The sequence below is a fragment of the Hevea brasiliensis genome, chromosome 11, assembly GCF_030052815.1.
Source record: "Hevea brasiliensis isolate MT/VB/25A 57/8 chromosome 11, ASM3005281v1, whole genome shotgun sequence".
NCBI lineage: Eukaryota > Viridiplantae > Streptophyta > Magnoliopsida > Malpighiales > Euphorbiaceae > Hevea > Hevea brasiliensis.
In genome coordinates this window covers 48,880,658-49,169,015 of record NC_079503.1, presented here as the reverse complement: position 1 = coordinate 49,169,015, position 288,358 = coordinate 48,880,658, and the positions used below count along the sequence as shown (strand labels likewise).

The 288,358-nt window shown below is 36.2% G+C and overlaps 1 non-coding gene across 1 annotated transcript; it reads left to right on the top strand.

Annotated features, from left to right (window-relative positions):
* Positions 1-155,779: 155,779 nt before the first annotated feature.
* On the top strand, positions 155,780-155,886 carry LOC131170899 (small nucleolar RNA R71). Its single transcript, XR_009141663.1, has one exon. It is a non-coding gene; the product is annotated as a small nucleolar RNA R71 (small nucleolar RNA).
* The last annotated feature ends 132,472 nt before the right edge of the window (positions 155,887-288,358 follow it).

The window sequence follows — 288,358 nt, the reverse complement described above, 5'->3', positions numbered from 1 at the left end:
TGATGCTAGTACTCACATAGGAATGGGTAGAACCCGGATCAAATAACATAAACACATCTTGATTAAAAGTTAAGAAAGTACCAGCCACAATATCAGATGTCTCAGCCTCTTCTCTCTGTCTCATTGCATATACTCTGATTGGAGCACTGCCTTGCTCTGATTGATTCACTGTGCCTTAGCTGCCTGCTGGACTACCTCTACCCTGCCTCTACCTCTGCTAGGTGGTTGTGAACCTCTAGTGGCAGGATTCTGAACTAACCCTTCTGCAGTAGTAGGAGGTGGCCCAACTCTACGAGTACTGGTGCAGTCTTTGGCAAAGTGTCCTGTGCCTCCACAATTATAATAGGCTCCTGTGGCCTTGTAGCACACCCCACCATGATTTCTACCACAAGTTTCACATTGACGAGGAGGGTAGGAACTTCTGGTAGTCTACTGACTAGATGGAGGAGGTCTCTGTCCTGAAAATCTTCCCCTACCAAACTTTTTACCACCCCTGCTGTGTCCCCCAAAGTTCTTTCTCTTTCCAGTAGGACCACTGGAACTCTGATCTACTGACTTCCCCTCTTTCTCTTTTTCTATCTTCTCTGATTTCTTTTTCTTTGAGGCTACTTTTGACTCAATTCTTTCTAATTCTAGTGCTTGGGAAATGAGCTCAGAGAAGTTATTTTGTTTGAATCCGACCACCTACAATCTGATATTAGGCTTCAAGCTAGTTTCAAACCTTTTACATCTTTCCCTGCTGGTAGAAAGGAGACTCCTCGCATAGTGGCTCATGCAGGAAAACTCCCTTTCATATTCTGCCACTAACCTACTTCCTTATTTTAGACTTAAGAACTGCTGTAGCTTCTGGTCCACATAGGCATCTGGGACATATTTTTGTCTGAACTCCAGCAGAAAGTCATCCCAGGTTAGTACTAGAGGTTCCACAAAACTATGAGAAATGGTTTTCCACCAGTCATATGCATCTCCCTATAGTAGTGACACTGAATACTCAAATCTGAGCTCCTCTGTACAATGTAGTTTCTTAAACACCCTATCCATTCTCTCCAACCATTGTTCTGCCTCTAGTGGATTTACTGTCCCCTTGAACTCAGTAGCCCCATATTTCATCAGCTTGTCATACTACTTAGCTGAAGGCTGTGGTTATACCATTGGTGTCTGTAGTGGGGCTTGAGTAGGCATATTACTAGCCATCTATTGGAACATTGCAGTCATCTACTAAGCAAATTGAGCAGGAAACTGCGGCACTGAGGGGACTAGTGCGGCTGATCCACTCACATTGTGAAGAACTAGGGCTTCTCCTTGTACCTCAGCCTCTATTGATTGATCGACTGAACGGTCCTCTTCTTCCATAGTCAATTAGAGGATATTACACCTCCTGGACAAATAACACAAGGAGATTTCCTCCTGTTAATGCATATTTATAATGTAATGTACTGTATATATCAAACAATGACATTGAGAAGTTGTACTTTGAAGAAAGAATATTCAAATTACAGGTCAAAACAGAATTTAAAAAGTAGCTCTGATACCACAAAAACATGTCACACCCTACCCCTCTGTAAGGTATAACATGATCCCATAGTATACCTAATGAATTACCAAACTTCGCTTACTAATAACTCATTAAATACGCTACAAGTGATTTTGAACCTTTTCTTATTTCCTTTTACAGTGGTGAGCACTTTTGACAGGTGTAAAATTTTTTTTTTATCTGAAGTGAACCAATTAACAAATCTGAAGTAGCAATAATTTCTATAAAAATTTTGACAAAGTGCCATCTGTATTTTGAATAAAACAGTTCTTCAAAAACTTGTAAAAAGGCACTTCCAATATATTTCTTCAATCCCAAACTCCAATAATAGTTCAACACAATAAATTTCTCAACATTTGTCAACTCAATTCAACAATAATTTTCCAATGTTTCCAAAAGCTAAGATAAGAGAAATAAGCCACAATATTTTTACAGGCCAAAATAATTTACAATTTTAGTTTACAACTGCTCAATACCAAGTACAATATATACATACAGAGCACATACATTATAACAAAAACTGCAAAAATATGGTATACTCAATATACCTGGCAAAATCTCAAAATGTAGCCCAAGCAGCCTACTATGCTGCTCTATCCGTCTATTTACCTGCGATAGCAATGGAAAAGCTATCGCTGAGCCAATGTCTCAATGGTGCACAACATTAAGAAAATACAATTTAAAACCATAAACCATAAATCATATGAACTATAGATACTTAAAATCGTAGTTGAATTGAAAAGACAGTGAATGTCATAAAGAATTAAACTCCATTTCACAATATCACAATAAATATCAATAAATCACACACACAGCTTAATCATGATTCCATAGTCCAATTCGTCCCAAAAGTCGATGGCTAGTGAGGAATAACATAGCTAGCTAGCAAATAAATGAGTACTCATCCTATTCGTCCTCAACTGACACACACCTTAACACTTCAGTCAGAGAGGGAATTCATAGTCAATTTATCCCACTAGACAAGCTAGCTAGGAATTCAATCAATATACATGATAGCTGTGGTTTCAAACCATTTGCAATATTTTTCAAGCAATAAGTATCCATCAACTTTCCATTCAAATAATTTTCCACGATTTAAAATAATAACAGATAAATTGTCATAATTTATTTCAATTGAAAATTCAAAAGAAATAGCTGTTATGCACAAACCTCTGAAGTGTAACCTCTTAGCCCTGACTCAGTGTTTCCTTCCCCTTCCATGAGTCTTTGCTAACTGAAACACATAATTTGAAGTGTTTCAAAACTCTTTTAAATTATTTCTAATAATAAAGTTCAATAATTAATTTTATTTAATACTATTGCTTTCTTAGTCAACCTATAATGTTGTCCCTTAATGCACTCTAGAGGAATAAATTTCAATGTTACCAATATGTCACATTTTATAGTCCTTTAGTATTGGTATATGTTACCAAATTATTTTCAAGTGTATTACATTTTATTGTACTTTATCGGATTTCGGTATGCGGTTTTGACCTAGCCGGATGACCTAGTTCTCTCGGTTTTCAATTTCTGGTCCGACTTACAAACTTATAGGTCTATGTCTTAGTGAACTTTTGCCATAAATTTTAGGTCATTTAGAGTTTAGTAGACCAATTTATGGTCATTTTACTATTACTGGTCAGATTGCACTAAAATGGCAAACTTAGGTCATTTTTAGGTCATTTCCGGTTCTGGCAGTTTTTATACCCGAATTTTGAAAGCATTTTGACTTGCTTATGGTCATTTCTGGGTTTTGGTGTCTTCATACGAATTGTAGCTCTATGTCTAATCTATTCATGGTAAAAATGTCAGCTCATTTGGACTTATTTTGTGTGAGTTATGACCAAAACACTAACAGCTGTCCAAATGGTCAATTTTCAGGTTTGCAAAGTCATAATACGGATTTGGTCAATTCTCACATCACTTTCTAGATAGAATGTAGGTAGGCTTTCTCCATGAAAGTTGGCACATTTTGTGCCTAGTTTCACCTCCAAATAGCCTCATACCAATTGGAGTCACACACTTAGGGTTATAGGCTCATTTGAACACTACCCTCTATATACCTTTTAAACACCAAACCAAACACACATTCAGGAACTACATCTTCACTTCCCTAAACCATTTTGCATTTGGCACTAACCATAACCATTCATTTCTTTATATTATAGGTCAACATGGACAAAATACAACAACTTCACAATACACCAAATGCAATCATAATTCACAAAGTCCAAACCCAATAATATATACACATAAACACTCCTAATTATTACACATTACTTCCATCATCAAATTACACATTTATTCTCCACTCAATTATACACATAAGCTGCCACTTTTAGTACCATAATTCAACAAACTTTTCATGAATTTAAACACTTCAATCTTCATCATGAGGCTGTCAAAACAATACACATACACATTAAACTTCCATTTTTACTTTTCAACTTACAATCACACTATACATGGTAATCAACTTCAATACATATAAGCACTTAATTTAACATCATTACCCATCAAATTCATATAAGAACAAACCACTTACCTTACACTTCCATGGCTGCCCAAAATGGTACACTTCAATAACTCATTAAAACCTCAAAGTTTCTTCATAAATCTACTCACCACAACACCCACACAAACTTTAACAAAGAAAGGAATAAGAAATGGACATTTACCTCTTGTGAGCTTGCCCAAACTTCACCAAAAACTCTAAAAATTACTATCAACTTCTTCCTTGTAAGGTGGGGATAAACTTTAACGAAGACAAGTATGGAAAATAATGGCTTGATCATGGAGATTTAGGCTTGAAAGGTGGGTGGCCATGGGAGAGGTTTTGAGAGCTTTCATTTGGCCAAATAAAATTTTCAAGTGGAGAAGATGAATTACAGAATGTTAGTGGATATTTTTGTGCACTTATGAGATTATATAATGTATAATGGTCCACTAACATAGTTTAATGATAAATTAATGTTAAACTTTTCATTATTCAAAACCTTACCCCAAAAGTTTCCTTATTTGTTTTTCATTTCAATTTCATTTTTTTATGGGATTTTCCAACTTTAATGTCACTTATTTTTAATGGACATTTAGGTCAAAAGGCAACTCGATGTGTCAATTGACCAAAATGCCCTTATTTGTGTTGTATTCCCGATTTTTCAGTAACACCGATTTTTGTCGATTTCTCGATTTCTCGTTTTTCTTTGTACTAATTAATTAATTTTTCTTTGAAATTTCTAATGTCATTTGTACTTCCATAGAGGTTTATTTAAGTCATAAAAATATTTTTCAGGGTTCCCCGTGGTCCAGGGCTAGTCAACGGTCCACACCGCAACTTCCCGGTGCAGTCACCCATCACTACGATTTCAGCTCGTTTAACTTGGTTACATTTCTTTGCTATTATTTTTTCTTTTTTTTTATTCTATTTTCCTTTCTTGTATTTCATTATTTTATGTCTTTTCACTAACATTTAAATGTAGTTCTAGGTATCCTAGCTGTCCGGACAGACACTGGTCACCAGAACAGTAGAACGCACTACTGAACATATGGGTGTTACATCGAGTCTAGTCCAAAAGGCGACTCATATAAGGTTTGTACATAACATGAATATACTTTAAAATTCATTTACAAAGTGCATGAAATGTGTATTATGCTTTTTCTTTGAAGTGTTGAAAGTTTATTTGTGTATGCTTAAAATGGCAATAAATGTTTAGCAAATTGTTAAGATAAGTTTTGAAACCACAGTGCCGTGATCATATATTTGAACACCTCACTAGCATGACTAGTGAGGGAAATCAGTTTCGAATTTTAATTCCTTCTCTGGCTGAAGTTTTGAGGTGTGTGCTAGTAGAAGAAGAAAAAGAATGGGTTCCCATATATTTGAGCTAGCTAGCCTTGTGATGTGACTTCTCCTTAGCCTCTAGCTATTGAGATGATATTTATTTTGAATGGCATGATATAACTGTGTGTTTTTATGAAATGTGTTTTGAGACCTTTGAAATGAAATTATTAATTTTTGAATAAGTATGATTTAAATTTTACATAAAGGTTATTTTAGTATGTTATGCACCACTGAGTCCTAGTACTCAGCGATGGCTATTAATGCTGTCCCAGATATAGAGACTAGAGGAGCAGCAGAGTAAGCTGCTGAGGATTGTGGGGTGACCTACCCTGAAGTTCTATCGGGTATATTTTATACCTTGATTGTAAAGACTATTTTGATGTATGTAAATGTATGTAACTGTATGGACATGTAAAATTGGTTATAAGCAGTTGTATAAAGCTTGTAATAAATTTTGGTTTGGATTTTTCCTAATGCAAATATTTAGAATGATGTATATAAATTGTTTTATCTTTAATGAAATATGAATGGAAGTATTTTGTTTTAAATTGAATGAAATTAATTAATGGTATTTTGATGATTGATGAATTTTGGAAATTGAGAAATGATGTTGAAATTGGTTGGGATGGTTGTGGAATTGATGAAGTTGTTGAGATAAATCATTGGAAGTGCTTTTTACAGGAATTTAAAGAACTATTTTCTCAAAATACAAAAAGTACTCTGCCGAAATTTTTATAAAATTTGCGAAAAAATAAAATGGAACAAAAATTTTTACTAGTTTTAGAACTTTAAATAAGTAATTTTAATATCTATTAGAAAATGCTCACCGCTTATAAAAGTAAGAAAATTGTTTTAAAATTCCTTGTAGGGTACTTAATGAGTTATCGATAGGTGAAGTTTGGTAGTTCATTAGGTATTCTACGGGATCATGTTATGCCTTACAGAGGGATAAGGTGTAACATGTTTTAGTGGTATCAGAGAAAATTTTTAAAGTATGTTTTAACTTGTGAATTTGAGTCTTTTTTTTTTTTTTTGCTAAGTACAACTACTCAATGTCCTTATTTGTTACATACAGTGCATTTATGAACTAACGGAGGGAATCTCCTTGTGTTATTTGTTCAGAAAATACCCTAACTTCAGATTGATATGGAAGAAGGGGATCGCTCAGTTGAGCAATCTGTTAAAGTTGAGGCATAAGGGGAAGCTCCAGCTCTACAGAATGTCAGTGGGTCAGTGGCACCAGCCCCACAAATGTTGCAGTTTCCTGCATAATTCGCACAGCAGATGGCGGCAATATTTTAACAAATGGCTGGGGGTATGCTTACTCAAGCTCCACCCTAGACTACTGTGGTGCAACCTCAAGCTCTAGCTAAACAGTATGACAAGCTATTGAAGTATGGGTCTATGGAATTTAAGGGTACAGTAGACCCACTAGAGGCTGAGCAATGGCTGGAAAGAATGGACAGAGTGTTCAAGAAACTGCACTGCCTAGATGAGCCAAAATTTGAATACTCTGTGTCACTACTGCAAGGGGATGCATATGATTGGTGGAAGACCATCCCCCACAGCTTGGCTAAACCACCAGTACTGACTTGGGATGACTTCATCAGAGAATTCAGACAGAAATACATCCCAGATGCAAATGTGGATTAGAAGTTACAGTGGCAGAGTATGAGAGGTAGTTCTCCCGCTTAAGCCACTAAGCTGGGAGTCTCCTTTCTACCAGCAGGGAAAGGTGCAAGAGATTTGAGACGGGTTTGAAGCCCAGCTTTCGGATGCAAGTAGTGGGATTCAGACTTAGTAATTTTTCAGAGCTCATTTCTTAAGCACTTGAGTTGGAAAGAATTGAATCAAAAGCGACCCCAGCAAAAGAAAAATCAGAGAAAGCTGAGAAATCTGAGAAAGATAAGGGGGAAAAGTTAGTAGAGCAAAGTCCTAGTGGTACTTTTGGGAAGAGGAAGAAATTTGGGGGACCTAGCAGAGGTTGAGGTGGAAGGTTTGGAAGCGGCAGATTTTATGGACAGAAACCCCCTAGGTCTGGTCAGCAGTTGAGCAGGGGTTCCCAAACTCCCCGCTCCTGTGAAACTTGTAGCAAGATTCATGGGGTAAAATGCTATTGGGCAACAGGAGCCTGCTTTAACTGTGGAGGCAAGGGCCATCTTGCTAAAGATTATACTAGTGCTCCTAGATTCGGTCCAGCTCCTATAACTGCCGAAGGGTCTGTTCAGAGTCCTGCTATCAGAGGTTCACAACCGGTTGGCAGAGGAAGAGGCAGAGGTAGAGGCACCTTACAGCGATCAGTCTTGTTGGTCGATCAAGGGAGTGCTCCAGCCAAATTCTACACAATGAGATAGAGGGAAGAAGCTGAAACTGCTGTCATTATGGCCGATACATTCTCTATCTTTGATCAAGAAGTATTTGTATTGTATGATCCGGGTTCAACCCACTCGTATGTTAGTGCTAGCATAGTCATTTCACTTGCTATTCCATGTGTCCAAATGGATTTTGAAGTGCTAGTAACTAGTCCATTAGGACAAAAAGTTTGGGTCAACAGAATCTATAGAGACTATCTTTTGGCGATCCAAGGACATGTTTTTCTGTCGAATTTGATTGAAATGCCCTTTAGAGATTATGATATTATCTTGGGCATGGATTGGTTAGCCAGGCATCATGCCATGATTGATTGTAGACTGAAGACAGTCACTTTTGGTCTCCCTCTGTATGGTGATGTGGTAATACATGGGGAGAGGCATTTACTGCCATCAAACATCATTTCGGCTGCACTAGCCAAAAGGATGATCAGAAAGGGGTGTGAAGCATACTTGGCACATGTGATAGACACCCAAGTGGGGAGCCTAGCACTGAGGGACATCCCTATAGTATGTGACTTTTTGGATATGTTTCCTTATGAATTGCCAAGATTACCTCCAGAAAGAGAAGTGCAGTTTGAGATTGATGTTATGCCTGGTGTGGACCTAATCTCTATAAGACCATATAGAATGGCACCTGCAGAATTGAAAGAGTTGAAAGTGCAATTGCAAGAGTTGCTTGATAAGGGCTTTATCCGCCCTAGTGTGTCACCTTGGGGAGCGCTAGTGTTGTTTGTTAAGAAGAAAGATGGCACTCTCCACTTATGTATTGTTTATCGACAGTTGAATAAGGTGACAATAAAGAATAGATATCCATTGCCCCGCATTGATGACTGGTTTGATCAGTTAAGGGGTGCAGCTGTGTTCTCCAAAATTGACCTAAGATTAGGTTATTATCAGTTGAAAGTACAAGAGCAGAGTATTCCTAAAACTACCTTCAGAACTCGCTATGGCCATTATGAGTTCTTGGTCATGCCATCCGGGTTAACTAAAGCTTTGGTTGCTTTTATGGATCTGATAAACACTATCTTTAGATCATATCTCGACCAGTTTGTTATAGTATTCATAGATGATATATTAGTCTATTCGAGGAGTGCAGAAGAGCATGATAGACATCTACGGATTATACTGCAGACTTTGAGGGAGAAATAGCTATACGTTAAATTGTAGAAGTGTGAATTTTGGCCAAAAGAAATATCCTTCTTGGGGCATGTAGTATCATTAGAGGGCATCAAGGTAGATCCAAGTAAGATAGAAGTTTTCCTTAATTAGAGAACACCCAAAAATATCACTGAGATTCGCAGTTTTCTGGGTTTAGCTGGATACTACTGCAAATTTGTGAAAGGATTCTCCATGTTGGCATCTCCATTGACTAAGTTACTTCGAAAAGATGTGAAATTTCAGTGGACGAACAAATTCTAGCAAAGTTTTGATGAATTGAAGAGGTGTTTGACTGAGGCTCCAGTCCTGACTTTACCTACTCCGGGTAAAGAATACACAATTTATAGTGATGCTTCTCATAATGGGTTAGGCTGTGTACTGATGCAAGATCAAAATGTTATTGCCTATGCATCACACCAGCTGAAACCTCATGAGAGGAATTATCTAACACATGATTTGGAGCTTGCAACTATTATATTTGCTCTTAATATATAGAGACACTATTTGTAAGGAGAGAAATGCTACATTTACATATATCATAAGAGTTTGAAATATCTGGGCACCCAGAAAGAGTTGAATTTTAGACAGAGGAGATGGCTAGAGTTGATAAAAGACTATGATTGTCTGATAGACTATCAGCCAAGGAAAGCTAATGTTGTGGCTGACGCCTTGAGTCGCAAGACTATGGCAAGTCTACGGGTTACTCCTTTGTCTATGGTACATGAGTTGAGATCATTACATGCCAGCTTAGAGATTAATGATGAGGGGCAGACAACAGTTGCATGGCATGTACAGCCAGTATTGATTGATCAGATTAGAATGGCTGCTCAGAATGATGAAAGGTATGAGAAGCTGTTGGAAGAAGTCAGATAGGGCAAGAAACCAGAATTCTCAATAAGAGATTACAGTCTACTGCTACATCAGGGCAGAATGTGTGTTCCTAATGATGTTGATTTGAGGAAGATCATTTTGAAGGAAGCACATGAGTCTCCTTTTGCCATGCACCCTGGTGGCACAAAAATGTATAGAGGGCTAAAGGAGCATTACTGGTGGATGGTTATGAAAAGAGATGTGGCAGAATTTGTTTCCAAATGCCTAACTTGTCAACAAGTGAAGGCAAAACATCAAGTACCAGCTGGGTTATTACATCCACTACCAGTACCAGAATGGAAATGGGAGAGAATAATTATGGATTTTGTTATGGGAATTTCGAGGAAACAGAAGAGTCATGATGTAGTTTAGGTCATTGTTGACAGACTAACCAAGTCTGCTCATTTTCTGCCAATTCGGATGGACTACAGTTTAGAAAGATTGGCCAAGTTGTACATTAATGAGATAGTAAGACTGCATTGAGTGCCAGTATCCATCGTATCAGACAGAGATCCTAGGTTCACTTATAGATTCTGGGGTAGTCTTCAGAGAGCCCTAGAAACTATATTATACTTTAGTACAGCATTCCACCCACAGATAGATGGCCAGTCTAAAAGGGTAATTCAGATCTTGGAGGACATGCTACAGGCTTGTGTGATTGAATTTGAGGGCAGTTGGGACACACACTTGCCTTTGATTGAGTTTGCTTATAACAACAGCTACCAATCAAGCATTGGGATGCCTCCATATGAAGCTTTGTATGGCAGAAAATGCAGAACTCCCCTGTTTTGGGATGAAGTAGGTGAAAGGAAGATGATTGGGCCCGAAATTGTTCAGCAAACTGAGGAGAAGATCAGGGTGATCAGAGATTGACTTAAGACTACATCAGACCATCAGAAGTCCTATATTAATCTGAAGAGAAGGGATATTGAGTATGCAGTGGGTGAGAAAGTATTCTTCAAGGTTTCCCCTTGGAAGAGAATTATGAGATTTGGCAAAAAGGGGAAACTGAGTCCTCGTTTCATTGGGCCATCTGAGGTTCTAGAAAGAGTGGGTCCTTTAGCATATTGTTTGGCACTACCTCCAAAGTTAGAAAAGATACATAATGTCTTCCATGTGTCTATGTTGAGGAGGTATCGATCAAACCCATCTCATGTACTACCAGTCGAAGAAATTGAAGTGAATCCAGACCTAACATATGAGGAAGAACCCACAGAGATTCTGGCTTATGAGGTGAAACAGCTACGGAATAAGCAGATACTGCTGGTAAAAGTGTTGTGGAACCATCATTCGGGCCAAGAAGCTACTTGGGAACGAGAAGAGAACACGAGGAGACAGCACCCATAGTTGTTTAAAGATTAATACTAGGTAAAATTTCAAGACGAAATTTATTTTAAGGGGGGCAGAATTGTAACACCCCTATTTGCATAGCCTGGTATATTTCACCATTACAGTGACCGGTATCGGTCTAGACAATTAAGGGAATTAGAACCATACTTAAGACAATTAGATAAGCCCAAAACACAAATAATTAGTAATTTTCAATTAGTTAAGTATAAATAAGAAAAACAGAACATAAGAGGTTAAATGAGCCGAGAGTCACAGCGATGGGTAACCTTCTCGGGAAGGGCTACGAAGTCGATTTAAACTCAAATTTCGATCTGTAAAATGTGACGCTGCGGTCCTTAGGACTATTGTGAACACAGTGGAAAAGAGAAAATCATGAAAAAGAATTGTTAAGCCGGTCAAATAATTAGGTTAGGGATCCGGAAAAAATATTAAATTATTTACAAACCGGGTCGAACCGCCAAGGGGTAATTTGGTCAATTGACCCCTAGAGCTTACTTCTGACCTAACTGTCAAATAAAATCAGAGAAAAGAAAATTTCAGAATTGGGAATTAAATTAAAGAACTAATGGAAAAATAAATTAAAAAAAAAAAGGAAAAAGAAAAAGTGAAAGGTGATGACATCATGCATGACATCATGTATGATGTAATAAACATTAATTAAAAAAATAAATTTGGATAATTTGTGGTCTTCCATAAAGGATAAATTAATAAAAGAAAAAGAAAAGAAAAAAAAAGGAGAGTCTTCTTCATTGCCATCCCTCTCTCTCTCACTCTCTCCCTTACCCATAAACCTCCATTAGAGCTCTTTTGTGAGCTTGAAAATAACAAAATCCCGCCATAAAAAAATAGTCTACCATAGATAAAACTTGTTTGGGCAACTAGAAAGGAAGGTGCAAGGGAAAGAAAGAAAAGAAAACTTGAAGGAAAGGAAGAAGAAAATTCTGCATTCAAGGTAGTAATTCAAACTTCAACCTTTTAGTTTAATTATTGTGTTTGTAGCTTAACTAACTTAAAAATATACTTAAAACGAAATGAAAATAATTGTTGGAGGACTAGAAGTAAATTCGGTCAGCTAGGGTTTGCCAAGGTAATGTATGAATTTTCTTGAATTAATAGTGTAGATAAACTTGTATGAGTGTGGAAGTGATGTTGGTATGCTTTGAATTAGTTAAATGTAACAAAAAAGTGAATTAGGTTTTGGCACCTAGGGTTTGTAAGACAAAATTTTGAAGAAGTAGTCAAATGGTGTGTTTGACCTTGTTTGAGATTGAAAATGGTCATTTTGACCAATTGATGTATGTTGGAAGTGTTAGAATTAGGTTTAGATTCGGATTGGATGTGGGCAGTATGCAGGCAGCATAACCAAGGTCCCTTTTTGGGACCAAAACTAAAAATTTACAAGCCCAATTGGTGTGAGGCCAATTGGGAATAAAACTAGACACAAAATAACACATTTTTCATTTAGGAATCATGCCCAAAAAGTGACTAAAACCTAGTGAACAAATTGACCAAATCCAGATTAGGCAATCTGACCTATACAAAAATGACCAAATGAACAATTCATTTGGCCATAACTTGGGCTAGGCAGGTCTAAATGACCTAAAATTTTACCAGTAGAAAGCTGAGATATAGATTTAAAACTCTCATGAAGAACACAAACCCAAATTATTCCCTTGACAAAATCATTTAGCCACCCAAAGTTGGTGACTTAAAACTACCCGAACCAGTTTTGGTGCCCAGAAAATATGGGTTAAGTCCAATCCGGCAGCCATGATTCAAATGGCTATAACTTGAGCTACAAAACTCTAATTGGAGTGATTCAAAAAGGAGAATAAAGTTAAGACAATAAGGAACAATTTCTATATAGAAAACTTAGCCAAATTCTAACAGCAACATAACCAATAGAATAGTTCAACATATGACACCAAAACTGAAATTTTGAAATTTTGCCTAAAAGACTTAAGTTTTGAGAAAACAACCAAAACCAATAAATTAGGTAGCCAAAATGTGGTATGTGAGTGAAATTAGAATTTCCATACCTATTAAGACTTAGAAAGTCAACAACTTGACTTGAATACTATAGTGAATAATAACCCCGAAACACAAATTTTAAAGAACGTCAATTTTAGCATATTAAAGTTAGGTAAAAATAAATTTGAATTTATTTTTGAATTTATGATAAGTTATGATACTGAAACTCTATGAAACTGTGTGTTTTAGTGGAAAAGAATACCGAAAAAGAACCCAAGGGATCGAGTCAAGGCCAAGAGGCAACTCGTATAAGGTTTGTGCGCAACATTAATATGCTTTAAAATTCATTTACAAAGTCCATGAAATGCGTATTATGCTTTTGATTTGAATTGTTGAAAGTTTATTTGTGTATGTTTGAAATGGCAATAAATGTTTAGTAAATTGTTAAGATAAGTTTTAAAACCACAGTGTCATGACCATATATTTGAATACCTCACTAGTGTAACACCCTTATGTTCGGTAGTGCGTTCTACTGTTCAGGTGATAGTGTTTGTCCGGACAGCTAGGATGCTTGGAACTACATTTAATTGTTAGTGAGGAGACATAAAATAATGAAATACAAGAAAAAAAAGTACAAGAAAAATAAAGAAAAAATAATAGCAATGAAATGAAACTAAGTTAAATGAGCCAGCATCGCAGAAATGGGTGACCGCATGGGGAAGTTACGGTGATGACCGTTGACTAGCCTTGGACCACGGGGAACCCAGAAAAATATTTTCAGGACATAATTAAAGGTCTTCTGAGGTATAATTGACATTGAAAATATCAAAGAAAATTTAGTAAGTCAATATAAACAAAAATGAAAATTTAAGGAATCGGCGGTCCAAGGAGTAAATCGGTAGCCCCGAAAAAGTCTGAATTTGACCCGAAGAGGGGCATTTTGTTCATTAGACACCGAGAGTGGACTTTTAACCTAAATGTCCATTAAAAATAAGTAGTATTAAATTGTAAAAATTTAATGAAAAATAAAATTATGTATAAAATGTAATTTAAGGAAAAAGAGGGCATTAGTGCAATTATGGAGAATTTGAATTATTTAATTAATTCAATAAGGTTAGTGGAGCAATAAGTGGCCTATATAAGCCAATAAGGACCATAAAATCTGCATTAAAACTTCATCTTCTTCCCATTTTAAAACCTTGCCGAATTCAAGCTCTCCCATTGTCCTCCATGGCCATCCCACATGCAAGCTTCCTCTCCTCCATGATCAAGTCATGATTCCTATAAGTTTCTTCATTAAAAGTGATGTACACATCTTGGGCAGAATATTGGGAGCAAAAATAAGGAAGTCTGGTGAGGTTTTAGTTAAGCTCAAAAAAGGTTAGTGCTTAATCTCCCCATTTTCTTTCATTAGATCTTGTTTTGAGCTTTGGGTAAGTTAATTTATGAAGAAATTGAATAAATTAATGTATATTTGGTGAACCCTTCATTTTGGCAGCTAAGAAATTCATGGGATTTTGATGTGTTTAAATGATGTAGATGAGTTTAAAGATGATGTTTGATATGGGTATATGTATGGGAAGTAATAGGAATTGAATTGATTGAAATTGAGAAATTTAAATTATGGTTTGAAACAATTATTGGAGATTTATGTTGTTGCTTCATTTTAAGCAGCCATGGAAGCTCACTATTTGTAACTTGTTTTTACTTGTTAATGGTAGTTTAAGATGTTGGTATAAGTGTTTATGTGTATAGAAATAATTTGGATAATGTATACTAAGTCTATGTGTGATAGTACACTTGATTTTGGAAGCAATTTGAAGGAGATGTGTAATTCGGCAACTTTTAAAGTGTAGTTGAAATGTGTTGTTTCATGGTTTGGTTTATTGAATTATGTTGTTTATGGTGGTAGCATGTATATGTGTTTAATAGATTGGAATTGGATATGTAAATAGGGTATGTTCATGTGGTTAAATTGTGTAAATGAACTTTGGAAAATTCTAAGTTATAATGTGTATATTGAGAATGGTTACAAGCTATCCAAAATGACCAAAATGTGTTGTTAAGTATGTTAATGGTATGGTACCAAATCAGAATTGGCATGAAAGAGTTAGTTTAGTAAGTATAGAATGTGTAAGTATAGTTTGGTAGGTATGACCTGAAATTTTTACCATAAATAGTTTAGACATAGATCTACAATTCTTATGAAGACACTAAAGCCCAGAAATGGCCAAAACCAAGCCAAATAGCTTACACAAGTTCGGGTACCAAAACTAGCCGAACCAAAAGTGACCTAAAAATGACTTAAGCTTACCATTTTAGTGCATTCTGTCCAGCATTGGTAAATTGACCATATCTTGGTCTGCACAACTCAGAATGACTTGAAATTTTGCCCCGTGTGCATTAAAACATATACCTACAAGTTTGTAGTTTGGATCGAAACCCGAAAACTGAGGGAACTAGGTCATCCGGCTACGTCAAAATAGTATACCGAAATCCAATAAATTGCAATAAAGTGCAATACACTTGAAAATGAATTTGGTAACATATACTAACACTAAAGGGCTATAAAATATGACATATTGGTAACATTGGAATTAACTCACTTAGAGTGCATCAAGGGTCAACATTATAAGTTGACTAATAAAATGAATTAAAGGGAATAGTACCAAGAAAATTTAGATATTGGATTTTATGGTTGGAAACAAATTCATTGAGTACTGAAACACTTTAAATTGTGTGTTTCAGTTGATAAGGATATTGAGAAGCATAAAGAACATTGAGTCAAGGCCTAGGAGTGACTCAAATCAAGTTTGTGCACAACTAGTTTTTAACTGATTTTATTCTGAATATTTTATATGATCAAATGATATATTTTTCTTATGTATTATGTTTAACAAGCATTGGATTTAATTCAATGATTATTGAAATTGTTATAGTATGTATGAATTTAGCTTTGTGAAATGGTATTTCCATAAGTATTAAGCATTGTTGTGAATTGAATAAATTATGTTTTGGAAAACTGTGATAGAACATGTTTTGAATTGTGATGGGCAATTTGCATGGAAAAATGCAAATTTATGATTTGAATTGTGATGAGCATAAAAATTATTCGATATTGGAATTGACTTTGAATCGAATTGTATTGTGATTTATGCTCACTAAAAGGATTGTGATATTATTTTATATCTCACTATAGATGCTTGACGAGGTTATTACCTGTCTCTCTCACTTGTTGAAAAAACAATAGAGTTAGTTGTGTTTTGATTACCATGGTACGGGCACAGGCTTAGATTCTCCTCTTATTAGAGGTTAGATCTAAGCTTTTCTTTTTGTTATGGCCCTTTCGGAAGATTCATTGTTCTGATGTGTACTGTGCACGATGATTCGACCTCCCCGACCATAGGGAGTTAAAATCACCCCGAAGATGGCCCTTTCGGATTAATCTTGCATAGTTAGTGAGATAAAGAATGGTTTTTGAGATAAAGAATGATTTTTGAATAATAAATAATTCTTATTTCAATTATGATTTATATATAATTGATTTTGTTAGAATTACCTTAAATGGTTAGTTATGATTTGATAAATTGAAATCCGTGATCAAAGTCATTTTATACAAATGATTTATATTATTTACAATGAATATTTTGAGTTTTGGAATTTGATGAGTATTCAGATTTCCAAATTATTTGCTTTAAATTTTGTCAATGTATATTGTACTATGTTTTGAATTATAGTTGTGTACCACTGAGTTCATCACTCAACGATAGCTTTGTATGCTGTCGCAGGTGAAAAGAGCATAGAGCAATTGAGTAAGCTTCTTTGAAGAGACATTCAGATCAGCTCAGGTATACCCATGTACACAGGTTTTGATGTATGCATGTAATAATATGTATGTAAATTATTTGAGCAGTTGTATAAAAACTCTTGTAAAATATTTTGCTATGTAATTAAATGTAAATTATTGTAAATGTAAATTTCAAATTTCATTTACCTGAATAGTTTTGTAATATTAATTTTTGAGTCTTGTAACCAATGAAATGCTTCTTTATGATGAGGTTGGTTTGAAAATTAAATGATTGATTATTGAGATTGAATTGTGAGATGAAATGAAGTTTCTTGGAGTTGTACTTGAGAAAACATATTGGGAGTGTTTTCTTTTTCAGGTTTGAAGAACTGTTTTCTCAAAATACAGCCGGGCACTCTGCCGAAATTTTGAAAATTTTTTATAACACCAGATTTTAATCGATGATTTAAATTTCATGAAAATTGATTTAAAATCCCTTATAGTATATTTAATGGGTTACCGATTAGCGAAGTACGGTAATTCATTAGGTGTACTATGGGATCATGTTACATCTTATGGGGGAGCAGGGTGTGACATGTTTTGTGGTATCAGAGCAATGGTTTTAAAGTAAATTTCGAACTGTGAATTTGAAATCTTTTTATCGGTAACTACAACTGCTCAAATGTTTGATACATACAGTACATTTACATCATAAGTATGAACTAATAGAGAGAAATCTCCTTGTGTTGGTTGTACAGGAATAGAAAATCCTGTGAAAATATATGGAAGAGAAGAATGAGACAATAGAACAGTCTATGATGGCAGAAATACAAGTTGAGGCCCCAGCTCCACAAAGTGTCGAAGGCCCGACTGTACCAGTTTTACCGGTACAAATTACTGCACAAATGGCCAAGCAAATGGCCACTTTCTTTCAACAAATGGCTGATACATTGTCAGCTCAAGCTCAAGCACAAACCCAACCCCTACAAGGGCAGTGTGAAATAGAGAAGGGGGAAAAACCTATAGGTCAGAGCTCGAACAGTAATTTGCGGAAGAGAAAAGAATTTGAGGAACCCCAAGCTCAGGGATATGATAGAGGCTGATCACCAGGGCAGAGAATACCAAGATCTAGTCGTCGAATAACCAGAAGTTCCTATTTTGCCCGTTTCTGCCATGTTTGTGGTAAGCTACATGGAGGTATTTGTAGTAAGGCCTTTGGAGTCTGCTACAATTGTAGTAAACTTGGATACTTTGTTAAAGATTATACTAGAGCACCTCGATCTACTGTCCACACAAACAGTCAGTAAAGGTTGAGATAGAAATAAAGTTGGTACTCCTCACAACTATAACACAGTGAATCAGCCCGAACATAGTAGTGCATCAGCTAGAGCATCCACTATGCTCCAAGGGGAAAGAACAGAAACTTTTGATGTCGCTGCTAGTAAGTTCTTAGTTTTTGAAAGAAACAATTAATTATTTTTGTTTGATCCCAGCACTACTTAGTTGTATGTTAGTGTTAGAACTAAATGTTCTATTGTTATTCCTTCACATGGGAATAAATTTTGATGCATTAGTGATTAGTCCTTTAAGATAAGGATTGTGATAATAAGTGAAATTAGTTTTGGAAGAGTTTATCGGTGAAAGGTATTTTCTAATACATCATAAATTATAAAGCTAGATGGCAAGCCTACTTAATGTAAGGCAAGAGGACGTAAAAGTAAGTTGCGATAATAGACTTACTCTAGATGAGGGCAAAGATGTTACAGTTAGTATTTGTCAGTGGATATTGTAATCAGAATAAGTTTCAGATATTAGTGAATTCAAAAAGGATAAAAGATAGGAAAGTTTGATCTATTGGAATATATCGTAGTAACTATGCAATGTTCTTAATGTTTATACTGTAAGCTGCAGATTATAGTGCTGACTTGAGATTATTGTGTAGAGCTACGTACTACCCGATAATACACCAAGATAAGAATAGTTGCCAACGGCATCTGTATTAGTATAGTTATGCCAGGACATAATTTTATTGTTGGAAATGAGTTTGGAAATCCTACTTAGGGAGTTAAAGCTCAACAATTAGATTATCGAAAGGTTATAGTTCAGTACAAAAGGAAGTAAGTTATAGAATATTAATAGATAAAAAGAGTTGTGGAAGTAAAAATTTGAACAGTTGGTTTAGATATAACAAAGAAATGTTACGAATGTGAGTAAGATTATTGACTAGAATGGTCAAAGGACCCATGATTAGATAAGTAATTCTAATATGACCATAATGGTCATTCAAGAAGGGAACATGAATCGAAATATTAGACAAAACGATAGTAAGAAAAGATTAGTGCTGTATAAACAAAGTAAATATTATATTAGATTGTTAAAAATTTTACACAAAATCAGAGGAAAGAAGATTATACGATCATATAGAAAGGAGGAAATAAACGTGTGAATATTGTAAGACGACTATTGGGTAAAATTTCACGGACGAAATTTATATTAAGGGGGGAAGAATTGTAACACCCTTATGTTCGGTAGTGCGTTCTACTGTTCCGATGATAGTGTTTGTCCGGACAGCTAGGATGCTTGGAACTATATTTAATTGTTAGTGAGGATACATAAAATAATGAAATAAAAGAAAAGAAAGTACAATAAAAATAAAGGAAAAATAATAGCAATGAAATGAAACTAAGTTAAACGAGCCAGCACCGCGGCGATGGGTGACCGCACAGGGAAGTTACGGTGATGACCGTTGACTAGCCCTGGACCGCGGGGAACCCGGGAAAATATTTTTGAGGCATAATTAAAGGTCTAATGAGGTTTAATTGACATTGGAAATGTCAAGAAAATTTAGTAAGTCAATATAAACAAAAATGAAAATTTAAGGAATCGACGGTACAAGGAGTAAATCGGTAGCACCGAAAAAGTCTGAATTTTACCTGAAGAGGGGCATTTTGGTCATTTGAAACCTAAAGTGGACTTTTAACCTAAATGTCCATTAAAAATAAGTAGTATTAAATCGTAAAAATTTAATGAAAAATGAAATTAAGTATAAAATGTAATTTAAGGAAAAAGAGGGCATTAGTGCAATTATGGAGAATTTGAATTATTTAATTAATTCAATAAGGTTAGTGGAGCAATAAGTGGACTATATAAGCCATATAAGGACCATAAAATCTGTATTAAAACTTTATTTTCTTCCCATTTTAAAACGTTGCCGAATTCAAGCTCTCCCATTGTCCTCCATGGCCATCCCACATGCAAGCTTCCTCTCCTCCATGATCAAGTCATGATTCCTATAAGTGTCTTCATTAAAAGTGATGTATACATCTTGGGCAGAATATTGGGAGCAAAAATAAGGAAGTTTGGTGAGGTTTTAGTTAAGCTCAAAAAAGTTAGTGCTTAATCTCCCCATTTTCTTTCATTAGATCTTGTTTTGAGCTTTGGGTGAGTTGCTTTATGAAGAAATTAAATAAATTAATGTCTATTTGGTGAGCCCTTCATTTCAGCAGCCAACAAATTCATGGAATTTTGATGTGTTTAAATGACGTAGATGAGTTTAAAGATAATGTTTGATATGGGTATATGTATGGGAAGTAATAGGAATTGAATTGATTGAAATTGAGAAATTTAAATTATGGTTTGAAACAATTATTGGAGATTTATGTTGTTGCTTCATTTTGGGCAGCCATGGAAACTCACTATTTGTAACTTGTTTTTACTTGTTAATGGTAGTTTAAGATGTTGGTATAAGTGTTTATGTGTATAGAAATAATTTGGATAATGTATACTAAGTGCATGTGTGATAGCGCACTTGGTTTTGGAAGCTTGGAAGCAATTTGAAGGAGATGAGTAATTCGACAACTTTTAAAGTGTAGTTGAAATGTGTTATTTCATGGTTTGGTTTATTGAATTATGTTGTTTATGGTGGCAGCATGTATATGTGTATAATAGATTGGAATTGGATATGTAAATGGGGTATGTTCATATGGTTAAATTATGTAAATGGACTTTGGAAAATTCTGAGTTATAATGTGTATATTGAGAATGGTTACAAGCTATCCAAAATGACCAAAATGTGTTGTTAAGTATGTTAATGGTATGGTGCCAAATCAGAATTGGCATGAAAGAGTTAGTTTGGTAAGTATAGAATATGTAATTGGTAAGTGATGAAGAATGTGTAGTAGGGCAGTGTATGTTTTAGCTTAGAACCTTAAGTGTCTGACTCTAATTGGTATGAGACCAATTGGAGGTGAAACTAGGCACAAAATTTGCCAACTTTCATGAAGGAAGCTTACCTAAATTCTGCCTAGAAGGTGACTTGAAAAATGACCAAATCCGGATTAGTGACTTGAAAGCCTAAAAATTGACCATTTGGGCAGCAGTTAGTGTTTTGACCATCACTTATTCAAAACAGGTCCAAATAACCTGAAATTTTTACCATGAATAGTTTAGACATAGATCTACAATTCTTATGAACACACCAAAGCCCAGAAATGGCCAGAACCAAGCAAAATAGCTTGCATAAGTTCAGGTACCAAAACTGGCCGAACCAAAAGTTACCTAAAAATGACCTAAGCTTACTATTTTAGTGCATTCTGTCCAGCATTGGTACATTGACCATATCTTGGTATACACAACTCAGAATGACCTGAAATTTTGCCCCGTGTGCAATAAAACATAGACCTACAAGTTTGTAGTTTGAACCGAAAACCGAGGGAGCTAGGTTATCCGGCTAGGTCAAAATAGTGTACCGAAATCTAATAAATTGTAATAAAATACAATACACTTGAAAAAGAATTTGGTAACATATAACAATACTAAAGCGCTATAAAATGTGACATATTGATAACATTAGAATTGACTCACTTAGAGTGCATCAAGGGTCAACATTATAAGTTGACTAATGAAATGAATTGAAGGGAATAGTACAAGAAAATTTAGATATTGGATTTTATGGTTGAAAACAAATTCATTGAGCACTGAAACACTTTAAATTGTGTGTTTCAGTTGATACGAATATTGAGAAACATAAAGAACATTGAGTTAAGGCCTAGGAGGGACTCAAATCAGGTTTGTGCACAACTAGTTTTAAACTGATTTTATTCTGAATATTTTATATGATTAAATGACATATTTTTCTTATGTATTATGTTTAACATGCATTGGATTTAATTCAATGATTATTGAAATTGTTATAGTATGTATGAATTTAGCTTTGTGAAATGGTATTTCCACAAGTATTAAGCATTGTTGTGAATTGAATAAATTATGTTTTGGAAAATTGTGATAGAACATGTTTTGAATTGTGATGGGCAATTTGCATGGAAAAATGCAAATTTATGATTTGAATTGTGATGAGCATAAAAAATTTTGGATATTAGAATTGACTTTGAATCGAATTGTATTGTGATTTATGCTCACTAAAAGGATTGTAATATTGTTTTATATCTTACTATAGATACTTGACGAGGTTATTACCCGTCTCTCTCATTTGTTGAGAAGACAATGGAGTTAGTTGTGTTTTGATTACCATGTTATGTGCACACGCTTAGATTCTCCTCTTATTAGAGGTTAGATCTAAGCTTTTTTTTTATTTTTTATGTTATGGCCCTTTCTGAAGATTCATTATTGTGATGTGTACTATGCATGATGATTCGACCTCCTCGACCATAGGGAGTTAGAATCCGATTCGACCTCTCCGACCATAGGGAGTTAGAATCACCTCGAAGATGGCCCTTTCAGATTAGTCTTGCATAGTTAGTGAGATAAAGAATGGTTTTTGAGATAAAGAATGGTTTTTGAATAGTAAAGAATTCTGATTTCAATTATGATTTATGTATAATTGATTTTGTTGGAATTACCTTAAATGGTTAGTTATGATTTGATAAATTGAATTTCGTGATCAAAGTCATTTTATACAAATGATTTATATTGTTGACAATGAATATTTTGAGTTTTGAAATTTGATGAGTATTCAGATTTCCAAATTATTTGCTGTAAATTTTATCAACGTATATTGTACTATATTTTAAATTATAGTTGTGCACCACTGAGTTCACCATTCAGCGATAGCTTTGTATGCTGTCGCAGGTGAAAAGAGCGTAGAGCAATTGAGTAAGCTTATTTGAAGAGACATTCAGATCAACTCCAGATATACCCATGTACACAGGTTTTGATGTATGCATGTAATAATATGTATGTAAATTATTTGAGCAGTTGTATAAAAACTCTTGTAAAATATTTTGCATTGTAATTAAATGTAAATTATTGTAAATGTAAATTTGAGATTTCATTTACTTGAATAGTTTTGTAATATTAATTTTTGAGTCTTATAAGCAATGAAATATTTCTTTTATGATGAGGTTGGTTTGAAAATGAAATGATTGATTATTGAGATTGAATTGTGAGATGAAATGAAGTTTCTTGGAGTTGTACTTGAGAAAACATATTGGGAGTCTTTTCTTTTTCAGGTTTGAAGAACTGTTTTCACAAAATACAGCTAGCACTCTGCCGAAATTTTGAAATATTTTTATAACACTAGATTTTAATCGATGATTTAAATTTCATGAAAATTGATTTAAAATCCCTTGTAGTATATTTAATGGGTTACCGGTAGGCAAAGTACCGTAATTCATTAGGTGTACTACAGGATCATGTTACATCTTACAGGGGAGTAGGGTGTGACGACTAGCATGACTAGTGGGGAAAATCAGTTTTGAATTTTGATTCCTTCTCTGGCTGAAGTGTTGAGGTGTGTGCTAGTAGAAGAAGAAAAAGAATGGGTTCCCATATATTTGAGCTAGCGAGCCTTGTGACATGACTTCTCCTTAGCTTCTGGCTATTGAGATGATATTTGTTTCGAATGGCATGATATAACTGTGTGTTTTTATGAAATGTGTTTTGAGACCTTTGAAATGAAATTATTTGGATTAAAATCATGTAAATCATGTTTTGTATTCATTTCTCATATTCAGTTTAATTTTTGAATAAGTATGATTTAAAATTTACAGAAATGTTATTTTAGTATGTTGTGCACCACTGAGTCCTAGTACTCAGCGATGGTTGTTATTGCTGTTGCAGATATATAGACTAGAGAAGCAGCAGAGTGAGCTACTGAGGATTGTAGAGTGACCTACCCTGAAGTTCTATCGGATATATTTTATACCCTAATTGTAAAGACTATTTTGATGTATGTAAATGTATGTAACTGTATGGACATGTAAAATTGGTTATGAGCAGTTGTATAAAACTTGTAATAAATTTTGGTTCAGATTTTTCCTAATGTAAATATTTAGAATGATGTATATAAATTGTTTTATCTTTAATGAAATATGAAAGGAAGTATTTGTTTTCAATTGAATGAAATTTATTAATGGTATTTTGATGATTATTGAATTTTGGAAATTGAGAAATGATGTTGAAATTGGTTGGAATGGTTGTGCAATTGATGAAGTTGTTGAGATAAATCATTGGAAGTGCTTTTTACAGGTATTTGAAGAACTGTTTTCTCGAAATACAGACAGCACTCTACCGAAATTTTTATAAAATTTGCAAAAAAATAAAATGGAACAAAAATTTTTACTAGTTTTAGAACTTTGAATAAATGATTTTAATATCTATTAGAAAATGCTCACCGCTTATAAAAGTAAGAAATTTTTTTTAAAATCCCTTGTAGGGTACATAATGAATTATCGATAGGTGAAGTTCGGTAGTTCATTAGGTATTCTATGGGATCATGTTATGCCTTACAGAGGGATAAGGTATGATAATTCTGTTCCTTTTATGATAGCTAATATATTCCTTTCTGAATTCTATCAGAAAGAAATCCCAAGTCACTTTAGCTGGAGACATTACTTTAGTTATAACATCCCACCATCAATAAGCAGCTGCTTTTAGCAGTGAGATTGCACACTCTAAACTCTGTTCTGGTGTGCATTGTAGTTGCTGCAAGACTCTTTTAGTCCTTTCTAACCAATACTCTGCAGCTGAAGAATCATCTTCCTTTCTGTCATGGAAATCTACAGCCCCATACTTTCTGATTCTTACCAAAGGTGACGTCTACTGAGGCTGTGATGGTGGAATTACCCCAGTAATTTGTCTAAAGTACTTGGTCATCTGCTCAAACAAGGCCTGTTGGGGTTGTGCAGGCACCTCTTGCACTAATGGAGCAGGATCTCCGCTGTCTCTAAAATTACTCTTAGTTGAATTATGGCTTTCTACTTCTCTCTCTATTGTCCTCTGCGACTCCGAGTCCATGTCTTAACCATGAATAACCAAAAATAAACATATCTGCATTAGAGTCATCTTAACACTTACAAATGCAATGCATGGTATGCAATCTATCTAGGTCCAGAAATGCTTAAACCGTGCTCTGATACTACTAAATGTAACATCCCTTACCCGTCTACAATGTAGTCGAGCAAGGCATGCCACACGGCATGTCGGAGCACCTAGTCTGTGATTATCTTATTTTCTGAATATTTAATTTGGTTTAGGAAACCATTGTGTGAAATTTACATCATGATTGTTTATTATTTTATGTTTTGATAAAACTGAGTGATTTAAAATTTTAATACAAATCCGGCAAAGTACCATCAGTATTTCGGACAAACAGTCCTTCTACATCTGTTAAAAACAGTTCAATATAATATTCTAAAATCCTATATTTGTACAAAATCTCAAGGTCTCAGTAAAGTCAATAAACTTTCACAGTATTTAAATAATTCCATAATACAGTCCATAATAATTTAAATACATCAAAAAAATCTCCATATGAGTTTAATATGTACAAATTATTACAAATATTAAAGTTTCGTAATATTACAAATTACAGAGCTAAATTTCAAAATACAAAAGATGTGTAAAACACAAGAATCCCTAAGTCCTACCATATATGCAATGCAATGCAGATGACTCTGGACTCCTGTGTAGATCTGATCACTCACCCGATCGTAGGTTGGCTGTGCTCCTCAGCAATATCTCCAATAACTATGCGTAGCAAAAGTAATGCGCTAAACAATTCTGCTTAGTGGTGCTAATCATAAAGAGAAATACACTAAAATAGAATAATTTAATCATTTATGAATTTATGGTGCCAATATTCTTTTCAGTCTAATATTTCAGTAATCTTCATTAAGATTATTCTTTTATTGCTGTTTATACTTTTATTTGCTAATACTTCATTTTTACTTAATTTGGTTGTACTATATGTCACTATATTTAATTTAGCTTTCTGAATTTAATAATGCTTAAATTAACTGCCCGTGTAGACTATACATTGACCAAACTAGATAAACGGTTAATATAGCAATGGGTAGCTAGTACCTCGGGCCATCACACCATCGGTCACAAAGTATCTCCCGGTGTGCAAACAGTGTGGCTAAGAAGCCATATAATCAATCAGGCAATAAGCTGAGTATAATAACACAATCGGTATAGCCATAGGCTATTAAAATTACAGTGTGGCATAATAAGCCATAAAATACAGTATGGCGTGAAACCATTTACAATACAGCTGTCAACACCCTATTGGCATGCCAACCTATCCAAACTAGTCAACTAGGCAATACTAGGGCATTTAAAAGCTCAAATATTTAATTCTTTATTTTTAGGGTTTATAGGTTATTATACCTTTCATTGGTTAACAAAAATGTTGACCTTTTTACGTATCATGGATAGGTTGATTCTAGTATCAACATGTCACAATTGGCATTTTAATATGTTATTAATATAGTACATTTTACAATTCTCACAAGATGGCATTTATTGCCAATTTTATTTCCAAGACTTATTGCATGATAATGTTAATTTTTCAGTTTTGGTATGCTAGATTGATCTAGCTAGATGTCCTATTTCCCTTGGTTTTTAGATTCTGGTTAAAGAAGCAATTTTATAGGTTTATGTCTTATTGAAATTTTGCCATAGATTTTATGTCATTTTGAGTTGTGTAGACCAAGATATGGTCAATTTACTAAAGTTGGATAGATTGCATTTTTAATGCAAAGTTAGGCCAATTTTTGGTTAATTTCAATTCTAACAGATTTAGTACCCTAATTTAGGCAAGCTAATTGACCTGGTTTTGGTCATTTTTGGGCCTTGGTGTCCTCATAAGAGTTATAGCTCTATATCTAAGCTTTCAATTGGTATACATTTCAGGTCATTTGGACCTATTTTGAGTGAGTTATGGCCAACTGAATGGCTACTATTCATATGGCCAAATTCTGGGTTTGCAAAGTTGTAATTCCGGATTAGGTAAATTTTCTGGTCACTTTCCGGACAGAATTTTGGTAAGTTCTCAACATGAAAGTTGGCATATTTGTGTCTAGTTTTACCTCCAATTGGCCTCATACCAATTGGGGTCACAGATTAAGGTTATAGACTCAAATGCATACTGCCCTTAACACATTCATCAAACACAAATCAAATACACATTCAACTTGTTCTAATTTAACTTTCCATACCTAATTCTGAATTTGTACCATACCATATTCATTCATCACATCTTACTATGATCAATTTGGGTAGAATACACATATCCTCAATACACCAAATACAACTCTAAATCACAGAGTCCAAATTCAATAATATATACACATAAACACACCTAATTATTACATATAATTTCCAATAATAATTTACATACACATTCCTCAATCCTTGGTACCATAATTCATCAAACAATTCCCTGAAATTAAGCATTCTTCGTTGAACCAAAAGGCTATCGAATTGTCCAATTTGCAAAAGTCCTCACAATTCCTTTCAAACCCCCCAATTCAAGTGTTCAAACACTATACACATAGAATTAAAAAACTAATACATCAAGTTACTTTAATCAAGCTTAATTCCCATTAAATACAATCAATTATATTTAAGAATATTTCACTTACCTTCCCTTTCCATGGCTGCTGAATTTACACCCTTCAAATAATTCATCAAATCCTTAAATTTTCTTCACCAAATTACTCATCTCAAGCTTAATATAAACTTTACTTAAGAAAAGAAGTGAATTGGACACTTAACTCTTTTTGGAGCTTGCTCAAACCTTAACAAAACTCCTTCTTTTTGCTCCCAATATACTGCCCAAGTTGTGTAGACCAACTTTGATGAAGGAACATAGGAAATTTATAGCTTAAATCATGGAGAGAGAAAGCACAAAGGTGGACTTCCATGGAGGTTTCTCTGAGAGAAATTTCAATCGACCAAAGTGAAACTTAAGGAAGAAGAAGATGTAATGGACACACACTTGTCCACTTAATGAGTTTATATAATCCCATAGTGCTCCACTAATCATCATTAGCATTATAATAATCAACTTTAGTTAATTTTAATTACACCCCTTAATTTCTCGCTAATTATTCTATATATATGACTTCTAATTTTTATGGCATTTTCAAAATTTAACACTACTAATTTTTCATGGATATTTAGGTCAATAGTCAACTCTAGGTGTCAATTGACCAAAATGCCCCTCTTTGGATTGTATTTCAGATTTTTCGATACTTCCGATTAATTCCTTGTACCGCCGATTTTTTTAATCTTCGTTTTCATTTATACTGACTAACCAAATTTTCATTGACATTTTGACTGTTAATTACACCTCAGTAAACCTTTAATTAGGTCCCGAAAATATTTCCTCGGGTTTGCCATGGTCCAAGGCTAGTCAACAGTCTCTGCCGTAACTTCTTGGTGCAGTCACCTATCACTACGGTGCCGGCTCATTTAACCTAGTTTCATTTCCTCTCATTTGTTTTTCCTTAATTTTTCTTGTATTTTCTTTTCATTTATTTCATTAATTTATGTCTGTTCACTATATCGAAGTGTAGTTCCAGACATTTCTGACTGTCTGCATTCTGGCTATCCACATTCTGACTGTCTGTACTCTGGCTGTCTACTCGAACAACCTCAATCATCGGAACAGTATAACGTACAGACTACGTAAGTGAGGATGTTACAGAAGGAACCTCAAATCACAATTCTACAAAAGCAAGGAACTAAAAGCAAGGGAGGAGTAGAAACGTCAGGTCAAAACCACGCAAGAGAAGATTACACAAAATTGGGAAGTAACTCTGCTGCTAATTTTTGCATTCATTTCATTCATATAGATAGAGATATTTTAGCATGTATATATATATATATATATAAAAGGTAGAGCCAGAAATTTGCACGAGCCGTGTGTATAGGTTTACACATCCCATGTTACAACCTGGAATCCCAAAAACACACTTGCATGAGCTCTAGAAACTTACACGAGTTGACCCCATGTAATGTTACACGCCCCGTGCATTACATAGAGAGAGAAAAATTCTAAGTTTAAGGGAGACAGAAAATTACACGGTTCCCCAAATAAATTTACATGGGTCGTGTAACTTGTCTAACAAAGCAACTTTTAGACAGAAAGTTACACGGGTCTTAGGAATGAGTATATATATATATATATATATATATATATATATATATATATATATATATATATATATATAAAAGGGAGAGCCAGAAGTTTACACGAGCCGTTTGTATAGTTTTACACATCTCGTGTTATAACCTGGAATCCCAAAAACACACTTGCATGAGCTCCAGAAACTTACATGGGTTGACCCCGTGTAATGTTACACGCCCCGTACATTACATAGGGAGAAAAAAATTCTAAGTTTAAGGGAGACAGAAAATTACACGGGTCCCTAAATAAATTTACATGGGTCATGTAACTTGTCTAACAAAGCAACTTTTAGACAGAAAGTTACACGGGTCTTAGGAACGAGACCCGTGTAGTCATACACGACCCATAAAAATGCGAGAAATGAAGGGACACAATGCCTCTTTAAATTCTCCTCCCACCTTTAAAATCTCATCCATTCAATAATTCTTCCTCTCCATAACTCTTCCTCTTCAAAAACCTCTCAAATCCTCACTCCATTCACAAACCCTAGCTTTTATCCCTCCCTAAACACCAATGGCTCCTGCTAAATGCCCAGCAAGAAGAATCAGCTCTTCCTCAAGACAATGAAGAGATTCATCACCCTCACTACCCCTACTATCACCACAATGCCCAAGAATAAGGTAACCACAGCAAGCCTAACCTCAAGTACCTCAACCACAGCCAGCACAACCGAAATTCTCCATTGTTTAGCCATTCTGCTATTCCACCCTTAGAGATTTATGCGCATGGCTTCAAAATAGGAGAATTATCTCCATAAAGTACATGGACTTTAGGTTACTGGAATAACTCGAGAAACAAGAGGAGATAGATGGGCTACTTGAAAGCATTGGATGGACTTAATTCATCCAACTCCAATTTCTAGCCTATAGAGACACCACACTGGAGTTCTTCGAGAGCTTTAAGGCCACCTTATGGCCTACAGACAGAGCAAACAGGGGCAGAATCGAGTATAGACTGCTTGGTGCCAATTGGGTAATGAAGATCGATGAATTTAATGTAATATTTGGCTTTGACAGCATCGGGGACAAAGAGATTCTACAAAACAGGATGATCTACAATAGTGTTGACTTTTGGCGCTCCATTGTCCCGAACACTGATGTCTACAACTCCAGCAAGTCCAAATCTTCAGGTATCCCTAGCCTCGCTCTGAGATATATGCACAAGCTAGCCGCTCACACCATTACTGGCCGTGGTGATAGCTTAGGCATTGTAAACACCAATGAGCTTTTCTTCTTATGGTGCATAGTCACTGGCCAACATTGCAACACCATTTTCTTCCTATGCAACCATCTACACTACATATCCCACCAGCCTATGAGGCACATAGTGCTTGGCAGTCTCATCACGGCCATAACACTCCACTTTGAATTCGTCCCTGGACATCACAGGTTGCGTTCCATCGCTAGCATCACCAGGATTAATCAAACTATCTGCATATCCATGGGGATATGTAAGAAGTTTAGAAACACATGCTTCCTCGTCGATGTAGAAGGGAACATCATCCTTAGGCAAAAAGAAGCAAAGGAAGAGCTGGGTAAACCCTCACAGGCCCAAGAGGAAGCACAAGTGCCACTCCACAATGAGTCCCCCACTAGAGTACCTCCATACACACCACCATCCATAGACCCCATTCTCGTATACCTTCAGCACATGGAGACCACCTTAAAAAGAAAGATTCAGGCACTCGAAGACAGCCTCCAAGAAGCACACACCAAGCTCCATATGATAATTGAGAGGTTTGATGCAAAGGGACCATCATCACCATCAGAGATTTTCTAGAATTAGGACTTTAGGATAGGTTCTTTCATGTAAAACTTATATTCCTTAGTCCTAAACTGTGTTTATAGGTCTCTAATCCTTGCTATTTTATCCCAACTTAAAACTCTTAATACATGATATGCCTTTTCATAAATTTTTGTGTTATCTCTTAATTTTGCATATTGTGTTACCATTGAGGACAATGCCAGATTTAAGTTTGGGGGTACAAATACATTTCATGCATTGCATTCACCTTACGTTTTATTACATCGCTTAACTATATCCATATTATACTTGTTTATCAAAAAAAAAAATTTGTAAATTTTAAGAATTTCAAATGGTTTTTAACTTGAATTATAATAAAAAAATATTAATAAGCTAATAATTGGACTCCATGGAATTGAAGAATGAATGTATCTGGATACACAAAAAGGCTTTAATATGTTATCTGCAAAAAACTTAATCACCTTGGTGGAGCTAGACTAGTTAAACCCCTTCATAGCTATTAATCTGTCACATTGAACTTGCAAAATTAGGAGAAGATTTTTGAAATACAAACAAACCTAAAAATGCCTCACTAGCTCTAGAATATGTCTCATAGACCTATCAAGGTGAAATCATTGTATATTCTTAATGAAGAGGTGATTAAGGCATTCTCTGATATAACCTCATTAAGCCTTAGCCACCCCTAGTTACAATATATCCCTTATACCCAACTTGAGCCTATATTTTTACTTATTTTATTTTCCTTGTTTACCCATAATTATTTACCTAGCTCCTAGCCTAATCACTAACCATTACCCTTTTTAAGGAAAGCCTAAGGCATAAAAAGATAGGTATTTCAAGTATAAAAAGAGAAAGATGGGGAGAAGAGGATGTAAAGCTCAAGAAAAAGTGCAAGTATACAACTGAAATCAAATAAAATTTTCCTTTCTAACCCAACAAAAGCAATGAGTTTGGGAAAAAGGACAAAAAGAGGCACTATAAAAAATAAAAATAAAAACCTTCTTCCCCACACAAAATCAGCAGAATAAACTTAGTATACTTAGAATTTATGCATGAAAGCTATCCTCATATTTGCATTCCTTAAACCCCTTTATTAGTAAGCAAATCATTATCCCTTAATCCCATTACAACCTTTCTAAAGACCTTTTGATCTTTTGAAAGTGTGTGCTACATTAATGGAGATAGGGAATTGAGATGTGACTATGGAGTTGGAATTAAATCAAACTCGCCAATAATCTTCAATGGAGGCAAATTTGGGAAGAGTAAGTGTTTCTTAAGTCTATCTTGATAAAACAGGTTATTTGTGACTTACTAATAGCCTTGCATAGAGGAATAATTAGTTGAAACACCATGAAGGGGGTAAAGCTTAAAACAGATAGCTATTGAAACCCTTATGCCATGAAAGAGGGTAGTTGGTATGAAGGAATGAAGGAGTTCAATTGTATGCATATTAAACTTATGGTTATGTTTCTAAGTTTTCCCCAAAAATGTGTTCTAAAAAGGTTTTGATTTACTTGAGGACAAGCAAAAGTTTGAGTTTGGGGGTATTTGATACACCTATATTATATAGATGTTTTTAAGCACATTTGTACAGCATTTCATAGCATATAAATAGGTAATTCCATGCATAATCATCAAATTCATTAACTTTTGTAAATTTCATTACTTTGCACTAAATTCTATATTTTCTGCATATTTTCAAATGTTTTGAGGGAGTTCCAAAGCATAGGAGTTGTAAGACCCCTCACCTATCTACAGCGTAGTCGAGCAACGTGTGCTACATTCAGTGTCAGAGCACCCTATCCTATCTTGTCGTCTACAATATTAATCTAATGTCTATTTAATTATATTATCTTACGTATAGAATTTTTTTTTCTTTTTTTTTATTCCATTTCATTTTTATGGAGACTCAGGCAGAGTCTCTTCTATTTTATTTAGTGCATGGTGAGTTCCACTGTTACCTTTTAAAAACATTTTATATCTATTTTATTTTCTCATACATCATCTCGTTAATCATATAATTTTCAAGAAATAAATTTGATTTCATTCATATAAACTTTATACATTCATATAAAATTTATATATAATAATTTACAATTTATTTACATTCACAAAATGATGTGTATAGTTTACTTACATACAATAACCAAAATGCAAAAACCTAAATATACATGAGCCCTACCAAAATGACTGATGAGGTGACTGACACTCTAGTAGATCTGATCAACTCTCTATTCGTGACTCTACAGCTACTGCTGCTGCTGGTGGTGTTCTCCTGTACCTGCGAGAGGAAATAATCTATCACGCAAAGCATTTCTGCTTAGTGGTGCAATAATTTGAAATAAAAATAATTAAATAATTGAAATGTTTATTCCACGTATAACTTTATAAAGAAATATAGATTTCATGAGTTTATAGTCTTTTGCATGTTTACAGAACTTTGGAGGCAATTAAGTTAATCAGGATTTTTTCTGTTCGTTTATTCCATGTTCAGTCTTATTACTCATATCTATGATCTCTTCATGTAATTATTTAAATTTAAAGTGTATTACTGATATTTATGCCCAAGTAACCTATAACAAACTATAAAGACTAGATACACGAGAGTATACTAGTTAAACATCTGTGTGTCTAACATGTATACATCTGTTATGTCAGGCACAAGACCAGCGGGCAAGCATGAAGCCAGAAATAAAATCAGGCATAATGGCTAACGGGTAGGCATAAAGCCTATAGAACAATCATATCAGACATATATTGTCTATCAATGATTATTACTATGAGTAGTACTGCAATCTGTAGTCCCTAATTGGTATACTAATTGAACCATGCTATATAAATAAGTCTAAGTATACTTTGGGCAAAATGGTATTTTTAAGTACTTGTAGTTTCCTTATTTCATATTATGTACTAATTGTATGTTATAGCATTTTCATATCACTTGTAATGGAAAACATAAGTCCCACAAGCATATTCATATTATTTTTATGTTTAGTAAATTATTTTAGCTCATTCCATATCATGTTCCAAGTCATTTTATGAACCTTTATCAAGGTTCAGATTTGGTGTCTTAAATTCATCTAGCAAATTGATCAAGATGTGGTCACTGTTTGACCACACTTCCTTCATGTAAGTTATTCTAATATATCTTGTCTTTGTTTTCCTTTTTGAATCATGTCATTTGGAGTTTTACAACTCATGTTATGATCGAATAACCACAACTGATTCATGATCTCTTTCTGGGTCTAGATTCAGGCAGATTCTGGAGTCCATTTTTGTCTAATTAATTGGACATATTACAGCCACTTTTAGGCCCAATTTTCTTCATGACAGTTGTTACCCTATGTCTTATGATCACTCATAATTTTGAATCACAATTTTTCAAGTTTTGTAGAATTAGTTATAGCCAATTAACTAGCCTAGACTTAGGTACCCTATGTCTATAGGATTCTAGGTTTAGGTCAGTGGTTTGACACCTATTTTAGGGTTCTTACACTCTAAATTTGAGGCAAGTTTCTAAATCAAAGTTGGAATCCTATCTCTTAGGTTTCCAAAACAGTTTGGCTCATCCTAATTGGAGTTTCCTAGTGGGAATGTGACTAAAAATTGTTCTAGGGTCAAGTGGTCACTTAGGCAATTTCCAGAATTTGTATGTTAATTTTACTTAGCCAATTGACCTAGTTCCCTTGATTTTTAGATTTTAGTCAAACTAGCAATATTGTATATCTATGTCTTGTGGAAATTTTCCCACTATTTTCATTACATTTGGAGTTTTTTAGACCAAGTTATGGCCTATTTTCCAAAACTGGTCGGGTAAGCCTATGTTCAGAATTTCTAGGCAGTTCGGTTATGAATAGTTTTGTTAACCTAACTTGTGCTAACAATTTGACTTGGTTAGAGGCATTTCTGGGCTCTGTGTTCTCCATTAAAGTTGTAGTCCTATGTCTAAGCTTTCCAATGGTGTAAAATTTAGATCATTTAGACCTTTCTAGAGTAAGTTAGGGCCATTTGAACATTTACTGTTTATATGGTCAGTTTTCCCAGGTCCAGCATGTGGTCACCCTGATTCAAGCCAACGTTAGGCCAAGAGAGGGTCAGTTTTTTAGGCATAGTCTCTTCATGGAAAAAGTGGCAAATTATCCTACGTTTCATCTCCAATTGGCCTCACACCAATTGGAGCAACATAACTCTACTTATGGCTGTTTAATCTTACTGGACTTATAGGTCTAGAATTCCTACCCATGAAACAAAACTTCCAATCTTCAATTCCACTAAACTTCCAAACTTCAATTCACATTCATGGCACTTTAATTAGTCAACAAATGGTCTTAACATCATTAATTTCAAGTCACAACACAAAATTCCCAAAGTTAGGTAAAAAAACTAACTTAACATTTCTCAATTCATGTAAAAACATATCAAATTCATATCCAATCAATTTTTCTATCACATATGCTCATTAATAACTCTAATAGACAATTTAATTCAATAAAAAATCATCAAATCCCTACTCTTTTCATGGCTGCTGAAAAATTGATCTATCAAATACTTATCATTGTCTTTCAATTTCATAAGATTTTAACTTAGTTCACTATGTTAACAAGGATTAAAGAAGGAAAGAAGCTTGTATATGGCACTAACCTTGAATTGACCAACCTTTGACTTGTTAAAACTTCAATTTCTCTTTGATTCTTGGCAACCAATCACTTTCTCAAGGTGTAGGGACAATTTTTAGTAAAGGGAACTATGGGTTTTATGGTGGAATGGCATGGGAAATCAAGCCTTGGAAGCTTGAAAGAACATGGAAGAAAAATTCTCCCAAAAAGAAGAAGATGAATGTTTCTTTAGTCAATTTTGTCTTATGCCTAAATATTTATCATCTTATGTTTATGTGTTAAATTCTTATTTGTGGAAATTTTTTTAATGAGGTCATCACTTAGGTCATAATTTATTAAATTTTCTTTTCTTTCTTTCTCCTTTCCAATTATATTTCTTAAATTGTATTTTCATCATAATTCCATCATATTTTACTACATAAGTTTGCACTTATTTTAATTGACACTTAGGTTAAAATTCAACACTGAGGGTGAATTGACCAAAATGCCCTTCGTTAGAGTTATCGAGTTATAATTGTCCTTACCGATTGGCTAAATTTTCTGGTATTTTTCTTGGAATTTTTATTGCCATTTAGACTTCATAATTCCTTCAATTAAATTCCAATATTTATCTTACAGGGTTTCCCTACAGGTCTAGGGTTAGTAACTGTCTTCACAGTCGTTTCCCGGTAAAGTCACCCATCGCCGTGACTCCCGCTTATTTAACTCATTTGCAATTCATTTCTTTTATTTTTCCTTGATTTTTCTTGGTCTTTATTTAATCATCTCATGACTCTTCACTCTAATTTAAGTGTAGTTCCAGACATCCTGGCTGTCCGAACAGACGTTAGTCATCGGAACAGTAGAATGTATGGACTACCTAAAGTGAGGGCATTACAGGAGTAAAGAATGAAACTTGGAAAAACTCAAGAAGAAGAGCATTGTTGCTATTACACTTTACATAGGTCATGTAAATATACCACAAACCCCTGTAACTTGCTGCCAGGAGAAAACCAAAGAAGCCAAAGAGAGACATAGTACACGGGCCGTATAACACGATTCGTGTAACTTGCGAAGGCCCGTGTAAGATTCTGCCTGGCAAAGCTCGAAGAATTTCCAAAAGAACAACAGAACACGGGCCGTGTAATTAGACCCGTGTAACTAGCCAAGACCCATGTAAACTTCTACACAAGTACGAGATGCAGCCTTTAAGTTCTAGCAAGTTACACGGCCCTATGCCACGTAGTGACACATGGGCCGTGTATCAGCCGACAGCCAATTTCTTGATTTGATTCTAACTCTAGTTTTTACACTCATAATAGACTTCTGATGCTTTAGGACTCTAAAAACCTAACCTTAGGACATTGAATATAAATAGAAGCAACAGAAAACAGAGAAAGGATCTGATCAGGGGTCTTCATACACACATCTTCATCATTCTCTTTAAGCCGTCTTGAAGAACAGTGCATTAACATCAAAGAGGAGCCCTCAGCCAAAGTTCCATAAGTTCAAAGCTGCAGAGAATTCTCTTTGGTTCTTTTATTCTATTTCTTGAGGCTACTTTTATGTTCTTTTATTTTACTTTTCTATGTTTGCTAAACTCACAATGAGTGAGTAGTTTCTTTATTTAGGAATTAGGAGAGTAAAGCTTGTAATCATTATTATGGACAAATATTGAGTTTTATTTATTGGATTTGAGTTTTATTCTTTGATTTAATGTTCTATGTTCTTAATGCATGCTATGTATCAGTACCCACTTAGACATGATATAAGATACTAATTGAAGAACTAAAAGGTGAAGGTTAGTGTTAGAAAATTAGAGTATTGAACTTAAGAAATCTGACTTAGAGATAGGCTAAAATCCTTCGTGGAATTCCATAATTAATCATAGATCTTAAAGAGTTTTTATTAGGACTAATCACCAATGAAAGTAGGGTTTAGCTCTAATTGAAATACACCTTAGGTGCCTTGAAAGAGGACCTAGGATACCTTAGGATTAATTTCCATCAAAGCAACGATTCTCAATCCAATGAATAGATAATATTGAATCTATAATAAGATTAAAGTGTGAAATCTTAATTCTGGAATTGTTTTAATAGATTGTTTCAATTTAAATTCATTGTTCTTTAGTTTTTAGCACTCAAGATAAATTAGATTCACTCTCCCATTATATTCAGTAGCCTAGACAGTCATAATTGCCATGTAACTTGGTACTTGCAAATTAAATTTCTCGTGAGACGATACTCTGCTCACTAGTTTATTACTTATTAGCGATCCGTAAGCTTGCGGGGTTATAAAACCAACAAACATTGTTGAAAATAAATGATTTGTTGATGATTGAGAATATTAATGTGGTTTTCATGTTTCATGGAATTCAACATAATAAATACTTTGTTATGACTCAAACATCTTATGTCTTATATGGTTTTATAAATTAATGGTTGTCCACTACTGAGTATTTGTACTCAGTGATAGTTTTTATGCTGCCGCAAGTAGAGGAAAAAAAAAAAAAAAGACAGCAGAGTGAGCATAATAGGAGCTATATTCTTTTTGACAAATGGGGTGTACTTCTAAGTTACCCTATTTAAATTTGTTTTTGATGTAAATATGAATTATATGTATATGTAAGAATCTTTTGAGCAGTTGTACAAAAACAATGTAATATTATTTTATTGTAATCAAATGAATGTAACTTTATAAGAATTTATTTCTTTTGATTGTGAATGAGGAAAACAGTTGTTGAAATGTTGATTTGATGAGTTTATGATATTCCTTTATTGCTATAGGTTTTATATAATAAGTTTTAAATTTTTGGGAACACAGATTTTTAGCCGTCACCATGCCGAAATTTCGTCAAAATTATTTAAGTTTTAAAAATGCTTATTTCTTTCTTAATTAATTTTCATGGTATTTTTCTTAAACCATTAAACCTTTCATCGACAATTTTAATTTGAAATGGAATTTGGAATCGGTAAAATCCCTTATAGTATGTTTAATGGATTATCCGTAGAGGGTATTTCGGTAATTCATTAGGCATATTACGGGATCATATCATATCTTATGTGAGGGTAAGGTGTGACATAGAATCTATCCTTGCATAACTTTTAGTAGTTAAAACAGTTAAGATTGCTGTGTAATTTAGTACTTACACCTTTAACTCCTCATGGAAATGATACTCTACTCATCACTTTATTACTTGTAAGCGATCCATGCACTTGCAGTGATTGTAAAACCAGGCAAACACATATATGGTCCATTAGGGATATCCAAATAAACTCAACATGAATTATTGTCCAAATCTATTAATTTTTTACCATTATCCTTCAAATACTATGAATATGACTCCTTTAAGCCTGGTTTTTCATTGACTAAGTCCTCATCAAAATCGCACCTTCATATGCCTTAAAATGCTTAATGTACTTTGCTTCTTTTTGTGCTCAATTCACCTCTTTATGCTTCATAAGCTCTTTCATGCTCTTGTAAATACCTAATAACATAAAAACAAATATTAACAAGCTAATTAAACAAGAAACAAACTTAAAAGACTAAGTATGCAATGATAAAGATGTAACATTTTAAGCAACTATCACAAGAACTTAGAAGACAATGGAAGTAGTTACAGTAGCCCTGCAATAAGAAAGATAAAGTGAGATGTGGTTCGATTAATAAAGAGATGAGTTGAGGTCAAAGGTAAAATGCTTGTCTTGAATTGATTGAAAGTGAACTAGCATCTGACAGAGAGTCTGTATGGTGATTAGATGGTTTAGATAGTTATGGTCTAGTTGTGGATATCTAGAAATAGGCTATGGTTAGCAAAGAAAGAAAGCAAGAAAAAAGTAAGTCAAGTTGCCAAAGAGACTTACTAGAGACGTAACAATAGGTGGCACTAGTAATAATGAGTTGGTGGCTTATGCTGCCTGTAAGTAAGAAGAGTTTGTGTAAAATAAAAAAAGATCTATGTCATACTTGAATAAAAGGAGAAGCTCTAAAGGTGTCAACCAAAGCACATGGAGCAAAAGTTGAAAAAGATGTCACTACAAGCAAAGAATAAGTCAGAATAGAACACATTGTAGTACAATGTAAGTAATAAAGGTTAATAGAGGTACTTAAAATGATAGCTACAGTAGTGGGAGACGTCAAGCTCCCATAGCAATGCTAAAGGAACTGAACAGTTCATGGAAAGTCAGTTCAAAGACAGTAGTAAAGTAGAGTGGATGGTGTATACAAGAGGATAGAGATACTCACAAGGGTCAGTGGATGAGGGCCTATCCATGATGGCAACATCAAAGTCTCGCAGAAGTCCTAGTGAAGTGCTAACTCAACTTTAGTTGCTAGAGCAAACACAAGTATTCATAAGGCTTAAAAGGTATCATCTTTGCCTTAAAGTTTTCATTATTCAAGAAATATAGTTTTGCTATAGTGATTTTTGATACACTTGTATTGTATAGGTATTTTAAGGTACTTCTTATTGCATTTAATTGGCATTTTGTTAGTTAATTGCATGATTCTAGTTAGTTTCATTATATTTTAGGATTTTGAGTTAGTTTGGCTTAATTTCTTGATTTCTGCATTTATTAGGTAATTTAATGCAATCCTCAGGCCTAGAGCACATTTGGACAAGTTGTGTAACGCCCTCACTTTAGATAGTCCGTATGTTCTATTATTTCAGTGACCAATGTCTGACCGGACAGCTAGAATGTCTGGAACTATATTTAGACTAGAGTGAAGAGTCATAAATAATTGAAATAATGGTAAGAAAAATTTAGGAAAAATTTTAGAAATAAATTACAATAAAGTTAAATGAGCCGGTGCCCTAGCGATAGGTGATCTAACAGGAAGTTGTTGTCTTCATAGCTAGTAACCCTAAACCCGAGGAAAATCCTGTGAAATAATTTTTGAGATGTCAGAGAAGAGTTACGGTGCCTAGGTAGTATTAGAATGTCAATAAAAGGTTAAGAGAATTTTTGAGATCGATACAGACAGTTTTAGCTCCTTACGCTAAACAGAGGGCATTTTGGTCATTTCAACTGCAGAGATGATTTTGGACCGACTTGTCCAATTAAGTGAGTGAAGATTTTGTTCAAAAATATGAACAAATATTTGTGAAAAAATTAATTAAAAATGAGTGAAGAAAAGAAGATTGAAAATGGGAAAATGAAGTGAAAATTTGATTTATGACATCACCCATATGATGTCATAATTATGAAATTAAAATTTTCAATCAATTAGATTTCAACAACACTTTAAGAAGACTTAATAAGAGACAAGAATTAAAAGAAAAAAAAAATAGTCTTCTTTTTCAACCAAAGTAGCCGGCCAACATAGGAAGAGAGAGAGAAGAGAGAAAACACCATTGATGCTTGTTTAGAAGCTTGAGTTCACCCACCAAACAACCTCAAAACCCTAGATTGTCTTCACTAAAATTTATCCTTACACCTAGATCAAGACTTGGACAGCAAAAAGAAAGAGAAAAAGCGGAGTTTTCAAGCCTTGGGAATTGGCTAATTCAAGGTTAGTGCCATTTCATCTATGAATCTTTGAGTTTACCTTTTGTAGATTAGGAATTGAGCTTGAATTTGGATTGAATGAAACAAATTTTGAATGTTTGAAATCCTTCAATTTTTGGCAGCTTTAAGGTATCATAGGTTTCAAAGATTCAAGTGAATTATAGTTGTGAATTGATGCAATTGAACATGAATTTGATGATTAGAACATTTGATTGCATGTTGTTTGAGTAAATTAGAATTTTAGAGTTAGGTTTTGGGGCAAAATTAGGGTTTTGCTTATGTGTTGGTGAATGGAAGTCCTAATGGTCAATTAGTGACCATTTGGTTGTCTTTGAATTAAAGTGAATTGTGACTTTGGATTTAAGGTTGGGTATGCTGCCTCATAGGACCTACAGGACTGGATGTGAGCCAAGCAAGTTTGGGTAGCTTTAAATAGAGTTGTGTAGGTTCAATTGGTTCAAGGAAAATTAGGCATGAAACTACACACATAATGCCACAACTTTGATGAAGAAACCTTGCTTAGAAAACAAATTTAGAATACTCTAAAAATTGACTAAATCCGAGTAACCAATTCTAGGCCTGGTGAAAGTGACCAAATGAACAATTATTTCTTCATTTGGCTATAACTCAGTGTAGAAATATCCAATTGACCTGAATTTTATATCAATAGAAAGATTAGACAATTTAGAACAACTTTTATGAAGAACACAAGCCCAAGTTCTGACCATAACCCATCCGAAAAGCTAGTCAAAATCAGGACCCCTAACCTGCCTGAAACAGTTTTGCTCAGAAATTCTGGGTAGAGACTAATCCGGCCAGTTATGGTAATGTATGAATAGTAATGTATGAATAGTAACCCCAAAGACATAAGAAATAATAATAGAAATTAATGCCTTGCATAATTAATGGCATATGAGAAACAAGAAGAATCTTTTGAGTATAATGGTTTATGAAAACTATTGTTGTGAATTGTGATGAATATGAATGATATAATGAATGTATAAACTATGTTGAATGCATAATTTATGTAGAATTGTATTTTAGAAATTTATACTTCTGCTAATAATAAAAATTAAAATGTTATAAATTATAATTGGAACATATAATGAAATAATGATACTTATGAACCCTTAATGGTACTAATGTGCCCATGCCAATAGGGTATTGTTCGAGCAGTACTGCATAAAGGCTTTATGCCTCTATTTATGGCTTTTATGCCCGATTACTTGTTATCATGGCTTTTAGCCATACTGATCTGTTATCATGGCTTTTAGCCATACTGACTGCATACATGGTTAACGTTTCATATTTCATGTCCCATGGTATGACGGCCTGAGATATCACGGTGTTTAGTGCCCATGACCCATTTTCCAGTTTAGTTAACCTGTCATAGGTTACTTGGGCAGTAAAATTTATTGAAATAAGTTAAGAATATTAGTAATTAAAGATATTAGAAATTAAATAAATAAGTAAGAAGACTTAAAATAAATTAGATCAGTTATTTAGTAGAAAGAATTGAAATGAACTAGACTGATGTTAAAATTTATCTATTATGAAATGACTCTGAGAACGTTAATTATTATAAAATAATCTAAGATAACCTAGCAAGTATTGAATGAAATGATAAAAAGATTAGCAATAGAAATATAACTTAAATAAACATTACAAATGCATCTTTTCATAATAATATAAAGTTAAAAATAATATTCTTAGAATTTTTGTGGATTGCATATCATTACTGTGAATTTAGGAATTAAGTGCTTCTGAAGAGGAATAAATTAGAACAAGAGACAATTGATACTAGAAATATTATATTAAATTATATTAAATTCTAGAGTATCCAAATTATGATCCATTCTTTCTTTATTTGTATATATTATTTTCTTGTTATATTATTGCACCACTAAGCAGAAATGCTTAGCGCGATGGATTTGTTTCCCTCGTGTAGGTACTGAAGACAAAGCCCAGTGGACATTAGACTGGGATTTTGGAGTTCGGATCTATAGAGTGTTCAAGGTTGTCACCTCCTCAGCAATGCATGTAGATAGGGCCCATATAGGTCATATTATGTATTTTGTACATTATAATTAGTTATTGATTGTAATGTAAATTATGAATTGTATGTTGAAATATAGATTATGAAATTGTAATTAATTTGTAAATCATGTAAATTATGAATTTATGTAATCAGTTTGTAAATCATATAAATTAATGAAACTTGAGAATTTCTATATATAAATTGTGCATGAATGAAAATGCATGGAAATGAATATGAAATTAAAATACATGGATGATATTTGAAATATGAGATGATTATGATAATAATGGATGAGATTTTTATTGTAAAATAATATTGAAAATTTCAAGTAAGTGAATAGTAAAATACGCCATCTAGAAATAAAATAGGAGAAACTTCGCTGGTTTCTCCATAGGAAAATAATTGATATTAAAATATAACGAGAACAAATTATTAAAGGAATAAAGTGAGATAAGATAGGGTACTCTGGCACCGAGTGTGACATGCCTTGCTTGGCTACACTATAGGTAGGTGAGGGGTGTCACAAGTTGAGAAGTCAAAAAAGCACAAGTCAAGTTCTGGGAAGATTACACATGCTATGCATTGAGTGGACGTGTAACCAGCTGCCAAGAAAGTGCCAGAGAAAAGACATTTACACAAGCCGTGTAAGTGATCCCATGTAATGGTCCCTGGCCCATGTAACCTTCTGTCCGATATATAATAAAGAGTTTCAAAGCTCCAGATAGTTATACAACCTGCCCTGTGTAAACATACACGGGCCATGTAATTTGCCCCAACTTAGATACCAATTCAACTCTATTTTGCACAAGTTGGAAAGATTTCTAAGGCCTCCAGGACTTTGAATTGAGGGTTTTTATACCAAATATAAATACAAGAAGTTAGAATCAAGCAAGGGATCTCATCTTTTACATTAAAAACTTACATTTTTATCAATTTGGAGAGATTAACACCAAGGTTCTTAAGAGAGGTTTACAGCCAAAGTTCCAAAAGTTCAAAGCTACCAAATATTTTATCTGGGTTTCTTTGTTTTATTTCTTCAAATGTTTTCATATTATTATTTTATTTTTAGTTTGATTGTTAAACTTACCATGAGTTAGTAGTTTTCTTAATTCTAGAATTAAGGATTTAGCACTTTTTGTTTTATTATGGATTTACATTAATTTTATTTAATAAATTTGGAGAATTATTCTTTGATTCAATTTTTTGTGATCTTAACGCATGCTTTGTGTAAAGCTCCACTTAGTTATGATTCTAGATATTAATTGAAGGACTAAAAGGTGAAGAATAATATTAGAAAATTAAGATATTGTGTAACACCCTCACATTATGTAGTTTCATACTTTCTATTATTCTGGCCACTAATGTCTGTTCGGATGGCTAGAATGTCTGGAATCACACCTAAACCACAGAGAGAAGTCATAAAATAAAATAATAAAGATCAAATGAATTTTGATGAAAGTAAGAGAAATGGAGTATAAATAGGTTAAATGAGCCTAGGTTTTGGCGATGGATGACCGACCCGATAAGTGATTGCAAGTTCAATTGTTACCCGAAATTCGTGTAGAACCTATAGAGTCCTTAATGAAGGATTAATTTAGAAATTATGGGGAATTTAAAAATCAAAGAAATAACAAGGAAATAAGCACAAATAAGTGAATTAAAATCTAAGGATTCATCAAGTATTATTGAAAAAGATAGATTATAATCCGATGAGGGGCATTTTGGTCAATTCACTTTCAAAGAGTTGACTTTTGACCTAAATATCCATTAAAATGAATAATATTAAAGTATTGAAATAGGAATTTGTTTAATTGTTATGTATAGGAAAATTTAAATAGAACACAAGGAATTAATAAAATTGTTATAATACTAATAATAATTATAATTATAATTAAAACTAATATATATATATATGATAAAAGGGGAAGAAGACAAACTGCAATTATTTTAAACTCATCTTCTTCTTCTCCTCATCCATTTGGCCGACCACCATCTTCCTCTCTCTTCCTCCATTTTCAACCTTCCAAGCTTTTAAAACCTTAATTTTCCTCCACAATTTCCATGGCTAAACACTATAAAACATTGAATTAGCCTATGATTGGAAGACTAGAAGCAAAAGGAACCAAGGAAATTGAAGGATTTTGAAGATTGGAAAATCACTATTGCGGTAAGTTATCTTCCATGCCTGATTAGTTACATATTCCTTGAAATTAAGTTTGAATATGCATAAATTACATGAAAAATAATGAAAAATGAAGGAACGGAAGCGTGAAAAACACAAGTTTATACCATTGAATTCAAAAATTTTTCACCTAGGGTCACATGCATCATACAAGATTTATTTTTATCTATTTGATTTCAATGATAAACAACATATTAAAACTCTTTTAATATGTTTTTGGATCTATATTTGCCATTTAAGATTTTAAAATTAATCAGATTAACTTTAGAACCCTAGATTAAATCAAGAATGATTACACTAACCTCTTGATGCAATCGCAATGTTCGCGCTTTGAGATTCGTCTTCAGGACACCAAATGTTGTCCCTCTAGCTTGTCCACACCAAGAACACCTATGGCAGCCCTTGAACAGCTTCTAAAGCCTTTTCTATTAATTAGAAATTCAAGTTCTGCCTTTTAAGAGATTAGAGATGTAAACAGGACACTAGAAACAATTTCTAGTGTTCTTAATTCAAGAGATTGATGGCTAATCTCTTTGAATTGATGAGAGATGAAGAAGAATAGAGGGAGGGCTGCAAAATGGCGTGACCAAGGAGTGTGGCTGCTGGTTGTTTTTATTTTCTCATAACAACACTTAAATAGCTAGGTTAACACATTAAACCCTTGCCACATGTCACCCTTTGATTAGCTCTAGGTTTAAGTGACCCAATCACATTGTGCCAAGTGTCAAACCTATATGTAATCTTGATTTTAATCATCTTACATGATTAAAAAAAAACATTTGGCAAGCTTATATGTTATGCCATGTGTCACCATCTCATGGTGCCACGTGTCACACTACAAAATGACCAAAATGCCCCTGTGTCTTAATTTTGAGTTCTCAACCCAAAATAATTATTTTTCTTCTTCTAATTAATTTATATCAAATATAAATTAATTAATTAATCTCTATTAATTAATTTATCATTAATTAAATTCATATTTAAACACTTTAAATATAAATTTAACTTATATTATACATCTAATAATCTAGATTTGGTTTCAAATCATGCTAGGAACTTTGCAAACTAATTGCAAACCAAACCTATTTAATTAATCAATTAAACTCTTTAATTAATTAATTAAATCATATTTAATTAGGTGATAACTTGTGTATGTGTGTGACTTACTAGGCTCATCACTAATTGGCAATGAGACATGATATCAACTCTTAATATCATCAGAACTCTTTCTTACCATAAATGATTTCTCTAAATCATTTTATGAACCTCATAGACCATGCTTAACACCTGACATAGCATGCCATGGCCACCCAATTAGTAATAAGGTTTACCTTAAATGAACCTATAATCATATGTTACCATGCACTAGAATCTCTCTGTTACAAAATCCCAACTCAAGCTGGAGTCATGGTTTATGTCAAACTCCATTTGCTATGAATATTATGTTCTCTTTTAATTCCAGTTCTTGATTAAAAGATTTTCTCATCGTAAACTCTTTTCGAATAAATCTATCTGTCTGCCAGAACTTGAAACATCAAGAACAATTAAATGAACATAGGATTTTATCTCTATTTACTTAGAGGAACAGATTCCATCTTGATCAACACCTACCTCCATATATAACTAGTAGAAGCCAACACATGCCCATATACCCATACACAGTACAAGTATGAAAGCAGTATCAAACTCAAACTACCTATATACAAGATAACTGTGCTATCTCAGGTCTAAAGATTATATGCACTGATATGATTTATGACAAAACATTAACAAGAGTAAACTCCATGTGCTTGTCATAAGTGTCACTGGTTTGGCCTACTTATCATTTATGAGTGCCTATCATGTTTGTTATATGGCATGAGACTCACCATTCCATCTTATTTATATCTCATATAAATAACTTGGGAACAAACATGAATACAATCTTTCTGCATAAGTCATGTCCTTATTATGAAGTATCCTCGATTGTGAACCTATTTATGATACTTCATGCTAGAAATATTGTCACTCATATTCTTAACAACTTAAGAATAATATTTCTAACAAAATATCAATGGACCTTTTCTATTACACATAAATATATTATGTAAACGGAAAAGTGGAAATGCCTTTTATTAATAAAAATATGTACAAGATACATACTAAATGATATGCTCTAGGGCATACTACTAACAATCTCCCACTAACACTAGAGCCATTCATTACAATATCTTAGACCTATCTTCTCAAGATGTCGGTCTAACTGAGTCTGTGACATAGGCTTAGTGAATGGATCAGCTGGATTTTCAGCTGATGCTATTTTCTGCATGGCTATATCGCCTTGCCCAACTATATCTCTGATAACGTGGTAGTGCCTTTCTATGTGTTTGGATTTTGGGTGAGACCTTAGATCCTTAGCCTGTATGACTGCTCCATTGTTGTCACAGTGTAGGGGAACTGATGACTCAATGGAAGGAACTACTGTAAGTTTTGTCATGAACTTCTTTATCCAAATAGCTTCCTTTGCAGCATCTGATGCAGCAATATACTCAGCCTCTGTAGCGCAATCTGCAGTCGTGCTCTGTTTGGAACTCTTCCAACTGACTGCACCTCCATTACAAATGAACACATATCTAGAGGTAGACTTTCTATCATCGATATCTGATTGGAAATCAGAATCAGTATAACCATCCAATTGTAAGTCTCCACCTCCATAAATCAAGAAGAAATCCTTAGTTCTTCTCTAGTACTTAAGGATATTCTTGACAGCTATCCAGTGTTCCAAACCTGGATTGGATTGATACCTGCTAGTCAAACTAACAGCATATGCGATATCCGGCCTAGTACACAACATTGCATACATTAAACTTCTAATAGCCGAAGCATATGGAATCCTAGCCATCTTATCTCTTTCTTCAGGTGTCTTTGAAGACATCTCTTTAGAAAGATAGATACCATGTCTCACTGGTAACAATCCTCTCTTGGAATCAAGCATGTTAAACCTCTTTAACACCTTTTCCAAGTATAGACTTTGGGATAAACCAATTATTCTTTTCGCTCTATCTCTATAGATGCGAATTCCAAGAATATAGGTTGCCTCCCCTAAGTCTTTCATGGAGAATGTATTTGACAACCATACCTTTATAGTCGTCAACATACCTGTGTCATTACCCATCAACAGTATGTCATCCACATATAAGATAAGGAAAGTGATAGCACTGTCACTAACCTTCTTATATACACATGGCTCATCCTCATTTTTTATAAAACCAAAGGATTTAATGGCTTCATCAAAACGGATGTTCCAACTCCTCGAAGCTTGTTTCAACCCATAAATGGATCGCTTTAGCTTGCATACCTTGGAACCATCTTGGGATTCAAATCCCCTAGGTTGTTCTATGAAAATGTTTTCTTCAATATATCCATTGAGAAAAGCTGTTTTGACATCCATCTACCAAATCTCATAATCATAGTATGCAACTATTGCTAATAAAATCCTAATTGATTTAAGCATGGCAACAGGCGAGAAAGTCTCCTCATTGTCGATTCCTTGCCTTTGGCGAAACCCTTTCGCTACTAGCCTTGCCTTATAGGTCTCTACCTTTCCATCAGAACCAATTTTCTTCTTGAAAACCCATTTTTTCCCTATTAGTATAATACCTTCAGGTGGGTCAACAAGATCCCAAACTTGATTCTTATACATGGAATCAATCTCGGATTTCATAACATCAATCCATTTTGAAGAGTCTATATTTGATATAGCTTCTTCATAGGTAAGTGGATCATCTCCATGATCTATTTCTTCATGAGTAGACAACTCTTGTTCTTCTTCATGAAGAAAACCATATCTCACTGGTGGGTGAGATACCCTGGTTGTTCTACGAGGAACAGCTGTAGATGTTTCATCAACGGGTATTGGTTGACTAGATGGATCTATATCCATTTGATCTGTTGGTTGGTCAGAATTCTCCAATTCTAACTCTATTTGCCTTCCTTTGCCTCCTTCTTGAACAAACTGTTGTTCAAGAAATGTGGCATCTCTACTTATCGCAACCTTTTGTGAAGTAGGCAAATAAAAATAATATCCAAAACTATCTTTTGGATATCCAACAAATCGACCTTTTTCTGATCTGGTCTCCAATTTATCAGTGTTTAGCTTTTTGATATAAGCTGGACAACCCCAAATCTTAACATGCTTAAGACTTGGTTTTCTTCCATGCCATATCTCATAAGGTGTGGAATAAACTGATTTTGATGGAATCCTATTCAGAATATACAAAGCTGATTCTAATGCAAATCCCCAAAAGAAGATTGGCATATCAGTATAGCTCATCATACTACGTACCATATCCAATAGGGTACGATTTCTCCTTTCAGATACACCATTCAGCTGTGGCGTTCCTGGAGGAGTCAGCTGAGAAACAATGCCATGCTCTCTCAAGTATTCATTAAATTCAGTACTCAAATATTCACCTCCACGATCTGATCGAAGAGCTTTAATATTCTTTCTTGTTTGATTTTCTACTTCAGATTTAAATTCTTTGAACTTTTCAAAAGATTCATGTTTGTATTTCATCAAATACAAATACCCAAACCTTGATTTATCATCAGTAAAGGTAATAAAATAATGAAAACCCCCTCTAGCCATTTCTTTAAATGGACCACATACATCACTATGTATTAGCTCCAAAATATTTTCAGGCCCTTGTCCAACAAAGGGTGATCTAGTCATTTTACCCTGAAGGTAAGATTCACAAGTTGGAGTAGGCTCAGAGCCCAATAAGGACAGAATCCCCATTTTCTCCAATTTTGCAATCCTATCTTCTGTAATATGACATAATCTTAAGTGCCAAATATATTTTGAACTTGAGTTGTTTTTCACCATGGCATTGCATTCTTTTAGATCACTTGCATTCAATTTGTGTTTGTCATTATTATCCAAATAATAAAGACCATCATTCATATAACCCGAACCAACATATTTATTTCCAAAATAAATATTGCAAACATCATCAGTGAACTGAAATTCATAGCCATTTCTAGTCAAACTAGATATAGAAATGATGTTCTTAAAAGCATCAAGTACATATAAAATATTATCCAAACACAAAACATGTCCAAACATGTAAAAAGATTTAGATCCTATGGCTAAAGCTTCAACAGTTGAGCCATTGCCAATCTGGACTCTAATATCTTGAGAACGCAAGCTGCTACTGTTTGCTAGTTCCTGCATATCATTAGAAATGTGAGAACTGGCACCAGTAACTAAAACCCAAGCTATAGATGAACTATGAGTATCATCAGAATCTAAATAACAAGATATGGACATACCTTTCGAAGGTGTATCCTTCTTGTCCTTCAGAGAAGCAAGATACTCTAGGCAGTTCCTTTTCTAGTGCCCATCCTTTTGGCAGTGGAAACACTTTCCTTTGCCTCCATCAGCTTTAGTCTTCCTTTTCTGTTTAGCTATTTTCTTGGAAGGACCAGGAATTTGAGGTTTCTTTTTCTTATTGCCCTTTTTCTTGTTGGACTTTCCAGCAGAAGAAGATACAACCAAAGCTACCTCTTTCCCTTTATTGCCTGGCATATTCTTTTGGGCAATAACCAGCATGTTGAGTAAACCAGCTAAGGTGCATTCCTGTTTAGTCATATGGAAATTTGTCACAAAATTCCCAAAAGAGTCAGGAAGGGACTGAAGGATCAAATCCGTTTGTAGTTAGAAATCCATGTTGAAGTCAAGATGTTCCAACTGCTCAATCAGCCGAATCATCTTGTGGACATGATCCCCAACATTCTGTTCCTCAGACATCCTCATACGGAATAGCTGTCTAGATATCTCATACCTAGCATTCCTGCTGTGCTCACCATACAACTCTTGTAGGTGAAGGAGGATCTCACTCACACTCTGCATGTTCTCATGTTGCTTCTGTAACTCATTACTCATGGAAGCAAGCATGTAACACTTAGCTCTCATATCATGCTCCTTCCACTTGTCCGAAGTATCATGTTCCTCTTGTGTGGCCTCTGGAGGTAAGGGACCAGGAACATTTGAATCTAGAACATATCCTATATGTTCAAGGTTCAGGATAAGCTTCAAATTTCTTAGCCAATCAGACAGATTTGGTCCTGTCAACCTATTATGATCAAGTATGCTTGCAAGGATATTGGATGGTGGGGGTTGTTTTGTGCTCATTTTTATCAGAAAATTAACTGTAGAAAATAACCAGATTAATTAGTAAATGTATCATGTAATTAACCAAAATGATTATGATCTTTTAATCAAATTGGTCCTCCCACTAACTTAGCGAATCCTACACTTCCAAAGTAGGAAACGGAAATCCTAGTTGGATGGATTTCTAGTGGGTGATTGAATTCTTATAATTCTATTGATCATCCTCAGGTACATCCATTATTGGAATTACAATAAACTATAAGTGAGCAACTCCTTGCCCATCACATCTCATGTGAGGTTCAATCCTTTACCTAGCCCCTAATGCTCAAAATCTCAAGTACATCCATTATTGACTTATCTTGCATTAGTTAAGTTGATCCCAATTAGGCAGTAATTATGTAAATAATTTTAATGTCCTCAAGTACATCTAATATTGGTCACCAAACCATTTACATATTTACAACATCTCATGCTTAACAATTATTCTTAAGAAAATCTCTTAAATTAATTGCAACTCATGCAACTATTTAAATTTTCTTAAAATAATTGCCCCAATGGAGGGCCTATGTTATAATTACTTTAATTATAGCATATCCAACTTAATCATTTGTTTGGAAGATTTTATGGTCATTCTAATTACTATTAAGGTCTCACTTTGCACATTATCCATTTAGCATGCATATATCATATAATTGCATACATTTCCATACATCTCATGCATTTATGGATAAGCAGTAAATATGGTATGATCATGGACTTTCTAAGGGATTCAATTCTGAGCCACCAAGAATTGAATCAGGGCATTCCTAGGTGCATTTCATTCATTCATTTTACAAGAGTTGCTGAAGGAGTACATAATCAACACTTGATCTTGAATTCCTCCCACTGGTCCCACCAATGCTCTTGACCTCCTTGAACTTCTTGCAATCCAATATTACATAGTAATCCTTGGCATACCAAGGCAAATTTACAAGAACTTAAATAAATGAAATTACAACCCAAAAATTATTACAAACTTAATAATACATGCCCAAAATAAATTAAAATAAATTAATTAATTTACAATCCCAAAGAAACATAAAAGAAATAAATCCAATCACATTGGTCTTTTATAGTCCATGATCATCCACCATGCATATCACTATTTAACAATTAAATAAAACATACATACTTAAATTAAATTGAATATCTCATATTCAACTTAAAAATCCAGATTTGAATATGATTCAAATAAATTTAAAAATTCAGATTTGAATCTCATTCAAACAAATTTAAAAATTCAGATTTGAATCACATTCAAACAACTTCAAAAATTCAGATTTGAATCACATTCAAACATTTTTTAAAAAATCAGATTTGAATCACATTCAAACATTTTTTAAAAAACCAGATCTGAATTTTATTCAATCAATTTTAAAAAATCAGATTTGAATCACATTCAAACAACTTTTAAAATTCAGATTTGAATCACATTCAAACAATTTTTAAAATTTTTGATTTGAATCATAATTTAATTGTGTGATTAAAAATCCTAATTAAACATTTTAATTAGTCATATGATGAACCTTTCATCATGCAACAATTGCAGAATTTAATAACAACCATGCACACCATGTTGGAGTTCATTAAGCATGCCGCCACACCTCTTGATCCAACCAGCAATGGATCAATCATCTCATGATCAAATCACACAATTAAATCATATAATAAACAATCTAAATGGCAAATATAGTGGCTCTGATACCAATTGAAGGCAGGCGTGAAAAACACAAGTTTATACCATTGAATTCAAAAATTTTCACCTAGGATCACATGCATCATGCAAGATTTATTTTTATCTATTTGATTTCAATGATAAACAACATATTAAAACTCTTTTAATATGTTTTTGGATCTGTATTTGCCATTTAAGATTTTAAAATTAATCGGATTAATTTTAGAACCCTAGATTAAATCAAGAACGATTACACTAACCTCTTAATGCCTCCATATCTTCAGTGCGAAGATAATTGCTGCAAGCTCTAAATCATGGGTAGGGTAATTTTGTTCATGTGGCCTTAACTGCCTGGAAGCATAGGCGATCACTTTCCCCTCTTGCATCAATACACACCCTAGCCCATTATGTGAGGCATCACTGTAGACCACAAAGTCCTTTCTCGACCTTTGGTGTGCTGCTGGTGCCTCTGTCAACATAGCCTTCAACTTCTCAAAACTGGTCTGACACTTGTCATTCCAGTCAAATCTGACATTCTTGTGTAACAACTTGGTCATTGGAGCAGCTATTAAGGAAAATCCCTTCACAAATCTTCTGTAATACCCAGCTAGCCCCAAAAAGCTTCTAACCTCAGTTGTATTCCTGGGAGGCTTCCATTCCATCACTGCTTCTATTTTCTTAGGATCCACCCTAATCCCATCAGCTGACACTATGTGTCCAAGAAATGCAATCTCATTCAGCCAAAAATCACACTTTGACAACTTAGCATACAGCTTCTTTTCTCTCAGGGTTTGTAGAACAATCCTCAAATGCTCATCATGTTCTTCCCTGGTCTTGGAATACACCAAAATATCATCAATAAAGACCACTACGAACCGATCTAGGTATGGATGGAAGATACGGTTCATAAGGTCCATGAATGCTGCTGGTGCATTTGTTAGGCCAAAGGGCATCACCAGAAACTCATAATGCCCATACCGGGTCCTGAAGGCAGTCTTGGGCACATCTACATCCTTCACCCTCAACTGATGATACCCTGATCTGAGATCAATCTTAGAAAATACTCCTGCTCCCTTCAACTGATCAAACAGATCATCAATTCTAGGCAACGGATATTTGTTCTTCACAGTCGCTTTATTCAACTGCCAGTAATCAATACAAAGCCTCAAAGTCCCATCCTTCTTTTTCACAAACAGCACTGGAGCTCCCCATGGTGACACACTGGGGCGTATAAACCCCTTATCAAGTAACTCTTGCAACTGAGTTTTCAACTCCCTCAATTCAGTGGGTGCCATCCTATAAGGAGCAATGGAAATGGGTGCTGTACCCGGCAGTGTCTCAATAGCAAATTCAACTTCCCTTTCTGGTGGCAAACCAGGCAATTCTTCAGGAAATACTTATGGGAAGTCTTTTACTGTGGGTATATCACTAAGGTTTGGCTTAGCCTGCCTAGTATCCACCACATGTGCTAGGTAGGCTTCACAGCCTTTTCTCATCATTCTTCTTGCAACTGTGGCTGAGATAACATTGGACAGGAAATCTGTCCTTTCACCCACAACAGTGATCTCATTACCCTCAGAAGTTTTCAGAGAAATTCTCTTCAATTTGCAATCAACCATTGCCTGATGACGTGATAACCAGTCCATTCCCAAAATCACGTCAAACTCATGGAAAGGCAACTCAATCAAGTCTGCCAAGAATTCATACCCCTGAATCCTTAACGGGCAACCCTTGTATACTTTGTTCACCACTACACTGTGGCCCAATGGATTAGTGACCAGAATGTCTTGGTCACTCTCCCCTACTAGCATCCCCCTTTCTACGAGTAGGTTGATGCAGATGTATGAGTGAGTGGATCCTGGATCCACCAATGCATGCACAGGTGTATTGTAGAGGGAGAACGTACCCCTGATGACGTCTGGGGCATCTTGCTCCTCCTGAGCTCTCAGGGCATAATTTCTGGCAGGTGGTCTGTTATCTGGCCTCTCTGCTGGCTCAGATGCAGGCCTCTGTGATGGTCCCACTGCCTTAGACTTGCCAGATTTTCTACCTCTCTATGGTGCAGGAACAGGTCTGTCTGTTTGTGTTGGAGCAGCTGTAGTAGTTCTACGTAGGCAGTTCCTCAGCTGATGCTCTGTCGATCCACATCTTAAGCAGGCACCAGTTACTCTCCAACACTCCCCCTTGTGCCACTTCAGACAGTGTGGACATGCAAAAGATGCTGGGGCTGGTCCCCTGAACCCCATCCCTGGAGAGCTGCCCACTGATGGTGTGGACTGACCTCTCCTAGGGGTAAACTGTGGCTTGGGCTCCTGAGACTGACCCTGACCTTGTGGCTGGCTTGAACTCTGTGTAGATGGACCTCTAAACTTCTTCCCAGGTGCAGGGGATGAGCTAGACTGACCTGGTCCCCTCTTCTGCTGTCTATCCCTTTTGGTTTGCTCACTGATACTCACTTTTTCAACCCTTATTGCAGCTTCCACTAACTTGCTAAATTCTGTGATTCCCAAGGCAGTGAGCTGGATCTTGATGTTTTCATTTAGTCCCTCTTCAAATCTCTTACACCTTTCAGCTTCATTAGGGACTATCTCCCTTCCATAGCGGCTTAATTGGACAAATTCCTTCTCATACTCGGCCACTGATAGTTGTCTCTGCCTCACGTTAATGAACTCTCTTCTTCTCTCTTCCAGCTATACAGTACCCACATATTTCATCTTCAATTCGGAGAGAAAGAAGTCCCAAGTTACAGCTTCTGGCTGCACTTCACTGGACACAGTGTCCCACCATTCGTAGGCATCATCTTGCAACAGGGATATGGCAGCCTCTAGGTTTTGCTCTGGGGTGCAGTGGAGTTGTTTTAGAACTCTGCCCATTATGTTCAACCAATTCTCGGCTGCAACAGAGTCATCTTCTTTCTTACCGAAAAAGTCCACTGCTCCAAACTTTCTTAGCCTTTCCAGGTGTGATTTCTGCTGTGGAGCTGGTGGTGGTGGTGGTGCTGGCATTACTCCGGCCATTTATCTAAAGAAATCGGCCATTTGCTGGAACATGGCCTGTGGAGGCTGAGCAGGCTCTGCTTGAGCTAGCGGAGCAGGTTCTCCCATACCCCCAGTCTCAGCTGCTGCAGGTGGAGCATGACTCTCCACTTCCTCCTCAACTGCTCTTTGAGATGAAGGGTCCATATCCTATTCAAAATAAGAAAGACAAACAGATCTGCATTAGTGTCACCTCGACTCTTACAAATGCAATGCATGGTATGGACTCAATCTAGGCCCAGAAACGCCTAAACCGTGCTCTGATACCACTAAATGTGACACCCCTTACCCGTGTACAGTATACCCGAGTAAGTAATGCCACATGGTGTACCAGCACATTCTAATATACCTTAATTAATTTATATCATGCTTGTGAATATAATTTATGAAATATAATTTATTTTAGCCATTTATCAAAAGTATTATTTATTTGAGGTTCCGAAAATTTTAAAGAAAATTCGGCGGAGTACCGGCTAAAAATGGAGAAAATAGTTCTTTAGAACCTATTAAAAACACTTCCGAATAATTTCCAAACAATCCCAACTTCAATTCATCAACAGAATCTCAATATCAAAATCTCAACATTTTTTTTTTCAGTTTCAGTTCTCAATCATCATTTCTCAGGGTTCTCATATATAAACAACAATTAAATACTCAAATTACTTCCATACATAACCATAAATCTTTATTATTCACATGAACCTCAAAATACATTACATAAATCCAAATACATATGAGAAAATAAAAATTTAGTTACAAAATGACAAAATGACACCTAGTGCCCTACCAATGCACTGCAGGTAGTGAGGTGACACTGACACTGTGCAGAGCTGCAGGATGAACTCACCTAGTCTGCGGTCTACTGGGCTCACGATCTGTATCTCCAGTACCTACGCGTGGCAAAAGCAACGCGCTAAGCAATAATGCTTAGTGGTGCAATAATATAATAAAAGAAAATAGCAGAAAGTAAGTATGTATAGAATGTGTATGATTTCTCTATTTGGTATTGGTATATCTATTATTTCATTAACTTTGCCCACTTTTATTCATTTAGTTGCCCAAGTAACCTACACTAGAAGATTGGACTGGATAAATGGGTAAACTGGCACTGGGTATCGAGTACCTCGGGCTGTCACACCATCGGTCACATATGCATCTCCCGGTGTGCAACAGAACAGCTAACAAGCTGTAAATAATATCAAGCACAAGGCCAAGTCTCAATGCAAGGTCAGAATGGCTAAAAGCCATAAAATCACAGAATGGCATATTGCCATGTGCAGTACTGCTAACTGAACCCTATTAGCATTCCAAACTATCCAAACCAATCTTGTTAGGTATACTAGGGCATTTGAAACTTTTAAATTCTTCAATTTGTGAATTTCATGTTTTGGTGTTACTATTCACCTCATTGGTCAACAAAAATGTTGACTTTTGGATAAAAAATATGTACATTGACTTTGGCACTCCCAACATACCACATTTTGTATTTAAAACTTGTTGGCATTAAGCGTTAATACCATTTCTAAGCATTAAACCAAAGGAGCAAATTTTTCAGATTTTGTACCATAAATTTACTGTTCCATTAGGAACTGTTACAGTGGAAATTCGAGGAATTGGTAAACATAAAAGTTGTTCCTTATTTTTTCTAGTTGTATTTCCTTTTTTGAATCACTCCATTTGGAGTTTTGTAGCTCCAGATATGGTCCAAAAACCACAGCTAGCCGGATTTCCATTCTGCAGAAATTACCATATCTACAGTAACATGAATAGTGACTGTGACTGCATATTTGAATAGGTTCTGGCCATAATTTGGGGTAGGTTTCTTCATGAAAGTTGTTTGTCTATGTCTTAAATTGTTGCTGTAAAACTTTCAGGTCAATTGACCAAATCTACAGTGAGTTATGGCCAAATGAACAGTTACTGTTCATTTGGTTATTCTGCAGAATCAGTTGCAGGGTATCCGGATTGGGGCCAACTTTTGGTCCTCTTGCTTTGGTCTTTTGGGCATGGTTTCTTCAGAAAAAATGTGCCATTATAAGCCTAGTTTCATGTACAATTGGCCAAACACCAATTGGACCAACACAGCCAAAGATATGGCAGTCCAAGTGGACTTAAATTTCAGTCACTCTGCTGCTGTCCTTAGGCAGCCTACACACTCATTTTGCCATGCTATATTTCAGTCCAAATTGTGGTCAACTTACCTAAAATGGTCACTAATTGACCATTAAAAGGTTCTCTAACAATTTCCTAAGCCAAGTCAAATTTACACTTCTCAAAACCCTAATTCCCATCTCCATTTCACACTAGATACCCTAGTTAACTAGTTAAGCCATTAACCACATAATTATGTACTTCAAACATGATCTCTAGTCCACTTTAAGTCCATCAAAACACTCCATTATTGTTCCTTCAATATGGCTGCTGAAATTCATGTACCATACACATGAGTTTTTGTTCAATTAAATCACAATTTCTTAGTAAATTCAAGTTCCTAATCATGAACTTAATGAGTTTTAGGGATATAGATGCACTAACCTTTAAGTGGCAGAATTTTCCAAGCCCCAAACTTCACTTTCTTTCTTCTTCTTGGCTGCCAAAAGATTATGCAAGGTGCTAGGATAAATTTTAGCGAATGGAGTATGAGGATTTAGGGTGAGACTTAGTGGAATGGAAAGCTTATGGAAGTGTTAATGGAGGATTTGGTCTAGGGCAAGGTTTCGGCTGCATGAGGATGAGGGTGATGGCTGCTGGACTTTTAATTGTTTTGGTCTTTGTTTTGTCTCTTTTAAGTGTTTAAGAAAGCTTATTAGCTTGTGATTGGTTGGTAATTTATAAATGACATCATTATGATGTCACAAATTGCTTTATTTTGATTTTTCTTTTCTTTTCATCACTACTCAATTTCAATTAAATTTTTAGTAATGTTTCTTCATATTTTATGTTATATTAATTATTTACTTAACTGGACAAGTCGGCCAAAAATCACCTCTGAAGGCGAAATGACCAAAATGCCCTCCGTTTGGCTTAACGGGTCAAAATTGTCTGTACCGATTGAAAAATTTTTCTAGGTAGTTTCTTGGAATTCTAATGCCATAGGAACCTTAATGACCCTTCTCTGGAGTCCCAAAAATTATTTTATGAATTTTTCCCCGGGTCTAGGGCTCCTCGTTGTAGAATCGCAACTTCCCTCACAGTTACCCATCGCTAGGGCACCGGCTCGTTTAACTTGTTTGTATTTTATTTCTAAAATTTTTACTAAATTTTTCTTATCAATATTTGAGTTAATTATGGTTCCTAACTTTAGTTTAAATATTTTTCCAGACATTCTAGCTGTCCGAACCGACACCGGTCACCGGAACAGTAGGATGTACGGAGTAGTTACCGAGAGGGTGTTACAACTACACTTAAGATAACTAAATAAGCCATAAACACAAATAATTAGTAATTTCCAATTAGTTAAGTATAAATAAGAAAAACAGAACATAAGAAGTTAAACGAGCAGAGATTCACAGCGATGGGTAAACTTCTCGGGAAGGACTACGAAGTCGATTTAAACTCAAATTTTGAACCACAAAATGTGACTCCGCGGTCCTTAAGACTATTACAAACACAGTGGAAAAGAGAAAATCATGAAAAAGAATTGTTAAGCTAGTCGAATAATTAGGTTAGGGAGCTAGAAGAAATATTGAATTATTTGCAAACCAGTTTGAACCGGCGAGGGGCAATTTGGTCAATTGACCCCGAGAGTTGACTCCTGACCTAACTGTTAAATAAAATCAGAGAAAAGAAAATTTTGGAAAAAAAAATTAAATTAAAGAACTAAGGAAAAATAAATGAAAAAAAAAGAAAAAAAGTTAATTACATCACTTTTATGACATCAAAATGATGTCAAAATTAATTTTTAATTTCCCACCATATTTGACTAATTCAATTACATAAAAGTAACCATAAAAGACCTAAAAACTAAAAAAGAAAATAACCTTCTCTTACCTCAAGTTTCGGCAGCCACCCTTCCCTTAACTCCACCATTGTTTTCCTTCATGAAAGCTTGAGTTCAAGCTTGTAAACACCCACTTAACCCTACCTTACCCCAAATTCTTCCATAAAAACTTGTTAACTTTACTTGAGAAAAAGATTGATCACAAAGGAAAGAAGAAAAGAAGAAGGAAATTGAAGATTTAGCATCCAAGTTGAGGTTAGTGATTTAAGTTGCAAAATTTAGTTTATTAGTTATGTTTATAGCTTAACTAACTTAGCAATAAACTTAAAAGGAAATGAAATTAATTGTTGGAGGACTAATCATGGATTTTGGTCAGCTAGGGTTTGCTATGGTAATGCATGAATTTGATTGGATTAAAAGTGTCACACCCTATCCCTCTCTGTAAGGCATAACATGATCCCGTAGTATACCTAATGAATTACCAACTCCGTCTACTGATAACCCATTAAATACACTACAAGGGATTTTAAAAACTTTTCTTACTTCTTTTACAGTGGTGAGCACTATTTACAGGTGTTAAAAACCTTTTTGAACTGAAGCGATAGAACTAACACATTTGAATTATTTGGAATTTCTGTAAAAATTTTGGCAGAGTGCCATCTGTATTTTGGATAAAACAATTCTTCAGAAAACCTGTAAAAAGCACTTCAATATATTTCCAAATCTCAACTCCAACATATTTCTCAACACACCATATTTCTTAACTCAAATCCACAGTGATTTTTCAAAGACTGAGATACAAGAATATAATACAATTTTTACAAGCCAAAATAACTCATAATTATTTTACAACTTCAATGTACAATTTGAATTTACAACTGCTCAAAACCAAGAACACTATGTACATACAGTGGTCATACATTACAGTACAAAATGCAAAATGTGGTATACTCATTATGCCCGATAATCTCTCGCTGGATGTACTAGCAGCCTAGTCTGCTACCCTGTCCGTCTGTCTACCTGCGACAGCAATGAAAAGCTATCGCTGAGACAATGTCTCAGTGGTGCACAACATTAACCAAATACAACTTTAAATCACAGTTCATAAATCATATAAATGATAGATACGTAAAACCATAGTTAAATTCAAGACAATGAATGTCATAAGGAATTTAACACAATATCACAATAAATCTCAGTAATCAAAACGTAGTTAAATTCAAAAGACAGTGAATATCAATAAGAATTTAAACTCCATTCCACAAATTATCGAAGCTCATAATAACACAATTTAGTCAAATAATTTATGAACACAGTGTTGCCAATTCATACACAACTTAAGCCATGACACAAAATTTCAATTCAATGCCGCGTTGTACACCACGACAAAGTAATCACAACCCCACTAATCGAAATCAATGAGGAAGGGAGCTAGCTATATAATGAGTACTCATCCGATCATCTCAACTGGTAAACCAGAGAGGGAGAAAAATAAACGATCACGACTCCATAAATGGAGAAGGAAAATAAACGATCACAACCCCATAAGAAGGAATGATATGATACTGTCATGCTAAGTGTGAACACAAAATCAATTCCAAACATTTTATTCAAATGATTCGTGAGAATCCAATAAATTTCTAAAGTTATAAATTCATTCACAAAATGGCAACACAATTCATAATTAACTTCAAATTTTCACAAATCACACTAAATCAATTTTTTCACAGTTTCAAACCAACTACATTGATTTTCAAGCAATAAGTATCCATTCAAACACATTTTCATAATTGAAAACAATAATGTACAAATAGTCATAATTTATTTCAATTGAAAAATTCAAAAGAAATAACTATTGTGCACAAACCTCTGATAACTGTCTCCTGGCCTTGACTCAGTGTTTTTTTCCCTTTCCCTGAGTCTTTGCTAACTGAGAAACACAATTTGAAGTGTTTCAGTACTCATTTAAACTGTTTCTAACGATAATGCTTGATAAGTAATTCATTGAATTCTATTATTTGCTTAGTCAGCCTAATATGTCGACTCTCGATGCATTCTAGGTAAATTAGGTTTTAACATTACTAATATGTCACATTCGATAATCTTTTAGGGTTGGTACATGTTACCAAATTCATTTCTATGTATTTCGCATTTTCTTGCAATTTGCTGGATTCCGGGATACTAGTTTGACCTAGCCGGAAGACCTAGTTCCCTCGGTTTTTGGGTTTTGGTCAAAACTACAAACTTGTAGATCTATGTCTTATGGAACGAGGGGCAAAATTTCAGGTTATTCTGAGTTATGTAGACCAAGTTATGGTCATTTTACTATTGCTGGTCAAATTGTACCAAATTTGGTCATTTTAGGTCATTTTAGGTCATTTTAGGTTCGGCCAGTTTTTGGACCCGAACTTTTGCAAGCTGTTTGACTTGCTTATGGTCATTTCTGGCCTTTGGTATCTTCATAAGACTTGTAGATATGGGTCTTAACTATTCATGGTCAAAATTTCAGGTCAATTGGACCTGTTTTGAGTGAGTTATAGCCTAAACACTAACTGCTGCCCAAATGGTCAATTTTCAGGCCTTATTTGCACTTAATCCGGATTTGGTCATTTTTCAAGCTACCTTGCAAGCAGAATTTTGGCAAGTTTTCTTCACGAAAGTTGGCACATTTTGTGTCTAGTTTCACATCCAATTGGTCTCATACCAATTGGAGCCACACACTCAAAGTTCTAGGCCTAAAACTCAAACTGCCTTATTGCATTTCTTTCATACACATCAAGGATCACTCCTAACACTTACCAAACTCAACATTCAAGTCAATTCTGGTTGTACCATAACCTAAACATAATTTACAACATATTATAGGTCATTTTGGAAGCTTACAATTACATTCAACATACACCATAAAGTGCAGAATTTTTCAACTCAATTACAACAATTCAAGTACCTAACCATAACACTTTTACATGTTCAACTTCACACCATCAACATACCCTCAAACTGCCATAACCACTATCACAATTCAACAGCATTATTCCATAAACCAAGCATGAATTCCAGCATTCCTCAAGAGTTAACAAACTGCTGCAATGGTACCTTTACATTCTATTAATTTCCAAGCTTCAAATTTCAATACACATTCACATATACTAAGTATACATCACCCAAATGATTTCCTACACATATAAACATTTAATCAATACTTTAATCCACCATTTACAAGCAAAAATAAAATGTCTTTAAAAAGTTTCCATGGCTGCCAAAAATACAGCTTTCCCTTTAAACATCAAACCTCAAAATTCTTTCCACAATTCAAGCACCCATAACATCCTTACAAACTTTAATTAAACAATAATCAAAAACACAAACTTACCACTTTGGAAATTCTTCAAAACCTCACCAAAACTTAAATTTCTTGCTACCTATCTACTGCCCAAGTGGTGTAGACTAACTTTGATGAAGGAACTTAGGAAGAAATTGGCTTACTTCAAGCATGCATGGAGCTTGGCCATGGATGGCCATGGAGGTTCTTCAATGGAGGCTCACAGCTGGTCATTTGGGAGGAAGAAGATGGACTGAATTTCTATCCAAAATGACTTAATTAAGTGTCCCAAAACTTTAGTTAGTGGAGCACTCACTTTAACTTAATGATTAAATATTCCAATTTTCCTAATTTGCACATTTATCTCATTTCCTTCACTATTTACATAATGTACCACTATTTAATTTTTCATGACATTACTAAAGTGTAATATCATTTATTTTTAATGGACATTTAGGTCAAAAGACAACTCGGGGTTCAAATGACCACAATGCCCCTGTTCGGGTTGCATTCTCGATTTTCCAGTAACACTGGGTTTTGTCCATTTTTCGATTTCTCACTTTTCTTTGTACTGATTAATTAATTTTTCTTTAATATTTCTAATGGTATTTATACTTAAATTGATGTCTCTTTAAGTCTTAAAAATATTTTCTAGGGTTCCCCGCAGTCCAAGGCTAGTCAACGGTCCACACCGTGACTTCCCGGTGCAGTCACCCATCGCTAAGGTTCTCGGCTCGTTTAACTTGGTTGCATTTCTTTACTATTATTTTTCCTTTGTTTTTCTTGTATTTCATTATTTTATGTCTCTTCACTCATATCAAAGTGTAGTTCTAGGTATCCTAGCTGTCCGGATAACACTGGTCACTGGAACAGTAGAACGCACTATCGAATATAGGGGTGTTACAAAAAGTGTAGGCAAGCTTGTTTGAATGTGGAAGTGAGATTGATATGCTTAGATTTGGTTAAATGTAACTACTAGTGTGGTTAGGGTTTGGCACCTAGGGTTTTGAGACAAAAATGTGAAAAATTGTGAAATGATGTGTTTGACCTAGTTTGAGGTGAGAAATAGTCATTTGTGACCAAATGAAGTGTGTTGGAAGTGTTGGAATTGAGTTTAAATTCGGATTGAATGTGGTCATGCTGCAGGCAGCAGGACCAAGGTCCCTTTGAGGGACCAAAACTGAAAATTTACAAGTCCAATTGGTATGAGACCAATTGGGAATGAAAATAGATACAAAATGACACAATTTCATTAGGAATCATGCCCAAAAAGTGACCAAAACCTAGTGAACAAATTGACTAAATCTGGATTTTCTCAGTCTGACCTGTACAAAAATGACCAAATGAACAGTGTTTGTTCATTTGGCCATAACTTGAGTTAGGCAGGTCTAAATGACCTGAAAGTTTACCAGTGGACAGTTGAGATATAGACCTAAAACTTTCATGAAGAACACAAACCTAAATTATGCCATTAACCAAGTCATTTAGCCACCCAAATTTGATAACCTAAAACTGCCAGAACCAGAATTTGCCCAGAAATCTGGGTTAAGTCCAATCCGGCAGCCATGATTCAAATGGCTATAACTTGAGCTACAAAACTCCAATTGGAGTGATCCAAAAAGGAGAATAAATTTAAGACAATAGGGAACATTTCTTATGAAGGAATTTTTGCCAAATTATAACAGAAAAATGACCAATGGAACAGTGCAACTTAAAACACCAAAACTGAAAATTTACAAATTTGCCTAAAAGACTTAGAATTTAAGTAAACAACCAAAATCAACAAATTTAGTGACCAAAATGTGGTATGTGGATGAAGTTGGAATTCCCATACCTATTAAGCCTTAGAAAGTCAACAAATTGACTTGAATAGTGTAGTGAATAGTAACTCCGGAACACAAAATTTAAAGAACGTCAAGTTTAGCAAAATAAAGCTAGGTAAAAGTGAATTTAATTTTATTTTTGGATTTATGCTAAGTTATGGTACTGAAACACTGTAAAACTTTGTGTTTCAGTGGAAAAGAACATCGGAAAAGAACCAGAAGAATCGAGTCAAGGCCAAGAGTTGACTCGCTTAAGGTTTGTGCACAACGTATAATTTCTGTAAATTATCTTCTGCATATTATTTTGAATGATTTGAAATATTGAATTGTGATATCATTATGATGAAGTATTTATGATGCTTTGATTTAAATTGTTGAAAGTTATTTGTGTATATTTAAATTGGCAATGTTTAGTAAATTGTTACGATAAGTTTTAAAACCACAGTGTCATGACCATATATTCGAACACCTCACTAGCATGACTAGTGGGGGTAATCAGTTTTGAATTTTGATTCCTTCTCTAGCTGAAGTGTTGAGGTGTGTGCCAGTAGAAGAAGAAATTGAATGGATATCCATATATTGAGCTAGCTAGCCTTATGATGTGACCTTCTCCTTAGCCTCTGGCTATTGAGATTATATTTGTTTTGAATGGCATGATATAACTGTAGGTTTTATGAAATGTGTTTTGATACTTCGAAATGAAATTGTTTGGATTAAAATCTCATAATTCATATTTTGTATTTAATTCTCATGTTCAGTCCAATTTTTGAATAAATATGATTTAAACTCTGCATAAAGATTATTTTAGTATGTTGTGCACCACTAAGTCCTAGTACTCAGCGATGGCTGTTATTGCTATTACAGATATAGAGACAAGAAGAGCAGAGTGAGTTGCTGAGGATAGAGGAGCTACCTACTTTGAAGCTATCGGGTATAATTTATACCCTAACTATAAATATTTATTTTGATGTATGTAATGCACATAAATATATGGACGTGTAAAATTGGTCTTGAGCAGCTTGTATAAAGCTTGTATAAAGTTTGTAATAAATTTTAATTTGGATTCTCCTAATGTAAATTTTTAGTATGGTGTATATAAATTGTTTTATCTTTAATGAAATATGAATGAAAATATTTTATTTTAATTTGAATGAAATTAATTGATAGTATTTTGATGATTACTGAATTTTTGGAAATTGAGAAATGATGATTGTTAAATTTTGAAACTTGAGAAATTGGTTGGGATTGTTGTGGATTTGTTGAAATTGTTGATATAAAGTATTAGAAGTGCTTTTTATAGGTATTTGAAGAACTGTTTTCTCAAAATACAGATGGCACTCTCCTGAAATTTCTATAAAATTTGCAGAAAAATAAAATGGGACAAAAATTTTTACTTGTTTTAAAACTTCGAATAAATGATTTTAATATCTATTAGAAAATGCTAACCACTTATAAAAATAAGAAATTTATTTTAAAATCTCTTGTAGGGTACTTAATGAGTTATCGGTAGGTGAAGTTCGTAGTTCATTAGGTATTCTACGGGATCATGTTATGCCTTACAGAGAGGTAAGGTGTGACAAATAACTTTTATATGCTGTCACAGTGTCACACCTTACCCCTCCGAAAGGCGCAACATGATCCCGTAGTATGCCTAATGAATTATCGAACATCGCCTACTGATAACTCATCAAATACACTACAAGGGATTTTGAACAAATTCAATTCATTTTAAAATTGTAAAGTAAGGTTAAAGCATTATTTAAAAGCCTTTAGTTGGAGTTTATCTCATAAACAAATATTTTAGTAAATATGATTTTCTGCAAATTTTATAAAAATTTCATTAGAGTGCCGGCAATAATTTGAGAAAACAGTTCTTCAAAACCTGAAAAGAAAGCACTTCCAATGTATTTTTCTCAACCCCAACTCCAACAAGTCTCAACTCAACACAATTTTATTGCAATCAATACAACTCAATCCATTTTCAATATTCATCAATTCTTAATTCAACACAATTGAAATAAACATCAAATTTATTTCATTTCATTTGATTTACGTACAAAAGTCTCAATTCAAAGGAAAGAAAACTAGAAATAATATTATTACAAATTTTACTGCACAACTACTCAACTAATGTAATAGATACATATGAACCAAAAATATTTACATCAAACTAAATTATAAGGGTATAAAAAATATACTTGTACAAAATCCTCAACTGAGCTCCCCTGTCACCTTAGCAGCTCACTCTGCTGTTTTATCCTTTCCCTTATCTGCGACAGTAAATAAAAGCTATCACTGAGTAACTTTTACTCAGTGGTGCACAATAAAAATTTAAAGTTGTGAACATAAAGGCATACATTGATAAACACATATGTAAATCCTTTCGCAATCACATTTCATGAAATTGATGTCAACTTTTAGAATACCATTTTATCAAAATAATTTATAAATCACAATGTTGCCAATCAATACACAACTTAGGTTATGACATAAGATTTCCGATCAATGCTGTGTTGTACACCACAACAAAGCAATCTCAATCCCACTAATCGAAATCAATGAGGAAAGTGGCTAGCTAGCTATATGAGTACTCATCCAATCTCAACCTCAACTAGCAAGCCAGAGAGGGAGGAATATAGTCTCTCTCAACCCCATAAATGGAGGAGGAATACAATGATACTGTCATGCTAAGTGTGAATCTAAAACCAAATTCAAAATTATATTATTAAAACATTTCATGCAAAACACTAATCAATTTCCAATTTAAATTTCTATTTACAAAGTAGGCAACACAGCATTTCTCAAAGCATTACAAACACAAATTGTTCACAACACATGTTTAAATAATTTTTTTTAAATAAAAAATAATAAATCAAAAATTATTGTGCACAAACCTCTAATGAGTCGCCTCTCTGCCTTGACTCACTTGTTCATTATCCTTTCTAGTATCTTTTTCTACTGAAATACACAATTTAAAGTGTTTCAATATTCATTCAACCCATTTCCCATAATTGATTCAACAATTAAATTTATGCACTCTAAATTTTCCTTATAAGTTTCCTCTAAGGGTTAAATTCTTTGTATGCGGTATGTTTATGGTTACTATTCATTTGACTAATTAGTCAAAATGTTGACTTTTTCATACTAAATAGTTATAGTAATTTTAATTGCACCCACATACCACATTTTGGGCTATAATTGTATTGACATTGATTGTCAAATTCAATTCAAAGTTTCCGAGGAGAAATTACAAATTTTCAGTTTTGGATGACTTGATTCTACTGTTCTATTGGACCTTCTACAGTGGAAATTTAGCCAACTTTCCTTCATCAAAGTTGTTCCTTAATGTCTTAGATTTAATTTTCTTTTTGAATCACTCCATTTGGAGTTTTGCAGCTCAAGTTATGCTATTTCTAATGTGACTGGCCAGATTAGTAAAATCCAGAATTCTGGGCACAAATTCTGGTTTTGGCAGATTTATTGACCTAAGTTTAGTTGGCAATTTTGCTTGATTATGGTCAGCATTTGGGTTTATTTTCTTCACGAAAGTTGTTATACTATGCCTAAGCTTTTCATTGATATAAAAATCAGGTCATTTGGACCTTTATACACCAAGTTATAACCATTTGAACAAGTACTGTACATATGGTCAATTCTGTACAGGGGTAGGGTACCTAATCCAGATTCAACCCAAATTTTCACTAACTTATGGTTAGTTTTAGTGCATGGTTTCTACAAGAAAATTGTAGCTTTGGGTCTTAATTTTCATCTCCAATTGGCTTCATACCAATTGGAGCAACTGAATTTCAATTATGGTCATTTAAGTGGACGATGGTCAGGCTATCCAGAATTGATCATTACCATTCACAACTCAATTCCAATTTTAATCATTCAAACACACTCCAAGTCACACCAGTTAACCAATTTAAGCCCAATTAGATCAATTGGACATCAATTCACCAAAGTTCCTAATTTTGCACCAAACCCTAATGTCAATAACCCTAATTTCGTACATACATGTAATTCCCATGCAATTCACCACTCAAACTTTGTTCACATCATCATTAAAGCTAGATTACATGTTTAATTTGGATCAAACCTATCAAAACCCTAACCTACCTCCAGCTGGCTGAATTTCATTCTTGAAAATTCATGCATAATTTCTTTAATTTTCCATGTATTTCCATTTGTTCTACCTCAATTCTATGCTTATAAACTAAATTAAGTTGAGTGAGAGACTTACCTTATGTTGATCAAGTTGAAGCCTCCCAATTTTCTCTATTTTTCCTTTTCTTTCTTGCTCCAATCTTCTTACCAAGCCTCAAAACCAAGTTTTAATTAAGGGGACTAGAAAATTTATGGTGGAAATTAGAAATTACAAGCTTTGGAAATGGGTGTTAATGGAGGAACGAGAGCGAGATGAGGTGAGAGAATGGGACGGCAATTCTAAGGAAGAAGAATAAAATTTTCTTTTTTTTTTTCCACTCATTTCTATTTATACTTATCTCAATTTATTTCACTTAAATTAAAATATTTATGATGTCATGCTTACTTCATAGGATGATACCATACAGCTTTTAATTTTTGAATTTATTTTCCTTTTTTTTCTTTCTTTCATTCACCTCTTCAATTTAAATTTTTTTTTTCAAAATTTTAATTCCTACAATTTATTGGACATTTAGGCCAAGAGTCACCTCTAAGGGTGAATTGACCAAATTGCCCCTTACCGGTCTGATCCAATTTTTCAATAACATTAAATTGCTTCCAGAACCCTCATTCAATTATTTGAGTCTAATCTTAATTCTTTTCTGTGGTTTTCACATTACTACTACCTTCTCAATAATTCTTTGGCCTGGGGTGTCACACCCTACTCCTCGTAAGATGTAATATGCTCCCGTAGTACACCTAATAAATTACTGTACTTCACCTACCGATAACCCATTAAATATACTACAAGGGATTTTAAAACAATTTTTGTTCATTTTTAAATTAGTTGGTAAATTTTTTTTTCAAATTTTAAAAACTTTTATTTAAAGTCCAAACATAAATTAAATTTTTAGATATTTAAAATCTCTACAATTTTTACAAAAATTTCGGTAGAGTGCCATCTGTATTTTGAGAAAACAATTCTTTAAAACATGAAAATAAAGACACTCCCAATATTTTTCTCAATCACAACTCCATTATTCAATCTCACTTCACAAATCAACATAAGCAACTCAATACACAGTTTAAATTAAATCAAACATTGAAACATTTCATTAAGGTAACAAAATTAATATTTACATTCATAGGATCATAAAAAATTTAGTAGTGCAAAACTTTATAAATACATAAAATCTCAAGATAACCTTATAATAATTTTTATTTCATTATAATCCAAAAATATATTACAAAAGAGTTGGTACAACTTCTCAAAGTAAATTTCATACATACAATTACAGAATTACATCAAAATCTAAAGTACAAGGGTATACCTATGATATACCCGAAGATAGTCTCACTATGCCTTTTAGTAATCTTGCTCAGCTGCTTTATATTTTCTTTCACCTGCAACAACATACAAAGCTATCACTGAGTGGTGAACTTAGTGGTGCACAAACTAATAATTTAAAAATTAATACAAGTTATGCTAGATAATTCATAACAAATAAAAATTTAAAATTTCTAAATTCTTCAAAATTCGTAACATTCAGAATTCAATATTTTTATTCTTGTAAATTATTCATTTGAATAACATTTTGATGAAATAGTAACTATTTATCTACATTTCTTTTAAATCTGGAAAAAATACAAAAATATTTTGAATCACTGATAAATTATTTATTTCAACCACAATTTATCAAACTATGCATAATTTAAAGGGCGTTGCCAACAATTCACACAGTTGAACCCATGACTCAAAATTCAAGTAGATGCCGTGTTGTACACCACGACATTTCACAATCTCCCAATAACCAAGGCTAAAAGGGAGGAACAAAGACTAGCTAGTATATATGAGTACTCATTCAAACTCTTTCCCAACTCGCAAGCCAGAGAGGAAGGAACTCACCCCATCTAGTGGAGGAGATATCTCACTAGACAAGCTAATGAGAATTCATAACATATTTTGCCATGTCAACTGTGGTTTCAAATCATATTCAAAACAATTTCTATTTACAAAGTGTTTACAAATTATCAACATATTTAATTATCATAAATTCATGCTCAAGGTTAGCAACACATCAAACTTAAAATTTACAATCCTTAAAACCATGCAATAAATCCTTAAATGCATAAGAAAATTTACATTTAATTTATATAATTTCATTCAAAAAATTAAAATCCTCAACACAACAAAATTATAAATCATAAATAAACTTGTTCAAATCAATTTAGAAGTGAAAAGTAACAAAATAGTTAGCTGTGCACAAACCTTATACGAGTCGCCTCTTGGCCTTGACTCGATGTCTCAGGTTCTTTCCCAGTATTCTTTTCCACTGAAACACACAGTTTCACAGTGTTTCAGTATCATAACTTATCATAAATCCAAAATAAATTCAAATTCAGTTTTATTTAGCTTATATATGCTAAACTTGACGTTCTTCAAAATTTCTGTTTCGGGGTTAATATTCACTATACTATTCAAGTCAATTTGTTGACTTTCTAAGGCTTAATAGGTATGAGAATTCCAAATTCACCCACATACCACATTTTGGTTACTATATTTGTTGGTTTTGGTTGTTTTCTCAAATGTTAAGTCTTTTAGGCAAAATTGCAAATTTTCAGTTTTGGTCCCTCAAAGGGACCTTGGTTCTGCTGCCTGCAAAATGACCATATCCAATCCGAATTCAAACTCAATTCCAACACTTCCTACACACCACAATTGGTCATACATGACCATTCCTAAACTCAAATAAGGTCATTTACATCCATTGACCATTTTCTACAATTTTTCTCCCAAACCTTAAGTGCCAAGAACCCTAACTTATACAATTCATTCAATTAATGAATTTAAAGTATATAATCAACATCTATACACTTAATTCATCTCAAATAATCATTCAAAACCATCAAACTCATTCATTTCAAACCCTAATCCTAGCTGGCTGATATTTCTATTTGGTCCCCCATAATAGTTTTCTTTTGGATTTAAGTTAAAACCTAAGTTAAATTAACTCAAAACATATGTTTTAAACTAAAAATTTCAATTTAAATTTTTACCTCAACTTTGATGTTCAATCTTCAAATTTTCTCCTCTTTTCTTCTTTCTTTCTTCCTAAATCTCTTTCTCAAGTTGAACTAACATATTTTTATGGACTAGTTTGGGGTCAAAGTAGGTTTTAGTAGTGGAATCAAGCTTGGATTCAAGTTTCCATGGTTTTTCTTCAATGGTGATAAGTAAGAGGTGGGGCGGCAAAGAAGAAGATGAAGACTAAAATTAGTTTTTTTTTTTCTTTTCTTTTTTAGGTATTTTTAGGTCTTTTAGTCTTAGTTGACTTGGTCAATATTTGTAGGAAAATTAAAAATGGATTTTGACATCATGATGATGTTATCCAATGAGGTAAGCATGATGTAAATAAACTTTTTCCTTTTTTTTTTCTTTTGCATTTATTTTTCTTTAGTTCTTTAATTTAATTCTTGATCCCAAAATTTTCTTTTCTCCGATTTTATTTGACAGTTAGGTCAGGAGTTAGCTCTAGGGGTAAATTGACCAAATTGCCCCTCGCTGGTTCGATCCGGTTTGCTAGTTATTCAAAATTTCTTCCGGATCTCCAACCTAATTATTTGACTGGCTTAACAATTCTTTTTCGTGATTTTCTCTTTTCCACTATGTTCATAATAGTCCTAAGGACCGCGGCGTCACATTTTACAGTTCGAAATTTGAGTTTAAATCGACCTCGCAGTCCTTCCCGAGAAGGTCAGCCATCGCTGTGACTCTCGACTCATTTAACTTCTTATGTTCTGTTTTTCTTATTTATACTTAACTAATTGACAATTACTAATTATTTTTGTTCAAGGCTTAACTAGGTGTCTTAGGCGTGGTCCTAATTCTCTTAATTATCCGGACCGATACCGATCACCGAAATAGTAACATATACCAGGCTATGCAAATATGGGTGTTACAATTCTCCCCCCCTTAAAATAATTTCGTCCTCGAAATTTTACCAGGTATCAATCTCTGAACAGTTGTGGGTGCTGTCTCCTCATGTCCTATTCACGCTCCTAAGTGGCTTCCTGGCCTGAATGATGGTTCCTTAGAACTTTAACCAATACTATTTACTCATCGATTGCTCACCTCGTGTGCCAAGTTTCTTATGAGCTTATGTCATAAGTTAGATTCAAATTCATTTCAATTTTAGAGGTAAGCAAATCTGTGTGCTAGTAGATCTACTCTTTTAAGGACCTCGTATGATCCTATGGGTGAGAACTTAGTTTTACTCTTTTCTTATCAAATCGCTTGATCATTTGATGCAACCTTCAGTTTAGTTTAGAATATTTTACTATTTTCTTGCTGTTGTTTCAACAATTATTTTCCTTTGTAGTCTTTTTTTTTTAAATGACCTTGTTGGTCATATATGAACTATTTATCTCTTTCTTGGCCATAGGTCCATAACCATTATCTTACCATCTCCATTTATGTCACACCCTACTCCCCTGTAAGATGTAACATGATCCTGTAGTACACCTAATGAATTACCGTACTTCGCCTACCGATAAACCATTAGATATACTACAAGGGATTTTAAAACAATTTTCGTGAAATTTAAATCATCGATTAAAATCTGGTGTTATAAATTTTTTTTCAAAATTTTGGCAAAGTGCCGGCTGTATTTTGAGAAAACAATTCTTCAATCGTTCAAAAGAAAATGCCCCCAATATGTTTTCTCAAATACAACTTCAATAACTTCATTTTAATTCACAATTCAATTCTCAATAAACAATCAATTCATTTTCAAACTAATCTCATCATAAAGAAACATTTCATTGATTACAAGACTCAAAATTTATAATACAAAACTATTCAAGTAAATGAAATCTCAAATTTATATTTACCATAATTTACATTTAATTACATACCAAAATGTTTTACAAGAGTTTTTATACAACTGCTCAAATAATTTACATACATATTATTACATGCATACATCAAAACCTATGTACATGGGTATACCTATAATATACCTGGAGCTGATCTGAAAGAGTCTTCAAAGAAACTTACTCACTACTCTATGCTCTTCTTACCTGCAACAGCATACAAAGCTATCGCTGAGTGGTGAACTTAGTGGTACACAACTATAATTTAAAACATAGTACAATATACATTGACAAAATTTACAGTAAATAATTTGGAAATCTGAATATTCATTAAATTCCAAAACTCAAAATATTCATTGCCAATAATGTGAATCATTTGTATAAAAAGACTTCGATCATGAAATTCAATTTATCAAATCATAACTAACCATTTAGGTAATTCCAACAAAATCAATTATACATAAATCATAATTGAAATCACAATTCTTTACCATTCAAAAGCCATTCTGTATCTCAAAAACATGCTCTATCTCAAAAATCATTCTTTATCTCACTAACTATACAAGACTAATCTAAAAGGGCCATATTCGATGTGATTCTAACTCCCTATGGTTGGGGAGGTCGAATCAGATTCTAACTCTCTATGGTCAGGGAGGTCGAATCGTCGTGCACAGTACCATCACAATAATGAATCTTCCACAAGGGCCATAATGATAAAATAAACTTAGATCTAACCTCAAATCAGAGGAAAATCTAAGCCTGTGCACGTACCATGGTAATCAAAACACAACTAACTCCATTGTCTTCTCAATAAATGAGAGAGACAGGTAATAACCTAGTCAAGCATCTACAGTGAGATATAAAACAATATCACAATCCTTTTAGTGAGCATAAATCACAATATAATTCAATTCAAAGTCAATTCCAATATCCAATAATTTTTATGCTCATCACAATTCAAATCATAAATTTACATTTTTCCATCAAAATTACCATCACAATTCAAAACATGTTCTATCACAATTTTCCAAAATATAATTTATTCAATCCATAACAATGCTTAATACTTGTGGAAATACCATTTCACAAAGCTAAATTCATACATACTATAACAATTTCAATAATCATTGAATCAAATCCAATGCTTGTTAAACATAATACATAAGAAAAATATGTCATTTAATCATATGAAATATTCAAAACAAAATCAGTTAAAAACTAGTTGTGCACAAACCTTTGTTAACTGTCTCTTGGTCTTGACTCAATGTTTCCTTCCCTCTCCCTGAGTCTTTGCTAACTGAGAAACACAATTTGAAGTGTTTCAGTACTTAATTAAACTGTCTCTAACGATAATGTTTGATAAATAATTCACTCAATGCTATTATTTGCTTACTCAACCTAATATGTCAACCCTCGATGCATTCTAGGTAAATTAGGTTTTAATGTTACTAACATGTCACATTTGATAGTCTTTTAGGGTTGGTACATTTTACCAAGTTCATTTCCGTGTATACTGCATTTTCTTGCAATTTGCTGGATTCCGGGATACTAGTTTGACCTAGCCGGACGACCTAGTTCCCTCGGTTTTTGGGTTTTGGTCAAAACTACAAACTTGTAGATCTATGTCTTATGGAACGCGGGGCAAAATTTCAGGTCATTTTGAGTTATGTAGACCAAGTTATGGTCATTTTACTATTGCTAGTCAAATTGCACCAAAATTGGTCATTTTAGGTCACTTTAGGTCATTTTAGGTTCGGCCAGTTTTTGGACCCGAACTTGTGCAAGCTTTTTGACTTGCTTATGGTCATTTATGGGCTTTGGTGTCTTCATAAGACTTGTAGATATGGGTCTTAGCTATTCATGGTTAAAAGTTCAGGTCAATTGGACCTGTTTTGTGTGAGTTATGGCTTAAACACTAACTGCTGCCCAAATGGTCAATTTTCAGGCCTCATTTGCACTTAATCCGGATTTAGTTATTTTTCAAGCTACCTTGCAAGCAGAATTTTGGCAAGCTTCCTTCATGAAAGTTGGCACATTTTGTGCCTAGTTTCACCTCCAATTGGTCTCATACCAATTGGAGCCACACAATTAAAGTTCTAGGCCTAAAACTCAAACTGCCTTATTGAAATTCTTGCATACACATCAAACATCACTTTTAACACTCACCAAACTTAACATTTAAACCAATTCTGGTTGTACCACAACCTAAACATAATTTAAAACATATTATAGGTCATTTTGGCAGCTTACAATTACATTCAATGTGCACCAACAAGTGCAGAATTTGTCCAACTCAATTTACAACAATTTAATCACCAATTCATGCTCATTTACATGTCCAACTTCACACCATCATTCATGCACTCAAACTGCCATAACAACCAACACATTTTAACATCATTATTCCATAAACCAAGCATGAATTCTAGCATTCCTCAAGAGCTAACAAACTGCCACAATGGTACATTTACATTCCATTAATTTCCAAGCTTTAAATTTCATTTCACATTTACATATTCTAAATATACATCACCCAAATGATTACCCATACACATAAATAATTAATCAACCTTCTAATCCACCATTTACAAGCAAGGGTAAACTATCTTCAAAGTGTTTCCATGACTGCCAAAAGTACACATTCCCATTCAACATCAAACCTCAAAATTTTCTTCATAAATCAAACACCCATAACACCCTTACAAACTTTAACAAAGCAACAATCAAAAACACAAACTTACTTATTTTTGAAGCTTCTTAAAAACTCATCAAAACTTACCTTTCTCACTCCCTAAATGCTGCCCAAGGTGTGGTGGTTACTTTTAGTGAAGAAAGGTGCCAAGAATGAAGCTTAAATCAAGCATGCATGAAGTTTTCAAGTGGACAACAATGGTGGATCTTCTTTTCACCATTTTCGGCTGAAACTGGGAGCTTGGAAATGAACTTCAATCTGCTGTCCAAAGGGTGAGTTAGTGCTCCACTTAGGTGTAGATAATTCTCACTAACTCTCCACTAACTTTATTTAATTAATATTATATGTTAAATGTGTTAATTACTCCATTTACACTCCACTTTTGGCTATTTATATTAGGTACCCCAAACTTAATCTTTCATTATATTTTCCAAGTGTAATACCATGTATTTTTAATGGAAATTTAGGTCAAAAGACAATTTGGGATGTCAAATGACCACAATGCCCCTGTTCGGGTTGCATTCCCAATTTTTCGGTAACACCGGGTTTTGTCCATTTTTCGATTTCCCACTTTTCTTTGTACTAATTATTTAATTTTTATTTAATATTTCTAATGATATTTATACTTCAATAGGGGTCTATTTAAGTCCTAAAAATATTTTCCAGGGTTCCCGGCGGTCCAGGGCTAGTCAACGGTCCACGCCGTGACTTTCCGGTGCGGTCACCCATCGCTAGGGTTCTCGGCTCGCTTAACTTGATTGCATTTCTTTGCTATTATTTTTCCTTTGTTTTTCTTGTATTTTCTTTTCTTGTATGTCATTATTTTATGTCTCCTCACTCATATCGAAGTGCAGTTCTAGGCATCCTAGCTGTCCGGACAACACTGGTCACCGGAATAGTAGTACGCACTACCGAACATAGGGGTGTTACAATTCTCCCCCCCTTAAAATAAATTTCGTCCACGAAATTTTACCCAATAGTCATCTTGCAATAGTCATAGGTTTAATTTTTTCCTTTTTATACGATCGTATAATCTTCTTTTCCTCAAATTTGTATAAGACTTTTAATAATCTAATACAACGTTTAATTTGTTTGTATATCACCAATCTTCTCTTACTATTGTCCTGTCTAATATTTTGATTCATGTTCCTTCTTGAATGACCCTTAAGGTCATGTTAGAATCATTTATCTAGTCATTGGTCCTCTGACCATTCTAGTCCATAGTCTTCCTCACATTCGTAACATTTCTTTGTTATATTTGAACCAATTGTTCGAATTTTTTTACTTTCATAACTCTGTTTATCTGTCAATATTCTATAACTTACTTCCTTTTGTAATGAACTATAACCTTTCGATATTCTAACCTTTGAGTTTTAGATCCCTAAGTAGGATTTTCAAACTTATTTCTAACAATTAAATTCTATCCTGGCATAACTATACCAAAACAGATGCCGTTGGTAACTATTCTTATCTAGGTATACTATCAGGTAGTACGTAGCTCTACACAATAATCTCAAGTCAGTACTGTAATCTGTCGCTTACATTATAAACATCAAGAACATTTCATAGTTACTACGATACATCCCAATAGATCAAACTTTCTTATCTTTTATCCTTTTTGAATTCACTGATACCTGAAACTTATTCTGATTACAATATCCATTAACAATTAACAACCGAACATCTACGCTTCATCTAGAACAATTCTATTACCGCATCTTACTTTTACGTCCTCTTGCCTTACATTAAGTAGGCTTGCCATTTAGCTTTATAATTTATGGTGTGTTAGAAAATACTTTTCGCCGATAAACTCTTCCAAAACTAATTTCACTTATTATCACAATCCTTATCTTAAGGAGTAATCACTAATGCATCAAAATTTATTCCCCTGTAAAGGAATAACAACAGAACATATAGTTCTAACTCTAACATAAAAGTATGCAGACCCTAGGTCAAACAATACATAAACGAAGAGTGCCATCCTTCTTCTTAACAAACAATACTGGCACCCCCCATGGTGACACACTAGGGCGGATGAAGCCCTTTTCAAGTAGTTCTTGCAACTGTACCTTCAACTCCTTCAACTCTGCTAATGCCATTTTGTATGGTTTTATAGAGATTGGATCCACACCAGGCATAACATTAATTTCAAACTACACCTCTCTTTCTAGAGGTAATCCTGGCAATTCACCAGGAAACACGTCTGGAAAGTCATATACTGTAGGGATGTCCCTCAATGCTAGACTCCCCACTTGGGTGTCTACCACATGTGCCAAGTATGCTTCATACCCCTTGCTGATCATTTTCTGGCTAGTGCAGCCGAAATAATGTTTGATGGCAATAGCTACATCTTCCCATGTATTACCACATCACTATACTGAGGGAGACCGAAAGTGACTGTCTTCAGCCTACAGTCAATCATGGCATGATGCCTAGCTAACCAATCCATGCCCAAGATGATATCATAATCTCTAAAGGGCATTTCAATGAAATCAGATAGAAAAGTGTGTCCTTGGATCACCAAAGGACAATCTCTATACATTCTATTAACCCTGACCTCCTGTCCTAGCGGACTTATTACTAGCACCTCAAAGTCCATTTTTGTACATGGAACAACAATGCAATCAATGATGCTAGCACTCACATGAGAATGGGTAGAACCCAGATCAAATAACACAAACACATCTTAGTTAAAAGTTGAGAAGGTACCAACCACAACATCATATGTCTCGACTTTTTCCCTGTGTCTCGTTGCGTAGACTCTAACCGGAGCACTGTCTTGCTCTGATTGTTTCACTGTGCCTTGGCTGCCTGCTGGGCTACCTCTATCCCTGCCTCTACCTCTGCTAGGTGGTTGTGAACTTCTAGTGACAGGGCTCTAAACTTCTGCAGTAGTAGGAGGTGGTCCAACTCTGCGACTACTGGTGCAGTCCTTGGCAAAGTTTCCTGTGCCTCCACAGTAATAACAAGCTCCAATAGCCTTATAGCATATCCCACCATGATATCTTCCACAAGCTTCACATTGACGAGAAAGGTAGGAACTTCTAGTTATTCGACGACTGGACCTTGGTGGTCTCTGCCTTGATGATCCACCTCTGTTATATCCCTGAGCTCAGGGCTCCTCAATTTCTTTTCTCTTTCTCAAATTACTGCTTGAGCTCTGACCCATAGGTTTCTCCCTCTTCTCTATTTCATGTTGCCCTTGTGGGGGTTCGGTCTGTACTTTGGCTTGGGCTGACAAATTATCACCATTTGCTAGGCCATTTGTGCAGTAATTTGTACCGGCAAAACTGGTACAGTCAGGCTTTCGACATTTTGTGGAGCCAGGGCCTCAACTTGTTCTTCTGCCATCACAGACTCTTCTATTGTCTCATTCTTCTCTTCCATATCTTTTCACAAGATTTTCTATTCCTGTACAACCAACATAAGGAGATTCCTCTCCATTAGTTCATATTTATGATGTAAATGTACTATATGTATCAAACATTTGATCAGTTGTAGTTACCGACAAAAAGATTTCAAATTCACAGTTCGAAATTCACTCTAAAACCATTGCTCTGATACCACAAAACATGTTACACCCTACTCCCCTGTAAGATGTAACATGATCCCGTAGTACACCTAATGAATTACCGTACTTCGCCTACCGATAACCCATTAGATATACTACAAGGGATTTTAAAACAATTTTCGTGAAATTTAAATCATCGATTAAAATCTGGTATTATAAAATTTTTTTCAAAATTTTGGCAAAGTGCCGGCTGTATTTTGAGAAAACAATTCTTCAATCCTGTAAAAGAAAATGCTCCCAATATGTTTTCTCAAATACAACTTCAATAACTTCATTTCAATTCACAATTCAATTCTCAATAAACAATCAATTCATTTTCAAACTAATCTCATCATAAAGAAACATTTCATTGATTACAAGACTCAAAATTTATAATACAAAACTATTCAAGTAAATGAAATCTCAAATTTATATTTACAATAATTTACATTTAATTACATACCAAAATGTTTTACAAGAGTTTTTATACAACTGCTCAAATAATTTACATACATATTATTACATGCATACATCAAAACCTATGTACATGGGTATACCTATAATATACCTGGAGCTGATCTGAAAGTGTCTTCAAAGAAACTTACTCACTACTCTATGCTCTTCTTACCTGCGACAGCATACAAAGCTATCGCTGAGTAGTGAACTCAGTGGTGCACAACTATAATTTAAAACATAGTACAATATACATTGACAAAATTTACAGTAAATAATTTGGAAATATGAACATTCATCAAATTCCAAAACTCAAAATATTCATTTCCAATAATGTGAATCATTTGTATAAAAAGACTTCGATCATGAAATTCAATTTATCAAATCATAACTAACCATTTAGGTAATTCCAACAAAATCAATTATACATAAATCATAATTGAAATCACAATTCTTTACCATTCAAAAGCCATTCTGTATCTCAAAAACCATGCTGTATCTCAAAAATCATTCTTTATCTCACTAACAATGCAAGACTAATCCGAAAGGGCCATATTCGATGTAATTCTGACTCCCTATGGTCGGGGAGGTCGAATCAGATTCTAACACCCTATGGTGGAAGAGGTCGAATCATCGTGCACAGTACCATCATAATAATGAATCTTCCGCAAGGGCCATAACGATAAAATAAACTTAGATCTAACGTCAAATCAGAGGAAAATCTAAGCCTGTGCACGTACCATGGTAATCAAAACACAACTAACTCCATTGTCTTCTCAACAAATGAGAGAGACAGGTAATAACCTAGTCAAGCATCTATAGTGAGATATAAAACAATATCACAATCCTTTTAGTGAGCATAAATCACAATATAATTCAATTCAAAGTCAATTCCAATATCCAATAATTTTTATGCTCATCACAATTCAAATCATAAATTTGCATTTTTTCATGAAAATTACCATCACAATTCAAAACATGTTCTATCACAATTTTCCAAAACATAATTTATTCAATCCATAACAATGCTTAATACTTGTGGAAATACAATTTCACAAAGCTAAATTCATACATACTATAACAATTTCAATAATCATTGAATCAAATCCAATGCTTGTTAAACATAATACATAAGAAAAATATGTTATTTAATCATATGAAATATTCAAAAAAAAAAAAGTTAAAAACTAGTTGTGCATAAACCTCTGATAACTGTCTCCTGGTCTTGACTCAGTGGTTCCTTCCCTCTCCCTGAGTCTTTGCTAACTGAGAAGCATAATTTGAAGTGTTTCAGTACTTAATTAAACTGTCTCTAACGATAATGTTTGATAAATAATTCACTGAATGCTATTATTTGCTTAATCAACCTAATATGTCGACCCTCAATGCATTCTAGGTAAATTAGGTTTTAATGTTACTAACATGTCACATTCGATAGTCTTTTAGGGTTGTTACATTTTACCAAGTTCATTTCTGTGTATACTGCATTTTCTTGCAATTTGTTGGATTCCGGGATACTCGTTTGACCTAGCCGGACAACCTAGTTTCCTCGGTTTTTGGGTTTTGGTCAAAACCAAAAACTTGTAGATCTATGTCTTGTGGAACGCGGGGCAAAATTTCAGGTCATTTTGAGTTATGTAGACCAAGTTATGGTCATTTTACTATTGCTGGTCAAATTGCACCAAAATTGGTCATTTTAGGTCACTTTAGGTCATTTTAGGTTCGGCCAGTTTTTGGATCCAAAATTGTGCAAGCTTTTTGACTATCTTATGGTCATTTCTGGGCTTTGGTGTCATCATAATACTTGTAGATATGGATCTTAACTATTCATGGTTAAAATTTCAGGTCAATTGGACCTATTTTGAGTGAGTTATGGCTTAAAAACTAACTGCTGCCCAAATGGTCAATTTTCAGGCCTCATTTGCACTTAATCCGGATTTGTTCATTTTTCAAGCTACCTTGCAAGCAGAATTTTGGCAAGCTTCCTTCATGAAAGTTGGCACATTTTGTACCTAGTTTCACCTCCAATTGGTCTCATACCAATTGGAGCCACACAATTAAAGTTCTAGGCCTAAAACTCAAACTGCCTTATTGAAATTCTTGCATACACATCAAGTATCACTTTTAACACTCACCAAACTTAATATTTAAACCAATTCTGGTTGTACCACAACCTAAACATAATTTACAACATATTATAGGTCATTTTGGCAGCTTACAATTACATTCAATGTGCACCAACAAGTGCAGAATTTGTCCAACTCAATTTACAATAATTCAATCACCAATTCATGCACATTTACATGTCCAACTTCACACCATCATTCATGCACTCAAACTGCCATAACAACCAACACATTTTAACATTATTATTCCATAAACCAAGCATGAATTCCAGCATTCCTCAAGAGCTAACAAACTGCCACAATGGTACATTTACATTCCATTAATTTCCAAGCTTTAAATTTCATTTCACATTTACATATTCTAAATATACGTCACCCAAATGATTGCCCATACACATAAATAATTAATCAACCTTCTAATCCACCATTTACAAGCAAGGGTAAACTATCTTCAAAGTGTTTCCATGACTGCCAAAAGTACACATTCCCATTCAACATCAAACCTCAAAATTTTCTTCATAAATCAAACACCCATAACACCCTTACAAACTTTAACAAAGCAACAATCAAAAACACAAACTTACCTATTTTTGAAGCTTCTTAAAAACTCATCAAAACTTACCTTTCTCACTCCCGAAATGCTGCCCAAGGTGTGGTGGTTACTTTTAGTGAAGAAAGGTGCTAAGAATGAAGCTTAAATCAAGCATGCATGAAGCTTTCAAGTGGACAACAATGGTGGATCTTCTTTTCACCATTTTTGGCTGAAATTGGGAGCTTGGAGATGAACTTCAATCTGCTATCCAAAGGGTGAGTTAGTGCTCCACTTAGGTGTAACACCCTCCCTGTAGCAACTCCGTATATTCTACTGTTCTGGTGACCAGTGTTGGTCCGGACAGCTAGAACGATCGAAAAAATATTTAAACTAAAGTGAGGGACCATAATTAACTCAAATATTAATAAGAAAAATTTAGTAAAAATTTTAGAAATAAAATACAACTAAGTCAAATGAGCCGGTGCCCAAGCGATGGGTAACCCAATGGGAAGTTGCGGTTCTCGCAACTAGGAGCCCTAGACCCGAGATAAAATTCATAAAATAATTTTTGGGACTCCAGAGAAGGGTTATTGAGGTTCCTATGGCATTAGAATGCCAAGAAAATATTTAGAAAAATTTTTCAATCGGTACAGACAATTTTGACCCGTTAAGCCAAACGGAGGGCATTTTGGTCATTTCGCCTTCAGAAGCGATTTTTGGCCGACTTGTCTAGTTAATTAAATAATTATTATGAAATAAAATATGAATAAATATTGCTAAAAATTAAATTGAAATTTGGTAGAAAAGAAAAGAAAAGAAAAATGTAGGAAATTAGGGATAATGACATCACATGATGTCATTTACATACCCTCCACCAATCACCATTCAACAAGCCTTCTTAAAACAATTAAAAGAGACAAAATGGACCCAAAAATTCTGGTGTTTTCTCCTTCTTCTTCAGCCAGCCGTGAGTTTCTCCTTCTTCCTCCATAACTCTCATTCTTCATACCTTCAATCTTTGATTTCTCACCCCAAAACCCTTAGGTCCCTTCACTAAAATTTGTCACCCAACCTTGCTAGAGTGGTTGGCAGCCAAGAAAACAAAAGAAAGTGGAAGAAAGTGAGGTGTGAACAAGCTTAGAAAATCACCAAAGAGGTTAGTGCCATAACTTTTGCTTTTACATCTTTCTAATCATGAATTTGAGCTAAGTTAAAAATTTGACAAAAATTGAATAAATGAAGCATGGTTATATTCCATGAAGTTTTGGCAGCCTTGACATGAGTTAGGGTTAGGAGAAATCTTTGGTTTAAAGTGACATATTGCTGCCCCTCTTATAAATTATATGATTAGTATAGCAAATTAGGAGTGGGATGCATGAATTGGAGCCTTGGTCAATTAGGGTTAGGGTTTTGGAGAGAAACTTGGACCTTGCTTAGGTAATGGAGAATGAACATTCTAATGGTCAATTAGTGACCATTTTAGGTAAGTTGGCCATAATTTGGAGTGAACTATAGCATTACAAACTGATTTGATGTGGCTGCCTAGTGAGAGCAGTAGGTGTGGCTGTGAGTCCAGCCTGTTTGGACAGCCATAACTTTGGCTGTGTAGGTTCAATTGGTGTTTGGCTAATTGGACATGAAACTAGACACATAATGGCAAAATTTTGGTGAAGAAATCATGCCCAAAATACCAAAGCAAGTGGACCAAAAACTGGCCCCAATCCGGATGTCCTGCAACCAGATTCTGCAGAATGACCAAATGAATAGTAATTGTTCATTTGGCCATAACTCATTGTAGAATGGCCCAATTGACCTGAAATTTTTACAGCAACAAGTTAAGATATAGACCAACAACTTTCATGAAGAAACCTACCCCAAATTATGACCATAACCTATCCAACAAGGCAGTTGCAGTCACTGTTCACTGCACTGTAGATATGGTCAGTTCTGCAATTTTCCAATCCAGCCAGTTGTGGTTTTTGGACCATAACTTGAGCTACAAAACTCCGAATGGAGTGATTCAAAAAAAAGAAACTCAACTAGACAAAATAAGGAACAACTTTCATGTTTATCATTTTCTCAAATTCCCACTGTAACAGTAACTAATGGAACAGTAAATTTAGAGTATAAAAACTGAAATTTCTGTCCCATTAGTTTTAAGCTTAGAAATGGTATTGGTGATTAATGCCAACAAGTTTTGATTGCAAAATGTGGTATGTTGGGAGTGTTAAAACCAATGTTCCTATTTTCTATGCAAAAGTCAACATTTTTGTTGACCAATGAGGTGAATAGTAACACCAAAGCTTGAAAATAAAAAATTACAAAATTCAAAAGTATCAAATGCCCTAGTATACCTAACAAGATTGGTTTGGATAGTTTGGCATGCCAATAGGGTTCAGTTAGCAGTACTGCAGATGGCATTATTCCATTCTGTGATTTCATGGCTTTTAGCCATTCTGACATTATGTTGATACTTGGCCTTGTGCCTGATGTTATTACAGCTTATTAGGCGATCATTGCCTGCCGGGAGACACATATGTGACCGATGGTGTGACGGCCCGAGGTACTTGATATCCAGTGCCAATTTACCCGTTTATCCAGTTCAGTCGTCTAGTGTAGGTTACTTGGGCAACCAAAAATGAAAGTGGATAAATTTAACGAAATAATGAATATAACAAGTACAAAACAAATAAGTCATCGATACATGCACTGCATGTTTACTTCCTGTTATTCCTTTTTATTTTATTATTGGCACCACTAAGCATATTTGCTTAGCGCATTGCTTTTGCCACGCGTAGGTTCTGGAGATACTGATCGAGAGCCCAGTAGACCGCAGACTGGGCGAGACCATCCTGCAGCTCTGCATAGTGTCCGTGTCACCTCACCATCTTCAGTGCATTGGTAGGACACTAGGTTTCATTTTGGTATTTTGTAACTAACTTTTATTTTCCTTTGTGTAAATGAAACTTATGTAATGTATTTTGATGTTCATGTAAATAATGAAAAATTATGGTTATGAATGAAAAAAAAATTTGAGTATTTATTTATTGCTTATGTATATGAGTACCATGAGAAATGAATGATTGAGAAATGAAATTGAAGAATATTGAGATTTTGATATTGGAGTTTGAGAATGATTAAATATGATTATTGGAAGTGTTTTTCACAGGTTCCGAAGAACTGTTTTCTCCATTTTTAGCCGGTACTCTGCCAGATTTTCTATAAAATTTTCGGAACCTCAAATAAATTATAATTTTGATAAATGGCTTAAATAAATTATATTTCATAAATTATATTCAAAACTATGATAAAAATAAATTAAGGAAGAATAAAAATGATTGAGATAAAATAGAGTGTTCTGGTACACTGTGTGACATAGCTTACTCGGATATACTGTAGATGGGTAAGGGGTGTCACATTAGGTGTAGATAATTCCCACTAACTCTCCACTAACTTTATTTAATTAATATTATATGTTAAATGTGTTAATTACTCCATTTACACTCCACTTTTAGCTATTTATATTAGGTACCCTAAATTTAATCTTTCATTATATTTTCCAAGTGTAATACCATGTATTTTTAATGGAAATTTAGGTCAAAAGACAATTTGGGATGTCAAATGACCACAATGCCCCTGTTCGGGTTGCATTCCCAATTTTTCGGTAACACCGGGTTTTGTCCGTTTTTCGATTTCCCACTTTTCTTTGTACTAATTATTTAATTTTTATTTAATAATTCTAATGATATTTATACTTCAATAGGGGTCTATTTAAGTCCTAAAAATATTTTCCAGGATTCCCCGCGGTCCAGGGCTAGTCAACGGTCCACGCCATGACTTCCCAGTGCGATCACCCATCGCTAGGGTTCTCGGCTCGCTTAACTTGGTTGCATTTCTTTGCTATTATTTTTCCTTTGTTTTTCTTGTATTTTCTTTTCTTGTATTTCATTATTTTATGTCTCCTCACTCATATCGAAGTGCAGTTCTAGGCATCTTAGCTGTCCGGACAACACTGGTCACCGAACGCACTACCGAACATAGGGGTGTTACAATTTATGACTAAGGCCTATGTGCCATTTTGCACTATCTTATTTGCTTTTTGTTTAACTTATTTCCTTCTTGATAAAATAGTTTGGGATATCATTACGCGTCTTAAGTAAGTTGTTTGCCTTGGTGGCAATTCCTCATCTAGTGTTTTTCTCAATTCTTACTGTTCTATTTGTTCTTTTTTTTTTTTCCACAGCTTAACTTTAATTATTTAATTCCTCAATCTTATCTTCTTCCTCAACTTGACTGTCAAGTCATGATTTAGCACCTCTTATCTTGCCTAATAAATCCACTATACTTCAATATTACTTTGATTTGGTTCTCTGACCATTCTAGTTAACACTTTAACTAATATTTATAACGTTTCTTTATTACATTTGCACCAACTATTCTAATTTTTACTTCCACAACTCTTTTATCTATCAATATTTTATAGCTTATTTTCCGCTGGTTTGATCATTACCCTTTATTTTCTTAACCATAAACAATTTTGTAATCTTAAGAAGGGAGTCTACCGAACTCTCCTATTTCTCATGCTATTCAAAAGTTCCGCTTGAATTCTAATCTAATCCTTATGATTCGCACAATAAAATTGTGCTCTTCCTAAAGAATACCTGGCCAACTAGTTCCTATCGAATTACTGTTATCAGTAGAATGTCATTTCTTAACTGTTTTATAAGTTATAATTGTCATCCATAGCGCCCTGTCTCTTCTAGGGGAACAAAATTATATTTTGTGTCTTACTGCTACACAAATAGAATACTGTTCCTTACTAAACTTTGAGAAAAAGATTCATTGCAATATCAAAACAACTATGAACCCCATATCAGAGACTGGATGACTTAACCATATAGGTGTTATTTTTAAATTTTTACCATGCTAAAATCTCTAGTCCCATAATAATTCTTGATGTACTGTAATTCATGCTAGGGTAACAGAGTCGTTAACTCTCACTACCTTGCAAACTTGATCTTTTGATATTCTAATTATATAGATTTAAATCCCGAATTAGGATTTTCAAACTCAGTTCTAGTAATAAAACTCTGTTCTAGTATATTTGTACTAGAGCGAAAGTCATTTATAACTATTCTTATCCTTATGTACTATTGGGTAGTATGTAGCTCTACACAATAAATCCCAAGTCAGTACTGTAATTTGCAGCTTACAGCACAAACATCAAGAATATTACATAGTTACTACGATACATCCCAATAGATCAAAGTTCCCTATATCTTATTTCTTTCAAATCCACTAATATCTTAAACTTATTTTGATTATGGTACTTACTGACATCTATCAACAGTAGTACCTTTACTTCCATCTAGGGCAGATATATTGCTATAACTTGCTTTTTGGTCCTCTTGCCTTACCTAATTAGGCTTACTAATTAACTTTATAATTTATCGTAGTCTAGGAGATGTCTCTCACTAGAAACTTTTCCAAAATTAATTCCAATCGCACTTATTATCGCAATTCTTATCCTAAAAGACTAATTACTAACACATTAAAATTTATCTCCATGTAAGGGAATAGCAGTAGAACATATAATTTTAGCATTAACATATAAACAAGTAGAGCCAGAATCAAATAGTACATAATCATTCCTTTCACAAGTTAAGAACATACCGGCAACTACATCTGAAGTCTCTGCTTCTTCCCCTCGATGCATGGCGTTCCCTATTTCTAATGTATTCCTCTGCACGGGTTGGTCCATTGTACGAGGATTACTCGAAGTGCTGTCTCTACTTCTACCTCTGCCCTTACTAACTACTAATGAGCCTCTAAAATTAGAATCTTGAACTGATTCCTCTGGTGTAGTATGTGGCATAAATCGACGTGCGCTAGTACAATCTCGGGCGAAATGTCCAATTCCACCACAATTGAAGTAGGCTCCAGTGATCCTATAGCAAATACCCCCATGAAATTTTCCACAAACGTCACAGATACGAATAGGGTAGGAACTTCTGGTTCTTTGATGAATTGTGACACCCCTTACCCGTGTACAGTATACCCTAGTAAGCAATGCCACACGGTGTACCGGCACACTCTAGTATGCCTTATTTAATTTTTATCATGCTTTTGAATATAATTTGTGAAATATAATTTATTTAAGCCATTTATCGAAATTTTCATTTATTTGAGGTTCCGAAAATTTTAAAGAAAATCCGGCAGAGTACCGGCTAAAAATGGAGAAAACAGTTCTTCGAAACCTGTTAAAAACACTTCCAATATTTGTATTCAATCATCTCAAACTCCAATATCCAAAATCTCAACAATTTTCAATTTCGGTTCTCAACAACCTTTTCATTTTTAATACATCCATTTCTCATAATGCTCATATACAACAATAAATAAATGCTCGAATTTTGCATTCATAACCATAACTTTCATTATTTACATGAACATTAAAATACATTACATAAGTTCAAATACATATGAGGAAGTAAAAATTAGCTACAAAATATCAAAATGACGCCTAGTGTCCTACCAATACACTGCAGAAGTTGAGGTGACACGGACACTGTGCAGAACTGCAGGATAGACTCACCCAGTCAGCGGTCTACTGGGCTCACGATCGGTATCTCCAGAACCTACGCGTGGTAAAAGCAACGCGCTAAGCAATAATGCTTCGTGGTGCAATAATAAAATAAAGGAAATAGCAAGAAATAAATATGTAATGAATGTATATGTTATATTTGTTTGGTATTTGTATATCATTTACTTTGTCCACTTTTATTCATTTGGTTGCCCCAAGTAACCTACACTAGACGACTGGACTGGATAACGGGTAAACTGGCACTGGGTATCAAGTACCTCGGGCCGTCACACCATCGGTCACATATCCATCTCCCGGTGTGCAACGGAACAGCTAACAAGTTGTAAACAATATCAGGCACAAGGCCAAGTCTCAATGCAAGGTCAGAATGGCTAAAAGCCATAAAATCACGGAATGGCATATCGCCATGTGCAGTACTGGTAACTGAACCCTATTGGCATGCCAAACTATCCAAACCAATCTTGTTAGGTATACTAGGGCATTTGAAACTTTTAAATTCTTCAATTTGTGAATTTCATGTTTTGGTGTTACTATTCACCTCATTGGTCAACAAAAATGTTGACTTTTGGATAGAAAATATGTACATTGACTTTGGCACTCCCAACATACCACATTTCATGTTTAAAACTTGTTAGAATTGGTCACCATTACTATTTCTAACTTAAAACCAAGAGGGCAGAAAAGTTCAGTTTTTGTAGCATAAGTTTGCTGTTCCATTAAGCACTGTTGCAGTGGGAATTTGAAGAAATGACAAACATGAAAGTTGTTCCTTATTTTGTCTAGTTGAATTTCCTTTTTTGAATCACTCCATTTGGAGTTTTGTAGCTCCAGATATGGCTCAAAAACCACAGCTGTCCGGATTGCCAATCTGCAGAATTGACCATATCTACAGTAACATAAACAGTGACTGTGATTGCATTTTTGAATTGGTTCTAGCCATAATTTGGGGTATATTTCTTCATGAAAGTTTTTTGTCAATTGACCAAATCTACAGTGAGTTATAGTGTTCATTTGGCCATTCTGCAGAATCAGTTGCAGGGTGTCCGGATTGGGGCCAACTTTTGGTCCTCTTTCTTTGGTCTTTTGGGCATGGTTTCTTCAGCAAAAATGTGCCATTATAAGCCTAGTTTCATGTCCAATTGGCCAAACACCAATTGGACCAACACAGCCCAAGTTATGGCAGTCCAAGTGGACTGAAATTTTAGTCACCCTGCTGTTGTCCTAGGGCAGCCTACACATTCACTTTGCCATACTATTTTTCAGTCCAAATTGTGGTCAACTTACCTAAAATGGTCACTAATTGACCATTAAAATGTTCTCTAACAATTTCCTAAGCCAAGTCAATTTTTCACTTCTCAAAACCCTGATTCCCATATGAGTTTTCACAAATTCCTTATTCAACTCTTTCATTCTTTGTATATGTATATGTATACACTTTAAACATAAGCTCTAGTTCACTCTAAGTCCATCAAAACAATCAAAATAATTCCTTCACAAGGGCTGCCGAAAATTCATAGTATGTATACACATAATTCTTGTTCATTTTAGTTACAATTCTTACTCAATTCAAGTTACAAATCATAAAAATAAAGAGTTTTAAGTATCTAATGCACTAACCTTGAATAGGGCAGATTTTTCCCAACTCAAACTTCACTTTCTTTCCTCTTCTTGGCTGCCAAAAGCTTCCCCTAGAGATATGGTCAAGTTTTAATGAAAGGAGTTAGGGTTTAGTGGTGTAACAAAGGAAGGAATTAAGCTTGCTTGATTGAACATCAATGGGGGGAGGAAAGGAAGAGGTTTCGGCTGGTTGGGGTCCAAAGGAAGAAGATGACATTTTTCTTTTATTCTCAGCCTCTTTAGTTTGTTTTAAGTGTCTTTGTTATATGGTGATTGGTGGACCATTTTTAAATGACATAATTATGATGTCACAATTCCCATTTACTTACTTTTCTTCTTACTTTTGTTTTCTTATTTTCATTTCTCATTTTAATAAATTTTTCATCAATATTAATTCATATTTTATGTCACAATATTTATTTACTCAATTGGACAAGTCGGCCAAAAATCACCTCTGAAGGCGAAATGACCAAAATGCCCTCCGTTTGGCTTAACGGGTCAAAATAGTCTGTACCGATTGAAAAATTTTTCTAGGTATTTTCTTGGCATTCTAATGCCATAGGAACCTCAGTAATCCTTCTCTGGAGTCCCAAAAATTATTTTATAATTTTTCCCCAGGGTCTAGGGCTCCTCGTTGCGAGAACCGCAACTTCCCTCTGGTTACCCATCGCTTGGGCACCGGCTCGTTTAACTCGGTTGTATTTTATTTCTAAAATTTTTACCAAATTTTTCTTATTAATATTTGAGTTAATTATGGTCCCTCACTATAGTTTAAATATTTTTTCGGACGTTCTAGCTGTCCGGACCGACACCGGTCACCGGAACAGCAGGATGTACGGAGTTGCTACCGGGAGGGTGTTACAACTCTTCCCCTCTAATTTAAATTTCGTCCTCGAAATTTACCTGATGCAAACATTTGAGGGAACTGTTGCCTCATCGTCTCTTCACTTTCCCAAGTTGCGTCCTCAGTGTTGTGGTGCCTCTATAGCACTTTCACCAGTGGAATTTGCTTGTTCCTTAACTCTTTCACTTCCCGAGCCAGGATCCGTAGAGGTTCTTCTTCATACGTCAAATCCGGTTGTATTTCAATTTCTTCCCTGGAGATGACATGTGAAGGATCTGAGCGGTATCTTCTGAGCATGGATACGTGAAACACATTGTGAATCTTGTCCAGCTCTGGTGGTAAAGCTAGCCTATAGGCCACTGGACCCACACGTTCAATGACTTCATATGGGCCAATGAACCTAGGGCTTAACTTACCTTTTCTTCCAAACCTCAGTACTTTCTTCCACGGTGACACCTTGAGGAACACTTTGTCGCCAACCACATATTCTATTTCCTTTCTCTTCAGGTCGGCATAAGATTTCTGTCTGTCTGAGGCAACCTTCAGATTGGCTTTGATTAGTTTCACTTTCTCCTCAGTCTGTTTCACCAGGTCTGGCCCCACCAGTTTGTCTTCACCCAATTCAGTCCAGCACACTGGAGTTCTACATTTTCTCCCATACAGTGCTTCATATGGGGCCATTTGGATGCTAGCTTGGTAGCTATTGTTGTATGCAAATTCTGCCAGTGGGAGGTATCTATCCCAACTTCCCTCAAATTCAATGACACAACTCCTCAGCATATCCTCAAGGACCTGACATATATTTCATGTTATTGTTATCATTTCAGTTCAATATTTGTATTAATTCAATTGGTTCAATTGTTTACCTGGATTACTCTTTCTGATTGCCCATCCGTCTGAGGATGGAAAGGCATCTTTGAAGTGGAGTTGTGTACCCAAGGACTCATGCAACTTCTTCCAAAATCTCGATGTGAACCTTGGGTCTCGATCAGATATGATGGAAAGTGGAATTCCATGCAGTCTAATTATCTCACTGATATACAATTCTGCTAACTTCTCCAGTGAGTAGTCAGTCCTAACTGGCAGAAAGTGTGCTGACTTGGTCAATCTATCCACTATTACCCATGCTGCATCATGTTTCTTCCGGGTGAGAGGTAGACCACTTACAAAATCCATGGTGACCCGATCCCATTTCCATTCAGGTATGCGTATAGGTTGTAGCAATCTGATGAAACTTGATGTTACGCCTTGACTTGCGACATGTCAAGCATTTAGTCACATGGTCACTATGTCCTTTTTCATACTGAGCCACCAATCACGAAGCTTGGATCATGATACATCTTTGTACTTCCTGGGTGCATAACATATACACTGGTGTGTGCCTCTTTTAGAATACTGGCCTTCAATTCCCCATTATCTGGTACACACAGTCTTCCTTTGTAATACAGACACCCATCTGCTTTCACCTCATGGTCAGTTGCTTTTCCCTCTGGGATTTTGCTCATAATAGCCAGTAACTTTTCATCTACTTTTTGCCCATCTAAAATCTGCTGTAGCAGGTTTGGCCTCATTAGCAACTCAGCCAAAATAGCTCCATCTCGAATCAAAGATAGATGGGCATTCAATGATCTCAAAGCTGTGATGGACTTTCTGCTCAAAGTATCAGCAACTACATTTGCCTTCCCAGGATGGTAGTCAATCACACAATCATAATCCTTCAGGAACTCAATCCATCGCCTCTGTCTAAGGTTGAGCTCCCTCTGAGTTGGCAAATATTTCAGGCTTTTGTGGTCTGTGTAAATGTAGCACTTTTCACCATACAAGTAATGCCTCCATATCTTCAGTGCGAAGATAATTGCTGCAAGCTCTAGATCATGGGTAGGGTAATTCTGTTCATGTGGCCTTAGCTGCCTGGAAGCATAAGCGACCACCTTTCCCTCTTGCATCAATACACACCTTAGCCCATTATGTGAGGCATCACTGTAGACCACAAAGTCTTTTCTTGACACTGGCTGTGTTAACACTGGTGCCTCTGTCAACATAGCCTTCAACTTCTCAAAACTGGTCTGACACTTGTCATTCCAGTCAAATCTAACATTCTTGTGTAACAACTTGGTCATTGAAGCAGCTATTAAAGAAAATCCCTTCACAAATCTTCTGTAATACCCAGCTAGCCCCAAGAAGCTTCTGACCTCAGTTGTATTCCCGGGAGGCTTCCATTCCATCACTGCTTCTATTGTCTTAGGATCCACCCTAATCCCATCAGCTGACACTATGTGTCCAAGGAATACAATCTCATTCAGCCAAAAGTCACACTTGGACAACTTAGCATACAGCTTCTTTTCCTTCAGAGTTTGCAGAACAATCCTCAAATGCTCATCATGTTCTTCACTGGTCTTGGAATATACCAAAATATCGTCAATAAAGACCACTACGAACCGATTTAGGTATGGATGGAAGATATGGTTCATAAGGTCCATAAATGCTGCTAGTGCATTTGTTAGGCCAAAGGGCATCACCAGAAACTCATAATGCCCATACCGGGTCCTGAATGCAGTCTTTGGCACATCTGCATCCTTCACCCTCAACTGATGATACCCTGATCTGAGATCAATCTTAGAAAATACTCCTGCTCCCTTCAACTGATCAAACAGATCATCAATTCTAGGCAACGGATATTTGTTTTTCACAGTCACTTTATTCAACTGCCGGTAATCAATGCAAAGCCTCAAAGTCCCATCCTTATTCTTTACGAACAGCACTGGAGCTCTGCATGGTGACACACTGGGGCGTATGAACCCCTTATCAAGCAACTCTTGCAACTGAGTTTTCAACTCCATAAATTCCGTGGGTGCCATCCTATAAGGAGCAATGGAAATGAGTGTTGTACCCAGCAGTGTCTCAATAGCAAATTCAACTTCCCTTTCTGGTGGCAAACTAGGCAACTCTTCGGGAAATACCTCTGGGAAATCTCTTACTGTGGGTATGTCACCCAGGTTTGGCTTAGCCTGCCTAGTATCCACCACATGTGCTAGGTAGGCTTCACAGCCTTTTCTCATCATTCTTCTTGCAATTATGGCTGAGATGACATTGGACAAGAAATCTGTCCTTTCACCCACAACTGTAATCTCATTACCCTCAGGAGTTTTCAGAGAAATTCTCTTCAATTTGCAATCAACTATTGCCTGATGACGTGACAACCAGTCCATTCCCAAAATCACGTCAAACTCGTGGAAGGGCAACTCAATCAGTGCGCCAGAATTCATACCCTGAATCCTTAACGGGCAACCCTTGTATACCTTGTTCACCACTACATTTGTGACCCAATGGATTAGTGACCGAATGTCTTGGTCACTCTCCCTATTAGTATCCCCCTTTCTACGGGTAAGTTGATGCAAATGTAGAAATGAGTGGATCTGGATCCACCAATGCATGCAGGAGTATTGTAGAGGAGAGCATTACCCACGATGACGTCCGGGGCATCTTGCTCATCCTGAGCTCTCAGGGCATAATTTATGGCAGGTGGTGCATTATCCGGCCTCTCTGTGGCTCGGATCTGAGCCTGCGTGATGGTCCCCGCTGCGTCGGACTTACCAAATTTTCTACCTCTGCGTAGTGCGGGAGCAGTGCATGCGCTTGTGTTGGAGCAGCTGTAGTAGTTCTGCGTGGGCAGTTCCTCAGCTGAAGCTCTGTCGACCCACATCTTAAGCAGGCACCAATTACTCTCCAACACTCTCCCTTGTGCCATTTCAGACAGTGTGGACATGCAGAAGATGTTGGGGCTAGTCCCCTGAACCCCATCCCTGGAGAGCTGCCCACAGATGGTGTGGACTGACCTCTCCTAGGGGTGAACTGTGGCCTGGTCCCCTGAGACTGACCCTGACCATGTGGCTGACCTGAACTCTGTGCAGGTGGAGCTTTGAACCTCTTCCCAGATGCAGGAGCTGAACTAGACTGACCTGGGCCCCTCTTCTGCTGTCTATCCCTTCTGGTCTGCTCACTGATTCTCACTTTTTCAACCCTTATTGCAGCTTCCACTAACTTGCTAAATTCTTTGATTCCCAAGGCAGTGAGCTGGATCTTGATGTTATCATTTAGTCCCTCTTCAAATCTCTTACACCTTTCAACTTCATTAGGGACTATCTCCCTTCCGTAGCGGCTTAATCGAACAAATTCCTTCTCATACTCGGCTACTGATAGTTGTCTCTGCCTCAGGTTAATGAACTCTCTTCTTCTCTCTTCCAGGTATACAGTACCCACATATTTCTTCTTGAACTCGGAGAGAAAGAAGTCCCAAGTTCTGACTTACGGCTGCACTTCACTGAACCGGATGTCCCACCATTCGTAGGCATCGTCTTGCAACAAGGATACTGCAGCTTCTAGATTTTGCTCTGAGGTGCAGTGGAGTTGTTTTAAGACTCTGCCCGTTCTGTTCAACCAATTCTCGGCTACAACAGTCATCTTCTCTCTTACCGAAAAAGTCCACTGCTCCAAACTTCCTTAGCCTTTCCAGGTGTGATTTCTGCTGTGGAGCTGGTGGTGATGGTGGTGGTGCTGGCATTACTCCGGCCATTTGTCTAAAGAAATCGGCCATTTATTGGAACATGGCTTGTGGAGGCTGAGCAGGCTCGGCTTGAGCTGGCGGAGCAGGTTCTCCCATGCCCCCAGTCTCCGCTGCTGCAGGTGGAGCATGAGTCTCCACTTCCTCCTCGACTGCTCTTTAAGATGAAGGGTCCATATCCTATTCAAAATAAGAAAGACAAACAAATCTGCATTAGTGTCACCTCGACTCTTACAAATGCAATGCATGGTATGGACTCAATCTAGGCCCAGAAACGCCTAAACTGTGCTCTGATACCACTAAATGTGACACCCCTTACCCGTGTACAGTATACCCGAGTAAGCAATGTCACACGGTGTACCGGCACACTTTAATATGCCTTATTTAATTTTTATCATGCTTTTGAATATAATTTGTGAAATATAATTTATTTAAGCCATTTATCGAAATTTTCATTTATTTGAGGTTCCGAAAATTTTAAAGAAAATCCGGCAGAGTACCGGCTAAAAATGGAGAAAACAGTTCTTCGGAACCTGTTAAAAACACTTCCAATATTTGTATTCAATCATCCCAAACTCCAATATCCAAAATCTCAACAATTTTCAATTTCGGTTCTCAACAACCTTTTCATTTTTAATACATCCATTTCTCATAATGCTCATATACAATAATAAATAAATGCTCGAATTTTGCATTCATAACCATAACTTTCATTATTTACATGAACATTAAAATACATTACATAAGTTCAAATACATATGAGGAAGTAAAAATTAGCTACAAAATATCAAAATGACGCCTAGTGTCCTACCAATGCACTGCAGAAGTTGAGGTGACACGGACACTGTGCCGAACTGCAGGATAGACTCACCCAGTCAGCGGTCTACTGGGCTCACGATCGGTATCTCCAGAACCTACGCGTGGCAAAAGCAACGCGCTAAGCAATAATGCTTAGTGGTGCAATAATAAAATAAAGGAAATAGCAAAAAATAAATATGTAATGAATGTATATGTTATATTTGTTTGGTATTTGTATATCATTTACTTTGTCCACTTTTATTCATTTGGTTGCCCCAAGTAACCTACACTAGACGACTGGACTGGATAACGGGTAAACTGGCACTGGGTATCAAGTACCTCGGGCCGTCACACCATCGGTCACATATGCATCTCCCGGTGTGCAACGGAACAGCTAACAAGCTGTAAACAATATCAGGCACAAGGCCAAGTCTCAATGCAAGGTCAAAATGGCTAAAAGCCATAAAATCAAGGAATGGCATATCGCCATGTGCAGTACTGCTAACTGAACCCTATTGGCATGCCAAACTATCCAAACCAATCTTGTTAGGTATACTAGGGCATTTGAAACTTTTAAATTCTTCAATTTGTGAATTTCATGTTTTGGTGTTACTATTCACCTCATTGGTCAACAAAAATGTTGACTTTTGGATAGAAAATATGTACATTGACTTTGGCACTCCCAACATACCACATTTCATGTTTAAAACTTGTTAGAATTGGTCACCATTACTATTTCTAACTTAAAACCAAGAGGGCAGAAAATTTCAGTTTTTGTAGCATAAGTTTGCTGTTCCATTAAGCACTGTTGCAGTGGGAATTTGAAGAAATGACAAACATGAAAGTTGTTCCTTATTTTGTCTAGTTGAATTTACTTTTTTGAATCACTCCATTTGGAGTTTTTTAGCTCCAGATATGGCTCAAAAACCACAGCTGGCCGGATTGCCAATCTGCAGAATTGACCATATCTACAGTAACATGAACAGTGACTGTGATTGCATTTTTGAATTGGTTCTGGCCATAATTTGGGGTATATTTCTTCATGAAAGTTTTTTGTCTATGTCTTAACTTGTTGTTGTAAAAATTTCAGGTCAATTGACCAAATCTACAGTGAGTTATAGCCAAATGAACAGTTACTATTCATTTGGTCATTCTGCAGAATCAGTTGCAGGGTGTCCGGATTGGGGCCAACTTTTGGTCCTCTTTCTTTAGTCTTTTGGGCATGGTTTCTTCAGCAAAAATGTGCCATTATAAGCCTAGTTTCATGTCCAATTGGCCAAACACCAATTGGACCAACACAGCCCAAGTTATGGCAGTCTAAGTGGACTGAAATTTCAGTCACCCTGCTGCTGTCCTAGGGCAGCCTACACATTCACTTTGCCATACTATTTTTCAGTCCAAATTGTGGTCAACTTACCTAAAATGGTCACTAATTGACCATTAAAATGTTCTCTAACAATTTCCTAAGCCAAATCAATTTTTCACTTCTCAAAACCCTAATTCCCATATGAGTTTTCACAAATTCCTTATTCAACTCTTTCATTCTTTGTATATGTATATGTATACACTTTAAACATAAGCTCTAGTTCACTCTAAGTCCATCAAAACAATCAAAATAATTCCTTCACAAGGGCTGCCAAAAATTCGTAGTATGTATACACATAATTCTTGTTCATTTTAGTTACAAATCTTACTCAATTCAAGTTACAAATCATAAAAATAAAGAGTTTTAAGTATCTAATGCACTAACCTTGAATAGGGCAGATTTTTCCCAACTCAAACTTCACTTTCTTTCCTCTTCTTGGCTGCCAAAAGCTTCCCCTAGAGATATGGTCAAGTTTTAATGAAAGGAGTTAGGGTTTAGTGGTGTAACAAAGGAAGGAATTAAGCTTGCTTGATTGAACATCAATGGGGGGAGGAAAGGAAGAGGTTTCGGCTGGTTGGGGTCCAAAGGAAGAAGATGACATTTTTCTTTTATTTTCAGCCTCTTTAGTTTGTTTTAAGTGTCTTTGTTATATGGTGATTGGTGGACCATTTTTAAATGACATAATTATGATGTCACAATTCCCATTTACTTACTTTTCTTCTTACTTTTGTTTTCTTATTTTCATTTCTCATTTTAATAAATTTTTCATCAATATTAATTCATATTTTATGTCACAATATTTATTTACTCAATTGGACAAGTCGGCCAAAAATCACCTCTGAAGGCGAAATGACCAAAATGCCCTCCGTTTGGCTTAACGTGTCAAAATTGTCTGTACCAATTGAAAAATTTTTCTAGGTATTTTCTTGGCATTCTAATGCCATAGGAACCTCAGTAATCCTTCTCTGGAGTCCCAAAAATTATTTTATAATTTTTCCCCCGGGTCTAAGGCTCCTCGTTGCGAGAACCGCAACTTCCCTCTGGTTACCCATCGCTTGGGCACCGGCTCGTTTAACTCGGTTGTATTTTATTTCTAAAATTTTTACCAAATTTTTCTTATTAATATTTGAGTTAATTATGGTCCCTCACTGTAGTTTAAATATTTTTCCGGACGTTCTAGCTGTCCGGACCGACACCGGTCACCAGAACAGCAGGATGTACGGAGTTGCTACCGGGAGGGTGTTACACGAATGGTTCTTGATTGCTTCCGCCCTGAAGATCTGCCTCTGTCATACTTAGGAACTTGGGGTCCCCCAAAATCTTTTCTCTTTCCCAAATTACTACTTAAACTTTGACCGATGGGTTTTCCACTTTTCTCTTTTTCTTGCTGCTCTTGAGGGGGTTGGGTTTGTACTTGGGCTTGGGTTGACAGATTATCAGCCATTTGCTAAAAGAACATGGCCATCTACTGAGCCGTTTGTGCAGTAATTTGTATAGGAGGGACTAGTACAGTTAGACCTCCAACGCTCTGCGAAACTGGGGCCTTGTACGTTAGCTGTATCAGACTGCTCTACCATTTTATCCCCCTTGTCCATATCTATTCACAGGATTTTTTTTTCTATTTCCTGTACAACCAACACAAGGAGATTTCTCCCCGTTAGTTCATATTTATGATGTAAATATACTATATGCATCAAACATTCGAGCAGTTATACTTATCGAAAAATATTTCAAATTCACAGTTCAAAATTTACTTTAAAAACTAGCTCTGATACCACTAAAATATGTCACACCCTACTCTTCGTAAGATGTAACATGCTTCCGTAGTACACCTAATGAATTACCGTACTTCGCCTACCGGTAACCCATTAAATATACAAGAGATTTTAAAACAATTTTCGTTCATTTTTAAATTGGTGGGTAATTTTTTTTTTCAGATTTTAAAAACCTTTATTTAAAGTCCAAACATAAATTAAATTTTTAGATATTTACAATCTCCACAATTTTTATAAAAATTTTGGCAGAGTGCCGTCTGTATTTTGAGAAAACAGTTTTTCAAAATCTGAAAATAAAGACACTCTCAATATTTTTCTCAATCACAACTCCATTATTCAATCTCATTTCACAAATCAACACAAACAACTCAATACACAGTTTAAATTAAATCAAACATTGAAACCTTTCATTAAGGTAACAAAATTAATATTTACATTCATGGATCATAAAAAATTTAGTAGTGCAAAACTTTATAAATACATAAAATCTCAAGATAACCTTATAATAATTTGTATTTCATTACAATCCAAAAATATATTACAAAAGAGTTGGTACAACTGCTCAAAGTAAATTTCATACATATAATTACAAAATTACATCAAAATCTAAAGTACAGGGATATACCTATGATATACCCGAAAATAGTCTCACTATGCCTTTTAGTAATCTTGCTCAGCTGCTTTATATTTTCTTTCACCTGCGATAGCATACAAAGCTATTGCTGAGGGTGAACTCAGTGGTGCGCAAACTAATAATTTAAAACTTAATATAAGTTATGCTTGATAATTCATAACAAATAAAAATCTAAAATTTCTAAATTCTTTAAAATTCATAACATTCAGAATTTAATATTTTCATTCATGCAAGTTATTAATTTGAATAACATTTTGATCAGATAGCAACTATTTATCTACATTTCTGTTAAATCTGAAAACAATACAAAAATATTTTGAATCACTGACAAATTATTTATTTCAACCACAATTTATCAAACTATGCATAATTTAAAGGGCGTTGCCAACAATTCACACAGTTGAATCTATGACCCAAAATTCAAATATATGCCGTGTTGTACACCACGACATTTCACACTCTCCCAATAACCGAGGTTAAAAGGGAGGAACAAAGACTAGCTAGTATATATGAGTACTCTTTAAAACTCTTCCCCAACTGGCTTGAGAGGAAAGAACTCGCCCCATCTAGTGGAGGAGATATCTCACTAGACAAGCTAATGAGAATTCACAACATATTTTGCCATGTCAACTGTGGTTTCAAATCATATTCAAAACAATTTCTATTTACAAAGTGTTTGCAAATCATCAACATATTTAATCATCATAAATTCATGCTCAAGGTTGGCAACACATCAAACTTAAAATTTACAATCCTCAAAACCATGCAATAAATCCTTAAATGCATAAGAAAATTTACATTTAATTTATACAATTTCATTCAACAAATTAAAATCCTCAACATAATAAAATTATAAATCATAAAATAAACTTGTTCAAATCAATTTAGAAGTGAAAAGTAACAAAATAGTTAGTTGTGCACAAACCTTATACGAATCGCCTCTTGGCCTTAACTCGATGTCTCGGGTTCTTTCCCGGTATTCTTTTCCACTAAACACACAGTTACAGTGTTTCAGTGTCATAACTTATCATAAATCCAAAATAAATTCAAATTCACTTTTATCTAGCTTATATATGCTAAACTTGACGTTCTTCAAAATTTGTGTTTTGGGGTTACTATTCACTATACTATTCAAGTCAATTTGTTGACTTTCTAAGGCTTAATAGGTTTGGGAATTCCAACTTAACCCACATACCACATTTTGGTTACTAAATTTGTTGGTTTTGGTTGTTTTCTCAAATTTTAAGTTTTTTAGGCAAAATTGTAAATTTTCAGTTTTGGTATCCTATGTTGCACTATTCCATTGGTCATGTTGCTATTAGAATTTGGCTAAGTTTTCTTCATAGAAATTGTTCCTTATTGTCTTAACTTTATTCTCATTTCTGAATCACTCCAATTGGAGTTTTGTAGCTCAAGTTATAGCCATTTGAATCATGGCTACCGGATTGGACTTAACCCAGATTTCTGGGCAAATTCTGGTTCTGGCAGTTTTAGGTCACCAAATTTGGGTGGCCAAATGACTTGGTTAAGGGAATAATTTGGGTTTATGTTCTTCATGAAAGTTTTAGATCTATATCTCAAATTTCCACTGGTAAAATTTCAGGTCATTTAGACCTGCCTAGCCCAAGTTATGGCCAAATGAACAAATACTGTTCATTTGGTCATTTTTATACAGGTCAGATTGCCAATTCCGGATTTGGTCAATTTGTTCACTAGGTTTTAGTCACATTTTGGGGATGATTCCTAAATGAAAAATGTTCCATTTTGTGTCTATTTTCATTTCCAATTGGTCTCTACCAATTGGACTTGTAAATTTTCAGTTTTGGTCCCTCAAAAGGACCTTGGTCCTGCTACCTATAGAATGACCATATCCAATCTGAATTCAAACTCAATTCCAACACTTCCTACACACCACAATTGGTCATACATGACCATTCCTCAACTCAAATAAGGCCATTTACATCCATTGACCATTTTCTACAATTTTTCTCCCAAACCCTAAGTGCCAAGAACCCTAACTTACACAATTCATTCAATTAATGAATTTAAAGTATATAATCAACATATATACACTTAATTCATCTCAAATAATCATTCAAAACCATCAAACTCATTCATTTCAAACCCTAATCCTAGTTGGCTGAAATTTCTATTTGGTCCCCCATAATAGTTTTCTTTTGGATTTAAGTTAAAATCTAAGTTAAATTAACTCAAAACATATGTTTTAAACTAAAAATTTCAATTTAAATTCTTACCTTAACTTTGATGTTCATTCTTCAAATTTTCTCCTCTTTTCTTCTTTCTTTCTTGCTAAATCTCTTTCTCAAGTTGAGCTAACAAATTTTTGTGGACTAGTTTGGGGTCAAAGTAGGTTTTAGTAGTGGGAATCAAGATTGGATTCAAGTTTCCATGGTTTTTCTTCAATGGTGATAAGCGAGAGAAGTGGGGCGGCAAAGAAGAAGATGAAGACTAAAATTAGTTTTTTTCTTTTCCTTTTTAGGTATTTTTAAGTTTTTTAGTCTTAGTTGACTTGGTCAATATTTGTAGAAAAATTAAAAATGAATTTTGACATCATGATGATGTCATCCAATGAGGTAAACATGATGTAAATAAGCTTTTTCCTTTTTTTTTTTCTTTTGCATTTATTTTTCTTTAGTTCTTTAATTTAATTCTTGATCCCAAAATTTTCTTTTCTCCGATTTTATTTTACAGTTAGGTCAGGAGTCAGTTCTAGGGGTAAATTGACTAAATTGCCCCTCGTTGGTTCGATCTGGTTTGCTAGTTATTCAATATTTCTTTCGGATCTCTGACCTAATTATTTGACTGGCTTAAAAATTCTTTTTCGTGATTTTCTATTTTCCACTTTGTTAGTAGTAGTCCTAAGGACCGCGACGTCACATTTTACAGTTCGAAATTTGAGTTTAAATCGACCTCGCAGTCCTTCCCGAGAAGGTCACCCATTGCTATGACTCTCGGCTCATTTAACTTCTTATGTTATATTTTTCTTATTTATACTTAACTAATTGATAATTACTAATTATTTGTGTTCAGGGCTTAACTAGGTGTCTTAGGCGTGATTCTAATTCTCTTAATTATCCGGACCGATACCGGTCACCGAAACAGTAACATATACCAGGCTATGCAAATAGGGGTGTTACATGGGGTGCCATAAGGTCCCACTCAAAAATAGGGCAGCGACTAGTCTCGCACTCACTTTCTGGTTCGGTCACCCATCGTTGTGGCCTCAGCTCATTTAACCCATTATACTTTGTTTTCTTCATTTGCACTTGACCTTCATGTAATGGCTATTAATTTTTGTTATGGCTTTTCTAGATGACTTAATTATGGTTCTAAGCCTCTTGACTATCCGGACCGACACTGGTCACCAGAATAGTGAAATGCATAGAACTAATAAATGTAGGAGTGTTACACGTAGGATGGGAAAAGAGAAAGCTGCAGAGTGAGAGACATTGGAGCAGTGTTTTAAGTTGTATACTCTTGTAAATTTGTTTTGATGTATTTATGGCTATATGTATGTATGTAAAGACATTGAGCAGTTGTACATAAACCTTGTAATATTACTTTGAGACTTTCTTCAAATGTAAATATTGTAATATTAAATTCTTTATTTCAATGAATGTAAAGGTTAAATTCCTTTTGAATTGTGATTGAGGAAATAATTTATTAATGATTGAATTGATGAGATTGAAGTATACATTTTTGTTACAGGTTGTTTTTAACAGGTATAAATTTTGGTTTTTATAAAATTTCAGCCATCATCATGCGAATTTTTTGAAAAATAAAATAAAATAAATTCTTTGAGTTTTTAGGTTTTCATAATATTTTCTTATCTTCTTAGCAATAATTTAACTAAAAATGAAACTTGGTATGTTTAAAATCCCTTGTAATATAATTAATGGGTTATCGGTAAGGGGAGTTCGGTAATTCATTAGGTATACTACGGGATCATGTCATATCTTACAGATGGATGAGGTGTGACATATTGAACTTAGGGTTTTTGACCTAGAGATAGGCTGAGATCCTATGTAGAGTTCATAATTAATCAAAGAGCTGAAAGAGTCTTAATTGAGATTGATTACCACAAAAGTAGAGTTTAGGTTAACTAACATACACCTTGAGTCTCTTGAGAGAGAACTTAAGATAACTTAGGATTAATTTCCTTCAAAGTAATAATTTCTAGTTTATTGAGTAAATGAGGTTAGATCTATAATAAGTCAAATTATGAAGCCCTAATTCTACAATTGCTTTTATTAAATAATTATCTTAGTTGAATTGTTTAGCTTTCTTTTATTTCATTAGTTCTAGGTAACTTAGTTTAAATTCTCATCACTATAATTCGTAGTCTAGATAGTTAAAATTGCTACTTAGTTTAGTACTCACCAAGTAAAAATTGTTGTTTCATTTAGTACTCACCATGTAATGGCCTGGCCCACTAGTGATATTGTCCGCTCTGGGCCGAAGCCCTCACGGTTTTAAAACGTGTCACTAGGGGTAACGAACCGCCAACTTATAAACCCAGTATCTCTCCCGTGTTTTGCTGATGTGGGATTTGCCTAGGGTGTTACAATCCACCCCCCTTATAGGACTCAGCGTCCTTGCTGAGATTTGCCCCACCATCGGCCAAGGTTGCACGCGGAGTGGCTCTGATACCAATAAATGTAACACCCCTCACCCGACTACAGTGTAGCTGAGCAAAGTATGCTACATTCGGTGCCGGAGCACCCTAACTTATCTTACTTTATTTCTTTAAAAATTTTGTTCTTGTTATATTTAATATCGATTATTTTTTTACGGAGAAACTAACGGAGTTTCTCCTATTTTATTATCGTTTGACGTATTTCACTATTCACCTGCTTGAAATTTTCAATAATATTTTATAATAAAAATATCATTCATGCTCATCATATTCATCTCACATTCAATTCTTGTAATTCACATACTCATTTGTACAAATCTATTCATACTCAATTCATATGTAAACATTCTCAAATTATATAAGCAAAAATTTCAAATTTTCTTGATTTACATAATTTACAAAATAATTACATAATTTCATAATTTGCATGATCTACAAATTAATTACAGTTCCATAATCTATATTTCAATATATAATTCATAGTTTACATTACAAATAATAACTAATTATAATATATAAAATACATAATATGATCTATATGGGCCCTATCTACATGCATTACTGAGGAGGTAACAACCTTGAACACTCTGCATATCAGAACTCCAAAATCTCTGTTTGGTATTCGCTGGGCTTTAACTTTAGTATATGCGCGAGGAAACAAATCCATCGCGCTAAGCATTGCTGCTTAGTAGTGCAATAATATAACAAGGAAATAATATAACAAGTAAAAATAATTGGGGCATATTTTCTATACTCAAGAATTTTACTGGGTTCATATAAAATTTTCTATACAATATATATTTCGTCATTTATGTTGCTCTCTAGAATAACTTCTTTTACAAGTTTACAATTGTAACACCCCTCACCCGACTACAGTGTAGCCGAGCAAAGTGTGCTACATTCAGTGCCGGAGCACCCTATCTTATCTTACTTTATTCCTTTCATAATTTGATCTCATTATATTTTAATATTAATTATTTTTTTGATGGAGAAACCAGCGGAGTTTCCCCTATTTTATTACCAGTTGACGTGTTTTACTATTTACCTGTTTGAAAGTTTCAACAATATTTTCAGAATAAAGTCTTATCCATGCTAATCATAATTATCTCATCAATCATTCTCATAATTTTCTCATATTTCAAATCTCATTCATACATTTCAATTTCATAATCATTTCCATGCATACTCAATTCATATGTAAACATTCTCAAATTACATAAGCAAAATTTTCAAATTTCCTTAATTTACATAATTTACAAAATAATACAATATCTAGCATTTTATACAAAATACAAAATAGGATCTATATGGGCCCTATCTACATGCATTGCTGAGGAGGTGACAACCTTGAATACTTCAGATACTTCCGCAGATCAAAACTCCCAAAATTCCCAGTCAAACGTCCATTGGATTCTAGCTTCAGTACCTGCGCGAAGGAAACAATTCCATCGCGCTAAGCATTGCTGCTTAGTGTGCAATAATATAACAAGGAAATAATATACCAATAAAGATAGACATAAAACATAATTCAAATAATCAAGATTTATTTATACTTCACATGCGGTTTCTAAAATTTAATGTGTTATATCCTAATTTAGTCTTCTTTGAAAGTGTTTATTTGCCAATGTACAGTAATAATGTACAAAGAAAAATGATTTGAAAATAATAAATTTATGCTTATATTGTTATATAAGCACATTTGCAATATTTATTTATGTTATAATTTTCTTTGCTAATCTTTTAGCATTTTCTCTATACTTGCTAGGTTGTCTCAGATTATTTCATAATAAGTAAATTTTGATATCTGTCCAGTTCATTTCGATTCTTTCTAATAAATAACTATCCTAATTTATTTTAGGTCATCTTACTCATTTATTTTATTTAATTTCTAATATTTTTAATTGCTAATATTCTTAACTTATCTCAATAAATTACACTGCCCAAGTAACCTACGACAGGCTGACTAAACTGGATAACGGGTCGTTGGCACTGGACACCGCGGTGCCTCGGGCCGTCATACCATGGGACGCAGAACGTCAACCACGTATGCAGTCAGTATGGCTAAAAAGCCATGATAACACATAATCGGGCATAAAAGCCATGAATGTTGGCATAAAGCCATGAATACGGGCATAAAGCCTTTCGCAGTACTGCTAAAACAATACCCTATTGGCATGCCAATCTATCCAATCTGACACACGTGTCTAGGCAATACAAGGGCACATAATATCATTAAATATTAATATATTGTGTTTTATGAATTCATTATTTCATGAGAAATTTCAATTATAATTCATACATTCATTTGATTATTTATATGATCACAATTCACATCAATTATCCTTTTATACCATTGTACTCAAAATACTTCTCCTTTCTATAATAATGAGAACTAATGTCTCATTCATACATTAATATAGTTCATTTATTCATTCATTATGTTATTCATATTGATCACAATTCTAAACAATGGTTCACCTGTACCATTGTATTCAAAACATTTTCCTTTCTCATTTATACATTTAAGAATCTACTTATGCAATTACAAATTTTATATTTCCAGTTGAGTTACTAATATTTTATGAATTCCACTTGTGATGGGCATATAAGCCCTAACTATCTATTCACATCAATTAGGTGACTTATTTATCATGTTTCAAGTAATCCATAAAAATTTCATGGATTTCAAATTTATGCTCTTAATTTCCTTTTAACAGTTTTCACTAAGATGCATAGTCCACATTTGTCATACAATTCTAAGCATTTAAGCTTAGAATTGTTTCTAGGTCTTCATCTTAGTTTGTTACTCATTTTGATTACTATTCATCTTACTAGTCAACCAAAATGTTGACTTTTTCATACTTAAGGGATATGTTAATTCTATTTACACCAAGATCCCACATTTTGAGTTTTACATTTGCTAGTATTAATTGCCAATTGCAATTTAAAGTCCCCTAGATGCATTTCTAATTTCAATTTTTGAATTTCAAGTTTTGGTGTCACTATTCACCTCATTGGTCAACAAAAATGTTGACTTTTGGATAGAAAATAGGTGTATTGGTTTTAACACCCCAAACATACCACATTTTGTATTTAAAACTTATTGGAATTGATTGCCATTACCATTTCTATGCTTAAAACCAAAAGGGCAGAATTTTCAGTTTTTGAAGCCTAACTTTACTGTTCCATTAAGCCCTGTTGCAGTGGGAATTTGAGGAAATGGTAAACATGAAAGTTGTTCTTTATTTTGTCTAGTTGAATTTCCTTTTTTGAATCACTCCATTTGGAGTTTTGTAGCTCCAGATATGGTCCAAAAACCATAGCTGGCCGGATTGCCAAAACTGCAGAATTACCAAATATACAGTAACATGAACAGTGAATGTGACTGCCATTTGGGTTAGGTTCTGGCCATAATTTTGGGTAGGTTTCTTCATGAAAGTTGTTTGTATATGTCTTAACTTGTTTCTGTAAAAATTTTAGGTCAATTGACCATTTCTACAGTGAGTTATGGCCAAATGAACAGTTACTGTTCATTTGGTCATTTCTGCAAGTGCTGTTGCAGGGTATCCGGATTGGGGCCAACTTTTGGTCCTCTTGCTTTGGTCTTTTGGGCATGGTTTCTTCAGCAAAAATGTGCCATTATAAGCCTAGTTTCATGTCCAATTGGCCAAACACCAATTGGACCTACACAGCCAAAGTTATGGCTGTCTAAGTGGACTGAAATTTCAGTCACCCTGCTGTTGTCCCTAGGCAGCATACTCATTCACTTTGCCATGCTACATTTCAGTCCAAATTATGGTCAACTTACCTAAAATGGTCACTAATTGACCCTTAAAATGTTCTCTAACAATTTCCTAAACCAAGTCAAATTTTCACTTCTCAAAACCCTAATTCCCATCTCCATTTCACACTAGTTACCCTAGTTAACTAGCTAAGTCATTATCCACATAATTATGTACTTCAAACATGATCTCTAGTCCACTTTAAGTCCATCAAAAACACTCAATCTTGTTCCTTCCTTAGGGTAGCCGAAATCCATGGTATGTATACACATAAATTTAGTCCATTTAGTTTACAAATTCCTACTAAATTCAAGTCCCTAACATGGAAATAAAGAAATCTTTGCATAAGTAAGCACTAACCTCTTGTAGGGCAGAATTTTCTAAGCTTCAACTCCACTTTCTTTGCTTTTCTAGGCTGCCAAACACTTCCCCAAGTTGTATGGACAAGTTTTAATGAAAGGTATCTAGGATTTTATAGTGGAAATTCATGGGAAATGGTGGAAATGAAAGAAAATTTTCATGGAGGGAGGAAGAAGAGAGGGTCACGTTTTGAGGAAGAAGAAGAAGAAGATGACCAGAATTTTTGGTCTTTCTTTGTCTCTTTTAAGTGATTTAAGAAAGCTTGTTGAATGGTGATTGGTTGGGAGAAAGTAAATGACATCATCATATGTCATAAATGGGCATTTTTTTCATTTTTTATTCTTTTCTTCTCCACTTATTTTCAATTTAATTTTTAGCAATATTTATTCATATTTTGAATCATAATAATTATTTACTTAACTGGACAAGTCGGCCAAAAATCACCTCTGAAGGCGAAATGACCAAAATGCCCTCCGTTTGGCTTAACGGGTCAAAATTGGCTGTACCGATTGAAAAAATTTTCTAAATATTTTCTTGGCATTCTAATGCCATAGGAACCTCAATGACCCTTCTCTGGAGTCCCAAAAATTATTTTATGAATTTTTCCCCGGGTCTAGGGCTCCTAGTTGCGAGCATAACTTACCTGCAGTTACCCATCGCTTGGGAACCGGCTCATTTGACTTGGTTGTATTTTATTTCTAAAATTTTTTCTAAATTTTTATTATTAATATTTGAGTTAATTATGGTTCCTCACTTTAGTTTAAATATTTTTCCGGATGTTCTAGCTGTCCGGACCGACACCGGTCACCGGAACAGTAGAATGTACGGAGTTGCCACCGCGAGGATGTTACAAAAGGTCCCTTAGGCAAATCCCACATCGGCAAAGCACAGAGTTGGTCTTGGGTTCAAAAAGTAATGATATATAAAATGGGGGAACTAATTACTAGAGGCGCCTTTTGGTGGAATGGCCTGGAGAGTTGGAAGAACTCCAGGGTTAAACGTGCTCACTTGAGAGAAATCCTAGGATGGGTGACCTCCTGGAAAGTTCTCCATTCCACCTATGGGACAAAACCGTGAGGCTTATGGCCAAAGCGGACAATTCCTCTAGTGGTTGGTTCCCGATCGTTACAATTGGTATCAAAGCCACTCGCGTGTCCTCTTGAGCGATGGTGGGGCAAACCTCAGCGAGGACGCTGAGTCCCGAAAGGGGGGGAGAAAGGTCCCTTAGGCAAATCCCACATCGGCAAAGCACGGAGTTGGTCTTGGGTTCAAAAAGTAATGATATATAAAATAGGGGAACTAATTACTAGAGGCACCTTTTGGTGGAATGGCTTAGAGAGTTGGAAGAACTCCAGGGTTAAACGTGCTCACTTGAGAGAAATCCTAGGATGGGTGACCTCCTGGGAAGTTCTCCATTCCACCTATGGGACAAAACCGTGAGGCTTATGGCCAAAGCGGACAATTCCTCTAGTGGTTGGTTCCCGATCGTTACAACAATAATCATTTATATAATGTACAAATAAATCTAAAATTTATACTTTTACTTATATTCTTATGAAAATCACATTTGTAATATTATTTAAGTTATAATTCTTCTACTAGTTTTTTTATCACTTCCTTGATGCTTTCGAAGTTGTTTACAATCATTTTGTAATATTTAAAATTTTTAGAACTAGTTTAATTTACTTCAAATCATTCTAAGGAACAAATTTTTGGAGCTAATCTAATTTATTTTAGAACTTCTTCTCATTTATTTACTTTCTAGCATTTTTAATTGCTAATATTCATAACTTATTTTAATAAATTAGACTGTCCAAGTAACCTACGACAAGCTGACTAAACTGGATAATGGGTCGTTGGCACTAGACATCGTGGTGTCTTGAGCCGTCATACCATGGGACGTAGAATGTCAACTACGTATGCAGTCAGTATGGCTAAAAAGCCATGATAACACATAATCGGGCATTAAGCCATGAATGCAGGCATAAAGCCATGAATACAGGCATAAAGCCATAAATACAGGCATAAAGCCTTTCGCAGTATTACTAAAACAATACTCTGTTGGCATGCCAAACTATCTAATCTGACACACATGTCTAGGCAATACAAGGGCACATAATATCATTAAATATTAATATATTGTGTTTTATGACTTCATTATTTCATGATAAATTTCAATATAATGTATACATTCATTTGATCATATATATGATCACAATTCATATCAATTATCCTTTTACATCATTGTACTCAAAGTACTTTTCCTTTCTACAATAATGAGAACTAATGTCTCATTCATACATTAATGTGGTTCATTTATTCATTCATTATGTTATTCATATTGATCATAATTCAAAATAATGGTTCACATGTACCATTGTATTCAAAACATTTTTCCTTTCTCATTTATACATTTTATAAATTATATTTGTGATGGGCATATAAGCCTTAACTACCTATTCACATCAATTAGGTGACTTACTGTAACACCCCCGTTTACATAGCCTGGTAGATTTCACTGTTCCGGTGACCGGTGTCGGTCCGGACAGTTAAGCGGATTAGAACCACACTTAAGACAACTAGATAAGCCACAAATACAAATAATTAGTAATGTTCAATTAGTTAAGTATAAATAAGAAAAACATAACAAAAGAAGTTAAACGAGCCGAGAGTCACAGCGATGGGTGACCTTATCGGGAATGACCACGAAGTCGTTTTAAACTCAAATTTCGAACCGTAAAAAGTGACACTGCGGTCCTTAGGACCCTTATGGACACAGTGGAAAAGAGAAAATCATGAAAAAGAACTGTTAAGTCAGTCAAATAATTAGGTCAGGGAACCGAAAGAAATATGGAATTATTTGCAAACCGGGATGAACCGGCGAGGGGCAATTTGGTCAATTGACCCCGAGAGCTGACTCCTGACCTAACTGTCAAATAAAATCAGAGAAAAGAAAATTTCGGAATCGAGAATTAAATTAAATAACTAATAGAAAAATAGAAAAAAAAAAGGAAAAAATCAAAAAGTAAAAAGGTGATGACATCATGCATGACGTCATGCATGATGCCATAACTAGACTAATTAATTTAATAAATTAATTGGAAAATTTGTGGTCTTCCATAACTAAAATAAATAAAGAAAAGAAAAGAAAAAAAAAAAACAAAAAAATCACTTCTTCTTCTTCCCTTTTGCCACCTCCCTTCCCTCTCCCAAATCTCTCTCACTTAAACCACCATTAAAGCTCATTTTGAGCTTGAAGAACCCTAAATCCCAACCTAGAAAATTTATTTACCAACCTTAAACCTTGTTGATTTCACTTGAAAGGAAGTTTGAGCAAGATTAGGAAAGGAAAAAAAAAAAGAAGAAAATTGAGGAAGAGGAATTTCAAGTGAGGTAAGCAATCTAAATTGCAAATTTTAGTTTATTGGTTATCTTTATGGTTTGAGTAATCTAGAAATTTAATTAAAATCAAAAGAAAACAATTGTAGAGGACCAAAGGGAATTTCAGCCAGCCATGGATGTGGGAGAGTTTGATGTATTTTGAATGAAGTAAATGTGTTAGTAAGCTTGCATGAGAATGGTAGTAAGTTGGAAATGCATAAATAGGAATAAATGCAACATTTTAGTGTAATTAGGGTTTGGAGACCTAGGGTTTTGAGAAAAATTTTGGAGAAATATTTAAATGATGAATTTGGTCTATTGTGAGATGAAAAATGGTCAATAATGACCAAAAGAGATGTGTGGAAATTGTGAGAATGGAAGTTAAATTCGTAGGGCAAATGGTCATGCTGCTGGCAGCATGACTAAGCCAACTTTGAAGGATCAAAACAGAAATTTTACAAGTCCAAGTGATATGCCACCAATTGAGGATGAAAATAGACATAAAATAGCACAATTTTCATTAAGGAACCATGGCAAAAAACTGACCAAAACTTAGTGAACCAATTGACCAAAGTGAAATGAGAGCAGGCTGCCACTGCACAAACTGACCAAATGAACAGTAATTATTCATTTGGTCATAACTCGAGCTAGGAAAGTCAAAATGACCTGAAATTTTACCAGTAATTAGATAAGATATAGATCTAAAACTTTCATGAAGAACACCAACCCAAATTATGCCATTAACCTAATCAAATGATTGAGCAAAGTTGAGTTACTGAACCTGCAAAACTGCAAATTTCCATTTGAGCAGTAAAGTTCCAATGGCTATAACTCTCTCTAGAAAACTCCGATTTAGGCTATTCTTGAACCGATGGAAACCTAAGACGTAGTAGAATATTTTGTATGAAGGAAATTAGACCAAATTATGGACTTAACTTGATCAAATTATTGAATGAAATTGGATCAAAAATCTGCCAGAACCTAAATTGCAGCATGAGCGATTGCGTGAGCGAATTGTATTTTGGCTATAACTTGAGTTACAAAACTCCAATTGGGTGATCCAAAAAAAGAGAATACACTTAAGACAATAAGGAACATTTTCTATGAAGGAAGTTTTGCCAAATTCCAACAGTAAATGGGCCAATGAAACAGTGCAACTTATGACTCCAAAACCGAAAATTGGCAATTTTACCTAAAAGACCTAAGTTTTGAGAAAATGACCAAAACCAACAAGTTTAGTGACCAAAATGTGGTATGTGGGTGAATTTGGAATTTCCATACCTATTAAGCCTTAGAAAGTCAACAATTTGACTTGAATAGTGTAGTAAATAGTAACCCGAAACATAAAAATTTTGAGAACGTCGAATTTAACACGTTAGAACTAGGTGAATGTGAAGCTAAATTTATTTTAGATTTGTGTTAAGTTCTAGTACTGAAACATTGTAAAATTGTGTGTTTCAGTTGAAAAGAATATCGGGAAGGAACCCGAGGAACCGAGTCGAGGCTAAGGGACGACTCGCTTGAGGTTTGTGCACAACACTACTATGCCTTAAAAGTTATTGATAAAGTGAATGAAATATGCATTTTTACTCTTGCTTTGAATTGTTGAAAGTTTATTGTGATCTTATACAGGATGTTTGATTTAAATTGTGAAAGTTATTGTGTATATTTTAAATGGCAATGTTTAGCAAATTGTTAAGATAAATTTTGAAACCACAGTGTCATGACCATATATTTGAACACCTCACTAGCATGACTAGTGGGGGTAATTAGTTCAGAATTTTGATTCCTTCTCTGGAGAAGTGTTGAGGTGTGCCAGTAAAAGAGGATGTGAATGGATATCCATATATTTGAGCTAGCTAGCCTTGTGATGTGATTTCTCTTTAGCCTCTGGCTATTGAGATTCTATTTGTTTTGAATGGCATGATTTAACTGTGGGTTTTATGAAATGTGTTTTGATACTTCGAAATGAACGTGGTTTGCATTAAAATCTCGTAATTCATGTTTTGTGTTTAATGCTCATGTTTAGTCAAATTTTTGAATAGATGTGATTTTATTTTTGCATAAAGATTATTTTAGTATGTTGTGCACCACTGAGTCCTAGTACTCAGCGATAGCTTTTATTGCTGTCGCAGATACAGAGACTAAAGGAGCAGCAGACTGAGCTGCTAAAGATTGAGGATCATTCAGCCTAAAGTCTTCGGATATAATTTATACCCTAATTGTAAATATTTCTTTTGATGTATATATTGCACATAAATGTATGGACATGTAAAAATGGGTATTGAGCAGTTGTATAAAATTTGTATAAAGTTGTAATATATATTGTAGTTTGAAATTCTCTTAATGTAAATTTTGTAATGATCTATTTAAATCGTTTTGTTTCTAATGAAATATGAATGGAACTATTTTATTTAATTTGAATGAAATGGATTGTTAGTATTTTGATGATCATTGGATACTGGATTTGAAATTGAAAGTTGATAAATGTGTTGAGAAATTATTTGAGATTGAGTTTGAAATTGAAGCAGTTATTGAGGAAATTTTTAGAAGTGCTTTTTACAGGTATTTGAAGAACTGTTTTCTCAAAATACAGAAGGAACTCTGTCAAAATTTTTATAAAATTTGCGGAAAAATAAAATGGGCTAAAATTTCCAACTAGCTTTCAACTTAATTACATGTTTAAAATACTTATTAGAAATGCTCACCACTTATTAAAAATAAGAAAATTTGTTTTAAAATCCCTTGTAGGGTACTTAATGAGTTATCGGTAGGTGAAGTTCGGTAGTTCATTAGGTATTCTACGGGATCATGTTATGCCTTACAGAGGGGTAAGGTGTGACATGTTTTAGTGGTATCAGAGCAAATTTTTGAAGTATGTTTTAACCTATGAATTTGTGTCTTTTCTTTGTTAAGTATAACTGCTTAATGTCCATAATTGTTACATACAGTGCATTACATCATAAATATGAACTAATGGAGGGAAATCTCCATGTGTTACTTGTTCAGGAGATACCCTACTCCAGACTGTTATGGAAGAAGGGGATCGCTCAGTTGAGCAGTCTGTTGAAGCTGAGGCACAAGGGGAAGCCCCAGCTTTACCGAATGTTAGTGGGTCAGCAGCACCAGCCCCACAAATGCCGCAGTTTCCTGCACAGTTCGCACAGCAGATGGCTGCGATGTTTCAGCAAATGGCTGGGGGTATGCCTGCTCAAGCTCCACCCCAGACACCTGTGACACAACCACTGCCTCCAGCCAGACAATATGATAAATTACTGAAGTATGGGGCTGCAGAATTTAAGGGTACAGTGGACCCTTTAGAGGCAGAGCAATGGCTTGAAAGAATGGACAGAGTATTTAAGAAGCTACATTGCCAAGATGAACTGAAGTTTGAGTACTCTGTGTCGCTACTGCAAGGGGATGCGTATGATTGGTGGAAGACCATCCCCCACAGCTTGGCTGAACCACCAGTGTTGACCTGGGATGACTTCATCAGAGAATTCAGACAGAAATACATCCCAGATGCATATGTTGACCAGAAACTGCAAGAATTTTTGAGTCTGAAACAAGGAAACCGATCGGTGGCAGAGTATGAGAGGGAGTTCTCCCGCCTGAGTCACTATGCGGGGAGTCTCCTTACTACTAGCAAGGCAAGGTGCAAGAGATTTGAGACGGGTTTGAAGCCCAGCATAAGGATGCAAGTTGTGGGATTCCGACACAGCAACTTTTCAGAGCTCATGTCTCAAGCACTTGAGTTGAAAAGAATAGAATCAGAAGCAACCCCAGTCAAAGAAAAATAAGAGAAAGCTGAGAAATCAGACAAAGACAAGGGGGAAAAGTCTGTAGAGCTGAGTTCTGGTGGGACTTCTGGGAAAAAGAAGAAGTTTAGTGGACCCAGTAGGGGTCGAGGTGGAAGATTTGGTAGGGGCCAATTCTCCGCATGAGACCCCTAGGTCCGGGCCGATGAGCGGTGGGTTCACATTCTGCCCGCCCCTGTGAGACTTGTGGCAAGATTCATGGGGGGGAGTGCTACTGGGCCACTGGAGCCTACTTTAACTGCGGTGGCAAGGGCCATATAGCTAAAGACTGTACTAGTGCTCCGAGATATAGTCTAGCTCCTACTACTGCCGAGGGATCTATTCAGAGTCCTGCTCTCAGCGGTTCACAGTCAGTTGGTAGAGGAAGAGGTAGAGATAGAGGCACTACTTCAGGCAGTCAGGGCACAGTTGGTCAGTCAGGACAAGGAAGTGCTTCAACCAGAATTTATACAATGAGACAGCGAGAAGAGGCTGAGACTTCTGACGTGGTAGCTGGTATATTCTCTATCTCTAATCAAGAAGTATTTGAATTGTTTGATTCGGGTTGAACTCATTCATATGTTAGTGCTACATAGTTAGTTCACTTGCTGTTCCATGTGTGCAAATGGGTTTTGAAGTGCTAGTAACTAGTCCGTTAGGACAAGAGGTCCAGGTCAATAGAATTTATAGAGACTGTCCTTTGGTGATCCAAGGACATGTTTTCCTGTCAGACTTGATTGAAATGCCCTTCAGAGAGTATGATATCATCTTGGGCATGGATTGGTTAGCCAGGCATTATGCCATGATTGATCAGAGATCAAGAGTCACTTTTGGTCTCCCTTTATACGGTGATGTGGTAATACACAGGGAGAGGCATTTACTGCCATCAAACATCATTTCGGCTGCACTAGCCAGAAGAATGATAAGAAAGGGGTGTGAAGCATACTTAGCACATGTGATAGACGCCCAAGTGGGGAGTCCAGCACTAAGGGACATCCCTACTATATGTGATTTTACGGATGTATTTCCTGATGAATTGCCAGGATTACCTCCAGAAAGAGAGGTGCAGTTTGAGATTGATGTTATGCCTGGTGTGGACCCAATCTCCATAACGCCATATAGAATGGCACCTGCAGAATTAAAAGAGTTGAAAGTACAATTGCAAGAGTTGCTTGACAAGGGCTTTATCTGCCCTAGTGTGTCACCTTGGGGAGTGCCAGTGTTGTTTGTAAAGAAGAAGGATGGCACTCTCCGGTTATGCATTGATTATCGACAGTTGAATAAGGTGACAATAAAGAATAGATATCCATTGCCCCGCATTGATGATTTGTTTGATCAGTTGAGGGGTGCAGCTGTGTTCTCCAAAATTGACCTAAGATCAGGTTATTATCAGTTGAAAGTGCAAGAGCAGAGTATTGCCAAAACTGCTTTCAGAACCCGCTATGGCCATTATGAGTTCCTATTTATGCCATTTGGGTTAACTAATGCTCCGGCTGCTTTTATGGATCTGATGAACACTATCTTTAGACCATACCTCGACCAGTTTGTTGTGGTATTCATTGATGATATATTGGTCTATTCGAGGAATGCAGAAGAGCATGATGGATATCTGCGGATTGTGCTGCAGACTTTGAGGGAGAAACAATTATATGCCAAATTGTCGAAGTGTGAATTTTGGCTGAAAGAGATATCTTTCTTGGGGCATGTAGTATCAAAAGAGGGCATTAAGGTAGATCCAAGTAAGATTGAAGCTATCCTTAATTTGAGGCCACCTAGAAATGTCACAGAAATTCATAGTTTTCTGGGTTTAGCTGGATACTACCGTAGATTTGTGAAGGGATTCTCCATTTTGGCATCTCCATTGACCAAGCTGCTTAGAAAAGATGTGAAATTTTAGTGGACGGACAAATGCCAGCAGAGTTTTGATGAATTAAAGAGATGTTTGACTAAAGCTCCAGTCCTGACTTTACCTACTCCGGGTAAAGAATACACAGTATATAGTGATGCTTCTCACAATGGGTTAGGCTGTGTATTGATGCAAGATCAAAATGTCATTGCCTACGCATCACGCCAGCTAAAACCACATGAGAGGAATTATCCAACACATGATTTGGAGCTTGCAGCTATTGTGTTTGCTCTTAAGATCTGGAGACACTATTTGTATGGGGAAAATGTTAGTAGTATGCCCTAGAGCATATCATTTAGTATGTATCTTGTATATATTTTTATTAATAAAAGGCATTTCCACTTTTCCGTTTACATAATATATTTATGTGTAATAGAAAAGGTCCATTGACATTTTGTTAGAAATATTATTCTTAAGTTGCTAAGAATATGAGTGACAATATTTCTAGCACAAAGTATCATAAATAGGTTCACAATCGAGGATACTTCATAATAAGGACATGACTTATCCAGAAAGATTGTATTCATGTTTGTTCCCAAGTTATTTATATGAGATATAAATAAGATGGAATGGTGAGTCTCATGCCATATGACAAACATGATAGGCACTTATAAATGATAAGTAGGCCGAACCAGTGACACTTATGACAAGCACATGGAGTTTACTCTTGTCAATGTTTTGTCATAAATCATATCAGTGCATATAATCTTTAGACCTGAGATAGCACAGTTATTGTAACACCCTCATCGTAGCAGTGCATGCATTCTCATCGCTCGGTGACGATGTCGGTGCGGGATGCTAGAACGTCTAGAAAAATATTTAGACTAGAGTGAGGAGTCATAAATAACCCAAATAAGTGTAAGAAAAATTAAGGAAAAATTTTAGAAATAAAATACAATCAAGTTAAATGAGCTGGTGCCCTAGTGATGGGTGATCGCAGGGAAGTATCCAGAACGCAGTGCACCCTGCACCGTGAGAAAATTCATAAAATAATTTTTGAGACTCTGGAGAAGAGTCATTGAGGTTACTATGGCATTAGAATGCCAAGAAAATGTTTAGAAAAATTTTTCAATCGGTACAGACAATTTTAGTCTATTAAGCCAAACGGAGGGCATTTTGGTCATTTCGTCTTTAGAGATGATTTTTGGCCAACTTGTCCAGTTAAATAAATAATTATTATAATCTAGAATATGAATAAATATTGCTACAAATTAAATTGAAATTTAGTAGAAAAGAAAAGGAAAGAAAAGGAAAAGGAAATAATTAAAAATATAATTATTTATAATGACATCATTAAAGGAGAAAGTAACCAATAGGAATTAAACAACTATTATGAAGAGATAAGGAGAGTTAAAATGAGATAAAAATTGATTAAAATTTCAGATTTTATCTCCTCATCTTCTTTCTTCTACAAGTCATCCACCATTAGAGTTCCCTTCCCCCATTTTCATCAAACTTTGAGCTTGATTTTTCCTAAGCTTTCTACCCCAAAACCCTAAACACCTTTCATAAAAATTAATCTCCACATCAACAGGAACATTTTGATTGTTATAAAGTGAAGAAAACTCAAAGTTTTAACAAGCCAAGAAATTGATCTCAAAGAGGTTAGTGCACTAATTTATTTCTATTTCTTTTCTAAGTATGATAAGCTTACTAAATTAAGTTAGATTGATATAAAATTAAAAGAAATTTGTAGGGATAGAAAATTTATAAATTTCAGCAGCCATTATATGAGTTGTAGTTTTATGGTTTTGAGGAAATTATTTGTGTTTATTAGTGATATTGATGAGTAATTGTGATGAACAAATTGATTGGCATGTGTTTACATGAATTGAAGAATTGTGAGTTAGGGTTTTTGACCTAACCTTGAGGAAATTGATGTGTGTCTTGAAATGGATGATGTTGAGATGATTTAATGACCATTAGAAGTGCTATATATGTTAAATGAAGTTTGTGGAGTTGGGAGAATTGAGTTTGGGAGTGTTGATTTTCATGCAGGAAAATCGGACTTTTGAGTCCAGTGCATTGTTTGAGTTATAACTGGAGTTGTGTTGCTCCAATTGGTATGAGGCCAATTGGAGATGAAACCTAGGACAAAATGCCCCATTTTTCATGAAGAAACCATGCCCAAATTCTTTCCATAAGTTGACCAAACTACTGTCCCAATTCGGATGTCCAGACCTTGAACCCAGAAAATTGACCAAATGAACAGTACATGTTCATTTGGCCATAACTTCTTCTAGACAAGTCTAAATGATCTGAATTTTAACCAGTGGATAGATTAGACCTAGGACTAAAACTTTCATTGAGAACACCAAGCCCAGAAATGCCTCTAACCAAATGAAATTGTTGACTCAATTCGGGACACGAAACTGACCTGCACTATTCTGCCCAGAATTTTCTGGATTAAAGCTCACCGACCAGTTTTGGCAAAATGGCCATAACTTGGTCTATAAAAATCCAAATGCAATGAAACCAACGGAAAAAGTTTTATAAGACATAGATATACAATATTGATCTTTTAACCAAAACCCAGAAACCTAGGGAACTAGGTCAATTGACTAGGTTAAGTTAACATATAAATTCTGGAAATTTTCAAAAGAACCATTTGACCTTAGAACACTCATTTAGTTATATCTCCTACAAGAAAACTCCAATTAGGTTGGGCCATACAGATCTGGAACCCTAAGAAACGGGGCTCCAACTTTGTTTTAGACTTGGTCCTCAAATTATGAACATAAGAACCCCAAAATGGGAGTTAAAGTTTCTGATTTAAACATGAGTCCTGGTAGAACAGGGTACATGAGTCTAGGCCAGTGATTTGGCCATAATTAATTCTACAGAACTTGAAAAATTGTAATAAAAATTTCTGAGTGACTATAAGACATAGAGAAATAAATTCTATGAAGGGAGTGTGGCTAAACAGTGGCCACATCCTAGTCAATCTGCTATGTGAAGACAGTGCACCAAATCTGGACGTAAAGAAAAGTCCATAAAACAATTAGGCATATGACACGAAATGAATTATAATAAATTGTTAAGCATAAAAATAATATGAATTAATGAAATTATAATTACTTAATAATATTATTCTGCCCAAAGTACACCTAGACTCATTTATATAGCTTGGATCGATTGGTATACCAATTAGGGACTACATATTGCAGTACTGCCTACAGGGATAATCATTGACAGACAACATATGTCTAACATGATTATTCTACTGGCTTTATGCCTGCCCGATGGCCATAGTGCCAATTTTTATTATTACTGGCTTATGCCTGCCCGCTGGCCTTGTGCCTGATATAACCGTTGTATACTTGATAGACATACGGCTGTCTAACTTGTATACCCCCGTGTATCCAGTCTTTATAGTCTGTCATAGGTTACTTGGGCACAGAAATGAGTATAAATCCTTAATTGAAATAAATACATGAGAAGATTGTTAAGGTGAACTTCAATGAATCAAACATAAGATACATGATAAAAAGACTCCGATTAATCTATTTTGTCCAAAGTTCTATAAACATGTAAAGACCTAGAAAATTCATAAAATTTTATATTTTCATATAAGAATACACGTTGAATAATTATTTCAGTTATTTATTTATTTTTATTTCAATATATGCACCACTAAGCATTATGCTTAGCGCGTTGGTTCTTACCATGCGTAGGTACAGGAGAGCCACAGCAGCAGCAGCAGTAGAGCCTAGACAGGACTTGAGCAGATCTGCTACAGTGTAGATTGTCACCTCACCAGTTCTTTTTGGTAGGGCTCATGTATAGTTAAATTTTGTATTTTGGTTATGGTATGTAATAAATCAGATGGAGATATGCAGCTAAATTTTGGATTGTATATAAAATTGTATATTATTGCGAGTAATGTTATATGAATAAAATGCAGGTTTATTTTATTTGAAAATATTATGAGTAATGTTATGATATGGTACATGAACGATTAGCATGAGAAATGATGTGACAGAATGGGATAAAAAAAAAAATTTCTACACATAATATAATATAAATGAATTAATATTATACATGACAAGACAGAATAGGGTGCTCCGGCACCGAATGTAGCACACTTTGCTCGGCTACACTATAGACCAGGTAAGGGGTGTTACATTTATTGGTATCAGAGCAAAGGTTTAGGCGTTCCTAGGCATAGGTAAACAGAATGATATAATGTGCATAACATGCATGAGCCCTTATTTAGGAGTCGAGGTGACACTAATGCATATCTGTTCTTTGTTTGTTTTATAGGATTAATAGAGTCCGATCATTCAGAGGAAGGGTCTTACAGACCAGTGGAGGAGGAGGAGATTGGTAGTCATGCACCTGTCCGTAGTCAGGGGCGAGACAGGAGAGAGGAGTCATTCCAGGGTACAGCAGGTAGAACACAGCAGGCGTTTTTGGAGCAAATGACTCAGATGCTCCGCCAATTTACCGGAGCCACCCCACAGCCTACACAACGGTCTCCACTAGAGAAATTAAGAAAGTATGGGGCCGTTGACTTTATGGGTGAGAAGGAAGATGACCCATCCGCTGCTGAGCATTGGCTAGAGCGGACTGAGAGAGTGCTGAGGCAGTTACATTGCACGCCAGAACAACAGTTAGAGTGTGCTCTGTCGTTACTACAAGGGGAAGCCTACCAGTGGTGGGATACTGTGTCTAGAACGGTACAGCCAACGGAGCTTACTTGGGATTTCTTTTTGACTGAATTCAGAAAGAAGTATATTAGTCATATATACTTAGAGGCCCGAAGGAGAGAGTTTCTGACCTTAAAGCAGAGACAGTTAACGGTTTCTGAGTATGAAAGAGAGTTTGTGAGGCTGGGTAGATATGCACGAGAGGTAATGCCTACAGAGGCAGAGAGATGCCGTAGGTTTGAGGATGGACTGAACGATAATATCAGAATTATAGTGACGGCACATGGTTATACAGATTTCTTCCGGCTAGTGGCTGCATCACTTAATGTAGAGAGAGTACGAAATGAGGAGCAGTCTAGGAGAGATAGACAGCGAAAGAGGAGTCCTGGACAAGGTCAGTCCAGTACACCAGTTTCTGAGGGTAAGAGGCCCAAGGTTTCCCAGGGCCAGCGCCAGGGCCAGAGACAGGCGTCCCAGTTTACTCAGAGAGGAGGACAGTCCAGAGCGTTAGTGGGGAGCTCTCCTGGCACAGTGGTAGGGGGATCTGCCTCCATACCATTATGCATCCATTGTGAGAGGAGGCACCGAGGAGAGTGCCGACTGTTGACTGGGGGATGTTTCCGATGCGGAGCTACAGACCATTTTCTACGAGATTGTCCCCATAGGAGTGTTTCCACTGCCCAACCACCGACTGAGAGATCTGTCCCTGCAGTTCAGAGGGGTAGACGACCTGCGAGACCAGAGGTGATGGGTACCTCACAGAGACCAGCTTCTGAAATGATTGAGCGACCCGAGGCTCGAGTAGCACCTCGTGTGTATGCTATGAGGACACAGGATGAGCCAGAGCTGGCAGACATTGCTAGAGGTATATTTCTCATTATAAAATTTTAGTATATGTAATAATAGACCCTATGTATGAGATAAAAGTAAATAGGTACAGAACTAGTTAAGAACAAGATCGTAAAGCCAGAACTAGTAAAACAGACTAAGGAGAAGTAGTTCCTCGACTATTTACACCGAGTAAATTTCGAGGACGAAATTTTTGTTGGAGGGGAAGAATTGTAACACCCTCACTGTAGCAATTCTGTACATTCTCATTCGGTGACCGATTATGTCGGGCGGCTAGAACGTCTAGAAAAATATTTAGACTAGAGTGAGGAGTCATAAATAACTCAAATAAGTGTAAGAAAAATTAAGGAAAAATTTTAGAAATAAAATACAATCAAGTTAAATGAGCTGGTGCCCTAGCGATGGGTGATCGCAGGGGAAGTATCGGTAACGGCAGTGCACGGACCCGTGAGAAAATTCATAAAATAATTTTTGAGACTCTGGAGAAGAGTCATTGAGGTTACTATGGCATTAGAATGCCAAGAAAATGTTTAGAAAAATTTTTCAATCGGTACAGACAATTTTAGTCTATTAAGCCAAACGGAGGACATTTTGGTCATTTCGTCTTTAGAGATGATTTTTGGCCAACTTGTCCAGTTAAATAAATAATTATTATAATCTAGAATATGAATAAATATTGCTATAAATTAAATTGAAATTTAGTAGAAAAGAAAAGGAAAGAAAAGGAAAAGGAAAGAATTAAAAATATATAATGACATCATTAAAGGAGAAAGTAACCAATAGGAATTAAACAACTATTATGAAGAGATAAGGAGAGTTAAAATGAGATAAAAATTGATTAAAATTTCAGATTTTATCTCCTCATCTTCTTTCTTCTATAAGCCGTCCACCATTAGAGTTCCCTTCCCCCATTTTCATCAAACTTTGAGCTTTATTTTTCCTAAGCTTTCTACCCCAAAACCCTAAACACCTTTCATAAAAATTAATCTTCACATCAAGAGGAACATTTTGATTGTTATAAAGTGAAGAAAACTCAAAGTTTTAACAAGCCAAGAAATTGATCTCAAAGAGGTTAGTGCACTAATTTATTTCTATTTCTTTTCTAAGTATGATAAGCTTACTAAATTAAGTTAGATTGATATAAAATTAAAAGAAATTTGTAGGGATAGAAAATTTATAAATTTCAGCAGCCATTATATGAGTTGTAGTTTTATGGTTTTGAGGAAATTATTTGTGTTTATTAGTGATATTGATGAGTAATTGTGATGAACAAATTGATTGGCATGTGTTTACATGAATTGAAGAATTGTGAGTTAGGGTTTTTGACCTAACCTTGAGGAAATTGATGTGTGTCTTGACATGGATGATGTTGAGATGATTTAATGACCATTAGAAGTGCTATATATGTTAAATGAAGTTTGTGGAGTTGGGAGAATTGAGTTTGGGAGTGTTGATTTTCATGCAGGAAAATCGGACTTTTGAGTCCAGTGCATTGTTTGAGTTATAACTGGAGTTGTGTTGCTCCAATTGGTATGAGGCCAATTGGAGATGAAACCTAGGACAAAATGCCCCATTTTTCATGAAGAAACCATGCCCAAATTCTGTCCATAAGTTGACCAAACTACTATCCCAATTCGGATGTCCAGACCTTGAACCCAGAAAATTGACCAAATGAACATTACATGTTCATTTGGCCATAACTTCTTCTAGACAAGTCTAAATGATCTGAATTTTAACCAGTGGATAGATTAGACCTAGGACTAAAACTTTCATTGAGAACACCAAGCCCAGAAATGCCTCTAACCAAATGAAATTGTTGACTCAATTCGGGACACGAAACTGACCTGCACTATTCTGCCCAGAATTTTCTGGATTAATGCTCACCGACCAGTTTTGGCAAAATGGCCATAACTTGGTCTATAAAAATCCAAATGCAATGAAACCAACGGCAAAAGTTTTATAAGACATATATATACAATATTGATCTTTTAACCAAAACCCAGAAACCTAGGGAACTAGGTCAATTGACTAGGTTAAGTTAACATATAAATTCTGGAAATTTTCAAAAGAACCATTTGACCTCAGAACACTCATTTAGTTATATCTCCTACAAGAAAACTCCAATTAGGTTGGGCCATACAGATCTGGAACCCTAAGAAACGGGGCTCCAACTTTGTTTTAGACTTGGTCCTCAAATTATGAACATAAGAACCCCAAAATGGGAGTCAAAGTTTCTGATTTAAACATGAGTCCTGGTAGAACAGGGTACATGAGTCTAGGCCAGTGATTTGGCCATAATTAATTCTACAGAACTTGAAAAATTGTAATAATGATACCACAAATGTAACGGCCCGGCCCACTAGTGATATTGTCCACTCTGGGCCGAAGCCCTCACGGTTTTAAAACGCGTCAATAGGGGTTACGAACTATCAACTTATGAATCTAGCATCTCTCCCGTGTTTTGTCGATGTGGAATTTGCCTAGGGTGTTACAATCCACCCCCCTTATGGGACTCAGCGTCCTCGCTGAGGTTTGCCCCACCATCGTTCAAGGTTGCACGCGGAGCGGCTCTGATTCCACAAATGTAACGGCCCAACCCACTAGTGATATTGTCCGCTCTGGGCTGAAGCCCTCACGGTTTTAAAACGCGTCAATAGGGGTTACGAACTATCAACTTATGAATCCAGCATCTCTCCCGTGTTTTGTCGATGTGGGATTTGCCTAGGGTGTTACAATAATTGTAACAGCCCAATCCATCTCCAGTCAGTATTGTCCGCTTTGGCCCATGGGCCTCACGGATTTGTCCCTTGGGAGGTTTCATTCCCAAAAGCACGCTGACCAGGTGAGGAAGACTCCCACATATATGGCCCAAATCTTTTCTTCCCGTTTCCGATGTGGGACACGAAGCTCACTCCATTGCGTAGCTGGTTGAACAAGCACGTCCCAACCCCATCCCTGGGTCGTGACAAGCCCACCAACTTCCGCTTGGTGCGTCCCCGCACCACACACCGTACTAGAGGGAGTCCATCTCTGATACCAAATTGTAACAGCCCAATCCATCTCCAGTCAGTATTATCCGCTTTGGCCCATGGGCCTCACGGATTTGTCCCTTGGGAGGTTTCATTCCCAAAAGCGCGCTGACCAGGTGACGAAGACTCCCACATATATGGCCCAAATCTTTTCTTCCCTTTTCCGATGTGGGACACGAAGCTCACTCCATTGCGTAGCTGGTTGAACAAGCACGACCCAACCCCATCCCTGGGTCGTGACAGTTATCTTGTATATAGGTAGTTTGAGTTTGATACTGCTTTCATACTTGTACTGTATATGGGTATATGGGCATGTGTTGGCTCCTACTAGTTATATATGGAGGTAGGTGTTGATCAAGATGGAATCTATTCCTCTAAGTAAATAGAGATAAAATCCTATGTTCATTTAATTGTTCTTGATGTTTTAAGTTCCTGGCCAGGACAGATAGATTTATTCAGAAAAGAGTTTCTGATGAGAAAATCTTTTTAATCAAGAACTGGAATTAAAAGAGAACATAATATTCATAGCAAATGGAGTGTGACATAAACCATGACTCCAGCTTGAGTTGGGATTTTGTAACAGAGAGATTCTAGTGCATGGTAACATATGATTATAGGTTCATTTAAGGTAAATCTTATTACTAATTGGGTGGCCATGGCATGCTATGCTAGGTGTTAACCATGGTCTATGAGATTCATAAAATGATTTAGAGAAATCATTTATGGTAAGAAAGAGTTCTGATGATATTAAGAGTTGATATCATGTCTCATTGCCAATTAGTGATGAGCCTAGTAAGTCACACACATACACAAGTTATCACCTAATTAAATATGATTTAATTAATTAATTAAAGAGTTTAATTGTTTAATTAAATAGGTTTGGTTTGCAATTAGTTTGCAAAGTCCCTAGCATGACTTGAAACAAAATCTAGATTATTGGATGTATAATATAAGTTAAATTTATATTTAAAGTGTTTAAATATGAATTTAATTAATGAGAAATTAATTAATAGAGATTAATTAATTAATTTATATTTGATATAAATTAATTAGAAGAAGAAAATAATTATTTTGGGTTAAGAATTCAAAATTAAGACACAGGGGCATTTTGGTCATTTTGCAGTGTGACACGTGGCACCATGAGATGGTGACACATGGCATAACACATAAGCTTGCCAAATGTTTTTTAATCATGTAAGATGATTAAAATCAAGATTAAATATAGGTTTGACACTTGGCACAATGTGATTGGGTCACTTAAACCTAGAGCTAATCAAAGGGTGACATGTGGCAAGGGTTTAATGTGTTAACCTAGCTATTTAAGTGTTGTTATGAGAAAATAAAACACAACCAGCAGCCACACTCCTTTGTCACGCCACTTTGAGGGTTTTCATCTCTTCTTCTTCATCTCTTATCAATTCAAAGAGATTAGCCATCAATCTCTTGAATTAAGAACACTAGAAATTGTTTCTAGTGTCCTGTTTACATCTTTAATCTCTTAAAAGGCAGAACTTGATTTTCTAATTAATAGAAAAAGCTGTAGAAGCTATTCAAGGGCTGCCATATGTGTTCTTGGTGTGGACAAGCTAGAGGGACAACATTTGGTGTCCTGAAGACGAATCTCAAAGGCGCAGACACGCTGTAGTGCATCAAGAGGTTAGTGTAATCGTTCTTGATTTAATCTAGGGTTCTAAAATTAATCTGATTAATTTTAAAATCTTAAATGGCAAATACAGATCCAAAAACATATTAAAAGAGTTTTAATATGTTGTTTATCATTGAAATCAAATAGATAAAAATAAATCTTGCATGGTGCATGTAACCCTACGCAAAATTTTTTTGAATTCAATGGTATAATCTTGTGTTTTTCACGCTTCCGTTCCTTCAATTGGTATCAGAGCCACTATATTTGCCATTTAGATTGATGTTTATATGATTTAATTGTGTGTTTGATCATGAGATCAAGAGTTTATTGCTGGTTGCAAAGTCAAAGTGGCGGCACAAATGATGAACACCATGGTGTGCATGGTTGATGCATCACAATGGTGTGCAAAGGTAAATGGATGGTGAATGTGCAATTGTTGTATGATTTAAGATCCATTTTATGTCTAATTAAATTATTTAATTAGAATTTTTATCACATAATTAAATTATGATTCAAATCAGAATTTTAAAAATTGTTTGAATGTGATTCAAATCTGAATTTTAAAAGTTGTTTGAATGTGATTTAAATCTGAATTTTTAAAGTTAATTGAATCATATTTAAATCTGATTTTTTAAAATTGATTGAATAAAATTCAGATCTGATTTTTTAAAAAATATTTGAATGTGATTCAAATCTGATTTTTTTAAAAATGTTTGAATGTGATTCAAATCTGAATTTTTAAAGTTGTTTGAATGTGATTCAAATCTGAATTTTTAAATTTGTTTGAATGAGATTCAAATCTGAATTTTTAAATTTATTTGAATCATATTCAAATCTGAATTTTTAAGTTGAATATGAGATATTCAATTTAATTTAAGTATGTGTGTTTTATTTAATTGTTAAATAGTGATATGCATGATGGATGATCATGGATTATAAAAGACCAATGTGATTGGATTTATTTCTTTTATGTTTCTTTGGGATTGTAAATTAATTAATTTATTTTAATTTATTTTGGGCATGTATTATTAAGTTTGTAATAATTTTTGGGTTGTAATTTCATTTATTTAAGTTCTTGTAAATTCGCCTTGGTATGCCAAGGATTACTATGTAATATTGGATTGCAAGAAGTTCAAGGAGGTCAAGAGCATTGGTGGGACCAGTGGGAGGAATTCAAGATCAAGTGTTGATTATGTACTCCTTCAGCAACTCTTGTAAAATGAATGAATGAAATGCACCTAGGAATGCGCTGATTCAATTCTTGGTGGCTCAGAATTGAATCCCTTAGAAAGTCCATGATCATACCATATTTACTGCTTATCCATGAATGCATGAGATGTATGGGAATGTATGCAATTATATGATATATGCATGCTAAATGGATAATGTGCAAAGTGAGACCTTAATAGTAAATAGAATGACCATAAAATCTTCCAAACAAATGATTAAGTTGGAAATGCTATAATTAAAGTAATTATAACATAGGCCCTCCATTGGGGCAATTATTTTAAGAAATTTTAAATAGTTGCATAAGATGCAATTTATTTAAGAGATTTTCTTAAGAATAATTGTTAAGCATGAGATGTTGTAAATATGTAAATGGTTTAGTGGCCAATATTGGATGTACCTGAGGACATTAAAATTATTTGCATAATTACTGGCTCAATGGGATCAACTTAACTAATCCAAGATAAGTCAATAATGGATGTACTTGAGATTTTGAGCATTAGGGGCTAGGTAAAGGATTGAACCTCACATGAGATGTGATGGGCAAAGAGTTGCTCACTTATAGTTTATTGTAATTCCAATAATGGATGTACCTGAGGATGATCAATAGAATTATAAGAATTCAATCACCCACTAGAAATCCATCCAACTAGGATTTCTGTTTTCTACTTTGGAAGTGTAGGATTCGCTAAGTTAGTGGGAGGACCAATTTGATTAAAAGACCATAATCATTTTGGTTAATTACATGATACATTTACTAATTAATCTGGTTATTTTCTGTAGTTAATTTTCTGATAAAAATGATCACAAAACAACCACCACCATCCAATATCCTTGCAAGCATACTTGATCACAATAGGTTGACAGGACCTAATCTGTCTGATTGGCTAAGAAATTTGAAACTTGTCCTGAACCTTGAACATATAGGATATGTTCTAGATTCAAATGTTCCTGGTCCCTTACCTCCAGGGGCCACACAAGAGGAACATGAAACTTTGGACAAGTGGAAGGAGCATGATATGAGAGCTAAGTGTTACATGCTTGCTTCCATGAGTAATGAGTTACAGAAGCAACATGAGAACATGCAGAGTGCGAGTGAGATCCTCCTTCATCTACAAGAGTTATATGGTGAGCACAGCAGGAATGCTAGGTATGAGATATCTAGACAGCTATTCCGTATGAGGATGTCTGAGGGACAGAATGTTGGGGATCATGTCCACAAGATGATTCGGATGATTGAGCAGTTAGAACATCTTGACTTTAACATGGATTTCCAACTACAGACGGATTTGATCCTTCAGTCCCTTCCTGAGTCTTTTGGAAATTTTGTGACAAATTTCCATATGACTAAACAGGAATGCACCTTAGCTAGTTTACTCAACATGCTGGTTATTGCCCAAAAGAATATGCCAGGCAATAAAGGAAAAGAGGTAGCTTTGGTTGCATCTTCTTCTGATGGAAAGTCCAACAAGAAGAAGGGCAATAAGAAAAAGAAACTTCAGATTCCTGGTCCTTCCAAGAAAATAGCTAAACAGAAAGGGAAGACCAAAGCTGACAAAGGCAAAGGAATGTGTTTCCACTGCCAATAGGAAAGTGTTTCCATTGCCAGTAAGAAAGTGTTTCCACTGGCCAGAGTATAGCAATCTAAATGAATGCAATGTCATGGTGAAAACCAACTCAAGTTCAAAATATATTTGGCACTTAAGGTTATGTCATGTTGCAGAAGATAGGATTACAAAATTGGAGAAAATGGGGATTCTATCCTTATTGGACTCTAAGCCTACTCCAACTTGTGAATCTTGCCTTCAGGGCAAAATGACTAAATCACCCTTTGTTGGACAGGGGCTAAGAGCTGAAAATATTTTGGAGCTAATACATAGTGATGTATGTGGTCCATTTAAAGAAATGGCTAGAGGGGGCTTTCATTATTTTATTACCTTTACTGATGATAAATCAAGGTTTGGGTATTTGTATTTGATGAAATACAAACATGAATCTTTTGAAAAGTTCAAAGAATTTAAATCTGAAGTAGAAAATCAAACAGGAAATATTTGAGTACTGAATTTGATGAATACTTGAGAGAGCATAGCATTGTTTCTCAGCTGACTCCTCCAGGAACGCCACAGCTGAATGGTGTATCTGAAAGGAAAAATCGTACCCTATTGGATATGGTACGTAGTATGATGAGCTATACTGATATGCCAATCTCCTTTTGGGGATTTGCATTAGAATCAGCTTTGTATATTCTGAATAGGATTCCATCAAAATCAGTTTCTTCCACACCTTATGAGATATGGCATGGAAGAAAACCAAGTCTTAAGCATGTTAAGATTTGGGGTTGTCCAGCTTATATCAAAAAGATGAACACTGATAAATTGGAGACCAGATCAGGAAAAGGTTGATTTGTTGGATATCCAAAAGATAGTTTTGGATATTATTTTATTTGCCTACTTCACAAAAGTTGTGATAAGTAGAGATGCCACTTTTCTTGAACAACAATTTTTCCAAGAAGGAGGCAAAGGAAGGCAAATAGAGTTAGAATTGGAGAATTCTGACCAACCAACAGATCAGATGGATATAGATCCATCTAGTCAACCTATACCCGTTGATGAAACATTTACAGCTGTTCCTCGTAGAACAACCAGGGTATCTCACCCACCAGTGAGATATGGTTTTCTTCATCAAGAAGAACAAGAGTTGTCTACTCATGAAGAAGTAGATCATGGAGATGATCCACTTACCTATGAAGAAGCTATATCAGATATAGACTCTTCAAAATGGATTGATGCTATGAAATCCGAGATTGATTCCATGTATAAGAATCAAGTTTGGGATTTTGTTGACCCACCTGAAGGTATTATACCTATAGGGAACAAATGGGTTTTCAAGAAGAAAATTGGTTTTGATGGAAAGGTAGAGACCTATAAGGCAAGGCTAGTAGCGAAAGGGTTTCGCCAAAGGCAAGGAATCGACTATGAGGAGACTTTCTTGCCTGTTGCCATGCTTAAATCAATTAGGATTTTATTAGCAATAGCAGCATACTATGATTATGAGATTTGGCAGATGGATGTCAAAACAGCTTTTCTCAATGGATACATTGAAGAAAACATTTTCATGGAACAACCTAAGGGTTTTGAATCCCAAAATGTTTCCAAGGTATGCAAGCTAAAGTGATCCATTTATGGGTTGAAACAAGCTTCGAGGAGTTGGAACATTCGTTTTGATGAAGCCATTAAATCCTTTATTTTTATCAAAAATGAGGATGAGCCATGTGTATATAAGAAGGTTAGTGACAGTACTATTACTTTCCCTGTCTTATATGTGGATGACATACTGTTGATGGGTAATGACACAGGTATGTTGACGACTATAAAGGTATGGTTGTCAAATACATTCTCCATGAAAGACTTAGGGGAGGCAACCTATATTCTTGGGATTCACATCTATAGAGATAGAGCAAAACGAATAATTGGTTTATCCCAAAGTCTATACTTGGAAAAGGTGTTAAAGAGGTTTAACATGCTTGATTCCAAGAGAGGATTGTTACCAGTGAAACATGGTATCCATCTTTCTAAAGAGATGTCTCCAAAGACACCTGAAGAAAGAGATAAGATGGCGAGATTCCATATGCTTGGCTATTGGAAGTTTAATGTATGCAATGTTGTGTATTAGGCGGATATCGCATATCTCGTTAGTTTGACTAGCGGTATCAATCCAATCCAGGTTTGGAACATCGATAGTGTCAAGAATATCCTTAAGTACTTGAGAAGAACTAAGGATTTATTCTTGATTTATGGAGGTGGAGACTTGCAATTGGATGGTTATACCGATTCGATTTCCAATCGGATATCGATGATAGAAAGTCTACCTCTGGATATGTGTTCATTTGTAATGGAGGTGCGATCGGTTGGAAGAGTTCCAAGCAGAGCACAACCGCAGATTCCACTACTGAAGCTTAGTATATTCTGCATCGAGATCTTTGCAAAGGAAGTCATTTGGATTAAAAGTTCATGTGAGAACTTCATGTAGTTCCTTCCATTGAGTCGTAGTTCCATTACACTTTGTGACAACAATGGAGCGATCATCTGAGCTAAGGAACTAAGGTCTCACCCAAAATCCAAACACATAAAAAGGCACTACCACATTATCAGAGATATAGTTGAGCAAAGGCGATATAGCCATGCAGAAAAATAACATCAGCTGAAAAATTCAGCTGATCCATGCACTAAGCCTCTGTCACAAGCTCAGTTAGACTGACATCTTGAGAAGATGGGTCTAAGGTATTGTAATGAATGGCTCTAGTGCTAGTGGGAGATTGTTAGTAGTATGCCCTAGAGCATATCATTTAGTATGTATCTTGTAACACCTTCACTGTAACAATTCTGCATATTCTACTGTTCCTGTGACCGGTGACGGTCCGGACAGCTAGAACATCTGGAAAAATAATTAGACTAGAGTGAGGAGTCATAAATAACTCAAATATTAATAAGAAAAATTTAGTAAAAATTTTAGAAATAAAATACAACCAAGTCAAATGAGTCGGTGCCCAAGCGATGGGTAACTAGAGGGAAGTTGCGGTTCTGGCAACTAGGAGCCCTAGACCTGAGAGAAAATTCATAAAATAATTTTTGGGACTCCAGAGAAGGGTCATTGAGGTTCCTATGGCATTAGAATGCCAAGAAAATATTTAGAAAAATTTTTCAATCGGTACAGACAATTTTGACCCGTTAAGCCAAACAGAGGGCATTTTGGTCATTTCGCCTTCAGAGATGATTTTTGGCTGACTTGTCCAGTTAAGTAAATAATTATTATGATCTAAAATATGAATAAATATTACTAAAAATTGAATTGAAAATGAGTAGAAAAGAAAAGAAAAAAAAATGAATTAAATGGGAATTTATGACATCACATGATGTCATTAGTGTGCCTTTACCCACTCAAGTGTTGACACATGGCATAAATGTGTTTAAAAAGCCAAAATGGGCTGGAAAATGAAAAGAAAATCGGACTTCTCTTTCTTTTTCTTCCTCTTGCCGTGAACCTCCACCATTGTTACCTATTTGCAAGCTTTTTCAAGCTTGATTTTCCCTAGCTTTCTTCCACCAAAAGCCCTAGTTGTCTTCACTAAAATTTGTCACCCAACCTTGCTAGAGTGTTTGGCAGCCAAGAAAACAAAAGAAAGTCAAGTTGAAGCTTGGAAAATTCTGCCCTACAAGAGGTTAGTGCATCTATACACCTAAAACTCCTTACTTTCATGATTAAGGACTTGAATTTAGTGAGAAATTGTAGTTTAAATGAATAAAAGTTGTGTGTATGGCCACCATAAATTTCGGCTGTCCTATTGAAGGGATAGAAATTGAGTGTTTTGATGGACTTAAGGTGGATTAGAGGTTATGTTTAAACCATCTATGCATGTGGTTAATGAATGGGTTAGTAATTAAGGTGTGTTGTGAAAACCTATAATGGGAACTAGGGATAAGGGTGAAAATTAGACTTGGCATTTGAATTGATTAATGGACATTCTAATGGTCAATTAGTGACCATTTAAGGCAAGTTAATCATAATTTGAAGTGAGTTAATGCATGGCAAAACTGAAATGGAAGGCTGCCTAAAGACAGCAGAAATGAGGCTGAGATTCCAGCCCACTTAGACAGCCATAACTTTAGCTGTGTAGGTCCAATTGGTATTTGGCCAATTGGACATGAAACTAGGCTTATAATGGCACATTTTTGCTGAAGAAACCATGCCCAAAAGACCAAAGCAAGAGGACCAAAAGTTGGCCCCAATCCGGATACCCTGCAACAGCACCTGCAGAAATGACCAAATGAACAGTAACTGTTCATTTGGCCATAACTCACTGCAGATATGGTCAATTGACCTGAAATTTTTACAGCAACAAGTTAAGACATAGAAAAACAATTTTCATGAAGAAACCTACCCCAAATTATGGCCATAACCTATTCAAAAATGCAATCACAGTCACTATTCATGGTACTGTAGATTTGGTAATTCTGCAGTTTTGCCAATCCGGCCAGCTATGATTTTTGGACCATATCTGGAGCTACAAAACTCCAAATGGAGTGATTCAAAAAATGAAATTCAACTAGACAAAATAAGGAACAACTTTCATGTTTACCATTTCCTCAAATTCTCACTGCAACAGTGCTCAATGAAACAGTAAAATCAGGCTTCAAAATCTGAAAATTCTGCCCTTTTGCTTTAAGCCTAGAAATGGTAATGGTAATCAATTCCAACAAGTTTTAAATGGAAAATGTGGTATGTTGGGAGTGTCAAAACCAATGTACCTATTTTCTATTCAAAAGTCAATATTTTTGTTGACCAATGAGGTGAATAGTGACACCAAAACTTGAAATTCACAAAGTGAAGAATTTAAAAGTTTCAAATGCCCTAGCATACCTAACAAGGTTGGTTTGGATAGTTTGGCATGCCAATAGGGTTCAGTTAGCAGTACTGCACATGGCAGGCAATATGCCATTCTGTGATTTTATGGCTTTTAGCCATTCTGACCTTGCATTGAGATTTGGCCTTGTGCCTGATATTATTCTGACTTGTTAGCATTACATTTGCCTGGGAGATGCATATGTGACCGATGGTGTGATGGCCCGAGGTACTAGATACCCAGTGCCAGTTTACCCGTCATCCAGTCCAGTCGTCTAGTGTAGGTTACTTGGGACAACCAAATGAATAAAAGTGGACAAGGTAAATCATATACAAATACCTAATAAATAAAGCATGTACATTCGTTACATATTTATTTCTTGCTATTTCTTTTATTTTATTATTGCACCACTAAGCATTATTGCTTAGCGCATTGCTTTTGTCACGCGTAGGTTCTGGAGATACAGATCGTGAGCCCAGTAGACCGCAGACTGGGTGAGTCCATCCTGCAGTTCTGCACAGTGCCCGTGTCACCTCAACTTCTGCAGTGCATTGGTAGGACACTAGGTGTCATTTTGGCATTCTGTAATAAATTTTGATTTTCTCATATGTAATTAAACTTGTGTAATATATATTGATGTTCATGTAAATTATGAAAATTGTATTTGTGAATGGAAAAGTAAATATCTATTTGTGATTTATACTTGATTATCACATGTGATGGATGATTGAGAACTGAAATTAAGAAATGTTGTTGGGATCTTGATATTGAGACTTTGTTGATGAATAGAAGTTGGGATTGTTTGGAAATTACTTGGAAGTGTTTTTAACAGGTTCCGAAGAACTGATTTCTCCATTTTTAGCTAGTACTCTGTCGGATTTTCTATAAAATTTTCGGAACCTCAAATAAATTATAATTTCAATAAATGAACTATATTTCACAAACTATATTCAAAACTTTGACTAAAAAAATTAATTAAGGTAAAATAGAGTGTGCCAGTACACCGTGTGACATAGCTTACTCGGATACACTATAGCCGGGTAAGGAGTGTCACATATCTTGTATATATTTTTATTAATAAAAGGCATTTCCACTTTTCCGTTTACATAATATATTTATGTGTAATAGAAAAGGTCCATTGATATTTTGTTAGAAATATTATTCTTAAGTTGCTAAGAATATGAGTGACAATATTTCTAGCACAAAGTATCATAAATAGGTTCACAATCGAGGATACTTCATAATAAGGACATGACTTATCCAGAAAGATTGTATTCATGTTTGTTCCCAAGTTATTTATATGAGATATAAATAAGATGGAATGGTGAGTCTCATGCCATATGACAAACATGATAGGCACTTATAAATGATAAGTAGGCCGAACCAGTGACACTTATGACAAGCACATGGAGTTTACTCTTGTCAATGTTTTGTCATAAATCATATCAGTGCATGTAATCTTTAGACCTGAGATAGCACAGTTATCTTGTATCTAGGTAGTTTGAGTTTGATACTGCTTTCATACTTGTACTGTGTATGGGTATATGGGCATGTGTTGGCTCCTACTAGTTATATATGGAGGTAGGTGTTGATCAAGATGGAATCTGTTCCTCTAAGTAAATAGAGATAAAATCCTATGTTCATTTAATTGTTCTTGATGTTTCAAGTTCCTAGCCAGGACAGATAAATTTATTCAGAAAAGAGTTTCTGATGAGAAAATCTTTTTAATCAAGAACTGGAATTAAAAGAGAACATAATATTCATAGCAAATGGAGTTTGACATAAACCATGACTCCAGCTTGAGTTGAGATTTTATGTAGAGATTCTAGTGCATGGTAACATATGATTATAGGTTCATTTAAGGTAAATCTTATTACTAATTGGGTGGCCATGGCATGCTATGCTAGGTGTTAACCATGGTCTATGAGGTTCATAAAATGATTTAGAGAAATCATTTATGGTAAGAAAGAGTTCTGATGATATTAAGAGTTGATATCATGTCTCATTGCCAATTAGTGATGAGCCTAGTAAGTCACACACATACACAAGTTATCACCTAATTAAATATGATTTAATTAATTAATTAAAGAGTTTAATTGATTAATTAAATAGGTTTGATTTGCAATTAGTTTGCAAAGTCCCTAGCATGACTTGAAACAAAATCTAGATTATTGGATGTATAATATAAGTTAAATTTATATTTAAAGTGTTTAAATAAGAATTTAATTAATGAGAAATTAATTAATAGAGATTAATTAATTAATTTATATTTGATATAAATTAATTAGAAGAAGAAAATAATTATTTTGGGTTAAGAATTCAAAATTAAGACACAGGGGCATTTTGGTCATTTTGCAGTGTGACACGTGGCACCATGAGATGGTGACACATGGCATAACACATAAGCTTGCCAAATGTTTTTTAATCATGTAAGATGATTAAAATCAAGATTAAATATAGGTTTGACACTTGGCACAATGTGATTGGGTCACTTAAACCTAGAGCTAATCAAAGGGTGACATGTGGCAAGGGTTTAATGTGTTAACCTAGCTATTTAAGTGTTGTTATGAGAAAATAAAACACAACCAGCAGCCACACTCCTTTGTCACGCCACTTTGAGGGTTTTCATCTCTTCTTCTTCATCTCTTATCAATTCAAAGAGATTAGCCATCAATCTCTTGAATTAAGAACACTAGAAATTGTTTCTAGTGTCCTGTTTACATCTTTAATCTCTTAAAAGGCAGAACTTGATTTTCTAATTAATAAAAAAAGCTTTAGAAGCTATTCAAGGGCTGCCATAGGTGTTCTTGGTGTGGACAAGCTAGAGGGACAACATTTGGTGTCCTGAAGACGAATCTCAAAGGCGTAGACATGCTGCAGTGCATCAAGAGGTTAGTGTAATCGTTCTTGATTTAATCTAGGATTCTAAAATTAATCTGATTAATTTTAAAATCTTAAATGGCAAATACAGATGCAAAAACATATTAAAAGAGTTTTAATATGTTGTTTATCATTGAAATCAAATAGATAAAAATAAATCTTGCATGGTTTATGTGACCCTAGGCGAAATTTTTTTTAATTCAATGGTATAATCTTGTGTTTTTCACGCTTCCGTTCCTTCAGAAAAGTGTTACATCTATACAGATCATAAGAGTTTGAAGTATTTGGGCACCCAGAAAGAGCTGAATTTGAGACAGAGGAGATGGTTAGAGTTGATAAAAGACTACGATTGTCTGATAGACTATCAGCCAGGGAAAGCTAATGTTGTGGCTGATGCCTTAAGTCGCAAGACTATGGCAAGTTTATGGGTTACTCCTTTGTCTTTGGTACATGAGTTAAGATCATTGCATGCCAGCTTAGAGATTAATGATGATGGGAAGACAGCAGTTGCATGGCATGTACAACCAGTGTTGATTGATCAAATTAGAATGGCTGCTCAGAATGATAAGAAGTATCAGAAGCTGTTGGAAGAAGTTCGACAGGGCAAGAAACCAGAATTCTCAATCAGAGATGATGGTCTACTGCTACACCAGGGCAGAATATGTGTTCCTAATGATGTTGAATTGAGGAAGATTATTTCGAAGGAAGCACATGAATCTCCTTTTGCCATGCACCCTGGTGGCACAAAAATGTATAGAGGGCTAAAGGAGCATTACTGGTGGATGGGTATGAAACGAGATGTGGCAGAGTTTGTATCCAAATGCCTAACTTGTCAGCAAGTGAAGGCAGAGCATCAAGTACCTACTGGGTTGTTACATCCATTACCAGTACCAGAATGGAAATGGGAGAGAATAACGATGGATTTTGTGCTGGGACTTCCGAGGACACAGAAGAGTCATGATACAGTTTGGGTCAATGTCGACAAACTAACTAAGTCTGCTCATTTTCTGCCAGTCCGAATGGATTACAGTTTAGAAAGATTGGCCAAGTTATACATCGATGAGATTGTGAGACTGCATAGAGTGCCAGTATCCATCGTGTCAAACAGAGATCCTAGGCTCACTTCTAGATTCTGGGGTAGTCTTCAGAGAGCCCTAGGAACTAGATTGAACTTCAGTACTGCATTCCACCCACAGACAGATGGCCAGTCTGAGAGGGTAATTCAGATATTGGAGGACATGCTACGGCCTTTCGCAGTATTACTAAAACAATACTCTGTTGGCATGCCAAACTATCTAATCTGACACACATGTCTAGGCAATACAAGGGCACATAATATCAATAAATATTAATATATTGTGTTTTATGACTTTATTATTTCATGATAAATTTCAATTATAATGTATACATTCATTTGATCATATATATGATCACAATTCATATCAATTATCCTTTTACATCATTGTACTCAAAGTAATTTTCCTTTCTACAATAATGAGAACTAATGTCTCATTCATACATTAATATGGTTCATTTATTCATTCATTATGTTATTCATATTGATCATAATTCAAAACAATGGTTCACATGTACCATTGTATTCAAAACATTTTTCCTTTCTCATTTATACATTTTATAAATTATATTTGTGATGGGCATATAAGCCCTAACTACCTATTCACATCAATTAGGTGAATTACTGTAACACCCCCATTTACATAGCTTGGTAGATTTCACTGTTCCGATGACCGGTGTCAGTCCGGACAGTTAAGGGGATTAGAACCACACTTAAGACAACTAGATAAGCCACAAATACAAATAATTAGTAATGTTCAATTAGTTAAGTATAAATAAGAAAAACAGAACAAAAGAAGTTAAACGAGCCGAGAGTCACAGCGATGGGTGACCTTATCGGGAATGACTACGAAGTCATTTTAAACTCAAATTTTGAACCGTAAAAAGTGACGCTGCAGTCCTTAGGACCCTTATGGACACATTGGAAAAGAGAAAATCACGAAAAAGAACTGTTAAGTCAGTCAAATAATTAGGTCAGGGAACCAAAAGAAATATGGAATTATTTGCAAACCGGGATGACCCGGCGAGGGGCAATTTGGTCCATTGACCGAGAGTGACTCGACCTAATCACAAATAAAATCGGAGAAAAGAAAATTTCGGAATCGAGAATTAAATTAAAGAACTAATAGAAAAATAGAAAAAAAAAGGAAAAAATCAAAAAGTAAAAAGGTGATGACATCATGCATGACCTCATGCATGATGCCATAACTAGACTAATTAATTTAATAAATTAATTGGAAAATTTGTGGTCTTCCATAACTAAAATAAATAAAGAAAAGAAAAGAAAAAAAAATAAAAAAATCACTTCTTCTTCTTCCCTTTGCGCCTCCTTCCCTCTCCCAAATCTCTCTCACTTAAACCACCATTAAAGCTCATTTTGAGCTTGAAGAACCCTAAATCCCAACCTAGAAAATTTATTTACCAACCTTAAACCTTGTTGATTTCACTTGAAAGGAAGTTTGAGCAAGATTAGGAAAGGAAAAAAAAGAAGAAAATTGAGGAAGAGGAATTTCAAGTGAGGTAAGCAATCTAAATTGCAAATTTTAGTTTATTGGTTATCTTTATGGTTTGAGTAATCTAGAAATTTAATTAAAATCAAAAGAAAACAATTGTAGAGGACCAAAGGGAATTTCAGCCAGCCATGGATGTGGGAGAGTTTGATGTATTTTGAATGAATTAAATGTGTTAGTAAGCTTGCATGAGAATGGTAGTAAGTTGGAAATGCATAAATGGGAATAAATGCAACATTTTAGTGTAATTAGGGTTTGGAGACCTAGGGTTTTGAGACAAATTTTGGAGAAATATTTAAATGATGACTTTGGTCTATTGTGAGATGAAAAATGGTCAATAATGACCAAAAGAGATGTGTGGAAATTGTGAGAATGGAAGTTAAATTCGTAGGGCAAATGGTCATGCCGCTGGCAGCATGACTAAGCCAACTTTGAAGGACCAAAACAGAAATTTTACAAGTCCAAGTGATATGCCACCAATTGGGGATAAAAATAGACATAAAATAGCACAATTTTCATTAAGGAACCATGGCAAAAAACTGACCAAAACTTAGTGAACCAGTTGACCAAAGTGAAATGAGAGCAGGCTGCCACTGCACAAACTGACCAAATGAACAGTAATTATTCATTTGGTCATAACTCGAGCTAGGAAGGTCAAAATGACCTGAAATTTTACCAATAATTAGATAAGATATAGATCTAAAACTTTCATGAAGAACACCAACCCAAATTATGCCATTAACCTAATCAAATGATTGAGAAAAGTTGAGTTACTGAACCTGCAAAACTGCAGATTTCCATTTGAGCAGTAAAGTTCCAATGGCTATAACTCTCTCTAGAAAACTCCGATTTAGGCGATTCTTGAACCGATGGAAACCTAAGATGTAGTAGAATATTTCGTATGAAGGAAAGTATACCAAATTATGGACTTAACTTGATCAAATTATTGAATGAAGTTGGATAAAAAATCTGCCAGAACCTAAATTGCAGCATGAACATTGCACGTGAACAGTAATTATATTTTGGCTGTAACTTGAGCTACAAAACTCCAATTGGGGTGATCCAAAAATGAGAATACACTTAAGACAATAAGAAACATTTTCTATGAAGGAATTTTTGCCAAATTCCAACAGTAAAAGGGCCAATGAAACAGTGCAACTTAGGACTCCAAAATCGAAAATTGGCAATTTTGCCTAAAAGACCTAAGTTTTGAGAAAATGACCAAAACCAACAAGTTTAGTGACCAAAATGTGGTATGTGGGTGAATTTGGAATTTCCATACCTATTAAGCCTTAGAAAGTCAACAATTTCACTTGAATAGTACAGTGAATAGTAACCCGAAACACAAAAATTTCGAGAACATCGAATTTAACACGTTAGAACTAGGTGAATGTGAAGCTAAATTTATTTTAGATTTGTGTTAAGTTATAGTACTGAAACATTGTAAAATTGTGTGTTTCAGTTGAAAAGAATATCAGGAAGGAACCCGAGGAACCGAGTCGAGGCTAAGGGACGACTCGCTTGAGGTTTGTGCACAACACTACTATGCCTTAAAAGTTATTGATAAAGTGAATGAAATATGCATTTTTACTCTTGCTTTGAATTGTTGAAAGTTTATTGTGATCTTATTCAGGATGTTTGATTTAAATTGTGAAAGTTATTGTGTATATTAGATGGCAATGTTTAACAAATTGTTAAGATAAGTTTTGAAACCATAGTGTCATGACCATATATTTGAACACCTCACTAGCACGACTAGTGGGGGTAATTAGTTCCGAATTTTGATTCCTTCTCTGGAGAAGTGTTGAGGTGTGCCAGTAGAAGAGGATGTGAATGGATATCCATATATTTGAGCTAGCTAGCCTTGTGATGTGATTTCTCTTTAGCCTCTGGCTATTGAGATTCTATTTGTTTCGAATGGCATGATTTAACTGTGGGTTTTATGAAATGTGTTTTGATACTTCGAAATGAACGTGGTTTGCATTAAAATCTCATAATTCATGTTTTGTGTTTAATGTATGGACATGTAAAAATGGGTCTTGAGCAGTTGTATAAAATTTGTATAAAGTTATAATATATATTGTAGTTTGAAATTCTCTTAATGTAAATTTTGTAATGATCTATTTAAATTGTTTTGTTTCTAATGAAATATGAATGGAACTATTTTATTTAATTTGAATGAAATGGATTGTTAGTATTTTGATGATCATTGGATACTGGATTTGAAATTGAAAGTTGATAAATGTGTTGGGAAATTGTTTGAGATTGAGTTTGAAATTGAAGCAGTTGTTGAGAAAATTTTTAGAAGTGCTTTTTACAGGTATTTGAAGAACCGTTTTCTCAAAATACAGAGGGAACTCTGTCAAAACTTTTATAAAATTTACGGAAAAATAAAATGGGCTAAAATTTCCAACTAGCTTTCAACTTAATTACATGTTTAAAATACTTATTAGAAATGCTCACCACTTATTAAAAATAAGAAAATTGCTTTAAAATCCCTTGTAGGGTACTTAATGAGTTATCGGTATGTGAAGTTCGGTAGTTTATTAGGTATTCTACGGGATCATGTTATGCCTTACAGAGGGGTAAGGTGTGACACTTACTTTTCATGTTTCAAGCAATCCATGAACATTTCATGGATTTCAAATTTATGGCCTTAATTTCCCTTTAACAATATAGTTCTTACACTTTGTGTCTTTATATTACTATTCACATTACTATTCACTCAAATTGTTCACTTTTTAATACATAATGAATTTATTGAACCTAATTTTACCAAAATACTACATTTTGCATTCTAAAGTTATTGGTATTGGTTGCCAATACCATTTCAAAGCTTAGTGTTTGTTACGTTACAATTTTCAGATTTCAAGCACTAAGTTTACTATTTCATTAGTCATTTGTACAGTAGGAATTTGACAAAATTGTCTTCATGAAAGTTGTTCCTTATTGTGTTTAGTTACATTTCGTTTTTGAATCACTCCATTTGGAGTTTTGTAACTCAAGTTATGGTTATTTAACCATAACTGGCTGGATTGACCTGTACCCAGAATTTCTGGGCAATTTGGTTCTGCCAAATTTGGTAACCTAAGTTTGGTTGGCAATTTGATAACGTTATGGTCAGAATTTGGATTTGTGTTCTATGAAAATTGTAGGACTATGTCTCAGCTTTCTGTTGGTAAAATTTCAAGTCAATTAGACCTTTCTACACTAAGTTATGACTAAATGAATAAATACTATTCATTTGGTTATTTTGCACAGGTAGAATGCAAGTCACCTGGATTACGGCAATTTTTAGGCCAACTTGGTTTGGTTTTCTGGGCAGGGTTTCTTCACCAAAGTTGTGCCATTATGTGTCTAGTTTTATGTCCAATTGGCCTTACACCAATTGAGCCTATACAACTCTCTTTATAACTGCCCAAACCTACTAGACTCACATCCAGTCCTGCAGGTCACCAAAGGTAGCATGCCTAAACTCAACTCCAACATTCTTACTCACTTCAATTCCTCCTCACACGCATTCAAATGGTCACTAATTGACCATTACAAGGTTAAAATACCATTGCATAAGCAAAACTCCAATTTTTTCACAAACCCTAATTCCCAATTGTCCATTTCATGCTTTTCATGTCATCTAACACATCTAACACACATAGTTCAACATCTAAATCAAGTTATCTCATCACAAACCACTTTTAAATAATTCAAGTCATACAAATCAACAAATCTCATCCTTCTCCCATGGCTGTAAATTTTCATACACACTTCAATATAATTGTTTTGTTCAATTTTACAACAAATTCTCCTTTAACTTATCTTCCTAACAAAGATTAAAAGATATGGAAGTGAGTATAGGCACTAACCTTCATTTAGCTAATTTCCAAAGGTTGAGAACTCTTTTTTTTTTCCCTTTCTTTTTGCTGCCCAAGACTTGCTCTAGGTATAAGGGAAAATATTTGTGAAGGGAAGCTAGGGTTTTGGGGTGATTTGGATGGGTTAGCTCAAGCTTGATCAAACTTCCATGGAGTTTTCTTTCCTCTCTCTCTCTCTTTACGTTTTTGGCTGCCCCAAAGGTTGAAGATGCAGATTGTTTGTCAATTTTTGGTCTTCCTTATCCCTTTTAATGAGTTTAATAAATTGCGATTGGTGGAAGAAATTTAAATGACATCATATGATATCATAATTAGCGTTTTCTTTCATTTTCTTTTCTTCTCTTCTCTACTCATTTTCAATTTAATTTTTAGCAATATTTTGTCACACCTTACCCCTCTGTAAGGCATAACATGATCCCGTAGTATACTTAATGAATTACCAACTCCGTCTACTGATAACCCATTAAATACACTACAAGGGATTTTAAAAACTTTTCTTACTTCTTTTACAGTGGTGAGCACTATTTACAGGTGTTAAAAACTTTGGTGAACTGAGGTGAAACAACTAACTCATTTGATTTATTTGGAATTTCTGTAAAAATTTTGGCAAGGTGCCATCTGTATTTTGGATAAAACAGTTCTTCAGAAAACCTGTAAAAAAAAGCACTTCAATAATTTTCCAAATCTCAACTCCAATACATTTCTCAACACAACAATTTATCAACACAATTCCATAGGAATTTTTCAAAGTCCGAGATAAGGAAATATAATACAACTTTTACAATTCAAAACACTCATAATTAATTTACAACTTCAAGGTACAATTTAATTTACAACTGCTCAAAACCAAATACAATATGTACATACAGTGTCATACATTACAGTACAAAAAGCAAAAGCGGTATACTCAATATACCAGGTAATCCCTCGCTGGATGTATATGCATTCTAGTCTGCTGCCCTGTCTATCTCTCTACCTGCGACAGCAATAAAAAGCTATCGCTGAGACAATGTCTCAGTGGTGCACAACATTAACCAAATCCAATTTAAATCACAATTCATAAGTCATGTAAATAGTGGATACTTAAAATCATAATTAAATTCAAGACAATAATTGTCAACAAGAATTTAAACTCCATTTCTCAATATCACAATAATTTTCCATAAGTCAGATCAGGTTTGAATTCAAAAGACAGTATATGTCAATGAGAGTTTAAATCCATTTCACAATCTCAATACACATCAATAAATCACACACAGCTTAATCATGATCCATAATTCAATTCATCCCAAAAGCCGATGGCTAATGAGGTATTCAATTCATCCCAAAAGTCGATGACTAATGAGGAATAACATGGCTAGCTAGCAAAAATATGAGTACTCATTCTATTCTTCCTCAACAGGCACACACCTCAACACTTCAGCCAGAGAGGGAATTCAATTCATCCCACTAGACAAGCTAATGAGGAATACAATCAATATACATGATAGCTGTGGTTTCAAACCATTTCTAATGCTTTTTAATCGATAAGTATCCATCAATGTCATTCAAATAGTTTTTCACAGTTTCAAACCATTCACAATATTTTTCAATCAATAAGTGTCCATCAAACACATTTCCACAATTTAAAATAATGATATACAAATAATCAATATTTATTTCCATTGAAAATAATTCAAAAGAAACAGTTGTTGTGCACAAACACAATTTAAAACAATAATATACAAATATTCAATATTTATTTCAATTGAAAAATTCAAAAGCAATAGCCGTTGTGCACAAACCTCTGATATTTGTCTCCTGGTCTTGACTCAGTATTTCTTTCCCTTTTGCTGAGTCCTTGTTAACTGAGAAACACAATTTGAAGTGTTTCAGTACCAAATTAAACTGTCTCTATCGATGGGGTTTGGTAAATAATGCACTGAACTCAATTATTCGCTTAATCACCTAATATACCGACCCTCGATGCGTTTTAGGTAAATTAGGTTTTAGTGTCGTTAATATGTCACACTCGATAGGGTTTTAGGTTTGGTATGTTTTACCAAAGTCATTTCCTCGCTTAGTGCATTTTAATGCAAATTGCTGGATTCCGGAACACTGGTTTGACCTAACCGGACGATCTAGTTCCCTCGGTTTTCGGGTCTCGGTCAAAACTACAAACTTGTAGATCTAGGTCTTATTGCACGCGGTGCAAAATTTCAGGTCAATCCGAGTTAAGTAGACCAAGTTATGGTCATTACACTATTGCTGGTCAAATGGTACCATTTTAGGTCAATTTTAGGTCAAAGTGGTCAATTCTGGTTCGGCCAGTTTTTGGACCCGAACTTGTGCAAGTTGTTTGACTTGCTTATGGTCATTTCTGGGCTTTGGTGTCTTCATAAGACTTGTAGGTATGGGTCTTAACTATTCTTGGTCAAAATTTCAGGTCAATTGGACCTGGTTTGAGTGAGTTATGGCCTAAACACTCACTGCTGCCCAATTGGTCATTTTTCAGGTCCTAATTGCATCTAATCCGAATTGGTCAAATTTTTAGGTCACCTTGCATGCAGAATTTTGGCATGGTTTCTCAATGAAAGTTGGCACATTTTGTGCCTAGTTTCACCCCAAATTGGTCTCATACCAATTGAGGTTACACATTCAAGGTTATAGGCCAAAATATACACTGCCCTCACTATGCATTACACACCCAAACTTCAAACACACACTTACCTTTGCAAGGTTCACTTCCATACCCTACCAAACTGTTTTGGCACATTACCAACAACATTTTCTACATTACATTTGCATTATTTTGGGCAGATTCCAATCACCCTTAACACACCAAATATCATTCACAATTATAATTCTAAGTACAATTACAAATACACCTAAACATTACAAACTTTACATACACTTTACAACATTAATTTACATACATAACATCCATCCTTCTAGGTCAATATGCTGCCCACACTTCCTTCAATATACACCATTTCTCAAGTGTCCACAAGCTGCCACAAATCACTCATCAACATCACATTGCCATACCATATGCTAATTCCCATCAAAGTGCATAATTCACCATATATACATGCATTAAATCACTAGGTTACTAACTCACCATGAACAACATTATTTCTCAACAATTATATGCACAATTTCCTCATAAAAAACGTGACCATGGCTGTCCAAAATGACAACAACAATAACCCTTCAAACTCAAAATTTTCCTTCACCAAACTAACACCCATAACATGAACATAAACTTTAACAAAGGATTTCTCAAAAATACAAACTTACCTTTATTTGTAACTTGCTAAACCTTCACCAAACTTCCCAAAATTGGTATCAATATCTTCCTTGTGGTGTGTAGACCATTTTTCATGAAAGGACCTAAGAGCTTGGAGTTGAAAATGGAGGATGGATCAAGCTCAAAGAAAACGTTAATGGAGGTTTTCAAGGGTTCATCAATTCGGCAATGTTGGGAGGTTTTGAGGAAGATGGGATTTCAGGTGGTTAGTGGACCACTTCAGCCATATTTCATGTTTAATAAATCCTATAGTGGTCCACTAACTAAAATTAAAACATTTTATAAGTTAATTTTTCAATTAATCCACATTTAACCCATTATTTCCACTATTTATTTTAGGTACCACCAAATTAATTTTTCATTTCATTTTCTAAGTGTAATACTATTTATTTTTAATGGACATTTAGGTCAAAAGACAATTCGGGATGTCAAATGACCATAATGCCCCTGTTCGGTGGCTTTCCGATTTTTGGTAACAATCGTATTTTGTCTGCTTTTCGATTTCTCACTTTTCTTTGTACTAATTATTTAATTTTTCTTTGATCTTTCTAATGATATTTATTCTTCAATAAGGTCTATTTAAGTCCTAAAAATGTTTTCGGGGTTCCATGATCGAGGGCTAGTCAACGGTCCACGCCGTGACCTCCCGGTGCGGTCACCCATCGCTAGGTTTCCCGGCTCACTTACTCGGTTACATTTCTTTGCTATGATTTTTCCTTGGTTTTTCTTGTATTTTCTTTTCTTGTATTTTATTATTTTATGCCTCCTCACTCATATTGAAGTACGGTTCTAGACATCCTAGCTGTCCGGACAGCACTGGTCACCGGAGCAGTAGAACGCACTACCGAACTTAGGGGTGTTACATATTTATTCACATTTTATGTCATAATAATTATTTACTTAACTGAACAAGTTGGCCAAAAATCATCTTTGAAAACGAAATAACCAAAATGCCCTCCATTTAGCTTAACAGACTAAAATTGTCTGTACCGATTAAAAAAATTTTCTAAACCTTTTCTTGGCATTCTAATGCCATAGAAACCTCAATGACTCTTCTTTGGAGTCCCAAAAATTATTTCATGAATTTTCTCCCGGGTTTAGGGCTCCTAACTGCGAGTATTGCAACTTCTCACTATGTTACCCATCGCTAGGGCACCGGCTCATTTAACTTGGTTTTATTTTATTTCTAAAATTTTTTCTAAATTTTTCTTATTAATATTTAAGTTAATTATAGTTCATCACTTTAGTTTAAATATTTTTCCAGGCATTCTAGCTGTCCAGACCGACACTGGTCATCGGAACAGTAGAATGTGCGAAATTGCTACAGTGAGGGTGTTACAGTTTTCTCCAAAATCTGCTTCAGTTCCCTGTTTGAGATTTCTACTTGATCGCTGGTTTGGGGATGATAAGGTGTGGCCACCTTGTGAGTCACTCCATACTTTTTCAGTAGTTTTTCGAATTGTTGGTTACAGAAGTGACTTCCTCCATCACTGATTATTACTCGTTATGTGCCAAATCATATGAAAATGTTTTTCTTAAAGAACCTTGTGACTACTACAGCATCTTTGATTGGTGTAGCAACTGCTTCTACCCATTTTGACACATAATCAACTCCCACCAGAATATACTTGTTTCCACGGTAAGTAGGAAATGGGCCCATGAAGTCTATTCCCCATACATCAAACAATTCTATCTCAAGTATACCATGCAGTGGCATTTCATTCCTCCTTGAACTGTTACCTATTCTTTGGCATTGATCACAACCTAGCACAAAAGATCTTACATCCTTAAACAAATGAAGCCAGTAAAACCCTGCTTGCAAAATTTTTGCTGCAGTTTTTGAGGTGCCGAAATATCCTCCATATAGTGATGAATTGCAATGATAAATGACACTTTCCATATCTTCCTCTGGTATGCATATTCTTATTAGCCCATCATTACATCTCTTGTATAGTAGAGGTTCCTCACATAAGTAATATCTTACATTATGTAAGAATTTCTTCCTTTGCTGGTAAGTCATGTTTGGAGGCAATATCCTGCATACAAGAAAATTAACAAAATCAGTGTACCATGGAGCCTTGGAGAATGCAAGTAATTGCTCATCAGGAAATGAATCATCAATTGGCAAATCTTTGAAGTCCTCTATGTATTCCAATTTTAGTCTGGAAAGATGGTTAACTACTATATTTTCGGATCCCTTTTTATCCTTTATTTCAAGGTCAAATTCTTATAGGAGTAGGATCCATTGAATCAGCTTTGGTTTTGCTTCCTTCTTGTTCAAAAGGTATCAAATTGCAGCATGATTTGTAAATACAATGACTTTTGACCCAATGAGGTAAGATCTGAACTTGTCCATTGCAAACACCACTACTAGGAATTCCTTCTCTATGGTGGCATAATTGATTTGCGCATCATCTAATGTCTTGGTAACATAATAAATAGCATGGAGCTTTTTATCCTTTCTTTGTCCAAGCACTGCTCCAACTGCAAAGTCACACACGTCGCACATCACCTTGAATGGTAGCTCCCAATTTGATGGCTACATTATTGGTGTTGATATCAGGGCTTCTTTGATCCTGTTAAAGGAAACAAGGCAATTTTCATGAAAATAAAAGGGAACATCTTGACTTAACAAGTTAGTAAGTGGCTTAGTTATTTTGGAAAAGTCTTTGATAAATCTTCTGTAGAATTCTATATGTCCCAAAAAGCTTCGCACTCCCTTGACTGATGTTGGTGGTGGCATGTTTTCAATGATCTCAATTTTTACCTTATATACTTCAATTCCTCTTTCTAATATCAAATGTCCAAGAACTATGCCTTCCCTTACCATGAAGTGGCATTTTTCCCAATTTAGGATTAGGTTTGATTCTTCATATCTTTGCAACACCTTAGATAAATTAGCTAGGCAATTATCAAAAGTAGTTCCATAGATGGAAAAATCATCCATAAAAACTTCCATGATATCTTCAATATAATCAGAAAAGATAGCCATCATGCATCTTTGAAAGGTAGCAAGGGCATTACAAAGAACTCTCCTATATGTAAATGTTCCATAAGGGCAAGTGAATGTTGTCATTTCTTGGTCTTCTGGGTGAATAGGAATTTGAAAGAATCCTGAATACCCATCTAGGTAGTAGAAATAAGAGTGTTTCGCTAATCTTTCTAACATTTGGTCAATGAAAGGGAGAGGGAAATGGTCTTTTCTGGTAGCACTAACTAGTGACTACTCTAGTAGGGATTAGTTCATTGCTTGCATTTTGGATAATAGTTGTCCCACCTTTCTTAGGAACTACATGTACTGGACTAACACATTTACTATCAGAGATTGGGTATATGATACCTACATCTAATAGTTTTAAGATTTCTTTCTTGACTACTTCTTTCATGTTTGGGTTAAGTCTCCTTTGGTGTTCGATTGTGGGTTTGCTATTTTCTGCCATGGGTATCCTATGCATGCAAATTGAGGGGTTGATTTCGTTCAGGTCTTCTATCTTATATCCTATGTCTTTGCTATGGATCCTAAGTTCTCTTAGCAATTTTTCCTCTTCTAGCTTAGACAGGCTAGCATTAATTATAATAGGATATTTAGAATTTGAGTCCAGAAATGCATACCTTCGTGAGGATGGGAGAGGTTTAAGCTCTACCTCTTTGGCATTTTCCTGAGACTTACCTTTGGTTTGTTTCTCCTTCAACTCCTCCATCTTGGAAGCTTTAGCTAATGGTAGGGGTGGATGAGCTGCTAACTATTGTGCACAGGCTGCTATTTCCATATTTTCATCATCCACTGTGTGGCTATGCATAATACATGCTTCAAGAGGATCTTTAGGATGTGTCTCATAAAATTCCTTTTCAATTTGTTCGTCAATTATGTCAACCTTGAAGCATTCATCAGGTTCAAATTTGTGTTTCATTGTGTCGAACAAGTTGAACTCCACTTCTTCTTCTCCTACCTTGAGAGTTAGTCGCCCATTTTTTACGTCTATGATAGCTCTGGCGGTTGCCAAGAATGGTCATCCCAAGATGATAGGAATTTTAACATCTTCTTCCATCTCAAGGATAACAAAGTCCACTGGAATGAAAAATTTACCCACTTTAATAGGAATGTTCTCCAGTATTCGTACAGGATATTTGACAGATCGATCAGCCAATTGCAATGAGATTATTGTTGGTTTCAGTTCCTCGATCTCCAGCTTTTTGCATATTGATAGAGGCATTAGACTGACGCTTGCTCCAAGATCGCAGAGGGCTTATCTATTTTCTTGTCACCAATGAGACAAGGTATGGAGAAGCTTCCTTGATCCTTCAACTTTGAAGGCAGTTTGTTTTGCAGAATGGCACTGCATTCCTCTGTTAGAGCTACTATTCTATAGTCTTCTAGTTTCATTTTCTTTGACAAAATTTCCTTAAGAAATTTGGCATAGGATGGCATCTGAGAAAGCACTTCAATTAAGGGGATGTTGATGTAAAGTTTCTGTAAAACTTCCAAAAACTTTCCAAACTGCTTGTCCAATTTGGCTTTTTGAAATCTCTGAGGAAAAGGTAGGGGGGGCTAGTATGGCTCTGGTAATTTCTTTGTCTTCCTCGCTTCCTTTTCCTGATCTTTCTTAGCTTCTTCCTCCTTTTTCTCTGCTTAGTCTTTAGATTTTTCAATGGTTCCCTCTGTCAGTTCTACCTCTGGTTATACCAAAGTTCTCCCACTCCTCATTGTAACTGCCTTACAATGCTCCCTTGGGTTCATTTCTGGTTGACTAGGCAGCTTGCCAGCAGCCTTACTTGAAGAGCTTGCTTGTTGAGTGATCTGGTTTTCTAGCATCTTGTTGTGAGTAGTAAGTTGTCCACTCTGGAAGTCAACTGTTTAATCAATTTAGTTTGTTATTGTTGAGCTGTTAGGAACCCTTCTATCGTGGTTTCCATAGTCATTTTTTGTTCAGGTTGTTGAGGTTGGAGAGGTAATGATGACTGTCCAAAGTTTTGTCCTCTGTTCTGAAATTTAGGAGGTAGTTTGTACCCTTGTTACTTGTTTATTGGCTGGTTCTGCCGATTGGACCATGAGAAATTTGGGTGGTTCCTCTATCCAAGGTTGTAAGTATTTGAATATGGATTGTTGGGCTACTTCTGGTTGAAGTTTCCTCCATTATTCACATAGTTCATCTATTTTGAGGAGGGTTCATTAAAATTACTGTATTTTGAACTCATGTATCCTCCTCCATAGCTTTCTTAAGGTTGACTATTTGTACAGACTACGTTGGCTTGCCTCTTTTCGAGTTTCCTTGTGAGCTGGTCAAATTGAGCATTTATCATGCTTAGGGCGTCTACTTCTAGTACCCCTGCAGTTTTCCTTGCATTTCTCTTTCATTTGACCACTCATAGTTATGGTATGCAACCTTTTTTAGAAGTTCAAGTGCTTGTGGCACTGTTTTCTCCATTAGATCACCTTCTGTAGTTGAATTAACTATGCTCCTTGTAGAGGGTGGTAATCCATTATAGAAATTTTGCACTAATAGCCAATCTTCTATACCATGGTGTGGACATTCCCTCTGCAGGTCTTTGTATCTTTCCCATTCGTCATAGAGTGATTCTCCTTCCTTTTGTCTAAAGGTGTTGAGCTCAAGCCTCAGTTTTGAAGTTTTTGCAGGTGGAAAATATCTTGCTAAAAAGGCTTGAGAGAGATTCTCCCAAGTAGTGAACGTTCCAGCTGGTTGAGAAAGTAACCACTTGTTTACTCTGTCCCGAAGGGAGAATGGGAATGCTCTGAGTCTTATTGCTTGATCAGACACTCCATTCATCTTGAATGTATCACATAGAGCAAGAAAGCATTGGAGGTGATAGTATGGGTCTTCTGTAGGCAAACCTGCAAACTAGATTTATTGAATCATTTGGAATCATGCTGATTTTAATTCAAAGTTGTTGGCTTCCACTGTGGGTCTAGTGACACTGGGCTGAAATCCTTGGATAGATGGAGCTCCGTAATCTCTCAAGAGTCTTGGTCTGTCATTATTATCGCCCATGGTTGGAATTTTAGGATCTCCTTGATCGTGCTCTTGATGTTTCCTTTCCCTCTTGATGGCTTTCAGAGTTCTGTCTATCTCCATATCACAGTCCAATATTTCTTCTTCTGGCCTTTTTCTGGTCATATACCATATTGAGTACCTGAGATAAAAGAAGAAAAATATAACCAGTAAAATAAAATTATATAATAAATATAATTGCCTAAATCAGCTTAATTGCCTATGGCTTGGTATCACTATAGCCAAAGGATCCCCGGCAACGACGCCAAAAACTTATTTACCTTGTTTTACAACCCCGCAAGTGCACGGATCACTAACAAGTAATAAAGTGATAAGTAGAGTATCGTTTCCACGATGACCTTTGTTTGGCAAGTACTAATCTACACAGTAATTTTAACTGTCTAGGCTATCGAATATTTAGGGGATGAAGTTTGTTAACCTTAAACACTAGAATAGTAAATTTAAAATAAAGTAATATATTTTTGGAACAATTCTGGATTTAATATTTTACACTTGAATCTTATTAGGGATGTTATCTCGTTTATTTACTGAATTGAGGGTTGTTTTCCTTGATGGAAATTAGCCCTAAGTTATCCTAAATCCTCTCTCAAGGCATCTAGAGTGTGTTTTAATTAACTCAAACCCTACTTTCATAATGATCAAATTAATTAAAACCCTTTCAGACCTTTGACCAATTTTTAGGGTTCTACAAAGGTATCAGCCTATGACTAGGTTAGAATTCCTAGCTTCAAGATCCTGATTTTCTAATATTAATCTTCACCTTTCAGTCCTTCAATCAACATCTACAATCATGTCTAAGTGGGTACCATCACATAGCATGCATTAGGATCACAAGAAATTAAATCAAGAAACGAATCTCAAATCTAGTGAATAAAACTTAATGTTCATCCATAATAATAATTACAAGCATTACTCTCCCAAATCCAGAATAAGGAAACTACTCACTCATGGTGAGTTCAACAAACATCATGATAAAAGGTAAAAACAGTAAAAAGAAAATCATGTAAAAGAAATAAAGTAATAGAAAACTATCTAGGGAGATGAAATGAAGGAACCGAAGATAGTTTGCAGCTTTGATCTTTTGGAGCTTCAGCTGGAAAACTTCTTTTGGTACTGATGTAGAGCCCGATAGCAGCAACCTTCAGCAGCACTCCCTGCGATAGTCCTCTCTTTTGATGTTTTCTTTTCTATTTATATTGGTTGCTCTAGGGTTAGGTGACTTTGAGTCCAAAGGGCCTTAGGAGTCTCATTTTTATCCAAAAACAGGGGGAAATTCGAGTTATAAAACTGGTTGTAGCATAGTACACGACACATGTGTCACTACACGGGTCCCGTAATGTAGGGCCGTGTAACTTGCTAGAGGAGTTTTGCGAAATTTTGTTTTAGCACAGAAAGTTACATGGGTCTGTGCTAACTACATGGGCCGTGTACTGTTGTTCCCATAAGGTTTTTCAACTTGTTTCCCAACAGTGACTTACATGGGTCTACTTACACAACTCGTGTACTTATGCTTCTCATCGATTCTCTTGGCTTTCTTTTGGCAGAGAGTTACACGGGTCTGGGGCTTGGTTTACATGACCCATATACTTTGCATCAGCAGCAATTCTCTGTCTCTTGACTCCTCCAAGCTTTCCTTTATACTCCTATACTTCTGGGGCTTCACCCAAACACCTAAAATGATGCAGAAAACATGGAATTAAGGGCTTTATAATAGAAATTACAAAAACTTATGAAATCAACTATTATGCATGAAAATACTTGCCTAAATGCTATGGAATAGTATGCAAATGTGTTTAAAAACATCTATACAATTCAAGTGCATCAATGACATGATCACAGGTAGCTTTTCTAAACTCACCAATGGCTTGTCTCTTGAACAAATCAATCTCACGTTCAAGTTAGATTGCTTTCCGATCCCTTGGTCTTTATCCGATAAGTTCGAATCAATATTGGATCTCCAGACCATCCAATCCTACCTGCTGTTGTTCTCTGATCTCTCTATGTACAAATACCGCAAAATTCCATCAGAATAGTGTTGTGATCGGGTATCTCTCTTGAGTTGCACAGATATTCCTCAAACGAAGTTAAGGTTTTATCTGGTCTCTAGATAATGATTCTAACCTTAAAAAGTTTAATTCATTTTTAAATCTTTACAATTCTAATGTTCTAAAGTTTCATTTAATATTTGGTCCTAGCTCTGTCAGATCTCATGTTCACGTGTAATGTTTTTTCGATCTCTTAGAGTAGCTTGATATCTTATAATTAATAACCGCTCTCGGGTTTAATGTTCAACTGCATTCAATTGATTAAGTACTCAAGCAATTTGGTTTGGATGCTTTCCGATCTTATCAAAAAATTGAACATAAAAGACTTCGATTCATTTCAAAATAAAAATGTATAAGTCATTCGACAGGAGGGTCTCCCCTAACCTACTCTCTGAGTACATTATCAGTTCTATCATCCTCTCTCTCTCTCTCTCTCTCAGGCTCCTCCTCGCTCTCCTCTTCACCTCTAGGAACAAGATCCACCATCCAAGAGAAGTCTTCCTCAGGATAGCGCCTCACAAGCTAGGCCAGAAGATCACCATAAGCATTCACATAAGCGCTAGCTTCTCTCGCCACAGCCTCTTTTTCTTTCACTTTGATCTCCTCGGTAAGGTGAGTGACATCGGCAGATCAGTAGGTCTACGCATCTTTGAGTTCCCATTTAAGTTCAGCTATCATATCCTCATAAGATTTCGTCCGACCTTCTATCTCAGCAATGTAGTCCTGAGAAGACAAAAGTTGGGTTTTTGTGGAAGCTACATCCTGGACCACCTTTAGAATTTCCTATCTTAAGAGATGGGCCTTTTCTCTAATTATATGTTGATTCACAAGGCTCTCTACACTCAAGCTCATCGTTTGAGCCAGGAGATCATTAGTACTATCCGGAACCAGTCTATTCCGGTCTTTTTGAAAGAATATGGTGGCACCCAGGACCATGGCCAAGCCAGGGTTCCCCTGAACTAAATGATTCTTTTCTAGGGAGTGGATGAGGACCTGAGCACCACGAGAGAGGGTCCTTACGGTTGGTTGGGAAGACCCTCCTTCTGCAATTGAAGAAACTGATGGAGGCGGTGGTTTATCTTGCTAAGGAGGGGAAGGAGCAATCTCTATCTCTGGGGTTGGCTATTCTGGAGGTTGGAACGAAGAGCCCGACACTTCTACTGAGTCTCGCTTCAGCGTTTGGGATGCAACAGCAATTTTCATTTCTCACACTTTTCAGGCGACCTCCCTTTTTTGCTTATGGCTCTCTTTTGAGCTCTCGCGTCCCGCCATACCTGCACAGAAAACAAGTTAGTGAGATCACCAAAGTCAGGAGACTCAAGATTTAGGTTGTACTGATCCCGAGACCAAGGTTAGAGAGCTGCAGCTCATAATCATCATGGGCGATCATTTGCATTAGTCTCCACTTCAGTTTGGCCATAACCGCATCCAAACATGAATACTTGTGAGTGGCTGCCTGATGCTTCAATTCCTTTACCATGGCATCATCGTCTATAATTAGGGTGATCTTATTTGGAACTGAAAGAACTAGGTACTACCAACTATGCGAGATACCCTCAAAACCATTCGGGACCTTACTCCTCAATATGAAGAACCAATTTTTCCAATTCTTCAATGAAGAAGGGAGATCGGTGAAAAGCCCACGGTGTAGCTTGGCTTGAAAAAACCAATACTCGTCGTCCTTTCGCCGAGTAAGCCTATGCAACTCGGCGAAAACCTTTGCTGTAGGCTCGAGCTTTTTAGCTTGGCATAAGCCTCTGAAAGCCACCAGAGTCCACCAAGAGTTCGGGTGCACTTGGGCTACACAGACATGATGGAACTTCAAAACGGCTCTAAAGAATTCGTTCAGGGGGAACTGAAGCTCGAGCTTCAATTACTCTTCGTATACCATGATCATATCGTTTTCTTCAAAGAAATGATCAGCTCAGAGATCGCCATGACATCTGATAAGTTTGAAGGAGTCAGCCTGAAGGTTATATTCTTGACTAATGGACTACAGATTGGTCTCCTTGAGGATCAACAACAACTTGTCTATAGGTAAGTTTTCTTTCCCTGAAGAAGATGCTTGTTCTGATTTAGTCACCCGACCGTGGGCTAGGACAGAGGTTGTAGACGGTTCGGGTCACCCACTCGGTCTGACCACCTCACCTTTGTCTGATGTCCATGAGATATGAACGGAGGAAGGACTAGTAGCTCTCTAACCATCGGTACCACTCATTTTCAGAGAACGAAAGTGAAACCAATCAAGAAAAGATCAAAACCCTTACCAGAGTGTGAATCGACACTAAAATATCTAGAAAACAAGAAGGAGTATCGAAGTCGCTAGGGGAAGGTCTGAAAATGATATAAAGGAGCAAATAGCTAACCTCCCCTCTATTTATACCCGCCTGAGCATTAAATGCTCAGAAAGTCTCAAGTGACGCATCGGTTAGCAGAACCGAGCCGCCTCAATGACACATCAAAAGAAGATTCCAGAAAGATAGTAAAAAATTCAGATAAATGAGATCGGTTAACGAAGGTCATCAGATTGAATAGGGTTCCAAACCAATGGATTGGCAAATGGCGATTTGTCTAGGTGGCCACATTTATCAGAGATCAGAAAAATAACCAACGCAATAATAAAACAAAATATTCAAGTAAAATTCCATTTCATTTTCAAAAGGTCAGATTACATCATTTGGGTGATCTCAAAAGATCAGATTACATTATTTGGGCAATCTCAAAAGATCGGATTACATCAATTGGGCAATCTCAAAAGATCAGATTACATTATTTGGGCAATTTCTCAAAATCAGCACTACATTATACCTGACTTAAGACTACTCCGAAGCCCAAAATGATGGCCTATATCAAAGCTTAGTCTTGTAGCTGAATCAAAAAGATGTGCTTGATCAGAAAGCTAGCAATAAATACTGGGCGGATGTATAGCTCAGATGGGGTGACTATGACTCTCATGATATTGAGAGGCGTAATTGTCGATGTCATCGACCAGAACCGAGCTGTAATTGGGACCCTCGAGATGGTAAGGAGCCAAGTGAACTTTAAGAGGTGGTCACCGATATTAAGATTGAAATTAGAGGTCTTATTGTCAGAGATCGGTCTAGGAGCCATGCTGATAGGTCGACCCAGATCGGTGCAATAGTTTTGACCTTGATCGGTTAACTAGTCTAGTTCCCTCACTATCATCAGATGACACCCTCGTGAACCTCTGATCACCGAAGTTGCTCATTTTCAGGTGATGAACAAAGAAAGCATTCGAAAAAAGAATAAAGTGGTTATCATGAGAAGAATTCTTGCTAGAAATGTCACACCTTACCCCTCTGTAAGGCATAACATGATCCCGTAGAATACCTAATGAACTACCGAACTTCATCTACCGATAACTCATTAAGTACACTACAAGGAATTTTAAAACAATTTTCTTATTTTTGATAAGTGGTGAGCATTTTCTAATAAGTATTTAAAACATTTAGTTAAAATTAAAACTAGTTATATTTTTGGTCTACTTTAGTTTTCCGCAAATTTTATAAAAATTTTGACAGAGTTCTGTCAGTATTTTGAGAAACCAGTTCTTCAAATACCTGTAAAAAGTACTTCTAAAAATGTTTTCTCAACAACTACTTCAATTTCACAATCAAACTCAATCCATTTCAACAACTCCACAATCATTTCAATCAATTTCTCAAGTTCAAAATTCAATAATCCTTAAAATATTAACAGTACATTTCATTCAAATTAAATAAAATAGTTCCACTCATATTTCATTAGAGACAAAACAATTTATATATATACATCATTACAAAATTTACATCAAAGGAAATTCAAACTAAATTTTTTTATTACAAACTTTGTACAAGCTGCTCAAGACTCATTTACATGTCTGTACTTTTATATACAATACATACATCAAAAGAAATATTTATAATTAGGGTATAAATTATACCCGATGACTTTAAGCTGATAGCTCCTCACACCTCAGCAGCTCAGTCTGCTGCTCCTCTAGTCTCTGTATCTGCGACAGTAATAAAAGCTATCGCTGAGTACTAGGACTCAGCGGTGCACAACATACTAGAATAATCTTTATGCAAAACTTAAATCATATTTATTCAAACAAATTTAACTAAACATGAGCATTAAACACAAAACATGAATTATGAGATTTTAATGCAAACCAAGTTCATTTCAAAGTATCAAAACACATTTCATAAAACCCACAGTTAGATCATGCCATTCGAAACAAATAGAATCTCAATAGCGAGAGGCTAAAGAGAAATCACATCACAAGGCTAGCTAGCTCAAATATATGGATATCTATTCACATCCTCTTCTACTGGCACACCTCAACACTTCTCCAGAGAAGGAATCAAAATTCAAAACTAATTACCCCCACTAGTCGTGCTAGTGAGGTGTTCAAGTATATGGTCATGACACTGTGGTTTCAAAACTTATCTTAACAATTTGCTAAACACTATCATTTCAAATATACATAACAACATTTCAACAATTTAGATCAAACATCATAAGAATGCCATAATCTAATATTTCACATTATTCAAAACAGTATGCAAAAGATGATTATAAAAAGTATACGTTGTGCACAAACCTCAAGCGAGTCGTCTCTTGGCCTTGACTCGGTTCCTCGGGTTCCTTCCCTGTATTTTTTCAACTAAAACACACAATTTTACAATGTTTCAGTACCATAATTTAACATAAATCCAAAAATAAATTTAGCCTTACTTTTACCTAGCTCTAACGTGCTAAACTCGACATTCTCGAAATTTTATGTTACGGGTTACTATTCACTACACTATTCAAGTCAAATTGTTGACTTTCAAAGGCTTAATAGGTATGGGAACTCCAACTTCACCCACATACCACATTTTGGTCACTAAACTTGTTGGTTTTGGTCATTTTCTCAAAACTTAGGTCTTTTAGGCAAAATAGCCAAATTTTCAATTTTGGTGTCCTTAATTGTATTGTTTCATTGGTTAGTTTACTATTGGAATTTGGCAAAACTTTCTGCATAGAAAATGTTCCCTATTGTCTTAAGTTTATTTTCCTTTTTGAATCACTCCAATTGGAGTTTTGTAGCTGAAGTTATAAGCAAATTACGTTTACTGTTCATCCTGCAGAATTTTGTTCTGGCAGATTATTAATTCTAATTTTTTTCAGCAATTTGATCAAGTTAGGTCCATAATTTGGTCTAACTTTCTTCACATGAAATGTTATACTATGCCTTAGGTTTCCATCGGTTCAAGAATCACCTAAATCGGAGTTTTCTAGAGAGAGTTATAGCCATTGAAACTTTACTGTTCAAATGGCAAATCTGCAGTCTGCAGATTCAGTGACCCAACTTTGCTCAGTAATTTGATTTGGTTAATGGCATAATTTGGGTTTGTTTTCTCAATGAAAGTTTTAGATATATATGTCGTCTAACCACTGGTAAAATTTCAGGTCATTTTGACCTGCCTAGCTCAAGTTATAACTAAATGAATAAACACTGTTTATTTGGTCAGGTTGTGCAGAAACAGACTGTGATTTCTCAACTTTGGTCAATTTGTTCTCTAGGTTTTAGTCACTTTTTGGGCATGCTTCCCAAATGAAAATTGTGTCATTTAGTGCCTATTTTCATCCCCAATTGGTCCCATATCCATTGGACTTGTAAAATTTCATTTTTGATCCCTCAAAGGAGATTTTGGTCATGTTGCTAGCAAATGACCTTATCCAATCCGAATTGGCTTTTAATTCCAACACTTCTAACACACCTCATTTGGTCACAAATGACCATTTTTCACTTCACATTAGGTCAAAGACACCATTTACAAATTTCTCCAAATTTTTGCCTCAAAACCCTAGGTCTCAAACCCTAACCACTCTAATCCATTACAATTAACTAATTCAAAGCATATAAACACAATCTTTCAACTCATTCAAGCATCTTAACATGTTTAACTCAATCAAACTCATGCAAATCACTCTCCCCTCCCTGCTGGATGAATTTTAGTTTAGTCCCTCACACATATTTTTTTTCTATTTTAAGTTTATTTACATGTAATTCAAGCTAAAAACACAACAAATAATCTCAAACTTTCAAATTGATGTGTTTACCTCAACTTTGATATCCAATCTTCAATTTTCCTCCTCTTTTCTTCTTTCTTTCTTGTTAAATTTCTTTCTTAAGGGAAGGGAATAAGGTTTTATGGAGTGATTATAGAAGAAGTTGGGATTTGGTAAGGGTTTCAAAGCTTGAAGCAAGCTTAAAATGAGATTTGCAATGGTGAGGGAGGGAGAAGGATGAAGACATCCACTTTGAGGAAGAAGAGTCTTTTAAATTTTTTTTCTTTTCTTTTCTTTTGTCTTTTATCTCTTTAGGAAGACCAAAAATCCAAATAAATAAATAAATTAATTATATTCTTTATGGCATCATGCATGAGGTCATGCATGATGTCATTACCTTTTAACTTTTCCATTCTCTTCTCTTTTTTTTATTTTTTTTTTATTTTTTTATTAATTCTTTAATTTAATTCTCGATTTTGAAATTTTTTTTTCTCCGATTTTATTTGACAGTTAGGTCAGGAGTCAGCTCTCGGGGTCAATTGACCAAATTGCCCATCGCCGGTTCATCCCGGTTTGCAAATAATTTAATATTTCTTCCAGCTCTCTGACCTAATTATTTAACTGGCTTAACAGTTCCTTTTCGTGATTTTCTCTTTTCCACCATGTTTATAAGGGTCCTAAGTACTGCGAAGTCACATTTTATGGTTCAAAATTTGAGTTTAAAACGACTTCGCAGTCGTTCCAGAGAAGGTCACCCATCGCTATGACTCTCGGCTCGTTTAACTTCTTATGTTCTATTTTTCTTGTTTATACTTAACTAATTGAACATTACTAATTATTTGTGTTTATGGCTTCTCTAGTTGTCTTAAGTGTGGTTCCAATCCCCTTAATTGTCCAGACCGACACCGGTCACCGGAACAGTGAAATATACTAGGCTATGCAAATAGGGGTGTTACAATTCTCCCCCCCTTAAATAAATTTTGTCTCGAAATTTTTACCTGGTATTAATCTCTGAACAGCTGTGGGTGTTGTCTCCTCATTTCCTCCTCTCGTTCCCAAGTAGCCTCCTAGACTAAATGATTGTTCCACAGCACTTTTACCGATTGTATCTGTTTGTTACGTAGCTGTTTCACCTCATAAGCCAAAATCTCTATTCTTCTTCATATGTGAGGTCTGGATTCACTTCCATTTCCTCTACTGGTAGTGCATGAGATGGATCTGATCGATACCTCCTCAACATAGACACATGAAAGACATTATGTATCTTCTCCAACTCTGGAGGTAGTGCCAAACAATATACTAAAGGACCCACTCTTTCCAGAACCTCATATGGCCTAATGAAACGAAGACTTAGTTTTCCCTTTCTGCCGAATCTTATAATTCTATTCCAAGAAGAAACCTTGAGGAAAACTTTCTCACCCACTGTATACTCAATATCCCTTCTTTTCAAAGCAATGTAGGACTTCTGATGGTCTGATGCAGTCTTAAGTCGATCTCGGATCACCCTGATTTTCTCTTCAGTTTGTTGAACAATTTCGGGTCCAATCATCTTTCTTTCACCTACGTCATCCCAACACAACGGGGTTACTTTTTCTGCCATACAAAGCTTCATATAGAGGCATCCCAATGCTTGATCGGTAGCTATTATTGTAAGCAAACTCAATCAAAGGCAAGTGCGTATTCCAACTGCCCTCAAATTCAATCACACAAGCCCGTAGCATGTCCTCCAAGATCTGAATTACCCTCTTAGACTGGCCATCTGTCTATGGGTGAAATGCCGTACTGAAGTTCAATCTAGTTCCTATGGCTCTCTGAAGACTACCCTAGAATCTAGAAGTGAACCTAGGATCTCTGTCTGATACGATGGACACTGGAACTCCATGCAGTCTCACAATCTCATCAATGTACAACTTGGCCAATCTTTCCAAACTGTAGTCCATCCAAACTGGCAGAAAATGAGCAGACTTGGTTAGTCTATCAATAATGACCCATACTGCATCATGACTCTTTTGTGTCTTCGGAAGTCCCATCACAAAATCCATCGTTATTCTTTCCCATTTCCATTCTAGTATTGGTAGTGGATGTAACAACCCAGCGGGTACTTGATGCTCTACCTTTACTTGCTGACAAGTTAGGCATTTAGAAATAATCTCTGTCATATCTCTTTTCATACCCATCCACCAGTAATGCTCCTTTAGCCCCCTATATATTTTTGTGCCACCAGGGTGCATGGCAAAAGGAGACTCATGTGCTTCCTTCAAAATGATCTTCCTCAATTCAACATCATTAGGAACACACATTCTGTGCTGGTGTAGCAATAGACCATCATCTCTGATTGAGAATTCTGGTTTCTTGCCCTGTCGGACTTCTTCCATTAGCTTCTGATACTTTTGATCATTCTGATCAGCCATTCTGATCTGATCAATCAACACTGGCTGTACATGCCATGCAATTGCTGTCTGCCCATCATCATTCATCTCTAAGCTGGCATGTAATGATCTCAACTCATGTACCATAGACAAAGGAGTAACCCATAGACTTGCCATAGTCTTGCAACTTAAGGCATCAGCCACAACATTAGCTTTCCCTGGCTGATAGTCTATCAGACAATCATAGTCTTTTATCAACTCTAACCATCTCCTCTGTCTCAAATTCAGCTCTTTCTGGGTGCCCAAATACTTCAAACTCTTATGATCTGTGTAGATGTAACACTTTTCCCCACACAAATAATGTCTCCAGATCTTAAGAGTAAACACTATGCTGCAAGCTCCAAATCATGTGTCGGATAATTCCTCTCATGCGGTTTTAGCTGGCGCGATGCATAGGCAATGATATTTTGATCTTGCATTAATACACAGCCTAACCCATTGTGAGAAGCATCACTATAAACTGTGTATTCTTTACCCGGAGTAGATAAAGTCAGCACTGGAGCTTCAGTCAAACATTTCTTCAATTCATCAAAACTCTATTGGCATTTATCCATCCACTGAAATTTCACATCTTTTCTAAGCAGCTTGGTCAATGGAGATGCCAACATGGAGAATCCCTTTACAAATCTACGGTAGTATCCAGCTAAACCAAGAAAACTATGAATCTTTGTGACATTTCTGGGTGGCCTCCAATTAAGGACAGCTTCAATCTTACTTAGATCTATCTTAATGCCCTCTTCTGATACTACATGCCCCAAAAAGGATATCTACTTCAGCCAAAATTCACACTTCGATAATTTGGCATATAGCTGTTTCTCTCTCAAAGTCTGCAATATAATCCGCAGATGTCTATCATGCTCTTCTATATTCCTCGAATAGACCAATATATCATCTATAAATACCACAACAAACTGGTTGAGTTATGGTCTAAAAATAGTGTTCATCAGATCCATAAAAGCAGCCGGAGCATTAGTTAACCCGAATGGCATAACCAAAAACTCATAATGACCATAGCGGGTTCTGAAGGCAGTTTTAGGAATACTCTGCTCTTGTACTTTCAGCTGATAATAACTTGATCTCAGGTCAATTTTGGAGAACACAGCTGCACCCCTCAACTGATCAAATAAGTCATCAATGCGGGGCAATGGATATCTGTTCTTTATTGTTACCTTATTCAACTGCCGATAATCAATACACAAGTAGAGAGTGCCATCCTTCTTCTTTACAAACAACACCGGTGCTCCCCAAGGTGACACACTAGGGTGGATAAAGCCCTTGTCAAGCAATTCTTGCAACTGCACTTTCAACTCTTTCAATTCTGCAGGTGCCATTCTATATGGTGTTATGGAGATTGGGTCCACACCAAGCATAACATCAATCTCAAACTGCACCTCTCTTTCTAGAGGTAATCCTAGTAATTCATCAGGAAACACATCCGGAAAATCACATACAGTAGGGATGTCTCTTAGTGTTGGACTCCCCACTTGGGTGTCTATCACATGTGCCAAGTATGCTTCACACCCCTTTCTGATCATCCTTCTGGCTAGTGCAGCCAAAATGATGTTTGATGGCAGTAAATGCCTCTCCCCATGTATTACCACATCACCGTACAAAGGGAGACCAAAAGTGACTGTCTTCAGTCTACAGTCAATCATAGTGTGATGCCTGGCTAACCAATCCATGCCCAAGATAATATCATAATCTCTGAAGGGCATTTCAATCAAATCTGACAGGAAAACATGTCCTTGGATCACCAAAGGACAGTCTCTATAAATTCTGTTGACCCGGACCTCTTGTCCTAATAGACTAGTTACTAGCACTTCAAAACCCATTTGCACACATGGAACAGCAAGTGAACTGTCTATGCTAGCACTAACATATGAATGGGTTGAACTCGGATCAAACAATACAAATACATCTTGCTCAGAGATAAAGAATGTACCGGCTACAACATCAGAAGTCTCAGCCTCTTCTCGCTGTCTCATTGAATAAACCCTGACTGAAGCACTCCCTTGTGCCGACTGACCAATCGTGCTCTCGACACCAAGGCAAAGGCTCTACCTCTACCTCTTCCTCTGCCATTAGACTGTGAGCCTCTAGGAGCAGGACTCTGAATAGATCCCTCGATAGTAGTAGGAGCTGGACCATATCTCGAAGACGGAGTACTAGTGCAGTCTCTTCCTAAATGACGCTTGCCTTCTCAGTTAAAGCAGGCTCTAGTGGCCCAATAACATTCCCCCCCATGAATCTTGCCACAAGTCTCACAGGGGCGGGTAGAATGTGAACCCCTGCTCGACTGCTGACCAGACCTAGGGGATCTCTGTCCAGAGAATCGGCCCCTACCAAATCTTCCACCTCGACCCCTGCTGGGTCCACTAAATTTCTTTTTCTTTCTAGAGGTACCACTAGAACTCGGCTCTACTGACTTTTCCCCCTTGTCTTTTTCTGATTTCTCAGCTTTTTCTGATTTTTCTTTCACTGGGGTTGCTTCTGATTCAATTCTCTCCAGTTCAAGTGCTTGAGACATAAGCTCTGAGAAGTTGCTGTGTCGAAATCCCACAACTTGCATCCTTATGCTGGGCTTCAACCCCGTTTCAAATCTCTTGCACCTTGCCTTGCTGGTAGTAAGGAGACTCCCAGGATAATGACTTAAGCGAGAGAACTCCCTCTCATACTCTGCCACTGATCGGTTCCCTTATTTTAGACTCAAAAATTCTTGCAATTTCTGATCAACATATGCGTCTGCGATGTATTTCTGTCTGAATTCTCTGATGAAGTCATCCCAGGTTAGCACTGGTGGTTCAGCTAAGCTGTGGGGGATGGTCTTCCACCAATCATACGCATCCCCTTGCAATAGCGACACAGAATACTTAAACTTCAGTTCATCTTGGCAATGCAGCTTCTTAAATACTCTGTCCATTCTTTCAAGCCATTGCTCTGCCTCCAAAGGGTCCACTGTACCCTTAAATTCTGCACCCCATACTTCAATAAGTTATCATACTGTCTAGCTGGAGGCAGTGGTTGTGCCACAGGTGGTTGGGGTGGAGCTTGAACAGGCATACCCATAGCCATTTGTTGAAACATCGCAGCCATCTGCTGTGCGAACTGTGCAGGAAACTATGGCATTTACGGGGCTAGTGCTACGGATCCACTGACATTCGGTAATGCTGGGGCTTCCCCTTATGCCTCAGCTTCAACAGATTGCTCGACTGAGCGATCCCCTCCCTCCATTTCAATGTGAAGTTAGGGTATCTCCTGAACAAGTAACACAAGGAGATTTTCCTCCATTAGTTCATATTTATGATGTAATGCACTGTATGTAAAAATATGGACATTTAGCAGTTATACTTAACAAAGAAAAGACACAAATTCTCAAGTTAAAACATACTTCAAAAATTTGCTCTGATACCACTAAATCATGTCACACCTTACCACTCTGTAAGGCATAACATTATCCCGTAGAATACCTAATGAACTACTGAACTTCATCTACCGATAACTCATTAAGTATCCTACAAGGAATTTTAAAACATTTTTCTTATTTTTGATAAGTGGTGAGCATTTTCTAATAAGTATTTAAAACATTTGGTTAAAATTAAAACTAGTTAATATTTTTTGTCTATTTTAGTTTTCCGCAAATTTTATAAAAATTTTGACAGAGTTCTGTCTGTATTTTGAGAAACCAATTCTTCAAATACCTGTAAAAAGCACTTCCAAAAATGTTTTCTCAACAACTACTTCAATTTCACAATCAAACTCAATCCATTTCAACAACACCACAATCATTTCAATCAATTTCTCAAGTTCAAAATTCAATAATCCTCAAAATACTAACTGTACATTTCATTCAAATTAAATAAAATAGTTCCACTCATATTTCATTAGAGACAAAACAATTTATATATATACATCATTACAAAATTTACATCAAAGGAAATTCAAACTAAATTTTTTTATTACAAACTTCATACAAACTTTGTACAAGCTGCTCAAGACTCATTTACATGTCCGTACTTTTATATGCAATACATACATTAAAAGAAATATTTATAATTAGGGTAAAAATTATACCCGATGACTTTAAGTTGATAGCTCCTCACACCTTAGTAGCTCAGTCTGCTGCTCCTCTAGTCTCTGTATCTGCGACAGCAATAAAAGCTATCGCTGAGTACTAGGACTCAGTGGTGCACAACATACTAGAATAATCCTTATGCAAAACTTAAATCACATTTATTCAAACAAATTTGACTAAACATGAGTATTAAACACAAAACATGAATTATGAGATTTTAATGCAAACCGAGTTCATTTCAAAGTATCAAAACACATTTCATAAAACCCACAGTTAGATCATACCATTCGAAACAAATAGAATCTCAATAGCCAGAAGCTAAAGAGAAATCACATCACAAGGCTAGCTAGCTCAAATATATGGATATCCAATCACATCCTCTTCTACTGGCACACCTCAACACTTCTCCAGAGAAGGAATCAAAATTCGAAACTAATTACCCCCACTAGTCGTGCTAGTGAGGTGTTCAAATATATGGTCATGACACTGTGGTTTCAAAACTTATCTTAACAATTTGCTAAACATTGTCATTTCAAATATACATAACAACATTTCAACAATTTAGATCAAACATCATAAGAATGCCATAATCCAATATTTCACATTATTCAAAACAGTATGCAAAAGATGATTATAAAAAGTATACGTTGTGCACAAACCTCAAGCGAGTCGTCTCTTGACCTTGACTCGGTTTCTCGGGTTCCTTCCCGGTATTCTTTTCAACTAAAACACACAATTTTACAATGTTTCAGTACCATAATTTAACATTAATCCAAAAATAAATTTAGCCTTACTTTTACCTAGCTCTAACGTGCTAAACTCGACGTTCTCGAAATTTTGTGTTTCGGGTTACTACTCACTACACTATTCAAGTCTAATTGTTGACTTTCAAAAGCTTAATAGGTATGGAAACTCCAACTTCACCTACATACCACATTTTGGTCACTAAACTTGTTGGTTTTGGTCATTTTCTCAAAACTTAGGTCTTTTAGGCAAAATGGCCAAATTTTCTGTTTTGGTGTCCTTAATTGTACTGTTTCATTGGTCAGTTTACTGTTAGAATTTGGCAAAACTTTCTTCATAGAAAATGTTCCCTATTGTCTTAAGTTTATTTTCCTTTTTGAATCACTCCAATTGGAGTTTTGTAGCTCAAGTTATAAGCAAATTATGTTTACTGTTCATGCTACAGAATTTTGTTCTGGCAGATTATTAATTCTAATTTTGTTCAGCAATTTGATCAATTTAGGTCCATAATTTGGTCTAACTTTCTTCATATGAAATGTTCTACTATTCCTTAGGTTTCCATCGGTTTAAGAATCACCTAAATCGGAGTTTTCTAGAGAGAGTTATAGCCATTGAAACTTTACTGTTCAAATGGCAAATCTGCAGTCTGCAGATTCAGTGACCCAACTTTGCTCGGTAATTTAATTTGGTTAATGGCATAATTTGGGTTTTTGTTCTGTATCAAAGTTTTAGATCTACATCTCATCTAACCACTGGAAAAATTTGAGGTTATTTTGACTTGCCTAGCTCAAGTTATGACAAAAATGAATAAATACTGTTCATTTGGTCAGGTTGTGCAGAAACAGACTATGATTTCTCAACTTTGGTCAATTTGTTCACTAGGTTTTAGTCACTTTTTGGGCATGCTTCCTAAATGAAAATTGTGTCATTTAGTGCCTATTTTCATCTCCAATTGGTCCCATATCCGTTGGACTTGTAAAATTTCATTTTTGATCCCTCAAAGGAGATTTTGGTCATGCTGCCAGCAAATGACCTTATCCAATCCGAATTGGCTTTTAATTCCAACACTTCTAACACACCTCATTTGGTCACAAATGGCCATTTTTCACTTCACATTAGGTCAAAGACACCATTTACAAATTTCTCCAAATTTTTGCCTCAAAACCCTAGGTCTCAAACCCTAACCACTCTAATCCATTGCAATTAACTAATTCAAAGCATATAAACACAATCTTTCAACTCATTCCAGCATCTTAACATGTTTAACTCAATCAAACTCATGCAAATAACTCTCCCCTCCCTGCTGGACGAATTTCAGTTTAGTCCCTCACACATATTTTTTTTTTATTTTAAGTTTATTTACAAGTAATTCAAGCTAAAAACACAACAAATAATCTCAAACTTTCAAATTGATGTGTTTACCTCAACTTTGATATCCAATCTTCAATTTTCCTCCTCTTTTCTTCTTTCTTTCTTGTTAAATTTCTTTTTCAAGGGAAGGGAATAAGGTTTTATGGAGTGATTATAGAAGAAGTTGGGATTTGGTAAGGGTTTCAAAGCTTGAAGCAAGCTTAAAATGAGATTTGCAAGGGTGAGGGAGGGAGAAGGATGACGACGTCCACTTTGAGGAAGATGAGGCTTTTAATTTTTTTTTCTTTTCTTTTGTCTTTTATCTCTTTAGGAAGACCAAAAATCCAAATAAATAAATAAATTAATTATATTCTTTATGGCATCATGCATGAGGTCATGCATGATGTCATCACCTTTTAACTTTTCCATTCTCTTCTCTTTTTTTTTTATTTTTTTATTTTTTTTATTAACTCTTTAATTTAATTCTCGATTTTGAAATTTTCTTTTCTCTGATTTTATTTGACAGTTAGGTCAGGAGTCAGCTCTCGGGGTCAATTGACCAAATTGCCCCTCGTCGGTTCATCCCGGTTTGTAAATAATTTAATATTTCTTTCGGCTCTCTGACGTAATTATTTAACTGGCTTAACAGTTCTTTTTCGTGATTTTCTCTTTTCCACCATGTTTATAAGGGTCCTAAGGACCGCGGCGTCACATTTTATGGTTCAAAATTTGAGTTTAAAATGACTTCGCAGTCGTTCCCGAGAAGGTCACCCATCGCTGTGACTCTCGGCTCGTTTAACTTCTTATGTTCTATTTTTCTTGTTTATACTTAACTAATTGAACATTACTAATTATTTGAAGATTCACGGGAGAAAGTTGTGAGTATGCAAAGGAAAATCCCTCGGCATATATATAGTGTCACACCCCGGCTTAGTGGGCCCCAGCTCAAGCCCCTCTATGGGTGGCCATCTTGCCGGCGTACACCTCTAGAGGCCGGCGATGCAACTCAAATCGGTACTGTCCGCTTTGGTGGAGTTTAATCCCTTCGCCCTGCACAGCTAGGATTCGAACCCATATCACCTCACGGATTTGCTTCGCCTCTTACCAATTGAGCTGCAAATCCGTGAGGTGATATGGGCTCGAATCCTAGCTCTGCAGGGCGAAGGGATTGAACTCCACCAAAGCGGACAGTACCGATTTGAGTTGCATCGCCGGCCTCTAGAGGGGTACGCCGGCAAGATGACCACCCATAGAGGGGCTTGAGCTGGGGCCCACTAAGCCGGGGTGTGACAATAAAAAAGGCGCCTCTTACGAATTGAGCTGCAGCTCAATTGGTAAGAGGCGAAGCAAATCCGTGAGGTGATATGGGTTCGAATCCTAGCTCTGCAGGGCGAAGGGATTGAACTCCACCAAAGCGGACAGTACCGATTTGAGTTGCATCGCCGGCCTCTAGAGGGGTACGCTGGCAAGATGGCCACCCATAGAGGGGCTTGAGCTGGGGCCCACTAAGCCGGGGTGTGACATATAGGGCCTCGGCATTTATTGCATATAGAACTCGAAGCGGACGCATCGATAACTGAAGACTTTATTGCTTTGACCAATACAGGTTAGATGGAGAGGAAAGATCAGAAATAAGAGAGATCGAGAAGTAAGAAGGGACCCGATGTAAGAGATAGAAATCGGAATAATAACCCTAAAATGGGTAAGTCATAATGGGAAGATCGAAAAAACAAGGGATGACCCATAAGATCAGAGAACTCAGGGGGTTAAATAACTTCTGATCATGACCTTTAATTAGCTTCCTTCATTATCAGATCCAAGTTAGTTAAAGCATTACAAGCATGATTTGATCCTCACCACACATCTCATTTATAAGGACACACTCCTACCTGCCAGATTCCAAACGGTTAAAGTAGCCTAGTACATCTTAATCTACGCCATTGATTATAATTGTAAGGATTAATTTGGAGCCTTTGGATCAAAAGTAGATGGCAGATTCGATGCTTTTTGTTCCCAACTGTTGGATCCATTTTGTAAGGCAAGCCCCTTGAATGTTGGATCAAGGGGCGAAAGGACATAAATTCTGAATGAAATCCCACTCCTCAATTTTGATTCTCTTTAATTCCCAAACATCAGATTATGTCCTTTTGAATCTAGGCCTTTCGTCTCCTCTTGATGTAATCCTGATCCTCCACTTTAAGCACCCATTCCCTATAAATAACTGTATGCAATACTATAGAGAGGGTGTTGATTATCGTGAAAAAAAAAACTTTGAAATTTAACATAACCTTATTGCTAGTCATTCGAAGCTCTCAAAGTTTTGAAAAACTTTTGAAACCAGTTTTCTGGAGTATCTCATTTAAAAGAACTTTAAACCCTGTGACTCTCATTCTTAGTATCTATGCATTGTCCAGGGAGCCCAACCCCACTTCACTTCATCCCCATTACCTCTAGTCAGCTCTAGTTTATCGGCCATCTCGATCTTCAGCTCCTTAGAATTTCCTGATATCAGTGTCAGCTCCCTGTCATCCCAACTTTCTACAGGTAAGTGTCTAACCTGTCATGTGTTGAATATCTTCTGTTCGTTTTCTTAAATTTTTTAAAGTATCTAGTCACAATGAGTCTTAGAATAGGTTGTCTCAGCTCATAACCATTATCTTTATCTTTTTTTATCATTTGTAAAGTTCATTTCAATCATCACCACATTTTTATTCCCCTCGGAAATGAATGTTTGAGCCACCGATGACTCATAAATACTCTGAAGAGTATAGGTAGAAGTACTGACACAGTAGTTTTTAGTCGAAATAAATGAAAACGATAGGAAAATAAGTGTAACTCTTGTAGTTATAGAAAGGGTCAAAATAGGCCGAAGGGGTTAAAATGAGGAAATAAGTTACGAGATAGGGTCTTGGAGTGAACCTAGGCGATAAGACAATGGATCAGAAATCAAGACAAAGTTCAAACCTTGGGTAAGCGACAAAAGGGATAGAGCCTGAAACCAAAGAGTTTGGATGAAGCAATCATGCGGAAGATCGGCAAGGAGTTCTACTCAACTCCCGCTATCTAGTTATAAAATCCCATAGACCAGGAAAAGCATTTCACAAGGGTCTTAGGTGTCTTCGGTAATTCTTTCCAATATGAAAGGGATCCGGAGAGAGCCCTTACCAGAATCCCTAGCTTAGAATTCGAATAAAACACTGTTCTTATAAATAAGGGAGATCGGGAGAGAATTCTTACCCGAGTTCTGAGTAACTTTTAATAAAATATATTAGGAGATCAGGAGAGAGTTCTTACCCTAGTTCTCAGCTTAAATTTTTAACGAAATATATTAAGAGTTCGGGAGAAAGATCTTACTTGAGTTCTCAGTCTAAATTTTAATAAAATATATTAAGAGATCGGTAGAGAGTTTTTACCCGAGTTCTCAACTTAAATTTAAAAAAAAATATATTAAGAGTTCGGGAGAGAGTTCTTACTTGAGTTCTCAGTCTAAATTTTAATAAAATATATCAAGAGATCGGGAGAGAGTTCTTACCCGAGTTCTCGACTTAAATCTTTAATGAAATATATTAGGAGATCAGGAGAGAGTTCTTTCCTGCATTCTCAACTAAAATTCTAATAAAATGTTTCAAATGAGGAGCGAATCCTTTCCCCTTCTAATCCTAATACTTTTATTACAAAACTCTTTTTACGTTGTAAATAATGGGTCTACGAGAGAGTTCTTCCAAAGTGTCTCGAATATTATGTTGAGGCTCGATGGAGAGTTCTCCTCAAGGCACTCATATTTATAGGAAAAATTTCCCCTTGAAAATATCACAACTTCAATATTCATATTAATCCTCAAAATACCTATTACACGACACCTATTCACTGAAGGGTCATCTCATATACTCGTGTTCTTGAGCAACCCAAAATAGTGAGATATTAAGCATTCCTTTTATCCATTACAAATGATTAACATCATCATTCTAACTCTCAAATTATCAATCTCAATTTATAAAAAAATATACAACATTAAATTTGCTCACCCTCATCGAGGAACGAGGTGGGGTGCCTAACAACTTCCCCACCCGTATATGGACCCCGAACCTTGAATCTCTATTTTCGAAGTGGTCTTTAATTTGTTCTTCCAAGTGGTTTTCTTTAATTTCCCTTAAAATTAAAGTGGCAACTCGTCACTTTTCCCACTTCGGTGAGAACCGTCTGGCGACTGTAAAGTCCTTATGACAACCACTTTTTTGCTTTGTCTCTAAGGGAGAATGGGAATACTCTAAGTCTAATAGCAACCTTAGAAATACCATTCATCTTGAATGTATCACATAGAGCAAGAAAACATTGGAGGTGATAATGTGGATCTTCCAACTGTGACCCTCCAAATTGTGTCTATTGAATCATCTGGAGCTATGCTGGTTTAAGCTAAAAAATATTTGCATCTATTATAGGTTTGGTAACACTCGGTTGCAATCCTCAAATAGTTGGGGCTCTATAGTCCTTCAAGGGTTTTGGCCTGTCATCTGCCATGATTGAAGTTTCAGCTTCCTATTGCTTCTTCCCCCTCTTAATGGCTCTTAGAGTTTTATCTATCTTGAGGTCCAATTCAAGTATTTCTTCAAGTTTAGTTTCAGTCATAAACTAAATACAAGGCTTAAAATAGAAATTAAGAAAATAGAATAAAATAACTAATAAAAGTTAAATAAAACAAAATGTCTAAATTAGCTAAATTGCCTATTATCTAATATCAAAAAAAGTTCCCTGGCAGCGACGCTAAAAACTTTTTATGCAAAATCCCGCAAGTGCACAGTCGTTAACAAGTAATAAAGTGTTGAGTGAGTATCATTCTCATGAGGAACTTGGTGTGTAACACCCCTCACCCGACTACAATGTAGCTGAGCGAAGTGTGCTACATTCGGTGCTAGAGCACCCTAACTTATCTTACTTTATTTCTTTAAAAATTTTGTTCTTGTTATATTTAATATCGATTATTTTTTGACGGAGAAACTAACGGAGTTTCCCCTATTTTATTATTGTTTGAAGTATTTCACTATTCACCTACTTGAAATTTTCAATAATATTTTACAATAAAAATATCATTCATGCTCATCATATTCATCTTACATTCAATTCCTGTAATTCACATACTCATTTGTACAAATCTATTCATACTCAATTCATATGTAAACATTCTCAAATTACATAAGCAAAATTTTTAAATTTCCTTAATTTACATAATTTACAAAATAATTACATAATTTCATAATTTACATGATCTACAAATTAATTACAGTTTCATAATCTATATTTCAACATACAATTCATAGTTTACATTACAAATAATAACTAATTATAATATACAAAATACATAATATGATCTATATGGGCCCTATCTACATGCATTGCTGAGGAGGTGACAAACTTGAACACTCTGCAGATCAGAACTCCAAAATCTCTGTTTGGTATTCGCTGGGCTTTAACTTCAGTATCTGTGCGAAGAAACAAATCCATCGCGCGAAGCATTGCTGCTTAGTGGTGCATTAATATAACAAGGAAATAATATAACAAGTAAAAATAATTGAAGCATATTTTCTATACTCAAGAATTTTACTGGGTTCATATGAAATTTTCCATACAATATATATTTCGTCATTTATGTTACTATCTAGAATCAATTCTTTCATAAGTTTACAATAATCATTTATATAATGTACAAATAAATCTAAAATTTATACTTATACTTATATTCTTATGAAAATCACATTTGTAATGTTATTTAAGTTATAATTCTTCTACTAGTCTTTTTATCACTTCCTTGATACTTTCTAAGTTGTTTACAATCATTTCGTAATATTTTAAATTTTTAAAACTTGTTTAATTTACTTCAAATTATTCTAAAGAACAAATTTTTGGAGCTAATCTAATTTATTTCAGAATTTCTTCTCATTTATTTACTTTCTAGTATTTTTAATTACTAATATTCATAACTTATTTTAATAAATTAGACTACCCAAGTAACCTACGACAGGCTGACTAAACTAGATAACGGGTCGTTGGCACTGGACACCGCGGTGTTTCGAGCCGTCATACCATGGGACACAGAACGTCAACCACGTAAGCAGTCAGTATGGCTAAAAAGCCATGATAACAAATAATCGGGCATTAAGCCATGAATGCGGGCCTAAAGCCATGAATACAGGCATAAAGCCATGAATGCAGGCATAAAGCCTTTCGTAGTACTGCTAAAAAAATACCCTATTGGCATGCCAAACTATCCAATCTGACACACATGTCTAGGCAATACAAGGATACATAATATCATTAAATATTAATATATTGTGTTTTATGACTTTATTATTTCATGATAAATTTCAATTATAATGTATACATTCATTTGATCATATATATGATCACTATTCACATCAATTATCCTTTTATATCATTGTACTCAAAGTACTTTTTCTTTCTACAATAATGAGAACTAATGTCTCATTCATACATAAATATAGTTCATTTATTCATTCATTATGTTATTCATATTGATCATAATTCAAAACAATGGTTCACATGTACCATTGTATTCAAAACATTTTTCCTTTCTCATTTATACATTTTATGAATTATATTTGTGATGCGCATATAAGCCTTAACTACCTATTCACATCAATTAGATGACTTACTTTTCATATTTCAAGCAATCCATGAACATTTCATGGATTTCAAATTTATGGCCTTAATTTCCCTTTAATAATATAGTTCTTACATTTTGTGTCATTATATTACTATTTACATTACTATTCACTCAAATTGTTGACTTTTTAATACATAATGAATTTATTGAACCTAAGTTCACAAAATACCACATTTTGAATTCTAAAGTTGTTGCTTAGTGTTGGTTACTTTATAATTTTCAGATTTCAAGCACTAAGTTTACTATTTCATTAGTCATTTGTACAATAGGAATTTGATAAAGTTGTCTTCTTGAAAGTTGTTCCTTATTATGTCTAGTTACATTTTTTTTTTGAATCACTCCATTTTGAGTTTTTTAGCTTAAGTTATAGTTATTTTACCATAACTGGCCGGATTCACCTGTACCCAGAATTTCTGGGCAATTTGGTTCTGCTAGATTTGGTGACCTAAGTTTGGTTGGCAATTTGACAAGGTTATGGTCAGAATTTGGATTTGTGTTCTTCATGAAAGTTGTAGGACTATGTCTCAGCTTTCTGCTGGTAAAATTTCAGATCAATTAGACCTTTCTAGACTGAGTTATGACTAAATGAATAAATACTATTCATTTGGTCATTTTGCACAGGCAGAATGTAAGTCACCCGGATTAGGGCAATTTTTAGGTTAACTTAGTTTGGTTTTCTGGGCAGGGTTTCTTCACCAAAGTTGTGTCATTATGTGTGCAGTTTCATGTCCAATTTTCCTTGCACCAATTGAATCTATACAACTCCATTTATAGCTGCCTAAACCTGCTAGACTCACAACTAGTCCTGCAGGTCACCAAAGGCAGCATGCCTAAACTCAACTCCAACATTCTTACTCACTTAAATTTCTCCTCACACACATTCAAATGGTCACTAATTGACCATTAAAAGGTTAACATACCATTGCATAAGAGAAACTCCAATTTTTTCACAAACCCTAATTTCCAGGTGTCCATTTCATGCTTTTCATGTCATCTAACACATCCAACACACATAGTTCAACATCAAACTCAAGTTATCTCATCACAAACCACTTTTAAATAATTCAAGTCATACAAATTAACAAATCTCATCCTTCTCCCATAAATTTACCTAACATAAGCAATCGATGAATTGCTACCTCCTTACTTCTACACCTTTTCGTGTTATCATGCTTCACTGTCTCCTTAGTCTCAATCCTGTCACACCCTACCCCTCTATAAGGCATAACATGATCCCGTAGCATACCAAATGAATTACCAACTCCGTCTACTGATAACCCATTAAATACACTACAAGGGATTTTAAAAACTTTTCTTACTTCTTTTACAGTGGTGAGCACTATTTACAGGTGTTAAAAACCTTTTTGAACTGAAGCGAATTAGCTAACACATTTAGACTATTAGTAATTTTTGTAAAAATTTTGGCAGAGTGCCATCTGTATTTTAAATAAAACAGTTCTTCAGAAAACCTGTAAAAAGCACTTCAAATATATTTCCCAATCTCAACTCCAACATAATCCAATATAAATCCACAATAATTTTTAAAATACTGAGATAGAAGAAATATAATACAATTTTTACAAGCCAAAATAACTCATAATTTATTTTACAACTTTAATGCATAATTTTAATTTACAACTGCTCAAACCAAGAACAATATGTACATACAGTGGTCATACATTACAGTACAAAATGCAAAATGTGGTATACTCATTATACCTGATAATCTCTCGCTGGATGTACTAGCAGCCTAATCTGCTGCCCTGTCCGTCTGTCTACCTGCGATAGCAACAAAAAGCTATTGCTGAGACAATGTCTCAGTGGTGCACAACATTAACCAAATACAACTTTAAATCACAAATCACAAGTTATATAAATAGTGGATACTTAAAACCATAGTTAAATTCAAGACAGTAAATGTCAACAAGAATTTAAACTCCATTTCTCAATATCACAATAATTTCAATAAATCAAATCATGATTAAATTCAAAAGACAGTGAATGTCAATAAGAATTTAACTCCATTTCACAATCTCATAATACATATCAATAAATCACACACAGCTTAATCATGTTCCAAAGTTCAATTCGTCCCAAAAGCCGATGGCTAATGAGGTATTCAATTCGTCCCAAAAATAAGAGTACTCATCCAATTCGTCCTCAACAGGCACACACCTCAACACTTCAACCAGAGAGGGAATTCAATTCGTCCCACTAGACAAGCTAGTGAGGAATACAATCAATATACATGATAGCTGTGGTTTCAAATCATTTCCAATGCTTTTCAATCAATAAGTATCCATCAATATCATTCAAACAATTTTTCACAGTTTCAAACCATTTACAATGCTTTTCAAGCAATAAATATTCATTCAAACACATTTCCACAATTTAAAACAATAATGTACAAATAGTCATAATTCATTTCAATTGAAAAATTCAAAAGAAATAGTTGTTGTGCACAAACCTCTGATAACTGTCTCCTGGTCTTGACTCAGTGTTTTCTTCCCTTTTCTTGAGTCTTTGCTAACTGAGAAACACAATTTGAAGTGTTTCAGTACTAAATTAAACTGTCTCTAACGATAATGTTTGATAAGTAATTCACGGAATGCTATTATTTGCTTAATCAACCTAATATATCGAACCTCAATGCATTCTAGGTAAATTACATTTTAATATTACTAACATGTCACATTCGATAGTCCTTTAGGGTTGGTACATGTTACCAAGTTCATTTCCACGTATACTGCATTTTCTTGCAATTTGCTGGATTCCGGGATATTAGATTGACCTAGCCGGATGACCTAGTTCCCTCGATTTTCGGGTTTCAATCAAAACTATAAACTTGTAGATCTATGTCTTACGGAACGCAGGGCAAAATTTCAGGTCATTCTGAGTTATGTAGACCAAGTTCTGGTCATTTTACTATTGCTGGTCAAATTGTACCAAAATTGGTCACTTTAGGTCATTTTAGGTCATTTTAGGTTCGGCCAGTTTTTGGACCCGAAATTATGCAAGCTGTTTGACTTGCTTATGGTCATTTCTGGGCTTTGGTGTCTTCATAAGACTTGTAGATATGGGTCTTAACTATTCGTGGTCAAAATTTCAGGTCAATTGGACCTTTTTTGAGTGAGTTATGGCCTAAACACTAACTGCTGCCCAAATGGTCAATTTTCAGGCCTTATTTGCACTTAATCCGGATTTGGTCATTTTTCAAGCTACCTTGCAAGCAGAATTTTGGTATGCTTCATTCATGAAAGTTGGCACATTTTGTGCCTAGTTTCACCTCCAATTGGTCTCATACCAATTGGAGCCACACACTTAAAGTTATAGGCCTAAAACACAAACTGCCTTATTGCATTTCTTTCATACACATCAAGGATCACTCCTAACACTTACCAAACTCAACATTCAAGCCCATTCTGGTTATACCATAACCTAAAAATAATTCACAACATATTATAGGTCATTTTGGCAGCTTACAATTACATTCAATGTGCACCAATAAGTGCAGAATTTGTCCAACTCAATTTACAACAATTAAATTACCAATTCATGCTCATTTACATGTCCAACTTCACACCATCATACATGCACTCAAACTACCATAACCACTATCACAATTCAACACCATTATTTCATAAACCAAGCATGAATTCCAGCATTCCTCAAGAGTTAACAAACCACCACAATGGTACATTTACATTCCATTAATTTCCAAGCTTTAAATTTCATTTCACATTTACATATACTAAGTACACATCACCCAAACAATTTCCTACACAATATACATTTAATCAATCATTTAATTCACCATTTACAAGCACAAATAAACTGCCTTCAAGGTGCTTCCATGGTTGCCAAAAGTACACATTCCCATTCAACATCAAACCTCAAAAATTTCTTCATAAATCAAACACCCATAACATCCTTGCAAACTTTAACAAAGTAACAATCAAAAACTCAAACTTACCTATGGATGAGACTTCTTAAATCTTCACCAAAACTTCTTGAAATTGCTATCAAACTCTTCCTTGTGATGTGGGGATAAACTTTAATGAAGACAAGTAAAGAAAGTGTAGCTTGAAATGGGTGCAATGAACCATGCAAATGGGGCGGCGATGGGAGGTTTCTCAAGCTTCATTCGGCATTGGTGATTCTTATGGTTAAAGATGAAGTGTTTAGTGGAGCAATCTGCCCACTTAAGATTAAATTTAGTCCATAGTGCTCCTCTCACCAAATATGAATTATTTTATATGTTTAAATGTGATAATTAGTCAATTTACCCTCCATTTTTTACTATTTACATTAGGTACCCCTAAATTAATTTTTCATTATATTTTTCAAGTGTAATATTATTTATTTTTGATGGACATTTAAGTCAAAAGATAACTCGAGGTGTCAAATGACCACAATGCCCCTGTTCGGGTTGCATTTCCGATTTTTCAGTAACACCTGGTTTTGTCCGTTTTTCAATTTCTCACTTTTCTTTGTACTAATTAATTAATTTTTCTTTGATATTTCTAATGATATTTATACTTCCATAGGGGTATATTTAAGTCCTAAAAATATTTTCCAGGGTTCCTCGCGGTCCAAGGCTAGTCAACGGTCCATGCCGTGACTTCCCGGTGCGGTCACCCATCGCTAGGGTTCTCGGCTCGCTTAACTTGGTTACATTTCTTTGCTATTATTTTTCCTTTGTTTTTCATATATTCTCTTTTCTTGTATTTCATTATTTTATGTTTCCTCACTCATATCGAAGTGTAGTTCTAGGCATCCTAGCAGTCCGGATAGCACTGGTCACTGGAACAATAGAATGCACTACCGAAAATAGGGGTGTTGCAATTCTCCCCCCCTTAAATAAATTTTGTCTCGAAATTTTACCTGGCATTAGTCTCTGAATAGTTGTGGGTGCTATATTCTCATATCCTCTTCACATTCCCAAGTAGCTTCCTGGCCTGAATGATGGTTCCACAGCACTTTAACCAGGTGTATTTGTTTATTCCTCAGCTGTTTCACCTCATAAGCCATAATTTTTATGGGTTCTTCCTCATATGAGAGGTCTAGATTTACCTCAATCTCTTCAACCGATAGTACATGAGATGGGTTAGATCTATACCTCCTTAACATGGACACATGGAAGACATTGTGTATCCTTGCTAACTCTGGAGGTAATGCCAACCGATATGCCAAAGGACCCACTCTTTCTAGAACTTCATATGGTCCGATGAAACGAGGACTCGCTTCTTCTCGCCAAATCTCATAATCCTCTTCCAAGGAAAAACTTTGAGGAATACTTTATCACCCACTGCATATTCAATATCTCTTCTCTTCAGATCAACATAGGACTTCTGACGGTCTGATGCAGCCTTAAGTCTACCTCTGATCAATCTGATCTTTTCCTCTGTTTGCTGAATAATTTCTGGCCCAATCATCTTCCTTTCACCTACTTCATCCCATTATAATGGAGTTCTACACTTCCTGCCATACAAAGCTTCATATGGAGGCATTCCAATGCTTGATTGGTAGCTGTTGTTATAAGCAAACTCAATCAAAGGCAAGTGTGTATCCCAACTACCTTTAAATTCAATCACACAAGCCCGTAGCATATCCTCCAATAACTAAATAACCCTCTCGGATCGCCATCCATGCATGGGTGGAATGTCATCTTGAAGTTCAATCTAGTTCCTAGGGCTCTCTGAAGACTACCCCAGAATCTAGAAGTGAACCTAGGATCTCTGTCAGACACAATTGATACTGGCACTCCATGTAGTTTTACAATCTCATATAGGTACAATCTGGCCAATCTTTCCAGGCTATAGTCCATCCGCACTGGCAAAAAGTGAGCAAACTTGGTCAATCTATCAATTATAACCCATACTGCATCATGACTACTCTGTGTCCTTGGAAGTCCTGTAACAAAATCCATAGTTATTCGTTCCCATTTCCACTCTGGTACTGACAAAGGATGTAACAAACCAGCTGGAACTTGATGTTCTGCCTTTACTTGCTGACAAGTTAGGCATTTGGAAACAAATTCAGCTATATCTCTCTTCATACCCATCCACCAGTAATGCTCTTTCAGCCCTCTATACATTTTAGTTCCACCAGGGTGCATAGCAAAAGGAGACTCATGTGCTTCCTTCATAATGATCTGCCTCAATTCCACATCACTAGGAACACACATTCTGCCCTGATGTAGCAATAAACCATCATCTTTCACAGAAAATTCAAATTTCTTGCCCTGCTAGACTTCTTTCAGTAGCTTCTGATATTTTTCATCACTCTGAGCAGCCATTCTGATCTGATCAATCAACACTGGCTGTACATGCCATGCAACTACTGTCTGTCCCTCATCATCAATCTCTAAACTGGCATGCTGTGCTTTCAATTCATATACCATGGACAAAGGAGAAACTCTGAGACTTGCCATAGTCTTGCGACTTAAGGCGTCAGCCACCACATTTGCTTTCCCTGGCTGATAGTCTATTAAGCAATCATTGTCTTTAATCTGTTCTAACCATCTCCTCTGCCTCAAATTCAATTCCTTCTGGGTGCCTAAGTACTTCAAGCTCTTGTGATCTGTGTAAATATAACATTTCTCCCCATACAAATAGTGTCTCTAGATCTTCAGAGCAAAAACAATAGCTGCTAGCTCCAGATCATGTGTTGGGTAGTTCCTCTCATGCGGTTTCAGCTGGCGTGATGCATAAGCAATGATATTCCGATCTTGCATCAGTACACAGCCTAACCCATTGTAAGAAGCATCACTATAAACTGTGTATTCTTTACCCGGAGTAGGTAAAGTGAGGACTGGAGCTTCAGTCAAACATCTCTTCAACTCATCAAAACTCTGCTGACATTTATCTGTCCACTGAAATTTCACATCTTTCCGAAGCAGCTTAGTTAATGGAGAAGATAACATAGAAAACCCTTTCATGAACCGACGATAATATCCAGCTAAACCCAGAAAACTGCGAATTTCTGTGATGTTCCTGGGCGGCTTCCAATTAAGGATAGCTTCTACCTTGCTGGAATCTACCTTGATCCCTTCACCTAACACAACATGTCCCAAAAAGGAGATTTCTTTCAGCCAAAATTCACACTTCGACAATTTGGCATATAGCTGTTTCTCCCTTAAAGTCTGTAGTACAATCCGCAGATGTCTGTCATGTTCCTCTGCATTCCTCGAGTATATCAAAATGTCATCAATAAACACCACCATAAATTGGTTGAGATATGGTCTGAAGATAGTGTTCATCAGATCTATAAAAGCAGCTGGAGCATTTGTTAACCCGAATGGCATTATTAGAAACTCATAGTGGCCATACCGAGTTCTGAAAGCAGTTTTTAGAATACTCTGCTCTTGCACCTTCAACTGATCATAACCAGATCACAGATCAATTTTGGAGAATACAGCTACACCCTTCAATTGGTCAAACAGATTATCAATGCGAGGCAATGGATATCTGTTCTTTATTTTCACCTTATTCAACTGTCGGTAATCTATACATAAGCAGAGAGTACCATCCTTCTTCTTAACAAACAACACTGGTGCTCCCCAAGGTGACACACTAGGGCGGATGAAGCCCTTTTCAAGTAATTCTTGCAACTTTATCTTCAACTCCTTCAACTTTGCTGGTGCCATTCTATATGGTGTTATGGAGATTGGATTCACACCAGGCATAACATTAATTTCAAACTGCATTTCTCTTTCCGGAGGTAGTCCTGGCAATTCATCAGGAAACACATCTGGAAAGTCATATACTGTAGAGATGTCCTTCAATGCTGGACTCCCCACTTGGGTGTCTACCACATGTGCCAAGTATGCTTCACACCCCGCTTTCTGATAATTTTTCTGGCTAGTGCAGCCGAAATGATGTTTGATGGCAACAACTACCTCTCCCCATGTATTACCACATCGCTGTACTGAGGGAGACCAAAAGTCACTGTCTTCAGCCTACAATCAATCATGGCATGATGTCTAGCTAACCAATCCATGCCCAAGATAATATCATAATCTCTGAAGGGCATTTTAATGAAATCAGCTAGAAAAGTGTGTCCTTGGATCACCAAAGGACAATCCCTATACATTTTATTAACCCTGACCTCCTGTCCTAGCAGACTTGTTACTAGCACCTCAAAGTCTATTTTTGTACATGGAACAACAACGCAATCAATGATGCTAGCACTCACATAAGAATGGGTAGAACCGGGATCAAATAACACAAACACATCTTGGTTAAAAGTTGAGAAGTTACCAACCACAACATTAGATGACTCGGCCTCTTCCCTCTGTCTCATTGCATAGATTCTAACTGGAGCACTATCTTGCTCTGAATGTTTTACTGTGCCTTGGCTGCCTGCTAGGCTACCTCTACCCCTGCCTCTACCTCTGCTGGGTGGTTGTGAACTTCTAGTGATAGGGCTCTGAACTGACCCTTCTGCAGTAGTAGGAGGTGGTCCAACTCTGCGACTACTGGTGCAATCCTTGGCAAAGTGTCCTGTGCCTCCACAGTTATAACAGGCTCCAATAGCCTCGTAGTATATCCCACCATGATTTCTTCCACAAGTTTCACATTGGCGGGGAGGGTAGGAACCTCTGGTACTCTGCTGACCAGAAAGAGGAGGCTTCTGTCCAGAATATCTTCCCCTACCAGACTTCTTGCCACCTCTGCTGTGTCCCCCATGGTTCTTCCTCTTTCCAAGAGGGACCACCTGGAACTCGTTTCTACCGATTTTCCTCTTTCTCTGTCTTCTCCGATTTCTTTTCTCGGGAGCCGCTTGGACTCAATTCTTTCCAACTCTAGGGCTTGAGAAACAAGTTCAGAGAAGTTAGTGTGTTTGAATCCGACCACTTGTAACTGACATCGGGCTTCAAGCCGGTTTCAAACCTCTTGCATCTCTCCCTGCTGGTAGCAAGTAAACTTACTGCATAATGGCTCAGGTGGGAAAATTCTCTTTCATACTCAGCCACTGATCTGCTCCCCTGTTTCAGACTTAGGAACTCTTGCAACTTCTGGTCTACATAAGCATCAGGGACATATTTTTGTCTGAATTCCCTGAGAAAGTCATTCCATGTTAGCACTGCAGGTTCTACCAGACTATGGGGAATGGTTTTCCACCAGTCATAAGCATCCCCCTATAGCAAAGATACTGAGTATTCAAATCCGAGCTCTTTCGTGCAATGCAGTTTCTTGAATACCCTATCCATCCTCTCTAACCACTGTTTAGCCTCTAGAGGATCTATTGTCCCCTTGAACTCTGTAGCCCCATATTTCATCAATTTGTCATACTGCCTAGCAGGAGACTGTGGTTGTACCACTGGTGTCTGTATTGGGACTTGAGTAGGCACATTACCAGCCATTTGTTGGAACATTGCAGCCATCTACTGAGCGAACTGAGCGGGAAACTGCGATCATGGGACTGGTGTCTTTGAACCATCGACATTATGTAGGGTCAGCATCCTTGTACCTCAGCCTCTATAGATTGATCGACTGAACGATCACCCTCTTCCATGGTCAATGCGAGGATCTTAGATCTCCTGAACAAATAACACAAGGAGATTTCCTCCCGTTAGTGCATATTTATAATGTAATGTACTGTATGTATCAAACAATGATATTGAGCAGTTGTACTATGAATAAAGAATATTCAAGTAACAGGTGAAAATAGAATTTAAAAACTTTGCTTTGATACCACTAAAACATGTCACACCCTACCCCTCTGTAAGGTATAACATGATCCCGTAGTATACCTAATGAATTACCAACTCCGTCTACTGATAACCCATTAAATACCCTACAAGGGATTTTAAAAACTTTTCTTACTTCTTTTACAGTGGTGAGCACTATTTACAGGTGTTAAAAACCTTTTTGAACAGAAGCGAATTAGCTAACACATTTAGACTATTAGTAATTTTTGTAAAAATTTTGGCAGAGTGCCATCTATATTTTGGATAAAACAGTTCTTCAGAAAACCTGTAAAAAGCACTTCAAATATATTTCCCAATCTCAACTCCAACATAATCCAACACAAATCCACAATAATTTTTCAATGACTGAGATACAAGAAATATAATACAATTTTTACAAGCCAAAATAACTCATAATTTATTTTACAACTTTAATGTACAATTTTAATTTACAACTGCTCAAACCAAGAACAATATGTACATATAGTGGTCATACATTACAGTACAAAATGCAAAATGTGGTATACTCATTATACCCGATAATCTCTCGCTGGATGTACTAGTAGCCTAATCTGCTGCCCTGTCCATCTGTCTACCTGCGACAGCAATAAAAAGCTATCGCTGAGACAATGTCTCAGTGGTGCACAACATTAACCAAATACAACTTTAAATCACAAATCACAAGTTATATAAATAGTGGATACTTAAAACCATAGTTAAATTCAAGATAGTAAATGTCAACAAGAATTTAAACTCCATTTCTCAATATCACAATAATTTCAATAAATCAAATCATGATTAAATTCAAAAGACAGTGAATGTCAATAAAAATTTAACTCCATTTCACAATCTCATAATACATATCAATAAATCACACACAGCTTAATCATGTTCCAAAGTTCAATTCGTCCCAAAAGCCGATGGCTAATGAGGTATTCAATTCGTCCCAAAAGTCAATGACTAATGAGGAATAACATAGCTAGCTAGCAAAAATATGAGTACTCATCCAATTCGTCCTCAATAGGCACACACCTCAACACTTCAGCCAGAGAGGGAATTCAATTCGTCCCACTAGACAAGCTAGCGAGGAATACAATCAATATACATGATAGCTATGGTTTCAAATCATTTCCAATGCTTTTCAATCAATAAGTATCCATCAATATCATTCAAACAATTTTCACAGTTTCAAACCATTTACAATGCTTTTCAAGCAATAAATATTCATTCAAACACATTTCCACAATTTAAAACAATAATTTACAAATAGTCATAATTCATTTCAATTGAAAAATTCAAAAGAAATAGTTGTTGTGCACAAACCTCTGATAACTGTCTTCTGGTCTTGACTCAGTGTTTCCTTCCCTTTTCCTGAGTCTTTGCTAACTGAGAAACACAATTTGAAGTGTTTCAGTACTAAATTAAACTATCTCTAACGATAATGTTGGATAAGTAATTCACTGAATGCTATTATTTGCTTAATCAACCTAATATATGGACCCTCGATGCATTCTAGGTAAATTAGGTTTTAATATTACTAACATGTCACATTCGATAGTCTTTTAGGGTTGGTACATGTTACGAAGTTTATTTCCGTGTATACTGCATTTTCTTGCAATTTGCTGGATTCCGGGATACTAGTTTGACCTAGCCGGACGACCTAGTTCCCTCAGTTTTCGGGTTTCAGTCAAAACTATAAACTTGTAGATCTATGTCTTATGGAACGCGGGGCAAAATTTCAGGTCATTCTGAGTTATGTAGATCAAGTTATGGTCATTTTACTATTGCTGGTCAAATTGCACCAAAATTGGTCACTTTAGGTCATTTTAGGTCATTTTAGGTTCGGCCAGTTTTTGGACCCGAAATTGTGCAAGCTGTTTGACTTGCTTATGGTCATTTCTGGGCTTTGGTGTCTTCATAAGACTTGTAGATATGGGTCTTAACTATTCATGGTCAAAATTTCCCCTGTTTTGAGTGAGTTATGGCCCAAACACTAACTGCTGCCCAAATGGTCCATTTTCAGGCCTTATTTGCACTTAATCCGGATTTGGTCATTTTTCAAGCTACCTTGCAAGCAGAATTTTGGTATGCTTCCTTCATGAAAGTTGGCACATTTTGTGCCTAGTTTCACCTCCAATTGGTCTCATACCAATTGGAGCCACACACTTAAAGTTATAGGACTAAAACACAAACTGCCTTATTGCATTTCTTTCATACACATCAAGGATCACTCCTAACACTTACCAAACTCAACATTTAAGCCCATTCTGGTTATACCATAACCTAAACATAATTCACAATATATTATAAGTCATTTTGGCAGCTTACAATTACATTCAATGTCCACCAATAAGTGCAGAATTTTTCCAACTCAATTTACAACAATTCAAGCACCAATTCATGCTCATTTACATGTCCAACTTCACACCATTATACATGCACTCAAACTGCCATAACCACTATCACAATTCAACACCATTATTTCATAAACCAAGCATGAATTCTAGCATTCCTCAAGAGTTAACAAACCGCCACAATGGTACATTTACATTCCATTAATTTCCAAGCTTTAAATTTCATTTCACATTTACATATACTATACATCACCCAAACAATTTCCTACACAATATACATTTGATCAATCATTTAATTCACCATTTACAAGCACAAATAAACTGCCTTCAAGGTGCTTCCATGGCTGCTAAAAGTACACATTCCCATTCAACATCAAACCTCAAAAATTTCTTCATAAATCAAACACCCATAACATCCTTACAAACTTTAACAAAGCAACAATCAAAAACTCGAACTTACCTATGGATGAGACTTCTTAAATCTTCACCAAAACTTCTTGAAATTGCTATCAAACTCTTTCTTGTGATGTGGGGATAAACTTTAATGAAGACAAGTAAAGAAAGTGTAGCTTGAAATGGATGTAATGAACCATGCAAATGGGGCGGCCATGGGAGGTTTCTCAAGCTTCATTCGGTAATGGTGATTCTTATGGTTGAAGATGAAGTGTTTAGTGGAGCAATCTGCCCACTTAAGATTAAATTTAGTCCATAGTGCTCCACTCACCAAATATAAATTATTTTATACGCTTAAATGTGATAATTAGTCAATTTACCCTCCATTTTTTACTATTTACATTAGGTACCCCCAAATTAATTTTTCATTATATTTTCCAAGTGTAATATTATTTTGTCCGTTTTTCGATTTGTCACTTTTCTTTGTACTAATTAATTAATTTTTCTTTGATATTTCTAATGGTATTTATACTTCCATAGGGGTATATTTAAGTCCTAAAAATATTTTCCAGGGTTCCCCGCGGTCCAGGGCTAGTCAACGGTCCACGCCGTGACTTCCCGGTGCGGTCACCCATCGCTAGGGTTCTCGGCTCGCTTAACTTGGTTACATTTCTTTGCTATTATTTTTCTTTTGTTTTTCATATATTCTCTTTTCTTGTATTTATTATTTTATGTCTCCTCACTCATATCAAAGTGTAGTTCTAGGCATCCTAGTTGTCCGGACAACACTGGTCACTAGAACAGTAGAACACACTACCGAAAATAGGGGTGTTACAAATCCTATCCTCAAACAGTTCTGTACTCATCCTTTTTCATCTTAAATATAGTCTACTTCTCATCTCCATTTGCTATCTCATTGTCTCTTCACTCTCTTATTCCATACCTTAACCTAAAATAAATGGGAAATACATATCTGCAATAGTGCCACCTTGACTCTTATGAATGCAATGCATGATATGCAGTCTATCTAGGTCCAGAAAATGCCTAAACCGCGCTCTGATACCAATAAATGTAATGGCTTGGCCCACTAGTGATATTGTCCACTCTGGGCCGAAGCCCTCACAGTTTTAAAATGCGTCACTAGGAGTTACGAACCGCCAACTTATAAACCCAGCATCTCTCCCATGTTTTGCCGATGTGGGATTTGCCTAGGGTGTTACAAAAACTATAAACAGATCCAGGAAGGACTGGTGCATGAAATTAGATGATGCACTTTAGGCATACCGCACTACATATAAAACCCCAATTGGCACAACACCCTTCCGTCTGGTTTATGAAAAATCATGTCATCTTCCTATTAAACTTGAGCATAAAGCTTACTGGGCAATTCAGATCTTAAACTTTGACCTCAAAGCTGCTGGTGAGAAAAGGCTCTTACAACTAAATGAAGAAATCCGACAGGATGCATACAAAAATGCCAAAATCTTTAAGGATAAAACCAAAAGATGGCATGATAAGCACATAGCAAGAAAGAGATAAAAGAAGAAGATCTTGTACTCTTATTCAACTCTAGATTGAAACCCTTTCCGGGGAAGCTGAAATCAAGATGGTCCAAACCTATCAAGGTCATCCAAGTCTTCCCACATAGAGCAGTAGAGGTATGGAGTGAAACCTCAGGTGCATTCAAAGTCAATGGGTAGAGGCTAAAGCCTTACTTTCAGGGAGAACCCATAGAAACGGGAGCTAATTACACTCTCGACCATCCTACCGGTAGACTATAAACAAGCAAAGTCCAGCTAAAGACTATAAACAAGCACTTTTTGGGAGGCAACCCAAAATTTCTTCTAAACTTTTATTTTCTTTTTCTCCTTTTCCGTATTGATTTTTGTTTCATACTCATTAGCATTTCACTTTGTAGGAATTTTTTTTTGGAAAGGGGACTAGAGATCAAGAGAGGGAAGGAATCACCAAGTCAAAACCACAAAAGGGAATTTGGAGAAAACTAGGGAAGTAGTTCTATTACTCAACTTTACATCCATTTCATGTGTTATAATGATAAAATTTTTCAATTGCCAAAGATTTGAAAAATCAGAAAATTACACGGGTTGTGTATTGGTTTAGACGGGCAGAAAATTACACGAGTCCATAGTCCAATTTACATGGACCGTGTAATGTCTCTAGCATAATAACTAAGAGACAGAAGGTTACACGGGGCTCCTTGTATTTTACACGGGCCATGTAACATAACTAGTAAAGAAACTCAAGAAACAAAAAGTACACGGGTCCTAGAGCTCATTTACATGAGCCGTGTACTACGATAGATTTTGAAAATTTGGGGCAGAAATTTACACGGCCCTATATTACAGACCAGTGTAATGATACACAACCCATGTATTTCTTCGCATACGCGACTCCTGGGGTGTGAAACGCATGAAACGAAGAGTCTTAATGGCTCTTTAATGCACCCCTAGCATTAAAACCCTTCATAAACACAAAACCCTTTATCTCCTCCTTTCCTAGCCTATAAAAACCTCTCAAATCTCATCTCCCTTCACCAAAATCTTACTCTTTTCCTTCCCAAAAACCCATCCATGGCTCTTGCGAAGAGATCTACCAGAAGGATCAGCTCTTCTTCAAGGCAAAGAGGAGAATTTTCACCTTCTCTACCCCAGCCTCTAACCCAATGCCCAAGAACGAGGGTAGCCAGTCCCCACCCATCTCAACAAGCCCCTCCTCCACCCTAACCACAGCCACAACCCGCTCCACAACCTTAAATCTCTATTCCTTGAGGATTTCGAAATGATGCCCACAAAGCAATGTGCACCTGACTTCATGCCTGAAAAATATCCTCCACCAAATACATGGATTTTCTGCTTTTGGAGCAAATCGGGTTGCAAGATGAAATCAATGGGCTACTTGATAGCATTGGGTGGATAAGGTTCGCCCAACTCCAATTCCTAGCCTACAAAGACACCACGCTGGAATTTTTAGGTAGCTTCAAAGCCACCCTATGGCCTACTGATAGAGAGGACAGGGGCAGGATTGAGTTTCGCTTCCTTGGTGTCAATCTTGTAATGAACATGGACGAGTTCAACGCCATCTTTGGCTTTGACAGCGCCGGTTACCAAGAGATCCTAAGGAACCGCATAGTATACAATAACATCAACTTCTGGGATTCCATTACATCGAACACAGAGCCATACAACTCTAGCAAATCAAAATCCACGGGCATCATTAGTCCAACGCTGCGATATATGCATCGGTTCGCCGCCCACACTATCATGGGCCGTGGCGATAGCCTTGGCATTGTCAACGCTAACGACCTCTTCTTTTTGTGGTGCATGGTAACTAGACAGCGGTGCAGCACCAGCTTCTTCTTGTGCAACCATCTTTGACTCCTTTGCCATTAGTCTACTGGGCACATTGTACTTGGTGGCCTTGTCACCACCATTGCCCTCCACTTCGGCTTTGTTCCAGGACATCACAAACTGCGCTTTGTTACTGGAATGTCGAGAATTGATCAAACTATCTGCATATCCATGGGGATATGTAAGAAGGTGGGCAACAAATGCTATTTGGTAGATGCCAAAGGAAACACCATCCTTCGAAGAGACGAGGCAAGAGAAGGACTTGGCGAGACTTCACAGCCTCAAGAAGAAGAGCAAGAGCGGATGTTCAAAGAGTCCCCTGTCAGAGTGCCTCCATACACACCACCACTGACAGATTTGGTCCTCACATACCTGCAATGCATGGAGACCACAATATAAGGCAGGATGTGAGCTATCGAGGACAGCCTCCAAGAAGCACACAACAAGCTAGACATGCTAATGGATAAGCTAGACGAGGAGGATGAGGAGGATGAGGAGCCAGGATCACCAGCATCACCATCATCATCATCAGAGGCCTTTTAGAGCTAGGACTATAGGATAGGATCTTTATTGTAATATCTTACATGCCTTAGTCCTAACTTGAAACCATAGGTCTCTTTTATTTGATTTATGTTCAAAAATTTTCCATGCTTAATAAATAATATGCTTCCTTAAAATTTTTGTACATCTGCTCTGATATTGCACATTATGCTAACATTGAGGACAATGTTTGATTTGAGTTTGGGGGGGGGGGGGGGAGATACAATTCATTTGTGTATCATTACATGCACATCATTGCATTGTTTAAATTCAGCTACATTATTCTTGTGTATCAAAATTTTTGAGAATTTTTGAAAAATTTTTGGACTTTAAATTGTGAAACTTAGCACTATAACCAAATAGACTCCACGGGATAGAGGAATGAACGTATCTAGATAGGAAAAAAAGGATTCTAACATGTTATTTGTGAAGAAACTAATCTCTTTTATGGAATTAGACTAGTTAAACCTCTTCATAACTATTAATTTATCCCATTGAACTTATAAAATTAGGAGAACAATTTTTGAAACACAAGCAAATCTAAAAAATGCCTCACTAGCTCTAGAACATATCTCTTGGACCTATCAAGGCGAAATCCTAGCATATGCTTGATGAAGAAATAATTAAGACATTCTTTGATATAGCCTCACTAAGCCTTAGCCACTCATAATTAAAATGTATATCCCTTGTAGCCAACTTGAAGCCTATGTTTATCCCTTAGAATTTATTACTTACCCATGTTATTTACCTAGCCCTTAGCCTAAACACCTACCATACCCTTTTGAGGAAGCAAAATGCATAAAGAAAATGAAGAGAGGATGAGGAACTCAAGAAGGAATGCAAGTGTGCAATTGAAATTTAAAGAAAAAATTTACCTTTCCAACCTAGCAAAAGCAATGATTTTGGGGGAGAGGGAAAAAAAGGAAAAAAGAGAAGAAGTCCCAAGATAAGTATCATGAAAGCATGCTTGGTAATATAAAAAAAAATAAAAAAAATAAAAAAAAAAAACAAAAACCCTTCCTCTCCATGCAAAATATGTAGAAACGAACTCAGTATACTTGGATTTTATGCATACATGCTATCCTCATATTTGCATTCCCTAAAAATCTTTCATTGGCAACCAAGTCATTATTCCTTTAGCTCCATTACAACCCTTTTAAAGACCTTTTGATCTTTTGAAAAGTGCATGCTACATTAGTGGAGATAGAAAAATTGAGATATGCCTATGGAGTTGGAATTGAAGTACTTCATCACAATTACTCATAAAAGAGGCAAATTTGCGAGAGTTAGTGTTTCTCAATTCTATCATGATAAAATAGGTTATTTGTGGCTTATTAATGGTATTGTATAGAGGAATAATTAGTCGAAAAACCATAAAATAAGGTGAAGTTCTAAACGGGGAGCTAGCAGAACCCTTATGCCTTGAAAGAAGCAAATTGGAAAGAAGGATTGGAGGAGTTCAATTTTATGCTTATTAAATTGATGGTTGTATTCCTAAGTATCCCCTGAAATATACTTTAAAATAGAGTTTTGTTTTGCTTGAGGACAAGCAAAAGTTTGAGTTTGGGGGTATTTGATACACTTGAATTGTATAGATATTTTTAAACACATTTGCATACTATTCCACAGCATTTAAGAAAGTATTTTCATGCATAATAGTTGATTTCATGAGTTTTTGTAATTTCTGTTGTAAAGCCCTTAATTCCATATTTTCTGCATAATTTCAGGTGTTTGGGTGAAGCCCCAGAAGTATAGGAGTACAAAGGAAAGCTTGGAGGAGTCAAGAGACAGAGAATTGCTGCTGATATAAAGTACATGGGTCGTGTAAACTAAGCCCCAGACTCGTGTAACTCTCTGCCAAAAGAAAGCCAAGAGAATCGATGAGAAGCATAAGTACACGAGTTGTGTAAGTAGACCCATGTAATCTGCGGGGACCTGTGTAAGTCTCTGCCAGGAAACAACTTGAAGAACCTTATGGGAACAACAGTACACGGCCCATGTAACCAAGCCCATATAGTTGGCACAGAACCGTGTAACTTTCTATGCCAAAACAAAATTTTGCAAAACTCCTTCAGCAAGTTACACGGCCTTACATTACGGGACCCGTGTAGTGGTACACGAGACGTATACTATGCTGCAGCCAGTTTTATAACTCAAATTTCCCCCTATTTTTAGATAAAAACGAGACTCCTAAGGCCATTTGGACTCAAAGTGACCTAACCTAGAGCAACCAATATAAATAGAAAAGAAAACATCAAAAGAGAGGACCGCCGTAGGGAGTGCTGCTGAAGGCTACTGCTATTGGGCTCTACAACAGTACCAAAAGAAGTTTTCTAGCTGAAGCTCTAAAAGATCAAAGCTGCAAACTATCTTCGATTCCTTCATTTCATCTCCCTAGACAGATTTCTATTGCTTTATTTCTTTTACATGATTTTCTTTTTATTGTTTTTACCTTTTATCATGATGTTTGTTGAACTCACCATGAGTGAGTAGTTTCCTTATTCTGGATTTGGGAGAGTAATGCTTGTAATTATTATTATGGATGAACATTAAGTTTTATTCACTGGATTTGAGATTCGTTTCTTGATTTAATTTCTTGTGATCCTAATGTATTTTATGTGATGGTACCCACTTCGACATGATTGTATATGTTGATTGAAGGATTGAAAGGTGAAGATTAACATTAGAAAATGAAGATCTTAAACCTAGGAATTCTAACCTAGTCATAGGCTGATACCTTTGTGGAACCTAAAAATTGGTCAAAGGTCTTAAAGGGTTTTAATTAATTTGATCACCACGAAAAGCAGGGTTTGAGTAAATTAAAACACACCCTAGATGCCTTGAGAGAGGATTTAGGATAACTTAGGGCTAATTTCTATCAAGGAAAATGACCCTCAATTCAGTAAATAAATGAGATAACATCCCTAATAAGATTCAAGTGTGAAATCTTAACTCCAGAATTGTTCCAAAAAGAGATTACTTTATTTTAAGTTTACTATTCTAGTGTTTAAGGTTAATAAATTTCATCCCCTAAATATTCGGTAGCCTAGACAGTTAAAATTACTGTGTAGATTAGTACTTGCTAAACAAAGGTCCTCGTGGGAACGATACTCTACTTATCACTTTATTACTTGTTAGCAATCTGTGCACTTGCAGGGTTGTAAATTAGGCAAACAGTCATTGGTCGAGAATGGATAACATAATGAAGTTTTAATTTTAAAAGAACCTTGCATTTGAAGGTCGACCAAAATATGGTGTCTACAACTGCCCTTCTTCACATAATTTCTATTAAAGAGAATGAAATTCTCTTATATAGGAATCATGCAAAGATTCAGAACCATATTTTGCTCGGCTGGGATATTAGAATCCATAGGTCGATAGCAGGAAATTAAATGTTAAAAATTAAAATCAACTTGGATCTTAAACCCAGAGGTTGATGACAGGGAATTGAAAGCTAAAAATTAAAATCAACTTGAATCTTGAACCTAGAGGCTGATAATAGGGAATTAAATACTGAAAATTAAAATCAACTTGGATCTTGAACCCAGAGGTTGATAGCAAGGAATTAAATGCTAAAAATTAAAATTAACTTAGATCTTGAACCTAGAGGTTAATGACAAGAAATTAAATACTGAAAATTAAAATCAACTTGGATCTTAAACCCAGAGGTTGATAACAAGGAATTAAATGCTGATAATTAAAATCAACTTAGATCTTGAACCCAGAGGTTCATAACAAGGAATTAAATGCTGAAAATTAAAATCAACTTGGATCTTGAACTCAGAGGTTGATAACAAGGAATTAAATGCTGAAAATTAAAATCAACTTGGATCTTGAACCCAGAGGTTGATAACAAGGAATTAAATGCTGAAAATTAAAATCAACTTGGATCTTGAACCCAGAGGTTCATAACAAGGAATTAAATGCTGAAAATTAAAATCAACTTGGATCTTGAACCCAGAGGTTCATAACAGGAAGTTAAATGCTGAAAATTAAAATCAACTTAGATCTTGAACCTAGAGGTTGATAACAGGAAATTAAATGCTGAAAATTAAAATCAACTTGGATCTTGAACCCAGAGGTTGATAACAAGGAATTAATTGCTGAAAATTAAAATCAACTTGGATCTTGAACCCACAGGTTGATAACAAGAAGTTAAATGCTGAAAATTTAAGTTAAATGCTGAAAATTAAAATCAACTTGGATCTTGAACCCAGAGGTTGATAAAAAGGAATTAAATGCTGAAAATTAAAATCAAATTGGATCTTGAACCCAGAGGCTGATAGCAAGGAATTGAATTCTGAAAATTAAAATCTACTTGGATCTTGAACCCAGAGGTTGATAAAAAGGAATTAAATACTGAAAATTAAAATCAACTTGGATCTTGAACCCAGAGGTTGATAACAAGAAGTTAAATACTGAAAATTAAAATCAACTTGGATCTTGAACCTAGAGGTTGATAATAAGGAATTAAATGCTGAAAATTAAAATCAACTTGGATCTTAAATCCAGAAGTTGATAACAAGGAATTAAATGCTAAAAATTAAAATCAACTTGGATCTTGAACCCAAAGGTTGCTAACAAGGAATTAAATGCTGAAAATTAAAATCAACTTAGATCTTGAACTCAGAGGTTGATGACGGAAATAAAATGCTGAAAATTAAAATCAACTTGGATCTTAAACCCAGAGGTTGATAATAAGGAATTAAATGTTGAAAATTAAAATCAACTTGGATCTTGAACCCAAAGGTTGATGACGGGAATTTAAATGCTGAAAATTAAAATCAACTTGGATCTTGAACCCAGAGGTTGATAACAAGAAGTTAAATGTTGAAAATTAAAATCAACTTGGGTCTAACTTAGCCAACTATCGCAAATAAATTTTGTGTATGTACCTCAAATGCTCGCAAAGCAAATCTGATGCATGGTGTTATTCCAAACGAAGTTTACTTAATATGATCCAGAAGATGAACGATTGATGGAAAAGGTCAGGACAAGTTATGAGGCTCGGCCCATGATTTTCTCCAGCATCCCTTTTTGGCTTTTTCCTGGCTAAAAGTACCCCTTTTGGGTTTTCACTCCTAGTTTTTCTTTTTTCTTTTTTTTTTCCGACTCCTTTTTTCAGGGCGTCCTTCCTAATTTTTACCATTTGCTCATTTTGCAGAAAGCGCCCTTTTAGGTTTTTACCTTCTTTCCTCATTTTGCTAAGAGATCCCTTTCGGGTTGTCACTCTTAACCTTTTTTTTTTTTTTGGTAGCTTCTTTGCAGGTTTCTGCCTCTTATACGCACCAATTGCCCAACGATTACTCGCCCTCCTACAAAACTCAAATTAAAGTATATAAAGTTACCTGTGTTTCGATTCTTCTTATATAGAAAACACTTAACAAATTAATAGCGCATAAACCAAAGTGCACAAATTTATTCATGGTGTAAGAAGATAATTATACTGTGGTTTTATGATCAAAAGTATGAAGGTACAACTTTATGGAAAAGGGTGCAAGGATAAATCTCACAAACGCTCTTAGTTAACTTTTGAAGTCTTGCAATTGCCATTGTTTTAAGTGACCTTCTACAAAGCGTGCTATGCATTTTACTGTCCCTTGATCTTGAAATCCTTTTTGTTTCTTTGTCATCCTTGGCTAGAAGTGCCTTTCGAGTTTTCACTCCTAGCGCCCCCCCCCCCCCCTTTTTTTTTTCGACTTCCTTTTTCAGGGTGTCCTTTTGAATTTTCACCCTTCACTCATTTTGCAGAAAGTGCCCTTTCAGGTTTTCGTCTTCTTTCCCTCATTTTGGTAAGAGCATCCTTTCGGGTTTTCACCCCTACTCTTTTTTTTTATGCATAATATCTTTTCACGGCATCCGAATTCACCGGCCTCGGCAATTCTTCCCCATCCATGTGAGTTAAGATGAGTACACCACCAGAAAATGCCTGTTTGACCACATAAAGCCCTTCATAAGTTGGTGACCATTTACCACGGCGATCACTTTGATTTGGGAGGATCTTTCTTAGAACCAGATCTTCTGATTGAAATTCACGTGGACGTACGTTCTTATCGAATGCTCTGGCCATCCTTCTTTGGTACAGCTGACTGTGGCATACTGCTGTTAGTCTCTTCTCATCCATCAGATCCAGTTGGTCTAACCTTGATTGAACCCATTCTGTCTCATCTAGTTTTGTGTCTTTTAGAATCCTTAAAGAAGGAATTTTTACCTCAATTGGCAGAACAGCTTCCATCCCATAGAACAGTGAATATGGAGTTGCCTTGGTTGATGTTCGTACCATAGTTCGGTAGGCATAAAGTGCAAAGGGAAGCATGTCATGCCAATCTTTATAAGTGACTGTCATCTTTCCAATTATCCGCTTGAGATTTTTATTGTTAGCTTCTACAGCTCCATTCATTTGGGGTCGATATGATGAATTGAGATGTTGTATCTTATATTGATTGCACTACTTCTGAATCTTCGGACCATTCAGATTTTTGGCATTATCGGTGGCAAACTCCCCCAGAAGACATACTGACAAATAATATTATTCTTGAATAACTTAAGAAAGGTATTTTGAGTGATGTGAGCATATGAAGTCACTTCCACCCATTTAGTGAAGTAGTCGATGGTTACTAAAATGAATTTGTGCCCATTGGATGCTTTCGGATTAATCGGACGGATCACATTGATACCCCACATTGCAAACAGCCACGGGGAGGCAAGATTATAGAGCTGACGAGGTGGGACATTTATCTGATTAGTATAAACTTAGCATTTGTGACACTTTCGGAAGTACTCAATGCAATTCTTTTCCAAGGTAGTCCAGAAGTAACCCCGCCTTAAGATCTATTTTGCCATCATATACCCTTTGCTATGAGTAGCGCAGTTACCCTCATGAGTTTCGAATAGAATTCTTTTTGCTTCTTTGGCATTTACACACCTCAACAATTCACCATTGAAGCTTCTTTTGTACAAGACTTCTCCACTAGGGAAGTATCCCATTGCTAATCTTCTGATCATTCTCCTTTTGTTTTTGCGCCCCAGGAGGATATTCTCTATTTTTGATGTAAACCTGGACATCGTGATACTAGGGTTTGCCATCTATTTCTTCTTCGATCATAAAGCAATATGCTGACTCACTTCTTACTTTGATTTGCAATAATTGCGTTATTTGCCCTTCCTCCATCTGAGTCATCACTGCTAGGGTAGCTAAGGCATCAACAAATTGGTTCTTGTCCCGGCTCATGTGAGTGAAAGAGATCTCCTCAAATTTCTCGACTAGTTCGAGATATTTTTGGTATGGGACCAGTTTCGAGTCTTTAGTTTGCCATTCTCCTTTAACTTGGTAAATGATCAAAGCTGAATCCCCATACACCTCTAATTTCTTTATCTTCATTTCAATGGTTACCTGTAAACCACTCACGCAGGCTTCAAACTCTGCTACATTGTTTGTGCAGCCAAACCTTAGCTTAACTGCTATTGGGAAATGTCTTCCATCCAGGGCAACAAGTACTGCTCCAATCCCATTACCAGTTAAATTGACATTTCCCACACGTCATTTGGGCTTTCAACATCATTGCTTACTGTGTTAATATATTCATCTAGGAATTTAAAATCCAGGGCTTCATAATCATTGATTGGGTTCTCAGTCAGAAGGTCAGCTATCACACTCCCTTTCACTGCCTTTCTTATCATATAGATTATGTCGTACTGAGAAAGTATGACCTGCCATTTTGCTAATCATCTAGGTACGAAAGGGCTTTCAAATACATACTTGATCGGGTCCATCCTAGAGACAACCCATGTCTTATGATTCAATATGTAATGTTTGAGCTGATTCGCTGTCCAAGCCAATGCACAACAGGTCTTTTCCAAGGATGAGTATCTCGATTCGCAGTCATTGAATTTCTTGCTCAAATAGTAAATGGCTCTTTCTTTCCTCCCAGTATCATCATGCGGTCCCAGAACACAACCCATTGAGCTCTGCTGAATTGCTATATACAAAATTAATGGTCTACCTATCACTGGAGGAACCAGTACTGGCGGATTTGATAAGTACTGCTTAATCCTTTTGAAAGCCTTTTGATAAGCTTGGTCCCATTTGGCAATATTATTATTTCTAAGTAACTTGAAAATGTGTTCAGCCTTAGCGGTGAGGTTAGAGATGAATCTCGAGATGTAGTTCAACTTTCCCAGAAAATTACGCACATCCCTTTCCGTTATTAGGGAGGGCATTTCTTGGATGGCTCAAATTTTATTCGGATCTACCTCTATTCCCTTATCACTTACTATAAATTCCAACAGCTTTCCCGATTTTCCTCCAAACACACATTTAGCCGGATTCAACTTCAACTGATATTTTCTGAGCCTTTCGAACACTTTTCTTAATACCTGTACATGGCTTTTAGTCCCCCTGAATTTAATGATCATGTCATCCACATAAACTTCTACTTCTTTATGCATCATGTCATGAAATAACGTGACCATGGCACGTTGATAAGTAGCCCCTGCATTCTTTAGCTCAAAAGGCATCACCCGGTAGCAAAAGACTCCCCACTGGGTAATAAAGGCGGTCTTTTCTTTCTCATCATTGTTCATCAAAATTTGGTTATACCCTAAAGCTCCGTCAATACATGAACATCTCCCTAATCCTGTAGCATTATCTACTAACACATCTATATGCGGGAGAGGGAAATCATCTTTCAGACTCTCCTTTTTGAGGTCCTTATTGTCAATGCACACTCTTACTCTGCCATCTTTCTTTATTACAGGGACAACGTTAGCCACCCATTCTGGGTATTTTACTACTTCTAAGAGTCCAGCATCATATTGCTTTTTGACTTCATCCCTGACTTTGAGCAAGGTGTCGGGGTTCATTCTCCTCAACTATTATTTAACTGGGACCGTTCCACAGATTAAAGGAATCTTATGTGTGACTATCTAAGGGTCCAATCCTGGCATCTCATCATAGTCCCAAGCGAATACATCGATGAATTCCTTTAGCAGTTGAATCATGTCTTCTTTTTCTTCATTATTCACGATTCTAAGTTCCCTTTTATTTTCCTCTATCCCCATATTCACAGTATTCATTTCATCTTCGCAGGGCACTAGAGTGGGTTCATCTGCCTCTCCCGGCTCTTTCACAGGCTCTTCTTCAGGGTCACTTGAATCAATGGCGATTATGGGACTCTCAAAGTTAACATAAGGGATTTCAGAGTTGATTGGATTATCATGGAGGGGTTGGTCAATGGTCCTGAAGAACTGAGAATGGATTATATTAAGGGTTGGATTTTAACAATGAATTTTTAAAAGAAAATATTAGACACAGAGTTTGGGAAAATGCGCTATTAATTTGTTGATTGCTTAATCATAAAAAGAGTTCCATTTACAGAATTACACTTGACACCATGGACAAAGTAATCAAGTGCTGGTAACAAAATATACTTTACTTGAAATAAAGCATAGGGATATCCTCAGCTTCCCAATTGTTGAGCTCTTGTTCCTCAGTGGTTGGTGAGAACAGTATTTCGGACATGGAATCCAGGTGTAGGACATTAATAAATGATTCTAAGGGAGATTCTCCATTATCTTCTTTTGTGTTTTCTCTCCCTATTGCTTAAACTATTCCTCCAGTTGGAAGATTAGTCGTAAGGTAAATTGAAGGGATTAGTGCTGAAGGATGAAATTCTACATTTGGGACAGCTTGATGGTAGGAGACAAGTAATTCACTACTTGAGATTGTTGGATTGAAGGTGATTGTTAGGTCAAGAATAGGAGTTTGGAAGGTCAAAGAAGTTGAGGCTTAATTGTGAAGCTCTTGGGCATGAGAATCAATTGTTGTTGTAAGTGGGGCAATTACTGGTAAGTTTGGTTCCGGTGCTGGCCGGGTGGTTTATTTGTTTAGGGATATTTCTCTCATCATCTTCATTGACTCTGAGATCTATTCCCTTAATTTTGAAACTTGCCCCTGCAGGTTCTACACTTGTTCTTGCTCTTCCATTATCTTATTTGCTCGGGATCTCATTAAGTAAACTTTTCTTGGTACAACTGGTTGTTGGATCAGATTTGCTTTAGGAGCAATATTGGTTTCCTATGGTGTAAGTGTATTATTTCATTTCTATAAATAATTTTATTGTGACCAAAGTTTTCACTGATCAAAGGATACTGCGGCAAGTAATTGCCAAAATGGTGTTTGTTGAGGGTAAATTAGATCGTTCTTTATAATAGCATCATTCGATAGTCCAACCATGAATGACGGAGCATATGCATGGCTATGATACTTATTCATAAGGCGCATACACCTTTTCGCATAGCTCTAATAAGGATAAATCCCATGGGAGTTATACTATTCATTTATAAATTTTATTAGCTGACTAACTCGAAGATGCCATTTTAAAGTTTTCCTTACCCTTGGCAGACACCAATTTATAATACCCACGAAGGAAATATGTTAGCAGAATAAATTTAGATAATTTTGAATTACACTGCTAGCGTGGCAATATCTATACACTTATCAAAATAAGAAGGTGTTTAGATCACCCTGGCAGTATGATTCAAAATTACCCTCATGTTACTTAAGAAAAATTTAAAAATATAATCAAAGTAGAGTGAAAGCAAGTATGTCCCTTTTGTCCTAAAATAGGGTTACTGTGACACCGAGTAGGTACTATCTAATTGAATAGTCCTACCTTCAAGGATGGCTTATCATAAGCTCTGACTAATGTGACGGTTTAGCTCAAGGTCTAATTTTCTAAAGCCACAAGTCCCCAAATTGTCCCTACTGTAAATAGTGGAGCCCCATTTCACTATTATGATAATGACGGGAAAAAAATCCACAGTTATCACGATAGGTGAAACAAGTTCCAATATGAGCAAAAGTCTTCACGGATACTAACAGGGTAAAAACCCACAAGTACCGCTACAATACCCCCTCCTACTTCCTATAGGGTAAAAGAGCCCGAGTATAAGGCTAAAGTGTGTGAGGATGTTGTGTAGGTGATTTGTGTGTGAAGGGACATATTTACCTCTTCCTTATTCAAGGGAATTCAGGCGAAGATCACTGTAATAAATAAAACAATCAAAACAAACAAAACGGTTAGATAATATAATAATCAAATATTAAAAACTCTGATTTTATAAGTTACCCCCCATAATAACTGACTCATAAGAACACATAATTAAATTTGCTCTTTGGACTTCTAAACTAGGGTTTTTTTGGTATTCTTCCCCAATGGAGTTGCCAAGCTGTCACAAGGACTTTGTGATCGCCGAACGATTCTCACCAAAGTGGGAAAAATGAGGAGTTTCCACTTTAATGTTAAGGGAAATTAAAGAAAACCACTTGTAAGAACAAATTAAAGACCACTTCGAAAACAGAGATTCAAGGTTCGGGGTCCATATACGGGTGGAGAAGGTGTTAGGCACCCCACCTCATCCCTCGATGAGAGTGAGCAAATTTAACGTTGTATATTTTTTTATAAATTGAGATTGATAATTTAGGGGTCAGAATGATGATGTTAATCCTTTGTAATGGATAAAAGGAATGTTTAATAACTCACTATTTTGGGTTGCCCAAGAACACGAGTACATGAGATGACCCTTTAGTGAATAGGTGTCGTGTAATAGGTATTTTGAGGATTAATGTGAATATTGAAGTTGTGATATTTTCAGGGGAAATTTTCCCTATAAATATGACTGCCTTGAGGAGGACTCTCCATCGGGCCTCAACATAATATTCAGGACACTTTGGAAGAACTCTCCCGCAGACCCATTATTTAAAACGTATAGAGAGTTTTGTAATAAATGTATTAGGATTAGAAGGGGAAAGGATTTTTCTCCTCATTTGAAACATTTTATTAGAATTTTAGTTGAGAATGCAGGAAAGAACTCCTCATTTGAAACATTTTATTAGAATTTTAGTTGAGAATGCAGGAAAGAACTCTCTCCCGATCTCTTAATATATTTCATTAAAGATTTAAACTGAGAACTCGAGTAAGAACTCTCTCCCGATCTCTTGATATATTTTATTAAATTTTAGACTAAGAACTCGGGTAAGAACTCTCTCCCGAACTCTTAATATATTTCATTAAAAATTTAAGCTGAGAACTCGAGTAAGAACTCTCTCCCGATCCCTTAATATATTTTATTAAAATTTAAACTGAGAACTCGGGTAAGAACTTTCTCCCAAACTCTTAATATATTTTATTAAAAATTTAAGTTGAGAACTCGGGTAAGAACTCTCTTCCAATCTCTTAATATATTTTGTTAAAAATTTAAGCTAAGAACTCGAGTAAGAACTATCTCTCCATCTCTTAATATATTTCGTTAAAAATTTAAGCTGAGAACTCGGGTAAGAACTCTCTCTAGATCTCCCGTATTTATAAGAATGGTGCTTTATTAGAATTCTAAGCTAGGGATTCGGGCAAGGGCTCTCTCCCGATCCATTTCATATTGGAAAGAATTACTGAAGACACCGAAAACCATTGTGAAAGGCTTTTCCTGGTCTATTGGATTTTATAACTGGATGGCGGGCGTTGAGCCGAACTCTTTGCCGATCTTCCGCACGATTGCTTTATCCGAACTCTTTGGTTTCAGACTCTGTCCCTTTTGTTGCTTACCCAAGGTCTAAACTTTGTCTTGATTTCCCATCCATTGTCTTATCGCTTGGGCTCACTCCAAGACCCTATCTCGTAACTTATTTCCTCCTTTTGACCCCTTCGGCCTATTGTGACCCTTTCTATAACTACTCGAGTTACACTTGTTTTCCTATCGTTTTCATTTATTTGGACTAAAAACTACTGTGTCAGTACTTCTACCTGTACTCTTTAGAGTATTTACGAGTCACCGGTGGCTCGAACATTCGTTTTCAAGGGGAATAAAAATGAGGTGACAATTGAAATGAACTTTACGAATGATAAAAAAAAGATAAAGATAATGGTTACAAGCCAAGACAACCTATTCTAAGACTCAATGTGACTAGATACTTTAAAAAACTTAAGAAAACGAATCGAAGATATTCAACACACGATAGGATAAATGCTTACCTGTAGAAAGTTGGGATGACGGGGAGCCAATACCAGTATCAGCAAATTCTAGAAAGCTGAAGATTGAGATGGCTGAAAAATTAGAGCTGACCCGAGGTAATGGGGACAAAGTGAAGTGGGGTTGGGCTCCTTAGACAATGCACAGATACTAAGAATGAGAGTTACAAGGTTTAAAGCTCTTTTGAATGAGATACTCCAGAAAACTAGTTCCAGAAGTTTCTCAAAACTTTGAGAGCTTCGAATGATAAGCAATAAGGCTATATCAAAGTTAAGAGTGTTTTTTTGTTTTTTTACGATAATCACCACCCTCTCTATGGTATTGCATGCACATATTTATAGGGAATGGATGCTCAAAGTGGAGGGTTAGGATTACATCAAGAGGAGACTGAAGGCCTAGATTCAAAAGGACATAATCTGATGTCTGAGAATTAAAGAGAATCAAAATTATGGGTTGGGATTTCATTTAGAATTTTTGTCCTTTCGCCCCTTGATCCAATGTTCAAGGGGCTTGCCTTATAAAATGGATCCAACGGTTACGAGCAAAAAGCATCGAATCTACCGTCAGCTTTTGATCCGAAGGCTCCAAATTCATCCTTACAATTATAATCAACGGTGTAGATTGAGATGTACTGGGATACTTCAACCGTTTGGTATCTGGTGGCTAGGAGTGTGTCCTTACAAATGAGATGTGTGGCGAGGATCAAATCATGTCTGCAATGCTTTAAGTAACTCGAATCTAATAGTGAAGGGAGCTAATTAAAGGTCATGATCAGAAGTTAATCAACTCCCTGAGTTCTCTGATCTTATGGGTCGTCCCTTGCTTTTTTGATCTTCCCATTATGACTGACCCATTTTAGGGTTATTATTCTGATCTCTATCACTTGCATCGGGTCCCTTCTTACTTCTTGATCTCTCTTATTCCTGATCTTTCCTCTGCATCTGACCTGTATTGGTCAAAGCAATAAATTCTTCAGTTACCGATGCGTCCGCTTTGAGTTCTGTATGCAATAAATGCCAGGACCCTATATATATGCCGAGGGATTTTCCTTTGCATACTCACAACTTTCTCCGGTGAATCTTTAATGTTTCATTCCTCAGTTCTTGGCTTTTCCGGCAAGAATTCTTCTCATGATAACCACTTTAATCTTTTTCTGAATGCTTTCTTTGTTCATCTCCTGAAAATGAGCAACTCCGATGATCAAAGGTTCATGAGGGTGTCATCCGATGATGGTGAGGGAACTAGACTAATTAACCGATCAAGGTCAAAACTAACTACCGCGATGATCTCAGGTCTGTCCATCGGCATGGCTCGTAGACTGATCTCTGACAAGAGGACCATCTCAAGGCCACCTCTTGAAGTTCACTTGGCTCCTTACCATCTTGAGGGTCCCGATTGCGGCTCGGTTCTGGTCGATGACATCAACAATGACGCTGCTCAATATTATGAAAGTCATAGTCACCCCAACTGAGCTGTACATCTGCCTAGTATTTATTACTGGCTTTTTAATCAAACACATCTTTTGATTCAGTCACAAGACTAGGCTTTGACATAGGCCAGCATTTTGGGCTTTGGAGTAGTCTTAAGTTAGGTAGAATGTAGTGCTAATTTTAAGAGATCGCCCAAATGATGTAATTTGATCTTTTGAGATCGCCCAATTGATGTAATTTAATCTTTTGAGATCGTCCAAATGATGTAATCTGATCTTTTGAGATCGCCCAAATGATGTAATCTGACCTTTTGGAAATGAAATGGAATTTTACTTGAATGTTTTGTTTTACTATTGCATTGGTTATTCCGATCTCTGATAAATGTTCCCAATTTGATCCCTAGACGAATTGCCATTTGTCGATCCGTTGGTTTAGAACCTTGTTCAATTTGATGACCTTCATTAACCGATCTCATTTATCTGACCTTTTTACTATGTTTCTAGAATCTTTTTTTGATGTGTCATTGAGGCAGCTCGATTCTGCTAACTGATGCATCACTTGGGACTTTGTGAGCATTTAATGCTCAGGTAGGTATAAATAGGGGGGAGGTTAGCTATTTGTTCCCTTATGTCATTTTTAGATCTTCCCCTAGTGACTTCGACACTCCCTCTCGTTTTCTAGAGTTTTCAGGCACCGATTCATACTCTGATAAGGGTTTTGATCTTTTATTGATTGGTTTCACTTTCATTCCTTGAAAATGAGCAGTTACGACTATCAGAGAGCTGCTAGTCCTTCCTCCATTCATATCTCATGGACATGGTCGAGCGAGGTTAGGTGGTCAGACCGAGCGAGTGACCCAAACCTTCTACAACCTCTGTCTCAGCCCATGGTCAGGCGACTAAATCAAAACAAGCGTCTTCTTCAAGAAAAGAAAACTTACCCGTAGACAAGTTGCCGCCGATCCTCAGTCCATTAGTCAAGAATGCAACCTTTGGACTGACTCCTTCGAACTTATCAGATGTCATGGCGATCTCCAAGCCGATCATTTCTTTAAAGAAAATGACATGATCATGGTATACGAAGAGCAATTGAAGGCTGGGCTTCAGTTCCCCCTGAACGAATTCTTTAAAGCCCTTTAAAGTTCTATCATATCTATGCAGCCCAAGTGCACCCAAACTCTTGGCGGACTCTGGTGGCTTTCAGAGGCTTATGGCAAGCTAAAAAGCTCGAGCCTACAACAAAGGTTTCGCTGAGTTGCATAGGCTTTCTTGGTGGAAGGACGATGAGTATTGGCTTTTTCAAGCCAAGCCGCACTGTGAGCTTTTCATCTATCTCCCTTCTTCATTGAAGAATTGGAAAATTCGATTCTTCATATTGAAGAGTAAGGTCCCGAATGGTTTTGAGGGTATCACGCATAGTTGGCTGTACCTGGTTTCCTCAGTTCTAAAGAAGATTGCCCTAAATAGAGATGAGGACGCCACGGTAAAGAAATTGAAGGATCAGATGGCCACTCACAAGTATTCATATTTTGATGTGGTTATGGCCGAACTGAAGTGGTGGCTAATGCAAATGATTGCCCATGAGGATTATGAGCTGCAGCTCTCTGACCTTGGTCTCGAGATCGGTACAACCTAAATCTTCAGTCTCCTGACTTTGGTGATCTCACTAACTTGTTTTTGGTATAGGTATGGCGGGAGGCCAAAGCGCAAAGGAGAGCTGTAAGCAAAAAAGGGAGGTCACCCGAAAAGTGAAAGAAATGAAAATTGCTGCTGCCTCCCAGATGCCGAGGCGAGACTCAGTAGAAGTGCTGGGCTCTTCGTTCTGACCTCCAGAACAGCCAACCCTAGAGATAAAGATCGCTCCTTCCCCTCCTCAACAAGATGAACAACCACCTTCGCCGGTTTCTTCAAGTGCGGAAGGAGGGTCTTTCCAACTGTAACACCCTCACTGTAGCAATTCCGTACATTCTACTGTTCTAGTGATCGGTGTCGGTCCGGACAGCTAGAATGTCTGAAAAAACATTTAAACTATAGTGAGGAGCCATAATTAACTCAAACATTAATAAGAAAAATTTATGAAAAATTTTAGAAATAAAATACAAATAAGTTAAATGAGGTGCCCTAGCGATGGGTAACCTAGTGGGAATTTGCACTCTTTGCAGCTAGGAGCTCTAAACCCGTGAGAAAATTTATGAAATAATTTTTGGGACTCTAGAGAAGAGTCATTGAGGTTTCTATAGCATTAGAATGTTAAGCAAAAGCTTAGAAAAATTTTTATATTGGTACAGATGATTTTGGCTCAATAAGCCAAATGGAGGGCATTTTGGTCATTTCGTCTTTAGAGATGATTTTTGGCCAACTTGTCTAGTTAAATAAATAATTACTATGACATAAAATGTGAATAAATATTATTAAAAATTAAATTAAAAATGAATAGAAAAGAAAGAAAAAGAAAATAAATATGAATTAAATACCTAGTATTGACATCATAATGATGTCATTTAAAAATTTTCACCAATCACATTTAAACAACCACTTAATTAACTAATAAAACGAGATAATTGAGACCAAAAAAATTAAAAACATCATCTGCCTTCTTCTCCCTCAAACCAGCCAAACTCCTTCCCTTAACCCAAATCTCCACTAAAGCTTCATCAAGCTTCACATCCAACTTAATTTCACCATAAACCCACTCACTTCCGTCACTAAAACTCTTCCTTACACCTTGAATAACTCCTAGGCAGCAAAAAGAAAAGGAAAAAGGGGAAGAATTAGAGCTCTTGAAAAACTCTCAAGTGAGGTTAGTGCCTTATTTTTCTCTCTTACATCTTTATTTCTTATTAGAACAACAAATTAAGTAATGAATTGAAAAAAATTGAAGTAAATTATACATGTTAGGGTTTCTTTAAATTTCGATAGCCATGAACTTCCATGAGTTTAGTGGCTTTTGATGGACTTAAAATGATGTAGGGATGTCCCTTGATATATATAAGTAAGATAAAAACTTTAGTTGTATGTATAATGCAAGATTTGAGAAATTAGGGACTTAGGGTTTTATGAACAATTTGGGTTTTGTTCTTGTAATGGTGCATGAACATTTTAATGGCAAATCAGTAACCATTTAGTAAGAATTAACCATAAACTGAAGTGAATTAGGGCATGGGAGTTGATTTGGTAAACTACCTTTAAGGTGCTAGGATTACTGGACTTGAGTCCAGTGTGCTTGGATAGTAATAACTTGAATTGTAAAACTCTAATTATGGCAAGGCCAATTGGAGATGAAATTTGACACATAATGAAACATTTTTGGTGAAGAAACCTTGCCTAGAAAACCAACCTAAGTTGACCTAAAAATTGCCCCAATCTGGGTGACCAACAAGCTGTCCCTGGAAAATGACCAAATGAACAGTATTTGTTCATTTGGTCATAACTCACTGTAGAAATGTCCATTTGACCTGAATTTGATATCAATGGAAAGCTTAGACAAATTAGGACAACTTTCATGAAGACTATAACTCTAAGTTCTGACCAGAACTAAATGAAATTATCCATCAAATTCAGGATATCAAAATTGCCAAAATTGATTCTGCCCAGAAATTTTGGAAAAATTGCAGTCCGGCCAGTTATGGTATTTAGGCCATAACTTGAGTTAGAAAACTCTAAATGGGGTGATTCAAAAAGTGAAATGTAACTAGACACAATAAAGAACAACTTTTGATTGAGAACATTTGGCCAAATTCTCACTGTAGAATGGCCTAATGGAACAGTGAACTCTAGCTCCCAAAAATTAAAATTTTGATTTATTCTCCATTGGTTAGAAGTATGGATTGGCAACTAATGCCAACACTTTTGGGAACCAAAATATGGTAAATTTATGTGATTAGGACTCATGTAACTATTATGCATTGAACAGTCAATAGTTTGACCTAAATAGTAAAATAAATAGTAACCTTATGTGTAAAACATGAAAATTCAATCAATAACTTTGTAATGTGCCCTAGTACACCTAGTAAGATTGGTTTGGATAGGTTGGCATGCCAATAGGGTTCAGTTAGCAGTACTGCACATGGCATTATGCCATTCTGTGATTTTATGGCTTTTTGTCATTCTGATATTATGATGATACTTGGCCTTGTGCCTAATATTTATTACAGCTTATTAACTGTTCTGTTGTATACCGGGAGACACTATGTGACCGATGGTGTGATAGCCTGAGGTACTTGATACCCAGTCCCAGTTTACCCATTTATCCAGTCCAGTCATATAGTATAGGTCACTTAGGCAACCAAAAATGAAAGTTGATAAACTTAATGAAATAATTGATGTAACAAGTACCAAATAAATAGACTACAAGTAATTACCAAAAATTTGTCTGCATGAGACATCAATATATACACCGCATGTTCATTTCTCTTTAGTTGTTTTTATTTTATTATTGGCACCACTAAGCATTATTACTTAGTGCGTTGCTTTTTGCCATGCGTAGGTTTTGGAGAGACTGACAGAGAACCCAGTAGACCACAGACTGGGTGAGGCCGTTCACAGTTTTACATAGTATCCATGTCACCTCATAGACTTCAGTGCATTGGTAGAACACTAGATCCCATTTTGGTATTGTGTACTGTTTGTATTTTGTAATTAAACTTTTATTTTCTCATGTCTAGTTAAAACTCATGTAATATATGTTGGTATTAACACAAATGTTTGTAATTTGTGTTTATAAATGAAAATTGAGTATTTGTGTATGATTTGTACATGATTATCATGTGAAACGAATGAATGACAAATAGAAGAATTTTTTAGAAATGGTTGAGAAATATTGAGATTATGTTGATATAATGGAGTTTGAGAATGATGGGAAATGTATTGGAAGTGTTTTTCACAGGTTCCATAGAACTATTTTCTCCATTTTTAGCTGGTACTCTACCAGATTTTCTATAAAATTTTCGGAACTTCAAATGAATTTATAATTTCGATAAATGACTTAAATGAGTCAAATTTCGCAAATTGCATTTCATAACCATAAAGAGATGAATTAAGGAAGGATAAAAATAATTGAAATAAAATATGGTGTTCCGATACACTGCGTGGCATATCTTGCTCAGCTATACTATAGACGGGTAAGGGGTGTCATATTTAGTGGTATCAGAGCACGGTTTAGGCATTTTTGGGTCTAGATCGAGTCCATACCATGCATTGCTTTTGTAAGAGTTGAGGTGACACTAATGCGGATCTGTTTGGTTTTCTTATTTTGATTAGGAAATGGACCCATGTCACAGAGGCCAATTGAGGAGGAAGTGGAGAGTCATGCTCCACCTACAGTAGCTAAAATTGGGGGTAGGAGAGAACCTGATCCACCAGCACTAGCAAAGCCTGCACAGCCTCAATAGGCCATGTTTCAGCAAATGGCTAAATTTTTCAGACAAATGGCAGGGGTAATGCCACCACCACCACCTCCACAGCAAAAAATCCCATATGGAAAAACTGAGAAAATTTGGAGCAGTGGATTTTTTTGGCAAGAGAGAAGATAATTCTGTTGTAGCTGAGAACTGGTTGAACATAACAGGAAGAGTTTTAAAACAACTTCACTACACCCCAGAGCAAAACCTAGAAGCTATTGTATCTCTACTGTAAGATGATGTATATCAATAGTGGGATACAGTTCACAATGAAGTGCAGCCAGAACAAATAACCTGGGACTTCTTCCTCTCAGAGTTCAGAAAGAAGTATGTGGGTAGTGTATATCTGGAAGAGAGAAGAAGAGAATTCATTAACCTGAGGTAGAGACAGCTAACAGTGGCAGAGTATGAAAAAGAATTTGTTAGATAAAGCCGTTATGGAAGGGAGATAGTCCCTAATGAGGCCAAGAGGTGCAAAAGATTTAAAGAGGGGCTAACTGACAACATAAAGATAATGATCACTACCTTGGGAATCATAGACTTCACCAAGTTAGTCGAAGTTGTAGTAAAAGTTAAGAAAGTTAGAATAAGTGAGCAGATCAGAAGAGAGAGGCAATAGAAGAGGGGTCCAGGTCAGTCTAGCTCATCTCCTACACCTAGACAGAAGTTCAGAGGTGCACTTGCTCAGAGTTCAAGTGAGCGTCAAGGTCAAGGTCAGTCTTAAGGGCCCAGGCCACAGTTTACACTTAGGAGAGGCTAGTCCACACCATCAGTGGGCAGTTCTCCAGGGACAGTGTTTAAGGGACTAGCCCCAGCATCTTCTGCTTGTCCACATTGCCAGAAATGGCATAAGGGGGAGTGTTGGAGAGTGACGAGTGCCTGCCTAAGGTGTGGGTCAACAGAGCATCAGTTAAGGAACTGTCCATGCAGAACTGCCACAGTTGCTCCAGCATAAGCAGATAGGCCTGCCCCTGCACCTCAAAGCGGTAGGAAGTCCAGTAAATCTGAGGCAGTTGGTCCATCACAGAGACCTGCATCTGAGGCAGCCGAGAGGCCAAAGGCTAGAGCACTTGCCAAAGCCTATGCCATGAGAGCTCAGGAGGAGCAAGATGCCCCAGATGTTATCAGGGGTACATTCTCCCTCTACAACACATCTGTGCATGCATTGGTGGATCCAGGATCCACTCATTCATACATCTGCATCAACCTACTAGTAGAAAGGGGGATACTAGTAGGGGAGAGTGAACAAGACATTTTGGTCACTAATCCATTGGGCCACAATGTGGTGGTGAATAAGGTATACAAAGGTTGCCCGTTAAGCATTCAGGGGTATGAATTCTTGGCAGACCTGATTGAATTACCTTTCCATGAGTTTGACGTGATTTTGGGAATAGACTGGTTGTCACATCATCAGCGAATGGTTGATTGTAAATTGAAGATAATTTCTTTAAAAACTCCTGAGGGTAACGAGATCACAATTGTGGGGGAAAGGACAGATTTCTTATCCAATGTCATCTCAGCTACAGTTATAAGAAAACTGATGAGAAAAGGCTATGAAGTCTACCTAGCACGTGGTGGATACTAGGCAGGCTAAGCCAGATCTGTGTGACATACCCACAGTAAGAGACTTCCCAGATGTGTTTCCTAAAGAATTGCCTAACTTGCCACCAGAAAGGGAAGTCGAATTTGCTATTGAGATACTGCCGGGTACAGCACCGATCTCTATTGCTCCTTATAGGATGGCACCTACTGAGTTAAAGGAGCTGAAAATCCAGTTGCAAGAGTTACTAGATAAGGGGTTCATACACCCTAGTGTGTCACCATGGGGAGCTCCAGTGCTGTTTGTAAAGAAGAATGATGGGACATTGAGGTTATGCATCGATTACCGGCAGTTGAATAAAGTGACTATGAAGAACAAGTATCTGTTGCCTAGAATCGATGATCTATTTGATTAGTTGAAAGGAGCATGAGTATTTTCTTAAATTAATCTCATATCAGGGTATCATCAGTTGAAGGTGAAGGATGCAGATGTGCCAAAGACTGCATTCAGGACCCAATATGGGCATTATGAGTTCCTAGTGATGCCCTTTGGCCTAACAAATGCACCAGCAACTTTCATGGACCTTATGAACCGTATCTTTCATCCATACCTAGATTGGTTCGTAGTGGTCTTTATTGATGATATTTTGGTGTATTCCAATACCAGGGAAGAACATGATGAGCATTTGAGGATTATTCTACAAACCATGAGAGAAAAGACGTTATATGCTAAGCTGTCCAAGTGTTATTTCTGGTTGAGTGAGATTGCATTCCTTGGACACATAGTGTCAGCTGATGGGATTAGGGTGGATCCCAAGAAGATAGAAGCAGTGATGGGCTGGAAGCCTCCCAGAAATACAACTGGGGTTAGAAGTTTCTTGGGGCTAGCTGGGTATTACAGAAGATTTGTGAATGGGTTCTCTTTAATAGCTGCTCCAATGACCAAGTTGTTATACAAGAATATCATATTTGACTAGAATGACAAGTGTCAGGCCAGTTTTGAGAAGTTGAAGGCTATGTTGATAGAAGCACCAGTGTTAACACAGCCATTGTCGGGAAAGGACTTTGTGGTCTATAGTGATGCCTCTCATAATGGCTTAGGGTGTGTATTGATGCAAGAGGGGAAAGTGGTCGCCTATGCTTCTAGGCAGCTGAGGCACATGAACAGAATTTACCTACCTATGATTTAGAACTTGCAGCAATTATCTTCACACTAAAGATATGGAGGCACTACTTGAATGGTGAAAAGTGCTACATTTTCATAGACCACAAATGTCACACCTTATCCCCTGTAAGACACAATATGTTCCCGTAGCATACCTGATGAATTACCGAACTCCTCCTACAGATAACCCATTAGTTATGCTACAAAAGATTTTAAAACAAACCATAGCTTTTTATATTATCAATTCTTTTGCGGAAAATTGATGAGAATAGTTAAAATTCCATGTAAATATTCATTGGAAATAATGATAGACTAAATATTGCAAAAGTTACATTTTCATAAGTCTCAAAGTAAAATACAAAATAGTTACGAACTCAAAATGTGATAGCAATGCAATGCTTTTAAATACAAACTGCTCAATGTCCGTACATCTATACATATAAGTACAAAATATATCCAAAGGAATCACAAGGGTATACCTAACGTAAATACCCACAAACAATACCAAAATGCTACTTTCAAGTCCCTCACTCGGCAGCGTTCTCCTTTCCCTTACCTGCGACAGCATAAAGAAGCTATCACTGAGTATAGCACTCAGTGGTGCACAACTAATAACTTTAAAACATAAAATAAAGTAAAACTTGTCAAGGCATAATAAATCACATCCTTCTTAAGCATAAAAACATCACAATAGTTCTAAGTTCATAAGAGCCATTTATTGGAATAATATTTCACATGAGAAATCACACTTCATAAATCACAATTCACAAAGCATTAGTGTTGCCAACATCAACACACAGTTTAGGTCATGACACAAAATTTCATGATCAGTGCCATGTTGTACACCATGACAAAGCAATCTCAACCTCACTAACCATTATTAATGAGGGAAGAGCTAGCTAGCTAATGAGAACTCATGTAGTCCTACCCCACTAACTGTTATTAATGGGAGACATAATCAATATCAATTATCAATCCCAAGTAGCCGTTACTACTGGGGAGTTCCGAAAGGGACTGTCATGCTAACTGTGGTTTCAAAACAACTTTCAAGAGTTTCCAAATCAATAGTCATGTTTGCAAAGTAATAACATATTCAAATCATCATAAAACCCATAAAAGGGGTGGCAACAAACAAATTTCTCAAATGCAAGAGAAAAACCATACCTCATTCAAAATAAACTCATTTCAAATCAAACTCATTCAAATAAACTCATTCAAATCAATTTACAAAGTTAAAACAAAGAAGAAGGTTAGTTGTGCACAAACCTTCAAAAATTCTCCTTCCTTGTTACCTACTTCTCCTTGTCCGTTCCAACTTCTTTTTTTATTAACAATACACAAATAGAATACATCAATACTAATCTCAATTGCTGCCAAGAACTAATTACATGAATGTCTAATGTATTCCAAGTTAACTTTGAAAATTTTAGAATATTTTGGTTTTGGAATAGCTTGGTGCCCCAATATTTGAACCCAATTTTTACCAAGTTTCGATCATAATTTGGTGAGGTATTCTCCATGAAAATTGTTCATTTAGGTCTTAACTTTATTTTTCTTTTTGAATCGCCTAATTTGGAGCTGTGTAGCTCAAGTTATGACCAAAATACGATTCTTGTTCACGTCACTATTCATCCTGCAGATTCAGTTCTGGCAGATTTATCGATCCAAATTTGTTCAGCAATTTAATCAAGTTAAATCCATAATTTGGTCTAATCTTCTTCATACGAAATGTTCTGCTATGTTTTAGGTTTCCATCAGTTCAAGAATCGCTTAAATCAGAGTTTTCTAGAGAGAGTTATGGCCATGCAAAGTTTACTATTTATATGGTAAATCTGTAGATGTCCAGATTTCTGCAGATTCAATGATTCAACTTTGCTTAGCAATTTGATTGCGTTAAGTCCATAATTTGGCCTCAAGTTCCCCATATGAAATGTTCTACTATGTCTTAGGTTTCCATCGGTTCAAGAATTGCCTAAATTAGAGTTTTCTAAAGAGAGAGTTAAGGCCATGCAAAGTTTACTGTTCATATGGTCAAATTCTACAAGTTCCAGAATTTTGTCTCTAAGTTCAAGTCTCATTTTGGATAGCTTAAGATCATTTTCGAGGCAAGGTATCTTCATAAAAATTCTAACCCTATGTCTTAAGTTTCATTTCCAATTGGTTTCACACTAATTATAGTTGTGTAGCTTAATTTATGGGCTGTCAAACACACTGAACTCAGTGTGCAAATTCTGCCCTAGGTTCAAATTTTTCATTTCTTCAATTATTCCTACTAACCAACCTCAATTCACATTTAATTCACCCAAAATGACTATAATTTAGCATTGACACATCAATGGCACTTCCTAGCACAAACCCCACAATTTTCAAACACCAAAGTTTGTAATTTTCCCTAATTCTACCATTTCATTACCTCAATTCATCAATCCAATGTCAATTCAAACTAAATAAATCTCAAATGACCATAATTTAATACTACACACACCAATTTCACTCTCTAGCACCAAAACTCTAATTTTTCCATTAACCCTAATCTCCCATAATTAAATTTATACACATTTCATGCAATTTCTTTACTCTAATTATGCATACTATTTCAACTAAGCTTGATTTCATCATCATTTTTATTGAAATATATAAAACCATAATTTTTCTCCAATTTGGCCAAGACTCTAGTTTAGGTTCCATGCATGTTTCCTTTCATTTTCTTATGAAATTTCATCATAATCTAACCTAATTTAAGATTTGTATAACAAAATGAGCATTAAAGAACTCACCTCTTGATGACTTCCTTCTAACTCCCCAAATCTTCAATTTTCTTCTAATTTCTTGTTTACCCTTGCTTTTAATCTCTAAATCAAATGTTAATTTGATGCTCTCTACCAATTAGATGCAAAACCCACAGAGGAAAAGTAAGGAATTGAGTTTTGAGAATGGGTGTCAATGGAGAAAGAAGGAATAAGAAGAAAGAAAGAAAGAGAGAAGGAGAGGGAGTGGGTAGTAACTAAATGGGAAAGAAAGGAAAGAAATGGCTTTTTAATTTTTCTTATCTTTTATATATATTTATTCCCAAAATTAGTTTATTTCAATTAAAAATTTTAATTGTGTCAAATATGTCATAAAACTTATAATTTTATTTCCTTTCTTTTCTTTTTATATTTACACTAAATTTTCCTCAATATTTCTTCATAATTTGATAATTTATTTTTATTTAATTAAATTGACCTTTTGGTCAAAAAAATTAACTCTTAAAGTGAATTGACCAAAATGTCCCTTATCGGGTCATAATCCCTCTTTTACAATATACCTGGTGAATCCTTATATTTTTTGGTCACTTGAATTTTTATTGTGTCTATTTCAATTAATTTTCTATTTATTTTTGGTCCTCAAGGTGTCTTTGAATAGTACTAGCCACAGACCAAAAATGATACTATTCATAACTCGGGAGGTTTGTGGTGTTACAATTCTCCCCTCATTAAAAATAAATTTCTCCCTCGAAATTTACCTGGTCTCAGTTTTTGAATAGCTGTGGGTGCTGTCTCCTCATGTCCTCCTCATGCTCCCATGTAGCCTCCTGGTCTGAATGATGGTTCCACAACACTTTCACTAAAGGTATCTATTTGTTCCTCAGCTGTTTTACCTCATATGCCAAGATCTTTATGGGCTCTTCATCATATGTCTGGTTTGGATTCACCTCTGTCTCCTCTACTAGCAAAATGTGAGAGGGGTCTGATCTGTACCTCCTCAACATAGAGACATGGAAGACATTGTGAATCTTTTCCAACTCCAGAGGCAATGCAAGTCTATATGCCAATGGACCCACTCTTTCCAGAACCTCATATGGCCCAATAAAGTGAGGACTTAGTTTCCCCTTTCTACCAAACCTCATGATCCTCTTCCATGGGGAAACTTTTAAGAACACCTTGTCACCCACACTGTACCGAATATCTCTTCTCTTTAGGTCAATGTAGGACTTCTGTCTATCCATTGCAACTTTGAGTTTGTCTCTAATGAGCTTAACCTTTTCTTCCGTCTGCTACTCTAATTCTAGGCCAATTAACTTCCTCTCGTCCACTTCATCCCAACACAAAGCAGTTCTACACTTTCTACCAAAAAGTGCTTCGTATGGAGGCATCCCGATGCTTGACTGATAACTGTTATTGTAGGCAAATTCAGTTAAAGGCAAGTGTGTGTCCCAACTCCCTTCAAACTCAATCACACAGGCCTGAAGCATATCCTCCAAAATCTGAATGATCCTTTTAGATTGGCTATCTATCTGTGGATGGAATGCTATACTAAAGTTCAATCTAGTTCCTAGGGCTTTTTGGAGACTACCCCAGAATCTAGAAGTGAACCCTGGGTCTCTGTCCGACACAATAGACACTGGCACTCCATGTTACCTCACCACATCATCAATGTACATTTTGGTCAATCTTTCCAGGTTGTAATCCATCCTCACTAGCAAAAAGTGTGCAGACTTGGTTAATTTATCAACAATAACCTAAAATGCATCATGATTCTTTTGTGTACGTAGAAGTCCTTTTACGAAATCTATAGTGATTCTTTTCCATTTCCACTCGGGAATTGGCAACGGCTGTAGCAACCCTACACGCACTTGGTGTTCTACCTTTACTTGCTGACAAGTTAGGCATTTAGCAATATTTTTTGCAATGTCTTTCTTCATTCCTCTCCACCAATAGTGCTCTTTCACACTTCTATACATTTTAGTTCCACCAGGGTGCATTGCAAATGGTGAATCATGTGCTTCCTTTAAAATGGTCTGCCTTAGTTCAACATTCTCAGGAATGCACATTCTGCCCTTATATAACAACAAGCCCTCATCATTTACTGATAATTCTGGTTTCTTGCCATCCTTAGCCTCTTCCATCAACTTCACATACTTATCATCCTTCTGTGCAACTACTTTAATTTGTTCTGCCAGCATTGGCTTCACTTGCCAAGTAGCTACCATCTGACCATCTTCATTAATCTCCAAATTAGCATGCAATGCCCTTAACTCATTCACCATGGACAATGGAGAAACCCTCAAACCAGCCATAGTCTTGCGACTTAAAGCATCAGTTACAATATTAGCTTTTTCAAGCTGATAATCTATCAAACAATCATAATCTTTTATCAACTCTAACCATCTCCTCTGCCTCAAATTTAACTCCTTTTGTGTGCCCAAGTACTTCAAACTTTTATGATCTATGTATATATAACATCTCTCCCCATACAAGTAATGTCTCCAGATCTTCAAGGCAAAGGCAATGGCTGCTAGCTCCAAGTCATGTGTAGGATAATTCCTCTCATACTGTTTAAGCTGGCATGAAGCATAGGTAATGACATTCCTATCTTGCATCAACACACAGCCCAATCCATTATGAGAAGCATCACTGTATATGGTATACTCCTTATCCAAAGTGGGTAAGGTTAAGACTGGAACTTCAGTTAAATGCCTCTTTAACTCATCAAAACTTTCCTGGCACCGATCAGTCCCCTGAAATTTTACATCCTTCCTAAGTAGCTTGGTCAGTGGAGATGCTAGCATGGAGAATACCTTCACAAACCTTCGGTAATACCCTACTAAACTAAGGAAACTCTGAACTTCCGTGACATTTCTAGGTGGCTTCTAATTAAGAATGGCTTCTACTTTGTTAGGATCCACTTGGATACCTTCTGCAGATATAATATGCCCCAAAAATGTAATCTCCTTTAGCCAAAACTCACACTTCGATAGTTTGGCATACAACTGCTTCTCTCTCAAAGTCTGCAATACTATCCTCAAATGCTTGTCGTGTTCCTATGCATTCTTTGAGTACACCAAAATATCATCAATGAACACCACAACAAACTAGTCCAAATATAACCTGAAGATAGTGTTCATCAGGCCTATAAAAGCAGCTGGAGCATTAGTCAACCCAAATGGCATTACCAAGAACTCATAGTGGCCATACCGAGTTCTAAAGGCAGTTTTAGGAATACTTTTCTCCTGCACCCTCAACTGGTAGTAGCCCAATCTCAAGTCAATTTTGGAGAATACAGTTGCATCCTTCAACTGATCAAATAAATCATCGATCCGTGGCAGAGGATATCTATTCTTTATGGTCACCCTATTCAACTGTCTGTAGTCTATGCATAGGTGGAGAGTACCATCCTTTTTCTTCACAAATAATACTAGTGCTCCCCAAGGTGACACGCTAGGGCAGATGAAACCCTTATCTAACAATTCCTGCAATTGCACCTTCAACTCTTTTAACTCAGCAGGTGCCATCCTATAAGGATCTATGGAGATTGGCTCCAAATGAGGCATAGTCTCAAATTCAAACTGCACCTCTCTTTTCGAAGGCAATCCCGATAATTCTTTCGGAAAGACATCTGGAAAATCCCATACTGTAGGAATATCTTTAAGATCTGGACTCCCCACCTGGGTGTCTATCACATGAGCTAGATAAGCTTCACATCCCTTTCTAATCATTTTTCTAGCAAGTGAAGCTGAAATGATGTTGGATGGCAATAACTACCTCTCCCCATGTATCACTACGTCTGCATACTCAGGAAGACCAAATGTGACTTTCTTCAGTCTATAGTCGATCATGGCGTGATGCCTAGCTAACCAATCCATGCCCAAGATGATATCATAATCTTGGAAGGGCATTTCAATTAAGTCTGATCAGAATGTATGTCCTTGGATCACCAAAGGACAATCTTCATACAATTTGTTCACCCTAACCTCTTGTCCTAAGGGACTAGTCACTAGCACATCATAATCCATTTTCAAGCAAGGAATGGCAATAAAACATGCAATACTGGCACTAGCATAAGAATGTGTAAAACCAGGGTCAAACAACACATATACATCTCTACCAAAGATGGAGAAAGTACCAGCCACAACATCTGATGTCTCAGCTTCCTCCCTCTAGCACAGGGTGTACACCCTGGCTGATGCACTACTCTGCTCTGGTTAGCTCGCTATGCCCTAGCTGCCAAAAGTGTTACCTCTACCCCTACTTCGGCCTTTACTAGCTGTCTATTGTCCTCTGGAAGCAGAACCTTGAACAGATCCCTTAGTGGTGGTAAGTGGCCCAGACCTGCAAGTACTAGTGCAATCTCTAGCAAAATGCCCACTTCCACCATAGTTGTAATAGGTTCCTATGGCCTTATAACATACTGCTCCATGAGTCCTGCCACAAGTCTCACAAGCACGGGTAGGAAAGGAACCTCTAGATGTCTGCTGTCCAGATCTAGGTAGCCTCTGCCCTGAGAATCTTTCCTTACCAGATCCTCTGTTACTTGGTCCCCCAAACCTCTTCCTCTTACCCGAATTGTTACTTGGACTCTGACCTGTAAGCTTACTGCTCTTCTCTTTTTCAGTGATTACCTTCTCAGATGCCCCTTCTAATTCTATCCTTTCCAATTCAAGGGCCTGTGATATCAACACAGAGAAGTTGTCATGTCGAAACCTAACCACTTGCAATCTAAACTAGGCCTCAAATTGGCCTCAAACCGTTTGCATCTGTTTTTACTGGTAGTGAGTAGGCTTCTAGCATAGTGGCTGAGGCAAGAAAAGTCTCTTTCATACTCGGCTACAGTCTTGTTCCCTTGCTTCAAACTGAGAAACTCCTGTAGCTTCATATCCACATAGGTATCAGGAACATACTTCTGTCTAAACTCCCTTAGAAAGTCATCCCATGTCAGTACTGGTGGCTCAACCAAACTGTGGGGAATGGTCTTCCACCATTCATATGCATCTCCATGCAGTAGGAAAATTGAATATTCAAACTTTAACTCATCTGTGCAGTGCAATTTCTTGAAGACCTTATCCATCCGTTCTAACCATTGCTCAGCTTCTAATGGGTCCACTGTACCCTTGAACTCTGTTGTCCCATACTTTGTTAACTAGTCATATTATCTGGCTAGGGATGGTGGTTGCACTGAAGGTGCTTGCACAGGAGCTTGGACTGGTATATTGCCAGCCATTTGCTGAAATAATGTAGCCATCTGCTTAGCGAACTGAGCAGGAAACTGCATAGGTGGGGCAGGTGTAGCTGACCCATTGGCATTCTGAGGAGCTGGGGCCTCCCCCTGTACCTCAGCTGCTACTGATTACTCTACTGTGTGATCCCCCCTCTTCCATATTAAATCACAAAGAATTCTACTCCCTGGACAACTAACACAAGGAGATTTCCCTCCATTAGTCCATATTTATGACGTAATGCACTATATGTATCAATTAATGACAGTTGAGCAGTTGTACTCATAAAAAATTTTCAAACATGCAATTTCAAAACTTATAGAAAAATCAAAACTCTGATACCACTAAAACATATCACACCTTATCCCCTATAAGGCACGATATGTTCCCATAGCATACCTAATGAATTACCAAACTTCACCTACCAATAACCCATTGGTTATGCTGCAAAGGATTTTAAAACAAACCATAGCTTTTTATCTTATTAATTTTTTTTTGCGGAAAACTGCATGAGAATAGTTAAAATTCCATTTAAATATTCATTGGAAATAATGATAGACTAAATATTACAAAAGTTACATTTTCATAAGTCTCAAAGTAAAATACAAAATAGTTACAAACTCAAAATGTGATAGCAATGCAATGCTTTTAAATACAAGCTGCTCAATGTCCGTACATCCATATATATAGGTACAAAATATATCCAAAGGAATCACAAGGGTACACCTAACGTAAATACCCACAAACATTACCAAAATGCTACTTTCAAGTCCCTCACTCGGCAGCCTTCTCCTTTCCCTTACCTGCGACAGCATAAAGAAGCTATCGCTGAGTATATCACTCAGTGGTGCACAACTAATAACTTTAAAACTTAAAATAAAGTAAAACTTGTCAAGGCATAATAAATCACATCCTTCTTAAGCATGAAAACATCACAATAGTTCTAAGTTCATAAGAGCCATTTATTGGAATAATATTTCAAATGAGAAATCACACTTCATAAATCACAATTCACAAAATATTAGTGTTGCTAACATCAACACACAGTTTAGGCCGTGACACAAAATTTCACAATCAGTGCCATGTTGTATACCATGAAAAAGCAATCTCAACCTCACTAACTGTTATTAATGAGGGAAGGGCTAGCTAGCTAATGAGTACTCATATAGTCTTACCCCACTAACCGTTATTAATGGGAGACATAATCAATATCAATTATCAATCCCAAGTAGCCGTTACTACTTGGGAGTTCCAAAAGGGATTGTCTTGCTAACTGTAGTTTCAAAACAACTTTCAAGAGTTTCCAAATCAATAGTCATGTTTGCAAAACAATAACATATTCGAATCATCATAAAACCCATAAAAGGGGTGGCAACATGAAAATTTCTCAAATGCAAGAGAAAAACCATACCTCATTCAAAATAAACTAATTTCAAATTAAACTCATTCAAATAAACTCATTCAAATCAATTTACAAAGTAAAAACAAAGAAGAAGGTTAGTTGTGCACAAACCTTTAAAAATTCTCCTTCATTGTTACCTACATCTCCTTGTCTGTTCCAACTTCTTTTTCTATTGAAAATACACAAATAGAATACCTCAATACTAATCTCAATTGCTGTTAAGAACTCATTACATGAATGTCTAATGCATTCCAAGTTAGCTTTGAAAATTTTAGAATATATTGGTTTTGGAACAACTTGGTGCCCCAATATTTGAACCCAATTTTTACCTAGTTTCGATCATAATTTGGTGAGGTGTTCTTCATGAAAATTGTTCATTTAGGTCTTAACTTTATTTTTCTTTTTGAATCACCTAATTTGGAGCTGTGTAGCTCAAGTTATGACCAAAATACGGTTACTATTCACATCACTATTCATCCTGCAGATTCAGTTCTAGCATATTTATCAATCCAATTTCATTCAGCAATTTGATCAAGTTAAGTCTATAATTTAGTCTAATGTTCTTCATAAGAAATGTTTTAATATGTCTTAGGTTTCCATCAGTTCAAGAATCGCCTAAATCAGAGTTTTCTAGAGAGAGTTATGGCCATGCAAAGTTTACTGTTCATATGATAAATCTGCAGATGTCTAGATTTCTACAGATTCAGTGATTCAACCTTGCTTAGCAATTTGATTGGGTTAAGTCCATAATTTGTCCTCAAGTTCTCCATATGAAATGTTCGACTATGTCTTAGGTTTCCATCGGTTCTGTAACATCCCCATTGTACGTGTTCTGTACGTTTTGTTGCTCCAGTGGCCAAATATCAGTCCAGGCAAGTCAGGATGTTTGGAACTACACTTCGGTGATAGTGAACAGACATATAAAGATGAAATAAATAAAAATAAGATACAAGAAAAATCAAAGAAAAGTGAAAGAGAGAAAATGAAGCTAAGTTAAACGAGCCAGCACCGCAGCGAAGGGTGACCGCACAGGGAAGGCCGTTGCCGACCCCAGGACCGCGAGGAACCCTCGGAATTTAATTTTGAGACATAAATAAAGGTTTGTTGAAATGTAATTAATACTAGAAATATCAAAGAAAAATTAATAAATTAGTACAAGAAAAATAAAAAATCGAAAAATAAACAAAAATCGGTGTCACTGAAAAATTGGGAATATAACTCAAAGTGGGGCATTTTAGTCATTTGACATCTAGAGTTGCCTTTTGACCTCAATGTCCATTAAAAATAAATGATATTGCACTTAGAAAATGTCATGAAAAATTAAATTGTGATACATTATAAGAATAATAAAAGAAAAGGGGGGTAAACTTAGGATAATTAAAAGTTTAATTATATTAATATATATTATAAGTTAGTGGACCACTAGGGGAGTATTTTAAACACCTAAATGGACATGTGTAATCCTATAACATCTTCTTCTTCCTCATGACTCACTTTGGCCGAATTCCATTTCCTCCCAAAACCACCATTAATGTCCCAAGCAAAAGCTTCACATCCACCATGAATAAGCCATAGTTTTCTCAAGCTCCTTCACTAAAGTTGGTCCAGACCTCTTGGGCAGATTATAGGGAACAAAAAGGAAGAGATTTGGTGAAGTTTTAACAAGCTCCAAAAGTGGTAAGTGTCCAAAACCTCTCCCTTGCTTTAGTAAACCTTGTGTTTAGGTTGAGGTGAGTATTTTGGTGAAGAGAAATGAAATGGTCCATGTTCGACAACCATGATTACGTATTGTATTTGAGTTTTTCTTACCTCTAATGGATGGAAATTATGATTGATTAACTCAAATGGAGGATGTATAAGTTAAAATCTAAGTATTTGCATGTAGTGCTTGAATTAAGGGTGCCAAATGGAACCTTAATGCTTTGGGCAAACTGCCATGTTTGGCAGCCTATTAAATCATGAATTTGTGTGTGAATATGTAGTTTATTAATGAAATATGCTAGTGTTAAATTGTGGGCAGCATGTGTAAGTGATATTGAAGTATGATTATGTTGAAGTGTATGTGTAATATTGACATTGAGATATATTGAATTTTGGTGGAAGTGAATGTTGAACTTAATGGTAAATTGTGTGCATTGAGCACTTGAATGTTCTGCCCAAAAGTTATTGCTGGAATTGTGTACAATATATATATGGAAGTGTCATTGATTGAATATTGAAGTAATGAAGAGGAGAAGGAATATTAAATTGGAAGTGTATGTGCTTTGTGCAAGTTGTGTATTGAAGGCAGTACCTAAATTAGGTCATAAGTTTCAAACTATGAACCCAATTGGTATGAGGCCAATGGGGGGGTGAAACTAGACACCAAATAGGCCAACTTTCATGTAGAAATATTGCCAAAATTCTACCTAAAAACTGACCTTAAAAATAACCAAATCCGGAATAGCAACCTTGCAACCCAGATTTTTGACCATATGAACAGTAATTATTAGGATAACCATAACTCACTCAAAACAGGTCCAATTGACCTGAAATTTTTACCATGGTTAGCTTAGACATAGAGCTACAATTCTTGTGAAGACACCAAAGCCCAGAAATGACCAGAACCAATTCAAATAGCTTGCACAAGTTCAGGTACCAAAACTGCCAGGACTAAAAGTGACCTAAAATTGACCAAATTTTGCACTAAAGGTGCAATCTGTTCAGCTTTAGTAAATTGACCATATCTTAGTCTATAAAACTCGGAATGACCTGAAATTTTTTTTCGTTTGCAATAAGACATAGAACTACAATTTTTCTTCTTTGACCAGAAGCTAAAAACTAAGAGAAATAGGACTTTAAGCTAGACCAATCTAGCACACCAAAAATTGAGATTTTGACATTTACATACAATGATGCTTGAAGCAATTTGGCAATGAATGCCATCTTATCAAAATGGTAAATTGCACTATATTGGCAGCATATTAAATTACAATATGTGACATGTTGATGCTAGAAACAACTTATCCATAGTACCTAAAAAGGTCAACATATGCATTGACTTATGAATTACATAATAGCTAGTAAACTCAAAAAAATTTGATGAAATAAACAATTAATTTACAATGTGTCCTAGTTTGCCTAGTTGACTAGTTTGGATAGGTTGGCATGCCAATAGGATTTTGACAGCTGTACTATAAATGGCTTCATGCCATACTGTGTTTTTAAGGCTTATTATGCCGCACTGTGACTTTAATAGCCTACGGCTATACATATTGTGTATTTATTATTAGCTTATCGCCAGATTGACTATATGGCTTTTTAGCCACGCTATTTGCACACCGGGAGACACTTTGTGACTGATGGTGTGACGGCCTGAGGTACAAGGTACCCAGTGCCAGTATATCCGTTTATCCAATCTGGTCAGTATATAGGCTACACGGGCAGTAATTCAAGTACTATTAAACTCAAATAGCTAAATCTAGTCTACTGACATATAGCACCACCAAAAATTCGTAAACACTTTATTTACTTTATTTTAGTGTATATTTCTTTACATTTGGCACCACTAAGCAAAATTGATTAGCGGGTTGCTTTTGTAATGCGTAGGTATTGGAGACAAAGCTGGGGAGCCCAGCAAACCTACGACCGGGTGAGACATCAGATCTGCACAGGAGTCCAGAGTCATCTGCACTGCATTGCATACATGGTAGGACTTAGGATATCTTGTATTTTGTACGTTTGTTGTATTTTTGAAATTCGGTCTTGTATTTTGTAATATTATGAAAGCTCTAAAGTTTGTAATATCTTGTACATATTAAATAACATGGAGATTTTCTGAATACATTTAAATTATTATGGACTATATCATGGAACTATTTAATGACTGTAAAAGTCTATTGACTTTATTGAGAAATAGAGACTGTGAAATATTTGAGATTTTGATATTATCATATTAAACTGTTTTCAATAGGTGTGGAAGGACAGTTTGTCCGAAATATAGACGGCACCTTGCCAAATTTTTATTATCAATCTTGAAATACTAATTTTATCAAAGAATGAAAATAGTATCATTATGATATTAATATTACATAAAAGACTTCTTAAAATCAAATTGAGCTCAGGAAATGAAATAATCATAGACTAGGTGTTCCGGCATGCCGTGAAGCACGCCTTGGTCGGCTATATTGTAGACGAGAAAGGGGTGTTACAGGTTCAAGAATAGCCTAAATCAGAGTTTTCTAGAGAGAGTTATGGCCATGCAAAGTTTACTGTTCATATGGTCAAATTCTGCAGGTTCCAGAATTTTGTTTCTAAGTTCAAGGCTCATTTCGGATAGCTTAAGGTCATTTTTGGGGTAGGGTATCTTCACAAAAATTCTAGCCCTATGTCTTAAGTTTCATTTTCAATTGGTTTAACACCAATTGGAGTTGTGTAGCTCAATTTATGGGCTGTCAAACACACTGAACTCAGTGTGCAAATTTTTCCCTAGGTTCAAATTTTTCATTTCTTAAATTATTCCCACTAACCAACCTCAATTCACATTTAATTCACCCAAAATGACTATAATTTAGTATTGACACATCAATGGCGCTTCCTAGCACAAACCCCAAGATTTTCAAACACCAAAGTTTGCAATTTTCTCGAATCCTACCATTTCATTACTTCCATTCATCAACCCAATGTCAATTCAAACTAAATAAATCTCAAATGACCCTAATTTAATATTACACACACCAATTTCACTCTCTAGCAGCAAAACTCTAATTTTTCCATGAACCCTAATCTCCCATTATTAAATTTATACACATTTCATGCAATTTCTTTACTCTAATTATGCATACTACTTCAACGAAGCTTGATTCCATCACCATTTTTATTGAAATATATCAAACCCTAATTTTTCTCCAATTTGGCCAAGGCCCTAGTTTAGGTTCCATGCATGTTTTCTTTCATTTTCTTATGAAATTTCATCATAATCTAACTTGATTTAAGGTTTGCATAATAAAATGAGCATTAAAGAACTTACCTCTTGATGACTTCCTTCTAACTCCCCAAATCTTCAATTTTCTTCTAATCTCTTGTTTCCCCTTACTTTTAATCTCTAAATCAAATATTAATTTGATGTTGTCTACCTATTAGATGCAAAACCCATAAAGGAAAAGCAAGGAATTGAGTTTTGAGAATGGGTGTCAATGGAGAAAGAAGGAATAAGAAGAAAGAAAGAAAGAGAGAAGGAGAGAGAGTGGGTAGTAACTAAATGGGAAAGAAAGGGAAGAAATGGCTTTTTAATTTTTCTTATCTTTTATGTATATTTATTCCCAAAATTAGTTTATTTCAATTAAAATTTTTAACTGTGTCAAAAATGTCATAAAACTTACAATTTTATTTCCTTTCTTTTCTTTTTATATTTCCACTAAATTTTCTTCAATATTTCTTCATAATTCAATAATTTATTTTTATTTAATTAAAATGAACTTTTGGTCAAAAAAAAAATCAACTCTTAAAGCGAATTGACCAAAATGCCCCGTATCGGGTCATAATCCCTCTTTTACAATATACCTGGTGAATCCTTATATTTTTGGGTCACTTAAATTTTTATTGTGTCTATCTCAATTAATTTTCTATTTATTTTTGGTCCTCAAGGTGTCTTTGAATAGTACTAGTCACGGACCAAAAATGGTACTATTCATAACTCGGAGGTTCAGGGTGTTACAACAAAAGTCTAAAATATTTGCCAACCCAGTAAGAGCTCAACCTTAGACAGAGGCAATGGATTGAGTTCCTGAAGGAATATGATTGTGTGATTAGGAGGGCAAATGTTGTTGCAGATGCTTTGAGCAAAAAATCCATCACAGCTTTGAGATCATTAAATGCCCGTCTATCCTTGGCTCGAGATGGAGCTATTTTGGCTGAGTTGCAAGTGAGGCCAAATCTGCTACAACAGATTTTAGATGGGCAGAAGGTAGATGAGAAGTTAATGGCTATTATGAGTAAAATCTCAAAAGGGAAGGAAACTGACTATGAGGTGAAAGCAAATGGGTGTCTGTACTACAAAGGAAGAGTGTGTGTACCAAATGATGGGGAATTGAAAGCCAGTATTCTAAAAGAGGCACACACTAGTGTTTATGCTGTGCATCCAGGGAGTACAAAAATGTATCATGACCTGATGCTTCATTATTGGTGGCCTGGTATGAAGAAGAACATAGCTGATTATATGACTAAATGCCTGACAGGTCAACAAGTCAAGGTAGAACATCAAGTTCCATCAGGTTTGCTACAGCCTATACGCATACCTGAATGGAAATGGGTCCGGGTCACCATGGATTTTGTTAGTGGTCTACCTCTCACCTAGAAGAAACATGATGTAGTATGGGTGATAGTAGATAGATTGATGAAGTCAACACACTTTCTGCTAGTTAGGACTGACTACTCATTGGAAAAGTTAGCAGAATTGTATATCAGTGAGATAGTTAGACTGTATAGAATTCCACTTTCCATCATATCTGATCGAGACCCAAGGTTTACATCGAGATTTTGGAAGAAGTTGCATGAATCCTTAGGTACACAACTCCACTTTAGCACAGCTTTTCATCCTCAAACGGATGGGCAATCAGAAATAGTAATATAGGTAAACATTAAAACCAATTGAATTAATACAAATATTAAACTGAAATGATAATAATAACATGAAATGTATGTTAGGTCCTTTAGGATATACTGAGGAGTTGTGTCATCGAGTTTGAGGGAAGTTGGGATAGATATCTCCCACTGGCAGAATTTGCATACAGTAATAGCTGCCAAGCTAGCATCCAAATGGCCCCATATGAAGCATTATATGGGAGGAGATGTAGAACCCCAGTGTGTTGGACTAAATTGGGGGAAGATAAACTGGTAGGGCCAGACCTGGTAAAACAGACTAAGGAGAAAGTAAAGTTAATGAAAGCTAATTTGAAAGTTGCCTCTGACACACAGAAATCCTATGCTGACCTAAAGAGAAAAGAAATAGACTATGCAGTTGGCAACAAAGTGTTCCTCAAGGTGTCACTGTGGAAGAAGGTACTATGGTTTGGAAGAAAAGGTAAGTTAAGCCCTAGGTTCATTGGCCCATGTGAAGTCATTGAACGTGTGGGTCCAGTGGCCTATAGGCTAGCTTTACCACCAGAACTAGACAAGATCCACAATGTGTTCCACGTATCTATGCTAAGAAGATATCGCTCAGATCCTTCACATATCATCTCCATGGAAGAAATTGAAGTACAACTGGCTTTAACATATGAAGAAGAACCCATATGGATCCTGGCTCGGGAAGTGAAAGAGTTGAGGAATAAACAGATTCCACTGGTGAAAGTGCTTTGAAAGCACTACAACACCGAGGAGGCAACTTGGGAAAGTGAAGAGACAATGAGGCAACAGTTCCCTCAACTGTTTGCATTAGGTAAATTTCAAGGACGAAATTTAAATTAGAGGGGAAGAGTTATAACACCCTCACTGTAGCAATTCCGTACATTCTACTGTTCCGGTGATAGGTCTTGGTCCGGATAGCTAGAACGTCAAGAAAAATATTTAGACTAAAGTGAGGAGCCTTAATTAACTCAAATATTAATAAGAAAAATTGAGGAAAAATTTTAGAAATAAAATACAACTAAGTTAAATGAGCTGGTGCCCTAGATGGATAACCTAGTGGGAAGTTGCGGTCTTCGCAGTTAAGAGCTCTAAACCTGGGGGAAAATTTATGAAATAATTTTTGGGACTCTGGAGAAGAGTCATTGAGGTTTCTATGGCATTAGAATGCCAAGAAAATGCTTAGAAAAATTTTTAGATTGGTACAGACGATTTTGGCTCAATAAGCCAAACGGAGGGCATTTTGGTCATTTCGTCTTCAAAGATGATTTTTGGCCAACTTGTCCAGTTAAATAAATAATTATTATGACATAAAATATGAATAAATATTGTTAAAAATTTAATTAAAAGTGAATATAAAAGAAAGAAAAAGAAAATGAATATGAATTAAATACCTAATATTAACATCATAATTATGTCATTTAAAAATTTCCATCAATCACATTTAAACAACCACTTAATTAACTAATAAAAGGAGATAATTAAGACCAAAAAAATAAAAAACACCATCTGCCTTCTTCTCCCTCAAACCAGCCAAACTCCTCCCCTTAACCCAAATCTCCACTAAAGCTTCATTAAGCTTCACATCCCATTTAATTTCACCATAAACCCACTCACTTCCTTCACTAAAACCCTTCCTTGCTCCTTGAATAACCCCTAGGCAGCAAAAAGGAAAGGAAAAAGGGGAAGAATTAGAGCTCTTGAAAAACTCTCAAGTGAGGTTAGTGCCTTGTTTTCCTCTCTTACATCTTTATTTCTTATTAGAACAACAAATTAAGTAATGAATTGAAAAAATTTTAAGTAAACTATACATGTTAGGGTTTCTTTAAATTTCAGTAGCCATGAACTTCCATGAGTTTGGTGACTTTTGATGGACTTAAAATGATGTAGGGATGTTCTTTGATATATATATGTGAGATAAAAACTTTAGTTGGATGTATAATGCCAGATTTGAGAAATTAGGGACTTAGGGTTTTATGAACAATTTGGGTTTTGTTCTTGTAATGGTGCATGAACATTTGAATGGCAAATCAGTGACCATTTAGTAAGAATTAACCATAAACTGTAGGGCATGGGAGTTGATTTGGTAAATTGCCCTTAAGGTGCTAGGATCACTGGACTTGAGTCCAGTGTGGCTGGATAGTAATAACTAGATTTGTAGAACTCCAATTGGGGCAAGGCCAATTGGAGATGAAATTTGACACATAATGCAACATTTTTAGTGGTGAAACCTTGCCTAGAAAACTAACCTAAGTTGACCTAAAAACTGCCCCAATCCGGGTGACCAACAAGTTGTCCTTGGAAAATGATCTGTTCATTTGGTAATAACTCACTATAGAAATGTCCATTTGACCTGAATTTGATATCAATGGAAAGCTTAGAAAAATTAAGACAACTTTCATGAAGACCATAACTCTAAGTTCTGACCAAAACTAAATGAAATTGTGCATCAAAGTCAAGACATCAAAACTGCCTGAATTGATTCTGCCCAAAAATTCTGGAAAAATTGTAGTCCGGCTAGTTATGGTATTTAGGCCATAACTTGAGTTAGAAAACACTAAATGGGGTGATTCAAAAAGTGAAATGTAACTAGACACATTAAGAACAACTTTGATTAAGAACACTTGGCCAAATTCTCACTGTAGAATGGCCTAATAGAACAGTGAACTCTAGCTCCCAAAAACTGAAATTTTGATTTATTCTCCATTGTTTAGAAGTATGGATTGGCAACTAATGCCAACACTTTTGAGAACCAAAATGTGGTAAATTTATGTGATTAGGACTCATGTAACTATTATGCATTGAAAAGTCAATAGTTTGACCTAAATGGTAAAATGAATAGTAACCTTATATGTAAAACATGAAAATTCAATCAATAACTTTGTAATGTGCCTTAGTACACCTAGTAAGATTGGTTTGGATAGGTTGGCATGCCAATAAGGTTCAGTTAGCAGTACTGCACATGGCATTATGCCATTCTGTGATTTTATGGCTTTTAGTCATTCTGATATTATGATGAAACAAGGCCTTGTGCCTAATGTTTATTACAATTTATCAGCTGTTCTGTTGCACACCGGGAGATACTATGTGACCAATGGTGTGACGGCCCGACGTACTTGATACCTAGTGCCAGTTTACCCCTTTATCCAGTCCAGTCATACAGTATAGGTTACTTGGGCAACCAAAAATAAAAGTTGATAAACTTAATGAAATAATTGATGTAACAAGTACCAAATAAATAGACTACAAGTAATTATCAAAAATTTTTCTGCATGAGATATCAATATATACACTACATGTTCTTTTTATTTTAGTTCTTTTTATTTTATTATTGACACTACTAAGCATTATTGCTTAGCGCATTGCTTTTTGCCATGCATAGGTTCTGGAGAGACTGACAGAGAACCCAGTAGACCATAGACTAGGTGAGGTTGTTCACATTTCTGCATAGTGTCCGTGTCACCTCACAGACTTCAGTGCATTGGTAGGACACTAGGTCCCATTTTGGTATTGTGAACTATTTGTATTTTATAATTAAACTTTTATTTTCTCATGTATAGTTGAAACTCATGTAATATATGTTGTATTAACGCAAATTTTGTAATTTTTGTTTATAAATGAAAATTGAGTATTTGTGTATGATTTGTACATGATTATCATGTGAAACGAATGAATGAAAAATAAAAGAATTTTTGAGAAATGGTTGAAAAATATTGAGATTATGTTGATATAATAGAGTTTGAGAATGATGGGAAATGTATTGGAAGTGTTTTTCACAGATTTCGAAGAACTGTTTTCTCCATTTTTAGCCTGTACTCTGCTGAATTTTCTATAAAATTTTCGGAACCTCAAATGAATTTATAATTTCAATAAATGACTTAAAATGAGTCAAATTTCACAAATTGCATTTCATAACCATAAAGAAATAAATTAAGGAAGAACAAAAATAATTGAAATAAAATATGGTGTTCCAGTACACTGTGTAGCATATCTTGCTCGGCTATACTGTAGACGGGTAAGGGGTGTTACACCAACCAACCATAAGGACCCTCTCTCGTGGTGCTCAGGTCCTCATCCACTCCCTGGAAAAGAATCGTTCGGCTCAGGGGAAATCTAGCTTGGCTAAGGTCTTGAGTGCCACCATCTACTTTCAGGAAGATCGGAATAGACTGGTTCCGGATAGCATTAGCGATCTCCTGGCTCAGACGATAACCTTCATTGTAGAGAGCCTTGTGAATCAACATATAATTAGAGAAAAGGCCCATCTCTTGAGACAGGAAATTCTGAAGGCAGTCCAGGATGCAGCTTCCTCTAAAACCTAACTTTTGTCTGCTCAGGACTACATCACTGAGATAGAAGGTTGGATGAAATCTTATGAGAATAGGATAGATGAACTGGAGAGGGAACTCGAAGATGCTCAGGCCTGCCGATCTGACGATGTCACTCGCCTTATCGAGGAGATCAAAGTGAAAGAAGAAGAAGAGGCCATGGCTAGAGAAGCTGGTGCTTATGTGAATGCTCATGGCGATCTTTTGGCTGAGCTTGTGAGGCACTATCCTGAGGAAGATTTCTCCTGGATGGTGGATCTTGTTCCTAGAGGTGAAGAGGGGAGTGAGGAGGAGCCTGAGAGAGAGAGAGAGAGAGAGAGAGGATGATAGAACTGATAATGTAGTCGGAGAGTAGGTTAGGGGAGACCCTCCTACCGAATGACTTGTACATTTTTATTTTGAAATGAATCGAAGTCTTTTATGTTTAATTTCTTCATAAGATCAAAAAGCATCGAAACAAAATTGCTTGAGTACTTAATCAATTGAATGCAGTTGAACATTAGACCTGAGAGCGGTTATTAATCATAAGATATCAAGCTACTCCAAGAGATCGAAAAAACATTACACGTGAACATGAGATCTGATGAAGCCATGACCAAATATCGAATGAAACTTTAGAACATTAGAATTGTAAAGATTTGAAAATGACTTGAAATTTTTAAGGTCGGAATCATTATCTAGAGACCGGATAAAACCTTAACTTCGTTTGAGGAATATCTGGGTAACTCAAGTGAGATACCTAATCACAACACTATTCAGATGGAATTTTGTGGTATTTGTACATAGAGAGATCGGAGAACAACAACAGGTAAGATTGGATGGTCCAGAGATCCAACATTGATTCAAACTTATTGGATAAAGACCAAGGGATCGAAAAGCAATCTAACTTGAACGTGAAATGGATTTGTTCTGGAGACAAGCCATTGGTGAGTTCGGAAAAGCTACCTATGATCAGGTCATCGGTCGAGAATAGATAACATAATGAAGTTTCAATTTTAAAAGAACCTTGCATTTTAAGGTCGACCACAATATGGTGTTTACAGTGGTTATTATCTCAACCTGTAGGATCATTCACCAACTAGGTAGACCTTTAAAAAACCTTTTTAGCAAGATACTTTCCACCTGGGAAGACTACAAAATTAAGAAGCTAATTAAACATATTCAAGCAAAAAGACATGAATCACTTTATGATGCATGAGAAAGGCACAAAGATCTTCAGAGGGAGTGCCCACACCACGACATTTAGGACTAGCTCCGAATTTAGAACTTCGATAATGATTTTTAAGGGGCATAATAGATTTAGGAACTGGTGGAGATCTGATGGAGAAAACAACCACAGAAGCTTTTGAATTTCCAGAGAGTGTTGCACACCACAATTATGAATAGTCAAATGAAACAGGGGATATAAGGAGAATAACTGGAGTATTAGAACTGGATGCTCTTAGTATGATCAATGCTCAATTTGATCAGCTCTTGAAGAGGCTTAACAGAATGCAAGCCAATGCAATTTGAAACAACAATCATTCCTGCAACCACTATAGAGGAGGACATCAAAGTTCAAAATGCAACAATTATAGTGAGCCATCCACATAATAGATGAACTATGTGAACAATAGTGGAAACTTCAATCAGATGGCAGCCAATAATTTTTATTCCAATACTTACAAACTGTTTGCCTGGTTTTACAACCCCGCAAGTGCACGGATCTGTAACAAGTAATAAAGTGGTAAGTAGAGTATCGTTCCCACGAGGACCTTTATTTAGCAAGTACTAATCTACACAGTAATTTTGACTATCAAGGCTATAGAATATTTAAGAAATGAAGTTCGTTAACTTTAAACACTAGAATAGTAAACTTAAAATGAAGTAATATATTTTTGGAACAATCCTGGAGTTAAGATTTCACACTTGAATCTTATTAGGGATGTTATCTTGTTTATTTACTGAATTGAGGTTCATTTTCTTTGATGAAAATTAGCCCTAAGTTATCCTAAATCCTCTCTCAAGGCATCTAGGGTGTATTTTAATTAATTCAAACCCTACTTTCGTGGTGATCAAATTAATTAAAATTCTTTAAGACCTTTGACCAATTTTTAGGTTCCACAAAGGTATCAGCCTATGTCTAGGTCAGAATTCCTAGGTTCAAGATCTTGATTTTCTAATGTTAATCTTCACCTTTTAGTCCTTCAATCAACATCTACAATGATGTCTAAGTGGGTACCATCACATAGCATGCATTAGGATCACAAGAAATTAAATCAAGAAACGAATCTCAAATCCAGTAAATAAAACTTAATGTTCATCCATAATAATAATTACAAGCATTACTCTCCTAAATCCAGAATAAGGAAACTATTCACTCATGGTGAGTTCAGCAAACATCATGATAAAAAGTAAAGACCGTAAAAAGAAAACCATGTAAAGAAATAAAGCAATAGGAATCTGTCTAGGGGATGAAACGAAGAAATCGAAGATAGTTTGCAGCTTTAATCTTATGGAACTTCAGCTAGAGAACTTCTTTTAGTACTGAAGCAGAACCTGACAGCAGCAGCCTTCAGTAGTCTCCCCACGACAGTCGTCTTTTTTCCAACCACTCTTTTGACGTTTTCTTTTCTATTTATATTGGTTGCTCTAGGGTTAGGTTGCTCTGAATCCAAAGGGCCTTACGAGTCTCATTTTTATCAGAAAATAATAGGGAAATTCGAGTTATAAAACTGACTGCAGCATAGTACACGGCCCGTGTGTCACTACACAGGTCCCGCAAAGTAGGGCCGTGTAATTTTCTAGAAAAGAATCTCGTGGTCTTATTTTGCCACAGAAAGTTACATGGGTTTGTGCCAACTACACGGGCTGTGTACTTTTCTTACCATAAGTTTCTTCAAACTTGCGCTCGGCAGAGACTTACACGGGTCCCTGCAGATTACACGAGTCTGATTACATTACCGGTGTACTTGTGTTTCTCATCGATTCTCTTGGCTTTCTTTTGGCTGAGATCTACATGGGTCTAGCGCTTGGTTTACACGACTCGTGCACTTTGTATCAGTAGCAATTCTCTGTCTCTTGACTCCTCTAAGCTTTTCTTGCACTCCTATACTTCTGTAGCTTCACCCAAACACCTGAAATGATGTAGAAAACATGGAATTAAGGGCTTTACAATAGAAATTATGAAAACTAATGAAATCAACTATGCTTAAAAACATCTATACAATTCAAGTGTATTAAATACCCCCAAACTCAAACTTTTGCTTGTCCTCAAGCAAAGCAAAACTCTATTTTAAAACACATTTCCGGGGATACTTAGGAATACAACCATCAATTTAATAAGCATATAATTGAACTCCTCCAACCTTTATACCAATTTCCCTCTTTCAAGGCATAAGGGTTCTAATAGCTGCCTGTTTGGAACTTCACCTCGTTTCATGGTGTTTCGACTAATTATTCCTCTATACAAGACCACTAATAAGCCACAAACAACCTGTTTTATTGGGATAGAATTAAGAAACACTAACTCCCCCAAATCTGCCTCTTTTGTGAGTAATTGAGATGAAGTATTTCAATTCCAACTCCATAGGCATATCTCAATTTTCTATCTCCACTAATGTAGCATGTGCTTTTTCAAAAGTTCAAAAGGTCTTTAAAAGGGTTGTAATAAGACTAGAGGAATAAACTTGGTTGCCAATGAAAAGGTTTTTAGGGAATGCAATTATGAGGATAGCATGTATGCATAAAATCCAAGTATACTGAGTTCGTTTCTACATATTTTGTGTGGAGAGGAAAGGCGTTTGGCTTTTTATATTGCCAAGCATGCTTCCATGATACCTATCTTGGGACTTCTTTTCTTTTTCCCTTTTGTCCTCTCCCCCAAACTCATTGCTTTTGCTGGGTTGGAAAGGCAAATTTTTTCTTTGGTTTCAATTGCACACTCGCATTCTTTCTTGAGTTCCACATCCTCTCTTCATTTTCTTTATGCATTTTGCTTCCTTAGAAGGGTATGGTAGGTGTTTAGGTTAGGGGCTAGGTAAATAACATAAGTAAGCAATAAATTTTAAGGGATGAACATAGGCTTCAAGTTGGCTACAAGGGATTTACATTTTAATCAAGGGTGGCTAAGGCTTAGCGAGGCTGTATCAAAGAATGCCTTAATCATTTCTTCATCAAGCATATGCTAAGATTTCGCCTTGATAGGTCCAAGAGATATGTTCTAGAGCTAGTGAGGCAATTTTTAAGTTTGCTTGTGTTTTAAAAATTGTTCTCCTAATTTTACAAGTTCAATGTGATAAATTAATAGTTATGAAGAGGTTTAACTAGTCTAGTTCCATAAAAGAGATTAGTTTCTTCACAAACAACATGTTAGAATCCCTTTTTACCTATTTAGATACGTTCATTCCTCTATCCCATGGAGTCCAATTATTAGCTTACTAAAAATTTGGTTAGAGTGCTAAGTTTCACAATTTACAATCCAAAAATTTTAAAAAATTCTCGAAAATTTTGATACATAAGAATAATGTAGCTAAATTTAAACAATCCAATGATGTGCATGTAATGATATGCAAGTGCAAATGTATCCTCCCCTAAACTCAAACTAGACATTGTCCTCAATGTCAATATAATATGCAAAATCAGAGCAATCATATAAAAATTTTAAGGAAGCATATTGTTTATTAAGCATGGAAAATTTTTAAACATAAAGCAAATAAAAGAGACCTATGGTTGCAAGTTAGGACTAGGGCAAGTAAGATATTACAATAAAGATCCTATCCTATAGTCCTATCTCTAAAAGGCCTCTGATGATGATGGTGATGCTGGTGATCCTTGCTCCTCTTCCTCCTCATCCTCTTCATTTAGTTTGTCCATTAGTATGTCCAGCTTATTGTGTGCTTCTTGGAGGCTATCCTCGATAGCTCGCACCCTGCCGTATATTGTGGTCTCCATGCATTGCAGTTATGCGAGGACCGGATCTATCAGTGGTGGTGTGTGTGGGGGCACTCGAACGGGGGACTCTTCAAACATCCGCCTTTGCCCTTCTTCTTGAGGCTGTGAAGTTTTGCCAATTCCCTCCCTTGCCTCGTCTCTCCGAGGGATTGTGTTTCCTTCGGCATCCACCAAGTAGCATTTGTTGCCCACCTTCTTAAATATCCCCATGGATATGCAGATAGTTTGATCAATTCTCGATGTTGCAGTAACAAAACGCAGTCTGTGATGTCCTGGAAAAAAGCCAAAGTGGAGGGCAATGGTGGTGACAAGGCCTCCAAGCACAATGTCCCCAGTAGACTGATGGCAAAGGCGTCAGAGATGGTTGCACAAGAAGAAGCTGGTGCTGCATCGCTATCTGGTGACCATACACCACAAAAAGAAAAGCTCGTTGGCGTTGACAACTCCAAGGCTATCGCCACGGTCCATAATGGTGTGAGCGGTGAACTGATGCATGTATCGCAGTGCTGGACTAGTGATGCCCATTGATTTGGATTTGCTAGAGTTGTAGGGCTCTGTGGTCGGTGCAATGGAATCCCAAAAGTTGATGTTGTTGTATATCATGTGGCTTCTTGGGATCTCTTGGTGGCTGGTACTATCAAAGCCAAAGATGGCATTGAACTCGTCCATGTTCATTACTCGATCGACACGAAGGAGGCAAAACTCAATCCTGCCCCTATCCTCCCTGTTGGTGGTCCATAAGTTGGCCTTGAAGCTAACAAAAAATTCTAGCGTTGTGTCTTTGTAGGCTGAAAATTAGAGTTGGGTGAACCTTGTCCACCCAATATTGTCAAGTAGCCCATTGATTTCCTCTTGCAACCCGATTTACTGCAAAAGCAGAAAATCCATGTATTTGGTGGAGGATATTTTTTGGGCATAAAGTAGAGTGCACATTGTTTTATGGGCATCATCTCGAAATCCCTAAGGAATAGAGATTTCGGGTTGTGGAGCGGGTTGTGGCTATAGTTACGGTGGAGGGGGGGCTTGTTGAGATGGTTGGGAAGTGGCTACCTTCGTTCTTGGGTGTTGGGTTAGAGGCTGGGGTGGAGAAGGTGAGGATTCTCCTCTTTGCCTTGAAGAAGAGCAGATCCTTCTTGTAGATCTCTTTGTAGGAGCCATGGATGGGTATTTAGGAAGGGGAAGAGTAGGATTTTGGTGAAGGGAGAAGAGATTTGAGAGGTTTTTATAGGCTAGGAAGGGAGTAGATGAAGGGTTTTGTGTTTATGAAGGATTTTAATGCTATAGGTGCATTTAAAGAGCCATTAGGACTCTTTGTTTTGCGAGTTTCGAGCTCCAAGAGTCATGTCTGCAATGAAATACATGGGTCGTGTATTACTACACGGGTCCCAACATGTAGGGCCGTGTAAATTTCTACTCGAAATTTTCGAAATCTGTCGTAATACATAGCCCATGTAAATGAGCCCTGGGACCCATGTAACTTTCTGTCTCTCGCGTTGCTTTACTGGATATGTTACACGGCCCGTGTAAAATACAAGGAGCCCCATGTAAGCTTCTGTCTCTTAGTTATTCTGCTAGAGACATTACACAATTCGTGTAAATTGGGCTATGGACCCGTGTAATTTTCTGTCTCCCGAAGAGTTGAAATTGCATAAAATTTATGGACTTTTAGAAAGTTACACGGGGCGTGTAAAACTAGTACATGACCTGTGTATTTTTCTGATTTTACAAATCTTTGGCAAATGAAAAATTTTATCAACATAACACATGAAATGGATGCAAAGATTAACAATAGAGCTACTTCCCCTGTTTTGTCCAAATTCCCTTTTGTGGTTTTGACTTGGTGATTTCCTTCCTCTCTTGATCTCTATTCCCCTTTTCAAAAATCCTACAAAATGAAATGCTAATGTGTACGAAACAAAAATTCAATATTAAAGAAAAAAAAAAAGAAGAAAAGTTCAGAAAAATTTTGAGTTGCCTCTCAAAAGCGCTTGTTTGTAGTCTTTAGCTGAACTTTGCTTGTTTATAGTCTGTCAGCAGGAGGATTGAGAGTGCAATTGACTCCTATTTCTATGGGTTCTCCCTGAAAGTAAGGCTTCAGCCTCTGCCCATCGACCTTAAATGCGCCTGAGGTTTCACTCCATACCTCTACTGCTCAATGTGGGAAGACTTGGGTGACCTTGAAAGGTCCAGACCATCTTGATTTTAGCTTCCCCAGAAAGAGTTTCAATTGAGAGTTGAATAAGGAGACAAGATCTCTTTCTTTTATCTCTTTCCTTGCTATGCACCTGTCATGCCATCTTTTGGTTTTATCCTTGAAGATTTTGGCATTTTCATATGCATCCTGTCGGATTTCTTCCAATTCATTCAGTTGTTGGAGCCTTTTCTCTCCAGCAGCTTTGAGGTCAAAATTTAGGATCTAAATTGCCCAATAAGCTTTATGCTCTAGTTCAACAGGGAGATGACATGATTTTCCATAAACCAAATGGAAGTGTGTTGTGCCAATTGGGGTTTTTTATGCAGTGTGGTATGCCCAAAGTGCATCATCTAACTTTATGCACCAGTCCTTCCTGGATCTGTTTATGATTATCTCCATAATCTATTTTAGTTCTCTGTTTGATATTTCTACTTGACCGCTAGTTTGAGGATGGTAAGGTGTGGCCACTTTGTGAGTCACTCCATACTTTTTCAGTAGTGTTTCGAATTATTGGTTGTAGAAGTGACTTCCTCCATCACTAATTATTGCTCGTGGTATGCCGAATCTTGTGAAGATGTTTTTCTTAAGGAACCTTGTGACAACTCTAGCATCGTTGGTTGGTGTTGCAATTGCTTTTACCCATTTTGATACATAATCAACTCCAACCAGGATATACTTATTTCCACGGGAAGAGGGAAATGGGCCCATGAAGTCTATTCCCCATGCATCGAACAATTCTATCTTAAGTATACCATGTAGTGGCATTTCATTCTTTCTCGAACTGTTACTTGTTCTTTGGCATTGATCACAACCTAGCACAAAGGATCTTACATCCTTAAACAGATATGGCCAGTAAAACAATGCTTGCAAAATTTTTGTTCCGATTTTTGTGGTGCCAAAATGTCCTCCATATAGTAATGAATGGCAGTGATAAATGACACTTTCCATATCTTCCTCTAGTATGCATCTTCTTATCAGCCCATTGTTACATCTCTTATATAGTAGAGGTTCCTCCTATAAGTAATATCTTACATCATGTAGGAATTTCTTCCTTTGTTGGTAAGTCATGTTTGGAGGCAGTATCCTGCATACAAGAAAATTAACAAAATCAGCATACCATGAAGCTTTGGAGAATGCAAGTAATTGCTCGTCAGGAAATGAATCATCAATTGGTAGATCTTCGAAGTCCTCCATGTACTCCAATTTTAGTCTAGAAAGATGGTCAGCTACTATATTTTCGGATCCCTTTTTGTCCTTTATTTCAAGGTCAAATTCTTGTAGGAGTAGGATCCATCGAATCAGCCTTGGTTTTGCTTCCTTCTTGTTCAAAAGGTATCGGATTACAGCATGATCTGTAAATACAATGACTTTTGACCCAATGAGGTAAGATCTGAACTTGTCCATTGCAACTACCAATGCTAGGAATTCCTTTTCTATGGTGGCATAATTGATTTGTGCATCATCTAATGTCTTGCTAGCATAATAAATACCATGGAGCTTTTTATCCTTTCTTTGGCCGAGCACTGCTCTAACTGCAAAGTCGCACGCGTCGTACATAACCTCGAATGGTAGCTCCCAATTTGGTGGCTGCATCATTGGTGTTAATATCAGGGCTTCTTTGATCCTGTTAAAGGAAATAAGGCAATTTTCATCAAAATCAAAGGAACATCTTAACCTAATAAGTTAGTAAGTAGCTTAGCTATTTTAGAAAAGTCCTTGATAAATCTTCTGTAGAATCCTGCATGACCCAAAAAGCTTCGCACTCCCTTGACTGATGTTGGTGGTGGCATATTTTCAATGATCTCAATTTTTGCCTTATCTACTTCAATTCCTCTTTCTAATATCAAATATCCCAGAACTATGCCTTCCCTTACCATAAAGTGGCATTTTTCCTAATTTAGGACCAGGTTTGATTCTTCACATCTTTGCAACACCTTAGATAAATTAGTTAGGCAATCGTCAAAAGTAGTTCCATAGACAAAAAAATCATCCATAAAAATTTCCATGATATCTTCAATATAATCAGAAAAGATAGCCATCATGCATCTTTGAAAGGTAGCAGGGGCATTACAAAGATCAAAAGGCATTCTCCTATATGCAAATGTTCCATAGGGACAAGTGAATATTGTCTTTTCTTAGTCTTCTGGGTGAATAGGAATTTGAAAGAATCCTGAATACCCATCTAGGTAACAAAAATAAGAGTGTTTTGCTAATCTTTCTAACATTTGGTCAATGAAGGGGCGGGGGAAATGGTCTTTTGTAGTGGCACTGCTCAATTTTCTATAGTCTATGCACATTCACCAACCAGTGACTACTCTAGTAGGGATTAGTTCATTGCTTGCATTTTGGATAATAGTTGTCCCACCTTTCTTAGGAACTACATGCACTGGACTAACCCATTTACTATCAGAGATTGGGTATATGATACCTACATCTAATAGTTTTAAAATTTCTTTCTTGACTACTTCTTTCATGTTTGAGTTAAGTCTTTTTTGCTGTTCGATTGTGGGTTTATTGTTTTCTTCCATGGGTATCCTATGCATGCAAATCGAAGGATTGATTCCCTTCAGGTCTTCTATCTTATGTCCTCTGGCTTCGCTATGGATCCTAAGTTCTCTTAGCAATTTTTCCTCTTGTAGCTTAGACAGGCTAGCATTGATTATAATAGGATTTAGAATTTGAGTCCAGAAATGCATACCTTAGCGAGGACGAGAGAGTTTAAGCTCTACCTATTTGGCGTTTTCCTGCAGCTTACCTTCGGTTTGTCCTCCTTCAAATCCTCCATATCAGAAGCTTTAGCTAATGGTAGGGGTGGATGAGCTGCTAACTGTTGTGCACAGGCTGCTATTTCTGTATTTTCATCATCCACTGTGTGGCTATGCACAATACATGCTTCAAGAGGATCTTTAGGATGTGTCTCATGAAATTCCTTTTCAATTTGTTCGTCAATTATGTCAACCTTGAAGCATTCATTAGGTTCAAATTTGTATTTCATTGTGTCGAACAAGTTGAACTCCACTTCTTCTTCTCCTACTTTGAGAGTTAGTTGCCCATTTTTGACGTTTATGATAGCTCTGGCAGTTGCCAAGAATGGTCTCCCCAAGATGATAGGAATTTTAACATCTTCTTCCATCTCGAGGACAACAAAATCCACTGGAATGAAGAATTTGCCCACTTTGATAGGAATGTTCTCCAGTATTCCTACAAGATATTTAACAGATCTACCAGCCAATTGCAATGAGATTGTTGTTGGTTTTAGTTCCCCAATCTCCATCTTTTTTCATATTGATAGAGGCATTAAACTGACGCTTGCCCTAAGATCACAGAGAGCCTTATCTATTTTTTTGTCACCAATGAGGCAAGGTATGAGAAGCTTCCTGGATCCTTCAACTTTGGAGGTAATTTGTTTTGCAGAATGGCACTACATTCCTCTGTTAGAGCTACTGCTCCATAGTCTTCTAGCTTTCTCTTTTTTGACAGAATTTCCTTAAGAAATTTGGCATAGGATGGTTTTAACACCCTCCCTGTAGCAACTTCATACATTCTACTATTTCGGTGACCAGTGTCGATTTGGATAGCTAGAACATTCGGAAAAATATTTAAACTAAAGTGAGGAACCATAATTAACTCAAATATTAATAAGAAAAATTTAGAAAAAATTTTAGAAATAAAATACAACCAAGTTAAATGAGCCGGTGCCCTAGCAATGGGTAACCCAGTAGAAAGTTACAGTTCTCGCAACTGGGAGCCCTAGACCAGGGAGAAAATTCATAAAATAATTTTTGGGACTCTAGAGAAGGGTCATTGAGGTTTCTATGGCATTAGAATACCAAGAAAATGCTTAGAAAAATTTTTCAATCGGTACAGACAATTTTTGTGACACCCCTTACCCGTCTACAGTATAGTTGAGTAAGATATGCCACACTGTGTATCGGAACACTCTATTTTATTCCAATTATTTTTATTATTCCTTATTTATTTTTTCATAGTTATGAGGCATAATTTGTGAAATATCATTCATTTAAGTCATTTATTGAAATCATAAATTTATTTGAGGTTCCACAAATTTTATAGAAAATCCGACAGAGTACCGGCTAAAAATGGCAAAAACAGTTTTTCGAAACTTGTGAAAAACACTTCCAGTATGTTTTCAATCATTCCCATACTCCATCTCATCAACAAAATCTCAATATTTTTCATCAACAATTCCATTTCTCATTCATTCATTTCTCATGATATTCATATACAAGTCATAAATAAATACTCAATTTTTTCATTCATAAACACAATTTCCACTATTTATATCAATACTAAAATACATTACATAAGTCTTAATTACACATGAGAAAATAAAAGTTAATTACAAAATACCCAAAATGAAACCTAGTGTCCTACCAATGCACTGATAATGGTGAGGTGACACGGACATTGTGCAGAGCTGCAGAAGGTCTCACCCAGTCTGTGGTCTACTAGGCTCTCTATCGGTCCCTCCAGAACCTACGTGTGGTAAAAAGCAACGCGCTAAGCAATAATGCTTAGTGGTGCCAATAATAGAATAAAAAGAAATAACAGAAAATAAATATGCAGTGAATGTATTGATTTCTTATACAGATAAATTTTCGATAATTATTTGTAGTCTTATTGATTTTGTACTTGTTATGTTCATTATTTCATTAAATTTATCCACTTTCATTTTTGGTTGCCCAAGTAACCTATACTGGATGACTGGACTGGATAAATGGGTAAACTGGCACTGGGTATCAAGTACCTTGGGCCATCACACCATCGGTCACATATGTATCTCTAGGTGTGTAATAGAACTGCTAATGAGCTGTAATAAATATTAGGCACAAGGCCAAGTATCATCACAATGTCAGAATGGCTAAAAACCATAAAATCACAGAATGGCATAATGCCATGTGCAGTACTGCTAACTGAACCCTATTGCCATGCCAACCTATCCAAACTAATCTTGCTAGGTGTATTAGGGCATGTTACACTTTTAAATTGTACAATTTTTGAAATTTAAGTTTAGGTGTTACTATTCATTTCATTAGTAAACTAAAATATTGCCTTTTGCATAGGCAATAGGTACATTGGTTCTAATACTCCCTACATACCACATTTTGCATTCTAAAGTTGTTGGTATTAGTTGCCAAAACCATTTCTAAGCTTAGTGCTAGTTGTTCAAATTTTTCAGATTTCATTGGTCATTTTTATAGTAGGAATTTGGTAAAGTTGTCAACATGAAAGTTGTTCCTTATTGTGTCTAGTTACATTTATTTTTTTGCATCACTCCATTTGGAGTTTTGTAGCTCAAGTTATGGCCTAAACACCATAACTGAACGGATTACAAACTTTCCAGATTTTCTGGACTGACCAAATCTATAGTGTTTTGTGCAGTGACTGTAGGTCACTTTTTGAACATGTTATGGTCAAAATTTGGGTTATGTTTCTTCTTAAAAGTTGTAGGTCTATATCTCAGCTTTTTGCTGATAAAATTTTAAGTCAATTGGACCTTTCTACACTGAGTTATGACCAAATGAATAGACACTATTCATTTGGTCATTTTGCCCAAGCAAAATGCAAGTCACCCAGATTAGGGCAATTTTTAGGTCAACTTGGTTTGGTTTTCTGGGTAGGGTTTCTATACCAAAGTTGTGCCATTATGTGTCTAGTTTCATGTCAAATTGTCCTTGCACCAGTTGAACCTCTACAACTCCATTTATAACTACCCAAAGCTGCTGGACTCATGCTCAGTCCTACAGGTCAGCCAAGGCAGCTCACCCACACTCAATTGCCAAGCCTCAACTCACTTCATTTCCTCATCATACACATTCAAATGGTCACTAATTGACCATTACAAGGTTAATGAACCATCACATGAGCAAAACCTAATGTTGTTCAAGTGTCCACATTTTCAAGGTTCATTCATGCATCACACTTGCATTTCACTTACTATTACATGTTCAATCACTCATCTCATGCTATGGGCAGCTCATAAACACTTTACTTCAAGTAAATTCATCAAACCCTAACCATCCCTGGGCTGCCCAAATTGTAGGGATGAATATACATAAGTTTTATTTTGTTTTTCTTACACTTTTCCACTTATCTCATGCCAATAAACATGAATTAAGTAAAAGAGATAGGAGATTGGACATTAACCTCTTTGAGCAGAATTTCTAGGTAACAAAACTTCAATCCTTTCTCTTCGTTTTGCTACAACTAGCTTCTCCAAGATGTGGGAATGATTTTTAGTGAAGTGAGTTTAGGGTTTTGTGGGGAGAAAGCTTAGGAAAATCAAGCTTTAAAAGAGAAAATGGAGAGAGAGCTTCTTAGCTATGGTGGATGGGAAATGGGGAAGAAGAGTGTAGTTTTTTCATTTCAATTTTCTGCCCATTTAACTCATTTTAAGTGGTTTATGGACATGTGTCACAATGTGATTGGGTGAGAGTGTTTAGTGACATAAGCATGAGGTCAAAATTACAATTTTAATTCATTTTCTTTTCTTTTCTTTGCTACTCATTTTCAATTCAATTTTTAACAATATTTTATGACACCCCTTACTCGTCTACAGTATAGTCGAGCAAAATATGCACACAGTGTGCCGAAACACCAAATCATATTTCAATTCAATTTACCTTTTTTACTTATTTATTTACAATTTTTTTGACAAATCTGAATTTTTCCGCAAATTTTATAGAAAATCCGGCAGAGTGTCGACTGTAAATTGGAAAAACAATTCTTCTCAATCTGTTAAAAACACTTCCAATATAATCAAAATTTCAGTCTCAGCCAACCACCAATATATTTTTAACAATTTCTCAAATCACTTCAGTATCTCAAAATTCAATTCCTTTCATATCACACTCAATTCAATGAGAAATGTTCACATTTATTACTAAACATAGTTCATAGATAATTACATCAAAAGCATAATTACCTGAGTTTATAATATTCATTACAAAAGTTTACAAAATACAAAATATCAAAATACCAAAAGTGGCCTAATGTCCTACCAAATGCACTGTAAATGTGAGGTGACTATGGACTCCGTGTGCAGATCTGAAAGCTCACCCTGTATGAGGTCTGCTGGACTCCCCAGCTATGTCTCCAATACCTACACGTGGCAAAAGTGACGCGCTAAGCAATTCTGCTTAGTGGTAACAATAAAAAATAAAATAACTAAAATAAAGTAAATATGCATAATGTATTATTACATTTTTGGTAGACTTAATTTCTGATATTTATTGCTGTATTATTCGATTAAAATTTAGTAAGATTTATTATCATTGCCCGAGTAACCCATACTAGTCGACTGGACTGGATAAATGGGTAAACTAGCACTAGGTACTACGTACCTCGGACCATCACACCATCGGCCACGTTGTGTCTCCTAGTGTGCAACAAAACCGCTAAAAAGCTGTAATAATTATCAGGGATAAAACCCGAATATAACAACTCAATCAATATAGCCAAAGGCCATTGTCACACCTTACCCCTCTGTAAGGCATAACATGGTCCCGTAGAATACTTAATGAACTAGCGAACTTCACCTACTGATAACTCATTAAGTACCCTACAAGGGATTTTAAAACAATTTTCTTACATTTTGGAAGTGGTGAGCATTTTGGTAGGAATTAAAAACCATTTATTCAAAGTTTAAATACTAGTAAAAATTTTTGTCCATTTTAATTTTGCCGCAAATTTTATAAAAATTTTGACAGAGTTCCGTTTGTAATTGGAGAAAACAGTTCTTCAAATACCTGAGAAAAACACTTTCAAAAATTTTTCACAACTCCCAACCTCCAATAAATCTCAATCAACTCAATTCAAATCACTTCAAAGTAATTCCACAATACAAATCAAAATTCATCATCTCAAAGTATTTAATACTTCATTCACAAGGCATAAAACATGAAATTCACATGTACAAATATTAAATTTACAGAAGGAAATCCAAAATAATATTATTACAATTTATTTACAACTGCTCAACTTACATTGATACATACAACATTTCTATATTTACATCAAAATTATCTACAAGGGTATAAAATAATACCCGTAAAAAATGATCGATGTGGTCCACAATTCGATAGCAGCTCACTCTGCTGCTTTCTCCTTGCTCTTATCTGCGACAGCAAAATAAGCTGTCGTTGAGTATAAAAATACTTAGTGGTGCACAATAAAAATTTAAAATGCAATACATAAATCATTCATTGGTGAAACACAATTTAAATATTTCCCAAATTATCAAAGCTCATAATAACACAATTTAGTCAAACAATTTCATAAACACAGTGTTGCCAAAGTCATACACAACTTAAGCCATAACACAAAATTTCTGATCAATGCCGTATTGTACACCACGACAAAGCAATCTACAACCCCATTAATCGAAATCAATGAGGGAGGTGGCTAGCTAGCTAATGAGTAGTCATCCGATCTCAACCTCAACTGGCAAGCCAGAGAGGGAGGAAAATAAACGATCTCAACCCCATAAATGGAAGAGGAATAATGTGATACTGTCATGCTAAGTGTGAACATAAAATCAATTCAAAACAATTTATTCAAATAATTTACTAGAAATCTAGTAAATTTTCAAAGTCATATTCACAATCATAAGTGGCAACACAATTCGTAATTAACTTAAGAAAAAACAAATTTTCAAGAATCATATATTTAAATAACAATTACTGTGCACAGACCTGACGTGAGTTGCCTTTAAGCCTTGACTTAGTCTCTCAGAGCTTCCAAATCTTTTTTAGCTGAAACACACAATTTCACAGTGTTTCAGTACCATAACTTAGCATAAATCCAAAAATAAATTTCACTTCATTTTTACCTAGCTCTAACGTACTAAATTCGACGTTCTCGAAGTTTTTGTGTTTCGGGTTACTATTCACTACACTATTCAAGTCAAATTGTTGACTTTCTAAGGCTTAATAGGTATGGGAACTCCAACATCACCCACATACCACATTTTGGTCATTAAATTTATTGGTTTTGGTCATTTTCTCAAAGCTTAAATCCTTTTGGCCAAATTGTCAAATTTTCAGTTTTGGTGCTCCAAGTTGCACTGTTCCATTGGTAATTTTACTGTTAGAATTTGACAAAACTTCCTTCATAGAAAATGTTCCTTATTGTCTTAAGTTTATTATTATTTTTTAATCACCCAAATTGGAGTTTTATAGCTCAAGTTATGGCTATTTGAACTAGGGCTGTCGGATTGGACACAACCCAGATTTTCTAGGCAAATTTTGGTGCAGGCAGATTTGAGTCACCAACTTGGGGTGGTCAAATGGCTTGGTTTCTGGCAGAATTTGGACTTGTGTTCTGCATGAAAGTTTTAGGTCTATATCCCATCTAACCACTGGTAAAATTTCAGGTCAATTTGACCTGCCTAGCTCGAGTTATGACCAAATGAACAAACACTGTTCATTTGGTCAGTTGTACTGATGGCATCGCTCTTATTCAACTTTGGTCAATTTGTTCACTAGGTTTTGGTCACTTTTTGAGCATGGTTCCGAAATGAAAATTGTGTCATTTTATGTCTATTTTCATCTCCAATTGGTGCCATATCAATTGGACTTGTAAAATTTTAGTTTTGGTCCTTCAAAGTTGACTTGGTCATGCTGCCAGCAGCATGACCATACAACCTCCGAATTTAACTTAATTTCCAACCATTCCCACACAACTCATTTGGTCATATTTGACCATTTTTCACTTCACAATAAGTCAAAGATATCATTTATTCATTTCTCACATTTTTGGTTCACAAACCCTAATATTCAAAACCCTAACTCATCGATCTCATGCATTTAATCACAATTAGTGCTCTTAATCCTAACCATTCAACTAAATAAGCTTTTTAAACTCATTCAAATCCATCAAACCATACAAAATCATACTCCCCTTCAATAGGCCGAAATTTCAGTTTGGTCCTCCCCCCATATTTTTATTTCATTTTATTAGTTTCTAAGCTCATTTTAACAACTTATTTTGCATTTAAAATGGAAAATAACAAGTTAACATACTAACCTCTCTTAAAACTTCAAATCTCTATCTTTTGCCCTTCTTTCTTCTTGTAATCTTCTTCTTAAGTTGCAATAACAAGCTCTAGTAAGTTTTTAGGGGAGTTATGAAGATTGAGTGAAGGAATTTCAGCTTAAGTGTAAGCTTAAATAAAGAGTTTTCATGAAGGAAATTGGGAGTGAGGCGGCAAAGAGAGGAAGAAGAAAGAGCTTTCTAATTTTTTTTTCTTTTCTTTTCTTTTATAAATTTTGGCTTATGGAAAACCATAAAAATCTAATTTAATAATTCAATTAATTAATTTTTTTATGGAATCATGCATGAGGTCATGCATGATGTCATCACCTTTTTACTTTTTCATTTTCCTCTTTTTTTTTCTATTTGTTCTTTAATTTAATTCTCGATTTCGAAATTTTTTTCTCCAATTTTATTTGACAGTTAGGTCAGAAGTCAGCTCTAGGGATCAATTGACCAAATTGCCCCTCGTTGGTTCATCCCGGTTTGTAAATAATTCCATATTTCTTCCGGCTCCCTGACCTAATTATTTGACTGGCTTAACAGTTCTTTTTTGTGATTTTTTCTTTTCCACTGTGTTCATAAGGGTCTTAAGGACTACAGCGTCACATTTTACGGTTCGAAATTTGAGTTTAAATCGACTTCGCAGTCATTCCCGAGGAGGTCACCCATCACTGTGACTCTCGGCTCGTTTAACTTCTTATGTTCTGTTTTTCTTATTTATACTTAACTAATTCAACATTACTAATTATTTGTGTTTATGATTTCTATAGTTGTCTTAAGTATGGTTCTAATCCCCTTAATTGTCCGGACCGATACCAGTCACCGGAACAGTGAAATATACCAGGCTATACAAATAGAGGTGTTACAATTCTCCCCCCCTTAAATAAATTTCATCTCGAAATTTTATCTGGTATCAATCTCTGAACAGCTGTGGGTGTTGTCTCCTCATGTCCTCCTCTCGTTCCCAAGTAGCCTCTTGGCCCGAATGATGGTTCCACTGTCACACCATACCCCTCTGTAAGGCATAACATGATCCCGTAGTATACCTAATGAATTACCAACTCCGTCTACTGATAATCCATTAAATACACTACATGGGATTTTAAAAACTTTTCTTACTTCTTTTACAGTGGTGAGCACTATTTACAGGTATTAAAAACTTTGGTGAACTGAAGTGAAACCACTAACTCATTTGGTTTATTTGGAATTTCTGTAAAAATTTTGGCAGAGTGCCATCTGTATTTTGGACAAAACAGCTTCTTGTAAAACCTCAGAAAAGCACTTCAATAATTTTCCCAAATCTCAACTCCAATACATTTCTCAACACAACAATTTATCAACTCAATTCTATAGAAACTTTTCAAAGTCTGAGATAAGGAAATATAATACAACTTTTACAATCCAAAACACTCATAATTAATTTACAACTTCAAGGTACAATTTAATTTACAACTGCTCAAAACCAAAAACAAAATGTACATACAGTGTCATACATTACATTACAAAATGCAAAATACTGGTATACTCATAATACTGTGTAATCTCATTGGATGTATATGCACCTAGTCTGCCGCCTGTCTATCTCTCTACTGCGACAAAGAATAAAGCTATCATTTGAGACAATGTCTCAGTAGTGCACAACATTAACCAAATACAAATTTAAATCACAATTCATAAATCATGTAAATAGTGGATACTTAAAATCATAGTTAAATCCAAGACAATAATTGTCAACAAGAATTTAAATTCCATTTCTCCATATCACAATAATTTTCCATAAGTCAGATCAGGTTTGAATTCAAAAGACAGTATATGTCAATGAGAGTTTAAATCCATTTCACAATCTCACAATACACATCAATAAATCACACAGACTTAATCATGATCCATAGTTCAATTCGTCCAAAAGCCGATGGCTAATGAGGTATTCAATTCGTCCCAAAAGTCGATGACTAATGAGGAATAACATGGCTAGCTAGCAAAAATATGAGTACTCATCCAATTCGTCCTCAACAGGCACACACCTCAACACTTCAGCCAGAGAGGGAATTCAATTCATCCCACTAGACAAGCTAATGAGGAATACAATCAATATACATGATAGCTGTGGTTTCAAACCATTTCCAATGCTTTTAAATCAATAAGTATCCATCAATGTCATTCAAATAATTTTTCACAGTTTCAAACCATTCACAATATTTTTCAATCAATAAGTGTCCATCAAACACATTTCCACAATTTAAAACAATAATATACAAATAGTCAATATTTATTTCAATTGAAAATAATTCAAAAGAAACAGTTGTTGTGCACAAACCTCTGATGACTGTCTCCCTGGTCTGGACTCAGTGTTTCTTTCCCTTTTGTTGAGTCCTTGTTAACTGAGAAACACAATTTGAAGTGTTTCAAGATTAAATTAAATCGTCTCTATCGATGGTGTTTGGTAAATAATGCACTGAACTCAATTATTCACTTAATCACCTAATATACCGACCCTCGCTATGCTTTTAGGTAAATTAGGTCTTAGTGTCATTAATATGTCATATTCGATAGGGTTTTAGGTTTGGTATGTTTTACCAAAGTCATTTCCTTGTTTAGTGCATTTTAATGCAAATTGCTGGATTTCGGGACACTGGTTTGACCTAACCGGACGATCTAGTTCCCTCGATTTTTGGGTCTCGGTCAAAACTACAAACTTGTAGATCTAGGTCTTATTGCACGCGGGGCAAAATTTCAGGTCTATCCGAGTTAAGTAGACCAAGTTATGGTCATTATACTATTGCTGGTCAAATGGCATCAATTAGGTCATTTTTTTGGTCAATTTGGTCAACTTTGGTTCGGCCAGTTTTTGGACCCGAACTTGTGCAAGCTTTTTGACTTGCTTCTGGTCATTTCTGGGTTTTGGTGTCTTGATAAGACTTGTAGGTATGGGTCTTAACTATTCATGGTTAAAATTTCAGGTCAATTGGACCTGTTTTGAGTGAGTTATGGCCTAAATACTCACTGATGCCCAAATGGTCAGTTTTTAGGTCTCAAGTGTACCTAATCCGAATTGGTCATTTTTCACATCACCTTGCAAGCAGAATTTTGGTATGGTTTCTCAATAAAAGTTGGCACATTTTGTGCCTAGTTTCACCTCAAATTGGTCTCATACCAATTGAGGTTACACATTTCAGTTTATGGGCTAAAATGTACACTGCCCTCAATATGCATTTCACACCCCACTTCAAACACACATATACCTTGCAATTTGGTTCACTTCCCTACCAATCTGTTTTGGTACATTAACCACAGTATAATCTACTTTACATTAACATTATTTTGGGCAGATTACCATTACCCTCAACACACCAAATATAATTCACATTTACAATATCTCAATACCATTACATACACACCTAAACACCACTAATTCTCACATACACTTTACACAATAATTTCATACACATATCCTTCATTCCTTAATGCCACAATTCTGCCAACACTCCCATGAATATACACATTTATTCAAGTGTCCCCAAGGCTGCCGAAATTTGTCCTTCAACATCAAAGTGCCCTACAATTTACCAATTCCCATCCAAGTGCATAAATCACCATATATATTTGAAATAATTCATTAGGATATTAAACCACCATGATCAACATTATTCCTCATCAATTATATGCATAATAATTCATCAAATGCATGACCCCATGGCTGTCCAAAATGGCTATTTCAATAACTAGTTAAACTCTAAAATTTCCTTCACAAAACTAACACCCATAACATGCACACAAAATTTAACAAAGAAATTCTCAAAAATGCAAACTTACCTTTAATTGTAACTTGCTAAACCTTCACCAAACTTCTCAAAATTGGTATCAATATCTTCTTTGTGATGTGTAGACCATTTTTCATAAAGCTACTTAAGGGATTGGAGTTGAAAATGGGGAGATAAGGAAGCTTGCATGAAAAATGGCTATGGAGGATTTCTTTTCCTCTTCAATTCGGCATGGGTTATGGAATGAAGAAGATGACCCTTTTGAGTGGGAAGAATCTGCCCACTAATGAATATATTTAACCATTTTAATGTTCTTAGTGGACCACTAAACAATTTAAATCATATTTTAAGGTAAACTTTCACTTAATCCCACATTAAGCCCTTGATTTTAGTTATTTGTATTAGGTACCACTAAACTAATTTTTCATTTTATTTTCCAAGTGTAATATTAATTATTTTTAATGGACATTTAGGTCAAAAGAAACTTCGTGATGTCAAATGACCATAATGCCCCTGTTCGGGTTGCATTCCCGATTTTTCGGTAAAACCGTATTTTGTCTGTTTTTCGATTTCTCACTTTTCTTTGTACTAATTATTTAATTTGTCTTTGATCTTTCTAATGAGATTTATTCTTCAACAAGGGTCTATTTGTGTCTTAAAAATGTTTTCCAGTGGTTCCCGCATGATCCGGCTAGTCAACGGTCCACGCCGTGACTTCCTGTCAAGATCACCCATCGCTAGGTTTCCTACTGCTTAACTTGATCACATTTCTTTGCTATGATTTTTCCTTTGTTTTTCTTGTGTTTTCTTTTCTTGTATTTCATTATTTTATGTCTCCTCACTCATATCGAAGTACGGTTCTAGGCATCCTAGCTGTCCGGACAACACTGGTCACCGAAGCAGCAGAACGCACCACCGAACTTTGGGGTGTTACAATTCTCTCCCCCTTAAAATAAATTTCGTCTCGAAATTTTACCTGGCATTAGTATCGAAACAGCTGTGGGTGCTGTCTCCTCATATCCTCTTCACGTTCCCAAGTAGCTTCCTGGCCTGAATGATGGTTCCACAGCACTTTAACCAGGTGTATCTGTTTGTTCCTCAGCTGCTTCACCTCATAAGCTAGAATTTTAATGGGTTCTTACTCATATGAGAGGTCTGGATTTACTTCAATCTCTTTAACTGACAGTACATGAGATGGGTCTGATCTGTACCTCCTTAACATGGACACATGGAAGACACTGTGTATCCTTGCTAGCTCTGGAGGTAATGCCAACCGATATGCCAAAGGACCCACTCTTTCCAGAACTTCATATGGTCCGATGAAACGAGGACTCGCTTCCTTTCTGCCAAATCTCATAATTCTCTTCCAAGGAGAAACTTTGAGGAATACCTTATCACCCACTGCGTACTCAATATCTCTTCTTTTCATATCAACATAGGACTTCTGACGGTCTAATGCAGCCTTGAGTCTATCTCTAATCAATCTGATCTTTTCCTTTGTCTGCTGAACAATTTCTGGCCCAATCATCTTCCTTTCACCTACCTCATCCCAACATAGGGGAGTTCTGCACTTTCTACCATACAAAGCTTCATATGGAGGCATCCCAATGCTTGATTGGTAGCTGTTGTTATAAGCAAACTCAATCAAAGGCAAGTGTGTATCCCAACTACCTTCAAATTCAATCACAAAAGCCCGTAGCATATCCTCCAATATCTGAATAACCCTCTCAGACTGGCCATCTGTCTGTGGGTGGAATGTCATCTTGAAGTTCAATCTAGTTCCTAGGCTCTCTCAAGACTACCCTGAATCTAGAAGTGAACCTAGGATCTCATCGACACAATTGATAATGGCACTCCATGCGCTTTATAATCTCATATATGTACAATCCGCCAATCTTTCCGTGCTATAGTCCATCCGAATCGGCAAAAAGTGAGCAGACTTGGTCAATCACAACTATAACCCATACCGCATCATGACTACTCGTGTTCTTGGAAGTCCCGTAATAAAATCCATAGTTATTCGCTCCCATTTCCACTGCATCGACAAAGGATGTAACAAACCACCGGAACTTGATGTTCCGCTTTACTTGCCGACAAGTTAGGCATTTGGAAACGAATTCAGCTATATCTCTTTTCATGCCCATCCACCAAGAATGTTCTTTCAAATTTCTGTACATTTTAGTTCCACCAGTGGTGCATAGCAAATGGAGACTCATGTGCTTCCTTCATAATGATCTGTCTCAATTCCACATCACTAGGAACGCACATTCTACTCGATGTAGCAATAAACCATCATCTCTCAGAGAATTCAGGTTTCTTGCCTGCCGACTTCTTTCAAGAGCTTCGATATTTTTCATCACTGCGTGCACCATTACGACCGATCAATCAACACCGGCTGTACATGCCAAGCAACTACCTGTCCCTCATCATCAATCTCTAAACCGCATGTCAGGCTTTCAATTCACATACCATAGACATAGGAGAAACTCGAGATTTGCCATAGTCTTGCGACTTAAGGCGTACCACCACATTTGCTTTCCCCGGCCGATAGTCTATTAAGCAATCATAGTCTTTAATGAGTTCTAACCATCTCCTCCGCCTCAAATTCAATTCCTTCGGTGCCTAAGTACTTCAAGCTCTTGTGATCTGTAAATGTAGCATTTCTCTCCATACAGATAGTGTCTCCAGATCTTGAGCAAAAACAATAGCCGCTAACCTGTGTCATGTGTTGGGTAGTTCCTCTCATGCGGTTTCAAATGGCGTGATGCATAAGCAATGACATTCGATCTTGCATCAAGACAGCCTAACCCATTGTGAGAAGCATCACTATAACCGTGTATTCTTTACCCGAGTAGGTAAAGTGAGAACTGAGCTTGCTTAAAGACCTCTTCAACTCATCAAAACTCTGCTGACATCTATCAGTCCACTGACATTTTACATCTTTCCGAAGCAGCTTAGTCAGTGGAGAAGATAACATAGAAAACCCCTTCACAAACCGACGGTAATATCCAGCTAGACCCAGAAAAATGCGAATTTCTGTGATGTTCCTGGGCGGCTTCCAATTAAGGATAGCTTCTACCTTGCTGGAGTCTACCTTGATCCCTTCAGCTGACACAACATGTCCCAAAAAGGAGATTTCATTCAGCCAAAATTCACATTTCGACAATTTGGCGTATAGCTGTTTCTCCCTTAAAATCTGCAGCACAATCCGCAGATGTCTATCATGCTCCTCTGCACTCCTCGAGTATATCAAAATGTCATCAATAAACACCGCCACAAATTGATCAAGATATGGTCTGAAGATAGTGTTCATCAGATCCATAAAAGCAGCTGGAGCATTTGTCAACCCGAATGGCATTACTAGAAACTCATAGTGGCCATATCGAGTTCAAAGCGCTTTTGGAATACTCTGCTCTTGCACCTTCAACTGATAATAACCAGATCGCAAATCAATTTTGGAGAATACAGCTGCACCCTTCAATTGATCAAACAGATCATCAATGCGAGGCAATGGATATCTGTTCTTTATTGTCACCTTATTCAACTGCCGGTAGTCAACACATAAGCGAAGAGTACCATCCTTCTTCTTAACAAACAACACTGGTGCTCCCCAAGGTGACACACTAGGGCAGATGAAGCCCTTTTCAAGTAGTTCTTGCAATTGTATCTTCAACTCCTTCAACTCTGCTGGTGCCATTCTGTATGGCGTTATGGAGATTGGATCCACACCAGGCATAACATTAATTTCAAACTGCACTTCTTTCCGAGGTAATCACGCAATTCATCAGAAACACATCCGAAAGTCATATCTTGTAGGGATGTCCTTCAATGCTAGACTCCCACTTGGGTGTCTACCACATGTGCCAAGTATGCTTCACACCCTTTCTCGATCATTTTTCTTGCTAGTGCAAATTAAACGATGTTTGATGGCAATAATCGCTCTCCTTGTATCACCACATCATCAGCATCGAGGAAGGCCAAAAGTGATCGCTTTCACTTTACAATAATCATGGCATGATGCCTAGCTAACCAATCCATGCCCAAGATGATATCATAATCTCTGAAGGGCATTTCAATGAAATCAGACAGAAAGTGTGTCCTTGGATCACCAAAGGACAATCTCTATACATTCTATTAACCTCGACCTCTGTCCCTAACGGACTTGTTACTAGCACCTCAAAGTCCATTTTTGTACATGGAACAAAGAATGCAATCAATGATGCTAGCACTCACATAAGAATGGGTAGAACCGGATCAAATAACACAAACACATTCTCGTTAAAAGTTGAGAAGGTACCAGCCACTACATCGATGTCTCCGCCTCTTCCCTCTGTCTCATGGCATAGACTCGATCGAGCACTATCTTGTTCTCAATGTTTTATCGTGCCTTGGCCGCCTCTTGGGTTACCTCTACCCCGCCTCTACCTCTGCTAGGTGGTTGTGTGCTTCAGTGACGTGGCTCAATCGACCCTCTGCGGTAGTAGGAGGTGGTCCAACTCTGCGACATCGTGCGCCCTTGGCAAAGTGTCCGGTGCCTCCACAGCTATAACAGGCTCCAATAGCCTTGTAACAGATTCCACCATGATTCTTTCCACAAGTTTCACATTGGCGGGAGGATAGGAACCTCTGTACTCACGACTGATAGGGGAGGTCTCTGTCCCGAATATCTTCCCCTACCGCATTTCTTGCCACCTCTGCCATGTCCCCATAGTTCTTCCTCTTTCCAAGATGACCACCGGAACTCGTTTCTACCGATTTTCCTCTTTCTCTGTCTTCTCCGATCTCTTTTTCTCCGAGGCCTCAAACTCAACTCTTTCCAACTCTAAGGCTTGAGAAACAAGTTCAGAGAAGTTAGTGTGTTTGAAGCCGAGCACTTGTACTGACATCTTGGGCTTCAAGCCGCTTTCAAACCTCTTGCATCTTTCCTGCTGGTAGAGAGTAGACTCATTGCATAATGGCTAAGGCGGAAAATTCTCTTTCATACTCACCACCGATCGTTCCCTGTTTCAAACTTAGGAACTCTTGCGCTCCGGTCTACATAAGCATCGTGATATATTTCGCTGAATTCCCGAGGAAGTCATTCCATGTTAGCACCGCAGCTCTACTGCATCGTGGGGAATGGTTTTCCACCACCATAAGCATCCCCGTAGTAAGGACACCGAGTATTCAAACCTAAGCTCTTACAGACAATGTAGCTTCTTGAACACCCTATCCATCCTCTCTAACCATTGTTCACTTCTAGAGGATCTACTGTCCCTTAAACTCAGAGCCCCATACTTCATCAATTTGTCATCTTGCCTCGTAGGAGATCGTGGTTGTACCATCGTGTCTCAGATTGGGACTTGAGTAGGTACATTGCCACCATTTGTTGGAACATTGCAGCCATCTCACGAGCGAATTGAGCAGAAATCTGCATCGCAGGGCCGGTGTCACTTGAACTACTAACATTTTGTAGGCCTGGGGCATCCACTTGCACCTCAGCCTCAATAGACTGATCGACTGAACGATCACCCTCTTCCATATTCAATGCGAGGATTTAAAATCTCCTGAACAAATAACACAAGGATATTTACTCGTTAGTGCATATTTATCTCAGAATGTCTTGTATGTATCAAACAATGATATTGAGCGGTTGTACTATGAAGAAAGAATAATCAAATAACAGTGAAAACAGAATTTAAAAACTTTGCTCGATACCACTAAAACATGTCACACCCTACCCTCTGTAAGGCATAACATGATCCGTAGTATACCTAATGAATTACCAACTCCGCTTCATCGATAATCCATTAAATACACTACAAGGGATTTTAAAAACTTTTCTTACTTCTTTTACAAAGGGTGAGCACTATTTACAGTGTATTAAAAACTTTGGTGAATCAAGTGAAACCACTAACTCATTTGGTTTATTTGGAATTTCAGAAAATTTTGGCAGAGTGCCATCCGTATTTTGGACAAAACAGCTTCTTGTAAAACCTGTAAAAGCACTTCAATAATTTTCCCAAATCTCAACTCCAATACATTTCTCAACACAACAATTTATCAACTCAATTCTATAGAAACTTTTCAAAGTCTGAGATAAGGAAATATAATACAACTTTTACAATCCAAAACACTCATAATTAATTTACAACTTCAAGGTACAATTTAATTTACAACTGCTCAAAACCAAAAACAAAATGTACATACAGTGTCATACATTACATTACAAAATGCAAAATACTGGTATACTCATAATACCAGGTAATCTCTCGCTGGATGTATATGCAGCCTAGTCTCACGCCTCGTCTGTCTCTCTACTGCGACAAAGAATAAAGCTATCGCTGAGACAATGTCTCAGTAGTGCACAACATTAACCAAATACAAATTTAAATCACAATTCATAAATCATGTAAATAGTGGATACTTAAAATCATAGTTAAATCCAAGACAATAATTGTCAACAAGAATTTAAATTCCATTTCTCCATATCACAATAATTTTCCATAAGTCAGATAACGTTTGAATTCAAAAGAAAGATATGTCAATGAGAGTTTAAATCCATTTCACAATCTCACAATACATATCAATAAATCACACACTACTTAATCATGATCCATAGTTCAATTCGTCCCAAAAGCCGATGGCTAATGAGGTATTCAATTCGTCCCAAAAGTCGATGACTAATGAGGAATAACATGGCTAGCTAGCAAAAATATGAGTACTCATCCAATTCGTCCTCAACAGGCACACACCTCAACACTTCAGCCAGAGAGGGAATTCAATTCGTCCCACTAGACAAGCTAATGAGGAATACAATCAATATACATGATAGCTGTGGTTTCAATCCATTTCAATGCTTTTAAATCAATAAGTATCCATCAATGTCATTCAAATAATTTTTCACAGTTTCAAACCATTCACAATATTTTTCAATCAATAAGTGTCCATCAAACACATTTCCACAATTTAAAACAATAATATACAAATAGTCAATATTTATTTCAATTGAAAATAATTCAAAAGAAACAGTTGTTGTGCACAAACCTCTGATGACTGTCTCCCTGGTCTGGACTCAGTGTTTCTTTCCCTTTTGTTGAGTCCTTGTTAACTGAGAAACACAATTTGAAGTGTTTCAGTACTAAATTAAACTGTCTCTATCGATGGTGTTTGGTAAATAATGCACTGAACTCAATTATTCACTTAATCACCTAATATACCGACCCTCATTGCGTTTTAGGTAAATTAGGTCTTAGTGTCATTAATATGTCATATTCGATAGGGTTTTAGGTTTGGTATGTTTTACCAAAGTCATTTCCTTGTTTAGTGCATTTTAATGCAAATTCTTTGGATTCCGACACTGGTTTGACCTAACCGGACGATCTAGTTCCCTCGGTTTTTGGGTCTCGGTCGAAACTACAAACTTGTAGATCTAGGTCTTATTGCACGCGGGGCAAAATTTCAGGTCTATCCGAGTTAAGTAGACCAAGTTATGGTCATTATACTATTGCTGGTCAAATGGCATCAATTAGGTCATTTTTTTGGTCAATTTGGTCAACTTTGGTTCGGCCAGTTTTTGGACCCGAACTTGTGCAAGCTTTTTGACTTGCTTCTGGTCGTTTCTGGGTTTTGGTGTCTTCATAAGACTTGTAGGTACGGGTCTTAACTATTCATGGTTAAAATTTCAGGTCAATTGGACCTGTTTTGAGTGAGTTATGGCCTAAATACTCACTGATGCCCAAATGGTCAGTTTTTAGGTCTCAAGTGTACCTAATCCGAATTGGTCATTTTTCACATCACCTTGCAAGCAGAATTTTGGTATGGTTTCTCAATGAAAGTTGGCACATTTTGTGCCTAGTTTCACCTCAAATTGGTCTCATACCAATTGAGGTTACACATTTCAGGTTATGGGCTAAAATGTACACTGCCCTCAATATGCATTTCACACCCCACTTCAAACACACATATACCTTGCAATTTGGTTCACTTCCCTACCAATCTATTTTGGTACATTAACCACAGTATAATCTACTTTACATTAACATTATTTTGGGCAGATTACCATTACCCTCAACACACCAAATATAATTCACATTTACAATATCTCAATACCATTACATACACACCTAAACACCACTAATTCTCACATACACTTTACACAATAATTTCATACACATATCCTTCATTCCTTAATGCCACAATTCTGCCAACACTCCCATGAATATACACATTTATTCAAGTGTCCCCAAGGCTGCCGAAATTTGTCCTTCAACATCAAAGTGCCCTACAATTTACCAATTCCCATCCAAGTGCATAAATCACCATATATATTTGAAATAATTCATTAGGATATTAAACCACCATGATCAACATTATTCCTCATCAATTATATGCATAATAATTCATCAAATGCATGACCCCATGGCTGTCCAAAATGGCTATTTCAATAACTAGTTAAACTCTAAAATTTCCTTCACAAAACTAACACCCATAACATGCACACAAAATTTAACAAAGAAATTCTCAAAAATGCAAACTTACCTTTAATTGTAACTTGCTAAACCTTCACCAAACTTCTCAAAATTGGTATCAATATCTTCTTTGTGATGTGTAGACCATTTTTCATAAAGCTACTTAAGGGATTGGAGTTGAAAATGGGGAGATAAGGAAGCTTGCATGAAAAATGGCTATGGAGGATTTCTTTTCCTCTTCAATTCGGCATGGGTTATGGAATGAAGAAGATGACCCTTTTGAGTGGGAAGAATCTGCCCACTAATGAATATATTTAACCATTTTAATGTTCTTAGTGGACCACTAAACAATTTAAATCATATTTTAAGGTAAACTTTCACTTAATCCCACATTAAGCCCTTGATTTTAGTTATTTGTATTAGGTACCACTAAACTAATTTTTCATTTTATTTTCCAAGTGTAATATTAATTATTTTTAATGGACATTTAGGTCAAAAGAAACTTCGTGATGTCAAATGACCATAATGCCCCTGTTCGGGTTGCATTCCCGATTTTTCGATAACACCGTATTTTGTCTGTTTTTCGATTTCTCACTTTTCTTTGTACTAATTATTTAATTTGTCTTTGATCTTTCTAATGAGATTTATTCTTCAACAAGGGTCTATTTGTGTCTTAAAAATGTTTTCCAGGGTTCCTCGCAGTCCAGGGCTAGTCAACGGTCCACGCCGTGACTTCCCGGTGCGGTCACCCATCGCTAGGTTTCCCGGCTCGTTTAACTTGATCACATTTCTTTGCTATGATTTTTCCTTTGTTTTTCTTGTGTTTTCTTTTCTTGTATTTCATTATTTTATGTCTCCTCACTCATATCGAAGTACGGTTCTAGGCATCCTAGCTGTCCGGACAACACTAGTCACCGGAGCAGCAGAACGCACCACCAAACTTTGGGGTGTTACATCCACAACACTTTTACCAATGGTATCTGCTTGTTCCGTAGCTGCTTCACCTCATAAGCCAGAATCTTTATGGGTTCTTCTTCATATGTGAGGTTTGGATTCACTTCAATTTCTTCTACTGGTAATAAATGAGATGGGTCTGATCGATACCTCATCAACATAGACACATGGAAGACGTTATGTATCTTCTCCAACTCTGGAGGTAGTGCCAAACGATAAGCCAATGGACCCACTCTTTCCAATACCTCATATGGCCCGATAAAATGAGGACTTAGTTTCCCCTTCCTGCCGAATCTCATAATCCTCTTCCAAGGAGAAACCTTGAGGAAAACTCTCTCACCCACTGCATACTCAATATCCCTTCTTTTCAAATCAATATAGGACCTCTGACGGTCTGATGCAGCTTTAAGTCGATCTTTGATCACCCTAATTTTCTCTTCAGTCTATTGAACAATGTCGGGTCCAATCATTTTTCTTTCACCCACATCATCCCAACACAACAGGGTTCTACATTTTCTGCCATACAAAGCTTCATATGGAGGTATCCCAATGCTTGATTGGTAGCTGTTATTGTAAGCAAACTCAATCAAAGGCAAGTGTGTGTCCCAACTACCCTCAAACTCAATCACACAAGCCTGTAGCATGTCCTCCAAAATCTGAATTACCCTCTCAGACTGGCCATCTGTCTGTGGGTGGAATGCAGTACTGAAGTTCAATATAGTTCCTAGGGCTCTCTGAAGACTACCCCAGAATCTAGAAGTGAACCTAGGATCTCTGTCTGATACGATGGATACTAGCACTCCATGCAGTCTCACAATCTCATCAGTGTACAACCTGGCCAATCTGTCTAAACTGTAGTCCATTCGGACTGGCAGAAAATGAGCAGACTTAGTTAGTCTGTCAACGATGACCCATATTGCATCATGACTCTTCTGTGTCTTTGGAAGTCCTATCACAAAATCTATTGTTATTCTCTCCCATTTCCATTCTGGCACTAGTAGTGGATGTAACAATCCAGTTGGTACTTGATGCTCTGCCTTTACTTGCTGACAAGTCAGGCATTTGGATACAAACTCTGCCACATCTCTTTTTAAACCCATCCACCAGTAATGCTCCTTTAGCCCTCAATACATTTTTGTACCACCAGGGTGCATAGCAAAAGGAGACCCATGTGCTTCCTTCAAAATGATCTGCCTCAAATCAACATTATTAGGAGCACATATTCTACCCTGGTGTAGCAGTAGACCATCGTTTCTAATTAAAAACTCTGGTTTCTTGCCCTGTCTGACTTCTTTCAACAGCTTCTGATACTTTTCATCATTCTGAGCAGCCATTCTGATCTGATCCATCAACACTGGCTGTACAAGCCATGCAACTGTTGTCTGCCCCTCATCATTAATCTCTAAACTGGCATGTAATGATCTCAACTCATGTATCAAAGACAAAGGAGTAACCCGTAAACTTGCCATAGTCTTGCGACTTAGGGCATCAGCTACAACATTAGCTTTCCCTGGCTGATAGTCTATCAGGCAATCATAGTCTTTTATCAACTCTAACCATCTCCTCTATCTCAAATTCAACTCTTTCTGGGTGCCCAAATACTTCAAACTCTTATGATCTGTGTAGATGTAGCACTTCTCCCCATACAAATAATGTCTCCAGATCTTAAGAGCAAACACAATGGCTGCAAGCTCCAAGTCATGTGTCGGATAATTCCTCTCATGCAGTTTCAGCTGGCGTGATGCATAGGCAATGACATTTTGATCTTGCATCAACACAAAACCTAATCCATTGTGAGAAGCATCGCTATAAACTGTATATTCTTTACCCGGTGTAGGTAAAGTCAGGACTGGAGCCTCTGTCAAGCATCTCTTCAATTCATCAAAACTTTGCTGGCATTTGTCCGTCCACTGAAATTTCACATCCTTTCTAAGTAGCTTGGTCAATGGAGATGCCAACATGGAGAATCCCTTCACAAATCGACGGTAGTATCCAGCTAACCCCAGAAAACTGCGAATCTTTGTGACATTTCTGGGTGGCTTCCAATTAAGGACAGCTTCAATCTTGCTAGGATCTACCTTAATACCCTTTGCTGATACTATGTGCCCTAAAAAGGATATCTCCTTCAGCCAAAATTCACATTTCAACAATTTGGCGTATAGCTGTTTCTCCCTCAAAGTCTGCATTACAATCCGGAGATGTCTATCATGCTCTGCTGCATTTCTTGAATAGACCAATATATCATCGATAAATACCACAACAAACTGGTCGAGGTATGGTCTGAAGATAGTGTTCACCAGATCCATAAAAGCAGTCAGAGCATTAGTTAACCCGAATGGCATAACCAAGAACTCATAATGGCCATAGCGGGTTTTAAAGGCAGTTTTAGGAATACTCTGCTCTTGTACTCTCAACTAATAATAACCTGATCTCAGGTCAATTTTGGAGAACACAGCTGCACCTCTCAACTGATCAAATAAGTCATCAATGCGGGGCAATGGGTATCTGTTCTTTATTGTCACCTTATTCAACTGCCAATAGTCAATGCATAACCGGAGAGTGCCATCCTTCTTCTTAACAAACAATACTGGCGCTCCCCAAGGTGACACACTAGGGTGGATAAAGCCCTTATCAAGCAGCTCTTGCAACTGTACTTCCAATTCTTTTAGTTCTGCTGGTGCCATTCTGTATGGTGTTATGGAGATTGGGTCCACACCAGGCATAACATCAATTTCAAACTGCACTTCTTCTCGAGGTAATCACGCAATTCATCAGAAACACATCCGGAAAGTCACATCTGAGGAATGTCCTCGTCTTTGGACTCCCCACTTGGGTGTCTATCACATGTGCCGTATGCCTCACACCCTTTTTAATCATTTTTACGCCAAGCAAATGAAATGATGTTTGAAGGTAATAATTGTCTCTCCCCATGTATTACTACATCACCATACCGAGGAAGACCAAAAGTGATCGTTTTCGCCATACCAATCATCGCATGATGCCTGGCTAACCAATCCATGCCCAAGATAATGTCATAATCTCTGAAGGGCATTTCAATTAAATCAGATAAAAAAGTATGTCCTTGGATCACCAAAGGACAGTCCCTATATAGCCTATTTACCTTGACCTCCTGGCCTAATGGACTAGTTACTAGCACATCATAGTCCATTGGTACACACTGAATAGCAGTAGAACACATCACACTAGCACTAGCATACGAATGTGTGGAGCCAGGATCAAATAACACATGTACATCTTGGTCAAGGATGGAGAAAATTCCAGCTACAACATCTGATGTTTCAGCCTCCTCCCTCTGACGCATGGTATACACTCTAACTGGTGCGCCACTAGGTACTGGCTGGTTAACAGTGCTTTGACTTCTAGGCGTGTTACCAGGACCCCTACCTCTGCCTCTACCTCTAGCAGCTGACTGTGACCCTCTAGGTGCAGAGACTTGGGCTGATCCTTCAGATGTAGCAAAAGATCCAGACCAGCGTGGACTAGTGCAATCTTTAGCGAAATGTCCGCTCCCTCCATAGTTAAAACATGCACTGGTGGCCTTGAAACAAACCCCACCATGAGTTCTAACACAAGTTTCACACTGCCGGATTGATAGAGATCCTCGAGAAGCTTGTTGGGTCGATCGACTGCACTGTGGTGGTCTTTGGCCGTAAAATCGCCTCATCTGGATCTACGGAGCCGATCCCCCAAACTGTTTCCTCTTTCCAGAGCCGCTCTCAGATGCTTGTCCCATAGTCTTTTCAGTCTTTTCTTTTTCTTGAGTACCCTTCTTCACTGCCCCTTCTGATTCTATCCTTTCCAGTTCCAGGGCCTGTGAGATCAATTCAACGAAATTCTAATGTCTGAAACCCACGACTTGCATTCTCAAATTCGGTCTTAATCCGGACTCAAACCTCTTACATCTGTCTCTGGGGGTGGAGACTAAGCTTCCAGCATAGTGGCTTAGCCTTGAGAAGTCTCTCTCATATTTTGCTATGGTTCTGTCCCCTTGTTTCAAACTCAAAAATTCTTATAATTTCATATCTACATATGCATCAGGAACCCATTTCTGCCTGAATTCCCTCAGGAAGTCTGTCCATGTCAGCATAGGTGGCTCAACCAGGCTGTGGGGGATGGTCTTCCACCATTCATATGCATCCCCTTATAACAAGGAAACAGAATACTCGAACTTCATCTCTTCCATACACTGCAGTTTTCTGAAAACTCGTTCCATTCTTTCCAACCACTGCTCCGCCTCCAGTGGATCAACAGTGCCTTTAAACTCGGTGGCCCCAAATTTCATCAATTTTTCATACTGCCGAGCTGAGGACTGTGGTTGTGTTACAGGTACTGGCATTTAAGCTTGGGGTGGCACATTCCCGCCATTTGCTAGAAGAACGCAGCCATCTGCTGTACAAATTGAGCGAGGAATCTGGTCTTTGAGCGTGGTTGGAGTGGTGACCCACTCACGCTCAAGTGTCGGGCTTCCCCTTGAACCTCAGCCTCAACAGATTGTTCTTCGGAATGATCTCCTCCTTCCATTCCGTTTTCCCAAATTTTCTACTTCCTGAGATCAAACACAAGGAGGTTGACCTCCATTAGTGCATATTCATGATGTAAATATGTCATATGTATCAATTAAAGACACTTGAGTAGTTGTACTTATCAATAAAATGTTCATACACATAGTAAAAATTTATTGGAAAACCATGCTCTGATACCACTAAAACATGTCACACCTTACCCCTCAGTAAGGCATAACATGATCCCGTAGAATACTTAATGAACTACCGAACTTCACCTACCGATAACTCATTAAGTACCCTACAAGGGATTTTAAAACAATTTTCTTACATTTTGGAAGTGGTGAGCATTTTGGTAGGAATTAAACACCATTTATTCAAAGTTTAAATACTAGTAAAAATTTTTGTCCATTTTAATTTTGCCACAAATTTTATAAAAATTTTGACAGAGTTCCGTTTGTAATTGGAGAAAACAGTTCTTCAAATACCTGAGAAAAACACTTCCAAAAATTTTTCACAACTCCCAACCTCCAATAAATCTCAATCAACTCAATTCAAATCACTTCAAAGTAATTCCACAATACAATTCAAAATTCATCATCTCAAAGTATTTAATACTTCATTCACAAAGCACAAAACATGAAATTCACATGTACAAATATTAAATTTACAGAAGGAAATCCAAAATAATATTATTATAATTTATTTACAACTGCTCAACTTACATTGATACATACAACATTTCTATATTTACATCTAAATTATCTACAACGGTATAAAATAATACCCGTACAAAATGATCGATGTGGTCCACAATTCGATAGCAGCTCACTCTGCTGCTTTCTCCTTGCTCTTATCTGCGACAGCAAAATAAGCTATCGCTGAGTATAAAAATACTCAATGGTGTACAATAAAAATTTAAAATGCAATACATAAATCATTCATTGGTGAAACACAATTTAAATATTTCTCAAATTATCAAAGCTCATGATAACACAATTTAGTCAAACAATTTCATAAACACAGTGTTGCCAAAGTCATACTCAACTTAAGCCATGACACAAAATTTCCGATCAATGCCATGTTGTACACCATGACAAAGCAATCTACAACCCCATTAATCGAAATCAATGAGGGAGGTGGCTAGCTAGCTAATGAGTAGTCATCCGATCTCAACCTCAACTGGCAAGCCAGAGAGGGAGGAAAATAAATGATCTCAACCCCATAAATGGAGGAGGAAAAATGTGATACTGTCATGCTAAGTGTGAACATAAAATCAATTCAAAACAATTTATTCAAATAATTTACTGGAAATCTGGTAATTTTTCAAAGTCATATTCACAATCATAAGTGGCAACACAATTCGTAATTAACTCAAGAAAAATCAAATTTTCAAGAATCATATATTTAAACAACAATTACTGTGCACAGACCTGACGTGAGTCGCCTTTAAGCCTTGACTTAGTCTCTCAGAGCTTCCAAATCTTTTTCAGCTAAAACACACAATTTCACAGTGTTTCAGTACCATAACTTAGCATAAATCCAAAAATAAATTTCACTTCATTTTTACCTAGCTCTAACGTACTAAATTTGACGTTCTCGAAGTTTTTGTGTTTCGGGTTACTATTCACTATACTATTCAAGTCAAATTACTAACTTTCTAAGGCTTAATAGGTATGGGAATTCCAACTTCACCCACATACCACATTTTGGTTATTAAATTTGTTGGTTTTGGTCATTTTCTCAAAGCTTAAATCCTTTTGGCCAAATTGTCAAATTTTCAGTTTTCGTGCTCCAAGTGTCACTGTTCCATTGGTAATTTTACTGTTGGAATTTGACAAACCTTCCTTCATAGAAAATGTTCCTTATTGTCTTAAGTTTATTTTCATTTTTGAATCACCCAAATTGGAGTTCTGTAGCTCAAGTTATGGCCATTTGAACTAGGGCTGCCGAATTGGACACAACCCAGATTTTCTGGGCAAATTTTGGTGCAGGCAGATTTGAGTCACCAACTTGGGGTGGCCAAATTGCTTGGTTTCTGGCAGAATTTGGACTTGTGTTCTTCATGAAAGTTTTAGGTCTATATCCCATCTAACCACTGGTAAAATTTCAGGTCAATTTGACCTTCCTAGCTCGAGTTATGACCAAATGAACAAATACTGTTCATTTGATTAGTTTGTACAGTGGCAGACTGCTCTTATTCAACTTTGGTCAATTTGTTCACTAGGTTTTGGTCACTTTTTGGGCATGGTTCCTAAATGAAAATTGTGTCATTTTATGTCTATTTTCATCCCCAATTGGCACCATATCAATTGGACTTGTAAAATTTCAGTTTTGGTCCTTCAAAGTTGACTTGGTCATGCTGCCAGCAGCATGACCATACAACCTCCGAATTTAACTTAATTTCCAACCATTCCCACACAACTCATTTGGTCATAATTGACCATTTTTCACTTCACAATAAGTCAAAGATATCATTTATTCATTTCTCATATTTTTGGTTCACAAACCCTAATATTCAAAACCCTAACTCATCCATCTCATGCATTTAATCAAAATTAGTGCTCTTAATCCTAACCATTCAACTAAATAAGCTTTTTAAACTCATTCAAATCCATCAAACCATACAAAATCATACTCCCCTTCAACAGGCCAAAATTTCAGTTTGGTCCTCCCCCCATATTTTTATTTCATTTTATTAGTTTCTAAGCTCATTTCAACAACTAATTATGCATTTAAAATGGAAAATAACAAGTTAACATACTAACCTCTCTTAAAACTTCAAATCTCTATCTTTTGCCCTTCTTTCTTCTTGTAATCTTCTTCTTAAGTTGCAATAACAAGCTCTAGTAAGGTTTTTAGGGGAGTTATGAAGATTGAGTGAAGGAATTTAAGCTTAAGTGTAAGCTTAAATGAAGAGTTTTCATGGAGGAAATTGGGAGTGAGTGAGGCGGCAAAGAGAGGAAGAAGAAAGAGCTTTCTAATTTTTTTTTCTTTTCTTTTCTTTTATAAATTTTGGCTTATGGAAGACCATAAAAATCTAATTTAATAATTCAATTAATTAATTTTTTTATGGCATCATGTATGAGGTCATGCATGATGTCATCACCTTTTTACTTTTTCATTTTCCTCTTTTTTTTCTATTAGTTCTTTAATTTAATTCTCGATTCCAAAATTTTCTTTTCTCCGATTTTATTTGACAGTTAGGTCTGGAGTCAGCTCTAGGGGTCAATTGACCAAATTGTCCGTCGCCGGTTCATCCCGGTTTGCAAATAATTCCATATTTCTTTCGGCTCCCTGACCTAATTATCTGACTGGCTTAACAATTCTTTTTCGTGATTTTCTCTTTTCCACTGTGTTCATAAGGGTCCTAAGGACCGCAGCATTACATTTTACGGTTCGAAATTTGTGTTTAAATCAACTTCGCAGTCGTTCCCGAGGAGGTCACCCATCGCTGTGACTCTCGGCTCGTTTAACTTCTTATGTTCTGTTTTTCTTATTTATACTTAACTAATTCAACATTACTAATTATTTGTGTTTATGGTTTCTCTAGTTGTCTTAAGTATGGTTCTAATCTCCTTAATTGTCCGAACCGACACCGGTCACCGGAACAGTGAAATATACCAGGCTATACAAATAGGGGTGTTACAGCTATTATGTCACAGAATGGCATGTGAGGCCATAAAACACAGAATGGCATGAAGCCATATGCAGTACTGCTAACAGAACCCTATTGGCATGCCAACCTATCCAAACCAATCTTGCTAGGTATACTAAGGCATATTACATTCTTAATTTATACAATTCATAAAATTCAAGTTTAGGTGTTACTATTCAATTCATTAGTCAACAAAAATATTGACTTTTGCATGGACAATAGGTACATTGGTTTTAATACCCCAACATACCACATTTTGCATTTTAAAATTGTTGGTATTGATTGCCAATACCATTTCTAAGCTTAATGTTAATTGTTCCAAATTTTCAGATTTCAAGCTCTGTGTTTACTGTTCTATTAGTCATTTTTGCAGTGAGAATTTGGCAAAATAGTCAACATGAAAGTTGTTCCTTATTTTGTCTAGTTATATTTCTTTTTTTGAATCACTCCATTTTGAGTTTTGTAGCTCAAGTTATGGCCCAAAAACCACAACTGGCCGGATTACAAATTTTCCAAATTTTCTGGACTGACCAAATCTACAGTATTTTGAGTAATGAGTGCAGGTCACTTTTTGAATATGTTATGATCATAATTTGGGTTAGATTTCTTCATAAAAGTTGTAGGTATATATCTCAGCTTGTTGCTGGTAAAATTTCAGGTCAATTGAACCTTTCTACACTGACTTATGGCCAAATAACTAAATACTGTTCATTTGGTCATTTTGCCCAGGCAGAATACAGGTCACCCGGATTAGGGTAATCTTTAGGTCAACTTGGTTTGATTTTTTGGGTATGGTTTCTTCACCAAAGTTGTGCCATTATGTGTCTAGTTTCATGTCCAATTATCCTTTCACCAATTGAACCTCTACAATTCCAATTATTGCTGCTCAAACGTGCTGGACTCATGCCCAGTCCTACAGGTCACCAAGGGCAGCCACACTAACCTCAATTCCCACTACACCAACCACTTCATTTCTTGTTTACACATAACCAAATGGTCACTAATTGACCATTAAAATTCACTTTCACCATTACATGATCAAGGTCTCCATTTTATACCCAAACCCTAACCCTAACATCTCAAATCATGCATTTAACTTGCATTTCATCATTTCACTTAAAAGATTAATAATAAGGGCAACCATACTACCATTTTAGATCCATGAAAATCATCAAAACCTTACCACATCCAAGGTTTCCGAAAATATGGGATGGGCATACACATGGTATTTATTAAATTTCTTTGTAATTTTGCACTCAATCATACTCCTTCAACATGAATTTAAAGAGGAAAACAAGTTTAAGTCACTAACCTCTAATGGAGCTAATCCAAAGCTTCCTTTTGATTTCTTTTTGCTCCCAAAAGCTTTACTATGAGGAAAGAACAAGAATTCGTGTTGGGAACTGAGGCTTTAGTTGAGTGAAACCTAAGAAAATCAAGCTTTGTAAAGCTTGGCTATGGTGGACAATGGGAGAGGAGTGGTGCGGCTTGGGAAGAAGAGTGGGAGGCTGCTGAAATTTTCTAGAATTTCACTTCTTTTCTGACCATTTTATGTATTATAATTATTTTTCTTTAATTTGATTGGCTAAGCATTTTAATTACCTCATGCTTACATAAGCATGAAGTAATAAATCTCATTTATTCACAATTTCTCTTCTTCCTTTTCCTATTCATTTTTAATTAATTTATCATCAATATTTGTTCATATTTTATGTCATATAATTTACTTACATAAATGGACAAGTTGGTAAAAAATCATCTCTAAAGACGAAATGACCAAAATGTCCTCCGTTTGGCTTAACAAGCCAAAATTATGTGTACCGATTGATTAAATTTTCCTTATGTTTTCTTAACATTTTGTTATCATTGAAACCCCAATAATCCTTTCCTAAGGTCTCAAAAATTATTTCATGAGGTTTTCCCTGGGTCTAAGGTTACTAATGGCCTTCACCATCACTTCCCCTTCGGGTTACTCATCACTGGGGTTTCGGCTCGTTTAACCTTATTGTATTTCATTCCTAAAAATTTTTCCTTGATTTTTTTATGAGCATTATTTAGTTTTTTTATAACTCCTCACTCTAGTCTATTTATAATTTCAAACATTTTAGCTGCCCAAACTAACATTGGTCACCTGAACAGTAGACTGTACGGACTAGCTAAAGTGAGGATGTTATAACTCTTCCCCTCTAATAAAAATTTTGTCTTCGAAATTTACCTGATGCAAACAGTTGAAGAAACTGTTGCCTCATCGTCTCTTCACTTTCCCAAGTTACCTCTTCAGTGTTGTGGTGCCTCCAAAGCACTTTCACCAGTGGAATTTGTTTATTTCTCAGTTCCTTCACTTCTCGAGCTAGGATCCGTATGGGTTCTTCTGCATATGTCAAGTCCGGTTGGATTTCAATCTCTTCCATGGAGATGACATGTGAAAGATCTGAGCGATTTCTTCTTAGCATAGAAACATGGAATACATTATGAATTTTATCCAGTTTTAGTGGTAAAGCTAGCCGATAGGCCACTGGTCCCACACTTTCAATGACTTCATATGGGCCAATGAACCTAGGGCTTAACTTACCCTTTCTCCCAAATCTCAGTACTTTCTTCCATGGTGAGACTTTTAGAAACACTTTGTCGCCAACTGCATACTCTATCTCTTATCTCTTCAAATCGGTATAAGATTTCTGTCTATCTGAGGCAACCTTCAAATTTGCTTTGATTATTTTCACTTTCTCCTCAGTTTGTTTCACCAAGTCTGGTCCTACCAGTTTATCTTTGCCCAATTCAGTCCAACATATGGGGGTTCTAAACTTCCTCCCATACAGTGCTTCATACGGGGCCATTTGAATGCTAGCTTGGTAGCTATTATTATATGCAAATTCTGCCAGTGGGAGATATCTATCCCAATTCCCCTCAAACTCAATGACACAACTCCTCAGCATATCCTCCAGGATCTATTACATAATTCACATTGTTACTATCATTTCAATTTGTAAATTGAGAAAATTCAATTAGGTTCTAGGTTTACCTGGATTACTCGTTCTGACTGTCCATCCGTCTGAGGATGAAAAGCCATGCTAAAACGGAGTTGTGTGCCCAAGGCTTCTTGCAACTTTTTCCAGAATCTCAATGTAAACCTTGGGTCTTGATCAAATATGATGAAAAGTGAGATTCCATGCAGTCTAACTATCTCACTGATATACAATTCTGCTAGCTACTCTAGTGAGTAGTCAGTCCTAACTGGCAGAAAATGTGCTAACTTCATCAATCTATCCACTATCACCCACACTGCATCATGCTTCCTTTGGGTGAGAGGTAGACAACTAACAGAATCCATAGTGACCCGGTCCCATTTCCATTCAGGTATGCTTATAGGTTGTAGCAATCCTGATGGAACTTGATGTTCTGCTTTAACTTGCTGACATGTCAAACACTTAGTCACATAGTCAGCCATATCCTTCTTCATACCAGGCCACCAATAATGAGGCTTCAAATCATTATACATTTTTGTGCTTCCCGGGTGCATAGCATAAATGCTAGTGTGTGCTTCTTTCAAAATACTAGTCTTCAGTTCCCCATTATCTGGTACACACACTCTTCCTCTGTAGTACAGACACCCATATGCTTTTACCTCATAATCAGTTTCTTTCCCTTCTGAAATTTTACCCACAATAGCCATTAATTTTTCATCTGTCTTCTGCCCATCTTGTATCTGCTGTAGCAAGTATGGCTTCACTTGTAATTCAGCCAAAATAGCTCCATCTTGAGCTAAGGATAGACGGGCATTTAGTGATTTTAAAGTTGTGATGGACTTCCTACTTAAAGCATCAGCAACTACATTTGCCTTCCTAGGATGATAATCTATCACACAATCATAGTCCTTTAGGAACTCAATCCATCGCCTCTGTCTAAGATTGAGCTCCTTCTGGGTTGGCAAATATTTTAGACTCTTATGGTCTGTATAGATGTAGCATTTTTCACCATATAAATAATGCCTCCATATCTTCAGTGTGAAGATAATTGCTGCTAATTCCAAGTCATGAGTAGGGTAGTTTTGTTCATGTGGCCTTAAATGCTTGGAAGCATAGGCGACCACTTTCCCCTCTTGCATCAATACACACCCTAGCCTATTATGCGAGGCATCACAGTAGACCATAAAGTCTTTTCCCGACACTGGCTGTGTTAACACTGGTGCTTCTGTCACCATAGCATTGAGCCTTTCAAAACTGGCTTGGCACTTGTCGTTCCAGCCAAATTTCACATTCTTGTGCAACAACTTGGTCATTGGAGCAGCTATAAGAGAAAACCTCTTCACAAATCTTCTATAATACCCAGCTAGCCCCAAGAAACTTCTGACTTCAATTTTATTTCTGGGAGGCTTCCATTCTATCACAGTTTCTATCTTTTTGGGATCCACTCTAATCCCTTCAGCTGATATAATGTGTCCAAGAAAGGAGATTTCACTCATCCAGAAGTCACACTTGGACAACTTAGCATACAGCTTCTTTTCTCGCAGGGTTTGCAGAACAATCCTCAAATGTTCATCATGTTCTTCCCTGGTCTTAGAATACACCAGAATATCATCAATAAAGACCACTACGAACCGATCTAAGTATGGATGGAAGATACGGTTCATAAGATCCATGAATGCTGCAGGTGCATTTGTTAGGCCAAAGGGCATCACTAGGAAATCATAATGCCCATACCGGGTCCTAAATGCAGTCTTTAGGATATCTGCATCCTTCACCCTTAACTGATGATACCCTAATCTGAGATCAATTTTTGAAAATACACTGGCTCCCTTTAACTGATCAAACAGATCTTCAATTCTGGGCAACGGATATTTATTCTTCACAGTTACTTTGTTCAACTACTTGTAATCAATACACAATCTCAAGGTTCCATCTTTCTTCTTCACAAACAGTATTGGAGCTCCCCATGGTGACACACTGGGGCATATGAACCCCTTATCAAGCAACTCCTGTAACTGAATTTTCAACTCTCTCAATTCAGTGGGTGCCATCCTATAAGAAGCAATAGAAATTGGTGTTGTACACAACATTACCTCAATAGCAAACTCGACTTCCCTTTTTGGTGGTAAACCAGGCAATTAATCAGGAAATACATCTGGGAAGTCTCTTTCTGTGGGTATATCACATAGATTCGGCTTAGCTTGCCTAGTATCAACCATGTGTGCTAGGTAAGCTTCACAGCCTTTTCTCATCAATCTTCTTGCAACTGTGGCTGAGATAACATTGGACATAAAATTCATCCTTTCACCCACAACAGTAATCTCATTGCCCTTAGAAGTTTTCAGAGAAATCTTCTTCAATTTACAATCAACTATTGCCTGATGACGTGACAACCAATCCATTCCCAAAATCACGTCAAAGTCATGGAAGGGTAACTGAATCCTGCCGAGAGTTCATACCCCTGAACCCTCAACGGGCAACCTTTATGCACTGTAACACCCTCCCTGTAGCAACTCTGTACATTCTACTATTTCGATGACCAGTGTCAGTTCAGACAACTAGAACGTCCAGAAAAATATTTAAACTAAAGTGATGAACCATAATTAACTCAAATATTAATAAGAAAAATTTAGAAATAATTTTAGAAATAAAATACAACCAAGTTAAATAAGCCGATACCCTAGTGATGGGTAACCCAGTGGGAAGTTACGGTTCTCATAACTAGGAGCCCTAAACCTGAGGGAAAATGCATAAAATAATTTTTGAGACACTAGAGAAGAGTCATTGAGGGTTTTATGGCATTAGAATGCTAAGAAAATGCTTAGAAAAATTTTTCAATCGGTATAGACAATTTTAGTCTTTTAAGCCAAACGGAGGACATTTTGGTCATTTCATCTTCAGAGATGATTTTTGGCTGACTTGTTCAGTTAAGTAAATAATTATTATGACATAAAATGTAAATAAATATTGCTAAAAATTAAATTGAAAATGAGTAGAGAAAAAAAGGAAAGAAAATGAGATTAAATGACAATTTTGACATCACATGATGTCATCAACCCTTTTTCCACCAATTACGAATAAGCTAACCTATTAAAAAGGGATAATTGAGACCAAAATAACCAAAAGCAATCAAATTTTATCTCCTTCAACAAGCTTTCCATTTCCTCTTCTCCCACCCAAAACCACCAATAAAGCTTATATAAGCTTTCTAACTCACCAAATCTCACTTGAAACTCTAAGTCCACTTCAACAAAATTTGTCTATACAACTTGGCAAGGTGATTGGCTACTTAGAAAAGCCAAGAAAGTGAAGTTTAAACTTGGGAGAATTCTGCTCAGAAAAAAGGTTAGTGTCCAATTCTTGTTCCTTTTGTTTTAATTCATGTTCAATGGCATGAATTGTGAAGGAAATATAAAAAAAAAAAAAATAAATAAAAAAGTGTGTATGTGCACCTTATAAATTTTTGGCAGCTAGGGTTAGCTAGGGTTTGATGATTTTGCTTGATAGAAAAGTGTTGATGAGCAGCCCTTAGTGCTAAATGCATGATTGAACTTACTTGTGTAGGTGAAATGCAAATATTAGGCATGTATGAACATGAAAAAATATGGACACTTAACAATATTAGGGTTTGCTCATGTGATTATTCATTAACCTTGTAATGGTCAATTAATGACCATTTGAATGTGTATGAAGTGAGTTGAGGCTTGGCATTTGTGCATGGGTGAGCTGCCTTGGCTGACCTGCAAGACTGAGCATGAGTCCAGTTGGTTTGGGCAATTATAAATGGAGTTGTAGAGGTTTAATTGGTGCAAGGCCAATTGGACATGAAACTAGACACATAATGGCACCACTTTGGTAAAGAAACCCTGCCCAGAAAACCAAACCAAGTTAGCCTAAAAATTGCCCTAATCTGGGTGACTTGTATTCTGCCTGGGCAAAATGACTAAATGAACAGTGTTTATTAATTTGGTCATAACTCAGAGTAGAAAGGTCCAATTAACCTAAAATTTTACCAGAAGAAAGCTGAGACACAGACGTAAAACTTTCATGAAGAATACAAATCCAAATTCTGACCATAACCTAGTCAAATTCCCAACCAAACTTAGGTTACCGAATTTGGCAGAACCAGTTTTGCCCAAAATTTTGGATTATGTCCAATCCGGCCAGTTATGGTGTTTAGGCCATAACTTGAGCTACAAAACTCCAAATGGAGTAATTCGAAAAAGAAAATGTAACTAGACAAAATAAGGAACAACTTTCATGAAGACAATTTTGCCAAATTCCTATGTACAAATGACCAATGGAATAGTAAATATGAGGCTTGAAATCTGAAAATTTTGAATAACTAACATTAAGCTTAGAAATGGTATTGGCAACCAATACCAACAACTTTACAATGCAAAATGTGGTATGTTGGGAGTATTAGAACCAATGTACCTATTGTCTATGCAAAAGTCAACATTTTAGTTGACTAATGAAATGAATAGTAACACCTAAACTTAAATTTCAAGAATTATACAATTTAAAAGTGTAACATGCCCTAGTACACCTAGCAAGATTGGTTTGGATAGGTTGGCATGCCAATAGGGTTCAGTTAGCAGTACTGTACATGGCATTATGCCATTCTGTGATTTTATGGCTTTTAGCCATTCTGACATTGTGTTGATACTTTGCCTTGTGCCTAATGTTATTACAGCCTATTAGCTGTTCTGTTGCACACTGGGAGATGCATATGTGACCAATAGTGTGACAGCCCGAGGTACTAGATACCCAATGCTAGTTTACCTGTTTATCCAGTCCAGTCATCCAGTATAAGTTACTTTGGCAACCAAAAATGAAAGTGGATAAATTTAATGAAATAATGAACATAACAAGTACAAAATCAATAAGACTACAAATAATTATCGAAAATTTATCTACATAAGACATCAATACATTCACTGCATATTTATGTTCTGTTATTTTTTTTATTTTATTATTGGCACCACTAAGCATTATTGCTTAGCGCATTACTTTTTGCCACGCGTAGGTTCTGGAGAGACCGACCGAGAGCCCAGTAGACCACAGACTGGGTGAGACCTTTTGCAGCTCTACATAGTGTCCGTGTCACCTCACCGTCATCAGTGCATTAGTAGGACACTAGGTTTTATTTTGATATTTTGTAATTAACTTTTACTTTCTCATTTGCAATTGAAACTCATGTAATGTATTTTGGTATTAATGTAAATAGTGAGAATTGTGTTTATAAATGAAAAAAAATTGAAAATTTATGTATGACTTGTATATGAATTTCATATGAAATGAATGAATGAGAATGGGAGTATATATGAGAAATATTGGGATTTTGTTGATAAAATGAAGTTTGAGATTGATTGAAAATTTTGGAAGTGCTTTTCACAAGTTCAAAAGAACTGTTTTATCCATTTTTAGTCGACACTCTGCCGGATTTTTTATAAAATTTGCGGAACCTCAAATAAATTATAATTTAAATAAATGACTTAAATGAATTATATTTCACAAATTGTACTTCATAACTGTGAAAGAAATAAATTAGGAAGTATAAAAATGATTGAATTAAATAGGGTGTTCCGATACACTGCATGGCATATCTTGCTCAGCTACACTGTAGACGGGTAAGGGGTGTCACATTTAGTGTTATCAGAGCACGGTTTAGGCATTTATGTGCCTAGATTGAGTCCATACCATGCATTGCATTTGTAAGAGTCAAGGTGACACTAATGCAGATCTATTTGTCTTTGTTATTTTGAATAGGATATGGACCCCACATCTCATAGAGCAGTTGAGGAGGAAGTGGAGAGTCATGCTCCACCTGTAGTAGCTGAGACTAGGGGTAAGGGAGAACCTGCTCTGCCAGCTCCAGCAGAGCCTGCTCAGCCTCCACAAGCCATGTTTTAGCAAATGGCCGAATTCTTCAGACAAATGGCTGGGGTAATGGCACCACCACCACCACCTCTACAACAGAAATCACACCTGGAAAGACTAAGAAAATTTGGAGCAGTGGATTTCTTTGGCAAGAGAGAAGATGATTCTGTTGCAGCTGAAAATTGGTTGAACAGAACTGGGAGAGTTTTAAAATAACTCCACTGCACTCCAGAGCAAAATCTAGAAGCTGCTGTATCTCTGTTGCAAGATGATGCATATGAATGGTGGGATATGGTGTCCAGTGAAGTACAGCCATAAGTAATAACTTGGGACTTCTTCCTCTTAGAATTCAAGAAAAAATATATGGGTAGTGTATACCTGGAAGAGAGAAGAAGAGAGTTCATTAACCTGAGGCAGAGACAGCTGACAGTAGCCGAGTATGAAAGGAATTTGTCAAACTAAGCCGCTATGGAATAGAGATAGTCCCTAATGAAGCCGAAAGGTGTAAGAGATTTGAAGAGGGAATAAATGATAATATAAAGATCATGATCACTGCCTTGGGAATTACATACTTTACTAAGTTAGTGGAAGCTACATTAAAAGTGGAGAAAGTGAGAATAAGTAAGCAAACCAGAAGAGAGAGATAGCAGAAGAGGGGCCCGGGTCAGTCTAGCTTATCTCCTGTACCAGGAAAGAAGTTCAAAGGTCCATCTGCACAGAGTTCAGGTCAACCACAAGGTCAAGCTCAGTCCTAGAGACCCAGGCCACAGTTCACCCCAAGAAGAGGTCAGTCCACACCATCAATGGGTAGCTCTCTAGGGACAGGGTTCAGGGGACCAGCCCTAGCATCTTCTGCATGTCCCCATTGCCTGAAGTGGCATAAGGGGGGAGTGTTGGAGAGTGATGGGTGCCTGCTTAAGGTGTGGGTCGACAGAGCATCAGCTGAGGAACTGTCCATGCAGAACTACTACAGCTGCTCCAACACAAGCAGACAGACCTGCTCCTGCACCACAAAGGGGTAGGAAATCTGGCAAATTTGAGGTGGTAGGACCATCACAGAGGCTTGCATCTGAGCCAGCAGAGAGGCTTGAGGGAAGACCACCTGCCAGAGCTTATTCCATGAGAGCTCAGGAGAAGTAAGATGCCCCGGACGTCATCAGGGGTATGTTCTCCTTCTACAATACATCTGTGCATGCATTGGTGGATCCAGGATCCACTCATTCATACATCTGCATCAACCTACCCGTAGAAAGGGGGATACCAGTAGGGGAGAGTGACTAAGACATTCTAGTTACTAATCTATTGGGCCACAGTGTAATGGTAAATAAAGTATACAAGGGTTGCCTGTTAAGGATTCAGGGGTATGAATTCTTGGCAGACCTGATTGAGTTGCCTTTTCATGAGTTTGACGTGATTTTGGGAATGGAATGGTTATCACGTCATCAGGCAATGGTTGATTGTAAATTGAAGAGAATTTCCTTGAAAACTCCTGAGGGTAATGAGATCACACTTGTGGGGGAAAGGACAGATTTCTTGTCCAATGTCATCTTAGCCACAGTTGTAAGAAAACTAATGAGAAAAGGCTATGAAGCCTACCCAGCACATGTGGTGAATACTAGGCAGGCTAAGTCAGACCTGTGTGACATACCCATAGTAAGAGACTTCCCAGATGTGTTCCCTAAAGAATTGCCTTGCTTGCCACCAGAAAGGGAAGTTGAATTTTCTATTGAGATACTGTCGGGTACAGCACAAATCTCTATTGCTCCTTATAGGATGGCACCTACAAAATTGAAGGAACTGAAAATTCAGTTACAGGAGTTGCTAGAAAAGGGGTTCATATGCCCCAGTGTGTCACCATGGGGAGCTCCAGTGCTGTTTGTAAAGAAGAAGGATGGGACTTTAAGGTTGTGCATCGATTACCAGCAGTTGAATAAAGTGACTGTGAAGAATAAATATCCATTGCCTAGAATTGATGATCTGTTTGATCAGTTGAAGGGAGCAGGAGTATTTTCTAAAATTGATCTCAGATCAGGGTATCATCAGTTGAGGGTGAAGGATGCAGATGTGCCAAAGACTGCATTTAGGACCCGGTATGG